The sequence below is a fragment of the Anabrus simplex genome, chromosome 1, assembly GCF_040414725.1.
Source record: "Anabrus simplex isolate iqAnaSimp1 chromosome 1, ASM4041472v1, whole genome shotgun sequence".
Taxonomy (NCBI): domain Eukaryota; kingdom Metazoa; phylum Arthropoda; class Insecta; order Orthoptera; family Tettigoniidae; genus Anabrus; species Anabrus simplex.
Genome location: NC_090265.1, coordinates 1,222,518,458 through 1,222,806,815, shown reverse-complemented (window position 1 = coordinate 1,222,806,815; position 288,358 = coordinate 1,222,518,458). Strand labels below are relative to the sequence as shown.

Genomic DNA, 288,358 nt, shown 5'->3' with positions numbered 1-288,358 from the left:
GTAAAGATGCCGACATTCTTCAAGTTGCTAACAGATGGCAGAGGGTAGCACGGATATAGGATGACAAATTCTGACCAAGTTTCAATTGCAGCGACATCGTTCGGAGGGTTTCAGAACTACGTCTGCCACCGAATGCAATTTTAAGATTGAATGCCTTTCTTCCTGAACTCGTCCATTCGCTGTCTCTTTCTTCCTAGAGTGGTGTAGACGGGGAGACTACACCAGCACCACACGTAGTCAAGCAACGGAACCAGTACAGTTGCGCGGACCTTTTGAACTTCTGAGAGATGAAATCGTTAATATTCGACTTGAAACAACCTAAAATCGTACATCAGACAGTTCTTTGTGTTATCATAACGCATGCAATGAATGCCTTGCATCCAAGGAGAATACGCCCCTGAAATAGAAGGCAGTAGCCAAGAACGCAGGAAGAAATGCTTATTTATATATGGAGTGCCGGAAGAAAAAGGAGAGGTCAAATTAATCTACGGAGTACAAAAAATTTGGATTAAAAGAGACGTGGGAAGAGAAGTGATTAAGAATATAAATACCCTAGAAACATTTGGTGAGGTCCAGACTTCAAGGATGAAGAGCTTAAATTAAGGGTCAACCAATGGCCGATGGATCAGATTTTGGTCAGTGACGAAATTACAGAAATTAGAAGAGAATTTGAAGCAAGAAGAAGTAATGGGGAAAAGAGTGGAAGAAATGCAAGTTAGAGACAGCAAGTTTGGAGGAGACGGACACGGTGATGAGAAAAACCAAGGGAAACAGGAAGTTGAACAAGGAAAAGCAAGGAGAAGAGCATGGTGAAAAAGAAATAGCAGTGGACAACGGGGTGAGAATAGGAAGGTTTAGGAATACAGCTATGGACATAGACAGAGAAGAGGAAAGGCAGAGAAGTGAACACAGTGAAGGAATGGAAGTGCACAGTGAAAAGGAAAGGTCAGCAGAAACCAGGCAGAGAATATAACTGTTTATGAACAAAGGTAGGAGCAAGAGCTTAAGGGACCTGTGGGGAATGAACAAAAATAATGAGGGTATAATAACAAGGAGTAAAAACTCTAATAACGATAGTAAGGGAATAGTGGTTGAAAGCATAGTGGTAATATATGGAAAGATAGTTAAATAGAATTAGATCATATGTTTCGGTACTTTATGGTTTGGTTGGTGAAGACGGAGGAAATTACAGTGGAGGCGAGGATTTGATATGGTTAAGGGAAGGGTATGGTATTTTAAGTGAATATACTTTTAGCAAATTAATGGTAGATAGGTATGTGAAGATTGTGGTTATAGATTTGAAATGATTGTTGAATAGTGAAAGAAAAAAGATGGTTAAGTTAATGGTTGACCTTTGTCATTATGCTAATTGTAATGTATAGTGAGTTTGATATGGTATATGATCAAGAGATTGGTATGGTAAATTAAGTGGGCCTGGAATTTAAGTGATAAGTATGAAAGGTGGTTATGAGTTTGAAGATACAATGAAGGTTGGCTGAAAGGTGGTTGGAGGGTTTTCATAGCGTGATCAGAGTTATGATGGGTGAATGATAAGAGAGGTAGTGGTTTAGTTGGTACTTATGGGAGATTTATTAGCAAGCTAATGATGGTTAAGAAAAGGGTATAGTATTTTAAGTGAATATACTTTTAGCAAGTTAAAGGTGGATCGGTATGTAAAGGCCACGAACCTGCTACGCAGGCGTAGCAGGTGGAGAAGTGATACTCCCACGTGGCGCGTACCTGGTGGCGGATAGGTGGGTCCTAACCGGCTTGCCGGCGTACTTGAAGGCAATAAAATACCTCTCGCGGACCAAACACCCCCCTGTGGGTGGGGGAGGCAGACGAAGAATTCACCCACAGTATCCCCTGCCTGTCGTAGGGGCGACCAAGGGATGATCCAATTTGAACTATGAAACTACTTGTAATTAGTACCATCACGCAGGGAACACCATGGGTTGCATTTACTTGCGCATAGTACCACTATATTAGGTACGCAATAGGTTTGTGATTGGTAGCGACAGTGTATCAACAAGGATGGGGGTCCTACAGTACCTGTGATTCGTACTCCTATATGAGCGACACCATGGTTCTGCCTTACCTATGCTCAGTTCCCACAATGTGAGTATTCCCACGGGATAGTACGGGTCCATGTGGTTAGTCCACTTATGTGAAGAACGCCATAGGTTTGCGTTGCTTTTATAGGTTTGCGTTGCCTGCAAATAGCGCCGCAATGTGCGAAACACAATAGGTCTGTGTTACATGTACGCATTACACTACCTGTGAATAGTACCATACTGTGTGGAATACCGCGAGTCTCCGCTACTTTTGATTAGTACCGCAACATTACACAGAGCATGGTTCTACTTTCCTAGCGATAAATACCATTATGAGGGGCTGACGACCTGGATTTTGAATCCGTTTCGACTATACACATAATCGATTCAGCATCGTCCTATAGAAGCAGTCGCTTGGTCGGTAATACGATTGTTTTGTGCCAGCTTCTGTGCATGTGAGGCACTGTGGGTCGGACCCACTGATCGTTTTAAATTCATATCCGTCCATCCATTCATTCTTCGTCCTCATGTTTTGAATTCTGGTCAGTGGAGGATTTTGGAATTTTAAGTTGTCATTTCATTTCGTCTCATTTTGTACCATTAGGGGCCGATGACCTCGATCTTAGGCTCCTTTAAACATCAAACATCAATCATATCAATCGGTATGTAAAGGTTGTGGTTGTAGATATGAAATGTTGCTTAAAAGTTGGGTATGGTAATTTGAGTGAGTGTGATTGTTACTGGGATTGGAAAAGCATAGTGTACCTAGTGGTTCAGTGTGGTTTTGATAGATGTGATTGAGTGATTGTTGCTAACTGTATTTGAAATGAATAATGTATACAGATGGGAGATTATGTAGTGATTAAGTGTGATTTTGATGGGTGTGATGATAGACAAGTAAACTTGAATTCTATGAGTTTTTATTTTGAGTGATTGTTGATAAGAGTGAGAAGGGTCAAAGATGGATGGATAATTGAATGTAAGCGAGTTGATGGTATATAGTAAGTGAGTTGAAGAATCGAAATCGGTGTGAGATTAGGGCTGGTTGGTCAAGTTGGGCGGCCAAGTATGATACATTTATTTAGTTATTAATAAGTTGGATGATGGTATAAATTGATATGTGATTATGGTTAGTATATGCAGAGTGTGATTGAAAGAGGGATGTAAAGGGAGCTAGTGATGCATAGTTGATAAACTATGGGTTCGGTAATATGGCAAGGATTTAGATTATTATCGCATAGTGAATAATGAGAGGTAACATGAAAGCAGAACAATGCACAAGGTAGAAACATGAAGATAATGTAGGACACAAAATCAGCAGTGACGTAACATGATGACTGTGCAGCAAGTGGTAGTAGATCGTGTGAGGAGAAGTAGGTGTGGAATGTTATGACTTGCTGTGTCAGTCAGGAGAGGTGAAGGAGGGTATTGTCCTCCATATGGGTGGCATTGTGCCGGTGTGCCGTACTGCCTTATTTCATTTTAATTTTGCTTTTCCACGAACCTACTACGCTGGCGTAGCAGGGGGAGAGGTGATACTCCCGCGTGGCGCGTCCCAGGTGGCGGATAGGGAGGTCCTAACCGGCTTGCCGTCGGACTTGAGGGAAATAAAATACCTCTCGCTGACCAAACACACTACCCCCCTGTGGGTGGGGAACGCACATGTAGAATACACCCACGGTATCCCCTGCTTGTCGTAAGGGAGTCTTTCATTTTCAAGCCCTTCGTGCCCCTTGCCTTTCTTCGTCCGTTACTTCATTTTTCGAAGTGACGGATGGCTTCTTGTTCCTCCTTTCTTCTCTCTATCTACCCGCTCTGGGTGGGGGACGTAGAAGGAAAATACACCCACGGTATCCCCTGCCTGTCGTGAGAGGCGACTAAAAGGGCGACCAAGGGATGATTGAACCAGAACCATGAAACTACTTGTGGTTATTATCATCACGCGGGGAACACCATGGGTCGCCTTTACTTGCGAGTAGTACCACTCTGTTAGGTACTCAATATTTTTGTGTTTCGTAGCAGTCCAGGGGGGTTTGCTGTGGGTTTCCAGTACCTGTGATTAGTACCGCTAAATGCGGAACACCACAGGTTTGGGCGTTGCCTGTGAATATTACCATTATGTGAGACACACCACGGGTCTGGGCGTTGACTCTGGTTACTAATACAATATGAGCGACACACTGTGGGTCTTCAATGCCTATGTTTAGTACCCACTATGTGAGGAATACCACGGGAATACATGCGCCCGTGATTAGTTCACCTAGGTCGGGAACACTTACGAGTTTGCGTTGCATATGTGTGGCGACATTTTGTGAGAAATACCAGCGGTCTGCGTTACCTGTACGGTGTACAATACTTGGGAGTAGTACCATAATGTTTGGAACACCGTGAGTTTACGCTACCTTTGATTAGTACCGCAACTTGTAAATACCATGATTCTGCTTTACTAGCGATATGTGCCATTATGAGGAACCGTTGACATGGATATTGAACCCCTTTCGACAAGCATCACCGATCCAGGATTGTGCTTTTGAAGCAGCCCCTTGGTTAGTACTATTGTTTCTGGGATTGTGCGGCATTGCGGGTCAGATCCACTGATTGTTTTAAATTCATATTAATTCTTTATCATTACGTTTTGAATTCTGGTCATTGGATGAATTTCGTACTTTTAAATTGCATTTCCTCTCATTTCACACCATAGGGGCCGATGACTTCGATGTTAGGCCCTTCTAAACAACAATCATCATCATCATCATCATCATCAATTTTGCCTTTTTGTCATTTGTTTATCTAATTGCTGTACTAACATGGCTATCGGTTCTGCGGGAGGGTGTTGTCCGTGGGCCATTTGTCAGCAGGTGCCGAGTATTTTATGAGAATTTAGTTTGTGTGTGTGTTTGTATAAGAGCTTGTCTAGGTTAGGCATTATTATTTTTCTTCATTAACGGATCAATAATGGTAGTAAATCCTGTAGATCTGGAGGAAAATAAAGATGTAATACCCGGTGGCAGATTTAGTGGGTGGTCTGCAGGACTGCAGCCCCCCCCCCCCCGGTTCTTCCCATGTAATTTACACGAAGCAACATAACATATTCAATAGAGAAATATTGCTAATCCGTTCTGCGAGTTCCTTTAACACTTGTTTTTCAACTCTGGAATAGCGCATTAATTGAATGCTTCTTTTCACATGATAATGTCCTATGATTCCACTTCCCTCTCTTGGGACTGCCGGGACATGGCTCTGTTATCTGGCCATAAGGCGTTGAATCTGCTTCCCACCAACCCCACTCTAGTGGTCTGCATGCATTGCAGACCAGTGTGTCTTATTTGTTGTCCACCGATCGCGATAGTAGTTCTAATAACAACATGAGTATCGTTAACTCAGTGCAGTTTTTAAAACCTCTCAAACTTAATAGTTTAAACCTAAATGAAAAGTGTGATATTAAAGCTCGAGGAAGACCTGCCCCAGAATTGAAAATCCCCCAGACTGGTAAGAGCCGTGACAAAGAGCACACAAGAACAATCAATCCAGATGTATATGGTAAACATGAATGGTCGTGTGGGTGCGATGTTTAAAATGCACTTTTTGTTTCCCATGCCTTATTCTTGGAAGTGCCAGTGAAGGAACAAACAGTGCGTGTATTGATGCAGGAGCTCGTGATCTGAAGAGACTTAGTGATAAAATAAAGAAACATGAAAAATCAGCAAAACATGTGAACAGTGTGCTAGACTTTCTATTTCGATAGTTGTGCGCCAGGGTTGAAGTAAGGCCTATGAGGAATCTGTGCAGCTTCATAACAATGAAGTAAGAAAAAATCGGCAAGTGCTATCCACAATAATAAACTGTATTAAGTTTTGTGGGTCAAACGAACTGGCGTTGAGAGGTCAGGACGAGAGGCCAGACTCCGAGAATACCCCCTGTGGGTGCGGGACGCAGATGAAGAATACACCCACGGTATCCCCTGCCTGTCGTATAGGCGACTAAAAGGGGCCCAAGGGGCTCTCAACTTGGAAGCGTGGGTTGGCGACCACGAGGCCCTTAGCTGAGATCTGGCATTGCTTCCACTTACTTGTGCCAGGCTCCTCACTTTCATCTATCCTGTCCGACCTATCTTGGTCAAATCTTGTTCTTTTACAACCCCGACGGTATTAGAGCATTCGAGGCCTCGGGAATCTCATTTTCACGCCCGTGGCCTTTGCCTTTCTTCGTTCGTTACTTAATTTTTCGAAGTGACGGATCCCTTCTTGTTTCTTCCTTTTTCTCTGTCTACCCCCTGTGGGTGGGGGATGCAGACGAAGGATACATCCACGGTATCCCCTGACTGTCGTGAGAGGCGACCAAGGGATGATTGTATTAGAACCATGAAACTACTTTTGATTAGTACCATCACGCGGGGAACACCATGCGTTGCCTATACTTGCGAGTAGTACCACTATATTAGGTACGAAATAGGTTTGTGATTAGTAGCAGCAGAGAATGTGTCACTGTGGGTTTCCAGTACCCGTGAGTCGTACCCTTGTGAGCAACACCACGGGTCTGGGCGTTGCCTGTGATTTGTGCCACTATATGAGCGGCACCGTGGGTCCGCGTTGCCTGTGCTTAGTACCCACTATGTGAGGAACACCACGGGAATACCGGCGCCCGTGATTAGTACACCTAGGTAAGGAACACCATCGGTTTGCGTTGCCTATGTGTGGCGCCAATATGTGAGAAACACCATAGGTCTGCGTTACCTGTACGACGTCCAATACTTGTGAGTAGTACCATCATGTGTGGAACACCGTGAGTCTACGCTACTTTTGATTAGTACCCCAACAAGACGAATACCATGGTTCTCCATTACTAGCAATAAGTACCATTATGCGAGGCCGTTGACCTGTATTTTTGGACCCCTTTAGGCAACAAGTATCCTCGATTCAGGATTGTGCTTTAGAAGTGGTCTCTTGGTCAATAATACTATTTTATGGTAGATTTTTGGGTAAGATCCAATGATTGTTTTAAATTCATATCCATCCACTCATTCTTCATGCCATTTTTTATTTTGGTCAGTGGATGATTTAAAACTTTTAATTTGTCATTTCATTTCATACCATCAGGAGCCGATGACTTAGTTGTTAGGCCCCTTAAAACAACAAGCATCATCATCAGACTCCGAGAATCCTGGTATATTTATGAATTTAATTAAATACAGGAGTGAACTAGGCTCTGTTTTTAAGTCACATCTAGAGAGTGCTTCGTGTTTCAAAGGAACATCGAAATTGATCCAGGAAGAATTGTTGCCGTATATGCTGGAGGTATGCAGAGAGGCTATTTTGGAAGAGGTATCCGAGTCTGAATTTTTAGCAATCGTGGCTGACGAGAGGACAGATGTGTCGGATGAATTTCAGCTTGTTCTTTTGCCAAGGTACTTTGATTCGCAAGGTAATGGTGCAGAACGGTTTTGGGGATTTTTAATCCTTCTGGTCAAAATGCAGAGGATCTTTCAGATTGTATTCTTTCCCAGCTTGGCGTTATTCTGAAAGATAAGAAGAATTAACTCATTGGCCAGACGTACGATGGCGCGTCTGTTATGAAAGGTGCCGTCAGTGGCGTGCAGACGAGATTTAAGGAAGCGTACCCGAACGCCCATTTTATACATTGCTTTGCACACCAACTTAACTTGATAATGGAGAGAGCTGCTAATCAAAACACGAAAGCAAGAGTATTTTTTGCAAATTTGTCTTCAATACCGGCATTCTTTTCCCGATCACCCAAAGGAGTGTCTGCTTTAGATTCTTGTGTGGCTAAAAGGATACCTGCTGCTGGAGCCACAAGATGGAAGTTTAAAACCGAGAACAGTCAATACTGTATTCGAGAAAAAAGATGCTTAAATAGATTGCTATGAACTACTGATGGAATCTTAGTCTTCAAGTGATATCACAATCAGAGAAGCATCGGCTTTGTACAAGTACCTTCAGGATGAAGAGTTCAATTTCTGGCTGAAATTCTTTCATCATATCATGCCTCATGTTGATATTTTATACAATCAACTTCAAAATCGGCAGGCAGATGTAGCAAAAATTCGTTGCCATGTTTCAAACTTTGTTAAAACTGTTAATGATGTGAGAAATACAACACTGGATTACAACGAAAATTCTGAAACCGTAAATGTAAACAAACGACGCCATGTTCAGGAAACTACAAGAGTGTCTAAGGCCAAAGAAGTCTGTGATGTCATCATAACCAAGGCAAATAGCCGGTTTCAATTTACAAATCATCTCCAAGTGTTAGCCCTGGTGATTCCATCATATTTTTCTACCTTCAAATCAGATTTCCCTGAGAAAGCTAAATGAATGTGTACGACTTTTTACTACTTTTGACAAAGAAAAACTACAAACTGAACTATCAGTTTTATACTCCAAAGAAGAATTCAGATCACTGTCTAGTGCTATCCAGCTGCTTCAGACCATCATCTCGAACAATCTTCAGTCATCGCTTTCAGAAGTAGTGAAACTTCTTCGCATTGCAGCAACTCTGCCAACTACCACGAGTGAACCAGAAATGTGTTTCTCAGCCATGAAGAGGATAAAAACGTACCTTCGCAGTACTATGGGTGAAGAAAGACTGACAGCTCTGGCAATGCTGTCAATGGAAACTATCAATGAGAAGGTTATCAACATATTTTCAACCTATAAGTCTCGCCGAGAGCAGCTCATTTATAAATAAGGTAAAATTCAGTCATTATACATGTAGCCCCTCCTAGTGTTAAATCCACGAGCCACCACTGGTAATACTACATTCCTAATTTATCAGACCCCCACATTCAATATCCATTTGACTAATGCTTGTGTTTATCGACATGGTGGTGAAGAAAATAATTACTTACGATCTTATAGAGTTTTCGCGTCATAATTAGGTACTTTCGTATATGACGGTGCAATGTGTAATTTTGTCTTCTAATTGTACGCGACAAACCTTAAGACGATGTCCAAAACGTGGGATTATTTTGAAGAAATGCCACATAAGGCAGTCTGCTGTGTTGTTTATTCAAAAGAATTTAAATACGTCAGCAGAAATACTTCTGGGATGATCCAACACTTAAAAACACACAATACCGAAAGAGTTGGCCGTGCGGTTAGGGTCGCGTGGGGTTCGAACCCACGGTCTACCGAATACTGGATACTGGCCGCACTTAAGCGACTGCAGCTATCGAGCTCGGTGGTTTGCTATTTTCACAGCAAGCAAATGCTGGGGCTGTACATAAAGGCCACGGCCGCTTCCTTCCCATAGTGATGGTCAGTCTGAGACGAGGTCTCGAAATTTCACGAGAATAGCGCAGGCACTATTTCTGTCGAGAAATTTCGAATGATCTCGGGAGCGCTGTCCCCGCATTGTGTGGCGAGCAGTGTGCCGTAGGCTTACAGGTAGATGTAGCTGAATGTTGTTTGTGCCGAGTATGCTAATAGCCAACCACGGGCCTTCTCTATTCCATAAATACATGTCAACAAGCACTAGGGCGTTCATTTCTACCGAGGTCTATTTTTACGCAGTATAAATTATAATAATTGTATGGAGCAGTAAGTACACGAATGAGTAGGCTAAGTACGGAAACTAACGACTACTGTAGGTACACCTCCCTGGATATTAGAGGCGTGCATTATGCGAACTAGAGACTGGGCAAAATGCGCCTTGCTGTATATGCAAACACCATTACACATGAGTTGAGCTTGTAATCTAAAATGCCTCCAATTCTTCCTACAGGTTGTCAGACCCCACATTCAATATCATAAATTATTGTTTGTCGATATTTTGGTGACGAAGGAAATAATTCCTTACTGTGTTATAGAGTATTCGCGTCATGATTAGGTACTTCGGTATATGACGGTGCAATGTGTAATTGTGTCAAATTGTACACGACAAGTTTAAGGCGAAATACGAAACGCAACGTAAGTCGTGGGTGTCGGTTATTTTGAAGAGATGGCACATCCCGCTCTGTTGTTTGTTCAAAAGAAGTAATGTAAGTCGGCAGATATAATTCTGGGATGATCCGGCACGTACAATCACGCAATATCAATGAAGGGGAATCGTCACAGAACACCTCCGGCTCGGTCCGCATCACAAGAAGCTACCCTGTCGACAACAATTGCGAGGTATCCAGGTAGGTGTTCATCCTGTCTGCAGTTATTAGCAGATTATGAGGGTTATTCAGCTAAGATGACCACCTGGAATAACTCGTAAGCCGTTTAGGATACTGACAATGTGTTTTCACTTTCGTTCATGGTATTAAGGGATTGATATTTTAACATGCACTACTTTCCCAGGCTTTTGACAAAATTTATCGATTCACACGTTTCCATATTGAGAACTGCAGATTATATACTATCATGCATACACTCGCAGTCACTAGAATTCTGTTTTCACTTTCGTTAATAGTATTAAAGGTCATAGTTGAACATGTAATACATTTCCATGCTTTTGACAACATTTATCGGCTCACACGTGTCCATATGTAAACTTTATTTCACGCAATAACTGCCTGTGATATACTGTCAAGCTTACACTCGTAGTTACTAACTGTTTCCTGACTATCTGCAATGACCACAACCAGGAATTTCTTCCAAAATTTAGAACTGAGTCCTTCTCTCTCGATTATTTTATATTCACCGTTCAGAATTTTAGCGATATCGCATCCTTGTTTCACGTAGCTTTGTGAACTTCAGCTCAAAAATAATGGTTTTTCCATTAGCTCAAAACGAATGGTTAACTAACTATTCCACCATTCTTTTATGCCTTCGAATTCTCAATCTTTGCTCTTTGTAAATAAGGGCTATTCATTTCTGGATGAATCGCTTTGTTTGCAACGTCAGTAAAGAAAGCAAGGTCATCCTCCCTAGTCAGCATACATTGCATCGCATGCTCTGTCGAAACAATTGGAGCAAACCTGGGGCATTTTAGATTACACGTTCCACCCATGTGCAATGGTGGTTGCATATGTAGCAAGACACATCTCGCCCCGCCTCAAGTTTGAATAATGCACGCCTCTTAGTATCCAGGTAGGTGTACATCCTATCTATAGTTATTCAAAAATTATGTAGGGTTACTCAGCTAAGATGTCCGCCTCAAATAAGTCGCGAACAGTTTAAGATACTGACATTCGTTTTTTCACTTTTGTTAATGGTATTAAGGGGCACATAGTTGAACATGTAGTACCCTTCTCCAGGGATTTTACAAAAAATTTCGGCATACACGTTTTCATTCGAGAGTCTCGAGATCGGTGACATCAGTCTCGAGCGAGAGCATTGCCCATCACTACATCGAGCCCCAGCAGTCCATTTCTGCGTAACGAAACTATGATCCGACGGTAGCAGCGTGATGGTAGTCAGAATTGTCGACGGAATAGTGCGGAGCAGATTGATCCACACCAGAAAATGAAGACCATTTTCAAGCCAATGGTTGCACGGCAGTGGAGAATTAGGCCCTTGCAGGTGAACCTTAGCCTGACGACTGCCACTGGAGAAGAGACACCTGCCCATGACGAGATGGTGATGGAATTCTTTGTTTGACAGAGGACAGTGAAGCACAGGTTTCTTATGGCAGACATAGTGGATGAGATAATAATCAGATTGCCTTCCTGAATGGGCATAGAATCATCCTGTATATGAGCTCCAACATGCTTTGGTATAAGGATGAAGAAATTGGTAAGCAACCAGCTCAGGGAATAATTTTTTTCGCCAGGTAAAGTTGTGAGACGACTAGACCATCCCAGCTAGTACCAGATGGACCCAGACGGCGAATACTAAGATCCCTGCCGAAGGATCACTGTGGTGTTCAAGAGAAGCTGGAGTTGTGCTGCTTGGATAAAAGTTCAAAGGAATGATGTGGACAGCGGACTGCTGGTTGAGTGGAAGAGTACCCTATTCCGAGGCCTGGAATGGCATACGTCAGTAACCTCAGCCCGAAGACGAAGTCGTACTGCTCATAATGGGATTAGTTGGTGACCAGAGATGGGTTGCTGAAGTACGTCCAGGAGAAAAGTGACGGGAAGATGTTCTGGAAGCAGGTCGTCCCTCGAGGTATGGTGGAGATTTGGGAGGACACCTCACAATCAAGAAAACCCTGGAGAATGTTCGAGAACATTTCTACAGGGCAGAGTGCTGAGCAGATGTAGAAGACTTCTCCATGAAATGCAACAAGTATGCAGCCAGCAAAGGACAAAGCCAAAGACGTAAATGTCAAATGAAGATGATCTAGATATTGATTCCCATAGGAAACCTCAAATATTTGTCCTGAAAGAGTAAGTTCATAATTCCAAAATAACTGGTCCGTTATTGGATATTGTCAATTTTCCAACTAACTCATTTTTGGTTGCCAGCGTTTCGACTTAGTGCGTCAATTTGGGCTCGTCAGTTGATAACTAGTACACTTACCAAGATGCATGGCTTGTGCATACCATGGAGGCTCATCTGGTCATGTTATTATTTCATTACCAGCTTCAAAGATGGAGGTGGGCGGGCCGTCAGCTAGACTAATAGCTCTTTGGCCTTAAGAAAATGTAGTATTTGTTTTGTTTTTGTTAAGAAAAGAGATTTTATGTGTTGTACATACTACCTATAGGAACATTTTTGAAATATGGCGCAGAGGTCATTGAAACCCGACATGGAAGTCCTCCAGGGGAAGCCCATACGACACTTTCCATAGTCGGCCCCTGCTGCCACCTCAGAATCAAGAAAAGCCTGGAGAATGTTTGGGAACATTTCTACTGGGCGGAATGCTGAGCATATGTGGAAGACTTGTCAAAAACGTTTTGAATACATTTGATACATAGTTACGTAGAGTGTTATAAGTAGTAAAAATTTTACAATGCGGGAATCATGATATTTATTTATTTATTTATTTATTTATTTATTTATTTATTTATTTATTTATTTATTTATTTATTTATTTATTTATTTATTTTCCTCCAGATCTTATAGTATATAACCTAATCGATCTTGTATAACGGAGAAAAATTACAACATATCCAAACCCAAGCAAGCTTTTGCAATTTACCAGCTACATAAAACTAAACAATAACACAATCAAATTAAAACAAGCACTTAATAAAGAATACCTCACGGCAACAAACTGACAATGACAGAACCGAACAATATAGAACATAAGCATAATAGGAATAGTAGTTCCACTCAGCAGTGATTACTACGAGGTGGAGGCTGGTGTTAACCAGACATTTGGCGATTGCCAGGGCTTCGCGAGGATGCTCACGATAATAATAGAACTTGAGAATAATAAGAATAGTAGCTCCTTCAAGCAGTGATAACTGCGAGATGGAGCCTGGTGATAACCGGATATTTGGCGATTGCCAGAGGATCGTGAGGTTGCTCACGAACCAACATGGCTCCCCTCAAGGGAGGCTAATAACTTGCCTCCTCTGACATGATTGTTTCAGCAAGCCAAGAATTACATACATACATACATACATACATACATACATACATACATACATACATACATACATACATACATACATACATTACATACATACATACATACATACATACATACATACATACATACATACATACATACATACATACATATCCTTAAATAGATCTATGTACAAGGATCTGGGTTCCAGGGAAGTTCTCAACTGATGAGTTAAATGTTACCCAATTGCAACAGACAAATTTTAGGGAGGAATGGGGTCTGAGATTGCTCTTGGTAAACTGTCAGTGTGTAGTAAATAAACAATTAAAATTCGGTACATTGATTTAATCTTATGAGACTGATGTGGTGATAGGAGTGGAATCGTGGTTAAGAGAAGGGGTGGGTAATAGAGAAGTATTTCCAGAACGGTGTACAGTATATCGTAGAGACCGAGGAGATAAATGGGAGGGGGGTGTTTATTCTGGTGAAGGAAACTTATTGTTCACATGAATGGTTTACAGATGAAAGGGATGAAATATTAGGGATAAAATTAGTTTGTGATAATATGGAGGAGGGAATTACAGGAACATATAGGCCTGGAAGAGAGGAAAGGGACATGGAAATATTTGAGAAATAATAGATTATACTTATATAAACAATAATAATGATATGGTAATAATTGGGGGAGATCTAAACTTGCCTGAAGTTGAATGGAATGGAGCTGCAAGTGAAGCCCATGAACAGAAACTGGCAAATAAGTTAATTTGGGAGGGAGGATTTGCACAAGTAGTACAAGAACCGACTCGTCTCAATAACTTGCTAGATGTATTCTTGGTTAAACCTTCGGAAATTGTTGATAAAACTGAGGTAATTGAAGGAATAGGTGACCATAAGGCTCTAATAAAGGATGTAGGACTCGTACCAAAAATGCTTAATAAGAGGGACACACAAGACAAGAAATTATGCAGAAAAACAAAAATTGATGAATTTGGGACTTACCTTAAATCACAATTCAGTTGTTCTTTTGCTATTTGCTTTACGTCGCACCGACACAGACATGTCATATGGCGACGATGGGATAGGAAAGGCATAGGAAGGGGAAGGAAGCGGCCGTGTCCTCAATTAAGGTACAGCCTCAGCATTTGCCTGGTGTGAAAATGGGAAACAACGGAAAACCTTCTTCAGGGTTGCCGACAGTGAGGTTTGAACCCACGATCTCCCGATTAGTGGATACTGGCCGCACTTAAGCGACTGCACAATTCAGTTGTTGGATAAGTGAAGGGAGTAATGTGGATACACTTTGGGCTAAATTTAAAGGAATCATTTGGGAAGGAGAGAAGAGATTTGTACCTGTTAAAAAGGGTAAAATGATCTCAGACCCTGTTTATTACACAAGGGAAATAAGAAAATTAAAAAGAAAATGTAGAATAGTAAACAAGAAAGTCAAAGAGGGTAGGGAGAATAGAGAAACTAGAAAACAGCTAATGAGGGAACTGAACAGAGTGAAAAAGGGAGCAAAAGAGAATTATATGAATGGCATACTTCAAGAGGGTAATGACCACAAAGGGAAATGGAAAAAGCTGTATTCATATATTAGGAATCAAAAAAGGAAAAGGAATCCAAAACCCTATGGTGGGAGAAGTGGGTGAACACTATTCAACAGATACCGAGAAAGTAAATCTATTTAGTAGGGAATTAAGAGATTCAGTAGAAGATTGTCAGGAGTTGGAAACCGTAACAGAAGATAGAGAGAGGGAGATGCATAGGAAAAAAAGAAGCTTCTCATTCACAAATTAAGATATTTAAAGAGAAATCCAACTGCTTCAGCAAGGCAAAGCAGCAGGAAGTGATCAAATTACTGGAAACGTATTAAAGGCAATGGTGTGGTACATAGTGCCTTATTTAAAATTTCTCTTTGAGTATGTCATCAATAATAGTGTTATACAAAAGGAATGGAAGAAATATATATAACAATACCAATTAATAAAGGAAAGGGTGATAAAAAGAAACGAGAGAACTACAGACCAATCAAGCTGACCAGTATAGTTTGTAAAATACTGGAGAGTTTAATAGCAAAGTACATCAGAGGGATATGTGATGATAAAAATTGGTTCATGATGAGCCAGTATGGATTTAGAAAGAAATTTTCTTGTATGGCGCAACTGGTGGGATTTCAGCAGCACATATCAGATCAGTTTGATTCAGGAGGCCAGTTAGATTGCATAGCCATAGATCTTTCCAAAGCCTTTGATAGAGTGGAACATGGAATATTGGAGAAATTGGAGGGAATAGGATTGAACGTAAGGGTTATACATTGGATAAGAACATTTCTAAATTCAAGGGTTCAGAAAATCACAGGAAGAGAAAGTTTGGAAGGGAATTGCACAGGGTAGTATAATCGGTCCGTTACTTTTCTTAATATACGCAAATGATTTAGGGAACAATATAACATTAAAAATAAGATTGTATCCAGATGACATAATTGTTTATAGGGAAATAAATAACATTGAGGATTGTTCATAATTACAAAGGGACCTTGAGAGTATCCAACAATGGGTTGAAGAAAATAATATGAAGGTTAATGGAGGCAAATCAACTGTTAAAACATTTACAAACAGAAGCTTTAAAACTGAATTTAAATATACTTTGGATGAGGTAGTTATCCCAAAAGATGGCAAGTGCAAATACTTAGGTGTGGGATTTGAAAGTAATTTGCACTGGAATGGTCATGTTGATGACATTGTTGGTAAAGCATACAGATCGTTACATGTCATAATGTGGCTACTTAAAGGATACAACAAAGAATTAAAATAAAATTGTTACTTAAGTATGGTTCGCCCATTATTGGAATATGCAAAATGTGTTTGGGATCCTCACCAAGAATACCTAATAAAAGAAATACATAGTTTGCAGAGGAAAGCGGCAAGATTTGAAACAGGGGAATTCAGGAGAAAAAGTAGTGTATCAGAAATGTTAGAGGAACTTGGGTGGGAAACTTTACGTAAGAGAAGGGAGAAAACTAGACTTATAGGGTTATATAGAGCCTATACAGGAGAAGAAGCATGGGGAGAAATCCGTGAGAGGCTTCAATTGAAAAATAATTATATTGGCCGAACTGACCACAAGTATAAAATTAGAAGGGATTTTAGCAGAGGCGACTGGGGTAAATTTTCATTGATTGAGAAGGGCGTGAATGAGTGGAACAGTTCACCAGGGGTAGTGTTTGATTCTTTCCCAAAATCTGTACAGATATTCAAGAAGAGAATAAACAGCAACAGAGAAAATCCTAAATGAAATGTTAGAGGGCATTCGGCCAGTGCAGCTTATTGTAAATAAAAAATTTGTGTGAATAAATTAATTCAATCCCCTCGTCTATTGAGTTTGGACAGCGGAAGTAGGGGACTGTCTGTAGGGGTGAAGTACAGTGGGGACTTCGAGGGCACTGGGACCGCTACGGTAGCTGTGAAGGCCCTTCAGGAACTCTGAAAAGTGGTAGCAAAAGGGGCTCTGGTTAAGACGCAGCAGGTCGTTATGCTACTTAGGTTCCAAAATGGGTAAAAAATAAATAAGTAAATAAATGCAATGTAAATTTTAATCTTATACCAGTTGTATAGTACTATTTGAAGTAATTCCACATACTTTATATGAGTTAACTCTGTTTGTAAGTACAGGAGATATTATAAGTAGAATTTTGTAAACAATATAAATTTATTAAGGATGAGCTGTGCGTTTAATAGAAAAAATTGTTGGCGTAAATTGTATAATATTGTATTGTAGGGAAATTTTCTTCTTCTCTTGTTAATTTAAAATTTAGTGCTTGACAATAATGTATTTTAGTGTACCATTTGCCACCGAGGCAGTCACCTCATTTGCGAATAAAGAGATTTTGATTTGGCATACATACATACATACATACATACATACATACATACATACATACATGCCATATAACATTTTGTCAGCAGCTGAGTACGTGCCCTAATTCCTCTTACATTTCAACTTGCTGTCTTCGCAGTATATAATACTACTTACACTGCTCTACTTTATCATTTAAATTCATGTCCTCTTGTGAGTCCACACAACCGCTTTTTATCTTTTTAATACCTCCTTTATAAATGTATGTATCCACTTCGTTTAATAGATTTACACATAATTTTCTTTGACCGCACATAAATTCCGATTCAAGTTCCCTAACCCGTTCCATTCTTTAATCACCTACCATAAAAAATTGCACCCCCTTGCTTTAATATCTCTTGATTACTGGCACTTAAAAGCTTCCTTCTTACCTTTTCCGTTTCATTACATTGGCCTATCAAGTGTAGGTCATCAATAATTTTCCCCCAAATTATACGTTGTAAATTATCTTTTTTTCTTAATCCACTCCTTATTTTTGTACAATCCCATAAGCCACCACAATAGAACCCCTCTCATCATTCTATCCACGTTCCTAATATTTATCTCTGCAACTTGTATTACCTTATTAAATAGACTAAGGGATGCCCTTTCATGCTTTTTTCTACCTGTATTTGCCTTTGCATATCCTTAATCGTCCTTTTAATCGCTCTCTGGCTTCTGCTGCCCATTCTATTCCAGACCTCTTGCCAAATGTAGCCCATCCCCACCCTTTCCTTATACATTTTAATTTTTGATAGCCAGAACTCAGCATACAAAATCTTCCGTTGTTGTTGGTAAGCCGCTTGCATCACTTCAACCCTTCCCTCTGTTTAAACGCATCCAATAATTAAGTACTCTCTTAACGCATTCCACTTCTATATACTTTCCACACATTAATACCGCCCCAGCGTTCGCTCTGCACTGCGGTAGTCGCATTACCGCCTTACTATTACAAATAATTTGACTTAATACATCTAAGACCCCATAATTCAACCCCATACAAAACTCTACATAATACTAATTTTCTCAGTACTAACCTTAATATTTTATAATTTATCCCTGGGAACTTTGACTCTAGAATGTTCACAACTGAGATGGCCGCCCGACCCTTCCATTTTACTCTCTTTACTTGTTCTTCCCATCCACCTCTTCTGTTTATAATCACTCCTAGATATTCTAACTTACCTGCTTCAATCCTCTCTCCGTGAACCACCCATGTCATCTCGTTCTTTCTTGCTCTATTATTGCACAATACCATCACCTTTGATTTATTTCCGTTAATTTTCAGGGAACACTTCCTAGCATATTCCGAGACCGCATTCAACTCCTCCCCCCCCTCGTTAAGGTCAGTAGAATCACGTCACCCGCAAAAATAAGTCCTGGGATCTCTAACTCGTTAACTACCGGCGCCGCCCTGTTATTTCCTCCGTGCGCTTGAAATATATCGTTTATGAATAATAGAAATAGAATCGGGGAAAACTTGCATCCCTGTTTTAATCCCATCTTACAATCTATCGGACTACTTATTATATTTTCCTCCAGTTTAATGCAACAATAAACATTTTGATATATCGCCTCAATCGCTCCTATAATCTTTCTTGACACCACAACCTTCCTAATTATTCTATTAATGCTCTTCTACTCACTGTATCGAACGCTTTTTCAAAAGCTATGTCAGCTAAGTATATTTTACCTCTTTCCCTGCTCAGGTATATTTCTAGGATCATCTTCACTGTCATTATCTGATGTCCTTCAACCCTTCCTGAAAAAAGCTGAAAAATTGACAATACCGAATTCTCCTTAGTCCAGTCCCTTAGTCTATTTGCAAAAAAATCCTGTGTAAATTTTGCTTAATGAGTCCAGTAAAGTTACCCCCTTATAATTACTAGGGTGGTTTTTGTTACCTTTTTCCTTATAGATTAGGCATATAATCCCTGTTTCTCACAATTATGGAAATTTACCGCCGTCGAAAATCCTGTTCAATATTTTTACTATGCCCTGTATCATTTGCCCATGTTTACCTATTTATTTCCAAAACAGAGTGTACCGAGCTCGTTAGCTGCAGTCGCTTAAGTGCGGCCAGTATTTAGTATTAGGGAGACAGTAAGTTCGAACCCCACTATCGGCAGCCCTGAAGATGGTTTTCCGTGGTTTCCCATTTTCACACCAGGTGAATGCTGGGGCTGTACCTTAATTAAGGCCACGACCGCTTCCTTCTCACTCCTAGCCCTTTCCTGTCCCATCGTCGCCATAAGACCTATCTGTGTCGGTGCGACGTAAAGCAACTAACAAAAAAACAGTTTGTTGATTCCATTACTTCCCCCACCGACCTACACTTAAGTTTACTTATCACCTCAATTACTTCCTCTTTTACAATTTCTTTACCAAGTTTATGAATTGTTATCTCTATATCTCTCCATAAGGCCTTTTCCCCTGTCTATAATTTCATTTGTCCTTCCCTCTTCACCCTTTCTTTAGGAATCCCAGCCAGCTTCTCAGGTTGATTCGATTAGTTTAACGTGGATTCCGAAGAACAGAAGCAAATGCCGATGTATCGTCTACGACGTTACTTAACTATCCTTCACTTACTTTAACATCTCCATTCGACTAATGTATGGCTTAACTTAATATACACCGGGCGAGTTGTCCGTGCGCGTAGAGGCGCGCGGCTGTGAGCTTGCATCCGGGAGATAGTAGGTTCGAATCCCACTATCGGCAGCCCTGAAAATGGTTTTCCGTGCTTTCCCATTTTCACACCAGGCAAATGCTGGGGCTGTACCTTAATTAAGGCCACGGCCGCTTCCTTCCAACTCCTAGGCCTTTCCTATCCCATCGTCGCCATAAGACCTATCTGTGTCGGTGCGACGTAAAGCCCCTAGCAAAAAAAAAAACTTAATATACTCGAAAGCTTGACATCTTAACACTAATGCACCTTATCCTAACGTAGAATTCACAAATAAACACCTCAAATTAAATTAAACGTAGAATTATTTATTATGCACATTAAAAATAATAATCAGGAAGAGACAAATATAATTAGTATTGGTTATCAAACTCATGACGATTTAATAAGTCATCGTCTCTTACACTAGGTTTATTTGTAATAGGCATCTCCAATCCTCTCTGTCTCGCTCATTTACATCGAAATTGCATTGGGATTGGCTAAAATATCAGATACGCTCACCGTTAATTATTTATAAGGGTAGGTCTATACACTCTTATCTTCAGAAAGAATGAATCTACACAACACCTGCTCACCTCATAACAATTCACTGTGTGACGTATGTCTATATGAAACTATCACTTCTTCTTATTATGTTCATTCATTTCTTAACTTCTTTTTTTCGGATCCGTGGCATTATCTCATTCTCATGTGTATGGTTTCAAAGGCGCAGGATATAACTTTCATTTTATCTCAGCACAAAATGCACTGACAACATCTAACTTTAATCCATCATCTACCATAATATCTTAAAATTAGCATTTACGTGCAAATAACACAGTTAAAATATAATTTACCATATATCAACTTAAATACGTCTGAATAGAATAATAAGATCTCGCGTAAGACAACTATGTTATGGGCAGTTCATTTCTGAAGACATAGTGACCTTCACCTGATTTTTAATCACATAGTAAGTCTAGTTCACTGCATAACTTAATTTGTGCCCTGGTCTGCTTATAAAAATTCCGCTGTCTACCTCAAGTTCTATATTATTAGTTCCAAGTCTAATAAGTGGCTTATTCTAAGAAAGATATGCTTTATTTGATGACTGTGATCTATCCTTCTAAATTTTACACGTTGACATACGTTGTAGTAACTATATATCATCTAGTTACCCGATATGAGCTCCTATGGTCCTATTTCGCGTCATTATTTCCATTAAATATTCGACGCACTCCATATCTTGCTTCAATTTGACGTAGAATTCCTTCATATTCATTCTTTGATTCATTTCTTCACATAGCACATTACTCTCGTAAATCATCTATTTCAATAGGTACCTCTTGAAATCTATAACATTTCTTAGCATGAATTACCTCTCTTGGCGCATGAATACTTTCTTATACCGTATAAATATTCACACTTGGATCATTAGCTTGCCAATGTATCGTAACCTTTCTCTTGTTCGAATGTCGTTCTATGATCAGATAACCTTCCTTAACACAACAATGTATTCCCTAAATGTGTTTTGAATCACATTGCCTTCAATCATATAACATTGTTACTTGGAATAGAGTTCATTTCTAATCCATTCTTATAACAAGAATTACAGCATTGGTTATGGCACAATGAAACTTAGACTGGATACAGCTATGGAGCTATGGATTTGCTTATACGTTAAAGAAGACTGCCTGATTCCTTATAGATCGATCTCTAGTGAAATCACTCGCGAGAATATTGTATTGTATTGTATTTCATCCAACTGATCATACAGTGATATGGGACACGTCAATAATCATATTTACAACAACAAAGAATAACACAGTAATATACATGCCATGAGAAATGAAGAGAAATATACAATGTGGTAAAGAGGCACAGATTAAAAAAGACGATACATAAGTTAATTTTCAAGAGCTAAGTATTCTTCAATAGAATAAAAACAGTGGGTAGAACAAATTTGAATAATTCTTTCTTAAATTTTGAATATGGTTTTATATTCTTAATGTAGTCTGGCAATTTATTAAATAAATGTACCCCTGCATAACTCAAACTTGATTCATATAGCTTAGTTTTGTGTGGTTCGTTGTGCAGACTGTGTCTATTTCTAGTATTATACCGTACCTATGTACATCGCAGTTTATGGTGAAACTGTTTACATTCTCCTTCATATATACAAGGCTAGGCAATGGTAAAACAAAATAAAGTTTAAAGTACTTCTTGGAGCTTGTCGTCCTGCCGACACCGGCCATTCCTCTTATTATTTTCTCTTGTACTGTAAAGATGACTTCTCTATATCGTGAATTCCCCCAGTAAATGGTTCCATAGGTCAGTATGGGATGGACATATGCAAAATACATTATTCGGCAAGCCTCTAAATTGAAACTACTTTACAAGGATATTATCATGAAATAAATTCTACTAAGCTTTTTCCCTTTAAACTCTGTATGTTTTTTTTCCAGGTTCATGATTTATCCATCCACAAGCCAAGAAAATTAGTTGATGATGAGTACTCAACTATGGTCTCTCCAAATGATATTGGACTAATTTCGATATTTAGATCAATCTTATGGTGAAATCTAATCACAGAAGTTTTCTGTTTACTTAAAATTAATTTATCTTCAAGCCAGCTCAGGATATTACTCACTATATTGCCTGCCTTTAATTCTAACTCTTCAGAACTTTCATCAGCTACAAAACAGAAATATCATCTGCAAACAAAGTTAATTGCACTCCTTGAATATCATCGACAATTTGAACGATATCATTAATAAATTCTAAACATAATAGTGATCGTAAAACTGACCCCTGTGGAACACCATGATCTATGTTTCTGGCACAGGAATACACATTATTAATTACATCTTTGCTCAAATCAGTACCGGTATATGATATTCCAACAATCTGTCTTCTATCCCCTAAAATTATTTGAACCAGTTATATACTTTTCCCCGAACTCCATACATGTATAACTTTCCTAAAAGCAAGCTGTGGTCAATTATATCAAAAGCTTTTGTTAAGTCTAAGAAAATACCTAAACATGCACCCTTCCCATCTATTGTATCATATATCCGTTCAATAAAGTTAATGAATGCCGTGGTAGATGATCTATTTTTACAAAAGCCATTTTGGCAACCAGCTAATATATTATATATATACACCAGGTGGCTCACGGACGCCGCACTTTCTACTTATAAATGTCCCGCATGCATAAGTGATGTGTGGGGTGTCTACCAACTGATTTTAACAGGGGAACTACTGCCAGCGGGCAGGTTATATCAGAATATGAAGAGATAAGAAACACAGTCACACTCGCAGCATGTTACTCAGCGCTGGCGGTCGAATGCACCCCTTGCATTAATAAACATCGTTTTCGACCGCATAGTTCTAGGCTGGTGTATGCTACAGCCACACTATATTTGCCTTCTGCATATCGGCAGTAGCTAGTGTGATCAGCAGCGGTGAATACACATACATTATTTTAATCTGGACAATCTGTTCGGAATGCAACAGAATCTCCAAACAGACGTATGCCTTCTACATACGTACTTCAACGAACAGTATTAGTTTTTGTTTCATACATGCAACTCTTCCATCGAGTGGAATGTCTACACGTGTATAAATTAATAAGTTATTATATTTCCTTTTCTGCATCTTAGGCGTGTTTACAAACAGTAACGGCGATTTTTGGAGTAAACATTACATTTTTTCCACTTTAACCAGCTGGAACTAGGAATTATTAAAAAAAAGCTATTTGTACAAACCTTGTTGTCTTATCTGCCAATTCTTTCCTTTATTTTTTAATTATTAACATAATTATTGGTAGAAATACGCACAAAATGCCGTTCGTCGCGGCTAACTGATTTGTATAGCGCCACGGCAAGTAGTGGAGACTTTGCATGTGCTGTGAGGAAGGGTAGTAGGGGTACATATTTTTTGACAAGGTCGTGGACACTGAATTATAATTTACCCGCTTGCCGCGCGCATCCGTCAGTCTGGCAGCCTCGTTTAGTGTCTGTTAGTTTCTTAGTGTGTATTCAAATACTAAATTATTTTAATTGCATAATCATGCCGTGCTTCTATTTAATTGCACCGGACGACCAGGCCGTGGGGTTAGGGGCGCGCAGCTGTGAGCTTGCACGCGGGAGATAGAGGTTTCGAATCCTACTGTCGGCAGGCCTGAAGATGGTTTTCAGTGGTTTCCCATTTTCACACCAGGCAAGTGCTAGGGCTGTACCTTAATCAAGGCCACGGCCTCTTCCTTTCCACGCGTAGCCCTTTCCTGTCTCATCGTCGCCGTAAGTCGTATCTGCGTCGGTGCGACGTAAAGGCAATTCTTTTTCTTCTTAATCCGCTTACCCTTCAGGGTTGATTATACCTTGGACTCAGCAATGGATCCCACCTCTACTGCCTCAAGGTCAGTGTCCTGGAGGGAGAGACATTGAGTCGGTATACAACTAAGGAGGATGACCAGTACCTCGCCAGGCGGCCTCACCTGCTGTGATGAACAGGGACCTTAGTGGGGGAATGGGAAGTTTGGAAGGGTTAGACAACTAAGAGAGAAGGAAGAGGCCGTTGCCTTAAGTTAGGGACCATCCCGGCGTTTGCCTGGAGGAGAAGTGGGAAACCACGGAAAACCACTTCGAGGAAGGCTGAGGTGGAAATCGAACCCACCTCTATCCAGTCGACCTTCCGAGGCTGAGTAGACCCGTTCCAGCCCTCGTACCACTTTTCGAAACATCGTGGCAGAGCCGGGAATCGAACCCAGGCCTCCGGGGTGGCAGCTAATCAAGCTAACCACTACACCACAGAGGTGGGCGTAAAGCTAATTGTAAAATAAATTCAATTTTAATTGTAATTTGAACGGGAGATAATACCAACGTTCCTTTCACTGGGCTGGATTATTTGTTTTGAGTTATTTATTAAGCAAATCTATTTAATCTACCCCGTGGTTTGTTGGGAGACCTGGTGAAAATTTTAGTATAAAGCGTTTAATCATAATCTCAAAAACGTATTATTACAAATAAACCACGGGGCAGGTTAATTGCATTTACATAATAAATAACATAACAAACGAAAGAATTTAGTCCGGTGAAAGTAAAGTTGGTATTATCTCCCTTTGAAATTTCAGTTAAATATTTTTTTTTTTTACAATTGTCTTTACGTCGCCGCGACACGGATACGACTTAGGGCAACGATGAAACAGGAAAGGGCTACGCGTGGAAAGGAAGAGGCCGTGGCCTTAATTAAGGTAGACTTGCCTAGTGTGAAAATGCGAAACCACTGAAATCCATCTTCAGGGCTGCCGACAGTGGGATTCGAAACGACTATCTCCCGCAGGCAAGCTCACATTTCCGCGCCCCTAACCACACGGCCAGCTCGCCCGGTACAATTAAATAGAAGTACGGCATGATTATGCAATTAAAATCAATTAGTATTTGAATATATCGAGCTCGATAGCTGCAGTCGCTTAAGTGCGGCCAGTATCCAGTACTCGGGAGATAGTGGGTTCGAACCCCACTGTTGGCAGCCCTGAAGATGGTTTTCCGTGGTTTCCCATTTTCACACCAGGCAAATGCTGGGGCTGTACCTTAATTAAGCCCACGGCCGCTTCCTTCCCTTTCCTAGGCCTTTCCTATCCCATCGTCGCCATAAGACCTATCTGTGTCGATGCGACTTAAAACTAATAGCAAAAAAATTATATGAATACACACTAAGAAGTAATTCGTACAAAAAGAGAGTGCCAGACTGGTGGATGCGCGCGGCATGCGGGTGAATTATGACTAAGTGTCCACAACCTTGTCAGGAAAATATGTACCCCTACTACCCTTCCTCATAGCACATGCAAAGTCTCCACTACGTGTCGTAGCGCTATACAAATCGTTTAGCCGCGACGAACGGCATTTTGTGCATATTTCCGCAAATAATTATGTTAATAATTAGAAAATTAAGGAAAGAATTAGCAGATAAGACAACAAGGCTTGTACAAATAGCTTTTTTTTAATAATTCCTAGTTCCAGCTGGTTAAAGTGAAAAAAATATAATGTTTACTCCAAAAATCGCCGTTACTGTTTGTAAACACGCCTAAGATGCAGAAAAGGAAATATAATAACTTATTAATTTATACACGTGTAGACATTCCACTCGATGGAAGAGTTGCATGTATGAAACAAAAACTAATACTGTTCGTTGAAGTACGTATGTAGAAGGCATACGTCTGTTTGGAGATTTTGTTGCATTCCGAACAGATTGTCCAGATTAAAATAATGTATGTGTATTCACCGCTGCTGATCACACTAGCTACTGCCGATATGCAGATAGCAAATATAGTGCGGCTGTAGCATACACCAGCCTAGAACTATGCCGTCGAAAACGATGTTTATTAATGCAACGGGTGCATTCGACCGCCAGCGCTGAGTAACATGCTGCGAGTGTGACTGTGTTTCTTATCTCTTCATATTCTGATGTAACCTGCCCGCTGGCAGTAGTTCCCCTGTTAAAATCAGTTGGTAGACACCCCACACATCACTTATGCATGCGGGACATTTAAAAGTAAAAAGTACGGCGTCCGTGAGCCACCTGGTATATATAATGCTTCTCGTACAAATTCTCTCCAGTATTTTGGAGAATACAGAGGGGAGGCAGACAGGCTCATAGTTACCAGCATCTTCTTCACTACCCTTTTTATGTATCGGAACAACTTTGGTTACCTTGAATTTTCTGGAAATTTACCAGCGGTTAGTGCCAAATTTAATATTAACAGAGAGGCTCGATTATGTATTGGTAACAGCATTTAATAAGGTAGTGTGAATAACCATCTAAACCAGAAGACTTCCTTTTACCCATCTGTTTTATTATCTTCTCTATCTCTTGTTCAGTCACCACAGGAGTAAGAAACATGAATGATACGTTCCTGTGAACTGTATTCAAGTTTGTTCTGGTCAGTGATGTTTGAAAATTTTCAGTTAACCTCAAAACTGCTTCTAGAAAAGAGTTACTAAAGATTTCTGCAACTTCTTCTGGATCACTGACTTCTTTCCCGACGAGACGAGTGGAGGTCATCGTCCCAGCCCTACACAGCAGGGAGTCGCAGCCATTTTTAAAAGCCATCCTTGTAAGAGATTCCTTTCTTTTTCAGACAAAGAAGTCTTTATGACAGCGATTCTTTCTTTTTTTTCTTGTTAATATAGATGAGTATTATACATTGGACGTCTTGACTCTAAGGAATTAGTAGTAGTAGTAGTAGTCTACCCTGTAAATTCAATGATTGCTTAATGGACCTGAGTTCGCATCCATATGTATACTTCTATGCGGGATAGGGAGAGATATGCCTGTAGAGGTAGATTTATTTATTCATTTGTAACAGATGGAGTTGCTATTTGTGTATGTGTACTTCAACAATATGCGAGGGAACCCATTGTAATAGCTTTATTTCTGCGAGACAGTTCTGATTTTAGCATTATGTCTTATATTTATAGGTCCGATGGTTATTCCTTAAGGAGGAATGTGAGTTTGGTTCACAGATGTATTCTTCAGCACCAAGTCATCACTGAATGTAACCTTGTAAATTATGAATATGCGCCCTTTTGGCAGTTGTTTTGGCACTACGAGTGCGATCGGTTGTAAATAGGATAGTAAGATAACAAAATTCTTGCTTATTTGATTAATCGAATATGCTTTGTCTAGTAAAATATGAATCATAACTGAGTTCCTCATTTCGTAATTTACAGTACGGTAATAGAGTAATTTCCAAACCCCCATACTCTCGTCGCCAGAACCTAGTAATAGACCGACTGCCGATTGCAGCTAGGCTGGTGCAGTTAGTTAGTAACAGGTAAGTTCGATCATGCATTGTTGTTTATGCCGTGTAGGGTATATTACAGTGTCGCCCAATAGCGCGGTGCGAGAGTATCGGTGGGGGAGGATGATAATATCCACCGTAACATAGTAAATTGCCTTTAATTGCGTATGACGAGAGTATAATATGCAGACGCTCTTAATATCCAATGTAGGATATAAAATGTGTCTGAATGAAAGTGGATTATTAGTTATGAGTTTTCTTTGATAAATGAGGAACAGGAACAGAGGAGCCAGTAGTTTGGTGATGGATCTGTTCGAATTTTTGTGTTATTAGTAACGGTGAACATTGGTACATGTAATTGGTGCCAAATGTAGTATAATTCCTTTTTAATCATAGTGAGGATGATTTCTATCAGAACCGTGATCTAGAAATTAACCGTTGATATAGGAACACATTGTTATTTAAATTAGACTATATAATGTGCTATTTTATTTTGCTCAAAATTCTGTCATTTTGTGTTCATATGTGATGAGATAAAGCATAAGTTGTTGGATAAAAATTTAATGAAATTTAGAGTGATGATGACGTGCGGAGAAAGACCTTAAATTCTCTCTGGAAGGGTTGGTGTATTCTCATAATAATAAATGTCGCTGACGTTAGAAAGTTTTCGGGAGCTATTGAGGGAGGAATTAGGACAAATCAAGGCACAGCTTGATGAAGTGAGTGAGGAATTGAAGGCGTGTATAAAGACACAGCTTGCCGAAATGAGGAAGGATCGGATGATGAAATTACGGCAGATAAAGACGCAGGTGCTGACATAAAAGTACAGCTTACGGAAGCAGGTGAAACACAGTCGATAGACACTAAAGAACAATTAGACTCGGTAGTGACCGATGATCGACAGACACACGTTAGAGTCGCAGAAGCAGGTCAGAAAGTTTAAATCTTGCACCCAAGCAGTACGACTAATGTGAGGGAGGTCGAGAACGCAGTTGAGATGGAAAGGCAAGACAAGGCAACCCTACCGACTCAGATAATCAGCGAGGGGGAGAATCGCGCCAGCATGTCTGAGACAACTAATGAAGCAACGATGACAGATGAGGGTAACGGCCTCCAAGGAGCAAAATTGGAAGGGATTTAAGGCGTGAAGGAAGTCCAGCTAAACAGCGCACCCAACAAATGACGGCAGACTTTAAAGCGTATCCGAAGCAGCCCACCCTACACAAAAATGCTAGCCGACGGAAGAAAAAGAAGAAAGGTCTGCAACTTACGATGAAAGGATGCTATTCTGAGCCGTACCGAGGGTCAAGTAAGAAGATGAGACGACAAAGAAGAGAAAGGCAGCTATATGGAAGAAGAATGACATGGTTACCGGTACCGCGCGCGAGACGTAAGACCAAATTACGGAGCAAGAAAGCCCGGTATTATTATGGGAAATCCGGTAGGAAGCGGCAGAAGAAAGAGGAAACTTTGACCTCTAGGCTCAAGAAAGTGGAGCTACAGATAGTAAATTATAGCCCTTGTCAATGATTGCTATTGCTAAAAGATAAATTCAGATAAATTAGACCAAGAGTACAGTAGTCGAGACTAAATTGTATAATATGTAAATGAATTTCACCCTAGATATAACTTCTTGTAAACAGTATAGAATTGAACGCAAGAAACCTAGAAATTATGCCGACTGTGGGAAAGTGTTATTCCGTGCCCCACCGACAAGAGAATGTCGAAAGAGATGTGTGTGAAGAAGACTGCCGAACAGTTTAAAGCACAGGCGGAACGTAGAATGAGGAGAACCAGAAGAAGGCGCTTCCATCGCCCATTAAGAGTTAATGAATTAGTTCTCATTCGGCGCCCTACCTCCAGTCAACCGTCAGCTAGGTTTAATCACATGTTTGCAGAACTGTATGAGGGACCATATCGTATAATTCAGTGTTACGATAATAATGCCTACAGGGTGCAGAGTTTGGACTGTAGGACTGAGAAAGTGTTTAATGCAGCAAATCTTAAGATGTATTTCCCCACAGGACAACGGTCAATCGATTTGAAGAGATAGACGAGGGGGAAGATGATGATGATGATGATGATGATGATGAAGAAGACGTAGCAGGCGCAGAAGAATTCGCAGAGATACAAGACCGTGAAAATCAAAACCTCGAGGATGACCCGAATGAAATGTCCCTCAATATGGTAGAAGCAGAAGTGTTGCCGCAGAGTAGCTCGATAAAGGAAATAGTTGAAGTTGAATGCAATGAGTGTTTGGGACATCAAAGAAAATTTTTAGCCCTGTTAGATACATACTATGAAGTAAGGAAGGAACGTGAGGAATTATTCAAGCAAGCCATGAAAACACCACAGGATGTCTCGAAAAAAGGAAAGGTGCCACACGAGCGTTAAATATCAGACGTAAAGAAAAATACAAAAAAATAGACTTTCATATTTTTCTTTGGTGTGTGGGGAAGCAAATGTACCATTCTGTTCAGTTATTAACAAATGATATTTAACGCAGAAATAATATTGCGCAACATGACGCCAACTGTATGGGCGAGATGCCATATAGAACGCGGGAACTCAGAATGTGATTCCCTAGGCGATGCACGAGTGAGACAGAATATGTGGAAGGGAGAAAGAGAGATAAGAATTTGTTTGGGGAAGCATCATGCCACCCTAACAATAATTTTAAGCGGGAGCAGTCAGGTTCACCACATCATCTCCTCTATCTGAAGGTTTTCCAGGATAATAAAAGGATGGAAATTATCACCAGAATTTTACGAAGCCGACGATACGTTTAATTTACTTACTTACTCCATGGCTCTACGGTCCTTTAAGGACCTTGGCCTCCTTGATCACAGCTCTCCAGTCGTCCCGGTCTTCGGCACGCCTACGCCACCTCCTGACTCCAACGGTCCTCAGATCAGTCTCCACATCCTCCAGCCATCTCATCCGGGGCCGACGTCTCCTTCTCCTGCCCCCAGGGTGTCCTGTCAGTGCTTTCCTTGGAAGTCTTCCCTCCTCCATCCGTTGTACATGCCCCAGCCATCCAATTCGTCTCATTTTGATTGATGTCACCAAGTCCGGCTCTTTATACAATAATCTTATTTCTTCATTTGTTCTGATTCTCCATAAATCTCCCTCCTTCACCGGTCCAAATATCTTCCTCAGTACTTTCCTTTCCCACATATTTAATCTCCTCTCTGTGGCCTCAGTCAATACCCAAGCCTCACTCCCATACATAAGCACTGGTTTAATTATTGTTTTTGTAGAGCGTCAGTTTTAATTTCCTGCTTAAGTTTTTACTTCTCAGAAGGGGATACAATGCCCTGTAGGATCTCTTGGCAGCCTTAATTCGATTTACAATATCTGTCTCCACTTTATTTTCTGATGTTATTACTGAGCCAGGATATGTGAAGCTATCTACTGCTTCAAAGGTGTAACCATCCACTTGGAGTTTTTCGGCGTTCCTTCCATTTCTCTCCGTTACCATATATTTAGATTTAGCCTCACTTATCTCCAAGCCCAAGGACCCAGCCGCATCTTTCAGCTCCCTCAAGGCAGTTGTAAGTGCTCGTTACTTCTAGCAGATATCACCACATCATCTGCATAAGCCAAAATTTGATCAGTCTATTGTAAATATTACCACCCGGATTAGTAGTTACTGATCTTACAGCTTTCTCCAACACTAGATTAAATAACACTGGTGATAAGGGGTCTCCCTGCCTTAGGCCTTCTTCGGTTCTGAAAGATCTGACAGACTTTCCTGCACTTTTACCTGACTTCTGCTGTTCTCCAGGGTCATCTTAGTCAATTTATTAACTTATGTGGGAATTTAAACTCCTTCATTGTTTCCCACAATATCGATCACTAAACTTTGTCATAGGCTTGTTTAAAATATATAAAAAGATGCCCTAGTCGAACGTTGTATTCATATGTCTTTTCCAGAGTCATTCTCTTGGTGAAAATATGGTCCATCGTCGATCTTCCAGGTCTGAAACCAGCTTGGTACTCCCCTACAATTCTTTCTGCTCTACTACTAACTCTCTTTGTTATGGCTGTAGAGAGGATTTTGTATACTATACTCAGTAAGGATATAACTCGATAATTCTTGGATTGCATGCGTGACCCCTTCTTATGTATAGGACATATATTTGCTAGTGTCCAGTCCTCCGGCATTGTACCCGTTTCCCATAACTTTTTAACTATCTCGTGTATTTTCTTCACCAACATTTCTCCTTCATGTTTTACCATCTCTACTGTTATGAGGTCATTCCATGGGGCTTTACTGCTCTTCAATTGTTTTATAATATCTCTTATTTCTTCAATCGATGATGATCCCATATCGTTTTCATCCTCATCTCCATTCTCCTCATCCATCTCTTCCTCCTCACACTCATCTCCATATTCAACCTCCTCATCTCTCTCTGAAGTTTCCATACGGTCTGATCCTTCTTTTTCTTCATTTATTGGTCTGACAGAAAGTAATGTTTCAAAATGTTTTGCCCATTTTTCCAGAATTCGTCCTTTCCCAACAATGAGTCTATCAGTCTCATCCTTAGGCATTTTCACTCTGGGTTGATATCCCTTCTTTACTTGTCCAACTCCATGGAAGAATTTTCTGCCTTGTTTGTTTTCAAAATTCTTCTGCATTTCATCCACCCTCTCCTTTTCTTCTATTCTTTTCTTGTTCCTTATCAATGTCTTTGCTATTCTCCGTTTCTCTTTAAAAACTGCCATATTATTTCGAGTGGGTCTCTGTAGCATTCTTTGTCGGGCAAGATTTCTCTCTTCCAGAACCTTATCCACTTCTTCGTCATACCATTTATTTCTACTCTGTTTCCTTCTCTCTCCAAGTACTTCCTGCGCCGTTGTATTTATTGCTAGCTTGGTTTCCTCCCACATTGTGTTGATGACCACATCTCCGTTTCTGCCCATCTGTAGCTTTCTTCGCAGCCGGTCTCTATACTCTTCCTCCTTCTTCTCATCCTTTAACAGTTCTACATTATAGATCTTGCTTTGCTCAGCTCTGTCCCTGGGTTTAATTGCCAGTCTTTCTCGGAACTTGATCCTCACCAGTATGTGATCTGAATCACTGTCTGCACCACGCATGCTTCTCACATCCATTATATTGGAGGCATGTCGCGCATCTATCAGCACATGGTCTATCTGGTTCTTTGTCAGACCGTCCGTTGATATCCATGTCTCTTTATGGATCTCCTTATGGGGAAAACATGTGCTCTTAATCACCAGCTCCTTGCTAAAGGCAAAGTCAATTAATTTCCACGCGTTTTCATTTTATTCTACGTGTTTACTATATCCTGCCACTGGGTGGTTTTCTTTCTCTTTGCTTACTTTGGCATTATAATCCCTCTAGGACAACTTTAACATCATACTTGGGCAACTTGTCATATACTTGCTCCATTTTTTCATAGAAATGTTCTTTCTCTTCCTCATCGGCATCCCCTGTTGGTGCATGGACACTAATTAGTGATATGTTGGCAAATCTCCCTCTCAATCTTAACCGGCATAGTCTGGGGCTTATTGCTTCATATTCAATCACATTATGACTGACCGATTTCTTGACCATAAACCCTGTTCCTATTATATTTTATTCCTCCCCACTATTGAACAAAATATAGTGCTGTAGATCTGTCACCTCGATTGTCTTCCATCTTATCTCCTGTAATGCTGCCACATCTATCTGATATTTAAGTAATTCCTCCTCCAATTTTCTACTAACCCCGGCCTGAAAGATACTTCTCACATTCCATGTTCCAATATATCCGTATCGTTGCCATTTAGCGCGCTTTAGTCTTCGTAAGTTTGGGACCGTCCGGTTATCTCGATTTGGTTTCTGAACAATATGTAGTTTTGTGGTAATGGAGTTGTTAGCTCCACGTACCAACCCCCAACCTGGAGGACCAGGGTATCACTCTTAATCTGGATCATCACCTTAGACCTGTCCGACTTGGGTGGCCCTACCAGGAGCATATGCTCCCGCCGGTATAGCTCTAAGGATCATTTGAACACGCAAGCCTCCAAAACACCCGGCAAAATGTATTTTGCCTTCGTCAAGGTTGTGATACCATCGGGTGGAACGATACGTTTAATGCTGTTAACAAATAATTCGAGTAATAACTACGTAGTAAACCGACCACCGTGGGAAACTGTTTGGTGGCTGCATACCAAACTCATGTTGTTTCCAGAGGCTTTCCCTGGCGTCGCGTGCCTTCTTGCCTCCTATAAGAGCTGGGAGATGTGGAAGGAGGGGATTCATTCGACGATAAGATCGCTGCTTGTGCGTGTCGCGCGTCTGCTTGTATTTACGCCAGAAACCTTTGTTTAGGACAAAGACTGTGAATAATAAGTGCAGTTGCGATAACTTTGATTCAGTGGATCGGAGATCTATAAACTTTCCGGTAGTAATTCAAGTGTATGATAATATTTAGACGCTTTGCAATGAGGTCGCGAGTGCCTAATTAATTGACGGTAAAGAATGGCGTATTTGTAGAGTTCATTATGAAGCGGTAAGGGTGAAGTTTGCGAAGTGCAGAAGAAGCACTAATAATAAACTAAAGCAATCGGTATTATTCCTGCTAGACTTATGAGACTGGATCAGTTGAGCATGAAATTGTAACAATTGCCTTGAATGACACAGTGTTGGTTTCAAATTTGAGATCACAGATAGCCAGTACTGATCTCCATTTCAAAAGTGAATAAAATATATCAGGAGATGTTATGCTGTGAATAAATTAGGCATTTTATTCTAGTAAAGACCTGTGACGTGTGCAAGAGACGTGGGATACGGGATCTTCCGGCTACAACCACAAGAAGACGACCAACAAGCCACCCTCACCGAAGAAGACATCATGAACGAGCTACACATGGAGACTGGACCTAGAGGATCGACCCAGGACCTTACCACCACCATGATGGCTTAAGCAGGCGTAGTTCAACCCGGAGGGGAGATGAAGAGGTCTCCAAAATGATCGATAAGAGAACCAAACTCCTAGGCGTATGTCGGGATCGGGGGGTGTTGCGCAGAAATATAGTGATTAAATTTGTAAATATTAGTAAGGGACGTGATTACAGCCCATCAGGCTATTTATTTAGATGGTTTCATATATTCAAATGTAAGGCACACACATATATATATATAATTTTTTGTAGCAAACAATTATATAAAGTAGGTTACGTGATAAGATTAAGTGCATAGTATTACGGGAGCTTGTTTGTGTGCATTAGATTAGTATATTCCTTAGTGTCTGGCCTCGGATGTAATTTACTTGTAATTAAGGGTTACTCAGAATTGTCTCATTTCTCTATTGGGAAGGATATATATATCTGCGTAACGTGATGTGCATGCTGCCTGATTTGGGTTTTTTATGCCTGTATTTATTTAATCGACCATGGATGAAATTAAACCACATCGTAGGCTGTGTCATACAAATTTGCGACTCCGTTTTACTGTGACAAGCTGGGGCTTGAACCTTAGACCTGAAGGTTACCAGGAACACGTCATATGGATTGACGGTGGTGAATTTATGGGAATAATAGGGCAAAATACTTTATATGATATGAATGAGGCCCATAATGGTCTGTTAGTTGAATTGCATAGATAGAATGCGAAGTGATTCCTCACTTGTTATGGGGCCATTGGTTTGTCAAGTGCAGACGAGAATAAAAGCCCTTTTGTGAAGCGAGTTTTGAGCGCACGGAAATTAGGCCAGGGGACCGCTGGCTGCCGTATTTACATTTTTTGTAGCGAGGGGTGACTTTACCGGCCAGACGAGTGGAGGTCATCGTCCCAGCCCTACACAGCAGGGAGTCGCGGCCTTTTTAAAAGCCATCCTTGTAAGGGATTCCTTTCTTTTTCAGGCAAAGAAGTCTTTATGACAGCGATTCTTTCTTTTGCTTTTTTACTTACTTGTTAATATAGATGAGTATTATACATAGGACGTCTTGACTCTAAGGAAGTAGTAGTAGTAGTAGTAGTAGTAGTAGTAGTAGTAGTAGTAGTAGTAGTCTACCCTGTAAATTCAATGATTGCTTAATGGACCTGAGTACGCATCCATATGTATACTTCTATGCGGGATAGGGAGAGATATGCCTGTAGTGGTAGATTTATTTATTCATTTGTAACAGATGGAGTTGCTATTTGTGTATGTGTACTTCCTCAATATGTGGGGGACCCATTGTAATCTCATCCTCTATCAACCAATGTTCAGTTAAACATAAAACATCATACCCTTGTAGGTTATCTGCCAACAGAACCTCCATACTTAGAATTTAATTCTTAAAGACTGAACATTCTGGTGGAACAAATTTAGCTCTCCCTTTAGATTATTACTATTGCTACCTTTTACCTTAAAAACCCTGCTTTAGTAATACTGGTAGTTTCCTTGTCCTACTTGACGTGCTTATATCCGGTTGTTTAGCTTGCCCTCCTTCAGTTCGTCCAGATGGTGCTCCAACATCTCCAGTAACTCCTCTCCTCGTTCAACCAGGTAATTGCTACTGACGAGCTCAACGGTTTCCTCACGTGTTTTCGCTGACTACTCTGTGCTTTCTGGTGTTGCTGTCTCTGATGATTGAGGTAGAATCACATTAATCCCTTTCAGCTGACTTTCTTCGGTAGCACTCACCTCAATTACTTCCTCAACTCGTCTTACTTTCATTACCTGGAAATGTTCTGCAACTTCCTCATCTTTACCGATCAGCAATGGTATGGCATTATTCATGATAGTTGCTCCGGGGGTCTGCCGTATTTTTTCCTTATCATATTACATAGCTGCTTTTTCCATCTTCTGCTAAGATGCATGCCATGGTTTGTGAAATATCCTCGATCCATATTGCCCATATCAATTATTTCCGTATTTTGCATGCATTCGACAATCTTCTTTAGCCACCTGTTTGTATCATCAACTAACTTATTTACACAAGACCATTCAATTAAGTCATGTCGAAGTGGAATATTACATAATATAACATTGATGGTCTTTAATTTTCAAAGTGCTTTCTTTACCCCAGAAATCACATTTAATGCTTCATTCCTAGCAATATCATTCGTTCCTGCCATAATAACCACGCAGTCATTCTCATTAAGTGTTCCCATCTCTTCCGTATCTGACTTAAGAACCTCTTCGAACAGAGCACCTGGGTTGACAAAACCTACAACTTCAGTCCCCGGTAGCATATCACAAAGTTCAACAGCAATACCCCGACCATGGCTATCCACGTACACAACTACCTTACATTCTTTCTTCCTCAATCTCAGTGCAGGCTTCCTTGTAATGGCTGGAACGTTATTAATCTTTACACATTCTTCTTCTCGAGAGGTAATTGATTCAAGGACTTGGAACTTATTTCTTAATTCAATACCTAGGCCTACGCCCCGATCATGATTAGTTTTAGGCCTACTGTTGCAACGCCTCGTAATTACTTCCGACCATATCTCAGTTTGCATTTCAGTCACGCCATTTAAACTAAGTCTATTACGTTTAGTACTTTCAATGTCTTCCCGTAACATTCGAATAATTTCATGCCTGAAGTTCAGTTCGGATAATAAATTAACACATTCAACACACTTTCCCGCTTCCGCATGCACGATGCGTGCGTCACATACACAAACACTTCGTGAATTATTTTCCCTTTGGCCTATGTCCTGATCCACACTTCCACTGGTATTTGAAACCTCATTCTTCCCGTCATTCAATCCTATGCACTCACTACTTTCAATTAAACTATTACATTTCTGAAAATTCTCAACAGTTTGAGGAGCAACACGACCGGCAGGCGCCATACTTATGATACTATCTGTACCGGGTGGTACACCTCCACGCCGCTAATTTAAATGCGCGCCAGTTAAAACTCCTCTGCTGGAGGAAGTCTGAACTTTATCTACGCTGTTAATTCTTTACCTTCTCAGAAGATGTCACCACGTGGAAAATTTTGAGTTTTTGAACTGTGTCATTTTTGATGTGTTTTTGTTTCGCTTGAAGTAAGAAGTGTAAACTTTCTCTCCTAGAGGACACTACTGAAGATCAACAATAGTGCAACCTAGTGCGGAGTCAAAGAACTATTTTGTTGGAGAAAATTTAATTTCAAGAGTTTGTTCTTTGTTAAATTTCTTTCTGTCATTGTTTAAGTTGGCAATATTTACCCCTTTCTTCCCCTTGTTATGAATGTATCCAATCCCGAATTTCTTCTATTAATTTCTGACCAATCTGGTGTATCTTCCCCCAACTTGAATCTGTTGCGGGGTCCTACCCAATAAAGAGTTTGTGGGAGGGTGTTTTCTTTCCCCTAACGCCTAGAACCTTCCGCGAGAGGATATAAACTGCTGATTTTCGGGTCTCCGGGCCACTTCTGTTCCATCTTTCAGTGTGTTAAGTACATAGCAGGGGGCGGGAAGCGCCTCTTTCCTCGGCAGCGGTCAACAACAAGGTAATGGCCGATTAATAACTTCTTTCTTTGCTAGCTCAGCAGTTTAACGTTCGGGGCGGGTTCTAAGCGTTCAACCATGTAACCTTTTCCTAAAATGTAACTACTCTTTTCATATATTCTCTTTTAAAACGACATATCGGGGTAGAGAGTGCTTAACCCTCTCGAGCTCCCACTCACATCGTCCTGAGGTGAACTTATTTTTCTCAACCAATTCTTCCGTAATGTAATGTAAATTGCTATTAAGTCACCTCTGTAGTGTGGGATTAGCCCTTGTATTAACGGCCTAGTGCCAAGTAGGTCTTAAGCAAAGTGTATTAGGAGTGCAAGTTCGCCTCCTCTCAAATTGTATTTTAGAGGTCATGTATTAATCTTCTTGTTATTTAACAGACCTCAGTAGGTTGGGTATTTTGCCCCTGTGTATATGTCCTTTGAGGACGGCTTAAAGGTGGAGTTCGGAGTGGCCTATGATAGGCTTGTATTTTAGGGGGAAGTTGCCCTTTTTGAAAATTGTGTTTCTGCTTCAAGGAGGCTTTTGGATGTAATTGGAAGCAGATGTTTCTGGCATGTTTGGGGGTTTTCGGCCCCTTTGTTGTATGGTGTTCATGGTAAGGTTGGGCTCATTGCTCAAGAATTATGTTTCTGACTTTTGAAGCCCCAAATGGGGTACCTATGTAAATGTATTTGTCAATCGTGTTTCGGCTACTAAGTACCTGTTCTATTTGTTGTTACCTAATTTTGAAAAGAAAATATAACCTTGTTAAATTTTAAAATTAATTTCACTTTAGTAGCTTGAGACCCATTCACCACCCAGCACCTTCTTTCATGCATAACTACCACCAAAACACGGTAACAAGTGGTAGCAGAGCGTGGTTGAATGGGTCTCAATTTAGCCCCTTTTGACGGCTAGACATTGTTTAGATCCGAACTCTAACCATTTTCTCAATTGCTGGAATTTTTTTTTGACTTTTCAAAATTGTTCGGTCATCATGCCCGGCCCTCGCGATGTTCTCCTTCTTAACTACTTGCGCAAGGAGGAGTTGATCTATGAATTAACTATCAGAAATGTGCAATCTGGAGGCACGGTTGCAATAGACACTAACAAGCTTAGAGAGTCCCTGGATTTGCCCATTTCCATCCCCAATTTGGGAGAGAAAGAAATTGACGATTCTCTTTCCACGATCACGGAGAATGTTACTGGGCTAGCTTCTGTAGTTAGTTTTTTTTATGAAAATGATCCGTCTCCGAATCAAATTAAGCGTGTGCAAGGCAGGCTATATCATTTTTCGAATAGGGTTAACGATCTGTTGTCTCTAAAACTGAATGACGTTCAGAGGAAGGAAGCTAGTAAGCTCCTGGAAAATATTTCCGAATTATCTAGTAAGGTCACTCAATTGTTAACTGGGGAAGTTCCTCCCAAATCTGATCAGCCCACCATAGTGAATGTAGGTAGCGAGGAAGAACCTGCTAAGGGAGAAGTAAATAGGAAAACCATCGCTGCTCAAACTATCCCTGCCCCATTGGACAACGAATCTGAACGTCGCGCATCATTGAGTAACATCCGTTCTGAATTAACTTCTTTGCCATTGAAGCCTTTACCTACTATGTCACCCGGGTTTAGCAGCTTGCCTCATCCATTGGCAATGTTGCTCAGAGGTATTTCTAAGTTTTCTGTTAATACCACCAGTGATGTAATTTCATTTTTAAGATTTCTAGTGGAATTTCAGGATCATGCCCTGGTGTTTTCTCTGTCTCCATGTCAAATTTTGCAAATTATCTATCCGTATGCTATTGGTATTCTCTCTGACAAAATAGTTAGAGCCATTGCCGAGCAATCTTCTATTGAGGATTTCCATGCCCATTTGCTAGCTAACTTCATCCCGGCTAGGGCCAGGTCCTCCCTTATTCAGAAGTACTATTATCGTGTACAGCGCTTGGATGAAAACTTGGCTGATTTCATACAGGACATTAAGTTTTATACTAGGGTGTTTGCCCTTCATTTTCCTGAAGATCAGATTGTACAGGCTATTGTAGAGGGAATTTCACCCCCCTATAGGTCATATTTGTGTTTCGCGGCGTGCCCGCAAACCTTCTCTGAACTTGAAGCATTGGCCGTCTCAGCGGAAGGAGTTAGATACGCCGATTCTTTGCGTGTCGCGAAAGAACCCCCGCCTTCCTTTAGTAACACTCGGCCTCCACCTCGCCGACCAGTCAATCCCCGTAAATGTTATGCTTGCGGGTCGCCTGACCATCTGCGCAACAAGTGTCCGCTGATCAAGTCAAGTGGGACAAGGAATGGAGCCGGGTCATCACAAGGCTGTTTTAAATGTGGGGCTTTCTCACATATTGCCAAGAATTGTCCCAACTCAAATAGCACCCCCTCCTGCTCAACTTCTGGTGCAAATTCCACCTATGCCAATAATAAAAAGTGACTAGTGGCTCCGGCTGAGTCGACTAATCCATCTTCCCGAGACTCAGCCCTTAGTAAACAGGTTGTAAATGCAGAGAACGATCAGCCTTCAAATTCATCTTTTGAATGCCCTAAAGAATGTCTTAGGATTGCGGCGGATACCCCCGCACCTGTTCCTTTTCTTAAGATTGAGTTAAATAACGAGCCTATAACAGCTCTCTTAGATTCAGGGAGTGTTTGTTCGATTATTTCGGCTGAATGGTATTCTAAATTGAAATCGGTTTGTAAACTTCCTGACTATGTCTCTTCTCCTGTTCAATACATTTCGGCTAATTCATCCCCATTAGAAATTCTAGGTTCCTTACTGGTCAAGATTCGTATTTTTAAGTTTACATGGAAAATTAAATTGTTTGTGGCCAAGCAATTGTCTTGCCCCATTATATTGGGAGCTGACTTTATTTCTCACACTGGTCTTGTGCTCGATCTCCAGTCTAGGTCGTGCACATTCAAATTTGCTTCTAGTTGTAAAATACCACTATTAAAGTGTAATTCTGTGTCATGTTCTTCTATTTCGCCTACCCAGGATGAGATGTTGTTAGACCTTAGACATCTACCTGAGGAGCAGGCTGATAGTATTCGCAAACTGTGTCAGTCGTTTCCCGAGGTGTTCTCTGATACTCTTGGTGTTACTGACCTTATTGAATACAAAATTGAGGTCACGGATTCGATTCCTGTTCGTTTTCCACCGTATAGGCTATCTCCACCTAAAATGAAGGCTCTGAAAGAAATTATCGATCAGATGTTGAAGGATGGTATTATTAGGCCCTCTAAGTCGGCGTATTCATCGCCTATTTTTCTAGTCCCGAAACCCCAAGGAGGCTTCAGGCCTGTCATTGATTACAGGGCTCTCAATCGGAAGGTGGTGTTGCAATCTGTGCCCCTTCCGGACCTTCATTCTTGTTTTTCATGGTTTCGTAAGGCCAAGTTCTTCACCATCTTGGACTTAAATCAGGCCTATAATCAAATTCCCCTTGCCGAAGAGTCTAAACACCTTACAGCGTTTGCCACGGACTGGAATTTATATGAATACAACCGCGTGCCTTTCGGGCTCCCTACGGGAGCAGCTGTGCTCACTAGGCTACTAGATAGGGTTTTCTCCGACATCAAATTCGAGTACTTATATCACTATTTAGATGATGTCGTCGTATTTTCAGAGACTTTTGAAGAACATCTAGATCATCTGCGAGAAGTTCTCGATCGCCTTCGTAAGGCTGGGTTAACCGTTAAGTTGTCCAAGGTCGCCTTTGCTAAGCCCTCTATGTCATTCCTAGGGCATATTGTGTCACCCGATGGTGTAGCAGTCGATCATTCTAGAACACAGGCCATCCGTGATTTTAAACCCCCCAAGGACATTAAAGGTATCGCCAGGTTCATTGGTATGGTGAATTTCTTCAGAAAGTTCATTCCTAACTTTGCTAATAGAGCGGCGCCCTTAAACCTTCTTCGTAGGAAAGGCATCAAATTCGAGTGGGGACCTTCTCAACAAGCCACTTTTGAAGATCTGAAATTAGCTCTCTGTAATGCCCCTGTCCTTGCTATGCCTGATTTCTCAAAGAAATTCATCGTCCAAACGGACGCGTCATCGTCAGCTGTAGCTGCAGTCCTTCTTCAAGAGACTGAACTAGGGAGGCGACCCATCGCCTATGCATCTAGGACTCTATCGGCTCAAGAAGCCAAGTATTCCATCTATGAGCTCGAAGGGTTGGCAGTCTTATTTGCCTTAGAAAAGTTCCGTCTCTATCTGGAACATGTCAAATTCGACCTGGAAACAGATAATCAAGCCCTAAGCTGGGTCTTAGGTAGGCCGCGTCGTACTGGTCGTATAGCCCGCTGGGCTATTCGTATTTCCGCCTTCCAGTTTGATGTTAGACATATCAGAGGTACCGAAAATGTTGTTGCTGATGGACTCAGCCGTATGTTTCATAACGACGTCGAGACCCACGAACCGGTCGATAGTTCATCACCTTCCGAGTCCATACTATCTGGTGTTAATGCCATCTTAACAGATGCTCCCATGCTTTTTAGGGATATTGAGAAATACCAACGTGAAGATCCGACGCTGGCTCCGATAATGGAAACCCTTTCTTCTGGGGAACATGCTGTCCCTTATGTTCTGCGGAATGGTGTTCTATGTTGCCCTTCAAGGCATGATAAGATGATGAAAGTTGTTGTTCCAGCGGTTCTTGTACCTATGATCTTCAAGTATTATCATGAGACCCCATTAGGGGGGCATCTTGGAATCTTTAAAACTCGTGAAAAGATTCGTGAAATGTTCATCTGGAAAGGTATGGACGGCGAAATTCGTGAACTTGTAAAAGCTTGTAAATCTTGTTTGCTCAGTAAACCAACCATGTCCACCAAGGTAGGCCTCTTGTCTTCGCATCAAGCATCGCGCCCCATGGAACGCCTGTATATTGATTATGTAGGACCCTTCCCCCAGTCGAAGGGAAATGCCAACAAATTCATCCTTGTATGTGTAGATGGTTTTACAAGATTTTCGTGGTTATTTCCGACTAAGCTGGCTACCGCTCAGTCTACAATTACTTGCTTAAATTCTATTTTTGCTTCTTTTGGTCCGTGCCAATATATTGTATCTGATAATGCTAAGGCTTTTACATCTAATCTTTTTCGTAAATTCTGTTTTGACTTGTCCATCTCTCATGTAACTACTTCTGCTTATTACCCTCAACCATCCCTGGCTGAACGGGTTAACCGTAATCTCAGGTCCGCACTTATTGCCTATCATCATGAAGATCATTCCAAGTGGGACACGTCCCTGCATTGGATAGCTTTTGCTTTGAATTCGGCGGTTCATGAATCTCACAAGTTTACTCCAGCTTCTTTGATGTTCAAGTTTGTTCTCAACTCGCCGCTCTCTAACCTCTGGTCTCTGAATGACATTCTACCCGAGACAATAGATCCGGATAACATTAAAGATCTTTGGAAGAAGGCTAAAGCCAATCTTAAAGTGTCTCATGAAAAGGTTAGGGAAAAGTATGATCGTGGACGGAGACCCACCACTTTAAAGGTAGGTGACCAAGTAATGGTCAAAAATTTTGTTCCCGCGGGCAAGCTTGCCCCCAGATTTCATGGGCCTTGTATAATTCTCGATTTCCTCACCCCGGTTACGTTGTTATTAAGCAATCCAGCCACCGAGAGGATATTTAGGGTTCACCTGTCACAGGTGAAACCAGTGTAAATTTTGTGTCAACTTGCTTCATATAATTTGAAAGGAATATGAAGGTTATATTTTTTTTTGAGTTCAACTTTTAAGGCATTCTGCTCCTTCTATTTTATTTTATATATGTAAGCATTTCTTGTAAACCTCCCCGATTGTTAAACTGCCATCCTGTCCTTGCCACGGCCATTACCACGCTCCCGTCTCCTGCTTCAACACACACTGTGGCTTGATTTGAGTAAATGCCATGGATATCTGCACGCCGCTGACCCCTCAACCTCCTCACCAAGCCTGTGCCCTTAAAAAAAACAAAGATGATGGTCCAACACAATTCTGCCGCCAAGCTTTAATGTTTCAGTGCCCCCGCAGCCGCGCGGCGCCGTGCAGCTACTGGAGCAGAGGACGGGCCCCCTCGGCCCCAGCGAGGACGACGTGTGCACGGCGAGCCGGAGCTCTCCTCCCGGCCAAGGCTGATGTGCGGCGCACGACCTGCTACTTGCCCGCAGCCTGTATATGTTCACCGCGGGCGCGGCGTGCTTCAACACCTCTGCTCCCCTCATAGTGCGGGCGAGCGGTATCTCAGGGTACTTGAGGGGTCCGAGCGGCCTCCTTTGGACGCAAGCAGCAACGGCCGGTCTGGCCATCCCACTTCATCACCATCTACTACATGAACAGATACTATAAGAGATGACTACACTTGGGAATTCAACAGCAATATTTGGTGGACATTGCAAAATTTTTTCTTCACTTTTAAGTATTAAAAGTTTATCTTCAGAATTCAACTACTGCAAATATAAAGACTTTACTTCATCTGCAACAACAAATTTTGAAACCAAATCAAACCAAATTAAGAAATTTCTCAAATACTTCTGCAATTTATTTTAATATCAACATCAAAACTTGGACCTTACAAAAGTTTATGTTCTTCTGTGTTACCCCTTGGAGGAACTTTTGGGGGGGGAGGTCTGTACCGGGTGGTACACCTCCACGCCGCTAATTTAAATGCGCGCCAGTTAAAACTCCTCTGCTGGAGGAAGTCTGAACTTTATCTACGCTGTTAATTCTTTACCTTCTCAGAAGATGTCACCACGTGGAAAATTTTGAGTTTTTGAACTGTGTCATTTTTGATGTGTTTTTGTTTCGCTTGAAGTAAGAAGTGTAAACTTTCTCTCCTAGAGGACACTACTGAAGATCAACAATAGTGCAACCTAGTGCGGAGTCAAAGAACTATTTTGTTGGAGAAAATTTAATTTCAAGAGTTTGTTCTTTGTTAAATTTCTTTCTGTCATTGTTTAAGTTGGCAATATTTACCCCTTTCTTCCCCTTGTTATGAATGTATCCAATCCCGAATTTCTTCTATTAATTTCTGACCAATCTGGTGTATCTTCCCCCAACTTGAATCTGTTGCGGGGTCCTACCCAATAAAGAGTTTGTGGGAGGGTGTTTTCTTTCCCCTAACGCCTAGAACCTTCCGCGAGAGGATATAAACTGCTGATTTTCGGGTCTCCGGGCCACTTCTGTTCCATCTTTCAGTGTGTTAAGTACATAGCAGGGGGCGGGAAGCGCCTCTTTCCTCGGCAGCGGTCAACAACAAGGTAATGGCCGATTAATAACTTCTTTCTTTGCTAGCTCAGCAGTTTAACTTTCGGGGCGGGTTCTAAGCGTTCAACCATGTAACCTTTTCCTAAAATGTAACTACTCTTTTCATATATTCTCTTTTAAAACGACATATCGGGGTAGAGAGTGCTTAACCCTCTCGAGCTCCCACTCACATCGTCCTGAGGTGAACTTATTTTTCTCAACCAATTCTTCCGTAATGTAATGTAAATTGCTATTAAGTCACCTCTGTAGTGTGGGATTAGCCCTTGTATTAACGGCCTAGTGCCAAGTAGGTCTTAAGCAAAGTGTATTAGGAGTGCAAGTTCGCCTCCTCTCAAATTGTATTTTAGAGGTCATGTATTAATCTTCTTGTTATTTAACAGACCTCAGTAGGTTGGGTATTTTGCCCCTGTGTATATGTCCTTTGAGGACGGCTTAAAGGTGGAGTTCGGAGTGGCCTATGATAGGCTTGTATTTTAGGGGGAAGTTGCCCTTTTTGAAAATTGTGTTTCTGCTTCAAGGAGGCTTTTGGATGTAATTGGAAGCAGATGTTTCTGGCATGTTTGGGGGTTTTCGGCCCCTTTGTTGTATGGTGTTCATGGTAAGGTTGGGCTCATTGCTCAAGAATTATGTTTCTGACTTTTGAAGCCCCAAATGGGGTACCTATGTAAATGTATTTGTCAATCGTGTTTCGGCTACTAAGTACCTGTTCTATTTGTTGTTACCTAATTTTGAAAAGAAAATATAACCTTGTTAAATTTTAAAATTAATTTCACTTTAGTAGCTTGAGACCCATTCACCACCCAGCACCTTCTTTCATGCATAACTACCACCAAAACACGGTAACACTATCTAACACTGGTTATTTTTCCGACGACTTAAGCGGCACAACACCTAACTTCCAATTACATCAAGTCAATGTAATTATCTACTAAATATGTGTATTTTTATTAGAAATATAGCTTATTCCTGCTGCTTGGGTACTGGCCTAGGTCTGCTCCTTCTGCTTCATTTTTTTTTGCTAGTGGCTTTACGTCGCACCGACACAGATAGGTCTTGTGGCGACGATGGGATAGGAAAGGCTTAGGAGTTGGAAGGAAGCGGCCGTGGCCTTAATTGAGGTACAGCCCCAGCATTTGCCTGGTGTGAAAATGGGAAACCACGGAAAACCATTTTCAGGGCTGCCGATAGTGGGATTCGAACCTACTATCTCCCGGATGCAAGCTCACAGCCGCGCGCTCCTTCATTTCTGAGCGACGTCCATGGTTGTTATCTGGCCCTGCTGTCATCCACGGTATGGGAACATCTTGGTTTGGCTCTGGTCATCTCGTGAATTCCGGTCCCTCATCCTTTTACATACTCGCCATGATGCAGTATTTGGTCACAGAATTACAAACATAATGAAAATCAGCTGATATATCGAAAACATCTTCAAATCCTTCTTAAATGGATAATTCAATTTCTCAATGAAATGCTTGGTTTGGCATCTATTTCAATGTTTGATTCTGCATATATATACTGTCTTTACGGATCTTGTGAAGAAAATTATTTCTTTTTAATAGCTTTTGGCTATATTAATTGCAATTTGGGATCTATTTCTTCTCCTAAGCCGCCTTGAATGTGGTGGCATTTCGTGGCTAGTTGGTATCCCGATCTTTTTATTGATTTGCGTTAATGTTACACGTTTCTTAAATATTTTTTAGGATATCTCGTGCGAAATACTAATTCAATTCTGCTAACGTATTTTTTTAAAGATCCTTCCTCTTCTTGGCGTTATTTTAATATTAGCCTGCTGCTTCTTTTCTGTAATTCCGTATCTCAAGATTTTTAGTCGATATTCCAATTTTTTTAGTGTTAGCCCTCTCCAACAATTCGCATCTCTTACTTTTTTGTACACTGCCTTCATGATAACGTCTATTTCCGCACGGTGTTAGCCCAGATTTATGAAGTTACTATGACATTTCAATCTGCTTAATTTCGTCCTGGATAATTTCTTTTACTCTCACTCGACCGAAATATTACTTTTTTGAATACTGCAATGGCACATTTCCTTCCCTGCGACAATGAAATATATTGCTTGCGATATATTTACTCATCTTGTTCCATTTCTTAATCAACGTAACTTTGCAGTATTCCTCATTAACGTATCACCTTTTGCTATGTTTCGTGGCTTGGATGTATAGTAGGCCTACTTGATATTGATTCCACTGGCGTATGCTGGAATCAAGACGTGGGCTACCACTAGGCTTAGGTTACCCCTTTTCACCCCTTTTCGATATTTGGTTTAGTGAATGTCAAGCCCTAAGCGTTCTGAGCTGCAGACAATAGCCAACGGAGAAGCCTGCTGTGTTGTCAAGGCCGTTTAACAAACTACTGCCCTGGTCTCCGCTACTGCCAATAATCAACATCTTATCAGTGGAGATGGTAGCCTAAGGTTTAGCAAATTAAAGTCCGACTTCGGCGCAAAATGGATAGAATGCTTACCTTTGGTCCGATGGGCCCTGTTCAATTCTTAGGCTCAACCCCTTCGAACTCTTAATTCCCCTGACTTGGGGATTAGGTTTTTATCACATCTTCGCCATTAATTTTATCCTCATTAGTGTAACGGTTCAAATCTCGTTAGAAGCATTTACCTGTGTTATTATTGTTACGGGGTTTCCAGTGGAACGCAGAGGTGAAAGAAGGTGCCGGGGTGAATGTGTCTAACTACAATATCAAGAAAGAATTTAAAACTGAAATGGAAGGTTATATTTTTGAAAAGCAACAAGTTAACAAATTCTCACTTAGTGAGATAACAAGGACAAAAAAAGAAAAATCCAAGATTACAGTACTTTAACTCTCTTGGGCTACAGGATCCTAGTTTTACAATTTTTGAGTACCCAGCTCCAATTTACAAAGAGCACACATTTACACAAGGGCAGAAATCCCTCAATACATGGAGAGCTTGCTCTCAACACACAATACAAGCCTCCCCGAGGCACTTTTACAACACTTGAAAAGAGCTAACGTGCTCTCATTTCTCCCAAGCCTACGCAAGGCAACATTACACGAAAATCTACTAATCACAGGCCTCACAAGGCACTATTTACCAATTTGAAATAGGTATATCTTGTACCCAACCTATTGGGCCGTTGCGGAAAGAAACAGGTTAAGTAAATGGCCCGAAACACAAATTGAATGGAGGCGTGAACTTGCACTCCTAAATATGCATTCTTAAAACCAAATAGGCACTAGGCCAGTGAAACAGGGGCTATTCCCAAACTATGGAGGTGACTCGTATAAGAAAGTAATTTACCACACTATAGAATGAAAAACAGCAATAAACGTAGACACCTCAAACCAAGATGAAGGGGAGCTCGAGAGGGTATATCACTCTCTATCCCCGATTTACAGTTAAAGATTTATGAAATTTTTACATGAGCCGAAGGGAGATTTACATTTTAGAGAAGTTGGTCACATAGTTAAAGTTTCGAACCTTTCCCTCGGGTTAAACTGCGGAGCTAGCCAAAAAGTAAGATGGCCATTACGTTGCTGAAGAACTGCTGCCTGACGAAAGAGGCGCCTCCCGCCTCCTGCTTGACACACACACTTAGTTAGATGACGATCAGATGACCAAGAGACGAGAAAATCCGCAGTTTATATACCCTCGGGGAAAGTTCGAGACCTTTCATGAATAAACCAGCCACACCCTCTCACTTTATTGGTGAATTTAAAAGTTACACACAAAATCGAGGAAGAAGCCTGTGATAGGCGGAAAATTAATTACAGAAATTACTGATTGGTTGGATTCAAAACTGGCGGAAAGAAAAGATAAATATTGCCAACCCAAAAGCAAATGAACATCAATCAATAAAAGACTTATGAATATAAAACTTCTTCAAATCATAAGTTCTTCCACTTCGCACCAGGGTGCATGATCATGGATTTTTAGCAGTGACATCTGTTAAAGAAAGTCCAAATTTCTTGATGAAGGGTAAACAAAACAAGTAGAAACACAGTCAGTTCAGGAAACTTCAAAATAACAATATTTCATCAGATTTCTGTAGTGATATCTTCTGAGTAAAGGTTTAAGTAGGTCTAGTTTCAAGTGCACGGTTCCTCCAGTAGAGGTGTTCTTTTAGGCGCAAGATTTAAATGTGCGGCATAGAGGTGTATCTCCCGGTAAATTATTATTGTATCTGTATTATTATTATTAGATTCAATTCTATAATCTGATATCTCTATGTATTAATTAATTAATTAATTAATTAGTTATCGCTTGCTTCATTGTACTTGATCTATTATGTATATATGTGTGTGTGTTAGCATTAAAATAATGTAGAATGAGACTTGCTGCCTAATATCGGATATGGATCAATTATTTGTGAAACTTTAAGACATTACAACATATGGTGCAATGATGTTACAGTAACTATCGAGTCATCGCTCTGTCAGTGTATGCATTTAGATGTATGAGATAATTGAGGGAGTTGCTACTTTGCCTCAGGCTATTTCAACACAATCTGTAATACTTTGGAGCTGGGTGGGAGTGACATCATGGCTGTTTCTAACTATGACGTGGGTGTTATACCATGTGACAACTAGCGCCTATATATAGAGGAGTATCCTATAGCGGCGAGTTAGTTGAATTGAGAGGTTTGCCGTGGAGTGTTGTAGTCTGATGGAAGTGGACTCTCAGTGAGTCGGTCAGTGAGACGGATGGTGAACGGTCAATTGGATGGGACATTGGTCGACGGATAGTAATTTGGAGAGTGAGGCCACAGTTGGTCGGTCGGTCAGTCAGCCGAAGTACAGTGGCATGGATATGTAGTCGTCAGTGACCAAATGGAATACATGTTCAGAGTGCGTTTCGTGTTTCTGTTCGGTTGAGTTCTTGTGTCAGTTCGGTGACAGCCAAATACTGAATCGTCGTAATGCAGACTAACAGTTATCAGTGAATTACTTGTAAAGTTGATTGTGAAGTGTGAATATAATTTCAAACCATGCTATATCTCATTTGTGAAACTAGTTAATTCAAAAAATTAGGTTTGAGATACCTACAGCTGATACCAATTCAAAGGAATACTTCGTAATAACACTCAAAAGCGTTCAACGTACGCTCAAGTGAAACAGTGAGGGATAAATTTCTTGTACAACTTTTAAATGTCCGGTCAAGAGGATTCCAAATTTAAAGCCTATAGTTTCTTTCAGTTGTTATTTCAGAATGTTATCTATATATTAAAAAAATTGATGAAAACTAAAGTCAGTCAGTACGGCCATTCTATCCGGTAGACTTCCTTCATTTTTTAACGGAAAAGTATTCATCCACAGATTTGTCATCGGGCACTATAAATCACTTAACCTTCGCCTTCCTCAAATTATTTGATTTTTTTCAATTTTTGTCTCTTTGAAGCTATCATATATTTGGCTCTAATTGAGGTACGGAGTTCGTTTTGACCTAAGAACACTCAGTGGATCAAGATCTTTCATTTCAGCTCTTAACTATTCAAATTGGTTGATTCTGAGGAAAGTTATGAGTGCACATTCAATTTGACGTCTCATTTCTTCAACATTTTTTTCTCATTGAAGCAATTAAATCTTTCGTTCTAATTGAGGTACGCAGTTCGTTTTGGTCTAAAACCAATCAGTGGATCAAGCGCTTTCTTTTGAGGCAAATGAAATGTCGTATGGCTTTTAGTGCCGGGATATCCCAGGACGGGTTCGGCTCGCCAGGTGCAGGTCTTTCTATTTGACACCTGTAGGTGACCTGCGCGTCGTGATGAGGATGAAATGATGAAGACAACACATACACCCAGCCCCCGTGCCATTGGAATTAACCAATTAAGGTTAAAATCCCCGACCCGGCCGGGAATCGAAACCGGGACCCTCTGAACCGAAGGCCAGTACGCTGACCCTTCAGCCAACGAGTCGGACTCTTTTGAGGTAATAACTACTTAAATTGGTAGAATCTGAGAAAAGTTATGAGTACATTTGTCTCCATGACAAAGATCTTTCAAGGACTTTTCTACAATTCAGCGCGTAGTGTTGTTCCAAGGAACGTTTAATTCAATTTCTTTGTGTGATGTATTTTCAAGTGTTTTGTTGACAGAATGTTACATTCTATTAGCACAGCAGAGCATGATCTTTATTTCATTAACTAGAAACTTTGCAAATACGTCCGTGAGGATAGTAACGAACAACACCATAATTTGTACATTGCGGGCGGAGCCAGCGGGAAACTGCTGGTATTATCATTAAAATTACCGCAGCAAATCTTACCATTTATATTTAAAATTTAAAGAATCTATTTTGTTTAGTATCAAATATAATTGTTTTATTTCAATGGTAGATCAGATAACCTCAAACTTTAATTGGGAAACCAAACGACATATTATTTTCCCAAAACCTATATGTTATGCTGTCAAAGTAAGCTTATTACTCACACCATATAGATATTAAAGATTCTCATTCTATTACCGTTACATTTATTTGTAGCTGGCTCCCACCAACAATTTTTTGTGTAAGTAATGATGTAAGTACTAAGTGTACTACATAGTCCGACAATTGAGTATTTTATTTCATGAATATTTTAATTCTGTTTCATCTAAAATCAATGAGATAACATCATTAGGTCACCACCAAGCCTATACAGATGCCATGAACCATTATTATTACTGTATTATTATTATTATTATTAAAAAATACAATTTTGAATTTTACAGCATTACCAGCAGTCGTACCCACCGTTCACTGGTTTATTAGGTTCCTCCAGAGATCAGTGGTGGTACCCGATCCATAATCACAGGTTCGATTCCAACAAACCAAATGCTGGGGCTGTTCCTTAATTAAGGCCATGACCGCCCCCTTCCCACTCCTAGGCCTTCCCTATCCCATCGTCGCTATAAGACTTATCTGTGTCGGTGGGACGTAAAGCACATAGCAACCAACCAACCAACCAACCAACCAACCAACCAACCAACCAACCAAAGAGAAAACTAAACCGGAAAGATTGCATTTCATTTTAACATATCTACCTATAAAAAGAAAAACATATTACTCCTATAACAGTAGCCCTACAGCGTCTTTTTACAAGGATGTAGAAGCAAAAGGGAGTGAAATACCAGCACTCTGCTATCTGTGTAATTAAGTCAGAAGTATGAGGTGAGGAAATATATACGATGAGGAATGCATGTGTCAATTCAGGAACTTCCGAGTCTTTGAGCTCTCTCTCCATCGTTAGAAGTGGCGATCTGACGGACCGAAGCCTAGTACATCTATTCCCATGGTCCGCACACCTATCGGGCATTCAACAGCAACACGCGCAAGTTGCGGCGAGGGGAGGGGAGGGAGACGCAGTGCCTGGGCTTCAATATCTTTCTCCGATGCCTTGCACTCACAAATACGAGCGACGTTTTAGCTCATTGTGTTCAAGTTTTGTAAATGGAACTATGTGCCAGATGCTTACATTATAATGTGCTTTAGATTTCCATCGTTCTCATTTTATGTTAGGGCTTCACCGATAGCTTTGGTACACCTCAGTATACGCCACTAGTTGATTCCCATGGGGAATTGAAATATTTGTCCACAATGAGTACATTTATAATACCAATATAAATGGTCCGTTATTGGACATTATAAATTTTCCAGCTAACTCACTCTTGGTTGCCAGTGTTTTGCCCCACTCTGCTAAGTTGAGCTCATCAGTTGGTAAATAGCACGCCCACCAAGACGCATGGCTAGTGCATACTGCGGAGGCCACTGCGTAGGCAACTTGGAGCCACCGGCAGTGCCAATGCACTATGAGACTTTGTCTCATTACCAAAAATTGATGCCTGGCTGGCCATCAAATGATACAGATGTTGATTACCATAGGGAACCTGAAATATTTGTCCCGACTGAGTAAATTTATAATACCAATATAAATGGTCCGTTATTGGACATTATACATTTTCCAGCTAACTCATTCCCGATTGCCAGCGTTTCGCCCTAGTGTGCTAAGTTGGGCTCATCAGTCGGTAAATAGCACACCCACCGAAACGCATGGCTAGTGCACACCGTGGAGGCCACTGCGTAGGCTACTTTGAGCCACCTGCAGTGCCAATGCGCTATGAGACGTTGTCTCATTACCAAAAATTGATGCCTACCTGGCCATCAGATGATAAAGATGTTGATTCCCATAGGGAACCTGAAATATTTGTCCCGAATGAGTAAGTTTATAATACCAATATAAATGGTCTGTTATTGGACATTATACATTTTCCAGCTAACTCATTCCTGGTTGCCAGCGTTTCGCCCCGGTGTGCTAAGTTGAGCTCATCAGTTGGTAAATAGCACACCCACCAAGACGCATGGCTACTGCACACCGTGGAGGCCACCTACCACATCCGGTGCCCTATTTGGATACAGCAGCGGGCAACTACGCCTCCCGTATCCTCAAGGACGGTGTCTATCTGCCTTGTCCACATGATGCTCCAAAAATATTCAGGACCACTCGCCCATTGCAGCTCATGGACCAGACCATCCAGGATCTCCTGCAGGATCACATCATCGAGCCTGGTTTGTTCGTCGGCGTTTCCCCTCTTTCTGGTCCCAAAGGAGTCCGGTGTTGTTCGTATCATTTACGATCTCAGCGCTTGGACTTCTTTTAATGTTCACACCACTTTCTCTCCCCGCGGCCTAGAGCAGGCGCTCGCTTCCATCCCCCTTCTCATCTCGCTCTGAAGCTCGACCTTAAGTTGGGTTTTTATCAATCCCCATTAGCCAGCATACCCGTCACCCGTACGGGCGACGGTATCGCTGGACCCGCCTGCCGATGGGGCATATCCTGGCCCCATCTATCATGCAACGCTGGGCCACCGCCGTGCAGGATCTTCTGTAAGATGAGTTTAACGTCCAGATGATCCCTTATCTAGACGGTTGGCTCATCCATGCTCCCGACCTCTCCGTGGAGGCGGTCAGACTCAGAGAACTCTACCTCATCGTAATCCTGGGCATCACCCTTAACTATTCCATGTCGGTCCTGCACCCGACACCAATTCTGACCTACTTTGGTGTCACCATCGACATTCCAGCCCAGGAAATCTCACTTCATCATAGCACTCAGCAATGCACCCTCTCCAATATGCGCAAGCTACCTGATTTGACACCACACAAACTTTAGCAGGTAGCAGCCTATTTCTCATGGCTCACCTGGGTCATGGGATAGCCCCTGTTTCTCGCAAAACACCCAGGCAGGCGATTTTTTCTGCGTTCGCCGACTTATTTCACCAGATTTCATCGCAACTCCTCGGTCCATGACGCCTTGAGGACGCCCGTTTGCTGTATATTCAGATGCCACACCGCAGGCCTGGGCCCAAGCATTCCGACGTGCTGGGACCATCACCGCCGAAGTCGCTGCAGCTATCCTAGCCGCCCATTGGGCAATCACCGATTTATATGCTGTGTACCAAGTTCCTCATCTGTGTGTGTTCACGGACAGCACCGTGGCCTGGTACACCGATCAAACCAGCCGCGGGGCTCACCTACATCGTCATCCCCTGTTAATTCATATGTATGTTGATCTAATAAAGAAAGCAAGTGAGAGGGGTATAACCCTCTCGTGGTCACGCGTCGTCTCCGCTGAAAACCCGGCGGACGTACCATCTCGGGAAGTGCTGACTTCCGTACTACACGCGAACCTCTAAACCATATAAAAGGAGCCCTCGCCCCGAGAGAGTCGAGGACGAACTTGACTGTCGTAGTGAAAGGACGTGTTCCTCTCACTCGCTCTCTCCTTGCCAGGCAATATGTACTTTCCAAGTACTAGTCAGGCAGCTGTACTTGTTGGTACATCTCCGAAAGAGCATCGTCTACTATGTGTACTGTTAAGTTCGCAGTGAGCTTTGTCAGGAAGCACTTTTTAGTACTATTTCTCTTTCAGGTTTTTATTTCAGGAGTACAAGCGAGACCAGCCGACTGCAACTACAAGGCAGCCACACAGGAATTCCAAGCGAAGCCGAGCTCGGTGCTCGCCCAAGACCTTAGTCTCCCGGCGCTGATGGTGTTCAACCGATGGGGGAAGCACTCCTACCAGGAGACGATTTTCATAATCGATCTCCTCATAGCGATTGCGGAGCTCATCGAAGTGGAGCCGATCATCCAGCTATTCGGCGAGGTGATACCTGGGTGGGCTGTCGTCATCCGCCCTAAGGACGCAAACTGCCTCCGCGTCTACGAAAAAGTGGCGCCAAACACTTCCAGGTAGTCCGGCTACCTTCTTTATTCGTGTCAGAAGTATCAACTTATAGATATTTAACAAAAAGCAACATCTACATTTCTACTATACAAATATACAAGTCTATTATACAATCACAGATAGAGCAACAATATTCAAGAGCTAGATGATGCTTGCCCAGTATTGGGCGACGTCAATAGCGTTGGGGGAGGCTGCAATCAGTCCGGCTACCAGGACTCAGGGAGGAGTTGGACGACACAGGCAGCCCGGAGGCAGCCACCCAGTCGTCACAGGGGACGTTTGCAGTCGGGACGCAGACAGCCAGGAGGCAGAGGCACATGTAGGTGGGAACGGACCCATGCTCCGGAGCCGAGGACGACGGCAGCGCTCCCGAGCGCTGGGTGGTGCAACCCAGGTTGATTTGCTGTACTTCACGAAGTACACGCAGACCAACAAGGCCGCCAACCAGGAACATCAACCATCTTCCCGGGCCACCCAGGGAAGGCCCACCATCCGGGCGCAGACCAGGAAGGAGAACCGGACGGCGGAATGCGGCACGGAAACGGACACCCTCAGGCGTTCAGAGACTGTTACCCAGGCCCGGCCTGCTAGCACCTCGTTCACGATGCAGACATCCATATGCGCCGCACAGGACAGGGAATGCACAGAGATGCCAGCAACGAGCGACGCCGCCGCCAACCAGGAGGTAGAATACGTCCCTGCAGCGGGGCCACCCGCCACACCACGGTCACCAGGCCAGGAGGAGGAACGCTCCTAGGACGCGTCCTCTTCCCCCGCCGAGAAGAAATCACCACCGCCAGGAAGCAGACGCCTCCCCGCACCAGGAGGGAGGAGAAGAAGAAGGCAACGACGTCGGTCCACTAGGAGAGGGCCAATCAGCCGCAACCCAGGACTGCTACAGGGAAGGCAGCCGAACAAGGAGCCAATCAGGAGTTGGCCTCAACGTGTAGCGGCAGACAGGTGAGAACAAAATGGCCCCCCAGCAGCTTTTGCAGTGTTTCCGCTGTTTGAGGTTGGGCCACTGTCATGTTAGCTGTGGTGGTGATCATTACACGGCCTGCGCTACACTTAAGGAGGCGCCAACTGCGCGGGGGGCCACCCAGCCTCCCACTGCAGTTGCCATGTATACCGGGTCATGGCGCGGGCAGAGAGGAAAGAGACCCGGCGCCATGTTCCGCATCCATCCAGCAGGTCTCCGCCTCGGTGGGCTTGGCCTCATTCTCCCGGATCGAAGACCGAGTACGGGGGACCCCAAGGAAGTCGGGCGGTGCGACAGGCCCTAGTGGCTATTGCTGCACGGCTCGGCAACCGGCAAGGCCCGCGCTAGCCATAGCAATGCCCAGCAGGACTGATCCCCTGAATAACTGGACTGGCGAGGAATAGGCTTATGACTTGTGCATGATACCTATTCCCAACTAATGCAAATACCCGGACCTCTCCTGAACCACATCCTTGCATGTGCTAACTACAAAATGTCAGGTTTTACATGTAGGCATATTTCTATTTCCGCCTATGTGGTTTTGTCCTGCCCGGTATTACCCGATCCCACTATTGATACCCATCACCATATCTGGTCTGGTAACATGCTGAGCATGGAGACAGGCAGATACTCCTGTAGTATCACACTCCATCTCCTCCCAGCTATCTTTTTCTTCTTAGAACTAATAGCATGTCGGAGGCAATGTAGAATAGAGTCGATTGCCACGCGGGGGGAGGGCATCGGGGACCCCCGAAAAAACCGAGAGGGTCGTCAGTCTGCAGCCAGCGGAGGCCACGGGTGGTCTCAATAATGGATACTACTTGGGCTAATAATATGCCTCGACCACATCACCGGATGTGTAGGTCCCTCCAGCGGAGGGGGGCACTGTACACAGTCGGAACGGATGCTCTTCCTCGCCTCCGACACGACAGTTCGTCGCCCCCGATCTTGCCTCCAAATTTCGAGAGTACTGGACGTCTTTCCAGCCCACTGCTGCCGAGGAGGAGCTCCCTAACATCTCAGACTTCTACCCTGTGGATCAACTTCGCCAGCGTTCGGCGCCATGGGACATTCTGGAAGACGACGAGCTGTCGGCCCTGGGCACCCTCAGGGATGGGTCGGTCTCGCCCGACGCAGCCGAGGACGAAGCTGACGACATCGATTCTCTACGAGATACTGCCATCAACCCACGGCGCCTTCCTCGGCCCGCTACTTTGGACGTCCCACCGGCACGTCCACGTCAGCCGCCTCTTCTGGATATCCGGCGTCGACCAACGCACTACACCTCCGTCACCGTGGAACTACCACATCCGGGACCCTATTTGGATACATCAGCGGGCAAATACGCCTCCCATATCCTCAATGACGGTGTCTACCTGCCTCGTCCACACGATGCTCCGTAGATCTTCAGAACCACTCGCCCATCGCAGCTCATGGACCGGGCCATCCAGGATCTCCTGCAGCATCACATCATCGAGCCTGGTGAGTGTTCGTCGGCGTTTCCCCTTTTTCTGGTCCCAAAGGAGTCCGGTGCTGCTCGTATCATTTACGACCTCAGCGCTTGGACTCCCCACCTTCTAATTATACAAACACTAATAATGCAACAGATACATAATGGCAGATATTGTCAAAGAAACGATACATACAAAGGAAAAGAACATCACATTTTCATAGCATCGGGCAGACTGGTCAGAGACAATTGGTAGGGCTGTAGGTGAGTTTGTCGAAGCTGACGGTGACGGGGCGAGGTCCACGTCACGGCTCGCTGACCAGTGGTCTTTCTTACTGCAATCCTCGCTCCGCGTGTCCCTAGTCCCCGGCCGCGCAGCCGCACTGCAGGAGACCGCTGCCGAGCGTGGAGTGGGCTCGAACTGGAACCCCTCCAGGAGAATTGCCACTCTGTCCCCGGTCTACTTGGACTGCCACGTCCCACTCCTGGGACATGGCAAGGTAGAGCAGTTTCGCTCGGTTGAAGTGTTATTTTTGTTGTGCCTCGTCCAAAAAAGGCCAGGCGCTGAGGGCCCTGAGTACTGTGGTCACGTCGTGATGGTCCACGAACCTACTACGCTGGCGTAGCAGGGGGAGAGGTGATACTCCCACGTGGCGGATAGGGGGGCCCTAACCAGCTTGCCGGCGGACTTGAGGGAAATAAAATACCTCTCGCGGACCAAACACACACACCCCTGTGGGTGGGGGACGCAGACGAAGAATTCACCCACGGTATCCCCTGCTTGTCGTAAGAGGCGACCAAGGGATGATCCAATCAGAACCACGAGACTATTTGTAATTAGTACATCACGCAGGGAACACCATGGATCGCTTTTACTTGCGCGTACTTGAACTATGATAGGTACGCAATAGGTTTGTGATTAGTAGCGACAGCGTGTGAATCAGGAGGTGGGTCCTACAGTACCCGAGATTCGTACCTATATATGAGCGACACCATGGTTTTGCCTTACCTATGCTCAGTTCCCACTATTTGAGGAATTCAACGGGATATTACGAGTCCCTGTGGTTAGTGTACATTATACATTCTGTTCATGTCCACTTACGTGAGGAACACCATACGTTTGCGTTGCCTGTAAATAGCGCCGCAATGTGCGAAACACCATAGGTCTGTGTTACATGTGCGCATTACAATATCTGTGAATAGTACCATAATGTGTGGAATACCGCGAGTCTCCGCTACTTTTGATCACTACCGCAACATTACACATACCATGGTTCTACTTTCCTAGCGATAAATACCATCAGGGGCCGATGACCTGGATTTTGGACCCGATTCGACTATAAGCATAATCGTTTCAGCATCTTGCTATAGAAGCAGTCCCTTGGTCAATAATACTATTGTTTTGTGCCAGCTTCTGTGCATGTGAGGCACTGTGGGTCGGATCCACTGATCGTTTTAAATTCATATCCGTCCATCCATTCATTCATTCTTCGTCCTCACGCTTTGAATTCTGGTCAGTGGAGGATTCTGCACTTTTTGTCTCTATTTCGTCTCATTTCGCACCATTAGGGGCCGATGACCTCGATGTTAGGCCCCTTTAAACAACAAACATCAATCGTCGTAATGGTCCCGGCCCTGAGGTGTCAGGGCAAGAAGGTCCTTGAGCGCCCTGGCGATCTGCAGAACCTTCTAGTTGCTAGGTGTAGGTAGACCCTTGTCGTAGGTCATGGGGACCAGGTGCCGCCACTCGTCTTCGGCAATGGAGTGCTCCTGTCCGGTGTCGTCCCGGACGCCGTCTTGCCCTAAAAAGTATCAAAACGTCGTTACATGTCCTTCTGGCGAACCAGGAGCTCCTAAATGGTGGAGAGGTCGTCCAAGGATTAGTCCCTCGGGAGAATATAGTCACTGGTGTGATAGCTGTGGCGCGATCCTGAGTAAGCGGGGGGAGTTGAGATTGAGAAGCGTTACGACCCGTTGATGTAATGCGTGTCTTACGTGGAGTCATCGATCTCCTAGCTGGGTATGACTCACTGATCTGGGTCTGCCATGGCATACTCCGATGTTCAACCAGAGCTGCAAGGTGGGTACGTTCCCAGGAACACTGCGACTGCCGCGGAGATATTATTGCTAGCCCCTCCCGTGACTAAAGGGGGCCATAGACGTGCAATATTATTGCGCAAAATGGATTGTGCAATATATTGTTAGCTGCCCATAGACGTGCAATATTATTGCGCAATATAACTGATAGTGTGTACTTAATATTGAAGGGTTGTACAATATATTGTGCAAAGCGGTCACAGACGTACAATATGCGTTGCAATATATAGTCAGTCCATGCCGTTATTTTGTTTGGTGAACATGTTGAGTGACACTGATCTTTGCTGCGTTTTGCTCGCCGTGGGCGTTAGTGCCAAAAAGAAGCAGAAACGGAAAAGGAGGACATGGGCCAAACAGTGGTTTCTGGACAGAGAAAGGTACACTCATGAAAATTTACTCACTGAACTGAGAAAATGCGAGCCAAATGATTTTCGAAACTTTCTGCGCATGAATGGTGAATTGTTTGATGAACTTATCGCTTTGGTTACGCCTCAAATCGAGAAAAAGAATACTATTACGCAGAGAATTGATTTTTTTAAATAACTTCTTGTTTATCGGCGTTCGGGTATTTTTCGCGATATTTATCAATAAGCACCTCGTACTGTTCACTTTTTTTTTTTTTTAACGCGATTACTGTAATCTTTGCTCTTAACGTCCCATAGAGCCGGAAGGTCATGGTACACTTCGACAAACTCCAAAAGAAACTTTTTCTCCTCGTGTTTGTCTGCCATCGCGATACGTTCTCCCCCACCTGTTGATAACAACTGGCGGGAGGACGGGATATTGCACAATATTGCCAACACACGGCACAGTATTTTGTGGTTTGTGCAATATATTTCAAACTTATTTGATTTCGTACAATATATTGCACAACCCTTCAATACGAAGTACACACTATCAATTATATTGCACGTCTATGGGCCCCTGAACAGACCCCGGCCTTATACATGGTCGGGGCTACTGCGTGTACATTATAAACAGCACGGGCGTTAGCAGCAGGAGGAGGCAGCGAGGGGTGTCCTGAAAGGTACCGCCGCCTCGTGCTTTATTATTATAAATAAATTACAATCGAAGTGAAACGCACTCAAGAGAGAAGGTGGGATATATATATATATATATATATATTTTTTTTTTGCTATTTGATTTACGTCGCATCGACACAGGTAGGTCTTATGGCGACGATGGGATAGGAAAGGCCTAGGAATGGGAAGGAAGCGGCCGTGGCCTTAATTAAGGTACAGCTCCAGCATTTGCCTGGGGTGAAAATGGAAAACCACCTTCAGGGCTGCCGACAGTGGGATCCGAACTTACTATCTCCCGGTTGCAAGCTCACAGCTGCGCGCTCCTAACCGCAAGGCCAACTCGCCCGGTGGGAGGAATTTCCCCTCCCCACCTTCTTATAATAGAAACACTAATAATGCTACTGATACATAATGGCAGTAATTGTCAAAGAAACAATACATACAAAGGAAATGAACACGCGAGCCTCCAAACCATATAAAAGGAGGCCTCACCCCGAGTGAGTTACTCATTGATGGCTCATTTTTTCGTCTGTGTTAGACGAACAAAATAAAACTTGTATCGTACGTCTATGACGCCGCCGTTACTAAGCTAGCAGCTTAGAAACCTTGGTTTCGCACTTAACACTCTTCTCCTGGATTCTCCTGCCCGGAACTCTCACTTGTCCCTTTGTTATTGCAGGCAATCATTACCAGTTATTGAGGACATTCAAATGTGTCTGCCATCATCGCACAGAGAAGTAGTTGCGGCAGCTCGATATAAGTTGAACAAAGTGATCCGTTCAAATCCCAATTTTGAATTCGTCAAGCTTATAAAAGATGCATTTTGGTGAAAATGCTAAAGACATACAATTTGACCTCACTTTGTCCCAAATGTCTTCATTTAAGTATGCACCTGTCACTTATTGTGACGGAGAAAGATAATTTTTTGTGCTTAAGAATGTGCCGACAGATAAACGGATGAGCTTAAATCAAAACCATTTGGAGAAATTAGTAGTTGTACAATGTTTTAAAAGGAACTGAACCTTGACATGAAATCCTGTATTTCTAATATACTTAGGCCGCTGTATTTGCTTAGTGTTTTGAATGATGGGGTATACCGGTACCTTAGAGATTTGTATGCTAGGATACATGTTTACAATATCGAATGAGCGGAGAGAATGATTGGATTGAATGTTAAACTTTTTAAAATTATCGATCGATTCTGTAGTGTTTTTGATGGATTTGTTTGAGAAAAAAATGATAGTTCCTTCTTTAAAATCTTTGAATTGTGATGCTTTGCATAACGGACTTGGTCTATAATTAATGATCGGGCAAATGGGGATGCCGGTTTTGTGTATCTTGGGGAGGGCTTTGGTGGTGGGTAAACCTGAATTCGTATTAATTAATTTAGTTTTTTCTTGATCTGTCAATAGATATGAAGTATTCTTGAGGGTCTGCTTAAGTTGATGTTGCATTCTCGGGGTAGGGTCCTTCTTTCTGTAGAGAATGAGCTATCTTTAAAAAATTTATTTGTTTTGCTTACATATTCATTTTTGTCCAGTATGACGGTAGTTACCTTTATCTGCTTATAATTAAAAGATTATCTTCACTGGTTTCTTTTTGAGAGCATGCGTTTGCTTTTGTACGAGAATCGAATCCTTGTAGCTATTATCATAAGTAGTAAGGGGTGAATTACCGGAGTTAATATTGTTTTTTGGGTTAAGAATAGTGTTTCATTTTCTTTTTACTTCAATTCTTACTTCGTCTTGTTTATCTGCTGGCAATTTGCTAATGGCTAATTCTGCTTCTACTGTTGTGGTGATGGCTGTATTCAGAGTGTTAAAATTAGACCAATCTTCAATTCTTACTTTGTCTTGTTTATCTGCTGGCAATTTGCTAATGGCTAATTCTGCTTCTACTGTTGTGGTGATGGCTGTATTCAGAGTGTTAAAATTAGACCAATCTTCAATTCTTACTTTGTCTTGTTTATCTGCTGGCAATTTGCTAATGGCTAATTCTGCTTCTACTGTTGTGGTGATGGCTGTATTCAGAGTGTTAAAATTAGGCCAATTGTGTTTAGGGCCCTTGGCTAAAATGCCATTTGATTAACATGCTCTTTCCTTCAATTATTTAATTTTATCTACCATTTATTCTAGGTGTGGGTTACTGTAGTCACGTCCTAGTTCGTGAACCATGGTCAACGCCTGAGTGCCCTAGTAAGTGGCCCTGAGAGTCAGGATACCAGTTGCTATGGAATGGGAGTGGGCATCTTGGACATATTCTGAGTCATGGCCCTCCTTGTGCTCAGGTGGCTAGGACTATACAATTCACCGGTGGTCCATAACCTGTTAGAGGAGAGATCCTCACTTGGACTATGTGCAAGTAGGGTAGCATCCTGCTTCATGAATTTACCAAGCTTAGAACATTTGAAGCAAGCCTCGGACCTATGGGAGTAATAGAGTCCCACTGCGAATGATGTGGTTAGATTTGTCAGTTGGAGGAATCAGGATGAGAATTGTCTCCGTGTATTCACCATGTGAGGGTGCAGATGAGGATGAAGTTGACAAGTTTTATGAAGCATTGAGTGACATCGTGGTCAGGGTCAGCAGCAAGGATAGAATAGTGCTAATAGGCGATTTCAATGCGAGAGTTGGGAATAGAACTGAAGGATACGAAAGGGTGATTGGTAAATGTGGGGAAGATATGGAAGCTAATGGGAATGGGAAGGATTTGCTGGACTTCTGTGCTAGTATGGGTTTAGCAGTTACGAATACATTCTTCAAGCATAAGGCTATTCACCGCTACACATGGGAGGCTAGGGGTACCAGATCCATAATAGAATATATCTTAACCGACTTCAAATTCAGGAAATCTGTTAGGAACATACGAGTTTTCCGGGGATTTTTCCATGATACAGACCACTATCTGATCTGTAGTGAACTAAGTATCTCTAGGCCTATGGTAGAGAAAGAGAAATCTGTCTGCAAACAAATAAGCATAGAAAATCTCCAGGAGGAGGAAATTTGACACAAGTACATGGATATGATTAGTGAGAAGTTTTGAACAGTTGACAGTAAACAGGTTCTGGGTATAGAAAGTGAATGTGTGGCATACAGGGATGCTGTAGTAGAAACAGCAAGGGAATGCCTAGGAACAACTGTGTGTAAAGATGGGAAAAGGCGAACATCTTGGTGGAATGATGAAGTGAGAGCAACTTGTAAACGTAAAAAAGAAGGCTTACCATAAGTGGCTCCAAACAAGGGCCGAGGCAGATAGGGATTTGTACGTAGATGAAAGAAACAGAGCGAAACAAATAGTTGCTGAATCCAAAAAAGAAGTCGTGGGAAGATTTTGGTAATAACCTGGAAAGGCTAGATCAAGCAGCAGGGAAATCTTTCTGGACAGTAATAAAGAATCTTAGGAAGGGATGGAAAAAAGAAATGAACAGTGTTTTGAGTAATTCAGGTGAACTCGTAATAGATCCCAGGGAATCACTGGAGAGGTGGAGGGAATATTTTGAACATCTTCTCAATGTAAAAGGAAATCATTCTGGTGGTGTTGCGAACAGCCAAGCTCATGGGGAGGAGGAAAATGATGTTGGTGAAATTACACTTGAGGAAGTGGAAAGGATGGTAAATAAACTTCATTGTCATAAAGCAGCAGGAATAAATGAAATTAGACCTGAAATGGTGAAGTATAGTAGGAAGGCAGGGATGAAATGGCTTCATAGAGTAGTAAAATTAGCATGGAGTGCTGGTAAGATACCTTGAGATTGTACAAAGCAGTAATTGCACCTATCTATAAGCAAGGGAACAGGAAGGATTGAAACAACTATCGAGGTATCTCATTGATTAGTATACCAGGCAAAGTATTCAATGGCATCTTGGAAGGGAGGGTGCGATCAGTCGTTGAGAGGAAGTTGGATGAAAACCAGTGTGGTTTCAGACCACAGAGAGGCTGTCAGGATCAGATTTTCAGTATGTGCCAGGTAACTGAAAAATGCTACAAGAGGAATAGGCAGTTGTGTTTATGTTTCGTAGATCTAGAGAAAGCATATGACAGGGTACCACGGGAAAAGATGTTTGCCACAGTGGGGGACTATGAAATTAAAGGTAGATTATTAAAATCAATCAAACGCATTTATGTTGACAATTGGGCTTCAGTGAGAATTGATGGTAGAATGAGTTCTTGGTTCAGGGTAGTTACAGGGGTTAGTCAAGGCTGTAATCTTTCACCTTTGCTGTTTGTAGTTTACATGGATCATCTGCTGAAAGGTATAAAATGTCAGGGAGGGATTCAATTAGGTGGAAATGTAGTAAACAGTCTGGCCTATGCTGACGATTTGGTCTTAATGGCAGATTGTGCCGAAAGCCTGCAGTGTAATATCTTGGAACTTGAAAATAGGTGCAATGATATGGTACGAAAAATAGCCTTTCGAAGACTAAATTGATGTCAGTAGGTAAGAAATTCAACAGAATTGAATGTCAGCCTAGTGAAACAAAGCTAGAACAGGTAGATAATTTCAAGTATTTAGGTAGTGTGTTCTCCCAGGATGGTAATATAGTAAGTGATAGTGAATCAAGGTGTCGTAAAGGTAATGCAGTGAGCTCACAGTTGCGATCAACAGTATTCTGTAAGATGGAAGTCAGCGCCCAGATGAAACTATCTTTACATTGGTCTGTTTTCAGACCAACCTTGCTTTACGGGAGCGAAAGCTGGGTGGACTCAGGATGTCTTATTCATAAGTTAGAAATGACAGACATGAAAGTAGCAAGAACGATTGCTGGTACAAACAGGTGGGAACAATGGCAGGAGGGTACTTGGAATGAGGAGATAAAGGCTAATTTAGGAATGAACTCTATGGATGAAGCTGTACGCGTAAACCGGCTTCGGTGGTGGGTCATGTGAGGCGAATGGATTAGGATAGGTTACCTAGGAGAATAATGGACTCTGTTATGGAGGCTAAGAGAAGTAGAGGTAGACCAAGACGACGATGGTTAGACTCAGTTTCTAACGATTTAAAGATAAGAGGTATAGAACTAAATGAGGCCACAACACTAGTTGCAAACAGAGGATTGTGGTGACGTTTAGAAAAATTCACAGAGGCTTGCAGACTGAACGCTGAAAGGCATAACAGTCCATAATGATAATGTATGTATGTATTTATTTATTCAGATTAACTTCAAGGACACCACAATGAATTGCAAATTTATACCACCGAAAAATTAAGGATGTGTCAGTTTTACCCATATCTTCATGTGCCGTCCTGACAATGTCCAACAACATTTCAGCACAATTTTAATAAGCACTACGGGAACATTTCATTTTATTTACGTTGGATGATGATGATTGTTGTTTAAAGGGGCCTAACATCAAGGTCATCGGCCCCTAATGGTATGAAATGATACGAAATGGAATGACAAATTAAAAGTCTAAAGTTCTCTGCTGACCAGAATTCAGAACGTAAGAACGAAGAACGAATGGATGGACATGAATCTAAAACAATCGGTGGATGCGACCTGCAATGCTTTAAATTCACACAAACTGACATAAAAGAATAGGATAACTGACCAAGGGACTGCTGCTATAGCATAACACTGAAACAATGATGCTTGCAGTCTATAGGGAGTCCAAAATCCAAGTTATCGGTCCCTCATAACGGTACTGATTGCTAGGAAAGTTGAACCAATGTTTTGTCCTGTTGCGGTACTAATCAAAAGATTACTGTTGATCGCAACTGCAAGCTCACTGCATTAGCTTTGCTACACCTTGATTCAATCTCACATACTATGTTACAAACGAACTAAATACTTGAAATTATCTACCTGTTCTAGCTTTTTATCACCAATCTAACATTCAATTCTGTTGAATTTCTTACCTACTGACATCAATTTAGTCTTCGAAAGGCTCATTTTGATATCATACTCATTGCACCTATTTTCAGGTTCCAAGATATTAGACTGCAGGCTTTCGAAACAATCTGCCATTAAGACCATGTCGTCAGCATAGGCAAACTGCTTACTACATTTCCAGCTAACTGAATCCCTCCCTGCCACTTGATACATTTCAGCAGATGATTCATTTAAACTACGAACAATGAAGGTGAAAGATTATAGCATTGTTTAAGCCCTGTATACACCCTGAATCAAGCACTCATTGTACCATCAATCCTCACTGCAGCCCAATTGTCAACATAAATGCCTTTGATTGATTTTAATTATCCACTCTTAATCCCATAGTCCCCCAGTATGGCGAACATATTTTCCCTCGGTACCCTGTCATACGCTTTCTCTAGATCTACGAAACATAAAACATAACTGTCTATTCTTGTAGCTTTTTTCAATTACAAAGTACCTGCCGCATACTGAAAATCTGATCCTGACAGCCCCTCTGTGGTCTGAAACCACACTGGTTTTCATGTAACTACTTTTCAACTATTGATTGCACCCTCCCTTCCAATATGCCAATGAACACTTTGCCTGGTATATTAATCAACGAGATACCTTAATAATTGTTCCAATCCTTCCTGTTCCTTGCTTATAGATAGGTGCAATTACTGCTTTTGTCCAAGACAATATACGAGTTACAACTGCATCCATCAGTGCTGAAGAACTTGGTAGAGTAACCGAAAACTTCATTAGGAGATGCCGATTATTTTGGCAGCGCATCGGGAACATTTTCAGCATAAACTGTCAAAATGGTGAGTAAAATGCATGATAATGACTTTTAAGCATAAATTGTAAGCATGGTGAGTAAAATGCATATAATGATTTTGAGCACCGCATTCTGCCGTACATACACAAGCGCGGTAGCCGGCAACTGAACCGTCACTGGCGGCCAAGGTCGAGTGAGAAAGTCCCTTCCAAGCATAAATAAAGACCCTGTATATTTTATTGCTTCTAGTTAAATTTCAGAAATGCTGTTGCCATGTAAATTTATAGTGGGGAGGTTATCATTTCTCTACGTGCGTTCAAAATATGTTTTTATGATACATACATGGTTAAGTTAGGGGATGCTGTTTGAAGAAGAAAACTGGAATGTTTGCCAGAGGCCTCTGGAGTGGTGATATAATTTTTCGGAATGAAATTAAACATACACTTTCACGTAGTGTCGGACATTGAAAAATAACAAATGAGTAAGCCGTAATGTGGATATCATCCATGAAAATACAAGTTTTGAACGAACTGATTGCCGTTTCATACTGATTTTAATGTGTATGGGGCTTTTCCCGACTTTTACGAAACATCGGATATAACGACAATCCGTTATAGAGAGTAAATGTTTCGCTGTTATGAATTCTCGCTACAACAGACTTTGACTATACTTTATTGCCTGTGACATGCAGTTTCTGAAAACAAAACACAAAAAATTAACATGGTCAATCCAACGTCTTCCAAGAAACTGAAATTTGTGTCTTTACTTCATAATGTTCTTTGATTCTTGATGTTTGATTGCTTTAAAAAAATAAAATAGTTACCTAAATCAGATATGCCCCGCGTGCACCATTCTAAATCATCTTCACCAAACATGATGCAAGTGTAGCAATACGTTTTGTTTGCTTCTATAACCACACATAAGCCAGGACAACCTCCTATAATGCAAAGATGAAATTAACGTAACTGAAACCAACTTTCAACCTATTGGGTCGTGTTACGTACATTTAGTACATGTTGAAGAGATGTTAAGTACAGAACAAAAATGGCCAACCAGACACCAGTGGGATCCGAACCCACAACCTCCGATTTTCTGCAGGACACCATTTGGGAACTTTATCAGTCTGTGCCACGTCGAGTGACAACTTGCATCCACGCCAGGGGTGGACCAACTCAACACCTTATTGACGTCCTCCGTTTGTAAGGCTTTGTTCTGCACTTTTGATCGTTTGTTTGTCTATGTCTGTTCCTCACATCCACCGATTTTCTTCGCCATCGGACAATTCCTTCCTGGTGAGTCTTTTTTTTGTTTTTGTTATACAGTGTATGCCCATTTTCAGATATTTTTTAAATCCATTATATACTCCATCCTGGGGTACGGTTGCTGGGAATTGTACACTTTGGTACTACAGTGTTTCTGTTATATGTAAAAAGTAAGTCCCAACTGGTAGGTCTAAAAGACTTTGCTTCGACTATTTGAGGTATATTAAGGTCAGTCAACTCCTCTAGTTAGGGAACTTGGTCTTCGTCCAGCAGTTATTTTGAGGCTTGTTTGTTCTCTACCTTGAGGAAGTTTTGTATATTTTGACAGGTTCTTTACAACAATTCCATTGCTACAGGCTTTCGCAGAAAAGGGGATTGAGGGCACCAACAGAAATATGAAAGGCACTATCATAAAAAAACAGGATTTGAGTTGTAGAGCTGCCACAGAAAAAGATGAATAGGGGTGAAAGCAATAAATATGCGAGAAGCGATGACAAGATTATTATAACAGTGGATGGACAACTAGAGTGCTAATGGGTTCCATGTGTGCTCGGAAGCATCCTGAAATGTCAACAAGTTCGTATCCCACTATCGGCAGCCCTGAAGATGGTTTTCCGTGGTTTCCCATTTTCACACCAGGCAAATGCTGGGGCTGTACCTTAATTAAGGCCACGGCCGCTTCCTTCCAACTCCTAGGCCTTTCCTATCCCATAGTCGCCATAAGACCTATCTGTGTCGGTGCGACGTAAAGCCCCTAGCAAAAAAAAAAAAAAAAAAAAAAAAAAAAAAAAAAGTCAACAAAATGCGGGTCCAAGGCAAAAAAACAAACCCTAGTGGACCAGTGCTGCTCAGCAGCATTCCTTATACAGTAAATAGGTCAGATAACTCGTTTTGATATGCCTGTCACGGTAATATTGTTTTGCCTGTCCTTTTCAAAAGTTATGAACATTTAATATCGGTAATATACAGGTTAGGGATAAAACTGCACCTTTCCCTAGATACAAAATTATAAACCACCTCAACAAGTATCGAAGCATCATTTGATACAAAAGTAAAACATTACTTGTTATAAGAAACTGAATTACTCCAAAACAGAGCAAATAAAACATATAAATCACCATTAATATGCCAATGAAACATTATTTACAGTATGCACTGATTAAGCCTCAGGTTATTTTAGATATGCTGACATAGAACACACTACCTTTCCAAACTAATTTATATGCTAGTATCTTATGTGTCTATTAAATAAAGAGTATGGCAAATATAACATTAAATGTTTAACAAAATTACTTCAATACAGCTTATGTGAAATATTTAAGTGGCCTCCTGTAACCTAAACTACAAATTCAAAACAAAAATGCATAATATGACTTTTTACAAAAATTAAACTCGAAACACACACACAAACAGCTAGTGTTGCCCAACCTGTACATTTTTAAAAACTAGTAATGAAATGGGTATCTCATTGTAGTGCAGAGATAAATAAATAAATTAACAATCCTATACTATCCCTTGCCCTTGTATATACTAATGGAATCTTTAGACACAAAGATTGTTATGACACACAGTGGGCGTAAAGAGTAAATAAAATATTTATTGATAATTAGCATTAAGAAATAACAATTTTATTTTGTTACAGACATAGAATACACTACATTTCCGAACTAATTTACATGCTATTATCTTACACTGCGTCTATTAAATAAAAGAAGTATGGCAAATATAACAAATGCTTAGCAAAATTACTGCAATACAGCCTATGTGAAATATTTCAGTGGCCTCCTGTGACCAAAACTAAATTACAAATTAAAAACAATCCAAAAATGCATAATATAACTTTTTACAAAAATTAAACTCAAAACACACACAACTAGTGTTGCCCAACCTGTACATTTGTAAAAACTAGGAATGAAATGAGTACCTCACTCTAATGCAGAGAGAAATAAATTTAATTAACAATCCTGTACTATCCCTTGCCCTTGTATATAGTAATGGAATCCTTAGACACAAATAAATAACAATATATTAAGTTTTGTTATATCTATTTCTCCTGTCTGTCAGCACAAGACCTGCCTTTGAGAATACCATCTCACACGGAACTGACGATGCCAGAGCACAAAGTCTTTCTTATGCAAGACTTACCATATTGGATACACCATTATATGTTCATTCCACCAATGAAGTGGATCTTTATTCCTGGGAAGAATATCATCTTCCAGAAATCGTTGTACTTCAATAATTGATCTTGATTTGAATGTTCCCTGTGGCTGTGTTGAAGCAACTGTTTTGTAGTCAACCCAGATAGACAGATCATCCTGGACGTCTGGAGTTTCTTCTTGACACTCAGCATATTTTTCAGAAGATCCTTCAGATTTTTTTTGTATAATCAGATTGATGACTCTCTTTTTAAAATCATCTGCAAAAAACTGAAATAGTATCTGCTTAAATCTAGGGTCTAAGAAAGTTGCCAGTGAGAGTGTATTGCTGTTTTCCACATTGTCCAGATGCTTTTCAAAACTGTCTTGAAGGTGTTTCAGAACTTCCACTACGGGACATGAAAACTGAATTTTTGATGCATATTTCTTAGACCATTACATACTGGAATTACAAGTGCAGCTGTGCAGTAATTTTCTCCACTTATTGCTTTTGTTACACTCTCATATGGCTTTAAAATGTGGCACAGTTCCTTTAGAGGGGGCTGCCTGGCCGAGGCGGTAAAGGCGTACTCGGCTCGCCCGGAAGGACGTGGGTTCGAATCCCCGTCAAGAAGTCGCAAAATTTAAGAAATGAGATTTCCACTTCCGGAGGTGATTATGGCCCTGAGGTTCACTCAGCCTATACAAAAAATGAGTACCAGGTTAATTCCTGGGGGCAAAGGCAGCCGTGCGTAGTGCTAACCACTCTACCCCATCAAGCCTTTACCTTCCACCACTCCCAGGGCCTTCATGGCCTGTATCTTTGCTTTGCTTTTACAGTTCCTTTACAACATTCCACTCCTCAGGCGTTAATTTCAGTAAATCCTTTTCCAGTACTGCCAGAGTGCTCTTTGAAGCTTCCTCCAAAGTAATAAATCTTTCAATCATATAAAATGTAAAGTTCCAACGAGTAGGTGTTTCCTGAATTAGTTTTAGAGGAATATTCCGTGAAGTCATTTGATATGTGGACAATTTTTCAGATGCCAAACAACTTCTTCTAAAATGCTCTACTACCTTCTTAACTTTCTCTATGATGGTTTGAATGACTGTGGTCTTAAGGGCATCCTTAACAATTAAATTTATGTTATGTGCAAAGCACCCAAAATGCTTCCATTCTAACAATTGCTGAATGGCTTTCTGCATGTTTGATGCATTATATGACACAGCCAATATTATTTTATTACCTAAGCTCCACTGTTGATTCTCTTCAGTTCATCTGCTATGCCTTCAGCTTTGAAAGATGCATTCATTTTTGAACATTCCAGTAGAATAGAATGGAATTTGAAACTTCCATCTAAAAAGTGGGCAGTAATTGCTATATAGTTCACAGTAATGTTCGACGTCCATGAATCGGTGGTGAAGAAGAAAGATTTTCCAGTCAGAATGCGTTTCCTTGTATCAAATAAACATTCTTCATAGAGAGGTGGCAAAAGTGTTTTGGAAATGATATGTCGGTTGGGTAATTCATAAACTGGGTTCAAAGCGGAAACAAACTTCTTAAAACAATCATCTTCGACAATATAAAATGGTTGAAAATCCTTTATAAACAAGAGTAACAAATTTCTATTTCCATTTTGTTTTGATTTGGTGCAACTCTTGCAAAAGACAGAGTATGATGTCATACTGGTCTGATGCATAGATGCCTGTCCAGAAGTTCTAGTAGAAATTGGTATGGACTCCTGCAATGAGACAGATGGCTGATTTGAAGGTCCAGGGTGGTCATCTTCCTTCTCCTGAATAATGACTGGACATACCTGTTATCAAATATTTTTTGGTGTGCTTTAGTGCTAGTAAGTGTTTATGACATGGTAGAGATTATTATTTCATCTAGACTTGGGATTTTAAGGCAAATGCCTATTTTATTCCTTAGGAAATAATATGAAATGTTTAAAATGTGTTTATGTTTCATGATAAATCCCTTACATTTAGAGCCTGTTTTTCTATTTTAGTACCCAAAAAGCCTATTTTGTACATTTAAAATTTCAACTGCTGTAATTTTTACAATCATATAATGGACATCCCTGAATGAAGAGCAGAACAGCAGACAATAGGTTTTTCACAGAAACTTGATCTTGACCAGATAACTGTCGCCAAATGAATGCCGAGTGGGAGGGGAAGGATTAGATCAGAAAAACAAGGAGCAGGTGTAAGAATGGACATACTGTGTAAAGTCACCAGTGAAAGAATATCTGTATAAGTGAATGTAGTTCGTCATGCCTAAAACAGAATCATCTAAATGTGCACTAATATAACAATGGCTTATATAATTTGCAGGGATGACTTCTGGTGGCAGGATTATTTTCAGCCAGTTCGCAATAAACAGCTATGTGCATATGCCTTAAATTTCACACCGATCTAAAATTAAGGTTTTGATATTGGCTCCTCTAATTAATTATAGAGACCTTGTCCAGGCGGCTTGGGTCGATTTCCAGTACCGGCAGTAATTTAGAAAGATGTAAGGCCTCGGTATGCGGGCAAATAGGAAGGTGCTGTAAGCAGCGGTTACAGAGGCAAGGCAATACAGATGAGGGATGTGGAATGCTGACCACACGGCTACCCAATATCTGCAAGCCAAGAGCTGAGCAGCAGCTTTAATTGAAAGCTAAGGCCTTTCGAGGCCTGGAATGTTCTTGTTCTTAATTAACTTTAGACGGTTTAAATTAAAAAATTAAATATTAATTTTAAGCGGTAGCTATTCCTCATCTTAGTCTGTAATTTTCATCACATTATTGTGTTTTGGATTTCACAAGAAATAAGAAAAATGCCACCTTCAGCAGCACACAGATAGTGCCAGTCTCAAAGCAAAATTAGCCATGAAAAGTAACATGAGACTCTACTCACACAAAGTATACCTCCCACAACCCATAGTGGTTTCTATGCTGATATGTGTATAGCCCTTGCTGCTGCTATATCCCCTGGAATGCTGTACATTGTCCTGTTTTCAGAGATTTGTTTAAAAGAAATACATCAACACCACATATCTTCAACATCTGATGATGATGATTATTGTTGTTTAAAGGGGCCTAACATCTAGGTCATCGGCCCCTAATGGCACAAAATGAGACGAAATATAAGGACAATTAAAAATCCATAATCCTCCACTGACCAGAATTCAAACGTGAGGACGAAGAATGAATGGATGGATATGAAGTTAAAACAATCAGTGGATCCGTCCCGCAATTCCCCTACAATGCCCAGAAACTAGCATTAAACAATAGTATTACTGACCAAGGGACTGCTTCTAAAGCACAATACTGAATCAATGATGATTGTAGTTTAAATGGGTCCAAAATACAGGTCATCGGCCCCTCATAATGGTACTTATCGCTAGGAAAGTAGATCCATGGTATTTGTCATGTTGTGGTACTAATCAAAAGTAGCGTAGACTCACGCTATTCCACACATTATGGTACTACTCACAGGTAATGTAATGCGCACATGTAACACAGACCTATGGTGTTTTGCACACTGCGTTGCTATTTACAGACAACACAACTTATGTTCTTCACAAAAGTGGACTAACCACAGGGACTCGCACTATCCTGTGGTGTTCCTCACATAGTGGGTACTAATCATAGGCAAGGCAAAACCATGGTGTCGCTCATATACTGGTACGAATCACAGGTACTGTAAAATGCATCATGAGCACACACTGTTGCTACTAATCACAAACCTATTGTGTACCTAACATAGAGGTACTACGCACAAGTAAAAGCGACACGTAGTGTTCCCTGCGTGGTGGTACTAATTACAAGTAGTATCATAGTTCTGATTTGATCATCCCTTGGTCGCCCCTTATGACAAGCAGGGGATACCGTGGGTGTATTCTTCATAAGAGTCCCCCACCCATAGGGGGTTGTGGTGTTTGGTCCGCGAGAGGTATTTTATTTCCCTCAAGTCTGCCGGCAAGCCAGTTAGGACCCCCTATCCGCCACCTGGGACGCGCCACGTGGGAGTATCACCTCTCCCTCTGCTACGCCAGCGTAGCAGGTTTGTGGCGTTTAACATCTACATTAAAGAAAAACTACTTAGATATTTGTCACAAAGAGGTAATTTTGTCAGTCAGGGAGGATATTTGAGAGTCTTGCATATGGTTGTATGTGGACAAAGCCACCAACTCTGTGGGCAGGTACAATGCTAATCTTATAGTAGGAAAACTGGAACCCAATCGGCATCTACTATTCACCTTCTTTGCTCTACGCAGCTTGAGAAAGTAGAACAAAGCATTGTGTACATCAACAAGTGGTTGCAATTGTTGTATCTTGGGAGTGTTGATGATTATAAAGTCCTTCTCCTTGTCTCCGATGCTGCTTCCTACATGATTGCTACTCCTCCTCTCCTCAAAACTTTCTACCCTTCTTTGATATTCATGTTACTTGCATGGCCCATGCCTTGTATAGACTCACAGGAACAGTTAGGGCCAAGTTCCCTGCAGTAAATAATCTTGATTTCAACAATGAAGAAAGTGTTCTGCAAAGCTCCTTTTCCTCTATTACCTTTCCTCCACAGCCAATCATCAGCCATTGGGGTTCCTCAATGGAAGCTGCCCGTATTATGTGGAACATCTGTGATAGACGATGTGCCTTTAACCGACAACTCTGCATGTGTGTTGTATGGGCAAAGAGCTGCTAAAGGATTATTCCAGTGTTCAAAGAGACATTGCATATATTCAGGCAAATTTTTCATTTCTTCCAGTCACCATTACAAAAACGGAAAGAAAAAAGTAAACAGTCTCAAACAGCTATTTTCTGTAATTGAGGAAGGTGAGAATAATATACAAAGTGCTAGGAGTAAAGTAGGGGATAAAATAAAAGACAGGTGGGCAAATGTACATCAGGCAATGGATGAGGAAAAAGTAGACTTACCTAGTGAAATTGAACTGAAAAATGTAGCCAAACTTGGCTATGCCCCTTTTAACATCTGTGAGTGTGGAGTGCTCTTTTTCTGCTTTCAACATTATTTTAACAGGCAAAAGACAGCCTGACTGGAAAATTTGGAGAAGCTTATTGTTATGTACTGTAAAGCAAACTATGAATATAAGTGCTGTAGGAATGTTCCTCACAAATAAATACACATACCAGTATTCCTTTGCATTTACACCATTATGGGATGCCTCCAGTGCTGTAATCGTGTTCAGTGATTTTAGTACAGTACTGATAATTTTTTGTATACCTAATCCATAGCTGTTTTTGATAAATGTCTGTTTAATTACATCTTAATTTTGCAGTTATTTCTGTTAAGAATAGGTAGCCTATACCACATTAATTAAAGCAAAAAAAGATCATGTTACAGTGGAAGTGTAGGTCTATATGGTCATATTGGAAGTCTATTTTCTGCCTATTTTTAAAGCATATTTGAAGTGCCTACATTCTCTTTTAAAAACACATTTACTTGTTTAAAAAGCCTATTTTAAGTGCCTATATTCTCTTTTAAAAACCCATTTACTTGTTTAAAAAGCCTATTTTAAGTGCCTAAAACACCAGGTCTACATTATCAGATACATACCAACTGTTGACTACTACTTTCTGGCAAAGCAACTGAGGGGTGCTTGCATTTCAAATGTTTCTTCAGATTTGAAGTAATTGTTATATAAGACAATTTCTGTTCTCATATATTACATAATGTGAAGTTTTCATCCACTTCTCTAAAGAACTGCCACAGATCAACACTCTTCCTCTTCCTAGAAAACACCATTTCAATCAACTTGCCTCCTAATACTGAGCTTAAGTGACAATATGAGAGGTAAAAAAGGGAAATACCCACCAAGGCCTTCCAAAATACAGGGGAAATACATGTTTGTTACTATTCTAGGCAAGTCCCGTGTAGCATGATGCAATCTGAACGTAAGCTTAAAAATAATATCACACTACAAGTCAACTTGACAATTTCTTAAAACGAATATTGCAAGTGATGCCGAGGATTACCAGGGTTTCAGTTATTATATTCGGGAGGAATGTGCTCAATTTTTATAAATACCTCATTTACTGACGATATGTTGACGTTCTTAAAAAAATGAAATCCACAAATGTCCATATGGTTGGTAATCATGGCGATGCTCCTTCCTTGAACGCATTGCTTCAGGTCGATACAGTTGCGGTAGCACATTGTGACATCACGAATGATCACAGTCACAGTTTATGTAGCAACATTCATTAGTTCGGTATACGGGGTTGAAATCATGTATGATCACAGTGATAGTGCAGAAAGTAACAGTCTTTACTCGTGATGTGTTGATATCAGTGAAAAAAATCACAGTTCACGAAATAAGGCCCATCACTATTTGAAACCATATTCTCGAGTTCAACATAACCTTTAAAAATTTATGCAGGCCTAATTTACGTGATTCAAGATTTCCAGAAACTGACTACGAACAGTATACTGGAGACCAAACAACAACAGAAGATTAAGAAAAGAAGGGATTTCGCCTATCATGTTGGGTGCTTTTGTATGTAATGTGCTTTATTTTATTAGATTAGAGAATTAAAAACTACTTGACTTGCAGTCGATTGTTGTTTGGCTTGGCGTTATTAGATATTTTGAAGTTTGGCTGATCAAAGTTGCTTAACTGAAAGAAGTTTTCACGAGAAAATGGAGAAGTTTTTCTGCTAAAACTGAATATAAAATATCGAGATTTGTAACTCGCGTAACGATAATTAATGTTTGAAGCCGGCCCCGCGGTCTAACTTGCCTGCCTTTCACCCGGAGGGTCCGAGTTCGATTCTCGGCCAGGTCAGGCATTTTTACTTGGATATGAGGGCTTGTTCCAGGTCCACTCAACCTACAAAATTACCTGTAGTTGAGAAGCTATCTAATGGTGAGATGGTGACCGTAGTCTAGAGAGCCAGGAATAAGGGCCGAGAGGATTCGTCACACCTGACTATGCGTCACCTTGTAATCTGCAGGTCTTCGGGTTGAACAGATGGCAGGCAAAGGCCCATTGGAGCTGTAGATTGGTTTGGTTTAGGAGGGTTTGTAAGATTATAATTATACATATTCATTTTTGCGATGTTTAGCCAAATTGTTGAGGGTTTTCATTCATTCCCAGATTTTCCGTTTTGCCGTGTTGTGTGTTGTTTTTTCCGTGGTCCCTCCAAAAACAGCGATTCAAGGTTCCATTCCTTTCCTTAAAACATTCTCTGTGCTTTGACCATTCAGCCACGTCTGGATCTTTCAAATGATCTGCCCTAGATAATGCAACATACAATTTGCCGTGGTATTAATGCAATACCTCTAACGGAGTGGCTCATTTATTTCTGGAACTTTTGGAGAGGTTCAAATATTGAGCCATTTCTTCTGCCAACATCTCTTAACAAGTCTTCAGAAACCATTACACTCGAAGAACTGGAGCTAATACTCAGAAAACTTAGAAATGGAAAAGCATCTGGAGAAGATTCAATAAATGCAGAATTATTCAAGTATTCCAGTGACATCTTCAAGCAAAGATTTCTCAAATTCATCAATTTAATTTGGAATGGCAACAGACCACCAGAGAATTGGCAAAAAGCTATAGTTATTCCTCTTCATAAGAAGGGCAGTGTGAAAGATTGTGGAAATTACAGAGGGATAAGTATACTCAACTCAGGTTACAAAATTTACTCAAATATTGTCAGAGAAAAATTATTCAGGTATTATGAAAATGTGATTGGAAATGAACAACATGGATTTCGTGTGCTGATGCTTACTTTACCTTGAAAATCTTAGTCGAAAAACGCAGGGAATTTAACTTGGAAACTCGCATAGCATTTGTTGATTTTAAGAAAGCCTTTGACCTAGTTAACAGGAACAGACTTCTTAATATCTTAGCAGAAGATAATGTCCCACAACAGTTAATAGATAACATATACAACATGTACAGTGACAACCTTATTGCAATAAAGTTAGGTAATCATCAGACTGAATGGAAACCGATCAGCAGAGGTGTGAGACAAGGTTGTGGACTTTCTCCTTTGTTGTTCATAATCTATATGAACAACATAATACAGGAATGGAGGCATGAAAGGCATGGATCAATCCCAGTCAGCAGATATCTCACACATCTAGATGCCATACTCTTTGCTGATGATGTTGCATTGGTAGCATCATCAGAAGATGATCTTCAGTGGTCAGTATTTAATCTCCAGAAAGTCTCTTCAAAATTCGACATGATCATTTCACCACAAAAGAGCAAAATAATGGCCTTTAAGGGGAAGGACCCTATCCTGAGTAAAATCTGTTTAGATAATAAAATTTTGGAAAGAGTCAACGAATTCAATTATCTGGGATACAATTTATCTTACCAAGGGGAAATTGATATCTCTGCAAAAATAACCAAATTTACCAGAACAACAGGAATCATAAATCATATCATGAAGCCATCTCTTGTCCAGAAACACACTCGCTTACGTCTTTATAACACTTTAGCCAGACCAACCCTTTGCTACGGCAGTGAGGCATGGACAATAAGAACTCAAGACATTTCCAGAATTACAGCACGTGAAATGACATTCATGCGCAGAACAGCAGGCTATACGAAATGGGATCGTATAAGAAATGAAGATGTGCTTAAGGGACTGAATGTGAAATTAGTAATCAATTACATCTATGATTACCAAGAAAACTGGAAACGTCATGTTCAAAGGATGGAATCTGGAAGACTACCAAAGGAGATCCTACGCTATCAGCCAAGAGGACAGAGATCTATAGGACGTCCAATGAAGCGATGGAAAAAAAATGCAAGACCGTAACGGGCCACATGGCTCAGTACTTGGAAGGATGACTATGACATAACCTCTCCTGCCCAAAGGCCAACCTCACTTTCCCGAGATGAAAACCTGTTCCCAGCCCTGTTGACAGAGTCACGGCGGTATAACCGTTACATCAATTATGGAGGAAATGCTGTGATTTCAGCTAGTCCATTAGCTGAGAGGTGGCAGCCCCACCAATGGTCTTACTTCCTTCAGGCTAGCAACCCGTCGGAAGGACATTTGACTGCTTTCAAGTCTTGCAAAAAGTAAAATGCAAGTCCGTAACGGGTCACATGGCCCAATACTTGGAAGGAAGATGATGATGATGATGATGATGATGATGAATACTGGTTCAGGTAAGTAGACATGCACTTTTTCAATTGTTTGTCCCTGCGCTTTATTAATGGTTATACAGAAGGCTAGTCGACTTGAAACCTTCCCGTCTGTACGTACTGCACCTGCCCTGTGCTCATCAGGGCATCATTTAAGCAACTTAGTTTCACAAATAAATCTCGAATGGAAATATGCAGGATGAGAACTTCGGAGATCAATCCCAGGCATCGAAGCCCCATCCTCCCTACTCTCACTGTCTCAACGGCTAAGCTCAAGAGCATACGGGCAGTGGACTGTTCGATAAAAAGTGGGTACTAAAGTTTAATATATTGAAAGTAGGGTGTTATATAACATGAGAGGAATACTATACTACTGAATGAAATGATGTTTGCTCCGAATCACACAAAAAAAATTTCATTAACTGTTAGTCACAAAATAAATTTTTCACGAGACAATGCCATATAATTACATGTAATAAATCAACTATCTGAAGGATGACTCCTTGTCCATGTCAGTCTGTTTCATATCTATCATCTGACACCTCCAATCATCTTGTAAACACGCACCTAGGAATTTACACTTTACAATGAATAAGGGCATCCCCTTATTTTATTATCGACACCCGCTGGTATCTGTTATATTACTGCACAAAAAACTTATGATTAAATACATACACTGGGATGGCACCGCTCGGGAAACAAACACAATTATTCGGTATCTTTCATGGTGGTGAAGTATTTAATGAAACACGGTTACGCACATTCCCATAATCATGAAAATCATATCGCTGTATTTTGCCTACTAAATTTACTTTACTACCTTAATGAATTATACAGTATCCATATGCATGTTTCTCCAGGATTATCTTATCATACTATATCACAAAGCGGACCCAAGGAACGTTGGTTTCCTGCAAGACACCATAAACATCATTGAATAATATAACACATGAACATAAAACGAGTAATCACCTGAAAGTACGACAAATAATACACTTCACACACAAGAATGCATATAGAAATTGCGACCCTTCCAGGTTTACTGGTATTGATCCAAGGTTGACAACACCACATGGTATCGTTCTTTTGGTTTCGGGGCGCATATCAGAAAACCTTACCTTCAATCTAATTTAATAAAAAAAATGGGTGGAATCACTTCATCTAATGAGACATCAACTCTACAATGTTGGTGGTAATATTGGCATGCAGCTCTTAACACTATGTGCAGGTGGAGTGGACTTCTTGTATGAGTGTCCCGAGATGTTGGCAGCCGAGCGAACACATCTCCGGGCTCAACATTCTTTCGCACTAAGGGGTTTTAAATCTATCTCTGAGCAGTAGCCTGCATTCATCAGCTGGGAGAACGCTTTCCCTTTCGCTCCCAGCCTATGCACTGAGTTCATTTCACACGTCTATCGCCTTGTCCAGGCACATAATCATTTATTGCTACCACACATCATTTTTATCAATGACCCGGCTCTGGTCAGCCTCACTATATAATATTCATATTATTCTTTCATCTTTCCGGTCTGTCATCTCAAACACTGCCACACGAGCCATCTCTCCTCCCCTCACACATTAGTACCTCAAACCACATTGTTCATTCATTTAGAAGACTGTATTCGAATGGAATACTAAGGACTAGCTGGGATTTCTTATATAGTGAAACCAGCTTGTCGCCTAGAGTGGTGGTAAGCCCCGCCCACTTGCAAAATTCGGTAACAATGACAGAGTCGTGTGAGTAATCAAATTGTAGCCCAAAAATTCCACTTTCCACTGATTGAGTTTGATTGCATCGTTGGATCTCTCATAATCTCCTTAGCGTTCTCTTGAAAATTTGCGATTCAGCTATTACCTTCTGGGGATTCACTCATTTCCTTCGAGCAGCGCGACCCTAACATCTGTTTCTTATTTACGCACATCAGTCTAAGGTGCGTAATTACTAGGGCCCAGATAAAAAAAAAAAAAAAAAAAAAAAAATGCAAACGCATATTTTGAACGTTAGTGCATATTTTGAATGTTAGCACATATACAGATATATTTTTCTGTAAAGTGTGATCGATTATCTAGAATTTCTGAACGAAATGAAAAATATAATGAAATTATATGTTGTTCATCCCTTAGCAACATGAGAAGCCCTCTCTGATCAAGGAAAGTGCTTTCAGTGTCGCAATACAAGCAGGTAAACAGATAATGACCCCTTTTCACAACAGTTATTTCCTTCTTTCTGACATTCCTTTCTCCTTACAGTAGCCTCACTTAACTAAGTGCGTTCATCTGTTAACTTGCTCTTCATCAGTTGTAGTGTCTTACTAGGTTAAACTGTAAAAATGCCTAAAGATAGGAGCTCTAGGTCTTTTTTAATTAAACAGTGGATATCAGGCAATAGTGACTATACAGGTGACGGTGGTGTAGTGTATTGTCAAGTGTGCGACAAGAGTGTAAAATGCGATAAAAAATTCAAATTGAACAGCATTCAAAAACAACTTCACATCTCAGATCAAAAGAACAGAGTAAGAATACGCAACAGCTACTTATAACAGACGTGACAACATGGTGTGAAGTTATTACATTTTGATATTTGTAAAGCTTTTGTATGCAGCTACATTCCGCTGCATAAATTGAATAATCTACATGTATGCTCGTGCCTTGAAAAGTATTGTGCTAATCAAAAGATACCAGACGAATCTACCCTTAGGAAAAAACGATTTATTTTCATTGCATGCTTCCAAGTAATGAAGATCATTTTTTCCGTATTGAAAAATCTTAATTATGAATGTAAGAAATTTATTTTAACTTCAACCTATTCAATACAGTACAAGATGTTAACGTGTTAATGAGCCAGTGCTTCAAAAACCTCTTAGCAATAAGTTAACTGCCCAACAACACTAAGATTTTCACATACGTAAGACAGCTCAACATTAATTACATCGCACAACATTTTGACTGTCACCCATTCAACTAACAAACCGACATCCCATACTCCAGCAACTTCAAAATATTAGTCATATGGGAAGATATTAACAACACTTCAACCACCCTCATTCAAACCATTAGTTCAACTTTTTCAAGACAGGCTCAATTTGAATCAAATATCAACGGTTGTTTACATGCACTAAGCACTCTGTCTCACAGAGTTGAATAGCCCATGGATACTTCGGCGAACTAACTTGTTTGGGTCTAAAATACACTGACTGACAGAGCAAATGCAACACCAAGAAGGAGTGGTCAGAACTTTATGCCAATTGCAGGGTAGACTGACGTCACTGAGGTATGCTCATGATGTGAAATGCGCCGCTGTGCTGCGCACGTAGCGAACGATAAATGGGACACGGCGTTGGCGAATGGCCCACTTCGTACCGTGATTTCTCAGCCGACAGTCATTGTAAAACGTGTTGTCGTGTGCCACAGGACACGTGTATAGCTAAGAATGCCAGGCCGCCGTCAACGGAGGCATTTCCAGCAGACAGACGACTTTACGAGGGGTATGGTGATCGGGCTGAGAAGGGCAGGTTGGTCGCTTCGTCAAATCGCAGCCGATACCCATAGGGATGTGACCACGGTGCAGCGCCTGTGGCGAAGATGGTTGGCGCAGGGACATGTGGCACGTGCAAGGGGTCCAGGCGCAGCCCGAGTGACGTCAGCACGCGAGGATCGGCGCATCCGCCGCCAAGCGGTGGCAGCCCCGCACGCCACGTCAACCGCCATTCTTCAGCATGTGCAAGACACCCTGGCTGTTCCAATATCGACCGGAACAATTTCCCGTCGATTGGTTGAAGGAGGCCTGCACTCCCGGCGTCCGCTCAGAAGACTACCATTGACTCCACAGCATAGACGTGCACGCCTGGCATGGTGCCGGGCTAGAGCGACTTGGATGAGGGAATGGTGGAACGTCGTGTTCTCCGATGAGTCACGCTTCTGTTCTGTCAGTGATAGTCACCGCAGACGAGTGTGGCGTCGGCGTGGAGAAAGGTCAAATCCGGCAGTAACTGTGGAGCGCCCTACCGCTAGACAACGCGGCATCATGGTTTGGGGCGCTATTGCGTATGATTCCACGTCACCTCTAGTGCGTATTCAAGGCACGTTAAATGCCCACCGCTACGTGCAGCATGTGCTGCGGCCGGTGGCACTCCCGTACCTTCAGGGGCTGCCCAATGCTCTGTTTCAGCAGGATAATGCCCGCCCACACACTGCTCGCATCTCCCAACAGGCTCTACGAGGTGTACAGATGCTTCCGTGGCCAGCGTACTCTCTGGATCTCTCACCAATCGAACACGTGTGGGATCTCATTGGACGCCGTTTGCAAACTCTGCCCCAGCCTCGTACGGACGACCAACTGTGGCAAATGGTTGACAGAGAATGGAGAACCATCCCTCAGGACACCATCCGCACTCTTATTGACTCTGTACCTCGACGTGTTTCTGCGTGCATCGCCGCTCGCGGTGGTCCTACATCCTACTGAGTCGATGCCGTGCGCATTGTGTAACCTGCATATCGGTTTGAAATAAACATCAATTATTCGTCCGTGCCGTCTCTGTTTTTCCCCCAACTTTCATCCCTTTCGAACCACTCCTCCTTGGTGTTGCATTGTCACTGTCAGTCAGTGTATATAATTATGCAACTTAGACATCTAGGTTGAATTATGACGTAATGTAACGTTTTCACATGAGCTGGTCATAAATCACATACAAACTTCCACATCTTGATGCTAATTCTATTAGACCACATCATGAACGTACTATTAAGATCAAATTTAAGTGAAATTAGCACAAATTTGGAATGCTTTTCCACATCATTTCACATGTAAAATACGTGTACAGTATTTGAAATTATATGTATTCTACATTCATTCTCAATATTTGTATATAAATTTTAAACTGTCTTCGAACTTTAGCATTGCATAAGATTTTAGACTATCACTATTGTCATTTACTACACGTTTGACAACCTTGTTTCAGTGAAAATTCACAAGCATGTTCACTAGTGTAACATATTTTTAATCAATTTGATATTTTGTTAATGATAAGATACTGTAAAGTTTTTTTAATGTATTCACTCATGCAACATGTTTTACAATTTTCCAACCAGACGTCTGGTAGAACTTTGAGGTATTGATATGACTGATGATGCCCCACAAAAGGGGCGAAACATGTCTCAACTATTTTAATGATTTTTAACTAACATGTTAACATCTTGTACTGTATTGAATAGGTTGAAGTTAAAATAAATTTCTTACATTCATTATTTGCATGCTTCCGTCGTGGATTCGATACGATCTGACATAAGAGGGAACTGTGTCTGGATATCAGTAGATGAAGCAACCGATTCGTGTGGTCGATATTTTGCAAACCTCATAGTGGGTAAAATATGTCCAGAAGAACCCGGCAAATCTCATTTACTTTCGTGCAAAGTTCTACAAAAAACCAATCATGCTACAGTTGCAAGATTTGTCAACAATTCCTTGCGACTTCTGTGGCCTAGTGAATCGGAGAGTGATTTTTACAAAGTGCGCCTTTTAGTCGCAGATGCAGCTTCGTATATGTTGAAAGCTGGTCAGTCTCTTCGAGTACTTTTTTTCCAAATCTCATCCATGTCACATGGCCTATGGATTGCATCGTATTGCAGAAGAGATACCTACCCTCTTTCCATTTGTCAACAAAGTAATTTCAAGTGGGGGAAAAACTGTTCCAAAAAACATCGGCTTGTGTACAGTTGTACAAAACTCCTCTGCCTCAGGTTTCTCTTCTGCCAGAACCTGTTCTCACAAGATGGGGAACTTGGTTATCTGCATTATCGTTCTACCAGAACTTCGATCAAGTGAAAGATGTAGTTAAAAGTATCAATGATAGTCATACTGCGTGTGTTCGTGAAGCAAAGTGCGGATTTGAATCTGAAACTGTATATAAAGATAGATTCATCCATATGCATTATTTGTAATTTTCGAATCCCTACAAGAATAACTTCAGTTAATTCAAAACACCATTAGTTTTTTAACGGTGTACCTAGTGAAACTGGAGAAAAAGTTGAAAGGAAACTCAGTACGGTATTGGGCTCAAACACCGGACTGAAGAAGTTTGGTTTTTTTTTTTTTTTTTTTTACAATTTGCTTTACGTCGCACCGACACAGATAGGTCTTATGGCGACGAGGGGATAGAAAAGGGCTAGGAGTGGGAAGGAAGCAGCCGTGGCCTTAATTAAGGTACAGCTCCAGCATTTGCCTGGTGTGAAAATGGGAAAGCACGAAAAACCATCTTCAGGGCTGCGACAGTGGGTTTCGAACCCACTATCATCCGAATACTGGATATTAGCTGCACTTAAACGACTGCAGCTATCAAGCTTGGTGAAGAAGATTCAATCCATAAACAACTACATAAGTGGAATTAGACAGTCTTACTGAGAAGAACGTTCCGAGCAGTCGGTGCCAGTGTACAAGTATTGCCCAGTTACGTCCGTCGACGCAGAACGATCATTTTCAACGTATAAGTTAATTCTGTCCGACAAGAGAAAGTCACTGACCCCTGAAAACATTGAAAAACTGTTAATAACCTACTGCCATGCATCATTTTGCAAGGAATGAAATATGTTTATCAATTTGACACAGAGTTAAAATTAAATAATTTTGATAAGTGTATTTTGTTTTATTTTTAGTGCATATTTTCAACCTTTTTAGTACATATGTGCATGCATATTTTTGGAGTTTTTCGTGTGTATGAATTTGGGCCTTAGTCATTACCAATACTCTTGTTATGTAGTACATTTTCTGACATCATTACTTTGTATAAAATACACTGATTCAAACGAGTCCTTACTCGTAAGTTTCCATAGTGTGTATCAAAATTATTATTATTATTAACAAGTGAATACTATGAGTTGAAACCAGTGGATATACAGGCAAATCATTGAGAATATCCAGCTCGTGTTAAAACACCGTAATAAACTCCGCCTTCGGACCCAAATGTTCTCTTGCACTTAGCGTGGCTCTTATCTCTGTCTGCAAATAGAAAGCGTAATTCCAAAGTCTTGCTGTACATAGCTCTCTTTTCCTCTGTGCGCGTAATTAGACCCTCATCGTCCTAGCTGGCGCAGTGCTACTCGTATCCTGGGTAGGGCGAAAAATTCTCATTACGACCAAATGTGTTGCAGAAAATGGCAGATATTTTATTATTACTCAAAACTGACGGAATTTAGAGACCTATCAATGTCCCATAATTCACCAGCACGTATTTCCGGAGAGAATAAAATAGAAATGAAGCAAATTGGTCCAGTAGAACGGACAGACTTTCCAAAGATGCTTTTAGTAAACTCTTTTAATATACTGATATGCTGAAATGGATTATCCTTCTGTTGTCTCTAAATACAACTAGAGTATGGGTGGGGTTAATATTTGCAATCAACAGGTGGAGTGTTATCGAACATGGTTTAGAACCAGGAAACAGACTGTGAAAGTAATTCTTCACTTTCTAGATCCCGCAAAGGTAAATAGCTGGATGCTATATCGGGAAAGAAGCTCTGGCTAATAAGAGAAAAAAAGAGATGAAAGATCTCCTGATATTTAGTATTCTGGTTGCTGAAACGAGATTGGCTACCCCTTCTTGAAAAAGAGGAATTGAATAAGTTGAAAATGGCATTCCTGAGCCACTTAAGATTTACACACCTTCTCCAATACCTCGGTTGAAAAGTGATATGACTGATACAACCAACAGTCTGCAGTAGACATCATACATTCATAAAGATTTGTTACCTAGAAAGTGGTTATAAGCGCACAAAATTATGCTGTGGGACATGTGATGTATATTTGTGCTTATCTAAGGTAAAGTGTTGTTTTAAGTCATTCCTAATCATAGATTTCGAACTTTGTGCCTGTCATTTTTTTCTTGCATCATCCTTGAGAGAGAGAGAGAGAGAGAGAGAGAGAGAGAGAGAGAAATAGATATGTGTGTGTACATGTTTAGAAAAATCTGTAAACAAAATATAAAATAACTGAAATTTTTCATTGAAGTGTACATGAATACAAGTGTGTAAAATGTCATCGAAACATTTAACATTTTGGGGATCAATTTTCTTCAAAAGTAAGTAAAAAATAACATTTCCCAAGACCAGGAGACTGGTTTTTTTCTAACTAAGGCACCTACTTTTAAAAATTGTGCGGAAAATCTTTCAGGTCGGAAAGGGTTAATGTAAGCCCCAAATGCCCAACATATACCTTTCCATAAGTACATGAAATTTTATTTAATTAACACTGTCTGCTGATCTCACTAACGAAGAAATATAAGACTTCTGGAAAGTATGGCAACATGAACTACTTCTCTGTACACATTGGTACACAGCAAGCTGGCTATCGATGAATGAGGGTACCTCTTTATCAAGGCCACAACAGTGAAATTTAATTCATTATTAAATGGGTCACAGTTTCCACTGAGAAACTAAATCAGGGTCTTTACAAAATGTTGAGCTTACCAGGAGCTTCAAATGGCATAAGCCTGGGAGACTGCCATTTCTAACATCTGCTACATCTACAATTAAATAAAATTGTTAAAATATATCTCAATGATCACTGGATATAACAGACTCAAGGGTATATAGTGTATTCTGCATCATATATCTTAAGATCTTCCTTAAAATTCATCAAATATCCATTACCTAAAAGTTGTCTATAAGCAATGGGTCCAATCACCATCATAAGCACCACTTAACCCATTAATCATGGCATCTACTAACTTAATAAAACCAAACATTTATCTATTTACAGCTGACCCGATGATAAGAAGTTCACTTTCAGGTCCAGTGCAAGAACACCTGATCAAAGTAAGGCCTTCCACTTCAAAAGGTGGTTCATTAATTATAATAAAGGACATGAAGAGGTTAAAAGGTTGAAAGTTCCTAAGGTCTCAAAGGAATGCCAGAAAAACAGATAGTATATCTTCAGAATAAAATTCAATGAATTTCGTTCAGAAGAAGAAAAACAAACAAAAAATGTATATGACAGAAAATTACTTTAATAAACAATCGCTTCTCGGGTAAAACTTTCTTTCATACACATCCATATATACAAAATATTAACTTATTTTGACATTTACTTCTTAAACTGTGAATCATTCTGTTCTTTTCAGCAAAATACTGACAGCATATCCACACACCTGACAAACAAGTGCTAAAATAGATTATAACTGATACTTACCAATGACTAATCTAAAAAACACTAATTAGAAAATCAAGCACTGATTTGGTCAAATATCATCTGCATTCATTTTAGAGAAGAAAACAATTTAATATTCCCTGATTTAATGATTATATTGGTTATTCAAATTTGTTATGTTTTTGTAGAAGGATGACATAAAACAATGAAGGATACAGCAATAATTATACCCCCACATTCAATGCATACATCCACCAACTGCGCACAAGTTACAAGTAGGCTGAACTATGAGCAACTATAAGCAAAGTAGCAACTATTATTTTTCTGGCAAAGTAGAGATGTATGATTGTAACATAAAATCGTACATACTGTAGACTGAAGGCAAAATGCAGCCTTGGAATAACTTACGTTATTCTGTGAGAGTCACGCACGTGCATTTTCAATGATCAAATTTGTGGACAGGAGACTGTATTTACTTGCATAAAGGCATAAGTCACTTTTTAATTACATGTTGCATTAGATGCAATAACAACAACACATGTATAATAAAAACATACCATATGCTGGGATCTTCCATCAGCCACTTAAAAAAAAAAAAACCACCAGCAAAACAAAATGTGACCAATGCATACCCAAAAATAAAAAAACACAATACCCAAGAGCTAACAACAAACTTTTGTACTAAGAGGCAATAGTATTGGAGACTTGGTAGCAACAGCTGAAACTTGTCCAATGTGAGTTCTGTACCTATAGCTTTTTGCCTGGCTTCATTTCACTTTGTTCACTCATTTCTAAAAATACTTTTTCTCTAAATATGTCTAAAGTTGATATAGTAAACAAACGTAAACACAGTAGTTATAAGAACAATTCTAATTAATCAAAAGAATTATTAACCTACTGATAAAAAATGAGTGATATTTGACCAAATCAGTGATTTATAACCTTCATACTTCCTTTCTCATAAGCTTCAACACTGTAGTATTCCAATTATTACTTTCCATTAACCATACGTCTCTTCTGTGGAAGTTCATCATCCTCTTCAACTTCCTCTTGCATCATACCTAAATATGATAAATAACAAAAGTATAAATTATAATTTCCCCATATCAATGCTGAGCCTAATTATCACACACACTTGTCAGATACATTCCACACATCAATTGTTTCACATAGACAGTAGTACATGCAAGACAGGTCAGTAAACAAAATGCATTTAAATCTTACTTTTCTTCAACTGCATGTGTGACGTGAAAATGGGAATTAACATTTATTTGGCATAATGGAATTACTACTTGAAAGCACCTACGAATATTTATTTATGTCTCTGGCATTTGTACTTGTGAAACGAGAAGTTATCTATCGTTCATTGTTGGAAACTGTCATCCAGTTGTGGAACTTGCCATGCACACTTAATTCAAACTATTTCTCCTATTATTACATATTTGGTGAATTAATCTGATTCGTTCGAGTTTGATCGACTGCCGTGCAGGCAGGCGCAGTGTGCGACTTTGAATGCTGGGTACTGTGAGCTTCCGGTTTCTCTGCGGAGAGCGAGGCAGTCGGCCTGTTGCGTTGAAGCTTTCAACATGGCTGTGTTAAGGAGAACCTTTAAAGAGACATCTTTGCATTACGGGAGCGGCTTTGTAATGGAGCCTGACTCCGGAGGATAATTTACTAAACATTAGGGCTATGCCCTTTACTTTTTAAATATTTCTCAGTGTGCTCCAGCCTTAATTCCTTTTTATTGGTGTAAGAAGGAAACTTTGTGTGAGTGTTTACCGTTAACTAGATGAGAAGTGCAAAATGTGTTGTAAGTTGGATATCTTAACTTTACTCAAGTAAGTACTGAAAAGCATACATTTTTTCTAGTGATCCCGTACAGCCAAGGACTACATACTCCAAAACTTCGTTAATTCAAAACTGTAAACATCTCGAAGCAAAATTCATTGTACCATAATGCACTAAAATGATAAAAGTATGTAGGCCCTAACTAAATTATTATGTGGGAATTGGGTATCGCTAGTTATGTGTTTATGAGGTTGTGTTTTGTGTGACTTGTTTAACCTTACTGTGTTGTGGTTCGTACCTTTGTTTGCCTACCCATTCTTAGTGATGTTTTTATTATTATTATCTCCGTCGTGCCCATTATTATTATTATTCTATGTGTATTATCCTCTCTAATTTTCTTCTTTGTTTGGATTTGCTTTCTAACCACTTGTATGAGATCATTATTTGCATTGTCGGGATGTTAATTAAATGACACCTCATGTATGCATCTTAGCGTTATCCAGAGCCCCCTCCATTCTAAATTATCTAAGCTGTTGGCGTACTGTTAAAAAAAAAGGTAAATGTAATTTTGTACTATAACCCGTGGGAGTAATAATTATAATTATTATTATGATTTTTAGTAAGGTCGAGTCTGTGAAAAATTGAAATTTGCTGGTCGACATTTAATTTAATGTATGCCATTCTCTTAACGTTTGTCACATACTACCCATTGTTTGAGTTTCTTGCCTTTGTGGATTATTACGTAATGGTCATCCCTTTCTTATCTTATCTGATGGACTCTATGATTAATTTTGGTGGCTTTGATGATTATAATGGGATGATGGCTTGGCGTTGGTAAATGTCACTCCTGTTGTGTACTTCCGTGTTCTGTTATTAAGTGGGAACATATATTGTATCTTTTCCATTGATATTTTTTATTTTGTTGGGATTGTTTTCCTCCTTTGTTTATTATAATTTATTTGGGTTTCGTTAATTTATGTAGATTTCATTCGCGGTTGGAGCCACTGATTTATTAGCCTATTGTACGCGTGTTATTGTGTGTGCTTTTTGCGTGTGTCCTCTTATTTGTTTGCAGTGTAGCAAATTTCAATTTTAAACAGTATTCATATCGCGGGCCCGCATACTGATAATACTCTATTTTATATTTTAAATGAATTTCCATGAAATAATTTTCTAGTGTTATCGTTCCTAGCTTTTTGGTTGGAACCAATTTTTAAAACAAAAATTCCAATCTTTCTGTACATTAAGATAATGTAATTGACTAATTCAATGTTTTTACTTATGAGTTTTCCAACTTAATTTTTGTGGAAGCCTATGTTAATGTCAGCTTCATTTCATCTTAATTTAAATTTCAGTTTAAAATACTGTTTCTCCCTTTTTCTTTTCTTTGCGTTTAGGCCATCTGTGGACCACGGTGCTTGTGTTCTAGCTGTGTTTTTGTCGTCGTCTGCCCCTTTTAGCGTACTGGATTGTGTTCTTAGTGGCCTCTTGAGCCTTCCTGTTGGCCCAGTATTCCTTCATTTTATTGCTGAATTCTTTCCTGCGCTCCTCTGACCAATTCCCGGCTCCTTTGTGGCTAGCTGATGTAAGGGATGTTAGGAAAGGTTTAGTTTTGACCATTAAACGGTATGCATTTCTGTCAGGAATGGCGGCTTGATTAATATTAAGCTCTGCAAGATCTTTGTTCACTTGTTTGGTCCAAGTGATTCCAGTAGCTTTACCTTTGTTAGCAACCTTGAAGATCTTATGTGATAATCTATTAGGATCCATTCTGTATAGGTGTCTATAGAAAGTCAGATGTTCTCTCCTGATGGCATCTATGAGGTTTTCTTGATGCTGGTAGAGCTTATTGTTGGGTTTGTACCATTGCCTTCCATCTGGTGGGATCCTTGGCCCTATTATTCTTCTCAGGAATTTCTGTTCTTGCACTTCCAGGGCTCTCAGTGGGGTCTTTTTAGTTAGGGATAGGCATTCTGCTGCGTAGAGGACTGATGGTCTGACTACTGCATTATAGTGTCTCAGTTTTACATTCTTTGATAAATGCTTTGAGGCATACAGTTTTCTGCAGGCATGGTAGGCATTGTCTAATTTGATTCTCCTTTGTTCAAGAGCCATCGTTTCACTTAGGTTCTCCGATATCCACTCTCCGAGGTACTTCACATTTTTAGCTCTCTTGATGTGTTTTCACTGACTCCCATTGTTGTAGGGGCATCTTTGATGTTGGTCATAAACTCGGTCTTTCCAATGTTGATCATGAGGCCCACTTTAGCTGCTATAGAGTGCAGTGTTTGAAACTGCATAGTGGCCTCATGCATGTTGTTTGCTAATAAAGTAAGGTCATCAGCAAAGCCCAGGCATGGAATCCTTAGGTTGTCTGATTGAAACCCCATCCTTAATCCGGTGTTCTCAGGTAATGATCTTTTTTTTTTTTCTTTTGCTACTTGCTTTAAGTCGCACCGACACAGATAGGTCTTATGGCGACGATGGGACAGGAAAGGGCTAGGAGTGGGAAGGAAGCGGCCGTGGCCTTAATTAAGGTACAGCCCCAGCATTTGCCTTGTGTGAAAATGGGAAACCACGGAAAACCATTTTCAGGGCTGCCGACAGTGGGGTTCGAACCTACTATCTCCCGAATACTGGATACTGGCCGCACTTAAGCGACTGCAGCTATCGAGCTCGGTGGTAATGATCTTTACCAGGAATGGAATATATATATATATGTGTTCTTACATTATTCTAATTTTCAAATTTTATTTACTAACTAAATATTGTTTATTTTAAATTTTATCTCTTGTGTTATTTAGTAGTTAGTAATATTGACCTGGCAAGCTGTCAACCGTTAATGATAAGATCCTGCCCTTTTTCCTTCATGTTTTTGCCCTCCACGCTTTGTATTTTGTGCTACTGCCCTTATGGTAAGTATTGTGTTTTGTTTTCGTTTGTTGTTTTGTGTACTTTTTGGTAAGGTTGCAGCATGATTACACAGAATAAAGATCTAACCCACAAATAACCAATTATTGGAAAAATGAAAAAATGAAATATTCAGTTGAATCTCTTAAGAATGTCTACCCCTTAGTCCTGTTTTCTGACACAGAGTCAGGGAAGAGGTGAGATGAATTTATATGCCATGTTTTTATGGTAGGATGTTCTTCCCGTAACCAACCTCAGTTGAGGAGCTAATGAAGATGAAATAAATGAATGTGAATAAAACTGGGTAGGGAGATTGAAGCAATCAGCTGTGACCTATAAATAGGAACTGTCCGATATTTGCTTGGAAGTGAAAATGGGGAAACTCATCCACAGCTGTAGTGTGTAAACAACTGTGGCCACTCAGCTCGGTAGTTTAAATTTCTTAAGTACATCATTAATACAGTATTTTCTTTCTTCTACGCAATATGTAACATACGCAGAGTATATCCGTGATGATGGATCAATTTGAGATAAGGAACCATATTCCGGAAACGATCGAGTCAGAAGTTAAGCAAAATTCTACTCGTTTAAGTCTGTTTACCTGCACAAGTTTCATAAGCTGGTCCATTTACAACAAATATTCAAAATGGTGTTCCCCTGCGACAATGTAGCGTGGCACAAAGTTCTGTCGTACCCACTCTAATATCCCCGGTGTCGTTTGAACAGCGTAGCAGGTAGCGAGAATTCTTGCGAAGAGATTCTCTTCAGTCTCGACAGATGTCTCATACACAAAGTTTTTCACATGGCCCCACAAGAAATCAAGTGGGGTAATATCAGGTAAACAAGCAGGCCACAAAACAGGACCTCCTCTTCCTATCCACTCTGCAGGGAATGTCTGATCCAGGTGTTCACAAACCCTCAGCCCAAAGTGGCTTGGGGCTCCATCATGTTAGAACCACATCCGTTGGCGAAGGGCAAGTCAGATGTGTTCCAGGAGCGTGGGTAGTACATCTCTGAGCACCACTGTGTACACTGCTGCATTTAGGCAGGGGAAGAAAAGGGCTTACTACATAATCATTGACTATGTCTGCCCACACACTTTGCTGATAGCTCTTTGCAAGTATAGCGTGAGGAATCTCATCGACCCAAACATGACTATTTAGCATTCTGTCTGGTGAAACAGGCTTCATCTGTGAAAAGTACATATGCAGGAAAGTGAGGATCGACTGCAAGGCGCAGCAAGACCCATTGGCTGAACACGACTCGAGGTGCGAAGCCAGCAGGACTTGAAGCCTGCGCTTTCTGTGGATGGTAGGGGTGTAGCTGCATTTCACGTAATACTTGCCACACAGTCATATGCAAAACATTCATTTCACGTGCAACTACTTGAGTGCTGATTGCAGGCACCTCATCCACGCAAGCAAGCACTGCATCTTCTAAGTCAGAAGTCCGTGTAATTCGGCGGCGTCCTCGGTCATTGTTCTGTGGTACCAATCGCCCTATTTCACTTAACCTTTCAAGCGGTAATGACGGAATAAATCATCATAGCCGCATGGCTTCCTAAGTGGCCATGATGGAATATTCTGTCATCACATTGCAAATATCTTTCGGCGATGGGGAAGATGACTCATTCTGTCGTAGGATTCAAGATCACCTTCCTTTGCATGTGTATGTTAGTTTCGAGCTTTGCCTACAGCATCACTCTCCTAAAACCATGTGACCGGGCGAAATGTCTTTGTTCTACGCCCGTCTGGCAGCCAGCCAATACCGGCCGCCAGGCTGCTGAGAGTGGCAGGTGCAAGCGGAGCTCGGAAACGTCTGCGGGAAGAAGAATGGTTTGATTTATTACACTGTGACAATTTGGAGAGTGATGTGTCATCTGATAGTGAGACTACTGTTGAAATGTCAGGAGATAGCGAGTGCAATGGTGAATACCAATATAAATGGTCTGGGACAAATATTTCAGGTTCCCTATGGGAATCAACATCTATATCATGCAATGGTGAAAGAGACTCAAGTGAACGTAACGTTAGTACTACCAGCGATATTCAGCTCGGTGTATGGACGAAGGCAGGATCTGAACAGCCGAGATTTACATTTATGGCCCAAACTAGACTAAATGTACGAGGGCTATTTTTTTTTTCAAGGTCCGATTGGTCACGAAATGAAACAGCAGTACAAATTTGACACTTTTCTATTAGTAACACTTACTGATACATCACAGCTATTTTTCAACATAGTCGCCTCGCAGATTGAGACATTTGTCGTAGCGTGGTACCAACTTGTTAATGCCCTCTTGATAGAACGTCGCCGCCTGCGCCTGTAACCATCTTTGTACGCTGGTCTGCAGCGCCTCGTCGGTGTCAAAACGCTGTCCTCCTAGCCAGTGTTTCATGTGAGCAAAGAGGTGAAAATCTGATGGAGCCAGGTCCGGACTGTATGCTGGGTGATCGAAAACGTCCCACTGGAAACGCTGCAGGAGGTTCGTGGTGGCAGCTGCAATGTGCGGCCGAGCATTGTCATGGAGGAGGACAATGCCTGATGACAACATCCCTCTCCGCTTATTCTGAATTGCCCGTCGTAGACGTTGAATAGTCGCACAGTATGCGGCTGCAGTGATGGTGGAACCACGTTCCATGAATTCCACCAACAGAACTCCTTTCCGGTCCCAGAACACAGTAGCCATACACTTTCTGTTGGAGAATGTTCGCTTGAATTTCTTTGGCTTACTCGGAGAGTGTGAATGCATCCACTGTTTGGATTGCTCTTTTGTTTCTTCCGTTTCAAAATGAACCCATGTCTCGTCCCCTGTGACAATTTTGTTCAAAAAATCCGGTCCTTCATCATGGTAGCGCTGGAGAAATGCTAAAGCGGCGCCCATTCGCTGTGTTTTGTGACGGTCAGACAGCATCTTCGGAACCCATCTCGCACAAAGTTTGCGGTATTGAAGTGTCTCACTCACAATTGTGTAGAGAGCTGACCTGGAAATTTCAGGAAACGAAGCACTCAACACAGAAATTGTGAACCGACGATTTTCTTGAATTGCCTGATCCACACGCTGAACAAGATCATCGGTTGACACACGCTTCCTTCCCTGGCCGCCTGCATCATGGACGTCTGTACGCCCTGCTGTAAAGTTCCTGCACCATTGTCGCACTTTGCTGTCGCTCATGCACGTTTCACCATACACACGACTTATTCGGCGATGAATTTCGGCTGCATTGCACCCCTCAGCCTGAAGAAATCGAATTACACCGCGCACTTCACACTTGGCGGGCGAAGCGATCGTTGTAGCCATGTTTACGAGCGCGCTGCACGTTCACTACTGACGGGACTGAGGTGAGGCACATAACGGTCATTTCAGAGACGCTGCGCAATACATCTGCGCAGCGGTTCATCATATATTCGCGGGCGTTTGACTGTCGCGACCGATCAGACCTTGGAAGAAAAAAAAAAAAAAAGCCCTCTTACAAATTGAAGATGTAAATAATCCACAAGAATATTTTCAATTGTTTATCACTCCTGAATTAGCGGAACTAATAAGTAGGGAAACGAACCGGTATGCCCAACAATTTTCAGAAAGCACACCGACCTTGAAACTATTTTCGAGAGTGAATCTGTGGACTGACACAAATAAAGATGAAATTATGACTTTACTTGCATTCTTTCTCTTGCAAGGCATTCATCAGTTACCTGACAACAAGAGCTACTTTTCTCAGACAGATTAGAGACTCCAATACTTTTGGAGCTGTTCTACGAAAGAAGATTTCATCTCCTCCTCAAATTCTTACACTTTGTCAATAACGAAGCATACAATGAAGCCACATGTGATCCGAAGAAACTCTACAAAATGAAACCTATTCTGGATCACTTGAATAGCAGATCCAAACTGAAAGCGATGTATCTGTAGATGAATCTCTTTATGTTGTGGAAGGGACATTTACAGTGTCATACTGTCTAAGCGCTCAAGATTCGGTATCAAATCATTTACACTGGGAGAATCTAAGTCTGGTTATGTGTGGAATTTCTTGGTGTATATAGGAAAAGACACCTAGTTTGATGACCCTCTAAAAAATGATCCATATGAATTGAAAGTTGTTTCCCGTTGCTTTCCTCACTGAGACAGATTTTCTTTCCTTGTCCTTGGCACTGTAATCATTTTAATAACTTGATAGTGAGACAGCTTTTTTAAACCTGATGAAAATACCTGACCAATGTAAAGGTACTTCACCATTAGTTTCCGTTGCTTTCCTCAGCGAGCCAGACGCCTTGCTCTTCGTATTATGATCATTTCTGACAGCTTGATACATATTCTGTACTTTTTGAACCTGATAAAAGTACTATACTACACAAGAGCATACCTGCCAACTTTTGAAAAGGGCTATCAGTAAAATTCATGTGCGACCAAAAAAACTCACAATTTTTGACTTACCCAGGCTTGCAAGTAATCAGCTTCATTTTCCGTATCAAATTCTATTCACAGAGACTTACAGTGATTTAAAATCTTCCACCTTTTTGACACTTTTGATTTGCTTTTTAGCAAATTAATTAATTAGTTATAAACAGTACATGTTTCGTTCTTATTTGAGAACATCTTCAGCTGTAGTATAGCTTAGGTGAATCACAGAGTGTTTGAGTACATTATTTTCAGGTACCTTGTTCCTCTTAAAAACTATTTGAATATAAATTGAATTAACCCATTCACATACCATTTAACTGAACTTATTTATGCCTTGGTGTACCATTTATTTTCATTACTTTGCATGATATTATCACCGACACTGAAAAAGCATGCTTTACAGCAATGTAATGAGAGGAAATATCCAAACTACTGTCAGATGTACTTTGTGAAGTCTTTATGAATATGGTACGTCATAAAACAGTCATATTCGTGCATCGTCACCTTGCACCGGTGGCATTCAAATGAAGATTCCTTCCTCAGACCCCGTGTCACACAGACTTTGGATCTTCGTGATGGGATAACCTTCTTCGTTGTTGGGGGTATTTTGGACGGAAAGTGACCCCAGTGCCTCTCTTGAAGTCTCAGTGGTGTATCTCCAGAGCTTGGGTGCCTTATTTTGGATAGCCAGGCAAGGTCACACTTGCCAACTGCTGTTCGGCCAAATTGATCCGGAAGGTGGTAAAGCCTACTTGATTCTTTTCAGGGTTGAGGAGGGGATGAATGATGTTGGAATTCAGAAGTGTCATGTCAAGCATGTAGAAGTATATTTTTTGTATCCTTTTACATACTTCCTCGCCAAGGGGAATGATGCGAGTCCCTGCTCATGGGAATCAACACCACCCTTTCCGCAGTCGTAGTCAACAACAAGATTGGGTCTGAACGTCTTTTTTCCATCATACATTACTACTTCAAGGTAATCTGGCCTTCATTTCATCCACAGATACAGGAAACCAGTGTTCCTTTCCAGATGACATTATCCTATTTATATCCTCGGCAGCCGATACAAGACATTTACCTGCATAAGCATTTCATTGGTTAGATGTTCCCGAAAAGTCTGCTGTTAGAAATTCGTTCACAACTTGTAGTTCGTTCGGGAATTGTCCTAGGTGCCTTTGGAAAATACTATTTCACCAGTTGCGATGCATAAATTACATTCTGGAGTATTACTTACGTGCTCCCAGTTCCATTCCCTATAGCGTAAAACATGATTAGAAGCCGCTGGTGCGGCATCAGTTTTAGGCCTAAAATTCAGTGACATATTTGATGGCAAAACAGCACTTTGTTCACCCCAACCAGCGCTAAAGTTTATATCACACGAACTACTTTCACTACTTTCCATATCCACTAAATTATTCGTCGCTTATTTCTATATCAATGTCATTCTCTTCTAAAAATTCTCATATAATCGCTTCGTCACTCAACATGGGGGCAGCCATGATTTCGCTTACAATGAGGTTGCTAAGATACTGGTTATTCTTTCCGCGAAATAACTGCACAGACATGTTTATCGAATACATCAATGGAATTAAACAGTGATTCCATCTGTCAAGAGATTACCTTACAAATATCAAATCCTTTCACAAAGGACACCGGCTTGGAGCAGGTCCGGAAATAAACACTACGCGCGGACGGAGAGATCCGTCTTTGTACGTCAAGTGGTTAAAATGATATTAAAACAATGTGGTGGTTAATGGGTTAGTGAAATGAGACAGGATGAATACATAGTTAGCCTACTTAAAAAACTATATTCATTTGAATAGTTGTTGTTAAAAGTTTCAAACACTGTTACACTAAAAAAATATCTGTTTGTCTTCCAGTTAAAAGGTTTTTTTTTAAATGTATGACTCCTTGACACTGTTCTAAATATTGTTGAATGTTCACTTCTTTCACTCCTTCCAGGTTGGACGTTATTTATTTTGAGCTTACTTAATGTGTTTTAAATTGAGTTTAATGCGGAACTTTGAAGCTGATTGCCGTTCACTGATTGAGAAGGGAGCTTCGTCTCGATTTCTGAAATGTAATGCGGAAAATAGGAATTTGCTTTCAGAATGAAAACATGCGTCTTTACAAAGTAACTTAATGTATGAAATGGTTCCATATCTTACAGTTGTTAACTCCAATTCTACCGTGACCCTGAAGGAGCTACGTTTGAAGCTGCTTTGCGTCTTGTATAATAATGATGTGTGTGTTCCGATGTTTGCTCCACCTTCCGGCGAGGCAAAGCTGTGGAGAGGGGAGGAGGCGTTTCGCTTACTGTCACGGCTTCGGCTTTAGAAGGGGTGGGGGGGAGTGGATGTACAAATGGCGGAGGCTCATTCTTATTCAACCTTTTATTGTCTGTGTAGTTTATTTTGCCTAAAGATTCAAGATTTGATAATATTCCTTCAAATATACGGTTCCTATTGTCAATTATATCATTCAGATTATTGTCTTGATTATTTTGTTTGTTCTAAATAAATATATAGATTTTCTATTGTGTTTAGAAGAGCTCTTTTGTTTATTTTACGTAATATAGTTAAATCCTGTTCTATAGTTGTGAAATGATGTCTGGTTGTACTCATGTGTTGGCCCATTGCAGAAATTTTTTTATGCCTTTCAGCATTGACATGTTCTACGTATCTTACAGTAAAACTGCGCCCTGTTTGCCCAACATAAGTTTTTTCACACTGATGACATTTCAATTTGTAAACTCCTGATTCTGAATGTTTGTTTTTTCCTAGGGAATTAACACTATTGCAATTAAAGAATTTTTGCTTTGTATTATTACTGGTTGAATACGCAATCTTATAGTTATATTTTCTGAACAAATTCATTACTGTGTATAAGTTAGGGTTGTTGAACGTGAACTTGGCATATTTATCTCTCTTTTTTATTTCGGGTGTTAGATTAGTTTGAAACTTCTGTTTGAATTTTCTGATTATTTTATTTACCATATTTAGTTCAAATCCATTGTATTGGGCTTGTTTACGGATAAAGAGCAGTGTGTGCAACGGGTATATTAAATGCTCTATATATGTAACTGCAGTAAGCTGACCTTTTTTGTGATTCCAGATGCAATGAGTAGTTTTTTTATTGTAATGGGAGTAAAACTAGGTTTTCTGTGTATCTTGAAAACAAACTCTTCCTTTCTTCATGTTATATTTATGTCTAAAAATTTATGGAACCTTCCTTTTCTTTTTCTACTGTAAACTTTATTCTAGAATCCAATGTATTTAATTTATTGAGGATATCTTCACTGTTGTTCACTCTACGATCTATTACTACAAAAGTATCGCCTACAAAGCGTATCCATAAATTGAGACCCTCTATTTGTTCTATTATTTTGGTATGTTTGAGATAATCAAGATAAATATTGGCTAAAATGCCCGAAGCTGGAGCTCCCATCAGGGAGGCCTTCCTTTCTATCTACTTACTGAAAGTGAAATAATTGTGTTTTGTAACGAATTTGAGTATATTAATGAAATCTTCTATTTCTGGTAGGTTGAGTTGTTTGTGTTCTATTAGATTCTTCCTGATAATTTTTATTGTTTCATCCACTGGAATATTTGTATCCATGTCCTTGATGTCAAAGGAGCATGTTACTTGATGAGGTGTTAATTTAAAGTTCTTGAGTATTTTGCAAAAATCGAAAGAATTTTTTATTGGTGTTTTGTTGTAAAAATGTAATGACTGGTTAGGAATGTATGTACGCATTGCGATGTTCTATAAGTAGGACTGCTGCGGAAGTTTATTGCTGGTCTTATGGGTCTTTATGTAACTTTATGTAACTTGGGTAAGGCCCTTGCAGTTGGAAGACCGGGATTCATATTAATTAGCTTCATTTTCCGTATCAAATTCTATCCGTTATAGCAAGTAAATATTTCGCCGTTAAGAATTCTCGCTATAACGGACTTCTACTGTATTACAAGATATTTGTTCACATGAGTTACTCAATTCTTTATCAGAAACAAATATTATATCTGTGAATAAACCCTCTAATTTGCCAGTTATGCTGAAAATAGCCTTCAATTTGCCTGTTGAACAAGATATTCACAAGTATAAAAGATAAACTTTCAAATACAATTTGTGTTTAGGAATTTTGTGATCTTCTAATTTGATATTATTTAGCATGGCATACAAAAATACATGTTAAAAGTTTCTGTTGTTAATAAAGAATATAAAATAATGTGATGCTTCTCACTTTTACTTGATGATGAGCCTGGAGGTTTCGTTCTGCCTGGTATGTGTCCTGATTGCAGAAGCCTGTTCAAACGCTCTACTTCCTCCAGAGAACTAGCTTTTGATATGGCCTCTCGGATTTTCCACAGTTCTTCTTGTGTAGGTCCTAAAATAAAAATTTAGTTTAAAAGTATAGAAAACATAACACAATGAGACTCAATACAATGGTCACTGAATTTTCCAGCCATAAAGCCAAATAAATGAACAAGTCCCTCATGATCATAAGAATATACTTACACAAATACTTAATACCACAATGAACAAATGGGCACAAAAACTGTGTGTGTTTAGAAAAGAAAAAGACTATTTGTATCCTTCAAGATGCAATCATATGAGTTGATCTCAAGTAATGCTATAATGATTGAGTTTGTACCAACTAATAAAGGAACCAACTATTGTAGTACATATTAAACAACTACCAACAAACTTCCAGACCATAAAAGTTGCTAAAATAACAATGCTCTGTTGTCCAGAATCAGGTCATTTTCATTTTACAATTAAGTCTTTGGGATCCAGCCCATACTGTTCAATTATCTCTCCTACACCATTACAGTTTGAAAAATAAATTTTGTTGCATTTGGGAACATATTCAGAGATTTATAATTCTAAACACAGTGATTAGTAATAAACTGATAATGCGATTAGAAGTGCTCAATGGAATCTGTTAACATTTACTGTCATATACGGTGCCTGAGCGAGCTTGAGTTTTCTTAACTAATAAATCATCACATGCTGGAAATACATCCGTGTCTCTTCTGGTAAAAATGAATGAATGAATGAATGAATGAATGAATGAATGAATGAATGAATGAATGAATGAATGAATGAAAGCATTACAATTCCGCATATTGCTGCTGGATGGGAGCACTGATCCTTGCTGGATTGAACAAGAACGCTTGTTTTGAATAGCAAGGATGTGTTTTGCGTGCTTTGTTTCCTCGCTCGCTCCTACAATGGCACCACGGTGTCTTAATTTTCTCAGCAACAGCACAATTGGGAAAAAGATTACATTTACCAATCACACCTTTTTTCTCTCATATAAGCATAGTAATACTAACGTAACAATGTTAGCTGCAAATATGATGGAAAAAAATTTACAAACATGATTTGAAAAGGAAAAGGCAAAAAGCCCCTTGCCCCTTTCATATTATAGTGTCAAAAATCAAAGAACTGAGCAAGTTCAGTGCTGAGACAGATAATTAAAGCTATGGATTTAACAAGAATAATTCATTACATAAAATAAATTTCATCGTAAAGTCTGTATTGTCGTACGTATACTTTTAGGTTAAGTCAATATTCCACCTTTACAATACCGTAAGTTTATTGTCTATTTATTTAAACAACATTATTAACTATGACGGGACATGTTTCGTCTAACTTGTAGACATCATCAGCCATAAGATATTTAAGAAAAAGCACAAAAAAGACAAGGACAGAATAACACATTAAAATAAATCGGGTTGCCGAACACATCAACCAAAATAGCAAGTATGTTCCAGATTGTTCCAAGTACAAACATTCAAAAGCTGTTGATGAACAAAATTAAAATCATACACATCAGACGATACAGTAAGGCTTGTTGTTGAAGTTCTTCTTGAGGGTGCCGTTGACATGCAGCATTCAGGTGTGTCGGCAAAAGCTGATAATGAAGTGCATAATGTTATTTGTAGCAGAAAAAAAGACGATCAACGAGCATGTGTAGGGAATCGCCTTTTTTTCTGCTACAAATAACATTATGCACTTCATTATCAGCTTTTGCCGACGCACCTGAATGCTGCATGTCAACGGCACCCTCAAGAAGAACTTTAACAACAGGCCTTACTGTATCGTCTCATGTGTATGATTTTAATTTTGTTCATCAACAGCTTTTGAATGTTTGTACTTGGAACAATCTGGAACATACTCGCTATTTTGATTGACGTGTTCGGCAACCCGATTTATTTTAATGCGTTGTTCTGTCCTTGTCTTTTTTGTGCTTTTTCTTAAATATCTTATGGCTGATGATGTCTACAAGTTAGACGAAACATGCCCCGTCATAGTTAATAATGTTGTTTAAATAAATAGACAATAAACTTATGGTATTGTAAAGGTGGAATATTGACTTAACGTAAAAGAATAATTCATTTATTTCAAAAAGAGTTGAAATTATAAAGCCTCAAAATAAGGCTAAAATGCTCAATATATAGCAGTTAACTTGTTACAATTATGCCAGTGTTCAAAGTGTTAAAGAAGACAGAGAATCCATCGCTGATAATGAGTGCTCTAAAACAGCCTTTTCATATCTGGTGAACCTCTCCACACTGATACTGCCAATGGCATACTGCACGTTAAGCTAAAAAAGATTTCAAATTACTTTGATTTTACAAATCATTACTGCGCACTGAACACAACTTAAATCAAACTTCCTTTTGGATGAGATCATAATCACTTACGATTTTTTTTCAATTAGCTTTACGCCGCACCTACACAGATGGGTCTTATGGCGACGATGGAATACGAAAGGCTAGGAGGGGGTAGGAAGCGGCCATGGCCTTATTTAAGATGCCTGGTGTGAAAATGGGAAACCATGGAAAACCATCTTCAGTGCTGCTGACAGTGGGGTTCGAACCCACTATTTCCTGAATCCATTTAAGAAGAGACTAGGTACAACAACCGATAGGGAATCTGCCACCTGGACGACAGTCCTACATGCAGATGAATAATGACTGATTGATTGAACACAGTTTATAAAACTTAGTGTTTCTTCTTCGATACAGAAATCACCTTCAATGCAACTGAAGAAAATCAAGCAGGATACCAGCAAAAGGAAAGCCATATAAGAGATTTTCATTTCTGATTCAGAGGGGATTGTCCACTTGGAATTCATTTCTCAAGACAAAACAGCAAACAAAGAATTTTATCTGAATAATTTACGTAATTTGTAGGAATCCATCCATCACATGCAGGCTGAGAGGTGGGGAAGTGACCTTCTCCATGATAATGCACCTGCCCATTGGTCCCAAATAATCTCGGAGGTTCTTGTAAAACACAGAACTCATTTGCTTCAACATACCGTCTATTCAACCACCTTAGCGCCCTATAACTTTTACCTCTTTCCATTACCTCTTTGCATTAGCAAATGAGATAAATGGAGCACCACAGAAGGAATTATGGTAGGTTGCAAAAAAAAAAAAAACTGGCCAAAGTGGAGGCCTATAGTTCACCAAGAGACTTAGAAGGTGGCTGTGAATCAGATTTGTAAAGTATTCACAGTACAGAACTCTAGATCAAATCTCCAAACTTTCGGATCCTACCCCATTATTTCAAGCAATAAGTGCCATGCAGAGAGACTTCTGTACAAGAAAAATAGATCCAGTTAATGCACCACCTCAACAAGATGAATTCTACAGATACCTAAATGCATTCTTACAAATATTCCAAGAGGCTGAAGAAATTCTGGAAGGCCAAGAAAACACTAGGAAGAGACTGTAACAGATCACGAGGTCTAATACATGGATGATGATGTACCACTATATCCTCAATTTATGCCTTTTCTAATAAATCCGTTTTGGTAAATCAGACAACGTAATTCTAGAAAAGAGGATTCAAGTATAAAATAATTTAAAGGAAATAGGTATAAAATAAATGCAATCAAATTCATATTAGTAAGTCTTCAGTTCAGGGACTATTTGGAACCTCAAAAAAAGCACCATCAAAGGATATGTGGTTATGCAAAAACCGACAGCAGTGCCATAATGAGGTGTACAAGGCGTAATAAGGAGTGGTAATTTGTCATTGCTTTCCTCATTGCACTGGAAGTGCTATTGCAGTATGACTGGCCCTGTGAGTAGCACCTATTGTAACATACAAACACACTAGTTGTATTTCAAATGTTATCACTCAGCAGCTTCTACACTGTCACAACCATAAATGAAACCTGAGACTTCGGTGGAAGCTACATTTTGATCTGACCTCTGACAGGAGACAAATTTCAATACTAAAATACAGAATCCATCAAGAAATACCAATAGGCTAATTAGATAAGTAAGAGTTCCTAATTTGTTTCCAAAGTCAAGACTTGAAAACTGATAATGTGGGCTTTACACCAAGTTGGCTAGAGCAATGCTTATTGCTAGTATTGAGGGCTGTCCACTACTCACTTGATAGCAAAGAAGAAGAAAATAGCAGTTTTTACTTAAAGCAACTTCAGTTAACTTACAACAGAAGTTTAAGTTTTGCAAGAAATCTTTTAACACTGTAAGTGAGAAAATAATGCGACAGGGTTTCAAAAGGAAAAGGTTAACCCCTTGCAAGAGAGAGAACACGAATGAAGAGCACCGAGTGATTGCACAGAACTAATAATAATAATAATAATAATAATAATAATAATAATAATAATGTTATTTGCTGAAGTCTGGCCAGGATAGCCTGCTACGGTAATGGAGTAGATCATACTGCCAGCAACTCAACGCAGTGTGTTGGGCGGCGGAAAATAACCTGACACCCTACGGGAGCCGATGGCTTCGGGCGGATGAGCTCCCTTAGGAGGATGATGGTGAAGAAAATGTCACTAAAACCCATCAAATGAAGCAGTCAACAGCTCCAATGGCAAAGGAGGACAACAAATCCCAACGGCAAAGGAGGTGGAAGAACTGCCTTTAAAACTTAAATCCACACATATCTGTTCTCACAATAAGCGATGTTGTGGTCAGAGTCTGTACACCGTATGAGGTGCAGCTGAGTAATAAACTCAATGGTTCACAACCGTAGTTTTAATTTTGGAACGGTCCACAAACTGTTCCCCAAGAAAGTCAAGTAACCTATGTATGATGCAAACTTACGGACTAACTACTCCAGGTGGTAATGGGAAACGTCAATTCACCGCGGCAGTATGCCATGCAACTGGCTAAGGATTCTGGAGAGCCCAGAACAGCATGCAAGAAGGAGTCGGAGCCTTCTACTGGTTACCCATCAACTAACAGCAAACTGAGACCAAAAAGAAAATACTTCTTTGGCACGCTAAATATTAATACACTTCTGAAAGTTGGAAAACTAAAAGAACTAATCAATATTCTAGACAACATGAAAATCTTAACACTTGCTCTTCACAAAGCTAGATATACAGACAGTAATATGTCAGACTCAGAAAATTACAGAATATACAAAGGAAAACTGGGGAATAGGAAGAACGTCCCCAACCTAGGAACTGCTTTCATAGTACACAAGAGCATAGTGGAATCAGTCCAAAACTTCTATTCACCCTCTGAAAGACTCTCTCTCTTGACCATAAGATGTGGAATAAAAATTATACCGGTACATTAATTAATACTCATGCTCCAATAAATAACATGAAAAGTCCTGGCAAAATGAAAGAGTACTGGGAACTCTTGGAAAACAAAATCCACAAAATTCCTGCATATCATGTCAAAGTGTTACATAGAGACTTCAATGCACAAGTTGGAAAAGAAAAGATTTATAAGAAGATTGTAGGAGAGTTTCCTGCACACCAATGGAATAAGGCTTGTAAGGCTATGCAAGGCTTTTAATCTCAAAGTAATGTCTACCTACTTCAAAAAGCTGAGTAGAAAACAAAAAACCTGGCGGTCTCCAACCCCACACCTCGGGGAATTCCAAAATGACCACATAGCCATCTCTGCTAAGAGCAAAAAGGAGATCCAAAATGTCGAGGTAAAAAAAAGGAGCCAACAGTGAGTGATCTATTACCCCACGATCATTAAAATGAGATCCCTCAAAATAGACAAAACAAGAGAACAAATAGAACTAAATTTGATGTTGAAATGTTAAAAAAGAACTCTGAAGTAAACCAAAAATTCAAAGAGAAGTTAGAAAAGGAAAGTGCAAAAAATTGGGAGGATATGAGAACAAAAATAACTAAAGCTGCACAGGAACTATGCCCTCTGAAGAGGGAAAGGCAGCACAGATGGTGGAATGAAGAATGTGAAGAGGTCATAAATGAGAGACTGACAGCCTGGAGAAGGTGGCACTCCTCTCAAACTGATGGGAATTTTCAGGCTTTCAAGACAGTGCAGAAGCAAACTTCTAGATCTATAAGAAATGTGAAGAGAAAATATGAAAGAAGTTGGCTCATGAAAATTGAAGAAGATTTCACTAAACATAATACCATAAATTTTTACAAAACATTCAAAGAGGAAACAACAAAGTATCAACCACCCAGTTGTGGTTTTAAAGACGAAAATGGAAAAATCGGACTAAACAACAAAGACAATTGTCAAATTTAGGCATGTTATTTTGAAAAACTACTGAACTGTAAAAAACCTGAAGAAAGATTAGAATTCAGTCAACCACACACAAAATATAAACCCTCGGACCCACCTGATGAGAAAGAAATATATGACATAATCCGAAGTTAAAAAAAAAAAAGGCTGCAGGGGAAGATTTGATTGTTGCAGAACTGTGGAAAGAAGCTGGCATTTAAGCAAGACAGGAACTGACAAACATAATACAAGAAATCTGTCGAACGGAGAAAATCACTGATGAATGGAGGAACGCACTGATACACCCATTATATAAGAATGGTGACAAAACAGATGTGAACAATTACAGAGGAATCTCCCTAGTTGCAGTTACATATAAAATACTGTCAAAAGCTCTTCATAATAGAACTGAACCAATAATAGACGAACAAACTGGAGAATACCAAAGTGGGTTCTAAGCCTGAAAACTATAATAATACGAGACAGGGTTACAAAGAACAAAAACTATGTCATAGTTTTTGTGGACTTCAAAAAGCGTACGATTCAGTAGACAGAATTTCACTACTGAACATTTTAGAGGAATTTGGAGTTGACACAAAATCAAAAATCAATATAATTAGCCGAACTCTGACTGAAACAAAGTCCAGAGTGAAATTTACGGGAGAGATCTCAGATGAATTTGAAATTAAAACCGTTGTCAAGCAGGGAGATGGGCTTTATCTGATTCTTTTCAATATCATCCTGGAAAAGGTAATAAAGAGTATGTGAAGAAAGACTCAAAGAAAGGAGACTCCATCATGAGAAAAGATTAGGTTCAAAGCACAAAGGGGTTGGTGTAAACTGTTTGGCCTTTGCTGATGACATAGCAATCCTCTCTGGACTGCCTTACACCAAATCAACCTTCTGAAAGAAATAGCAGGAAAAGTTGGACTTCAGATATCTTTTGAGAAGACTAAATTCATGTCAAATATTAGGGATTCACCCACAGCGCTAAAAACAGAGTATGGTAAAATCACAAGGTTAATATATTTAAATACCTAGGCAAAATAATTCCGGTTAATGGACTCGATAAAGAAGCAAAAAGAATAAGAGCAAGAAAAATGGAACTAGCATACCAACTGGCTAAAGATGCCTGCAATAAGAAGAATCTCTCAAGGAAAACTAAAATCAAACACTACAACACAGTAATAAAACCAGAGTCTGTATGCCACAGAATGCAGGTTCACTATGAAAACTGGTGAAATAGAACAGATAGAGAAAAAAGAAAGGAAAATCATACCTGCCAACTTTTAGAAATCAAAAATAGGAAGATTTTTAAATTATTGGATTTCATCACATATATTGTGCCACGGTGTCTGTGAAAAAGGAGAAGATAAAAGGCATTCATATCTACAGTTACAATGCGAACTGACCACTAAATTTCAAAATCTTAAACCAAGAAAACATAAAAAGGGTTACATGAAAATGTACCTAATCATTCTCATTTATGACACATACGTACGAACGTTAACATATGTTAGCAAATGTTAACTTGGAGAGACATGTGGCAGGAAAACAGATGGTGGGAAGACCAAGAACCCACTGGATGGACATCGTAAAGATGGACATTACAGATCGGGGAAGGACACTGGAGGACGTCATTAACAACAGAACATATCTCAATAAGACAGAATGGAAGAGGCTTGCCAACAGTACCTGGGAAACTGGAACTGTAAAATGATGATGACGTACAAATGTATATCGCACCAACATACAAAACAAAATGCATAATAGTTTCCTTTATTAGATTGTAAAATGAACGGAAATTCAATTTTATAGGTATCTCTGAACACTTGGAGATAATGTTTGTTATGTTTTGTGACCATAACGTGAAGAGAAAATACCAGAAACTGTCACCAACACAACTCTCGGAAATACATTCAAGTCATTAAAATTATGAAGTAAGAATGAACACAAATGCACTGAAATATGCAAAACTACCACATACAAAACAGAACAATGTCTCATACATTATTAACATACGACTTCGACAGGGGAAAAGTACAGAATCGCAACAAAACACATGTGGCCTACAACTCCAACGAAAGTACTATAATGGTTCAAATATTATTATTATGTCTGTATTATTATTATTATTATTATTATTATTATTATTATTATTATTATTACTACTACTATTATCTCTGCAAATAAACTTACTCCTTGTGGGTGGGGTTAACTTCCAATAAGTAACCGGGGGAACCTGACCCCTACAGAGCGCGTCCCCAGGTGGCGGTACATACAGTATGTAGGGCTGGTTGAAACAACCAATACAACCCGCGGACCAACAGGTAGCCCAATTCCTGGGGGTTTTAAAATACTGGGACACCGTCTCTCCAGGGGTCATAAATATGGAGGACCCTTGCCCTGGGTTAAGGGTGAAGACCTCAACGGCATCTACGGCGGAGAAGATGGACTTCGGTACAGTGGAGATGGTGGAAGAGGCAACCCATCCTTCTGGGGTGTACAGATGGAACCTACTGCCTTGTAGGATGAGGAAGGCATCCTCAAAGGCTAAGGGAGTGAACACTGAAAGAAAATCCTCTTATGCATTAGGCCTAGCAAGTCAGCAGGAGAGTATAGAGTACAGTCGCTTTCAATAAGTAAAAGAGCCTCGGAAAGAAGATTACAGACCGGACTGACACGTCCTCTCAGACAACTGTAAAGTATGATGACCATAAGGCTGATGATATTGACGTCAGAAAAGTTGGATGGCGCAGCCACGCGGTAGAATGTTGAAGCTGCAACATAGTGACTGGTGAGGTATATTTACATGGCGAAGCATTGACGTCGTGATGGAAACAGAAAGAAAATTGTCAAATTTGAGGAGGTACTGCTCTGTATAAGGTTGCAAATCGTATAAAACGGATGCGAAATCTGGTCACTACTTTCCTGTACAAAAAGTTCAGAGAGAAAGATGGGTTTCCGCGCTGTCAATTGGAAAACGCGTTGCGCGATACATGACAGTGCGCAGTCTGCATTCTCGTGAAGACGACTTCTTTCCACAGCGTAGGTACCGGTACTGTTTATTATACTCATTGATAGTTATTATCTCTAATTTGTATTCACAAAGATTTAGCTACATCAAAAATACTGATAAACTTGTAGCCTAATACTTCTGTGCCGCACATAGAATGTTATCCGCTCTTTGTAAGCTTCTTCATATGTGTAACAGCAGATAGTAAATTAACTATCTACATGTGAGGAATATCTTTAACTGATAGTAATTAAGCACTGAATTTAAATTGCCTATATAATACTTCTATCAATGAAAGAAAATATGTAGTATTTTGCTGTCATAAATTAGCTTTTTTTGCTATTTGTTTTACGTTACACCGACACAGAGAGGTCTTATGGCGACGATGTGACGGGAAAGGTCTAGGAATGGGAAGGAAGTGGCCGTGGCCTTAATTAAGGTACAGCCCCAGCATTTGCCTGGTGAGAAAATGGGATACCACGGAAAACCATCTTCAGGGCTGCCGACAGTGGGGTTCGAACCCACTATCTCCCGGATGCGAGCTCACAGCTGCACGCTCCTAACCGCACGGCCAACTCGCCCGGCCATCATAAATTAGAAGCCATAACCTAATTATTTGGTAGAATTGGACAAAGCAAGTATTCTTCAACCCCAAACAGCTGTGACTGTAGAGGTTATAGTACTCTTAAATTATAATTTTCCAACTTTGCTCTGCATATTCTGTAGGTACTTATAATTTTTTTATACTTATTATTGTCGGTTCTAAGTTCTAACTTTTGTGCTGATGGTAAAAATGGAAGAACATTTAAGTTTATGTGGGCTGTTCCAACACAAGCCTGTATAAAGCCTAGATTTATTTGCTTTACAACATTTACTTAGTAGAATTATTATTTTCTTTCTTCCCCAAGATTACAGTTTACAAAACAGGTAACTCCCCCGTCACCTGGCTAAGAAATTACTCCATAACCTCTAATAGTGGAAAATTACAGTAGCTTAACTGTTAAGGTGAACTAGCGTGTCAGCGGTAACATTTCTCTGACAAACCCGCTTTACATATACAGTTGCACTTCACATTTTCACCCCCTTGTTCAAGACAACATTAACTTTGTGCTGTTTTGAATCGATGTGGGATGATTGTAAACACAACCAGTTTCATCTTCTGTTTCAAACTTTTTACCTACACATATCAAGTAATTACGCTTGAATATTTCTTCCCCTTCCACTAATGGACGCATGAAACCTCCGACAACTCTCAACAGTTGCGCATACGACACCAAAGACATTTTGAACACTTAATAAATCCTACAGACGCACACCCGATCACTGTCGTGTTTACATCCCGTCACTATCTCGCCGCCATATTGGAAACAGCTGACGATAAGCTCCTCCCCCGTTTCGGACGTCAATACAATGTTCTGAAAGGAAACCCCAAATAAAAATGAGACCCAAATACCGAATTGGAACTATGAACATCATGACATTTACTGGAAATGCGCAAGTTGAGGCAGAGAGACTTGGGTACGAAAACTGGAAGATACAGTTGATGACGAAAATATTATTATTGGAGATCTAAATGCGCAAGTTGGGGTAGACAGACTTGGGTACGAAAACATCATTGGTCCACATGGATTTGGACAAAGGAACCCAGAAGGAGAACAGCTATTAGATCTGTGCAGAAGAAATGATCTTATAATCAAAAATACATTCTTCAAAAAAAGAGAGTCACAGAATAACAAGGTACAGTTGGGATGGCCAGTATAGAACATTGATTGACTACGTAATCACGAATAAAGATGGTGGCAGGTACATCACAGATGTAAAGGTCATCCCTAGTGAAAGCATGGACAGTGACCACAGATTGTTGGTAGTAGACTTCAAACATAAGACTAATGAAACACAGAAAATTATTACGAAAAAACCAAGGGTTAAAACTTGGAAGTTGAAGAAGTCCAAATAAAGGAAGAATACAAACTAAGGATTCAACAGAGTTTGCCGAAGGGTGAAGCAACCAGCGTTAATGAAGAATGGAAGGCCTTCAAAGACACCTTTGTGGGAGAAGCCAAAAACCTATGTGGAGTTACAAGTTCCATCAAAAGAAAAAAGGAGACACCATGGTGGAATGATAGAGTGAAAACAGCGGTGAAAGAAATAAACCAAATAAAGAAGGCACTAGACAACGAAAAACAAAAACAGGGACAAGAACGAAATGAACAAGAAATACAAAGACTTCAAGGAGTATACAGGAACAAGAAACTTGCTGTAAAGAACATTGTAAGGGAAGAAAAAAGAGAAGAAATGGAATGAGTTTACCTCTGTTCAAGAAAGGAAGCCGACAAAAATGTACTAATTACCGTGGTATCACACTACTGTCTCATGTCCTGAAAATATTGGAAAAAATAGAGATCAGAATCAGAGATATTGTTGAACCAATTTTGGAAGAAGAGCAGTATGATTTCTGACCAAGGAGGTCAACTACAGACCTTGTATTTGCAATTAGGATGCTAATGGAAAAATACTGGGAGAAGAACAAGCCTTTATTTCTAATATTTTTGGACACCTACGACAGTGTACCAAGGGAAAGAATTTGGCAATGCATGAAAGAACTTCAAGTGCGAGGCAGCCTCATAGACAAAGTGAAAATGTTGTATAGTGGGAATAGAAGTTGCATTCAAATAGGACGTGGTTTGTCGGACTGGTTTGAAACAAAGAGAGGAGTGCAGCAGGGCAGCTCATTGTCACCACTTCTATTTATTATTGTAATGGATGTAGTAATAAAATCCATTAAAAGGAAAGAACGTGGAGATATCAAAGCCTTCAAATTTGCAGATGATGTTGCGATCTGCAGTGACTCAGAAGAGGAATTGGGAGAGAAAATGCTAAGCTGGAATGAGGAGTTTATGAAATATGGTTTAAACATCAGCAAGACCAAGACGGTGATGAAAGTGTAGGGGGAAGGAGCAGAACCAATAAAAAAGACAAAGACACCTCCGTGCAGGCCTTGAAGGCCCTTGGAGGAGTGGAAGGTAAAGGCTTCCACCATTGTTAACCACGGCACATGATGGGGTAGAGTGGTTAGCTCTACGCCCGGCCGCCTTTGCCTCCAGGAATTAACCTGGTACTCATTTTTGGTGTAGGCTGAGTGAACCTCAGGGCCATATGCACCTCCGGAAGTGGAAATCTCGTTTCTTAAATTTTACGACTTCCTGATGGGGATTCCAACCCACGTCCTTCCGGGCGAACCGAGCACGCCTTAACCGCCTCGGCCAGGCAGCGCCTGGAGCAGAACCAATAGTCATGTTAAATAAAGCCAAAATGGACAGCGTTTCAGTTTTCAAATACTTGGGTAGTGTTATATCAAATGACAATCTAGCAAAACATGAGGTAAACAATCGAATCAATAAGGCAACACAATTTTACCACCAGGTAAGACACCTGCTGTGGGATGAGCAAATACCCATGAAAACAAAAATGACATTGTACAAGTCCTATTATATACCAATTCTTACATACAGTCTCGAAACCACAACACTGACCAATAGAGATAATTCCAAACTTCAGGCAGCTGAAATTAAATTCCTTCGCACTATGATCCAGAAAACCAGGAAAGACAAGATTAGGAATGAGAAAATTAGAGAAGAAGTAGGAATAGATGATTCTCTCCTCAACATTCAGATATCAAGACTGAAGTAGTATGGTCACATGAAAAGGATGCCAGTAAACAGAACTGCAAGGAAGGAATTTGACAGAAAAGTAGAAGGAAGACGACTCGTGGGAAGGCCACGAAGGAAATGGATAGAATTAGTTAAGAATGATGTACTGCTGAGAGGTCATAATTGGGACAAGTTGGTGGAGGAAGAATGGTAAAGAACAGGATGAAATGGAGGAGGCTCATATACCACACCCGGGAAACTGGAGGTGGTTTAGGATGATGATGATGATGATGATTACTACTATTATTGTAATTATTATTATTATAGTTCAATTCAATTATGCAATGATGATCGCTTGCGTGATGGTAGTTAAATTGATACTTATATATATATATGTGTGTAGATTAACACTAAAAACATGTACAGTAAGAGTTGCTGTATATCAGATGTGGAAGTATTGTGTGTAATAACTGGTGACATTACAACATGTTGCAATACTGCCAGCATAACTGCCGAGTCATCACTGTCATTGTGTGCATTTAGCTATGAGCTCATCTTTTTGGAGATACCTACAGCCGCCCTAGGCAATTTCACCATTGTTTGTAACATTTGGAGCCGGGTGGGAGGAATATTATAGTTATTTCTGGATACTGCATAGATGTAACTAATGTCTATATAAGCTGGCTGTATATTGTAGCGTCAGTCATTGGGAGAGTGAGGCCACAGTTGTGTAAAGATAAAAATTTCATAATGTTCCATATTGAAATGTATCACAATTAAATCGAAATAATAAATCAGGTAGTTCAACCTATTCAATACAAATAAATATGAAATGTAGTGTTACATTCCTGTTTAATTATAAGTGGAGCCGGTACCGGTTTCGACCCCAATCTGGGTCATCAGCCGAATAAAACGCAAAAAACAATGCATAGGTAAGAAAGAAAGAAAGAAAGAAAGAAAGAAAGAAAGAAATAAAGAAAAAGATCAAGTCCCCTCCCCCCCAAAAAAAGTTGAAAAGGCAATGTAAAACAACGGGGATAGGCACTGTAAAATTCCAGAAGTAGAATAAGGTAAGTCACTCAAAAGAAGCAAGGTGCAATCTTCTGAGCAGCAGCATAGCACACGTAAAGTTCAGCATCATCTCATAATGTTTACGGGAAGCGGAGAACAGTTAGACGAGTCAGCTTGCATACACTATTTTACGTGTGCTATGCTGCTGCTCAGAAGATTGCGCCTTGCTTCTTTTAAGTGACTTACCTTCTACTTCTTCTGAATTTTACATTGCCTTTTCAACTGTTTTTTTGTGGGGACTTGATCTTTTCTTTCTTACCTATGCAGTGTTTCTTGCGTTTTATTCGGCTGATGACCCGGATTGGGGTCGAAACCGGTACCGATTCCACTTATAATTAAATAGGAATGTAACACTACATTTCGTATTTATTTGTATTGAATAGGTTGAACTGCCTTATTTATTATTTCAATTTAAAGGCCACAGTTGGTCGGTCAGTCAAATGGTCAATGAACAGTGAGCGACTTAATTGGAAGGAGAGACCTCAGCCGGTCAGTTAGTTGAAATCATATGGACGGAGAGACTTGCCAAGAAGTATTGTACTGAGATGATAGTAGTCAGTCATCTGGATGGAGAAGCCGCAGTCACATGGATACTTAGTCGTCAGTGAAACAAAAAGGATACATCACCAAATTAGGCTTGATACACCTACAGCAAAACACCAACCCAAAGGAATACGCCGTAATTACACTCAAAGTGTTGAAAGTACAGTCAAGTGAACCAGTGAGGGATGAATTTCTTGTATAATTTTTAAATGTCCGGTCAAGAGGAATTCAAATTAATGCCTAGTTTCTTTCAGTTGTAATGTTATACTTTTATATTCTCATCTGTTTTATCACAGCTAGTCTTACTATTTTTATCAAAATAATTTCAAGAATATATTTTGTTCTACCAAATTAATTTATCGTTTTATTTCAAGAGTAGAATTATATAACCTCAAATTTAATGGGGAAACAAAACGACAATTTCCTTTTCCCAGAACCTATATGATATGTTGTCAAAAGTAAGCTTATTACCCCACAACCTAGAGATATTCAAGATTCTCATTCTATTATTGCTACACTGAGATGTAGTTGGCGTCCATCAAATAACGTATGTGTAAGTAATCACGTAAGAACTAAGTGTGAGTACAAGGTCTGACGACTGTGTATTTTATTTAATGAATATTAATTTTCATATTTTTCATTTTAATTCAGATTTAGATATTTTTAAAGTTAAGTAAGAGAGTCAGGAAATTCTCAGTACGCACAGCAACAATGTTAACAGGACGAGAAGCACACAATAACAAACTCATTATTTCATCCCGATTAATAGAGTCGCTAGCCTCCCTCACTTGTATGATGATGGCCGTCCAGAATTCTCAGCTGTAAAGCACACACACTGCTGTGCTGAGCGGGAAACACTATACATGAAGGTGACGGACGATACACTTGCCAAATAAAGCATCAAATAAATATGCTTGGAAATGAGGTTGCGTAAATTTCACAAGCACACAAGAATTTATCCTCGAGAAGAGTATTGACCGTACTGGGGGTTATATAAGTCAAAAATAGGAAGAAGTAAAAATAAATAGGAAAATCTGAAGAAGAGTTAAAAAACAAAGTTTCTGGGTAAATCGGAAGGGTTGGTAGGTATGGAAAATATTGAGGAAAATTTGGGGACCATTGAAAACAAAGAAAGGACAGTTTGGACATCTATATGAGGATAAAGAAAGTGAAAGGCTGATAGACACTATCACAAAGAGGAAAATTAAATTTTTTGGTCACATAATGAGGATGGATAACAGTAGATTGACAAAATGAATATTTAACCATAATTACAAGAGCAAGAATGGCAACCAGTGGATCCAAGGAGTACAAAAAGATATGACAGAGATTGGAATAACAGACTGTAATACAAGACAGAACAACTTTCAGAAGATTGATACAAAATTTCAAGGGTTCCCAGGAAAAGGAAAAGAGGAATGGTAATAATAACATTTGGACACAAGAGAGGAGGAAACAGCAAAGTGAAAGGATGAAAAACTATTGGAAGTCAAGAAAAGTAGGATTAAGATGAATGCAAAGGGTTACTTTCTATTGTCATTAGATGGCCAAAATCGAAGAAAAAAGAAGAATGTTACTTGCTTTACGTTCCACTAACTACTTTTTTATGGTTTTTGGAGACGCCGAGGTGCAGGAATTTAGTCACGCAGGAGTTCTTTTACATGCCAGTAAATCTACCGACACGAGGCCGATGTATTTGAGCACCTTCAAATACCACCGGACTGAGTCAAGATCGAACCTGCCAGGTTAGGGTCAGGAGGCCAGTGCCTCAACTGTCTTGAGACACTCGGCCCGGCTGCATAAAACTACGAAGGCTACCCTTTAAGGACTGTTTGCCAACATCTTTTGAAATCTCTAGCAGGCGTACTTTTGAACATGTACACGACTCCTAGCATTTCTTGCCCACAAATTAGACACCATTTGGAGTCGTGTGAGCTTCAGACTGTGTTATGGAAATGTTTAAGACAACTGAGCAGCCTGCCATATGTGAAATAAGATCAACTGTCAACAACAAGAAATGTTGCAGCAGTGAAGATTCATCATCAGAACTGTGAAGTTTGCGGCCACAAGTGAGGTTTGTAAGTGGGTGAGGTTAATCTAAGACAGTTGGGAAAGTGTGCATGATGAATTGTGTTATGGTTGATCATCTGTAATCACTGACAATATTGTGCATGTGGTACACACAAGAATTTGTGAAAAATGATGGACAAATTCCAGACTGGCTTTGCATTTCCCACTAGTTTGGCAGGAAACTTGGACTGCAGGAAGTTGTGCAATTGATGAGTTATGAAGATGCTGACGGAAGAACAATAATGAAGAGAGATGACAATGTTTTGACATTTCTAACATGGTACCATGAGGAAAAGGATGAATTATTGGACTACATGGTCAAGGGGGACCAAATATAGATATCTGACATAATATCCAAAACCAAGCGTGTGGTGACACCCAACATCTCCGACGAAAGCAAAGTTCTCAACCTGCAAGATTATTATACTATAACCTATCAGCTTCATTGTCCGTATTGATAATTTAAGAACACAAGTATGAAGGATGAGTTTTCCACCTAATCAATACTTTATTTACAAAATGTTTAAAATTATCTACATTAAAACAGTACCAGTTTCGACCCGTAAATAGGTCATCATCAGCTGCTTAATAGCGATTGTACATAAAACATTACTGAAAACTAATTTAACAAGAATGCCTTATTCTAATATAATACTACTGTTAAGATATATACATATGGTACAATTATAGGGCTTTGACAGCGAACACGCCAATGCCACTAAATATAATCGTTTTTCATCCATAGGGCAACATGTCGAAGAGCACAAGCATAAGTTCACTAATATCGAGAATGATATGGAAATTTTAAATATTAACCCCACAGGCCCATTGCTCAATATAATGAGAGATTTTTATATCAATATGGACCAATATGCCAATCCCAGCTTCAACTTAAATGAAATCACAGATAAAACAAACATTCTCTTCAACACAGCCATGCCCATTCTAAAAGACACATTTAAAAAGAATCAACAGACACAAACACACACACAACACTAAAGACACACCCCACTCCACCCTACCCCTTCCAGAGGCTGCTTGCCCCTCCCCACCACCTCTCAATCTGAACACTATGACAGCCACACGACGTACACGCAATAGTGTGCAGCACACTCCCGACTATACTTGAAGACATATCCAGCCCACACGTAAGTAACACACACACTATAGCACACAAACTATTTAGCAGGCACTCTCTATCAGTTATTCTAATTCCTATTTCCTTTTTCTTTCTCAGATTTTTGAATTTACCTGAGCATAAATGCAAGACGTATGAAGAGGGGAGCTCTATCAACCTACTTTCTTTAATTTCAAAATTTCATCCATAGCATGATACGCCTCAATAAGGATCCTGAAAGCTAGCATGTATCAGCAACAACATACACTAAGAATGAACATAGTACCTGTTTAACAAGCTACAGAACCTCAGTCTACTACGTTCCCCGCAAAATTGCGGTCCAACAATGCACCTTGATTGTATCTATACAACAGTTGGACATAATGCTGGCATACTGCATAGATATTTGAACTTGACACCAAAACCTCAGTGATCCTTTATTCTATAGAACTATATTTTTAACCTCAGCTATACAATTTTTGGAATATGTGGCATTTAAGGGACTCCAGCATGCCAAAGCCCTTCATTGTATATATGTATCTTGTTTGACGTAATGTTGGCAACAGTATAGATTTTTGAATGGAACTCCATCAAGTCAAAGCCCTATAATTGTACCATATGTATATATTTTAACAGTAGTATTATAGTAGAATAAGGCATTCTTGTTAAATTAGTTTTTAGTAATGTTTTATATACAATCGCTATTAAGCAGGTTCACCAACAGCTGATGATGACCTATTTACGGGTCGAAACCGGTACTGTTTTAATGTAGATAATTTTAAACATTTTGTAAATAAAGTATTGATTAGGTGGAAAACTCATCCTTCATACTTGTGTTCTGCATGATTATGGCAACGGTGTTTTGTTAGTGGGTCATCATGCCTCAAGGAGCAACGATAAACAGCTTCGCACTGTCTTATGTTGAAAAAACTTTGGCACATAACCCCAGAATAAATGCTGCAGCCTGCTGTCTACTGGAGTACTCCTGGTTCATGACAAAGTGTGGCCCCATTCTGCTGTTCAAACACAAGCATTCATCCAGTCTTTTGGCTTGCCGCAGTTCAACCACCCTCCCTTTAGCCCCAACCTTGCATCTACCGAATATCGCTTCTTACTGCGTCTGAAGGAGGTCTTTGGCGCAAGCGTTTTCACACTGACAAAGAAGAAATGGTTTTCTTCACAGGTGGTAGACTTCTATGATGAGAGTCTATAAAAAACTTGTTTGAATAAGCATGGATATTACATCAAAACTGGGTTTAATGCTGAATATATCAGTTCGTTCACGAAAGCATATGAAGTGGTATAAAACTCTTAAAAGTCTGAAATCAATCTGGTTATTATTTTTCTGGTATTATCTTGTGCTAAACATTTTAATGGTCCATCAACAATATGAGGCAGTGAGTGAAAGTGGGCTATGCCAAGAATTTGATAAATCTGAGTTACTGGAACCCTCGCGTAGGGCATACTATCATCTTTCAGTGTGTATAATATCAAACACATCTGTAGACTTCTTCCCTCCTGTTTTGGAGGACTTGCTTTATGTGAATTACCCATCTGACGTTTATGCTGTGAGGCAGTGAACTATTCCAAGCATATAGAAGCATTCAAGGTGTACACTGCCCGGCTACACAAACTGGCAAATAGCTGCACCTCTCCTCAAACATGTGTCAGTTGTGTACAACATGTTGGGTGGTGAAGCAGAAGTAATAATGAGTAATGAAAAAAAGAAAGAGAAATTACGATAAGAAGAAGAGAAAATGTGCTTAAATGCGCAGGAACTCAGGATTAGAGTATATTAGTGGTGAAACAAATACAATTATCTTGCAAAGCAGCAAGATGCAAGATGCAAGTGCGGTGTGCAATCAATGGCAACTAATGTGAGCTGCTATGAATACCACGAACTTGAAAACTGAAAATGACTAAACATTCTGTGTGCTCTATAAAACTGGTGACTATCATGCACAAAATGCTTTTTTAAATTTTTATTTGAACTGATAAGCCGGCAAGAATGGAGTGGCATTTACTCAAATAAAATAACTAATTGAAAATTGAAGAATAAGGCATGTATCTTTCACAAAGGAAAATTCCTGTGCTACAGGAAAAAAAAATAAGTTAAACACAAGATTCTCATGTGTCTTTTACTGTATGTACCACAGAATTACCATGTACTCCAGCCAGATTACTAGAGTACAGCTATGGATGTCGAGGAAGACTCCCGACATCTAAAGGTACTGAAATATTTTGTTTACCTTGGCATTAGTTCAATATCTGACTTAACTGAAGGAACAAAAAATCTATAGTAACTGGGTAATGAAGATGATTTTTTTTGGGTAAGTACTGTATGACAGATGAATGGCAAGATAGGATGATGCTTTCTTTCCGTGTAATATCGTAATTAGTTGGAGGAAATAAATGTTTGTGATAAAAAGCTAACATTACGGAGGAAATGAATCAACTGCAATGAAAGGTTGTTTTATTTTCTTGCAGGTGAAAAGGGCCTAAGTAGGTTGTTAAATGAGGGAAATACATTATGTAAATAATTTTCCTAAAGCGTTTGATATGAAAACTTTGAGATAGTAAACAATAAAATATATGTTAACAGAAACTTCTCTTCATTACGGCAAACACAAAACTCAAAATATCTCAGTTCCATCTAACTCTGGCATAGCCCACTCTCTCACTGCCTCAACTGTTATTTTTTGAGTACCAAGCAGCATTTTCTAGTCTTTGATACAACAATGTACAAAAATGTATAACACAAACCTGAAGGTTTGGAGGTTTCAGCAAGACCAGCACCTGGAACAAAAGTCTTAGCTTTCTTTGCAATTTCTTTCTGAAGTTCCTTGCCTTTTTTGCTTTTGAATAATGCAACAGCTTCTTCTCGTTCCTGGGAAAACAATCATGATAAAAGTATACAACTATTTAGAATAAGACAACCTTGCACATATAATAAATGAATACATGCTTTTATACAATTAAAATGTTTTATTGAAGCTTATTGGTAGTATACTGTATGTATGGAATGAGATCAAGGAGAATGAACATAAGATGTTTTATTGAAGTTTATTAGTAGTATACTGTATGCATGGAATGAGATCGAGGAGAATGAACAGTCAGCAAAGACAGGAGGAAGTTAAGAAATTTGAAGAGGAGCAGATAAAAAAGAACATGCTCTATAACCACTCTGACCTATTAGTGCACAAAAAATAAAACACACACTGAACATGAGCTTATCAATTGAGAACACTCACGACATGAAGTCGAAACAACAAATCACACGCGCAGCACATTAGGACAGCTCAACAATAATTATTAGACTGTTACACTGAAAATTTTTGGTCAGACAAAACAAGTGTTGACGAGAAGGGGCACGGAAGACAAAACAAAAAGGTCAGGTGTTCAGGTCAACACACTAGAATGGCAACAGCAACAGCGTAGTTTTGCAGGTGTGTTCTAGGGAGACAATTCTACTGTATTATTAGAACGTAAAACAGCTGTCACAACTTGATGTCATATGAGTGACTACAGTTAAAATTGAAATAATTGATAAAGAGATTCAACCTATTCAACCTATTCAATTATTTCAGTTTTAACTGTAAATTTCTTCAATACGGAACAATGAAATTTTTAACTTTAAATATGTGAGCGACTAATCAATCTGCGTTCTTACCATAAAAAAACCATACCAGTACCCTACCTGTTCCTGTACTTTGCATTTAATCTAATTTCTGTTGAATATAGTACTGAATATTCAGCCTATTCTTCTGTTTCAAATGTTTCATTTGGGGTAAAAACCTCTGGTGAGTGAATTTTCGACAGCTGTAAAAATATGTACAATTTTCCCAGAAAGTTTAGGGACATACTAACTATGAATTGAGCACATGCAACCCTGTCCCTATACTATGTGGAATAACAAGGTTTCAAACTGTTAACATTGGGAAATTAGTATTTTTTGGCACAAACTAGGTGTTTATACAACTATGATTACTCCTTCTAAAAATGTTACAGGTTTTTAAGCAAACAATTTTTTGGTCCTTTTTGAAAAATAACTGAATACTCTGATGCAATTTTGATTTATTGTTGGATTGTTTCCAACTTACTCTATCCTAAATTAGCAAGGATGAAACGACCATTCGAAAACTATTTCGCAAATGCCCAAATGTTTTTTCTAGACAAGACTGGGGGAAATTAATGAATAAGTCGTCGTCTGATGTAACTTCTCTTTGTTGTCAAAAAAGTCAAAATTCTTCATTTGCTTAAAAATCTGCAACACTTTATAGGAGGAGTATCCATTGTCGTAGAAACGCCTAGTTTGCACAAAAAAAGTACTTGTTTTCCTATGTTCATTAACAGATGGAAACATTTTTATTCCACCTAATAATATAGGGATAGGGTCACATATGTTCAAATCATAGTGTGTCCCTAAATTTTCTGGCAAAACTGTGTATATTTTGTGAATATAGCTAGAATCAGCCAGCCGTTGTTATGTTAAAGCATTGTTGAGGGGTTAGGGCACTGCAAAATATCTGTGTATAGTGCACCCTGTTGGGGGTATTATCTGCATCATTCAATTGTAATTAATTATTGAGGAATATATATTTCATTTTCAGAAGCACGAATATCTTACTTTATATATTGTAAGTATGGGCCAGTTCGAATGATATGGTGAAACCTACCACAGACTGATGCCTCCTCTAAGATTAAGAAATACAATGGCCAGCAGAATTAGTTTTCTCAGAAATTGTGATGAGGGGGAAAAGAGACAGGCAAAGTTATTTCCGAGTCAGTGGAAAGTTCCAACGTCGCGGGGAATGTTATAGTTGGAACAACATACGGGCCGAAAGCAGAATTCCTAGAAATGATGTCAGGGTAACTCCAGTGTACCAGCCGAGGCCTGGGCGCACAGTTGATACTTAAAGAAAAAAATATGGAACTTCTCAGTCCCGCGTAAGCTTCGACCAATAGTAAAATTCGCTGGGGAAACACAGTCACGACAACTTCGTATTGTAAGAAGCACTAAAAAAGGGATCTCCACAGATTAAATTTATAGAAGGAAATGAATTATAAATTCGACATAAGGTTAAATTTAGAAGCCTAACCATATAATAAAAATTATTAAAAGTTATTAATTGAAGGAGATTGACTGGCGTAATTCTGAGAATTCATGGGATGGTATTAGCTGGTATTAGATGGTATTGGCTGCAGGCAAGAGACGCTACAAACGGCGCGAAATCCCCCGCCCGAGATACGGGAGCTAAATTCACAATTATATTAATTACCAGCGAACGATATTAGTTGAGAATTGGCATAGATGCTATAATAATATTATTACATCAGTGGATCCCAAGTTTAAGCCACTGGCAGGGCCGCAAATAGTCGTATGAAGATATTGGAACTGCGAGCCCTAAGGTGACCTCTCGTGAATTTGGAGGAGGGGTGAAATGAATATAAATACAGGGTCGTGGCGACGGAAGTAACTTACTTGTGAAGAAGTGTTCGAGCCGTTACTACGCCAGGGTGTGTACTTACTTGTAAAGAATTGTTCGAGCTGTTACTACGCAAGTACGTGTGTGTAATCACTCGTGTAGTATTGTGTGATGTGTTGTTATGTTATGTAGCACAGTGATCCAGGATGAGAATCAGTTCGTATTACAGATTTGAACAGTCTACTAGCAGGAGTTTGAACATTTACGGAACTCATTACATCAAAACCTACGAATAGGAGTGTGAGATTCTATATCAAGAATAGGAAGTATGTTACGTGAAAATGGTCGCAGGTGTTCAACGTAATTTTACCAAGTGAACAGTCAATTACTGATACCTGGTCAGCCACGCGAACAGACACGGAAGTGCTGGGTCGGAATTCAGAGTGCGCGTCGGGCCGTTGAAGGTGATACCGATGTATCCCATGTTCCTAGTGTCTGGGGAAGGAACAAAGAATGTATATTTACATTAAGCGGGCTAGATAAAAAGCCAATAGTGTAAAATTATTTGTGTTAAATTTAGAGTGGGGAAATATTCCAAGTGTAAAAAGTTATTTGTTTTTCTAAGATTTAAAAATGTGTAATACTGAAAAGTGTCAAGGATTACCTCTTCAAGCTGCCATGAATACCAGTAGGATGCAGTGCTAAAACTGGATGGGGCCAATGCTCCTCATCCAGTTTAGCAAACTACAAGACTGAGATGAGTACCCATTAATATAAATTTGTAGATTGCTAACGCTAGCGGGAGGAAATCATATTCTTCCTTTATGGTAACTTGATTGTGAAACGAGCCGCTTCCGGGCTCGTGTAAATTCAGAGATAGGTAGACAAAGGGATAAGTTAATGTTTATATAATTAGATCAAGCACTCATCATAAGTTTGATTATTTAATAGAGTAGATTAGGGTTGATTTGTTTGTTTAAGTGCTTGAATTGTTCGTGATTATATAGGAGTATGTTTCACGTAAAGATAAGATTAATATTCATTTTAGAAGTGCTCAAATTTTTTTTTTTCAGTTATCGGAAACTTGATAGATATTAAGGCATGTTGTAAGATTATCCAGAGGTAGAGGGTTGCCAAGTGAATTTAATTGTTGTGGGACGGAATGAAGTCCATTGAATTGTCTGTAAATATCAATGATTATTTGTGCTGCGAAGTTTCGCCAGTGGACAGAAATATAATAATCAGTAGAAGTATCGGAGTGATAAATGAACATGGGTAATGTGTAAATGCGTGTTTAATAATAATGATTTGCGAATAACGGCATGGGCCGAGTTTGATAGAATGATTGCAAGTTAAAGTAATTTAAATGTGGAGATAACATGTGGTGTGGAAGACTTTAATTCGGGCAGTAAATTTCATTTTAACATTAATGGTTGATTTAACCTTTTTGGACTCCATAATAATCATAAATATTTGTTTAGAAGCGATAGGGGCATTTGTATATGATGGTCACGCTATGTTGAAAACCCAGAGTGGTTTGAGCCAAATTATGATGTTGGAATTCATGCAGGATAAAAATCCGGCACGAGATGAAAATGAGTCATACTGAGGTTGATGAAGAAATAGATGTATCCTGAGGCCTATATCAATATAAAATGCCGATTCCAGTGTCATGAGTGGCAGGAGAGTCCACGCACTGAGGATTAATTAGTGAATTAAATGTTTTGAAGAGTTCCAGTGGAATAAATGGATTTCAAATGAAAAGGAAGGAATAATTTTTTTTTTTGCTAGTTGTTTTACGTCGCACTGACACAGATAGGTCTTACGGCGACGATGGGACAGGAAAGGGCTAGGAGTGGGAAGGAAGCGGCTGTGGCCTTAATTAAGGTACAGTATGCCTGGTATGAAAATGGGAAACCACGGAAAACCATTTTCAGGGCTGCCGACAGTGGGGTTCGAACCTACTATCTCCCGAATACTGGATACTGGCCGCACTTAAGCGACTGCAGCTATCAAGCTCGGTAGGAATAATTTAGTACTTGCAGCGATTGGATGTATTTGCCCAACTGCGAGGTACCATGGGATTTGCCTTCGGAGGACATGGTGTTCCCATAAATTAACGGCAGTACAAAATAAGTTCGCAGTTTCGAATACTGTTATTATGTCCCGACCGATGTGAATTTAGAGCTTGATGGTTCATATTGGGATTTAACATATGTGACTAAATTCTAAAGATTGGAAATTAAAATATAAAATTTCGAAATAAGAATAATCATAATAATATTCCAAGTAAATCATGCCTTAATTGATTGATTAGTGCCAAACTAGACAGGAATTGTAAAAGATTATGCATTAAACATAATAATAGTTAACTGCCGTGTAACAAGTGAAATTAATTTATAATAAAAATAATTTGAAGTAGGACCAGAAGAATTTATTAGATTATTTCTGAGAATTATAATAATTGTGAAAAATGAAACTGAATTAAATCAATGACGATTACGTGTTATGATAATCATGATCTCCACTGATGATAATAATAATACATACATTACATACATTATCATTATAGACTGTTATGCCTTTCAACGTTCAGTGTGCAAGCCATTGTGAATTTACTAAACGTCGCCACAATCCTCCATTTGCAACTAGTGTTGTGGCCTCATTTAGTTCTATACCTCTTATCTTTAAATCGTTATAAACTGAGTCTAACCACCGTCGTCTTGGCCTACCTCTACTTCTCTTACCCTCCATAACAGAGTCCATTATTCTCCTAGGTAACCTATCCTCCTCCATTCGCCTCACACGACCCCACCACCGAAGCCAGTTTATGCGTACAGCTCCATCCATCGAGTTCATTAATAAATTAACCTTTTTATCTCCTCATTCCGAGTACCCTCCTGCCATTGTTCCCACCTGTTTGTACCAGCAATCATTCTTGCTACTTTCATGTATGTTACTTCTAACTTATGAATGAGATATCCTGAGTCCACCCAGCTCCCGTAAAGCAAAGTTGGTCTGAAAACAGACCGATGTAAAGATAGTTTCGCCTGGGAGCTGACTTAATTCTTACAGAATACTGTTGATCGCAACTGCGAGCTCACTGCATAAGCTTTACTACACCTTGATTCAATCTCACTATATTACCACACACAACCTAAATACTTGAAATTATCGACCTGTTCAAGCTTTGTATCACCAATCTAACATTCAATTCTGTTGAATTTCTTACCTACTGACATCAATTTAGTCTTCAAGAGGCTAAATTTCATACCATACTCATTGCACCTATTTTCAAGTTCCAAGATATTAGACTGCAGGCTTTCGGCACAATCTGCCATTAAGACCAAATCGTCAGCATAGGCCAGACTGCTTACTACATTTCCACCTAACTGAATCCCGCCCTGGCATTTTATATCTTTTAGCAGATGATCCATGTAAACTACGAACAGCAGAAGTGAAATATTGCAGCCTTGTCTAACCCCTGTAAGTACCCTGAACTAAGAACTCATTCTACCATCAATTCTCACTGAAGCCCAATTGTCAACATAAATGCCTTTGATTGATTTTAATAATTTACCTTTAATTCCATAGTCCCCGAGTATAGCGAACATCTTTTCCCTCGGTACCCTGTCATATGCTTTCTCTAGATCTACGAAACATAAACACAACTGCCTATTCCTCTCGTAGCATTTTTCAATTACCTGGTGCATACTGAAAATCTGATCCTGACAGCCTCTCTGTGGTCTGAAACCACACTGGTTTTCATCCAACTTCCTCTCAACGACTGATCGCACCCTCCCTTCCAAGATGCCAGTGAATACTTTGCGTGGTGTACTAATCAATGAGATACCTCGATAGTTGTTCCAATCCTTCCTCTTCCCTTGCTTATAGATGGGTGCAATTGCTGCTTTTGTCCAATATGAAGGTACCTTACCAACACTCCATGCTAATTTTACTACTCTATGAAGCCATTTCATCCCTGCCTTTCCACTATACTTCACCATTTCAGGTCTAATTTCATCTATTCCTGTTGCCTTATGACAATGCAGTGTATTTACCATCCTTTCCACTTCCTCAAGCATAATTTCACCAACATCATTTTCCTCCTCCCCATGAGCTTGGCTGTTGGCAACACCACCAGGATGATTTCCTTTCACATTGAGAAGATGTTCAAAATATTCCCTCCACCACTCCAGTGACTCCCTGGGATCTATTATGAGTTTACCTGAATTACTCAAAACACTGTTCATTTCCTTTTCCCCTCCCTTCCTAAGATTCTTTATTACTGTCCAGAAAGGTTTCCCTGCTGCTTGACTTAGCCTTTTCAGGTTATTACCAAAATCTTCCCAAGACTTCTTTTTGGATTCAGCAACTATTTGTTTCGCTCTGTTTCTTTCAACTACGTACAAATCCCTGTCTGCCTCGGCCCTTGTTTGGAGCCATTTCTGTTAAGCCTTCTTTTTACGTTTACAAGCTGTTCTCACTTCATCATTCCACCAAGATGTTCCTAGGCATTCCCTTGCTGTTTCTACTACACCATCTCTGTATGCCACCCATTCACTTTCTATATCCTGAACCTGCTTACTGCCCACTGTTCGAAACTTCTCACTAATCATATCCATGTACTTCTGTCCAATTTCCTCGCCCTGGAGATTTTCTACCCTTATTCGTTTGCAGACAGATTTTACTTTCTCTTCCCTAGGCCTAGAGATACATAGTTCATTACAGATCAGATAGTGGTCTATATCATCGAAAAATCCCCGGAAAACTCGTACATTCCTAACAGATTTCCTGAATATGAAGTCGGTTAAGATATAGTCTATTATGGATCTGGTACCTCTAGCCTCCCATGTATAGCGGTGAATAGCCTTATGCTTGAAGAATGTATTCGTAACTGCTAAACCCATACTAGCACAGAAGTCCAGCAAACGCTTCCCATTCCCATTAGCTTCCATATCTTCCCCACATTTACCAATCACCCTTTCGTACCCTTCAGTTCTATTCCCAACTCTCGCATTGAAATCGCCCATTAGCACTATTCTATCCTTGCTGCTGACCCTGACCACGATGTCACTCAATGCTTTATAAAACTTGTCAACTTCATCCTCATCTGCACCCTCACATGGTGAATACACGGAGACAATTCTCATCCTGATTCCTCCAACTGACAAATCTAACCACATCATTCGCTCATTTACGTGCCTTAACAGAAACTATGTTGCGTGCAATGGTATTCCTGATAAAGAGCCCTACCCCAGACTCTGCCCTTCCCTTTCTAACACCCGTCAAGTACACTTGATAATCTCCTCTCTCTTACTCGATATCACCCCTTACCCAAATATCACTTACTCCTAGCACATCCAGATGCATCCTCTTTGCTGACTCAGCCAGTTCTACTTTCTTTCTTCCATAAGCCCCTTCTTTCCTCCACAAGCCCCATTAATATTGATAGCCCCCCATCGAATTTCATTTTGTTCGCCAAGTTGTTTCCAAGGAGTCCCTCGCCTGTCAAATGGGAGTGGGACTCCTTTACTCCCATAGGTCCGAGGCTTGCTTCAAATGTTCTGAGCTCGGTAAATTCATGAAGCAGGATGCTACCCTACTTGCACATAGTCCAAGTGAGGATCTCTCCTCTAACGGGTCATGGAACACCGGTGAACTGTATAGCCCTAGCCGCCTGAGCATAAGGAGGGCCACGACTCATAATATGTCCAAGATGCCCTCTCCCATTCCATAGCAACTGGTGTCCTGACTCTCAGGACCACTTACTAGGCCACTCAGCCATTGCCCATGGTTCACGAACTAGGACGTGACTACAGTAAGCCACACCACGAACCATAACAATAATAATAATAATAATAATAATAATAATAATAATAATAATAATAATAATAATAATAATAATAATAATAATAATAATAATATTCATAATAATATTTTTTAAAATTATTTCAGATGATGATGTTGACTGATACTAGGGAAGTGGCAAAATAACGAAATAATGTAAAGTTGTTGTAATTAATAAGTTAAATTTGTTATTTGTAATGTGATGGCAAATCCCTACATCTGGACCATTAGGTTAGAGTCCCTTTGTCGTTTCCTTCAGTTAACGATAGCATATCTTGGTTAGGAACCCGGGGAGAGTTTTTTATTATCCCGGGTTGGTCTCATCTCAATAAAAGTGGAGGCGATGACATGATTCATGTGATCGCGCCCACTTGGCCAACAGGTAATTGGTCCATGACCATCAATGGTCATTGTGTTCACGAGGGTCAAACTGAAACCCTCAGAAATCAACGGTTCCACCACCCAAGTGGATGGGTGGTCAAAAGTGTAAAATATTATGTGAAATTTTCAGGAATAATTTGCCAAATTACTGGCAAAATAAGGGTCAATGAATTTTGTTGTGTGTAAAATTTTTGTCTAAAATAAAATGCTCCTTTAGCATTTGCAAGGAAAACAGTTCCAGGTTCTTGTTCTTGTAGTATAGTAAACCCTTGGTGACCATTTAAATATCTGTCCCCATTCCTAGGACGGAGCCTTCCAATTTTTCCCTTTGATCTGATTTAATATATTTTTGCGCGCTTTTATGACAAGCCTTAAAATAAATGATTAGAGTGTCCCGTTCAACCCTGTAGTACTGACTGGATGGCGCCCATACTTTTATTTGGAGATCAAATATCTTCATAAGGTTTTTTTTTAATTGTTTATTAGTTGCGATAGATTCGGATCGTAACACCCCCGGAGATAAATGCTGGTTGGGACTCAGGCTTTGAACGGGTACAACAGATACTGGGAAATTACCTGTGATGATGATGCTTATTTTTTAAAGGGGCCTAACATCTATGTCATCGGCCCCTAATGGTACGAAATGAGATAAAATTCAATGACAATTTAAAAGTCCAAAATCCTCCACTGACCAGATTACAAAACGTGAGGGCAAAGAATGAATGGATGGAATATGAATTTAAAACAATCAGTGGATCCGACCCGCAATGCCCCCATATTCCCAGAAACTAACATTAAACAATAGCATTACTGATCAAGGGACTGCTTCTAAAGCAAAATACTAAAATGAAGATGCTTGTAATTTAAAGGGGTCCAAAATCCAGGTCATCGGCCCCTCATAATGGTACTTATCGCTAGGACAGTAGAGCCATGGTATTTAACATGTTGCGGTATTAATGAAAATTAGCGTAGACTCGCGGTATTACACACATTATGGTACTACTCAGAGGTTATGTAATGCACACATGTAACAGAGACTTATGGTGTTTCTCACATTGCAGTGCCATTTACAGGCAACGCAAACCTAGGGTATTCCTCACATAAGTATACTAACCACAGGGACTCGTACTATCTCATTGTGTTCCTCATACAGTGGGTACCAATCATAAGGCAAGGCAGACTCATGGTGTCGGCCAACCATGGCGTCGCTCATATAGTGGTACTAATCAGGGGTACTGGGGCGGAAGTACACACTGTCGCTACTAATCACAAAACTATTGTGTACCTAAGATAGTGGTACTACGCGCAAGTAAAAGCGACCCATGGTGTTCCCTGCGTGATAGTACTAATTACAAGTAGTCTCATGATTCTAATTCGATCATCCCATGGTCACCCCTTTTAGTTGCCTCTTACGACTGGAAGGGGTACTGTGGGTGTATTCTTCGTCTGCATCTCCCACCCACAGGGGGTTGTCCGTGAGAGCTATTTTATTAAAATTGTAAAATTCTTTTATTTATACCCACCTATTCAATATATTATAATACAATCATTGAATTATAATATAATCATGAAGTGTCTAATATTGGGACATGTTTTGTTCAACATAGCGAACATCATCAGCCATTAATGCAACAAAAACTAGGTCAGGGCCCTGAGCTTGAAATATACAGAATGTTATCATCATATTAAAAAATGAACCATGTTGTTATAAAAAGTGATAATCAACAATCAATACAATAAAAATTTTAGACTTGAGGTTGTAACAAAAGCAAAATTCGTCGTGGAGTACATTAACGGTGGCAATCAGTGGAATTAAAAACAATTATGAGGCTGCTGCTACTAAGCACAAACCTATTGATGATGCTTGGTGTTTTAAGGGGCTTAACATCGAAGGTCATCAGCCCCTAATGGTACGAAATGAAAGAGCAAAAATTTCAAAGGCATCCACTGACCAAAATAAAAATAAAATATGTCATGAAGAATGAATGGATGGATGGACAGGAATCCAACAAAAACAAAAACCAGTGGATCGGACTCAATAGAGATCGAAAATAACATTTTTACCGACCAAGGAACCACTTATAAAGCACAATGATGCTTGGTGTCTAAAGGGGGTGCAAAATCCAAGTCTAAGGCCCCACAGAATGGTACATGTCGCGAGTAAAATAGAACCAGGGTATGTGTCATGTTGGGGTATTAATCAGAAGTAGCGAAGACTCACGGTGTTCCACAAAAGATGGTACTACTCACAAGTATTGTACTTCGTACAAATAGCGCAGACCTATGGTGTTTTGCACACAATGGCGCCACTTACAGCCAACGCAAACTGATGAGTTTCCTCACCTAGGTGTACTAGTCACGGGTGCCGGTCCCAAGGGCCCTGTGGTGTTCCTCACATAGTGAGTACTAATCACAGGCTACGCCCAGACCCGCAGTGTTGCCCACATGGGTACAACGCACGGGTACTGGAATCCACCCGGCCAGGCTTTTTACTGCAACGAATCACAAACCTATTGTGTACCTAACATAGTGGTACTACTCGCAAGAAAAGGCGACCCATGGTTTTACCCGCGTGATGGTACTAATCAAAAGTAGTTTCATGGTTCTAATTCCGTCATCCATTGGTCGCCCCTTTTAGTCGCCTCTCACGACAGGCAGGGGATACCGCGGGTGTATTCTACATGTGCGTCCCCCACCCGCAGGGGGTAGTGTGTTTGGTCCGCGAGAGGTATTTTATTTCCCTCAAGTCCACCGGCAAGCCGGTTAGGACCCCCCTATCCGCCACCTGGAAGGCGCCACGTGGGAGTATCACCTCTCCCCCTGCTACGCCAGCGTAGCAGGTTCGTGGAAAACAAAGAAAGATGCCTAATGTGACTTTCTAAGAAAGTGAACTGTTATCGAATTTGGTGGCAGAAAGCAGTGATATCATAGACAATAAGAAAATAAATTATAGCCTAAACATTGTATATTTCACTCAAACAAAAGGGCAGTATTCCTTAATTGTTCATTAAAAAGTCATCCAGTCATCTATCACAAGCTATAAGCTATAATCGAGAATTCATGTTAGGCCTACCTATGTATTGGGAATAATATGTTTGATCATGGGTAACACTGACAGCGTCAACGCTTTCAAAATCAGTGTCGTCGTAGTCCTCAAAGCATGTTCTGTTTATCCACCTAGGGCGTTTTATTGCATAATCTTGGTTATATTCCTTGTCGATGTGGTTTTCTCTTTTATTTAAATATTCCAGCCGTTTACGAGCTGCCATCCTGAAAGGGGCAGATTTCCTGTTTTACCAGCCAAACTTTCTCTGGTAAAATTTTAAACCACAATAATGCCGATTATCCGAGATATCGTTCTTGGTGAATACAGATGCAACTGTTATCTCGGTTTCTATTCTTTGCTTTAAACCAAGATATAAGCTTTTACTTGCATTGGTGATTATGGGCCTTAGTCCTATTTTCTATCCTTTTCTTTATACAATTTGTTTTACGTTGCAACGACACAGATAGGTGTTATGGCGACAATGGGATAGGAAACGCCTAGGAGTGGGAAGGAAGTGGCCGTGGGCTTAAGGTACGGCCCCAGCATTTGCCTGGTGTGAAAATGGGAAACTACAGAAAACCATCTTCAGGCCTGCCGACAGTGGGGCTCGAACCCACTATCTCCTGGATGCAAGCTCACAGCTGCGCGCCCCTCTAACTGCACGGCCAAATCGCCCGGTAGTCCTGTTTCTTGATATGGGGTCAGGGATGAGATGAGATGAATTTATGTGGCATATTTTGAGGTTAGATATCTTTCCTGATGCCAATCTTAGTTGAGGAGCAAATGAAGATGAAATGAATGATGGTGAATGTAACTGGGTAAGGAAGTAGAAGGAATGACCGTGGCCTATGAATAGGAACTGTCTGATATTTGCCTGGAAGTAAAAATAGGAAACCACAGATAACCGTTCTCATAATAGCAGATAATGGGGTTCAAACATATGTGTCTCCACAATGCAGAGCTTGGCTCCATAGCTGTTGCGCGTTGACATTGCAGTCACTCTGTTTGCTTGTTTCAGTCCACAGTATGAAACCTAAAATATATCAGTGATTCAACCAGAGTGTTCATTCGTTTTGTTTAAGTGAAACCTTTTTCCCTACAGTTTTAACTTAGTTACTAAATAACCTTTCAGTTTTCAGTCTGCCAAAAATAATGCAGTATTAATACTAGAACATACCTGAAAAAGAAAACATTTAATTAACAACAGATTATACCAGGAAAAAAAAAGAAAAAATAACAAAATGACATGTTTTGTTCTTGAACACCAGATTATATCAAATCACAAAGTTTGTTTTTAAACAATGAATGATGAACAATGTAAAAAAAAATTCTTACCAGAATTCTGTATTCAATGTCTTGACCTTTTTGCTAGTTGCTTTACGTTGCTCCAACAAAGATAGGTCTTATGGCGGCAATGGGATACGAAAGGGCTAGGAGTGGGAAGGAAGCAGCCATGGCCTTAATTAAGGTACAGCCCCAGCATTTGCCTGGCGTGAAAATGGGAAACCACGGAAAACCATCTTCAGGGCTGCCAACAGTGGGGTTCGAACCCACTATCTCCTGGATGTAAGCTCACAGCTGCGCGCCCCTAACTGCACGGCCAACTCGCCCGATAATGTCTTAATCACTCAAGATGGTTAACATTCACGGACACTGCAGTACCTCTAAAACGGTAATTAATTCTGGCAAGTTACAACAATTTTTTATGCTAACTAGCAAGATACCAGTGCTTCGCTATGGTTTTAAACTGGAAGTTATTATTCGAAGTTTTACATTTTGGGGAATCCACTGTCAGCTGAGCCTGTAAAATACGCCCTCAGTTCGTACATCAAAAGGTTTTAGGGGAATGATTATTTTCTGATCTAACACTCATTTGAACCCCATACGGAAGAATTTGAATGTTTTAAACCCTACCTTATATAACTTCTAGGATGTAGAAGTGACCAACCTGTACAATTTTAATTTTGTACATCGAACAGTAATGGAGGAATGAATACTTTTTTAAGGGGTGAAGGTTTTTATTTATTAACATCTAGGATATAGAACTACCATTCATAAAAAAATTAAGTTCATGCCTGAAACGGTTTTGGAAGAATGGATATGGTGGTTTTTGAGAGTTAACCACCATCTAAACCCCTTAGGGGGGAAGTATTTTGAAGTATACGATATTTTACATCTAGGACATAAAAGAAGACCCTTCTCGTAAAATTACAACTTTGTACGTCAAACGATTTTGGAGGGATAAGCTAACCTCATTTAACATTTTAAGGGTAGAACGCTAAAAATATTTCCTACTTCACACCTAGGATTTAAAATATTTACCGCTATTCGGAATTTTGTATTCATATGTTAAACCATTTAGGAGAAAGGAATTAATATATTTGTTGTTGGATCTTTACCCCCATTCTGGGAGCGGTTAAATTTGTTTCAAACCTTCTGTTATTTAACACCTAGGATATTATTTGAAATTTTAACTTCATAATTCAAACTGTTTCATATAAATGCATATTTTTGTCATCATTACTCACCCCCCGAGGCTCTCATGTGTTTTGAAAGCAACTACAAATAAGCTCTTTTACTGGCTTCCTAGGCCTAGCGTATTTGAGGATTTTCTTTTGGGGTTTACTCCCTTAGCCTTTGAGGATCCCTTCTCATCCCACAAGGCAGTGGGTTCCATCTGTATTACCCTCAGAGGAATGGGTTGCCTCCTCCGCCAGCTCCACCGTACCGAATCATATTCTCCGCTTTTGCTGCCGTTGAGGTCTTCACTCGTTACCCTGAGCTGGTACCCTTTACCAGATGTTACATACAGGGTCAGCGTGCTCTGGGACTCACATAGGCCGGAGCGCCACTCCCTTGGCAGGGCTGCCTGTAAGATGCTCTAAGAGGATGTTCTCCATGACAAGTTGTATATGGACAGGAAGAAGCGGAAGAGGCTCATTAACAGTACCCGGGAAACTGGAACTGTACGACGACGACGATGATGATGCTCACCCCCCCCAGTCAAAACACCCTTAGGGGCCTGTTGTTTTAAGTCCACTTCTTATTTGTATCCTCATAAAAAGAATTCAACTCCTTTTATACCCCCCTTAGGTTGATCCCACCACCATCCCACCCTGCTACAAAATATTTGTGTATTGAGATTACAAATACCAATTTTCTCGTCCATAACATCCTTAGTTTTTGAGATATAAGTATCCTCAAACAAAGAATTCAACTCATTTTTCAATTCATTCATCCCCCTCCCCTTAATTGGATTTTCCAAAAGCAAAAGAATACGTGTTTATTTTTAAAGGAGATTCCAAATACAAATTTTCATGTCTGTAACATCTTTAGTTTTTGAGATATAAGTATCCTCGTAAAAAGAACCTAACCCCTTTTTCAGCCCTTTTTAGAACCCCACCCCTTAAGTGTTTTTCCAAAACAAAAAAAAGTGTTACTTTATTTTGAAAAGATATTAAAAATACTAGTTTTCACGTCTGTAATATGTTAAGTTTTTGAGATATACTCATTTTAAAAATTCACCCCCCTTTAATACTTCTCCTTAAGCGGATTTTCAGAAATATTGTGTGTGTTCCTTTACTTTTACAGGAGATTCCAAATACCAATTTTCACATCTGTAACATCTTCAGTATTTGATATATAAGTAGGCTATCCTCATAAAAAGAATTGTCCGACTCGTCGGCTGAATGGTCAGCGTACTGGCCTTCGGTTCAGAGGGTCCCGGGTTCGATTCCCTGTCGGGTTGGGGATTTTAACCTTCATTGGTTAATTCCAATGGCCCGGGGACTGGGCGTTTGTGCTGTCCTCAACATCCCTTCAACTCACACACCACACACAACACTATCCTCCACCACAATAACACGCAGTTACATACACATGGCAGATGCCGCCCACCCTCATCGGAGGGTCTGCCTTACAAGAGCTGCACTTGGCTAGAAATAGCCACACAAAATTATTATTATAAAAAGAATTCAACCCCATTTCCATTCGTTAATACAACCCCCTTAAGTTTCTTCACTTTTACAGAAGATTCTAAATACCAATTTTCACGCCTGTAATATATTACGTTTTTACTCATTTTGAAAATTCACCCCCTTTGTCACTCCTGTTTACCCCCTCTTAAGTAGATTTTCCAAAAACAAAAGAAAATACATGTTTCCTTATTTTTAAAGGAGATTCCATACACCAATTTTCATGGCTTTAAACTGTAAAGTTCTTGAGATACAGATACACCCATTTTAAAACTTCACCCCCCGATAGCGACAGAACACCCAAAAATCCTCCCTTAGTGAGCATCTACATTGTAATATAAATGTATCCTCAAAATTTGATATCTTTATGTCCAGTAGTTTTGGCTCGGCTATAGTCAGTCAGTCAGGACATGTTATTTTACCTATCTATCTATAAAGACATCACAATATATTTTAAACTATTTCAACCTTCTTAAAATTTTGTGCAATTTTCTACAAATAAAAACAAATACTGCAGCCCTCTAGGCATAATGTAGTTCACCCTCAACAGTTCAGAAGAGAGGAAGTACAATAGATGGGGCACATTACAATAAGTTCAAAAACATTTCCACATTTATCAAGACATTGAACACAGAATTTTGACATTAAGCATTTTTTTTTTCTGGTTCATCATAATATTTATCCATTCTTTTAAAAAAACTTTGTGATCTGATAGAATCTGATTATGTTCCTTCAACAACATTCATACATTCAATGTTTTCTTTTTTAGGTATATCCTGTTAACTCACTGAATACTTTCTTTTGCAGCTATTTTCTAACATTGTTAATCACACATTAGTTTCAAAAGACTGGAAAACAGAGATTTTACCTAACTAGAGGTGGTGGTGTGGTCCACAACAGGCAACGAGAAGTCACGTCAATAGTAGGCATCCAATGCAGCTGTGCATAGTGACTAGTTAGTTGTGTACAATACAACATGAATCAATGGAATGATTCACTCGCTATAAGCTAGCACAGGATGCTGGTGGAGCGATGATCTAGTTCACAGCATACATCAGGAGAGAACTTCACTCTTATGCGCACCAGCATTAACAAATTGGAGACACCGCTCGTAGAAACTACTGCTATTGCTGCTGATGGAGCTCGGAGAATTTACGGGATGTTTTCACTATTGCTCAAAAACAGTAGCTGCCGTTTCAGCGAGCTGTCACTTCACTAGGATACTGTTGAATACTTCTATAAAATATACTAGTTATGAGCATAAGTTGAGAGCTCTTCTTTCAAAGCATTGATAACATAGTCATGTTCCTACGTAACCTGGGGCTGTGTCATTGTTGACTCTCAGCTGTGAAATGAGCGGGAAAGTACGTACGGTACATGCGGACAGGAGGAGTGTGTGTTCGAGAGGCAGGCTTGTTTGTGCAATTCTTGTGAATATTTAGCATGTCTAATTCAAGTGAACGAAATTTTGAAAACTAATCCATAATGGATGTTCTTATGGATGACACAATTTTTGAAAATGAGGATGAGGATAACAATTACACACCAACTATACATGATGATGTATATGTAAATGTAAATAATAAGCTCATTTCAAATTGGTGTGAAGTATAACGTAGTTTTATACCACTTCCTGAAGTTGGTTCTGTAATATTGTTTTATATCGCTTCCTAAAAATGTTGGTGTAGAAGAAAGTGTGATATTTCTAAATATTCCAAATATTCATGGCTTACCCTAGCATTGATTAAATTTCAAAAACCATTAAAAATCCTGTGATTTCTGGAGGGTAGCACATTCAAATATGGCCGTCTCCAATGTGTTAAGAGGACATGATGACATGAATGTAATGGCAGTAGAATTTGGTACCAAGGACTAAGTACCTAGGGAGGTACCAACTTGTGAAAATTTAAATTTATAATTCCACCTTTACAAAACTGAAATCTCCTTTATTAACAAGACTCGTCGGTTGTAACTCGATCTGAGTATATATAGCTTCTTCCTACACATATTGACCAATTCAACTCAGTTTATGGATGTCTTTATGATGAGTGATGACTAACAGACCAATCCTAGCATAAAACATATGCCCACACAAATCACAATGAATGGATGGAGGAGGGCGGGGTTGTAATTGATGGAGTTTTCTTGCTTGTCCCTTGGCCTCTTGATGTCTGCGGCATTCTCTTTCAAACAAGTTGACAGCGGTGGCTGTAGTATTCCGCCACAGTGAGCGGTCCACAGCATGTTCTTCCCATGTCTGTATATTTATACCAGTTGTCTTCATGATGTGTTTCAGCTGGTCTTAAAACGCTTAAGAGGGGCTCCATTAACAAGACTACATTAAGCTATATTGGTGTTACATGTTTCGTCCTCTTATGGGACATCTTCAGTCACACATAAAATCATTGAATATATGGTAAGGACACATTAAAATTAATGACTAAAAAGTCTGTGAATCCTGTGAAGATTCAAGATTGACAAGACGCTAGTACACGCTCCCACCAAAAAAAAAATAACACATTAAAGGACAGAGAAGAAACGGAAAAATTCTGGGATCTCCTGGATAAAGTAATAATATCTCTCCTTGGCGATTTCAATGCACAACTGGAACAAGAAAAAAGATACCGAGATCATCATCATCAATTCTCCTTTTCCAGCTGACATCGGGTGGGGTAAATATGGTTGTTCTCCGCTTCGCCCTCTCTCTCCACTTTTCCTCACGCAACACTAGGTTCCAGTCACTGCCTTCGTGATGTCCAGGCCGTATTGTAACTAGCGCGGGAAAGCAATCAGCTGATCGTTAGGGGGGAAGTTTAGCACATGAGTTAGTAGAGTTAAACACAGTTTTTCGCAGTTTTATTGAAACTTTTAACGATGGCTGCATGTTCACTCAGATATATGTGAGAATGAGTCGTCATCGACTCCATTATTAAGTGGAAACTCGTTAATTAGTGAAGAAAACTTAGTGTGAGCGTGTATTTATGTGAAGCTATAGGTTAAGAAGATCGTTCTTCGGTGTTTTAATTTTGTAGTTTATTTGTGTAAAGTTATATTTATAGTGTAAAATTAATTGAGTTTCTGCATTCTGTGTTTTATTATTAACCACGAATTGTATATACTTGAATTAAGATGATCAGTGAGGGAAATCACCATGCCTGTTGCTGTGTGCCTGGCTGCAAAGCCAATTATAAACAAGGAGAGTACACTCCGGTATTTGTGTTTTTTTTGATGAAGAACTAGTTTAGTTATGGAAGAAGGCTATTCCCAGGGAGAATTTCATAGTTAATCAAAACACAGTTGTGTGTATCAAGCACTTTCCTGAAAATCACATCCTGAGAGAAATAAGAGTGTCACGTCCAGATGGTGAGGTAATTTTTTTTATTATGTCATAAACATGGGTCCCATTAGGTAGGTCCTGTATTTTTATGTAATCAGACCTATGGCTTATCTGAATTCGGTGTATTTGAAAATGCAAGTCTTATTTATGAGTATCACCGAGCTCGATAGCTGCAGTCGCTTAAGTGCGGCCAGTATCCAGTATTCGGGAGACAGTGGGTTCGAACCCCACTGTCGGCAGTCCTGAAGATGGTTTTCCGTGGTTCCCCATTTTCACGCCAGGCGAATGCTGGGGCTGTACCTTAATTAAGGCCACGGCCACTTCCTTCTCATTCCTAGACCTTTCCTGTCCTATCGTCGCCGTAAGACCTATCTGTGTCGGCGCGACGAGAAGCAAATAGCAACAACAACAAAAAAAAGAGTATCAAACAGCAGTGTGATTTATGTAAATGTTATCTTCTGACAGATTCAGATCTTATATATGAATTATCTCCAGAAGTAAGATATCTGAATTTCCTAAATCGAGGGGGCTTAAAGTATCCATCAGACATGTCAATAGAACTTAGAATTGAGGTGTACAAAGTATTTTGTGTGTTAGTGTCAGATACATATAAGATGGTATTTCTAAATTCAGACAATCCTAAGTGTGTCACTATATCCTTGGCTTTGGAGTCAATGCAGTTGGCAGATTCCCTAGTCATTTGTGACTGCGGGAAGAAATTGGAAGACCTGGCCGGACAGTGTATATATATTTGGGTGAATATGTTTTTAAATAATTTTTCCAAAATTCACACCGACTTGTGTATTCAACAAAGTGCTTCAAAGAGAGCAGACCTACTCCTTACTGGTGCAACTTCCTGTAAGAGGTCCAGGAAAGCTACAGTGTTCATGAAGTGGAAACAGTGAGGTACAGAAATAATTTATATTTGTAATAAATAGTATGGTAATTGGCTGCATGTTTTCTGTCAGTGTGTGTGATGTGAATGTTCCAGTTGACCAGAAAATGGATAAAATCGCAAGAATATGTCTCAAAATGTTAGGCTGTACTCACGCAAACGAACGTATATACGCGAGAAATAGAACGTTACGGAGAAGAATATGCATTGTATGTCAGAATTAACAAATATTTGACGATAGGTTTTGGTTTTATAAGGTGTTAACAGTTCTTTAAGTAATTTAAACGAGTGTGTTATTCAAGCGGAGCGTATGCGTATCGCCTTCAAGTTCCCCCCAAAGCGTTACGTCATCAGAGGTACAATACGGCCTGGACATTACGAAGGCAGTGTTCCAGTCCACATTCCGTTGTCCTACGCTGTTCTTCACAGAGTTCATCCATCGTAATCTTTGTCTGTTGTCCTCTCTTCTCTGTCATCTGTTTTTCCAAGGCTTGTTTTGGCAGCCTTTCTTCTTACATCTGCTTGACGTCCAAACCACCTCAATCTGTTTTGTTCCAATTTGTCATTTAGTTTTTGCACGATTAGCTCTTTTCGTATGTCTTCATTTCTCAATCTGTCCCTCCTTCTCTTCTGTACCATACTCCTCAGGAATTTCATTTCAGCTGCCTATACTCTACTCTTGTATCTCGAAGTCATTGTTCAGGTTTCTGCTGCATGTGTCATATGTAAATAATATCCCTTGTACATTACTTCTTTAGCCTTCGTTGGTACATTCTTATTCCATATTAATCTCCGTACCTGATAGTAAAAGGCACTCCCCAGTTGTATCCTTCTACTAATTTCCATAGCCATTCTTCCATTTTCTGTCAGTTAATTTCCCAAGTATTTGAAGTGTTGTTCTATTTCCAGTTCCTTTTCACCAATTTTGATAGCTTGTTTTCCATCTTTACTTCCTGTACACACCACCCCTGTTTTGCTCTTCTCCACACTGATCCTCAATCCCCATTGTTGGGTTCAATCCTTCTATTCAATATATTCAGCTGTTGTTGTACCTTCTCTTCATCTCCCCAATTGTTCTTTTCCTTTCCCTCTATAATCTTCCCTTGCTGCCTTTATGATGTCATCCATCACCATTATGAACAGCAAAGGTGGTGACATACTCCCTCGTTTTTACCCACTGTCAATTCCAAAACTTTTTTTTTTGTATTTGTTTTATAAGTCACACAGGCACAGATGGGTCTTATGGCAACGATGGGATAGCAAAGGCCTAGAAGTGGGAAGGAAGTGGTCATGGCCTTAATTAAGGTACAGCCCCAGCATTTACATGGTGTGAAAATGGGAAACCACAGAAAACCATCTTCAGGGCTGCCGACAATGGGGTTCGAATCCACGATCACCCAGATGCAAGCTCACAGCTGTGCGCCCCTAATCACATGGCCAAATCGCCCGGTCTCCAAACAATTCAGTTCTACTCACTGTTGTCTTCACATAGCTGATGCACACTGTCTACAACTTGACAATACTTTTGTCACCACTATATCAAAAAATGAAATAGCCATTAACGCCAAACATCACATTAGATACCGCACCGAGCCCAGATTGTGTCCTGATGAGAGATTAAAGACTCTGAGGTACATGCAATCATCGCGACAATCACCACTAGGATGCTAGAAACCAGTGATGTTCCTAAATGCATTCAGAATGCTCTAACGCCCTTGCTTTACAAGAATGGTGACCCCAACCTTATATTGAATTGGCGACCAATAACATTTGCTCAATCATAAGAGTTTTCGAGAAGGTAATTCGATAGCTGTCTCCCTTATTACACAAACTTCAATGAACACCAACGGGGCTTCTGTTCAACACTAGGGACCATCATAAATACTTCAATCCTTGGTGGACTATTACAATTGGTAAAACAGAAGAAAGAAGATACCACAAAAATATTTTTGGACATAAGCAAAACTTCTGACAATACTAGTCAAAGTCATCTTTTTAAAACCGTTCAATCCGAAGGAATACCTAAAACACTGGCAAACATAATTTTCCATCCGCAAAGAGGAAACACTACTCAGATTGAAAGAGATGGGTTGAACAAAATCTATGCCCATAAAGAGGTGTGATGCATGGTTCTCCATTATCACCAGCCAATTTAGCAGTCGACGATATCTTGGATGAATTAAATGAAGACAGTCTCTCACATCAATATGGCAAACCTCTAACTCCAGAGCCATCAATCAACTGCCATAAGGTTCGCAGATGAAACTGTCATCATCGGATGTAACAATGAAGCAGCAATCACTCACGAGGCTAGCCTGCAGGAGGTTTAGAGAAATCGGTCTTAATATTTATCCTAAAAAAACATGGGGATATGTGGGGGTTAAAGGTGTGTTAACACAGCCATCTCTACATATAGGAGAAGACTGTAAAACACACACTCTTGGGAATGGCGATCAGATTCCATACCTTGGTACTTACTACCTTCTGAGACACACTAGTCTTTGACGAGAGTGAAGTGATGAAGAAACAGCTTCTAGTTTCGTCGCCACTACTTAAGAAAGGCCAGAAGATTAGTCTTGAATTATTCTATCTGCCCAAATCTTATACACTCATTTCTAAGAAAAATTCCAAGGAATGTTTTGTCTAATGCCATTAAAATGATCAAAAGCAACAAACAAAATCTTTCAACTTCCTACTGACATGCCAGACAACACGATCTATTCAGAAAATAAGTGTAAAGGTCTCAGCCTTTCCAAAACATCATGGGAAGCTTACCTTCAGTGCATTGACAAATGCAACATACTCCTTAAGAATGATAATCCAGTGGCTCACGTCTCGAAAGCTCCCTAAACGGCAAGTAAGGAATGTTTGAAACTTCTCAACATTTTGGAAATCGATGCTCAAAGAAACAGTAAATGGCCGGAATGGTTTGGACGGTACCAAAAAATTTGGCAAGAATTAAGAGATCGTAAATTCTCCTATTGGTGTCCACTTACTCAAAGAAGGCTTGGAACAGTAACTATACAAGGAGTATACACCAGCAAATTCTTGGGTCAGAAATCACATCGGCCTGTCTAATAATGAGTGGCGATAAAAATGACTACAGATGTTTTTGCAGTGTGCTTTGTGCCTGGCAGATCCCTGGACAACAACCTCCGTCGGCACTGCTGCGGAGAGAAAGAAACTCTTGCTCGTGTCCTAGGATCCTGCAAACACTGACAGCTTCTGCAAAACATTCAACACCATCCTTTCTAGCCAGGCATCTGATCTATTGAACGAGCTGTCCTTTACGTGAAGTGCAGTTCACCGAGAGGTTTCTCTTAATCTCCCTTTTGATAGAAGTTACTGATGTGTGTGTATGAACAGGAAAGTGAAGATCGTTTTGTTTTCTTCTGGAAATTTAGCAGTGATTGGAGTCTGCTCAAGAATGGTGGAGGTACTTTACTCAGGGCAGGTAAACAATGGAAGTTTCTAGGGCAAATGCATCCTGTTGTGATGTGCACTGCCTGGTTCAGCTGAATGTCTTACCAATCTGGTGCGAGCATTGTTAAGCCGAGTTGAACAACAGTACAGTAAAGTAAAGCAATGACAATCCGGCCCCACGGTGTAGGGGGCAACACGTCTGCCTGCCACTCGGCGGCCCCAGGTTTGATTCCCAGCCGGGTCAAGGGTTTATAATTGTAAATGATTAATATCCCTGACCTAGGGACTGGGTATTTGTGTCATCCATAACGTTCCTTTCCTCACATTCAACACACTACACTTCTGCGATTCCACTTACACGCAGGTTCCTATCATATGGTGAAAGTAGTGGCAAAAGATCTACAGAGGTTGACACCACGAACAAGTATCATTTTAACCCCTTCAGTGGCGGTTTCTGGCAGACCTCCTGTGCCAGAAAAGTGAGGTTATTTCGAAATTATTTATTTTTATGAAGCAAGGTATGAATAACAATTATTAAGGGAAAACAGTCATATTATTCAAGGTTAATAAAAACTTTACACACTATCTACACTTTTTTACAGTAGGTCTGTGATGTGGTTTCATAAAATATTGATGTTTTGAGAATACTGTCCTGTGAGCAATACATTTTAATTTCAGGCTTTTGTATTATTCCCATCAACAACACTAATGCAATGCACTTTCAAATTTCATAAGACTTTGTTTCTTTCCAAAACTGTGCCCTTGCATGCAGAGATTTATTTACAATTTTTTCAATACACTTTCAGCATAGAATTTTTTTTTCGGTCATTGCCAAATTTACAACTTCATCCATTAGAAACAGTTCAAAACAGTCAATCACACTCACCTCTAGTAATAATCCAATGCTAACACCAGGATTTCCTGTAAATGAAATTATATTAGGTTGCACACTATCCCCAGGCTTTCACTTTTTACACACGAATGTATATTCAACATTTCCTACCATCACATTAGCTTCTGACGTAATATCTTCTTCACTTTCACTAGAAATACTAAGAAGGTTATTATCCGAAGAATCAATAAAATCATTATCACTACTATCAGAAATACTAATGTCACTTAGAGATTAATCTTTGATGTAGTTCCTTATTTCGCCTTCAGACAAACATATCTTCCGTTTCGCGCTCACCATTTCTGTTTACCTCGTCAGCCGGCCAGAGAGTGTATATATAAAGTATAGAAGATAAGGCATATTTTAAGCCAGAGATTTCACGGATACAGCTGAAAACACCCCCGTCATCTGTTGAGAATGCTGGAAAACATTTTCCAAAGAGATTCCAGTACCCGACAAATTATTGGGCGATCGTGAAATGAACACTGCAGCTAAACGAGAATATCTCGGGTGTGCCACTGAAGAGGTTAAAAAAAAAAAAAAAAGCAATGACATAAATTTATTGATATGAAAGGGATAGTCTATGGTTTACCATGGGTGATGAAAGTACATACAGGTTTCCTACACCCAACGTAAATGCAACTACAGATCCAGAATTTATCTAGAAAGAATATGAAGATCAAGTTTATTTTGACTACTTAGTGAATAACTACAAAAATAATAATAAAAGTACATTAATATTAAAGAAATCAAATAAGTCTGTGTTCATAACCTATACAAGGAACAAAACTTTCAGCATGGAAATATACCTTTTTTATTTCTGCATTTGAACTCTCTGGGCTTCCATCTCCCAATATGACAGCTGTCAGCTTCACCAAAATAATAGTCACATACTGTAAACTGTGCGGCCTGTGGTCGAATGTATTATTGAACATGTTTCAGTGTGTTATTCTGATGAATTTATATAAACATAAGTGCATGTAGATGTGATAATACGGAGGTAAAACAATAATACTCTGGCAATAAACAACTGTTGATTGGGCGAAGTTCCTGATATTATTGTAGACCTTATTGGATTGGTCAGTGGATCTATAAGCTACCAAACTGGCCTTAAGACATCTAATAGGACAACTTCCAGAGTGCTAAAAGCAACAAAGCTACTCAAAAGTCTGAGAGAAATGATACGGAAAATTTATGACTCCCATTATATTTTAGTTTATAATTTTAAAACACAATAGGAACTTGAAAGTCAAATCATAATATATTTGGAAAATAATTTTACCAACCACGTACCAGCAGGACAAAGAAAACCCTAATTTAATGTGTTGCAAAAAATTTTGGCTTATCTTTTTATATACCCAGATAGCAAATAAGCAGCTGATGGACCATTAGACAAAACTATCTTTATACTGGTTTGTTTTCCCAGTGACTTTGCTGTATGGGGGGTGAAACCTGGGTGGAATCAGGGTATCTTATTCATAAGTTAAAAGCAACAGATATGAAAGTAGCGGGAATGATTATTGGTTCAAACAGTTGGGAAGAATGGCAGGAGGGTACTCAAACTAAGGAGATGGAAGCTCAGATACGGATAAACTGGATAAGGCTGTATGTAACAACTGGCTCAGGCGGTGGGGTCATGTGAGGTGAACAGAAGAGCACAGGTTACCTAAGATGTCTGGTAGTACATACATACATACATACATACATACATTATCATTATAGACTGTTATGCCTTTCAGCGTTCAGTCTGCAAGCCTCTGAGAATTTACTAAACGTCGCCACAATCTTCGATTTGCAACTAGTGTTGTGGCCTCATTTAGTTCTATACCTCTTATCTTTAAATCGTTAGAAACCGAGTCTAACCATCGTCGTCTTGGTCTCCCTCTACTTCTCTTACCCTCCATAACAGAGTCCATTATTCTCCTAGGTAACCTATCCTCCTCCATTCGCCTCACATGACCCCACCACCGAAGCCAGTTTATGCGTACAGCTTCATCCATCAAGTTCATTCCTAAATTAGCCTTTATCTCCTCATTCCGAGTACCCTCCTGCCATTGTTCCCACCTGTTTGTACCAACAATCATTCTTGCTACTTTCATGTCTGTTACTTCTAACTTATGAATAAGATATCCTGAGTCCACCCAGCTTTCGCTCCCGTAAAGCAAAGTTGGTCTGAAAACAGACCGATGTAAAGATAGTTTCGTCTGAGAGCTGACTTCCTTCTTACAGAATACTGCTGATCGCAACTGCGAGTTCACTGCATTAGCTTTACTACACCTGGATTCAATCTCACTTACTATATTACCATCCTGGGAGAACACACAACCTAAATACTTGAACTTATCGACCTGTTCTAGTTTTGTATCAACAATCTGACATTCAATTCTGTTGAATTTCTTACCTACTGACATCAATTTAGTTTTCGAGAGGCTGATTTTCATACCATACTCACTGCACCTATTTTCAAGTTCCAAGATATTAGACTGCAGGCTTTCGGCATAGTCTGCCATTAAGACAAAGTCGTCAGCATAGGCCAAACTGCTTACTACATTTCCACCTAACTGAATCCCTCCCTGCCATTTTATACCTTTCAGCAGATGATCCATGTAAACTACGAACAGCAAAGGTGAAAGATTACAGCCTTGTCTAACCCCTGTAAGTACCCTGAACCAAGAACTCATTCTACCATCAATTCTCACTGAAGCCCAATTGTCAACATAAATGCTTTTGATTGATTTTAATAATCTAACCTTTAATTCCATAGTCCCCCAGTATGGCGAACATCTTTTCCCTTGGTACCCTAGTAGATTGGAAATATATCGTGTTTTTATTTATTACTACACAACATCCACAGTTTTATTATGAAGGTTAGTGATCATTAAAAATGAACATTCACAGTAAAATTTAGTAGCTATGCAACTTCATGCATTTCCTTAGAACTTACAAGGTAAAAAAAAATAAAAATAAAGTTAGCTCACCTTCATCTTTATCTTCCGAAAATCTAATAATGTGAGTTGAGGCAGTTTAAAGATAACATACTGCCGGTAATGATGTCGAGCTTGAACTGGGTTATGCAAAAGTGCGAGAGTCCGAAGAGTTTTGACAGTGATGAGTGGGTCCAAATCAGCCAGCTCCATTATCATGTTGCCTGTCAAGATTAGGGTCTCCAAATTTGGTAAGCATGCCTCCAAGTTTTCAGCAATACGACTGTTGAAAGATGTTACACTTTAATTATCCTAGGAAAATACATACATACATACATACATACCTACCTACCTACCTACCTACCAGGTGTATGCATATGTCTTTTCCGGTTTCACTAAGAGATGGTGCCAGCAAACAGTATGCAGCGCATGAATTTGACACATACGTCAGTTTGTTCATCTGACATTAACCTACCACATACACACAAGCTGAGTCCACCAAACACTAGTGTCTGTGTTGTGTATCATTAAGTGATCCTGTCTATGTTTGTGCCTGAAAAAGAACATTTGCGACACACATTGGTTTTCTTATTTCATCGCTTGCTCGTAGAAACATGGTGAACACGCTCCATCGAGTAGAATATGCGAGACATTTAAAACAACGATTTCAATGTGAAAGACAGTGTGTGCTCTGATAGACAACGAAAGTGCAAAGACATGCTATTGCAGGCGTTACTGGATGATGACCCAACTCAAACAGCAACTGGCACAAGCATTAAATGTGTCACAAGAAACAATCAGCAGGTGTTTACGAGCAATCGAGAACTTCAATAAACTCGGTAAATTGGTCCCACACAATTTCAATGAATGGCAAATGGAAAATCGCAAAGTCACGGTGCTTCAACGCCACAAAAGAAAATAATTTCTGTGCCAAGTTGTGGCGGGTGATGAAAAATGGATTTACACCGACTGACAGAGCAAATGCAACACCAAGAAGGAGTGGTCAGAACTTTATGCCAATTGCAGGGTAGACTGACGTCACTGAGGTATGCTCATGATGTGAAATGCGCCGCTGTGCTGCGCACGATAAATGGGACACGGCATTGGCGAATGGCCCACTTCATACCGTGATTTCTCAGCCGACAGTCATTGTAGAACGTGTTGTCGTGTGCCACAGGACACGTGTATAGCTAAGAATGCCAGGCTGCCGTCAACGGAGGCATTTCCAGCAGACAGACGACTTTACGAGGGGTATGGTGATCGGGCTGAGAAGGGCAGGTTGGTCGCTTCGTCAAATCGCAGCCGATACCCATAGGGATGTGTCCACGGTGCAGCGCCTGTGGCAAAGATGGTTGGCGCAGGGACATGTGGCACGTGCGAGGGGTCCAGGCGCAGCCCGAGTGACGTCAGCACGCGAGGATCGGCGCATCCGCCACCAAGCGGTGGCAGCCCCGCACGCCACGTCAACCGCCATTCTTCAGCATGTGCAAGACACCCTGGCTGTTCCAATATCGACCAGAACAATTTCCCGTCGATTGGTTGAAGGAGGCCTGCACACCTGGCGCCCGCTCAGAAGACTACCATTGACTCCACAGCATAGACGTGCATGTGCTGCGGCCGGTGGCACTCCCGTACCTTCAGGGGCTGCCCAATGCTCTGTTTCAGCAGGATAATGCCCGCCCACACACTGCTCGCATCTCCCAACAGGCTCTACGAGGTGTACAGATGCTTCCGTGGCCAGCGTACTCTCCGGATCTCTCACCAATCGAACACGTGTGGGATCTCATTGGACGCCGTTTGCAAACTCTGCCCCAGCCTCGTACGGACGACCAACTGTGGAAAATGGTTGACAGAGAATGGAGAACCATCCCTCAGGACACCATCCGCACTCTTATTGACTCTGTACCTCGACGTGTTTCTGCGTGCATCGCTGCTCGCGGTGGTCCTACATCCTACTGAGTCGATGCCGTGCGCATTGTGTAACCTGCATATCGGTTTGAAATAAACATCAATTATTCGTCCGTGCCGTCTCTGTTTTTTCCCCAACTTGCATCCCTTTTGAACCACTCCTCCTTGGTGTTGCATTGTCACTGTCAGTCAGTGTATTTTGAAAACCTGAAGCGCAGAAAATCGTGGCTGTCACCTGGTGAAGCCTGTCCTTTAACACCTAGGCCGAATTGCTTCGGCAAGAAGACCATGCTTTGTGGCTGGTGGAACTAGAGCGGTATTGTGTATTATGAACTCTTGAAGCCCGGTGAAACCGTTAATGCAGAATGCTATCACCAACAAATTATTCATTAAAATCACGCATTGATCAAAAGACGACCGGAATGGACCAGAAGACGTGGCAAAGTGATTTTGTTATATGACAATGCGCTGTCTCACACAGCAAAACCCGTGAAAGATACCTCAAAATCGCTTGGATGGGACATCCTTCCGCACACGCCGTACTCCCCGACCTGGTGCCATCTGACTATCACCTCTTCACATCAATGGGGCATGCGTTTGCAGACCAGCACTTCAATAAATTTTGAGGAAGTTGGAAGATGGCTCAACAAATGGTTTGCCGCAAAGGACAAGCAAATTTTCTGGCGTGGCATTCATAACTTACCTGAAAGATGGGCGAAGTGTGTAGAAGCTGATGGCCAATATTTTGAATAAATAAAAAATGAATTTCCCTTGAAAAGTGTGTTTTTCCTTTACCACAAAACCCTGTAAAAACTAAAAAATTATGTATACACCTGGTATATGCAAGTTGTACATAAAAAAACTACATATATAAAATAAAGAGTTCTCTCCAGACACTGCTCAGAATTAAGAAAAACAATGGCATTTCTGTATCAATTGTGTCTACAGTATGAAGGAAATGCAACTTTTAATTTTCCATCATATCTGTCTGCTTGTCTGTCTGTATGTACGTGCACCACAAACAGAATTTAATGAAAATTGATATGTAAAGTTGGGGAATAGGGTACTACAATCTAAGCTATAAATAATTTTATTCATGCTAGGTGAAATAGTAGTTTAGGGGAAGGTCTACAATTTAATTTTCAATGTTATTAGTGGTCTTATCGATAAATACTACATAACAAAAGTTATAGAGAATACAATTTCTGATCATCTACGTCTTATATAGTTTTACTATACCAGCTATGATAACAGCGATATTTATGAATGTACCTTTTTGTTGCTTAGTCCATATCAACGCAGAGTATCGCTAACATAGAATTATTGTTCAATTGTGTTAACTGGCAATGGTGGTGGGTTTTTTTGCGATTGTCTTAAGGTGAAAAACCGTGTGGTAACCAGCCCATACCGACTAGGAATATTGTGAAGTTGATTATCAAAATGAAAGAAATTTGTAAAGGAACGATTGCTTGAAGAATAAGACAAGAGAGAATCATGAAAGTAGGAGGAGGACTCGCTCTGTATTATATGCTCTAATATCAGTGTCAGAAGAAAATTAAAAGTGAAGGCCTACGATACTAAAGGCTCATAAAATTGAACATCAATAATATTACATTAACTATTCTTTGTTGTGAAATGTAACAAAAACTTTTCAGTCTGTCAAACACACTGCAATTACAATATAAAATATCACTATAAAAATACCTGTAAAAATACACACTATTATACAAAGAATGACACGTTGCGTTCTGGAAGAACATCCTCAGATTCTATCAAATCACTTAAAACATGCTTATATAAGTACAGTATTGTTTACGTTGCGTAAACTTGTCAATGATAGAGAGTTTAGTGATAACATGAATAACATGAACCAGTAATGACAAAAAATAAATTCACAAATATTAATATAATGAAAAACTTGCGTACTTATCTAGACTGCCGATGCTAAGTCCGTTGTCACAAAACACTATTTCAGGACTGTGGTCATGGAAAGTTTTGGGTACAGCACACAGCTCGCGGAGATGGGAGGGGAAGCATGGAAGGGGCCTTGTGGAGCATCGTGGATCTCTCCTATTGGATGTTAAAACCAAGTATACTGTACTGTGTAGAGGGGAGGGGGAAGTAGAGCGGAGCAAGTGGAGCGCCTTCTATCAACACTGGAGATGGGAGAGAAGGTTATTAACATATTTTATGTTAAAACGTACTTTTATGTAATATGGATGAATGCAAATCAATGATTTTAGGTGAATAAAGTAAGGAATTGAGATAGAGACCAACTATTAAATATTATTATTATGAAAGCTAATTTAATGAGAAATGTTGTCCAGGTATTATGTGAGTAGAGCAAAGAGGGGGGAATTTTTTAAGTGTGTATTGTCATTTAGGTTTACATTAGCATTTTCTGCAATGTAAATTATGATTGCTTCCTTTATATTCAAAGATTTACTTTTATTTTCAATGTGTACAAGTTTTAGATCTGTGTTGATGTCTGAAATGGTGTGAACAGTCGTATATGTGCTCCCCGAAGGCTGAATGGAGATATATCTCATCGCGTTTTTGTGTTCTTGGTATCTTGTGTGGAAATTACGTTTCGTTTGACATATACATGTGGCATTGCAGTTAGGTTCTTGGTACATGAGTACTTTTGACTTTGAGAAAGGGTCTTGCACTTGGTGATGTGTCTCTGTAGTGTGTTGTTTGTTCTAAAGGTTACTTTTAAACCTTGTTTCTTGAAGATATTAGCTACTTTGTATGTGCTCTTGTTAACATAGTTGAGAACCACATATTTTTCTCTGTCATCTGTAGTGGTTTCCCGGCAATTTTTCTTATGTTTATTTAATTTAATAGTTTATCTATTGTTTTCTTTCGTGATTTGTTTAATGATTTGTATCTCTTCATTGAAATCCGTTTTGCTCATTGGTATGGAAATAGCTCTGTGTATCACTGTATTCAGTCCTGCTATTTTGTGTGTGTATGGGTGGTTAGACTTGTCAATAGTGTGCGACGTCTGAGTGGGTTTTCTGTATACTTTGTAAGATAGGTTGTCATTATTCCTGTTGATTGTGATTTCTAAATAGTTTATTTTCTTGTTAGTTTCTGGCTCCGTTGTGAAACTGATGGACTTGTGTAAAGAATTTAGTGTGTTTAATAACTTGTGTGCATTAGTGATGTCATTATCATATATGCATACAACGTCATCCACGTATCTGTGCCAGTGTAAGATTCCTTTTGAATGCTGGCCCATTAAGATGATGTTTTCAAAGTAACTGAGAAAAATGTTTGCTATTATACCTGATAATGTTGAGTCCATGGCTGATCCTTCTTATTGGCAATAGATTTTGTCATTGAATGCAAAGCAATTTTGGTGTAGTGTTGTTCTAGGCTGTTTTTAATTGATCTGTCTTCTTTAAGTGAAATTTTCTCTTTTAGAATTAGGTTGGGTTGTTTGCTTTAAAATTTACTATTGGTCTAATGGGACATGACTGTTTGTGTATTTTGGGTAGGGTTCTTAGTGTGGGGAGTTTGTGATTTTTGATGGTGAGGCTTTCCTTTTCTTGTTTTGTGAAAATAATTCTTAAATAATTAAAGAACTAAATAAAATTCAAATAACAAAGAGCACAGGTATGATATCCTTTGACATCACTAACATGTACACCAACATACCAATAGATGAATCCATTAAAATTATCGAAAATCTTAAAGAAAACACTTCTCTACAAGAAAACAAAGAAGTTGTTAGCCTTCTTAAAACAACACTACACCAAAATTGCTTTGCATTGAACGACAAAATTTATTGACAAAAAGAAGGGTTAGCCATGGGCTCACCATTCTCAGGTACAATAGCAAACATTTTTCTGAATAACTTCGAAAACATCATCTTAATGGGCCAGCATTCAAAAGGAATTTTACACTGGAGCAGATACGTGGATGACGTCGTATGCATATATGACAATGATGTCACTATGGCACACACATTATTAAACACACTAAATTCTTTATACAAGTCCATCAGCTTCACAATGGAACCAGAAACTAACAAGGAAAAAAAAAAAAAATTTAGACATCACAATCAACAGGAATAATGACAACCTATCTTACAAAGTATATAGAAAGCCCACTCAGACGTCGCACACTATTGACGAGTCTAACCACCCATACACACACAGAATAGCAGGACTGAATACAGTGATCCACAGAGCTATTTCCATACCAATGAGCACAACGGATTTCAATGAAGAGATACAAATCATTAAACAAATCGCAAAAGAAAATAACCTATTATATAAAATAAACATAACAAAAATCGCTGGGAAACCACTACACATGACAAAGAAAAAATACGTGGTTCTCAACTACGTTAACAAGAACACATACAAAGTAGCTAATATTTTCAAGAAACAAGGTTTAAAAGTAGCCTTTAGAATGAACAACACACTACAGAGACACATCAGCAAGTGCGACCTGAACAAGAAGACCCTTCTCAAAGTCAGGAGTATATGAACTCAAGTGCCAAAAACCTAACTGCAATTCTACATACATAGGTCAAACAAAATGAAATTTCAACACAAGATACAAAGAACACAAAAACTCAATCAGATGTAAACAGCATTCAGCCTTTGGGGAGTACATATACAACTGTTCACACCATTTCACAGATCAATATAATAATAATGTTATTTGTTTTACGTCCCACTAACTACTTTTTAAGGTCTTCGGAGACGCCGAGGTGCCGGAATTTAGTCCCGCGGGAGTTCTTTTACGTGCCAGTAAATCTACCGACACGGGGCTGTCGTATTTGAGCACCTTCAAATACCACCGGACTGAGCCAGGATCGAACCTGCCAAGTTGGGGTTAGAAGGCCAGCGCCTTAACCGTCTGAGCCACTCAGCCCGGCATTTCACAGATCAACACAGATCTAAAAAAAAAAAATTACACATCGAAAATAAAAGTAAATCCTTGAATACAAAGGAAGCCATCAACATTTACATTGCAAAAAATGTTAATGTAAATGAGCATACACACTTTAAAAATACCCCCCCCCCCCCACTCTTTGCTCTAAGCACATAACATCTGGACAACATTTACTCATTAAATTAGCTTTCATAACAATAACATTTAATAGTTAGTCTATCTCAATTCCTTACTTTATTCACCTAAAATCATTTATTTGCATTTATCCATATTACATAAAAGTACATTTTAACATGAAGTAGGTTAATAACCTTCTCTCCCATCTCCAGTGTTGATAGAAGGTTCCACAGCACTCCACTCGCTCTGCCCTACTTCCCCCTCCCCTCTACAAAGTACAGTATACGATATCGATGTTTATTCCCATAGGGAACCTGAAATATTTGAATGAGTAAATTTATAATACCAATATAAATGGTCCATTATTGGACATTATAAATTTTCCAGCTAACTCATTCCTGGTTGCCAGCGTTTCACCCCAGTGTGCTAAGTTGGGCTTGGTGGGTGTGCTATTTACTAACTGATGAGCCCAACTTGGCACACCAGGGCTAATATCCTTATCCTTATCTGTAATTCCAGATCTTTACTCATATCACTTATATATATGTCCGACTCGTTGGTTGAATGGTCAGTGTACTGGCCTTCGGTTCAGAGGGTCCCGGGTTCGATTCCCAGCCGGGTCGGGGATTTTAACCTTCATTGGTTAATTCCATTGGCCCGGGGGCTGGTCGTCTGTGTTGTCCCCAACATCCCTGCAACTCACACACCACACATAACACTATCCTCCACCACAATAACACCCAGTTACCTACATATGGCAGATGCTACCCACCCTCATTGGAGGGTCTGCCGTACAAGGGCTGCACTCGGCTAGAAATAGCCACACGAAATTAAAACTTATATATATAAGAAAACAAAGGTCCAAGAAGACTGCCCTGCGGACTTCTTGAATCTAAAATGTCTGCTATATCTTGCTGGTATCCTACAAGTTGAGCTTCACTGGAATAACTTATCCTAAACCCAAACTGCCTTCTTTCAAACCAGTTAGTAATTTCACAAAAGGTTCTAATATAATCAGAAAGAATTATTTCCCAGAGAAACTACACGTCAAGCTGCCTGGCCTGTAATTTTCCACTGTATGTTTGTCACCCTCCCTCTTGTACAGTGGGGCTACTATTGCAACATTCATTTGGTATAGCTTCTTCACGCAAACAATAGTCAAATTAGTATTTTAGATCTGGCACTATATCCCAACCCATAGCCTTTATTATATCCCCAAAAATCTTATCAACCTCAGCTGCCTTTCTAGCTTTTTTTAACTTTTGTATCTTTTTAAACACTCATGTTGATAAAAAACAGAACACCTTGAAAGACTAGAGATAGGAAGTTCATATTCACAGGACATGTTCATTAGAATGTTCTGCAGAAATGATTAGCATTTCAGTCACCTAGGTTAAGCATGTGTCCTGTTGCCTAGTAGGCACTGAATCCTCCATGCACACTGATAACTTGTTCCATGCGTGATGGCATCAACGTGTATAGGGCGTGAATGGCGTCCACCCACGCTGCATTCACCTGGTTCCACAGTTCATCTTTGGTGGTCTGCATTGGGTCAGAGTGCCGCGCCCATCATTTCACCATATTCCACACTTTTTCGATTGGCAAAAAGTCCGGTGATTGGGCGGGCCAGGGCAACAGTACGACATCCTGTGACAACAAGAAGGCAAGTGGTCGTGTATTGTCCTGCTGAAATATGGCGTCTGGGGTGTCGTGCAGAAAGGACGGGTTGCAGGAATTCATTCACCTAGGTGAAACTGGTCACAGTGCCCTGGACACGCACCAACTGTGATTTGTGGTTGTAACCAATAGCACTCCACACCATAAGGCCTTGAGTTGGTACTGTATGTCTTGTACGAATGCAGTTAATGTGATGCCTTTCCCTCTGTCTGCGGTAGGGTTGGGCAGACTGGAACAGTCAGCTGTTCCAGATCATTAGAAGCTTGAGGTGGAATGTTTCGGTACAGCGTACCGGCACACGGCACTGTAACTGCGCAGTAGAGAGAATTTCGTGAGGCAACATGACATGCTCCGCGTCAGCAGGAATGTGATGCTGTACCGGACGTGCTGTGTGTAGTTACGGCCAGTGTAAAGCTGCACGGAGCGTGAAGGAACAGTCGGAAGACTGAAATTCGTGCCCAATAATAATATTTAAAGGCTGCTTTTAGGTGAAGATTTTTCAGTCAATATGAAATACACATAACATGGTTACAATGGCAGTACAGGTGTTTTAAAGTAACTAACCCAACAATATTTTCACCAACTGAATGTATCAGCCTATACTGCGAGTAATTAGGGCCAGGATAAAACTTCACGGCACGTGAAAAAGAATGATACAGATGTTGGTTCTCATAGGGAACCTGAAATATTTCTCCTGAGTGAGTAAATTTATAATACCGATATAAATAGTCCGTTCTTGATCATTATAAATTTTCCAGCTAACTAATTCCCGGTTGCCAGCGTTTCACCCCGTGTGCTAAGTTAGGCTCATCAGTTGGTACCTAGCACAACCACCAAGACGCATGGCTAGTGCATACGGTGGAGGCCACTGCATAGGCTACTTAAAGCCACCAGCAGTGCCAATGCACTCATTACCAAAAATTGATGCCTGCTTGGCCATCAGATGATACAAATGTTGATTCCCATAGGAAAAATTTATAATGTCCAATAACGGACCATTAAATTGGTATTATAAATTTACTCATTCGGGACACATATTTCAGGTTCCCTATGGGAATCAACATCTGTATCATCTGATGGCCACGCAGGCATCAATTTTTGGTAATGAGACAAAGTCCCTCCAAGTGCATTGGCACTGCTGGTGGCTTCAAGTAGCCTACGCAGTGGCCTCCACAGTATGCACTAGCCATGCGTCTTGGCGAGTATGCTAGGTACCAACTGATGAGCCCAACTTACCACACGGGGGCGAAATACTGGCAAGCAGGAATGAGTTAGGTTGGAAAATTTATAATGTCCAATAACGGACCATTTATATTGGTATTACATGAAAAAGCAGTCGGAACTCTGAAATAGGCACCCAGAAAAATCATGTCTAAATGTTGTTTTTAGGATAACAATGTTTTCATTCATTCTGAAACACACCTGTCAAAATTACACTGGCAGTAGATGTGTTTACAAATGTCACAATGTTATTTTAACCAATTAAAAATATACTCGCATAGTTGAAGATTCATTCGTCAGTACTCTACTTACGTACATAATATACAAGCGGAACATGAAAATAAAAAAGTAACCCATACAAGCAAAACATGAAAATAAAAACTTTAACACTATATACAAGCGGAACAGGAGATTAAAAATAAAATTAAGCCTATACAAGCAGAACATGAAAATAAAAATTGTGGGATGTTTCTCATCACTGTGCTGGTTGAAGATCCCTTTGCAGACAAAATAGAAGATCATAAATTGCTTTCACTATGTCCAGTTTTATTCTAGTAAAAAAGTCGTAAACAGGACTCCGGTGCGACAATATTCAAAGTTTACCGTTTTTCGTAAGGTATATATTACTAGGCTTCAACGAAAACTCTCTTACAAAACAAAACGCATAAAGTTATCCGGATGTACCGACGGCCAGTTGTCGGTGCAACGGAACTCACAGAACAAAGAGGATATGATGGAACACGGAACACTCCAGCACATGGCGGCACACTGCCGGTATCGACAGTTGACTAGTGGGCAAAGGGCAGTGCATGGTGGCGCTTCTGATGGAACAGCGAGTCACTGTCTTGGTCTCACTTGAGAACGTTTCGGAACAACTGACACTCCGAGTTCTGGAACAGAGCAACATAACATTACACCGGCACAGTGTGCCGAAACAGGGACATAGTGCGCAACCCTAGTCTGCGGCGAACCAAAATGCAGCCATCATTTTCAAACAAACGGAATCTGGATTCATACAAAAACACTGTCTGCTGCCATTCCTGTCCCCAGTGTTGTCGTTCCATATACCATTGCAGTCTAGCACATTTATGCACACTAGTCAGTTAGGTGGAGAAGTGGACGACGCGCCGTTAACCCAGACTGTGATAAACGGCGACGGACTGTCACTCCTGATAGTGTACGATGTGTTCCACTGTTGCGCCAGAGCCGAAGAGGACGCAGATCTGTTCTGCATTGCCATTTGGATGAGGTGTTGATCTTTTCAGGGGATGGTCTGGGTGGTGAGACCAGACCCATCACGTCATGTCGTGTGACCTTCTGTGAACCATTCTGTACACACGTTGCACTGTCGACACACTTCGTTCCACACGAGCAGCAATTTCCCGGATGGATGCATCACATTCTCTCATGCCAATAATGTGCCCTCTTTCAAACTCACTCATTTGATGGTACGGTTCTCACGTACTTCTGCGAGGTATCCTGCACATCCGCTCAAGTCACACTGATCCATTACCTGTGGATTACAGCGACAAGAGCCGCAGGCACATTTTACCAGTCGATGGTGGTGCGCCAAGATATTTATGTAAATCTTGAAACTAAGGACCGACATGGTTCAAATGCTTCTTCAGAACATAATAATGCACACGTCCTGTGAATATGAATTTCCTATCCCTAGTCTTTCAAGGTGTTCTGGATTTTATGAACATGAGTATACATGTCTTTATTATCATAGATAAATTTCAGTATTTTGCCATTATTAGTCGCCTCCTCTACGAGGAGGTGGTGAGACCAGACTCATCACGTCATGTTGTATGGCCTTCTGTGAACCATTCTGTATACACGTTGCACTGCTGACACACTTCGTTCCACACGAGCAGCAATTTCCCGGATGGATGCATCACATTCACTCATGCCAATAATGTGCCCTCTTTCAAACTCGCTCATTTGACAGTACGGTTCTCGCGTATCCAACTACCTATACATGTAGCTGACTGTACGTCCTCCTATATAGACTGCCCTTGTTCATTAATGATCACAGGAATGTCCTTCCTGGAACCTGTTTCTGCCTTAAAGTATCTGTACATGTACTTCCTTTGCTCCCTACAATTCATGTGGCTCCCAATTATGTTTGCCATCGTGTTATCCTTTGCTGATTTTTTGAGTGAATTAATTTTCCTTGTTAGCTCCTGCAATCTCTCCTTACTCCCGCAACCATTTCTAACTATTTCTTTCTAAGTCTGCACTTTTTTCTGAATCTCTTTATTTCCCTGTTATACGGGTCCATAATATTCCTTACCACTTTTAAAGGTACATATCTGTTTTTACACTCCTCAAAAACTCCTTTAAACACATCCCAGCAGCTGTTTACATTTAATTGGTCATAATTGCTTTTTAAAAATTTTCCCATTCCCTTCTTATCGGCCATATGGTATTGTCTAATAGTCCTACTTTTACAACATTCCTTTCTAACAATTTTTTTAACCCCGAGAAAGACAGCTTCGTGATGACTTATACCATCCAACACTTTAGTTTCCCTAAAGAGCTCATCTGGTTTTATAAGTACCACGTCTGGAATATTTATCCCTCTAGTTGGTTCCATCACGTTCTGATTCAGCTGTCCTTCCCATAATAACTTTTTGTCATTCGCATTCCCTTCCCAGTTAACATTTAGCAAGTTGAGATCACCCGCCAGAATAACGTTCCTCTCTGTATCTGGTAAATATATATCTACCAAATTACTTACTTCTATTCCTTTCTTTACAATATTTCTACAGTTTAGCACTAACTTTTATGACATCCTTACTCGACTTCATGCTTCCTATACTGTCATCACCATTCCCTGGCCCACTCTGTTTCCCTGAATGTACCTCCTTATAACCTTTCCAAACAAACCTCCTAACTTATATGTACCATTGCAGTTCAAGTGAAGGCCATCTGAGCATTGATCCCTATCTCCTACCCACCCATTAGGATCTACAAATCTCACTCCTTATTTCCCACTCTCCATAGTCTCATTTAAATCCGCAATTACCTTCCATTCAGTATTTCTCCTACACAGTATCCCGCTGATAACTTCTGCTTCCTTAAACCTCTTCCGTGCTGCCATAACCAAATCCAAACGTTTCCAACTATGTTAGTACCAATTCCTGCTTGACTTATGTTGACGGTACCAACATGGAAAATTACCATCTTCTCCTTACCCTCCCTGGATAACACTCTAGCCTAGTTCTCTTTTCTCCACATACTTTCTCCATCCCTGACAATTGAGTCACCCGTGACAAGAGCCTCAACCCCACCCTCATTACATCCCCTCCACTCCTGGTCTCCCCTAATTTCCCTGACACCTGCAGAACTCCCTTCCTTCTCCCTCTCAATACCCTGTTCCACCACCCTCTTCCTATCCTGTGCTCTCCGTTTCCCTTTCCTTGGTCCTTTTCTTCTTGCACCGCCAGACCTCTGTAACACTTTCTTGATCTCCACCTTCCCTCTGCTATCTACCTGAAGTGACTCATTCCATGCTATAAATCTCATTCCTATTGACGGTTATCACTTTATACATAAAAAGTCTTATATCTCGTCAGAATGAATGACAACCGCCTGACTAAAAGGATATATAAATATATAATTGGATTGAGGAAGACAACGAAATGGGTGGAGGAGGTTAAGAAGGACGCAGAAAAAATTAAAATAACATCAGAATTGATCCTCAACAGAAAGAAGTTCAGAACTCGAGTAGATTACCACAAATTCCATGAAGAGCAGCGGATGAACAGGCCCAAATTTGCAATATCTGAGGAGCAGAGAAAAATAAGGAGTGAACGAATGAAGAAGTTCTGGGAAGAGAAAAAAAGAAGGCTGGCCAGAAAGCATTAAGTTTCACTCGGTCCACAGTTGGCCAAATTCGGAAGCAAGAAGAAGAAAAAGTCTTATATAATCCTCCTTTTCAATACAAAACAACCATCTATATTAGATGGGACAATATCTATACATGTGTCAGCTTATCTAAAGGCCATCCTCAGTAGAAGCTCAAATATTACATTTATGCAACAAATAAAAACACTGATGAAGTGTGTGGAATTAAAATACAATAATCATGATTGATATATTAAAAACATGTTGAGGTAGAAAAATACTCCTTTCTAAAAACTTGTTTCGTTAACATAAAACTTGCCAATCTTTTTAAAACGTAGAACAATGTGTTGCGCAGCATAGTGAGACCGTCAATTAAGGGAATAATAAGTGTGTATATCATCTGTAATGGAAAAAAAAAAAAAAAATTAATGGATGAAACAAAAACAAAAAAAATTGTGTGAAAAGAAAAGAATCAACTTACCCGTTAAAAGGCTGTCATCTCAAAGGGAATGACCTTGTCGGTCTCATGTCACTACTGACACTAAGCTTGTGTGTAGCTTACAGCATGACAGAGCTGATCCGGTTGGATGGGGAAGCAGAAGGGGGCAGGGGAATATTGAGGGAAGGGTGGGTCTAATTTTGGAATGTTGATGGTGAAACTCGTTTTTATTAACAAATTGTTGACAGATGAGCGGGACAAAGGTCTCCAGTGAAACATTTTTCTTCACGCTGATTTCATTTCATTTGTGTGAAGAATTGTTGTATTGAACAATACCAATATTCTCAAGTATATTGAGTAAGGGACCTTTCTGTTAATAATGTAAAATCTTTAAATCCTGGTCAATTGTTGTGTATTTATGATTTTCTTCATTACAATGTTCCCTCATGGCTGAGTAGCAGTTGTACCTCAAGGCGTAAAGATGTTTGGTGTATCTTATATAGAAACTATGGCCTCTTTGTCCTACATATGTAGAAAAACAAGACTGGCACTTCAATTTGTATACCCCAGAGTTCGTAAATTTGCTGTTGCCATTGATGGTACGGGAATTAAGAGCCATTTTAGCATTTGTGTGAGTGGTCTTGAAAGCTTTTTTTAACTTGTGCTTTTAAAAAATATTAGATATTGGATATATGTTATTGAAGGTAGGTAAATGTGGTAAACTTCTCTTTAGGGGGAAGTTCTTTTTCCAAGGTGGTCTTGGGTTTACTTCTAAACCATTGTCCCGCTCATCTGTCAATGATATGTTAAAAGAAACGAGTTTCACCATCAACATTCCAGAACTAGGCCCGCCCTTCCCTCAATATACCCCTCCCATACCTTACCCACCCAAACACATCAGCTCTGACACGCTGTAAGCTACACACAAGCTTAGTGTCAATAGTGACATGAGACCAACAAGGTCGTACCATTTGAGACTACAGCCTTTTAACGAGTAAGTTGATTGAGCCTTTTCCTTTACCACTATATTTTTGGGCTTTGTTTCATCCATTCATTCTCTTCTTCCCCCTCACCCGTTACAACGATGCACACACTTATTATTCCCTTTACTGATGGCATCGCTATGCTGTGGAACACAGTGTTCCAATTTTTTAAAGAATTAGCAAGTTTTATGTCAATGAAACAAGATTTTAGACGAGAGGATTTTTCTACCTCAACATGTTTTTAATATGTCAATCATGAACATAGTATTTTCATTCCACACACTTCATCAGTGTTTTTATTTGTTTGCATAAATGTAGTAATTGAGCTTCTATTGAGGATGACCTTTAGATAGGCTGAAACATGTATAGATATCGTCCCATCTAATATAGATGGTTGTTTTGTATTAATAAAGAAGATTATATAAGACTTTTTATTTGTAAAGTGATAACTGTCAACATGGAATGAAATTTATAACACACAATGGTAATGCCATCCAGACAAGTAAGAAAGCAAACCTTTATTGTCATATGAAGATAACGGTTGCCAAATTAGGTCAAGATTTATATTTTTTGAGAAAATGTTTAACTAATGATGTCGCACCCAATTTTTTTAATTTACAAAGAAAACTCAGAGAGATGTGGCTAAAACCCGCACAATCCAATGGAAAACTGATAAAATTTGGATAAGGGAAGAAATTAAATTCCTTCAGAGAAAGAAACTCTTCTTAACAAAAGTCTCTACGAAACTCATTTGGAAGTTTCGACCCTTTTATGTCCTCTCGAATGGATTTCCTTTCAAGCTCATGTCATCAATAGACTCAATAAGGTTTTACTGAAGAAACAAAACACTCAACAAGAAGTGGAATAATCTGATAAAAGCTACTTCCCACAATACCTCAAATTTGTCCAACAACACAGAATCAAATGTTTTCCACCCACCGGTAGTGAATCTTAGTTGAGATGACCTTGATCCTAATGATCTCATGGTACCGAAAAAGGGACCAAAACATAACTGGGGTACTTTCTCCAATCACGATGATTTAATCATTACGTTGGCTGAGTCTGAATTAGCTGTTAATAGGTTGCCTAGACATTTAAGATGAAGTTGATATGTTTTTAAATTTAATTTCCTGTGGCTATTTCCAGCCAGGAGCAGCCCTTGTAAGGCAGACCCTCCGATGAGGGTGGAGGAGAGTGTTATGTGTGGTGGGTGAGTTGCAGGGATGTTGGGGACAGCACAAACACCCAGCCCCCGAGCCACTGGAATTAAACAATGAGGGTTAAAATCTCCGACCCGGCCAGGAATCAAACCCAGGACCCTCTGAACCAAAGGCCAGTACGTTGACCATTCAGCCAACGAGTCGGACAGATATGAAGTATAACAGAAGTTACTTTCTTCTTTCAATCAGAAACATACTAGTAAACCCACTAAGGAACAGATCACCAATATATGCAATCTGAAACGGAAAGTTAAAGATAATGATTTAATGTTAACCAAGGCAACGTCGCTGTAGTTATGGAAAAAAGGGACTATGTAAACAAAACACACTCCTTTTTTACTAACAATTTTGATGTAGTCAAAAAAGATCCAACCAACTGAATTCAAAGAGAAGTGAAATATTTAATTTAGAACATTTTAATTTTTGTTCAATGAAGTTCAGAAACCCAAATTGTTTGTCATGAACCCCAAGTTGCCTACGGCGAAAGCATTACTGAAGATTCACAAAGCTGAAGTCCCCATAAGGCCCATTATTAATTTCAGAAATAGTTCGACGTACAAAATATCTCGGTACATTCAAGATTTTCTCAAAACACATTTTTTCCAGGCTAATACGTCAGTTAAGAGTTCCCTACAACTTTGTAATAGAATTAAAGACCTTACTTTACCTAAACATTACACCTTTCACTCCTTTTATATCTATACATATATAAAATAAGAGTTTTGTCTGTACATTGCTCAGAATTTGAAAAGAATGGTATTTCTGTATCGGTCTTGTCCATACTAACAAGGAAATGCACTTTTTAATTTTCCGTAATTTCTATCTGTATGTACACGCATCACGAGAAAACGGCTGAAGAGAATTTAATGAAAATCGGATGTGAAGTCGGGGGATGAGCCACCACAATTTAGGCTATAAATCATTTTACTCACGCTGAGTGAAATGATAGTTTAGGGGAAGGCTTGAAATGTAATTCTCAAATATTTATATTATTAGTGGTCCTATCGATAAATACTTCATAACTTAAGTTATATAGAATTAAATTTCCGATTATTTATGTCATACATTGTTACCGTACCGGCTTTGATAACACAAATTCATGAATTTGTATTTTTGTTGCCAAGTCCATATCAACGCCGAACCACGAGAAAATGGGTCAACAGAATTTAATGAAAGTCAGTATATACAGTCGGGGAACAAGAAACAGCAGTCCAAGTTAAAAAACAATTTTATTCGTCCTGTATGAAATTGTAGTTTAGAGGAAGGTGCTTAAAATTTAATTTTTAAAAGCCTATGATATTGGTCCTATCGAAAAGTACTACATAGCAAAAGGTATAGAGAATACAATTCCCGACCATTTATGTTTTATTCAATTTTACCGTACCGACTAAGATAAGAGTGGTATTTCAGAGTCGGAAGAAATCTAAATGTGAAGGCCTACAATATTGAAAGCGCATAACATTGATCGACAATAACATTACATTGACCATTATTTGTGGTGATGTTCTTTGTCTCTTATGCTACCGCTCACTTCCGATAGATGGGGTTACAGCTGCGTACCAAGTATAACAGCCTGATTGAATATTGGCGGGAAATAGCTGGGGAGTTAGAAGACTTTCTTCTTTAGCATGTCATTCCTCTGGTTCATACATTTTCTGATACCACACTGCTGGTATGTAACTCACTGTTTCATCATAGTATTCCAGCTATTTAATCCCTACTCTGATACGCTGTTTTGAATGAGCAGTGTGCACTCTTAAGGCAGAGGCTCACTTAGTAGTAGTAGTAGTAGTAGTAGTAGTAGTAGTAGTAGCAGCAGCAGTAGTAGTAGCAGTAGTAGTAGTATTGTGACCTGGTCTAGAATTACAATTTAGGCATACTCCAAATTATAGCACCACAATTCATTAAAGAACTCAAAATTCAACCCTGAAAAGAGCATCTTCCTCTTCACTTTTATTCGATTCTACATTAATTTTATTCAAAAGTAGCAGTGAAGACGGGGTTTCTCCTCTGGCTTGGAGGAAAAAAACTGCCAAGTCAGATAGATTTTTCTGCCGTCAGTGTAGTGAATTGAGATTTTCCGACTCATCGGTTACACCCAGGAAACAGATTAGTAAAAGGGTATCGTTTTTGCCCTGGGACAACCCCCACCCTGAAAAAAAGACTAAGAGAGTTCACGGGTCACGACTGTCAGCGGCCTGGTCATTCTGGCTCTCGGACTTTGGACTGTTAGATCGGCAGCGTAGTACTGTTCGTTAAAAGCGAGAAAATGTGTGTTTTTTCATTTTATCAAGTATTTCATGTGAAATCATTGCTTTTACTCGTGCCATTCCTACTGACGTCATTGTAATGACCTATGTTCATTTCAGCTGGGAAAACCACTAAGACAGTCTTTCTGATTATGTAGAAAGGCAGGTGGAGAGTGGCTGTCTGCCATTATAATGCAATTCCCCAACCTGACTGTGACTGATGGTAGGGAAGCGGGCCTACCAATACAATGAAAATTTCCTAATGCAGTCTTCACATGAGAAAAGACGTTTGGTGATTTCCCCGTTGCGTTTCTAGGGTAACGTTAAGAGCTATGCAATTTAATACAATCTTGCTCACGTGTACTCTACCTAACCTACAATTCTGTATAAATATAGAATTCCGTAGCGAAACACGGGTACATCAGCTAGTTCTTAATAAATTTAGATGTAAACCCAAGACCACCTTGCAAAAAGAACCTCCCCCTAAAGAGAAGTTTACCACATTTACCTTCAATAGTAACATATATCCAATTTCTAATATTTTTAAAAAGCACAAGTTAAAAATAGCTTTCAAGACCACTCACACCAATGCTAAAATAGTTTTTAATTCCCATACTGTCAATGGGAACACCAAATTTACAAACTCTGGGGTATACAAATTAAAGTACCAGTCTTGTTTTTCAACGTACGTAGGACAAACAGGCCGTAGTTTCAATATAAGATACACCGAACATCAACACTTTGAGGTATAACCGTTACTCAGCCATGAGCGAACAATGTAAGGAAGAAAATCATGAATACACAACAACTGACTAGGATTTAAACATTTTACATTATGAACAGAAAGGTCCCTTAATATATTTGAGAATATTTTTATTGATATTGATTAATACACCAATTCCTCACACAACCTAAATGAAATCAACAAGAAGAAAAGTGTTTTACTGGAAACAAGTTTTTAGACGAGAGGATTTTTCTACCTCAACATGTTTTTAGTATGTCAATCATGATTATTATATTTTAATTCCACACACTTCATCAGTGTGTTTATTTATTTATTTGCATAAATGTAATATTTGGGCTTCTTTAGATAGGCTGAAGCATTTATAGATATCGTCCCATCTAATATAGATGGTTGTTTTGTATTGAAGAAGAGGATTATATAAGACTTTTTAGTTGTAAACTGAAGTGACTCACACCGATTCCTCACCAAAACATAAAATCGACTTTGAAATAGTACCTTGATTATGTAGTATATATAGTGTGTATATATAGTATAGATTATATAGCAATCTTGAAACAGTATACTGAAATTGACCGACATGAAATTGCCGTCGCATTGAATCCCTAACGATAATGTCAAGATAGAGGAGGTGACTAATAATGACAAAATATGTCAAACCTTTTTTTTCCCCTACCAAAATATTTAACTACAAGACAGCTTGGAGCAAAAGCTAGGACAAGAATGATATGAATCAATAGTGCAAGCTGAGGGACCTGAGTTCTGACTCCATCCACATTATACAATCACACCCTTGTGCACCTTGACTGCAAGCATGCTATTTGACCTACAGCAGTGTGAAATGTGAAATGAAATGCTCCATTGTAACTTTGGTGGTACAAACCGACTAAATAAGGTAGATTAGGGCTCAATGAATAATGTATGAAATGCTTCAAGTCTATAGAGGGCGATATGAAAGGCTGTGCAGAAACTGAATTAGCTTGCACAGGGGTCAAAATACAACATGTTTCAAAAAGGAACACACAGTCTATGACTAAATTCTGCCTTAGGGCAAGCCTGGTAATGTCAGAAATTGAAATTGGTGACGGTTTAAACAACTTTTGTAAACAACATTCAGTATCCACTGGTTAACTTCACTGTGTGCAGAAATGACTGTCACTTCACTGATCATGATCATCAATTCTGCATTGTTTAAGAATGTGTAGAGCATTAAAAAATAATTGTCTATTATGTCATTCTTGACATTGCCAGACTTTCCCTGATGCAGGATTTCATCCTAGACTACACGTTCCCATTCAAAAGTTGTACTTGACTCCTTTACGGGCTACTTCAGTTTCTGAGTAACCTTCTGAATCACACTGTATATGTTATCACAGATATAATGAGAAAAGAAGTTTATGATGACAGAAACAAGTGAAGGCATAGCATTCACACAAGTTCTACCCAACCTGCTGAAAGGATCCACAAATGATTAGAGAGAGAATCCACAAGGGATAGCTGCCCTAGAACAAAGGGTACCAAATGGTAACAGTATCAAATAGATAATAATTTTTGTACTATTTATCTTAGGAAAAATGAGCTTACATATTTTTTAATTTTGAAATTTCCCTGTTGTGCAGCTATGCCCGATCAGGAAATCTTTATTTTTCTTTACATATACCGTATAAATGGTGATTTACCATTGACAAAAATCATGTAAAATATCCAAACAAATATCTTTTAGAAACAAAACAAGAATACCAAAACGAAGGAAGAAATTAACTTTGTGACAGACCCTCGTGCACCAAACAATAACACAATCACCTCCCAGTAACTGATGGTTATGTGATACTTTTCTTTAAAGTACTTAAAACAGGTTTCGTGGTGTCTCTTCTTTTCAGAATCAACTTTGGCCTGTGAACTTGGTTAAGACATAGCAGGTCGTTATGCTACTTAGGTTCCAAAATGGGTAAAAAAAAAAAATAATAAGTAAATAAATGCAATGTAAATTTTAATCTTATACCAGTTGTATAGTATTATTTGAAGTAATTCCACATACTGTATATGAGTTGACTATGTTTATAAGTACAGGAGATATTATAAGTAGAATTTTGTAAACAATATAAATTTATTAAGGATAAGCTGTGTGTTTAATAGAAAAAATTGTTAGCGTAAATTGTATAATATTGTATTCTAGGAAAATTTTCTTCTTTTCTTGTTAAAATTTAGTGCTTGACAATAATGTATTTTAGTGTACCATTTGCCACCGAGGTAGACACCTCATTTGCAAATAAGGAGATTTTGATTTGATTTGAATACCTGAACTTTTAGTTATGCAGGATAATGGATAGCAATTAATTTAATTAGGAACAGCAACACATTCTATAATCCAATTACAACAATATGAATACAACCCAAGAATATTACTTACACTATTCGATTATTATTCAAGAGGAGTGTCCTTATTCTCTTGAGAAGGGGGAAGCCATCCAACTTACGAATGTCATTATCAGAAAAGTCAATTGTGTCAAACTGATCCTGAAACAAATTCAAAACATATCAAAAGAAAATAACACCAACAAGAAAAGTTGCTAATATCGACTCTATTGATTCTTATAAGATGCTATGACCTACGGTCAAACAGAACAGAAAATAATGACGGAGAACCTAAGAATTACAACTTAACAAGACGTAACCAAAAGACCATACACAATACTCCAGGGATAGATCAGGACATACAGGATTCAATGCAACAGTGGCCTGATGTATGTATATAAATGCTAATAGAAGGCATTTTAAACATTTCATGTAAGAAAGAGTTTCATGTGGTAGGGTGGTATGTCCTATTTCTTTGTAATTAATATACTATGTAGAGTTTTACAAAATGAGTTCTCACATAGAAATGAAACATTTCCAGATTCATAAGTGGCAGAAGTAATCAATCGGCAATATATAACGGTAGTTTGATATAACGACAATGTCAAGATAGAGGAGGTGACTAATAATGGCAAAATACTGTATTTTACCTCTGATAATAAAGACATTTATAAAAAGATACAAAAGCTGAAAACAAGAAAGGCAGCTGGGATTGATAAGATTTCTGGGCATATATTAAAAGCTATGGGTTGGGATATAGTGCCATGTCTGAAATACTTATTTTGATTACTGTTTGCATGAAGGAGCAATACTAAATGAATGGAGAGTTGCAATAGTAGCCCCAGTAAATGAGGGAAAGGGTAACAAACAAAGTGGATAATTACAGGCCAGTCTTTGATGTGTACTTTGTAAGTTCTGGGAAAGCAGTCTTTCTGATTATATTAGACACGTTTGCAAAATTTCTAACTGGTTTGATAGAAGGCAGTTCGAGTTTAGGAAAGGTTATTCCAGTGAAGCTCAACTTGTAGGATTCCACCAGGATATAGCAGATATTTTAGATTCAGGAGGTCAGATGGACTGTATCGCTATTGACCTAACCAAGGCTTTTCATAGGGTAAATCACGGGAGATTAAAGACAAAAATGAGAGCTAGTGGACTAAACAAAAGAGTGGTTGAATTGGTGACTATATTTCTAAAAAACAGAACTCAGAGAATTACAGTAGGTGACGCGTTATCCGATCCTGTAATGATTAAGGCGGTGTTCCCTCAGGTCAGTATTATTGGAAGTCTTATGTTTTCTTATATATAAAAATGATATTAGTAAAGAATTGGAATCACATATAAGGCTATTCTTATGTTTTCTTATATATAAACATGATATTAGTAAAGAATTGGAATCACATATAAGGCTATTTGTGGATGATGTTATACTGTATAGAGTAGTCAATAAGTTGTAGGAATGTGAGCAACTGCAGGAGGACTTTAAGTTGTGATATGGACAGCAGACAATCGTATGAATGTAAATGGGATTAAAAATACAGTTTTAAGTTTCATTAAGAGGAAAACTCTTCTCAATTTTAATTATTGTGTTGATGGGTTGATAGTTCCTTATGGGGAACACTGTAAGTACCTAGGTGTTAATACAGGGTTATTCTAAATGATTGTCGGGGTTACAAAAATTCATAACTCACAGTGCAATTGATGTAGGAATATGAATCTTGTTTTATGGTGTACTGTAACGCATAAAGTTATTTTAACATTCATTACAAATGCTTGATATGTGCGCCTTGTATCACTCTACACACATCTACTCGATAGTCCATCTCTTCCACACAAGTCAACATGGCAGCGTTGATACTTTTGAAGGTGGCTTGCACTTCCTGAATATCCACCGGTAGAGGAGGAACAAATACCTGATCTTTACCAAATCCCCACAGGAAGAAATCGCATGGTGTAAGATCTGATGAACGTGATGGAAAGGGTAAGAGCATCACATCACCTTCAGTTCCACGTCCCATCCATCGTTGTGGAAGTTCTTGGTTTAAAAATGTTCTAACCTCCCTGTGGAAATGAGGTGGTGCACCACCCTGTTGCAGCTCGTAATCATCATTCGTTGCACCCCAAATGTGAACGTTTTGTTTGTTTACCTTTCCACTTACATGAAAAGTAGCTTCGTCACTGAAAACTGCTCTGTCAAGAAAACCATCATCTTCTTCAATCCGTTCCTGCAGTGCCATGCAAATGTTGAAACGTAGGGTTTTGTCATTAGCTGTTAGAGCTTAACACAATTGTACGCGATATGGCTTTACCTTTAGGTGCCTTCATAACACACGCCATACTGTGGTTTGAGGAACTTGCAGTTCCCTGCTACATCTCGTAGTTGATTTCTTAGGACTACGGAGATAAACGCCCCTAATCCGATTCACATCCACTTCTGACACAGCGTGACACCCACTGCTTTTCCCTTTGCATAAACAACCTGTATCCACAAATTATGCATACCATCTGCGAATAGAGTTGTCGGAAGGTCGCTCCTCCCCGTATTTTGTCCGAAAATGGCGCTGGACTCTGGTAACGGATCTGTGTTGATGAAATTCAAGAGTACAAAAAGCTTTCTCCTTATCATTAACCGCCATTTTGTTAAACACTGCTATTACTGCCATCTGGTGGTAACTTATGTACTACAGTTGATGCAAAACAAAACTTTGAGAGTTTGTCTAACCGTTACTGCAACAATAAAAATGATACATTTTCCACATTTTCAAAAAGAAATTCACGAAACCCCGACAATCATATAGAATAACCCTGTATAGGGAATGATCTTCATTGGAATAGGCCTAAACATATTAACCCATTCAACGCCAAACCCGTATACATACATTATTGAAGGCAGTGCCTCATTCGCCAAACCCGTATATATATACATTTTGGTGCAGTGTGTACTTCACCAGTCTCATGAATAAATGGGATATAGTGTCATGCTTTGAAATTCCATGGAAATGCTCAAAGAATTTCTATACGGCAGATATACCACTCCATTTTGTGTGTTTTGAAAGCGATCTGATGTTATTTCAGCTTCGTTGGAGTGAAACATCTTTCCTGCTAACATGTAGTATACATTAATCTCTTGTTGATGAAGAAATTGAATGTTTCCTCATAAATAGTGATTCTGGAGAACTTTATTTCGATAATGAAGATGGAGAATATATCGAGGGCAATATTGAACTACAAGAAAGTGCAAGAAAGTAGTAATGATGAATCTTGTGCAGAATAGTCACCCCTCCTCAGATAAATTCCTTTCCCCCGAAATGTTAACGATTTTGATAATACCAGTTCTTGGATCAAAAATGTTCAGTAATAATATCACTGAGTGGAGTGCTACGGCTATGGAGGGAGCCAAGTTCTGCATTCGGCAGGTGAGTGGGTTGGAACTCCACCGTCAAATGCCCTGAGATATTTTTTTTGTCGTTTCTCTTTTGCACTCTTAAGCAAATGCCAAGACAGTTCCTATTCATAAGCCACAGCCGATTCCTTCCACCTCTTTACCCAGTTTCATTCACCATAATTCATTTCATATTCATTATCTCCTGAACTGAGGTTTGCATCAGGAAGAACATCCGGCCGTAAAAATATGCTGTGAAATATAATCTCACTTCATCCTCGATCCCATATTGGGCTGCCGGACTAAGGGGACGATATGCATTCCATTAATAGTATCAGTAAAAATTTATCTGTAAAAGTGCTTCTTCCTTTAAAAAAAGCTGGCCCAGTCATCAAAACTCGGCAGTGAAAAGGTTAAAGAGGTTAAGAAAGTTTACAGATATCTACATGTTACAGTAATGAGAATATTTAGGATGTTGAAGTACGTCTGTAAACGAGTCTCTGGTAAGACCACAGTTACAGTATGGTTCCATTATATGGGACCTCCACCAGGACTACTTGATACGAGAACTGGAAAAAATTCAAAGGAAACCAGTACGACTTGTTCTGGACAATTTCTGAAACAGAAGCAGTGTTGCAAAAATGGTGCAAACTTAGGACTGGGAAGACTTGGGAAGTAAGGCGATGAGATGCTCAACTATGTGGTATGTTGATAAACTTAACTAAAAATAAGTGCCGTTATTTTTTAATGACTTTATTTTAACTTTTAAAAATTGTTTTTACAAGTTGCTCTACGTCTACAATTTTCATTTGTTTAGCCTAAATGTAAACAACAATTATAACACAATTTATAATATCAATAAATAAACTATTATTAATGGTACATTAGGAAATTACTACCACCAAATATTCAATATTAAGATGGTAAATGAGAATCACTTAAATAAAATTCAAATTTTCAAACCTTATCTCTTTCTTCCCTAAATTGTAAATGCTAGTTTATATAATCGATTATTATCTGCAATTTTTTCATTTAAACTTGAATTAAAATTATATTTCTGTATAAGATAAATTTCTAAATTTTCCAAAACTTTCATGGATTTCATTTTTTGCCTAATGTATTAATCCTATGCCACTATTAATATCTGTGAATTTATGATTAATTTCTCCCATTGCTGAATATCTCTTATGTTTAACAGCATTAACATGTTCCTTATATCTTAAAGCCAAACTTCTTTCTGATTGTCTAATGTATTGGTGTTCACATGTTTGGCATGTCAATTTGCATACTTTTATTCTCTGTTTTATTTGAATTATAAATTATCTTACTAGTATTATTATTTTTGTATGTGATATTAATGTGGGTTTTTTTTATTTAGCCAATTGACAAATGAAAATTTCTTTTCTTCCATTCGATCTTTAAATAAAGGTTTTTTGGTTCATTTTTCGCTTTAGTAATAAATTTTCTAGAGAATCTGTTGTTACGAGCAATTTGGATGATTATATCTATTTCTTTATCATAATTACTTTTAGCTACTGGGACGAGGGTCGAGTCATAAGTCATGGCAACTATTTTTTTCTCGCAAACAGGAGACAACATGGAAAAGATATGCATTTGGAAATGTATACTTAACTTATGCATAGTGCCTGAAGACAAATGACATCAGGAGATTCTCGTAGGAAAGTGACAGAACACAGGCCATTGGTAAACATTGTTTATTATGGTATAGACAGCAAATACACAAGACTATGTACAAAGGACAGGTCTCCACTGGTTACAGACCTTTCAAATAATTACCCACGGTATCCACTGTGCGTTGCCAGCGGTGGGGCAGGCACTGAAAACCATTCGCTGCATGTGTATCGCTAACGTGTGACACCTCTCTCTGAAATGCTGTTACGATGCCCTCTTTGTTAGAAAACCGTTGTCCACATAATGGCTTCTTGACTTTGGGGATTAGATCATAGTTATATGGGCTCATGTCAGGCGAATAAGGTGGGTGTGGAAGAACCTCCCATCCCCACCGTTGTACACGACGCTGAACGATGGTGGCTGTGTGAGGTGTCGCGTTATCGTGTAGGATTATAGTGTTGTCCAAAAGATCTGAACGTCTGGTTCGCACTGCTCAGTGCAATTGGTACAACAAAAGGGAATTGTAATAAACTGCATTGACAGTGTGCCCCTCATGCACTGGATGACACACAAGAACACCCTGAACATCGTATGCCAGGATTACCATAACCTTATTGGGCGACTGATTTTGTCGAACCTTGTGTCTCCGTGGTGACCCCTGACGACGCCATTCACTTGACTGTCTCTCTTCAGTTCAGGTTCATATGCACGTGCCCATGTTTCATCGACTACAATAATACAATTTAACATGGCTTGTCCTTCTTGCTGAAACCTCTCCAGATTGATGCGACATGTTTCGTAACGAGTCCACTTCTGTACTTTGCACAAAGTTTATGCATCTGTAGGTCCTTGTGTAAAATGCGCCATACTGTTACCGCTGGTTATTGCTGTATGTTCTTACAATTTCGCTAGAGTCCAGCGCCTGTCCTCATGTAAACACCGATCGATCACCATTATCCATGGACACTGGACGGCCTGGGCGAGGCAAATCGGCAGTTGATACTCCACCAACCTCGCCACTGTTCTATAGGGAATGACATGCACACCTAATGCTTCCCACAGCTCTACATGGCATTGGCGTGCATTTCTGCTGTGGAGAACTGTTATTTTAATATATAATAGTTGCTTCTGCTTGTTGACTTCCATTATGTGACGCTCTCACTCACACACATAACTTGGGGGCACACTTAGACCCACACTGTTGTTTACATACACCATCTAGTACCATCATAAGTACATACCGTACGTTTCCAAATGCATATCTTAGATTTTTCATGTTGTCTCCTATTCACGAGAAAAAAAATCGTTGCCATGACTTATGACTCAACGTACGTATATTCAAAGCTCTATTAACTAAGCTCTAAAATGTTGCCTTTTTATGTTGATGTAGATGATTACAGTCAATTTCTGTTTGAGAAGGCTGTCTGAAAATTTGAAAATCAAATCAAAATGACCCTTATTTCTGGTAACTTATACAATGAAGTAACTGTAAGTTCCATTATTCTCAGACTCCATTCTGAAATGCACCTGTATATCCAAAGTATTTAAATAGTTTATATATTTTTTTACTAGTTGCTTTACGTTGCACCGTCAAAGATAGGTCTTATGGCGACTATGGGATAGGAAAGGACTAAGAGTGGGAAAGGAAGTGGCCGTGGCCTTATTTAAGGTATAGCCCCAGCATTTGCCTGGTGTGAAAATGGGAAGCCACGGAAAACCATCTTCAGGGCTCCCGGCAGTGGGGTACGAAACCACTATCTCCCGGATGCAAGCTCACAGCTGCGTGCCCCTAACCGCACGGCCAACTCGCCCGGTTTTAAATAATCTAATAATACATAATGTTTTATTCTTTGATGATCGTGGATGAAGAAATTGTCCATTGTTCTCGAAACATGATCGATGGATAAGTGGTTTTATTAAGAGAAAGTGTACTGACAAGGCAGATTTAACCATAATGCCATTTTAAATAGTTTTTAGTAAGTTAACGTGGTATGTTTTGAGCTGTCAGTGGAGAGTTGGCATAGGATGACGTAAGTAGACAAATAAGCTTCAGCAGAGCTTTTAAAAGTAGGAAAGATCATAATATGAAGATAAAGTTGGAATTCAAGAGGACAATTAGGGCAAATATTCATTTATTGAAAGAGGAGTAAGGGAATGGAATAATCATCAAGGGAAATGTTTGATCAATTTCAAAGTTCTTTGAAAATGTTTAAGAAAAAAGCTACGTAAACAATTAATAGGGAATCTTCTACTTGGGTATCAGCCCTAAATGCAGATCACTGATGATATAAGGAACATATCAACGCCGCTAAACATAGAAGGTACTCCGCCATGAGTACTCACATGACAGAATCCAATCATTCCTTCACTTCCATAGAACAGGACTTAAAAATTCTTTATTTTCATAATAAAAGCACTTTACTCAATGTTTTAGAAAACATCTATATTAATATAGATCATAAATGCAATCCCTTTCACAATTTGAATGAAATTTCCGAAACTGCGAACGTAATTTTTGAGGCATTGCTCAATAGTTCTTACTTTGACAAACCCACTAACAAGCTTCCATGTGACGGCTTCCCGCCTACTGTTCCTAACCTTCCCCTAATTTCCCCTCATGGCGGCTCCCTTCACACACGACCTCCATAGTTCGCTCTCAGTCAACCACAGGCTTCCACACTGAACTAGTCGATGTCAGACAGGCGAGAACGTAAGTAATCAGATGTGCCGCACTTCTCATTTTTCATTTTTTCATTACTTTACATCTCAAGACACAAAAACTTGCCTATTTTAACACTAACAACAGCTATCTTTCTTATTCTAGGGCCCTCTACTGCACATTCCACATTACGTCATCACGTTCAAATTTTCCACCTAACTTCTCAACAGGAAATGCCAACACTACACCAATAAGACGGCTTTAACATATGCTCGCTGGATTTCTTATACATCGTTATTATCCTATTGGAATGAACATTGTGCAATTCATTATCAAGCCTTCACGACATAACAGAATATTATATATTAACACATCACACAAAAAGGAAGAATTTTAACGCAAAGTTTTTACTGAATCATCCCATGTGGACAATTTTAATTTTAATGTCAACGGTATTCTTAAGTGCTGTGCTCAAAACAGTTCTGAATTCTTCACCATTTTAAATGACATATTCGGTTATCCGAATTATTTTAATGTGTTACTTTGTCCTTGTCCTTGTAGCTTTTTCTCAAAAGTTTTTATGGCTGATGATGTCTACAAGGTAGACGAAACATGTCCCGATATAATTAAAAATCATGTAAATATTTAGTTAATAAAGAATCTTAGTATTGTAAAGGTGGAACATTTGACCTAACCTTCAACGTATACTCACGACAATACGGGCTTTATAATGAAGTTTATTTTATGTAATGAGCTGATTTTCAGTAAAGGTTTTCTTGAAGCATCCTGCCCCATGTGATGACATTTTCCTCTTCTCAACCATTAGCTATTCCAATTTATATGACTGATGTGCTTACTGTAATCTTTCCTACGAAGACTGAAAACTGCTTCTGTTGGAGAGTTACTGTCAGGTACACTTAATACTGCAAATACATTACTTAAGGTTTTACAGTGGAAAAGGCAGAGTACAGCGCCTTCATTCCCAATTAATTTCACTACACTCATGAGTAGCAAAAAGGAAGTGATGATTGAATAAGTATAGGTGCCAACTCACAAGCACTGAAACGAGGAGGGTTGAGTAGTAATGCCCTAAAGGATTAAACTTTTTTTTCTGTAGAAACTTATTTTTTCGTGATAATGTATTTTTCTCTAATAATTTCTCCTTTGACCGTAATGCCATAATCGTGAGGTGAAATCCGTAATAATTACGGACAATCGATAATAGTTGGCACCTCTGTAATAATAATAATAATAATAATAATAATAATAATAATAATAATAATAATAATAATAATAATAATAATAATAATAATAATAATAATAATAATAATAATAATAATCTTTATTTATGACAAAATTCAGGCTCCTGACCTTCTCTTACACAACCATAAAAACAAAACAAGGTACTGCCTCAACATTTTCCTGGGGTGAGAGTGGGAGGGAACTACATTTAGGTAACCTTGGATGTCAATAATTAGTTAAACTAAGCCATATTTACAAATATAATAAAACTGTAAGAAGTCAATTGGTAAATGCCCATTCCACTGTAACTTGGAAACAACTGGAGATATTTCAATTACATTTTGCATTCATGTGCATATTACTTATTCAAGTACTGTCATGTTCATAAAAAGAAATGGAACACCTCGAAAGACTGCTGATAGGACGTTCATATTCACAGGACATGTTCATTAGTATGTTCTGCAGAAAAGATTAGCATTTCAGTCACCTAGGTTAAGCATGTGTCCTGTTGTCTAGTAGGCACTGGGTCCTCCATGGGCACTGAAAACTTGTTCCATGCGTGATGGCATCGATGTGTATAAGGCACGAATGGCGTCCTGGGGTATAGCCATCCACGCTGGATTCACCTATTTCCACTGTTCATCTTTGGTGGTTGGCACTGGGTCACAGCACCGCACCCATCGTTTCACCACATCCCACACATTTTTGATTGGCGACAAGTCCAGAATCGGGTGGGCCAGGGCAACAGTTTGACATCCTGTGACAACAAGAAGGCATGTGTTCGTGCAGCAACATGTGGTCGGGAATTGCCCTGCTGAAATATGGCGTCTGGGGTGTTGTGCAGAAAGGGTATAGCTACGGGTCGCAGGAAGTCATTCACGTACGTCAAACTGGTCACAGTGCCCTGGACACACACCAACTGTGATTTGTGGTTGTACCCAATAGCACCCCACACCATAAGGCCTTGAGCTGGTACTGTATGTCTTTTGTTCGAATGCAGTCAATGTGATGCCTCTCCCTCTGTCTGTGGCGAACCAAAATGCAGCCATCATTTTCAAACACACAGAACCTGGATTCATCCTAAAACACTATCTGCTGCCATTCCCGTCCCCAGCGATGTCGTTCCATACACCATTGCAGTCTAGCATGTTTATGCACATTAGTTGAAGTTCGTCGGAGAAGTGGACGATGCGCCGTTAACCCAGACAGTAATAAATGGCGACGGACTGTCACTCCTGATAGTGTACAATGTGTTCCACTATTGGGCCAGAGCCGAGGAGAATGCAGATTTGTCCTGCAAAGCCATTCGGATGAGGTGTCGACCTTCTTGGAGGGGGGGTCTGGGTGGTGCGACCAGACCCATCTCCTCGTGTTGTACGGCCTTCTGTAAACCATTCTGTACACACTCGTTGCACTGCCGACACACTTCTTCCCACACAAGCAGCAATTTCCCGGATGGATGCATCACGTTTTCTTATACCAATAATGTGCCCTCGTTCAAACTCACCCATTTGAAGGTATGGTTCTCGCATATGCCTGCAAGGCATCCTGTACGTCTGCTCAAGTCATACGGATCCATTATCTTTGGTTTATAGCGACAACAAGAGCCGCAGGCACATTTTACCAGTTGGTGGTGGTGAGCTGAGATATCGATGTGGACCTCGAACCTGAGGGCTGACATGGTTCAAATGCTGATCTTTTCTTCAGAACATAATAATGCACATGCGCTGTGAATATGAACTTCCTATCTCTTTTTTTTTTTTTTTTTTTTGCTAGTTGCTTTACGTCGCACCGACACAGATAGGTCTTATGGCGACGATGGGACAGAGAAGGGCTAGGAGTGGGAAGGAAGCGGCCGTGGCCTTAATTAAGGTACAGCCCCAGTATTTGCCTGGTGTGAAAATGGGAAACCATGGAAAACCATTTTCAGGGCTGCCGACAGTGGGGTTCGAACCTACTATCTCCCGAATACTGGATACTGGCTGCACTTAAGCGACTGCAGCTATCGAGCTCGGTTTTCCTATCTCTAGTCTTTCAAGGTGTTCTGGTTTTTATTAACAAGAGTGTATTTTAACATGTAAAAGGGCTGCCCAAATGAAGCCGAGGCTTTAGTACGAGCGTCATCATTAGAAGAAAGAGAACATTCTGCATGCATCATTAAACGGCTACATACGTGCATATGCATGAATGTCCAACCCTTGTTCCGTTTGAAGCAAGATGAATCTTCGTACGGAGTTTTTACGACCTGATGCTCATCCCAATATCAAGCTCATCAGAGGAGTTAAACAGATTAAATGAATGGCGTGATATACTACAATAAGAAGAGAGAGGGTGAAACCTGGTGCTGGCACATAGCTTACTCCTGTTGAATAGCACCATGGAATCTGCTCAAGGCTTAACATTTCCATCCGATGGATGGACACCATCAATAGTGTCGTATGCCCTCACTCCATATGAACATTGTGGATTTGAATCCAGGCTTTTCACACACTTTCTAGTGATTAGAAATTGTACACCACCATCTCTCTTATCCTGCTGGCCAACATTCTGATGGTGAATTTTTTTTTCCCCAACAGGACTCGAACTGGCTAACCACGATGTCAGATGATATAGATTTGACATTTTAATGATCATGGCCACCAGGCGGGCTCCAGTGAATGGTTATGTACATCAGAAAGTAATCTGATATCTCTGGAAAGTGCTAGTGTGCTGTTCGTACACATGAAAGCGAAGTGACTAGATATGATTTTGCCAAGAATTCATCCAGAATTGCCAACATGCAGTGTCGGTTATTTAATTTATGGTGGCAGACAGTGTTAATGGAGCAGACATTTACCATTGTATGAAGGATGTTTACAGGGATGAGTGTTTATCAAACTGCACAGATGGTAGAAAGATTTTCTTCGTGGACGAGCAAGGATGTGCCAAATCCAGGGCAGGCACAGTGGGCAGCCTAGTGAGAAATGAAAAAAGAAAACAATCAAGGGATGCCAGTTTGTCGGGAATGGAGAGTCTGAGATGCCTCTGAAGAATGGCTCCACCGTAAAATATAGACATTTGCTCAGGGCAGCCATGATCAAGTGGACTACTGGGACACTGCTTGAACTAACAAGGTGATTATATTTAGGCAGATCTATCACCCTTACATCACTCTGTACTTTCTATATGTTCATGTATTCCCAACACTAAACCATTACAGAAACTAACAAAAGTCTGTTTCATTTGGGCAATGCTTATAACACATTGTACCAAAAAACAAAGCATGAATAGAGAGAAAGTCTAAGAAGATGTGTGCTTGAAACCTTGAAAATGAATACACTGCCTAATAATGATTTTTTCTTTCAAAAGATAATTCACAATTCTTATGGCAGCGATAGAATGGGAAAGGGCTGGGTAAGGGACGGAAGTGAACGTAGCCTGGTATAGAAATGGAAAACTACGGAAAAACATCTTCAGGGCCGTCGAGAGTTGGGGTTTGAATCCACTATCTCTAAATGCAAGCTGACAGGTACATGACCCAAACCACGCAACCACTCACTCAGGTTTACCACTTACAGAATGGTAAAATGTTTGGATGAATACTAAAAATTCCTAAGACTTTACTGTAATAAAATGCACAGTAAATAAGAAAATTATCAATCAATACTGTATTCTATAGTATGGATGGAAGGCGTGCAGGCAGCAGTGATGTATTGCAGAAATGATCTTCAGAGCCAAGTGATAAGTACATCATCTCAGGATGTACAAACACAGCAGAAGTTCATGCTTGTTGAAGTAAATATTAATAGACAAAAGGTGGATATTTCTGTCATATATAATCCGACTAGTGTAACAGATATGATACAATTCACAATGTATTTACTAAGACTTCCGGGCCACTTACAAACAATTATTATGGGTGACTAACTGTAATCTGCTTAGTATGACCCATGACAGTAATCAATTAGCAGATTTCTTCAATACCTGTAATGTGACTATTCTCACACTACAACCCACAAATCACATGCATGCAACTAAACATTCATCACAAACACCCATCAATTTCATTATAAATAACAACCCACGTAAAGTCATAACGCATGGGTAAATCCCAGCACTGCCCATTTTGACCCATTGATATATTTACCCTATTCTCTCAAAGTATCCAAGTACAGACCTAAGTATACTGTCAAAAATTCAAAAATACAAAGGAAATAAACTTGAATTACTTGAATTATGATGCTTATAGCCCTGTGTTACATTAATTTAGAAATAATACATTAACATCAAAATAAGAGTGTGTACAGAGCCTAAATATTCACTTTCCAACAAACAAAACCAAAAGGACTTTATAACAGATTTTATATGGGCAAGTGTTAAATACCTATTCATTAACCAGGAACATTTTCACAATATATTATTAATACATTTGGTTTTAGGTTTTTAAGAACTCTACTAGACCAACAAATAATATCAAAAGACTTGACATTTTCCATAGATGTGAATGTAACAACATTAATTGGAGAAAATATTTTCACAACATGAAAAATAAATGGCATGTTATGGATATATCAGTGATTAACATTTCTGTCAAGTATTCAGTGTTTACAACAAAACAAAATTTTAGTGAAGTGTGAATTTTTAAAGAATTTTAATATCATGCTTTTTGTATGTACGTGTGCTACTTATAAGTTTTGTTAAGTTTATGTATGTTAGCTGACAATGGTCCTAAAAAGGGACCAAAACTAGTCCTGAAATAATACAACAGGCTATTGAATAAAAGTGATATAGTGTTTATTAGGAGAAAGATCTTTTAAGAGACTTTCATTGAAATTAGGAAATCATCAACACAGAACATGAAAATCATAAATTACGATTATAAATAAAGGTTTCTCGCCCTTCTTGCCTATAGTCAGATAATGAAACCAAGGCAAAGATGGCCCATTATGACTCTAAATCGCACAAAGCAGTTGATGAGAAATTTTATTTTTTATATTTCCGTAGTTTAGCTAACAACATAAGTTCCCCAGGGACCGTCTTAGAGCCCTAGGAATAGGGAAACCATCATTTAGTGATCGTGAAGCTGTTTTTGTTGTAGTTTAAAATGTGATAGAAAGGAAGGTTTTAAAAGTAGGACTATTAGGCAGTGCCATATTGCTGATAAAGCAGGCATGAGACAGTTTAATTTTTTTTTCTATGGGCTTAACGTCGCACCGACACAGATAGGTCTTATGGCGACGATGGGATAGGAAAGGCCTAGGAGTTGGAAGGAAGCGGCCGTGGCCTTAATTAAGGTACAGCCCCAGCATTTGCCTGGTGTGAAAATGGCAAACCACGGAAAACCATTTTCAGGGCTGCCGATAGTGGGATTCGAACCTACTATCTCCCGGATGCACGCTCACAGCCGCGCGCCTCTACGCGCACGGCTAACTAGCCCGGTGAGACAGTTTAAAAGAAAGTAAACATGATAGGTGGAAAACGGTAAATGGGTTTAAAGCAATTATTGAGGAATATGAAAACAGGTTTGTAGCTTTAAAGGTGGTAAAGAATGGTATAGACCCACCTTATTATAATAGAGAAATAAAGTGATCATAACTTTACTTTAATATTTATACTGGTTTGTTATGTAGCCTTAGCACAGTGGTTCCCAACCTTTTCCAGCTGACGCCCCCCTTTTCGGATACGGGTGGTCATCGCGCCCCCCTCCCCCCGTCGCTTCTATAACCTCTCCGATAAACTGACGTGGAGGGTATAGATCTAACCTAATGACACTACATAATGAATTATTCAATTATTCAATTATTTATGAAAAACTATTATGAAGTACGCGCTTTATATCTATGACATACTGGGCCCTTTTCACTTGCATAATGGGTGCAGTACTAACTTAATTTTAGCACAATACCAAGAACACACTTTTACAATAAATCTTTAAATTAGTGAACAAATGTCAGTGACACTGTTTTCTCTTGGTAATTTTCGGTATGTTTGGTTTGATATTTGACAGAGCACAGCAGTGATCACTTGCAACATCAAGCCGACATCGCTGCTTTGTTTTTATGACACTCAGCGTTGAAAATCCTGACTCGCATAAATATGTCGTTGAAAATGGGATAATGACACGCAATGCTACTTTGGCTATTTCAGGATACACTGCAAGACAGTTTACCCAAAAGCCGCCCAGTCCTAATATTTTGTAATCATCGTTTAGCTTTGAATTATACTTCAAACCTATGGCTTCTACTTGTTGTGCTGGCAGTGCTTCAATGTAAATGGCAAACGAATTTCTTGTTAACATCCAGGACCATTCACCTGACGAGATATCAGGAAAGTAGAAATTGAATTCTTATTCCAGGGAATCCAAATGTGAATGAATTTGCACGTTAAGTTTATTATGATCACGTTCATTTTCCGGTAAAATTTCATTAAGGCGGTGAAAGGATGAGAAGTTGTTCAAGTGAAGCCCGCGTTTCCATAACTGTACTTTTTCCAGGAAAGCTCTGATGGCATCATAAGTAAGCTTAATATTGGAGTTTTTGCCTTGGAACCTAAAGTTCAGACTATTAAAATCTTCAAAAATATCGCAAAGATATGCCAATGAGACGATAAGATTGGCATCAGTAAACACTAAATACAGAAGAAAAAATTCAACTTCTGACTTTAATTCAAACAGCCGAGCCAGCATATTCCCTTTCGAGAGCCAGCGAATCTCTGTGTGGAAAAGAGAGCTTTTTGTGATCGGCTTGAAGGTCAACACAAAGGGCTTCAAACAATCTTGCCTGTAAAGAACATTGGGAGAACAACATTTCTTCTCTTACAATTATGTCGACAAATCGACAATATACAATTAGTTGACAACAATGGGACACATCGGTTGTTTCATCACACTGAATTGAAAACACTGGAGATGCTTTCACCTTCTCCAAAGTTTGCATTTTAATGTCTTCAGACAGTTCTCGAAGTCTGCACTTCACTGTGTTATCAGAAAGAGGAATTTTAGACAATTTCTACCTACTCCCTTCACCCAAAACTATATTTGCGGCTAATAACATACATGGCATTACTAATGTTTCCCCAATTGAGTGGGATTTTTTTTGCCTTTGGTAATAGAAGAGCTAGTTCATATGATGCTTCCACTGCGTTCTCATTTTCTTGGTTAAAGGTACCCGATGAATCTCATTTCATACGTTTTAGTGAGTTTAGTTGTAAAGCTTTATGTGGGTTTGCCTGAATGATTTGTGTTTAAATATATCTCCAAATGCACAGGCCTCATCGTATCGTTACTCAGAACACAGTGGCAGATTACGAATTGAGGCTGTTGTATTCCGTTCAACGACTGAAGCCATATTTAATGTAGTCATCATAGTACAGTCTCTTCTTGGATATCGTTATCAATTTTTAAAAAGTCACAATATTAAATAACATAATTCACACAGTCGCACTGTTACAGTGAAGCATACACAACACTCACAATAAACAACTTGACAGACACGTCCACTGTGAAAGTATACGAGGCACAGAATCAACAGTCGAAGGGCCTGGCCACTGATGGTCTATCGGCGATGTGTTGTCATGGCCATTACTGCGCATCTCTGATGGGACAGTTGTACTATGTAGCTCTCGCCAATTTGACTGCAAGAGAAGAATAAGAATGTGTAGGGGTGGGAACAGAGCATTCAAGGACGAGCTACCCACAAAACGAGTCTATATGCCGCAGAGTTAGAGGGAAGGAGGAACTTCCACTTCATTTGTTGCTTCTGAAACTCCGATATTCTTTTTTCTTCAGAGTGAATGTCGACTCCTGACTGTAGTAACTTATTGCCAGTTAAGATCTTTGGTGAGAAAATGCCACTGTTTCATTAATTGCTGTGGTTAAACATTAATTAGTTGTAGTCCAAAATGCCAATAGGCCTACATAGAATTTCACGCTAGTCGTGAAAGCCTAACATGTTATATTATTATAATTTAGCCTACTATTATTGCCTTATCTCTTGTTCTCGCTACTAGATCAGTTTGATATAATACCGACATTTTTATGAGTAAGTCCTTCATGTAATATATTTTGTTTATGAGAAAAACCTTGTACAGTATGTAACAGTAATACTGGAAAATGAAAGCAACTACAACATCGTTGAAGAGTTGAAACATGTCGCGTATGGTCATAGTTTACTTTCACGCAAGTAGGTCCGCAAAGTGTGCAATTAAACGTGCGTTGAGTGGTCTTGGTACCGCACCTGCTCTCAGGCTTCATTTTGTTCCTCAGAACACAGCAAATTCCTAATTTCACCTCCAAACTTGCTGCTCCGCTGAGGTTTATGCCGACAGTTGGCAATTACCAGTGCTTTGGAACGATTGACTTGGCGCGACAATCACTTGGAGAGATTCGAAAAATGTTTATTAACAAATTTGTAATATTCGAGTTAAAAACATTAATTCGGAAATCACTTCACGCCCCCCCTGATAAAGCCCCACGCCCCCAGGTTGGGAACCCCTGCCTTAGCAGATTACATAACATTCCCAAGTCATCTGGTTAGCACCAACCCTTACCCAGAAGTAGGATCGGTTTTCATTTTACTATCATCCCTAATAGTGCATATTTAGGCCTGTGAGAAGCTGTTAATTCTTCCATTAGTTCAAAATCACTACTGCCTCACATCTCTAGGTAATCATAGTTCATAGGTATTTAGGGCTAAGTAGTGAGAGACAGTGTGCCATTCTGTCTACAATTCAACTCTAATTATTACTATCAACGTAATTAATATTCAGTTCTTGCTTGGTTGTATGAATTTGAACATAATGGACAAAGGCCTGTCTGTAAGTTCAAATATTAAATAAATAAAATAAATAAAAATAAAATAAACAGACTAAGGAGGTGCAGATTGGAAAGAAAGAGTTAGAAATGGCTGTGGAAATAAGGAGAAACTGAAGGAACTTACTAGGAAATTGAATCTAGCAATCTAGTCAGCTAAGGATAACATGATGGCAAGCATAATGGGCAGTCATACAAATTTTAGTGAAAAATGGAAAGGTACTTTAAGGCAGAAACAGGTTCCAAGAAGGACATTTCAGGAATCATTAATGCACAAGGGGAGTGTGCATGCAAAGATCTTCAAAAGGCAGAAGTAATCAGTCAGCAATAGCCATGCGTCTTGGAAGGTGTGCTAGGTACCAACTGACGAGCCCAACCTAGCGCATGAGGGCGAAACACTGGCAACCAGGAATGAGTTAGCTGGAAAATATATAATGTCCAATAACGGACCATTTATAATGGTATTATAAATTTACTCATGCGGGACAAATATTTCAGATTCCCTATGGGAATCAACTTCTATATCATCTGATGGCCAAGCAGGCATCAATTTTTGGTAGTGAGACAAGGTCTCTCATAGTGCATTGGCACTGCCGGTGGCTTCAAGTAGTCTATGCAGTGGCCTCCATGGTATGCACTAGCCATGCGTCTTGGTAGGTGTGCTAGGTACCAACAGACGAGCCCAACCTCGCACACGAGGGCGAAACGCTGGCAACCAGAAATGAGTTAACTGGAAAATTTATAATGACTTTTGATGGAGCGCGGTGCTTGCAGGTCTGCTGAATGGTATGCAAGCTAAATTAAAAGTAGTTCCTGAGGCTGTATTCACCCACTGCTACGCTCACACATTATTATGACATGTATAATCACCGAATGAGCACTTAAAATTCATTTATAGCTACCCCAAGTGAAGCAATTTGAGTAAATATTAGTTAATGATGTTTCAATCATATTATTATTTTTAAGGATGTAATGACTTAATGATTTACCTTTTTTCGCATATGAAATGCGACACCAAGAATTATGAAAGAATGTTGGGAAAGTGTCAACACAAGTGAACCATGTTAAATAATTTAAATGATATTATTATTTTTGTTTAATATTTTCTCACAACCAAGTTGTTGTCAATAACTGAGCATGAACAGCTACATCCAAGTGAGTCTATCATACTGTGAGGTAATTAATGAATGTTTGAGGAAAAGTTAGTCAGATGTTAGGAACATTTTCAAGCGATGACTGATAAGATGAAACATGAGATTCTAATTTTATTTGTGATTTAATCAGTCTTTGGCATCTGCGTCTGACACATTTAATAACTTAGTCAATACTGTAAATATTATAATATGATGTAATTATTTTTTTCAGTTAGAGATCTCTAATTTTGAATGCATTTCGATGATTAATTGATGAAGCATGAAGTCAACTATTACTTATTTATTTTTCAAGAAATAATTCATACTAAGCATTTTCTTCAATTTCTACTTTATTTTTCAATAAATATTATATTGTAAAACTTAATTCCTCTTTTAATGACTTCTTAGGATAAGGATCTAGTTATAAGTGATGCATGTTTGAATATTATGGTACTTGTCAGCGTTGATTATTTGCGTACCCTTATGTGTCGAATGCGAAGACTAACCGAATTACGGGTAGGAGACGTCCACTACGTAGGTTAGGGTTTTCTGCTAGTATAATCCGGTGATGCTTTCTCGAATGCGGGACCCATAGCCCATAAAAATAAAGTATTGAGAAGCTAATAGAATATTCGAGCTAGCCTGGATCTATATGCGACTCGACCTGGACGCGGGAATGGTGCACATGGGAGGCGGGATGTAAGGTCTCACATTTGCAATCATAGGTTGTTACCTTGAGTTTCTCTGGTAACAATAACTTGAAGGAGGCAGTGAAAGCACCAGTGGTGATGTTTTAACCATTGATTTTGCATGTGTCAGACATACCATGCCACAGTTCTTCATGTCTTCATCAGCTAATTGTCAGTGTCCAAAGATCACATTGCAGTGGCAGATAACTCCACGACGCAGATGAAGGAATTTTGCCAAACTATCACACTTGAGCAACCGGTCAGCCTAAGATGTGGTGCGAAACTTCAATGTGTCGACTTAATAGGATCAATTTAAACAACTTGAAGCCATGCCTATCGATCGGTTCTCGTAGCAACCAGGAACCTAGGGAAGCTGGATCCCATCATTTCATGCTGCACACGTCCCCACAGGGTTGTACACTGTACAGGATCATATGTTAAATACTTGGTTGGGGGACCACACTGGACAGGCTTTTGACATTTGGAAGCCACAACCGAAAACATCCTCCCCAAATGCCACCCCAATCAGGGGACTCTGTAGCTGACTACGCAGCCAAGGCAGTACCCACCTGGTACCTAGGACGAGCTGACATTCAGCTCTCACTCCTCAAGTGCTACTCCACTACTGCTCGCCATGGAGACTATTGGCTGCTGCTGCCCCTTGCTAGCGTGGTTCATTTCTGCTTAGTCAAGCTGGTCACCTCAGGCTCCCCTAAGGTGCTAATACTGATGGCAATCTTCATGGAACACCAAGTCAACATGAGATAATGAGCATAAAATTTCCTGCCCTCAAATAATCCAAAAAGACGTTTACCCCATAGTGTACACAGAGTGTAATAACAATAATAAAAATAAATATAAATAAATTGATAAACTAATATGCCTCGGCATTTGGCTGTGCAGGAACCTGTGTCATCAGGTGGATACTACTGCAGCGTACATGGCGCTCTCACACGACAGGTTGTGCATACCATCTGGGCTGAGCATAATTGCACATGTCACAGTCCCTTTCCCAAGCAGCACACATATAAATGTTGATCAGTCCACAACTAACCCTCAAAAGGGGACCAATGGTCACATGACCCTTTTATTCACCTTCTACAACATTCATTACCTGTGGATGTATTAAAACCCTCCCACCCACACAGGGTAAATTTATGATTTCAATATCATAATCTGTTTACGCACCTAGGTTGCACCGTTTTAGTCGCCTCTTACGATAGGCAGGGATATACTGTTGATGTGGTCTTTGTCTGCGGTCCCCTCCAAAGGGAGGGAACCAAGATCAATATGCAGCCAGTATCATAAATTGCTTTTCAGGGAAAGTGGGAGAGCACCAGGTTCCATCCTGAGTCCACAAGTATTTGCAATTGTCATGGACGTTGTTAAGTAATAGCGTAAGAATGGACAGGCCCTAGTGTAATAATGTTCAGAGATAACATTTTATTATGTAGCAACAAAGGAGGCAGCAGAGAATTCATTGGAGGAGTGGAAAAATTTTAAAAAGTGGAGGAATGATTATCATCAGGAATAAAACAGATTTAATGAGATTGGGACGCCCACTAATGCACACACAATGTTTCTTTTGCAATATACAAGCAGTTTTAAAACAGCCCTATAAGCTATATAAAGTCAGAAATAAAACTTACCAAAGTTGCTCCTAAATTTTCAATTATTGGTATTTTATAACCTGAAAAGTAAAACAAAACAATATTAGTTCCATTGATGCTCAAACACAACCAGTGAAGTTATTATTTTTTTGAATTATAAATGAATGAATTTCAGAAACTTTCAGAGAAATCTTTTCTTTCCACAACCCACTTATCTCTTTGAATGGGACTCTACATTAAAACCTCCCACAGACATAACAACTGAAATCTACTGCAGCAACATAAGTATTTTGACAAACACCTTTTCACCCCTAGAGCACACGTTGAGCATGCAACTCGACCTTATAGCCCATGCACACTCCTCGGTCAGATGCAGACATACTCGAATCGGAGGTAGGCACAACTGTGGTGAGTACAGAAAGAAAAGTCTTAATTTGGTCGAAATGTGTTTTGAAACTGTTTATAGCCATGTACAGTTGGTTACAATGGGTTTTGTGTTGTTTATTCAGGCAGCTACCAACATGACAAAGACAAAGGAATATTCAGCAGACCTAAAAAAATGCCATGATAAATGCACTACAGAAGGGCAAATAACAGCCACAGGTGGCAAAAGATTTGAGTCTGTCCACACAAATAGTAAACATTTGGTGGAGAAAGGGACAGTCAAAAAAGGATCACAGACAATAGAGAACAGGTAGACCCAGTAAAATTATGCCCTGAATCAAAATCTCATGATATAGATGTTGATTCCCATAGGGAAACTGAAATATTTGTCCCCAATGAGCAACGCTGGCAACCAGGAATGAGTTAGCTGGAAAATTTATAATGTCCAATAACAGACCAACTATATTGGTATTATAAATTTACTCATTCGGTACAAATATTTCAGGTTCCCTATGGGAATCAATCTATACCACCTGATGGCCAGGCAGGCATCAATTTTTGAAGATGAGACAAAGTCTTTCATAGTGCATTGGCACTGAAAGTGGCTCTAAGTAGCCTACTCAGTGGCCTCAACGTTATGCACTAGCCACACGTCTTGGTAGGTGTGCTATTTACCACACTAGAGCAAAATGCTGGCAGTCAGGAATGAGTTAGCCGGAAAATTTATAATGTCCAATAACGGACCAACTATACTGGTATCAAAAATTCATTTGCATATTGTCAAAAACTGATCCAAGAAGGACTGCTGTGAACATAAATAAAGAGCTTCGTACTCACCATGTCAACATATCCAACAGTACTAAGTTACCACTGATACCTTCACAGTCCGTATATTATAGCCATGATATAGGCTTTTTATAGGATATGGAGGCTCACGTTTACTGAAGTCAGCACATCCCGGGAGGGCGCGTCCGCCGGATTATCGGCAGAGGTAATGGACCGCCACGAGAGGGTTACCCCTCACTCTGTGCACAATCTTTTATTACTCTTGTGTACAGAGCACACAAATAATCAGTGGAGTGCAGAACAGCTCTGCAGCCCGATGCCAGGGTGTATCGGGCCACGGAGCTGTCTGTGTATAAATACCATATATCATGTGAGTGAATTTATCCATGTTTTGTAACTTTTAGTATATTAATTTTAAGTTAATTCTAGACAGCTGAAGATGGCCTAATGTGGACGGAACATGTCCTGTAATTTTAATAAGATGCTTTTACAACTTTGAATTGTATTTTAACTTATAAGTGGAACAAATATACGTACTATTTTTTCTATTTATATAACATAATTGTCGATACAGATCCAAAATGAAATTTATTTCATGCAAGGAATAACTAAGCACCGCCGCTACAATTTTTCTACTTCAATACATCTCCGAGTGTTCACTCTGCCGGCCTCTGTCATCGTTCTCATCTTGCAACAGAACTCTTTCCCAAAATGAACCAGCGCTTGTTGACAAGCAAATGACTTCACTAGCTTTGTTCAAGCGACTTGTTTGCTGAGGAGATGAGGAAGTGAAATTTGTTCACCCTACTTTACAGATAATATTATTATTAAATTGTTAATTTGTAGCAAAAAAAATATAGGTAGGCTGTATTTACATAAGAATGTTAAATACACCTATTTTGTAATCAACCTGGAAAAACTATGAAGTTATTGTGTTACAATAAGTGATAGTGTGAGAAGTAAAGTCATTTAGTATAGGTTCGGTAATTAGATTTAGTGACTGTGAAATTAGTTATATTTAAGACAATGCCACCTGTGAGCTCAATAGTAAAAAGACAAGAAGCTGCATGAACAGGCCTTGTAGATAATTCATAAAGAGTGAAGTTCATGGTAAAGGAAGCTTAAGAGGGACTCACTATACCACTGCAGTTAGCTCTAGCAAGAATTTCAGAAGCAACATGATTGTCTATGCCTTTTGTCAGTAAAATTAAGCATGAAAGCACTGATGTTGCAAATAAAGGGGCTGATTTTATAGCATTAAAACTGATAGACTTAAAAAAAACTTGTTACATTCAGAATTTCAAATAAGCAGCATACAATTTTTCTCTTGTGTTTGGTTATTCACATTTTGTGCTAGGTTTTTGTCTATAGTGTCATGAACAATAAACTGTGACTGAGTTGGACCAATTCTTGACCAGTTTGAATGTAATGATAGTAAAGGTAATTTTGAAAGTTCCTAGTCCCTGGGACCCATGAGTGTTTTCTTTTGTAAGTAATTTTTCACATTTTTCCCGCACCACGATTACCCTCCCTGTATTCTCCTTTCCGTTTGTCCTCTACATGACCTTGGCAGGTGCGGACGCGCTGAGGTTTCCTTTTGTCTGTAATTACAGCGTTTGGGTCTCTGGGACCCATGTGTGTAAGGAAAGTAAGTAATTTGTGTGTGCCCAAAAACGTTATTTTTGGAACAACATGTCACTAAGTAGTGATGATGTGAGAGCTTTGTTAGAAGAAGATTTAAATGATATATCGGACGCAGAAAGTGACTTTGAAATTAGCGAACATACTTCAAGTACTAGTGATAGTGAGGAGGAGGAAGGCTTGTTGTGCATGTGCTAAGTGTCAATTTCCACTGTGCAGGTCTTGTGGAACTTTCATTTTCATTTGCTTGAAGTATTCTGAATTATCAAGGCTTAGAGCTTCCTTTTGGCCATTAAAATAGTAATTTCCTTCTTCTCTGAAGGTTTGATCCCATAACTGTTTGCTTGAATTTTTTTAGAACAAACTGATGACATTTTTTCCCCATTGCAAATCTGTGCAAATGTGACAATTTTGAGAAAAACCTTACATAAGTATGTAAATCCTATTCTTTATGACAGAACCACATAACTATTAATAATGAAAAATGAAAACCTACAACCTGTTTTCCAGTCACTGACCGGGTCAGGGATGTAATGAATGAATCTGATATAGGCTGTTAGTACGATGGGTTCGCCACTCCCAAAGTGATTTATTAACGACTGATAAATGCTATGAAATGGTAATGGAGAGTGTTGCTGGAATGAAAGACGACAGGGAAAACCGGAGTACCCTGGGAAAAACCTGTCCCGCCTCCGCTTTGTCCAGCACAAATCTCACATGGAGTGACCGGGATTTTGAACCACGGTATCCAGCGGTGAGAGGCCGACGCGCTGCCGTCTGAGCCACGGAGGCTTCAACTATTAATAATGTTACGGAGTTTTCCGTGGTAGTTAGAGGTGAAAGAAGGTGCTGGGATGAACAGGGCTCAATCTACGAAATTAAAGTTAATTTAAAATTTAACAAGGTTATATTTCTTTTCAAAATCAAGAAATAACAAGAATGGCAGGTACAGAGTAGCAAGGCAACAAATGTACAATTACGGTATTTACAGGATTTGGGCTTCGAGCCCCGGACTCACAATTCTTGAGCAATTAGCCCAACTTTACCCAAAACAAGATTCGACAAAGGGGCAGAAGACCCTAATCATGTTCAGGAGCACTTGCTCCCAATTACATAGTAAAGCCTCCTAGAGGCACTCAGAAACCAATTTCAAAAGAGCAATCCGCTCTCAAAGTTTAAGCCTATCAAAGGCCACACCAAAATCAACCTTCAAGCTGTCCTCTAAGGACATAGACACAGGGGTAAAAACACCCAACCTACTGAGGCCTATTCCACAAAGAAACAGAAACATTAAATGGCCTCGACAATACCAACTTCAGAGGAGGCAAAACTGCACTCCTAATATACTTCTTTATATAAAACCTACTTGGCACTAGGCCGTTAATGCAAGGGCTAATCCCATACTAAAGAGGTGCCTTATATGGGAAGACAATTTACATTACGCCAGAATGGAAGAAACGGTTGAGAAAATAAGTTCACCTCAAAGCAATATGAGTGGGAGCTCGAGAGGGTTAAGCACTCTCTATCCCAATTTATAGTTTAAACAGATAGAATTGATACCGAGGGTCTTTACATTTTAAAGGAAAGTTACATGGAAAAGGCTTCGGACCTGCCCCGAGAGTTAAACTGCTGAGCTAGCAAAAAAAGAAGTTATTAAACGGCCATTACCTTGTGGTTGAACTGCTGCCCGAAGAAAGAGGCGCTTCCCGCCCCCTTTACGTACTTTACACACTGAAAGATGTTACTGAAGTGGCGCGGAGATCCGAAAATCAGCAGTTTATATACTCTCGTGGAAAGTTCGAGGCGTTTCAAGAATGAGAACACCCTCCCACAAAAATTTTATTGGCTAGGGTTAAGCAACATGTCCAAGTTGAAGAAGATACACCTGATTGGTCATAAATTAATTAAAGAAATTCGGGATTGGTTAAATTCAAACCTGGCGGAAAGAAGGGGTTAATTTTGCCAACATAAACAATAACTGAAAAAAAATTTAACAAAGAACAAACTTATGAATTCAAAATTTCTCCAAAAACATAGTTCCTTCACTTCGCACTAGGGTGCATAATTGTAATTCTTCGGTAGTGCCATCTGGAAGAGAATGTCCACACTTCTTACTACAAAACAAAAATATATCGAAAACAACACAGTTCAGAAACTTCAAAATTTACAAGTAGTGACATCTTCTGAGAAATTTGAGAATTAGCGCTGTAGTTAAAGTTCAGGCTTCCTCCAGTAGGAGAGTTTCAACTGGCGCAAATTTTAAATTAGCGGCGCGGAGGTGTACCACCCGGTACAAATAATATAAAAGTAAAATTTGAGTATTGTGCCATTCCCGCGTCCAGGCCGACTAGCAAAGAAATCCTGAAAAGCTCATTTCATCATAAAATATCAACTTCTTATGTTCTTGAGGTCGCAGGTCCTGAGAGTAAAAGACGATGGATGCGCTCGACGGCTGCTCGGTTCGCCCAGAAGGACGTGGGTTCGAATCCCCACCAGGAAGTCTTAAAATTTAAGAAACAAGATTTCCACTTCCGGAGGTGCACATGGCCCTGAGGTTCACTCAGCCTACACAAAAAATGAGTACCACGTTAATTCCTGGGGGTAAAGGCAGTCGGGCGTAAAGCAAACCACTCTACTCCATCAAGTGCCGAGGTTACGGATAGTGGAAGCCTTTACCTTCCACCCCTCCAAGGGCCTTCATGGCCTGTACAGAGATGACTTTGCTTTGCAATTACTAATAATTCATGTGAAATTGTTTCTATTAAAGAAAAAAAATTAAATTCCAAAAATTTAAGTTAAGTGCCAATTATTTATATTACGTACAACGTATTACCGTGTAATCAGTGACTATTATATAATGACATTCATACATCGGGAAAGGTTCTTTTCAGAACCAAAAATGACCATCATATCTATAAACATAGAAGGTATGTCAACTTGTAAACAACAGCTCTTACAAGAACTTTGCCAAACGACAAACTGTGATGTAATATGTGTACAAGAAACTCACAGGGATATACACCAACCACGTCCTAGAATACCAGGTATGAAATTAGTAGCAGAGAGACCGCATGGACGATATGGTAGTGCAGTCTTCGTCAAGCCAGATCTCCAGATACTCTCCACATCAATTAAAGAAAATGATATAGAATTGATCGCAGTGGAATTGAGCAATTTGGTTATAGTTTCCATCTATAAACCTCCTAATGTAACATTCTCATTCAAGCCACCTAACAATCTTGGTGATTGGAAGGTATCTATCTTCATTGGCAACTTCAACAGCCATAGTAGTATTTGGGGCTACGAACAAGACAACGAGAGTGGTGAGAATGTTTTAGAATGGGCTGAGGAACACCATCTGTCTCTTATCCATGATAGCAAGCTCCCTTCTTCTTTTAACAGTGGTAGATGGAAGCGGGGTTATAATCCAGACTTAATATTTGTGAGCGAAAAGATAGCACATCAGTGTGTTAAATTTGTATGTGCTCCTATTCCAAATACACAGCATCGCTCAATAATGTGTCAACTGGTAGCTGCCATTAGACCTCAAGAAGTCTACTTTAAAAGGAGATATCATTAAGAAAGCTAACTGGGAAAGATTCACCAACTTACTGGACGAGAGGATCAAACCACTCAATCCAATTCCAGAAGCATGTGAACAGTTTAATAATATCATCAGGGAGTGTTCAAGAGCTACAATCCCTAGAGGATGTAGAACAAACTACATACAAGGTCTAACTCAAGAAACCTCTGCCCTCCTAACAGAGTATCATAAACTCTTCGAAGAAAACCCTTTCAGCAATGACACCATCACAATGGGACAACAAGTAATTTCTTCTATTTCTGAAGTAAAACGGGCACAGTGGTTAAGGTTGATGGAAGAGACTGACATGGGTAGAAGTAGTCAAAAAGCTTGGCGATTACTTAGATGACTCAGTAGTGACCCTAATAAAACTTCAACACATTCCAGTGTCACAGCAAACCAAATAGCACATCAGCTTCTACGAAATGGACAACCATCAAATCCATGTCGGCTTCAGAATAAAGGAATTGAGAGGGATTATGAGCAGGAGACAGATACACTCACTAAACCTTTTACTTTATCTGAGCTGAACAGAGCAATAAATCAGTGTAAGGATGGTAAGGCTGCCGGCCTAGATGAAATATGTGTTGAGCAAATTAAGCAATGTGGACCTGTTGCTAAACAGTGGTTACTAGAACTGTACAACAACTGTATAAACACCTGCAAGTTACCACGTGTGTGGAGGAAACCCAGAGTAATCGCAATTCTCAAACCAGGAAAAGACCCAAATGATCCGAAAAATTACAGACCTATCTCACTGTTGTGTCATCTGTACAAGATCCTAGAACAGATGATCCTGGAAAGACTTACTGTGATCATTGAACCACTTCTTATCACAGAGCAAGCAGGATTCCGTAAAGGAAAAAGTTGTACTTCACAGGTCCTCCATCTGACACAGTATATCGAAGATGGATATGAAAATCATAAAATCACAGGGGTGGCTTTTATCGACTTATCTGTTGCATATGATATAGTTAATCATCGTATACTGTTGCGCAAATTATACAACATGACAAAAGATTACAAGATGACTCAAGTAATTTGCAATCTTCTCCAAAATCGTAGGTTCTTCGTTGAATTTCAGGATCAGAAAAGTCGATGGAGGAAACAAAAGAATGGTTTGCCACAAGGCAGTGTTCTCGCCCCTATGCTCTTTAATATCTATACGAATGACCAACCTCTTCCAGTTGGCACCAGAAGCTTCATATATGCGGATGATCAAGCTATTGCTACGCAAGCAAACTGCTTTGAGGTTGTAGAAGAAAAGTTATCAGAGGCTCTTTCTGAACTATCCTACTACTACAGAGGAAACCAATTGAAGCCTAACCCATCTAAAACTCAGGTATGTGCCTTCCATTTAAAGAACAGACAGGCGTCAAGGAAATTGCAGGTAGTATGGGAAGATACCCAACTAGATCACTGCCCAACACCTAAATATCTAGGTGTAACATTGGATCGTGCTCTTACCTACAAACAACACTGCATGAACATCAAGCAGAAAGTGTCGGCTAGAAACAACATCCTTCGCAAGTTGTCTGGAACCAAATGGGGTACACATCCAAAGACGTTGAGAACTACAGCCCTGGCTCTGTGTTACTCCGCTGCAGAGTACGCTTGCCCTGTTTGGTACAGATCAAGTCATGCAAAACAACTTGACATTTCTCTAAATGAAACATGTCGACTCATTACTGGCTGCTTGAGACCAACTCCACGAGATAGAATCTACTGTTTGGCTGGAATCGCCCCACCAGATATAAGAAGAGAAGTTGCATCCATGAATGAGAGAACTAAAGCACTTGCCTCATGTGCACACCCATTGAATGGATATGAACCTGCCCACCGAAGATTGAGGTCTAGGAGGAGTTTCCTGAATACAACCGAAGATTTAAACGAATCTGTTCAATCCACAAGGTTGAGGTTATGGAGAACTAGAAACCCTAACTTGCTGGTTGGATGCTACCAATAGAACATCTCCCTCCAGGACACAAGGAACATTGGTCTACGTGGAAATCGTTTAACAGGTTTCGCACTGGGGTTGGTAGATCAAGAATCAATATGATAAAGTGGGGCTTTCCTGGCACATCCAGACAATGTGAATGTGGTGAAGACCAAACCACAGCCCATTTCATGAACTGTAGTACATGTCCTTTAAATTGTACAATAGAGGACTTGATGGCTGCAACACCTAATGACCGTGATTTGGCAAAATTCTGGGCAGACACTATTTGATATGTATGTCATTAAGTACCATTATGCTATGTAAAATGTATGCTTCTGATACAAATAAATAAGTGACTTACAACACCTTACTCAACATTATTTCTGAAAAATATGTGGTCTGTCATCTAAGAATACTTTTACGACCAGTATCTTCATCATCTAGTTATGGGTAACCTCTTCAATAACATTACTAAGATGAATAATTAAGCATTCTAACTCTATTTATTACAAGAAACATGACTGTCTTCAAGAATTTGGGTTAGTGTTGGCTAATTCTGCTCAATCTTCCCTATATGGATTCATTTTGATGATCTACCAGTGCCTATCCGACATACGTAAGCTGTATGGATCATATTTAACGTTGGATGTGGAATACCGAAGGATTGATATATGTCATGGAATTAAATATATGCATTCTTAACCTTAAATTGCGTCAGCTAACTCAATATCACCATTAAACTAAATCTACTTCTCTCTCGAAATAATAAGCATCACCATTATTACTCTTCTTATTAGCCTATATAACTATTCTTCATATACACATCATCTGTTTCATATCTTCCTATCATATCTCTTCCTCCATTTCAATAACTCATATATGTCTTAACTCAACGCTGATGTATCCATAATTATCACCTATTCATTTAAATATTCCCTTTTCTTCTCAATTCTCTTCGGATTCACTTCACATTATTCATATGACTTCATATAATCCAAGTATAACCTGTACATTGCACTGTATCACCTTCATTTCGTAACATAACACCCTAACTTAACCATTACATTAACCACAATGTCAGTATACTACTCACAATTCAAGTACATTAACCTCTTATTTATGACAGATAACATTATGAATGCATAATTAGGTTACCCCTGTTATAATACATCCTAGCCAAAGAATTGCTATTTTCAGTCAGATGACTACCTATTATCCTCCTACGTCGTCATGTGTACGCAATTTTACATATAAATCCACACTCCTTGAGCTAAATCAACGTTAGCATTGCACAATTATTTGGTTATCACAATCAGAAATGGCACTTTTTAAAACAAAAATATCTAATTTGCTTACTGCGAAAATCTTTTCTTCCCTTCACTCCATCAATGTTGTGTTTATATGTATTGGGACATCTAGTTAGGTATGGCTGCTACATTCTGCCGGTCTCTGGGAAACTCATGGGCAAGTCATCCATCCTTCTCCGTCACTTCGGGTCATCTCCGTCAACTCGGGTCGTCATCACCGGACAGTCAGCCTTGGTCTTCTTAGTGCATGTTGCTGGACATCTCTTGCGCAGACGGGACAAAAATATAAGCAGACACGGTCAGTTTCGTCAACTTAGTACGTTTGAAGCCTTCTAACATGCATATATATGTTGAAAAGAATGCTTCCCTAAGTTGAATCCAGCTGATATCTTCCAGATTACCAATATGTCGACCAAACTTCAATTGTATAATCTTAGGTTTCTATATATATCGCTTTTATTCCCGTGGCTTTTTTATATATTTCTTGCCAGCGATCTTAAAGAATATCGGCTGCTCTTGCTCGGTGTTTTATGACGAAGTCTGTTACGTAATATGTTCCAATAAGTCGCCTGAATTTCTTGGTTTTTATTATATGACTCAGCGTAATACTTAAATGGCTATCCGCTTTTCTCTCAATATTACTCCAAATTTCTTTCTATTCATACTTGCGGCTCGCAATATCCTCTTCTTCGCGTAGCAATACCGTTGTTCCGTGTAGCCTGGAAGTGATTTTTCTTTTGGAATTTGTAATAATCTCATAACATTGACGGTTAAATTTGTGTGCCGCGTTTAATCTTCTCGCAGCATAGCGTCCATTTTAGTTCCAAACTGTTCATTCATGACAGTGAAATGGCACAGTATGGTTATAGGATGTTAAAAATAAGTGTTTTTGGAATTGTGATTTTTTTAAATAGATAGATTGAAGAATAATGTACAAGAGGAACTGACAATAAAATGTATATTTTCATTGAAAATGATCAGTTAAAGCTCGTGCAATTTCAGAAAATTTTCAAAGCCCGACACAATATGTGGTAGTAAAAATGTATACTTGGATCCATTGGACCCATGGGTGTAAGCAACGTATATTTTTTCACCAAGCAAGCTATGGGTTAATCTCACCTAGTGATGATGATTATCTACCCCTTAGTCCCGTTTCTCGATACAGGGTCAGGGAAGCCTCACCCAGTGATGATAGCCACTTCATGTATCTATGCTAAAAGCAAGAACAAAATTAAGTACATTAATATCTTTTCCTTGCAAACATTCATATTATTCCACACCCACTATTAATAATCTTGACCATAGTGGCCGGTATTGGATCCGTATTGATTTAATAACAGCAAATATGTTGGTAAATGGTCCGCCTAGTCAATACTATTTATTATTTACCTTTTACCTTAACATCTAGTACATGTTTCGAGAATATTTATGCATTCTCTTCCTCAGCTAGCGGATTAAAATTCACTATACAATAAGACCTGATAAAATAGGGGGGTCCCCATTAAAAATTCAAAACTATGACCATTACAATGTAACATTTAAAAAACTTTGGATGGTAAAAAACATAGAATTAAAATCCCATCTTGTCATGTACAAATAAAAGCACAATATAGTAATGTCTGATTAAATATTGAGTACAGCGTCTTATGGTGATATGAGTTCTCAGTATCCTTGATCTTGCAATGCTGTCTTGCGAAGTTCAAATACAGTTGAGTTAAGAATAAATGACATTGCATTAAAACTTGAAGTCCTGCCGATATCCGCCGTTAATAGGTGTTAAAATAACTCCAGTTATAACTCCAAGGACACTGTAAACTCACATCAATGTACGACGCTGTGTTCAATATTTTAATTCATATAGACATTATTTTAACACCTATTAACGGCGAATATCGGCAGGACTTCAAGTTTTAATGCAATTTCATTTATTCTTAACTCAACTGTATTTGAACTTCGCAAGACAGCATTGCACGATCAAGAATACTGAGAACTCATATCACCATAAGACGCTGTACTCAATATTTAATCAGACATTACTATATTGTGCTTTTATTTGTACATGATAAGATGGGATTTTAATTCCAAGTTTTTTACCGTCCAAAGTTTTTTAAATGTTACATTGTAGCCTAATGGTCATAGTTTTGAATTTTTAATGGGGGCCCCCCTATTTTATCAGGTCTTATTGTATAGTGAATTTTAATCTACTATCTGAGGAAGAGAATGCATAAATATTCTCGAAACATGTACTATATGTTAAGGTGAAAGGTAAATAATAAATAGTATTGACTAGGCGGACCATTTACCAACATATTTGCTGTTATTCCAGACCCATACGAAAAAGATAACGCTGATTTCCATAACACAGGCTTTCTGTAAAGTAATTGCAATTTTACTGATTACTTGATCAAGAAGTAATCTGGGGAGGGGCATGATTAGCTCAGTGGCTTAGCTGCTGGCTTCCACTTAGGAGGCTGAAGTTCGAATCCCGGTCGATTATGGGTCGAGATTTTCATCTCAAGAATCTCGTGGCATCAGGAAGGGCATATTATCTTAAACCTCCGGCCAAAACCAAAATGAGCCTGGATGGCTTCAGTGACTGCAAATAACTGGGATAAGGTGAAGAAACCTGCTGAAGAAGTAATCTGTAGTTGAGTAAAACATTTCTCAGGCAAGTGTAATTTAGCCCAATTACTTTTTCTTGTACTATTTCCCAGGCATTCAGAACCTAGCACCATGCATGCTCTGCTGGGCCTCACCTCTGCTACCTGGCGGAAAACGCAGGCAGCCTTGCCGAGGCAGCACGTAAGGTGAGTCGGTAGCTACTTGACTGAAAGTTTATTTTTACCTGTTGATATTCTGTGCGGTTAATTTTGATAATTCTAAGGCTTTTACAGGCAAAAGCTATAGACATGCCACATCCTTGGGAGAGCAGTAGAACTGATTTTTACCGAGTTGGCTCAATCCACGCTTTGATATCTTGAAGTCCTTCCTCAGCGAGACCTCATTTAGGACACCACTCATTCCAATCAGAAACAGATACCGTTTCTCTCCACTTCTAACCACCTCATCACAGTTCTTTTTGGTGGCCAAGGAATCTCCAGATAACAATGGTAAAATTTACGTAAACGTTTTTCATACAACTTCTTCTTTAAAAGATGCATCTCAAAGAGAAATATTGACTGCTCTCTAGTGTATTGCAACACTGCTATCATATGTCCGACATCTAGTTTTATCTGTACATTACTCAAAATTTATAAAGAATGGTATTTATGTAACAGTTGTGTCCACAGTAACAAGGAAATGCACTTTTTAATTTTCAGAAATTTCTGTCTGGCTGTATGTATGTACGTATGCGCATCACAAAAAACCGGCTGAAGAGAACTGAATGAAAATCGGTATGTAAAGTCGGGGAATAAGTCGCTACAATCTACAATCTAGGTCATAAATAATTTTATTCATGCTGAGTAAAATGGTAGTTTAGGGGAAGGCCTAACATTTTATTCTCAAATATTTATGTTATTAGTGGTCTTATCGATAAATACTACATAACTAAAGTTATATAGTATTAAATTTCTGATCATTTATGTGGTTCACAGTGTGGGTTACTGTAGTCACATCCTAGTTCGTGAACCATGGGCAACGGCTGAGTGAGGGTGGAAAATCTCCAGAATGAGGAAATTAGACAGAAGTAGGCCTACATGGATATGCCCATGATTAGTGAGAAGTTTTGAACAGTAGACAGTAAGCAGGTTCAAGATATAGAAAGAGAATGGATGGCATACAGGGATGCTGTAATGGAAACAGCATGGGAATGCCTAGGAACAACTGTGTGTAACGACGGAAAAAGCAAATATCTTGGTGGAATTATGAAGTGAGAGCAGCTTGTAAACGTAAGAAGAAGGCTTATCAGAAAAGGCTCCAAACAAGGGCCGATGCAGACAGGGAATTGTACGTGGATGAAAAAAAAACAGAGCGAAACAAATAGTTGTTGAATCCAAAAAGAAGTCTTGAGAAGATTTTGGTAATAGATCGTAGGGAATCACTGGAGAGGAGCAGGGAATATTTCGAACATCTTTTCAATGTAAAAGGAAATCTTACTGGTGGTGTTGCGAACAATGCAGCTCGTGGGGAGGAGGAAAGTGATGTTGGTGAAATTACACTTGAAGTGGAAAGGATGCTAAATAAACTCCACTGTCATAAAGCAACAGAAATAGATGAAATTAGACCTGAAATGGTGAAGTATAGTGGGAAGGCAGGGATGAAATTGCTTCATAGATTAGTAAGATTAGCATGTTGGTAAGGTACCTTCAGATTGGACAAAAGCAGTAATTGCACCTATCTACGAGGGTAATCCCAAAAATAAGGTCTCCAATTTTTTTATAAATACAGAACTCTGTTCATGTGGCTGTTGGTCACAATATTGAAAACAGTATTTCCCGCGCTCGCATATAAACATGCGCACACCGCACTGAGACACTCGGTCTTGGCTAGGCAATATAAATGGTCCGTTATTCGACATTATAAATTTTCCAGCTAACTCATTCCTGTTTACCAGCGTTTCACCCCCGTGTGCTAGGCTGGGCTCATCAGTTGGTACCTAGCACACCTACCAAGACGCTGGCTAGTGCATACCGTGGAGGCCACTGCGTAGGCTAATTGTAGCCACCGGCAGTGCCAATGCACTATGAGAGACTTTGTCTCCTTATCAAAAATTGATGCCTGCTTGGCCATCAGATGATATAGATGTTGTTTCCCATAGGGAATCTGAAATATTTGTTCCGAATGAGTAAATTTATAATACCAATATAAATGGTCCATTATTGGCCTCCATGGTATGCACTAGGCAGCGTCTTGGTAGGTATTGAACCCGAGTGACTTAGGCCCATAATCAATCATGATTTGATCGGTAAAATAATATGAGACATTTATTGAAATACAGAGGAGTGTATTTGAAAATATTTCGTTTATGTAATGTTGAAATCAGAGCGAAGGAAGGACGACAGACTGGAGCCTGACGGATTAGCTCAACACGACAACTTTTAGCTACTTCACAGCAGGGAATATCATTAGTTGGCGTACAAGGAAATACAGAGTCCACAAATAAGTCTTGGTCAGAAAGAGGAAGGGGGAGAATCATACAAAGAAAACTCACCACATGAGTAAGACCTTGGGATATTTTTGGTAGGACGGAAATTCCATGACCTCATGGAAAAGTACAGCGGCTGAGTGTACGTTCGCTAGCCTAAGTTCGAGCAGGTGGAGATTTAAATCACGTGACCGCTTGCCGGCCAATAGTAAAAATTTGATGGGAGACTCAGTGATACCATCTTAAGGAATGATGGATGAGATATTTTCGTAATTACAAAAGTATTCAGTAATAAATTAATATGAGTACGCGGATGAATGTACTGAATTTATTAGATGTCACGCATGGAAAAATAATCAATACTTAATGGCAAATTAAATAAATTGAAGGCTGGATTTCTTGGAAACCGGACAGCTTGAATCTCATTGGCTGAAAGAAGACCACGTTGTCAGGGACGCTTACAAAGGCGCGAAATGTGAGGAGCGAAATCCACCCATATCTCCTAAATCTGTGATCACCAGGAGTTCATATTTTATCCAGCAGATATGCTAGCGGAGTGGATTAATTTGATGTAAATTTTAACTTCCAATTCGGAGTGCAAGTACCGATATTAAAAATCCACCCCCTCCCTAAGGGGCATGACGTCAACAAATCCGCGGGAAAAAGGCTTCATCCATATATACGGAGCTGAATTGACGGTCGCCAGCCACTTGTCTTGAATCGTTGGAGCTGAATTGACGGTCGCCAGCACACGTGAATTGAATATCGGGAGTTGAACTGTTGGTCGCCGGTAACTTAGAATTCTACGGACGTACAGTCATTTAATGGCGCGAGCATCCGCCAGTGTTTGTAAAGTGTGATCGCGCTCAAGCAACATGTTAAATCTGGAAATAGTTAACGTAGGATAGTGTTTGTTATTTATGAATAATCAGTGACGTAAAGTAATTACCCTGCAAGAGAGTAGTATAAAATATATCACCATAAGTACGTACATAATAGACTGTGTGACGAACAGTACTTTAAGGAAGTAGTAGCCTGTACTTAGCTATACCGAACCGATGTAATGAACACGTCAAGAATGCCGTATAAATCGGGCGTATCGCGACGGGCGAAATAGTTGACACCTCGTCGTACGTGTCCAGGTCCATTGTGCGGTAGGTGGACGAAGATTAAATAGTGTAAATATATTAAATTCTTGGGTCTAGGATAGAAATTTGTTGTATCCAAATTAAAGATACAGTGTTAACGTAGTAAATGGTGAAGGTTTGTGGCAGTCAAGATATGAGTGTAAAATGATAATGTGCCAGGAAATCTTTTGTGAAACTACGCCATCAAGGATGGAGGGGTAAAACGCAGAGAGGGGCCGAATGAAGCCTCTCGTCTGCAAAGCTGCAATGGAATACCGATAACTAAGATGAGTACTAAACTGTAAAATATATTTGGGAAATGTTATCGTGATGGGAAAAATGGGAATAATTTGATTATACTTGGTTACCTTCTGTAACAAGATGGGTCGCTTAACGACCCCATCCTAAATTTGTAGCACGGACAGTAGTAAATCATAATAATGTAAATAATCGGGTCTTTTATGTATTCAGTTTGTTGGAGATGTAAATTTGTATATATAGTGTAGTACGTTAAGTCATGCATGCATTCATATTTTCTTTGTAGTCGATAATTTTCTTTACATTTGATTTTGATTATGCTAGTTAAATAAGACCCGATATGTGCTTTTATGTTTTGTCATTTTAACGAGCCATTTAATGACATGGAAGGAAAATCCAGCTTCGCCATACCAAGAGTGTTTTGTTGAAATTAATATGGTCATATTTTCAAAGTGAAATTGTTAAATTTGTGAGATGCGATTAATATAATATTTCCAAGTAAATCATATCTGGAGTGATTAGTGCCAGAATAAATTGAATTTGTAAAAGGGGTTATGCGTTAAACATAATAAGAGTGGACTACCGTAGTACAGGCGAAATTATTATTTTTTTTTTAAATATTAATAATAATAATAAATAAATAATATAACTTTTTTTTTAAGAAGATATTTCTTTTTTTTAATATGATTTGGAGATAATAATAATTTATGTGATCAAGTGTTGAGTTTATTGGGAATCATTTAATGACGGGAGGTCGTTTTAATTTGGAATTAAAGTGCGTGATAACTTAATTTGATCGATTAATAATATTGAAATGTAGATCGGTGTTAATAATCCGTACATGTTAATGAACGTGTGGTTTAAATTACGGTTCAAATTTTTTTAACGTATAAATGTCGCGTTTTGAAGTTGCGATTCATTAGCCGGAACATGTAGTGCTAATATTACGAGACCATGATTGTCAAATTTTGGTAAATATAATTTCAAGATGTTACGATTATTTGTGGAGAATGAACTAAGGCATAGATCCAAATGAGATAGAAAATGTGAAAGAATTTGCAGTCAGATAATAAAAGGTCGTACGATGTCCGAAATGAATAAATAAGTCAGTTGATAATTCTGTGAGGAATAAATAAATGAATCGAGGAATATTGAGATAGAGAGAAAAATAAATTCCGTACGAGAGACACTTAGGATATTGATATGAGGGTAAAATGTACGGGCAGTGTCACAGAGAAATACTGAGTTACGCAGCGGGTAGAATTCGAACCCGTGACAGCATGTACGAAATAAATAGACTGCACAGTTATTCGTTGAGATACAACGGATCTAAGGATAATGAGAGTTCAGATTCCACAGAAATGGTCGTATATTGTATTCATTGTAATAACGAGTGAGGACAATCATGATGTCGTGATAATAATAATAATAAATATTGCAGATAAAGGATTGGACCGCCTTAATTAATTGAGCGTTGATAACGATGTTAAACGGGAATCTAATTGAGAATATGCAACCGATAATAATAACAATGTAAGGACGATGTTAAATCATCGCGGTCAGATTAATAATAATTGTCATAATAATAACTGTAATGATGTCGTTGGTTGATCAGTGAAATGTTTGTAATTGCGACCGATATCCTAATCTATATAATTTGGCGGAGGTGACCGGTCCATTAATAATAATAACCTCTTAAGTGACGTGAATAACAATAATAATATCTTGAGTCACCTATTAATTAATAATAATAATAACCACGAGAGGGATATAATAATAATAACAGTAATAACCATTTGTGTTTGCATCCCGCATAATAATGATGATATTAATCAAACGTGACAGTGCCAGGAACCGTTGAATAACAATAATAATAATAATAATAATAATAATAATTTCGAGGATGATAAATTCATGAATATTCCGTCGATCGTGGATTAATTACTTGGTGACGATATCCCTCTATTCGTATGTTTGAATAATGAGAATGATAATATTAGAGTCTTTTGGTATCTTTTTATTGTACGGTCTCCGTATGGGACGATGTTACATACTTGCGTGTTTGTTTACTTCGCTCGCGATGCGAGGGGGGGCATGGCCACGGTATTTCCCACCGCTTCTCGTTATCTCATCTGTGTCAGTAGTCTACTGAGGCTAACTGGTGACAATTCAGATCATATGTAAATAAAATGTAAATGCTAATTCATTGGTATGGCATCAGCTGGATATCGTAAGATAGGAACTGTCCGTGGAATCCAGTTTTCGCACTTCACGAGAAACATTACCCAGTCCGAGTACCGGTCTCGGAAAAATGTATATAGCCGGAGTACGTCGTCTTAGTTAAATCGGGAAGCCGACCGTAACATGGGTTATGCTCGGGCTCCCGATAGAAGGAAGCTATATCTTTGAGTGACGGTTCGATTCAAATGGAATCGATCCGTAAATTATACCTCCAAAATGTCATTTTATTTCAGAAGCAACGCAGCAAGATATCGATACCACTTGCGGTATGGCAAGTGATTTATATATGTAACATGTGTGTAAATTCAAATATTGTTGCCACGTGTATCAAAGTTTTATACGTCAAATGGCGTAATAAACCGCTCCTTCTGGCAAATTATTTCAAAGGAAACCACTCTCATAATCTTTTTATTGTAGTTAGATGATGCCCTTTTTAAAGTAACAGTCACTTCCTAGTCCTATCATGGAGTCCTTAAATTCAAGTTACAATCGAGCCTTCCCCCTTTTAATTTTAAGTTGCTCCGTTCATCCCCGTGTTCTATTATGCCGTTATATTTATATTTGATGATTTAAATAATGAACCGACACCCCTGAGATAAATGCTAGTCTGGGACTCGGGAGGTGGACGGGTGCAAAATGGCTGGCCCAAAGTGGGGCTTTAAGAACGGCAAAGTGTTGCTTTAAGAACGGCAGAGAGGCCAATTTTATTGCTAATCAATTGTAAAATTTTTATATTTTTTTTCAAAATTTTATATTTTTAAATTTTTGATTTTTATTAATTGATGACCGCATCACGGTCAAGTGTGTGTTCACTTGTAACGTAGTATCATGCTAGAGTAAGGTTAGTTTCGAACGGAGCTAGATTTGACTAGTGTATTAATATAATCCATTGCTAATCTCTTCAAGTTTGGCAATGATTCAAAATTCAATAAGCTCGAAGATTTGATGTTTCTCTTTTTCCCATATGGAATTTAATATTTTTTTTTGTTGTTATTCAGGACTCCATTTAAATGTCATTGGACATTAGATGAATATTATAAACAGTTGTTTAGGAAGGCTTGAAATGATAAAAATATTACTGAGCACCAGTTCAAGTTATTATTTTAAAAGAGGTTGAGATGGTATAAATTAAAATTAACGTATTTCAGGGCAGGAGATTTCCAACTTCATCGTTGTTTTTAATGTTGTTGTTGTTGTTATATTGGAGCGGTTTATTGTGAAATCTTAGGCGCAAGCCAGCATTCAAGTTGAATGACCGGCAAATGTAAACAAGTTTTAAAGTCAAATTTCTTTTTGTTAAATGAAAGTTAGTGTAGGGGTATAATGTCATAGGATAGGGCCTAGACCCAATAGCGTATTCCTTCGTGTGCAGCCAGGTGAGAGGCCGATCGGCCCTTTTGCTTTCTCAAGAAAAGTTATAATGTCTGACGACGGTGGGGAGCGATCCCAGGACATAGTGGTAGAAGGACAGGGAGAGATGAAAACTCTCACGTTAGAGGACTTGATGCAAGCATTGGCTGCAAGTATTGGTCCAATGGAACGAAGGTTAGATCAATTACAGACTAATAGTGTTTCGGTAGAGAATAAAATAGATCAAGTACAGGCTAATAGTGTTTCATTAGAAAATAAAGTTGATCAAATGCAGGCTGATAATGTTTCAGTTAAACATGAACTTGCAGAACAAATGAAGGTTAATAATGTTTCATTAGAGGACAAATTAGACAAAGTACAGGCCGCGAGTGTTTCACTAGAGAATAAAATAGACCAGGTACAGGCTGCGTGCGAAGTTAATAAAACAGAACTCAAGGCACAAATAGATGCAGTTCAGGCCGCGAGCGTAGCGATGGGACAGGAACTTAGGGACAAATTAACTCAAGTCCAGGAAGCATGTCACTTCGCGAAGGATGAATTAAAGGTGCACATGGATGCGTACATTACCATCGTTAACGAAAAGGTTGACCGCGTTAGAGATGAGGCTCAAATGGAACGCGCAGAAATTAAGGAAAAATTGAACGCTAGTGTCAAGGAACTCGCCGCTCTACGATTAACTGACAGAAAGGACATAGAATCACACATAGAGGAAATTCGGGATGAATGTCGGAAGGAGAATGACATCGTCCGGGGACAAGTAGAAGAAAAATGCGCGCAGATAGCTGGCACCTTGGACAAGCATGACAAGGGCATGAACGAGTTACGTGGGGAAGCCGCACGTACACTTGTCATCGTAGCAGGACTGAAAAACAAAGTCGAAGAACTAACTATAAATTTAGAAGACCGTAGCCAGAGAATAACTAAGTGCGAAGACGCAAACTTAGCGTTATTCCAGCGGACGGAAGATCTAATCGAACAGGGCCAATCATTTGCCGACACGGAAGTTCGCCTATTAGAACAATGCAAGGCGCATAATGGGCAAAATTCCGGCACAAAAGAAATAGCCAGTTGTAATCCCGACGGAATGGATGACATCCGAAAAGACTTGGAGATGTTGAAGGCTAGGTTGGAACCATCAGCGTCTAGCCAAGATTTTAACCTCCAATATCGCGAATACGAACCCCATGATAACCAGGGGATTCATAAGAAAGGAGGCCTATCCCATGCTGATACACACGGTTTCAAGTTTGAAAACAGAGATGGGTCGTCTACGTCATCAAGTGCTATCCCGACATCGGTGGTACACGTCATTAAGATGTCTGATGACAAGCCACCAAAGTTCGATGCCCGTGGGCATATTACCCCGAAAGGTTTCATCCGGGAAATCGCCGGTTATATAAGTGAGAATAAAATACCAGTAGAGCGACAACTGCGAACAGTCGAGAAATTCCTAGACGGAGCACCAGCTGTATGGTTCAGGGCTTTCTTGTATACTTTTGAAGATTTTGAAGGATTTCGGCGGGCTTTTCTCCAAAAGTTCTGGAGTATTCAGGAACAGCAGGAGTTAAGGCTGGAAGTATACTCCAGACGATATGCAACATCTTCACCAACGAAATTCTCTGATTACTTTGTGGCACAATTTCACAAGCTACGGGAGCTTGATAATCCAATGAGCGAAACAGAATTGATTAGCGCCATTGGAAAGCAATTGCCATTCGAGGTCCAACGAATGATGATAGCGTCAAATGTCCAGACAGCTGTCGATGCGGAGGCTTTATTACGTCAATTAGACCTCACAACGCATCATTCGAACCCAAGACAAATTAGGAGCAGGGACCAACAGGTGAATAATATCGAACGGACAATCGAACCGAAGACCACTAGTACGAAGAACCAGGGAACTAGTACTGATCCGGAACCTCGTCGAGCATATAATACGGAGTGGAAGCCGCGACAATGGACGAGACCAAGGAATTTTGCGGAAGGCAACCGACAAACCAACCAAGGGAATTTTCGAGCCGACAGGGGATACCGTGGAGTCCAGAGAAGTAATTATAGGCCGTATCCAGCTAGGAATCAAGGGAACCCGAGATATTACCAGGGAGGACCTCGTCAAGAGAAGGATGACAGATACCAAGAGTCTAGGCGGTACATAGAAGAGCTGAACAAGAGAAAATGGAAGGAGGCGATCCATGATCGAGGCCGTGATGAGGAAGCGACAGGAGCGGAGAGCTTGCAGTTCCAAAGAGCAAGGATAGGTGGCAGCGACTTGAACCCGAATGCACCGACGTTCGATTCGGGACAAGAAAACAAAGAGATGTGACTAGAAGCAGAGGATGAACGAGAGGAAGCAGATGACGAGCCGGAAGAAGATGATGTCGAAGAAGAGGATGAAGAAGATGACGGAAGGGAAGAAGAAGTCCAAGTAATCCATACACCAATTGAAGCAAGGCCATGTCCAGAGTGTGGAGAGATAGACAGCGACGTGCAGGAATTTGTCAATACGATCCATGAAATCGAAAGACAGAACGAGGAATTAAGGTTCAGGAACCAGATGTTGAGAGACGAAATCAATAGCCGTCGCAGAACAGAGGATCCAATGTCAAATCATGATAGTGATGATATGGACACGTCATAAAAAAAAAAATCTCATGATGCTCACTAGATTTTTTTTTACCTGGGCAAGAGGAAGATGAACCCGAGTGACTTAGGCCCATAATCAATCATGATTTGATCGGTAAAATAATATGAGACATTTATTGAAATACAGAGGAGTGTATTTGAAAATATTTCGTTTATGTAATGTTGAAATCAGAGCGAAGGAAGGACGACAGACTGGAGCCTGACGGATTAGCTCAACACGACAACTTTTAGCTACTTCACAGCAGGGAATATCATTAGTTGGCGTACAAGGAAATACAGAGTCCACAAATAAGTCTTGGTCAGAAAGAGGAAGGGGGAGAATCATACAAAGAAAACTCACCACATGAGTAAGACCTTGGGATATTTTTGGTAGGACGGAAATTCCATGACCTCATGGAAAAGTACAGCGGCTGAGTGTACGTTCGCTAGCCTAAGTTCGAGCAGGTGGAGATTTAAATCACGTGACCGCTTGCCGGCCAATAGTAAAAATTTGATGGGAGACTCAGTGATACCATCTTAAGGAATGATGGATGAGATATTTTCGTAATTACAAAAGTATTCAGTAATAAATTAATATGAGTACGCGGATGAATGTACTGAATTTATTAGATGTCACGCATGGAAAAATAATCAATACTTAATGGCAAATTAAATAAATTGAAGGCTGGATTTCTTGGAAACCGGACAGCTTGAATCTCATTGGCTGAAAGAAGACCACGTTGTCAGGGACGCTTACAAAGGCGCGAAATGTGAGGAGCGAAATCCACCCATATCTCCTAAATCTGTGATCACCAGGAGTTCATATTTTATCCAGCAGATATGCTAGCGGAGTGGATTAATTTGATGTAAATTTTAACTTCCAATTCGGAGTGCAAGTACCGATATTAAAAATCCACCCCCTCCCTAAGGGGCATGACGTCAACAAATCCGCGGGAAAAAGGCTTCATCCATATATACGGAGCTGAATTGACGGTCGCCAGCCACTTGTCTTGAATCGTTGGAGCTGAATTGACGGTCGCCAGCACACGTGAATTGAATATCGGGAGTTGAACTGTTGGTCGCCGGTAACTTAGAATTCTACGGACGTACAGTCATTTAATGGCGCGAGCATCCGCCAGTGTTTGTAAAGTGTGATCGCGCTCAAGCAACATGTTAAATCTGGAAATAGTTAACGTAGGATAGTGTTTGTTATTTATGAATAATCAGTGACGTAAAGTAATTACCCTGCAAGAGAGTAGTATAAAATATATCACCATAAGTACGTACATAATAGACTGTGTGACGAACAGTACTTTAAGGAAGTAGTAGCCTGTACTTAGCTATACCGAACCGATGTAATGAACACGTCAAGAATGCCGTATAAATCGGGCGTATCGCGACGGGCGAAATAGTTGACACCTCGTCGTACGTGTCCAGGTCCATTGTGCGGTAGGTGGACGAAGATTAAATAGTGTAAATATATTAAATTCTTGGGTCTAGGATAGAAATTTGTTGTATCCAAATTAAAGATACAGTGTTAACGTAGTAAATGGTGAAGGTTTGTGGCAGTCAAGATACGAGTGTAAAATGATAATGTGCCAGGAAATCTTTTGTGAAACTACGCCATCAAGGATGGAGGGGTAAAACGCAGAGAGGGGCCGAATGAAGCCTCTCGTCTGCAAAGCTGCAATGGAATACCGATAACTAAGATGAGTACTAAACTGTAAAATATATTTGGGAAATGTTATCGTGATGGGAAAAATGGGAATAATTTGATTATACTTGGTTACCTTCTGTAACAAGATGGGTCGCTTAACGACCCCATCCTAAATTTGTAGCACGGACAGTAGTAAATCATAATAATGTAAATAATCGGGTCTTTTATGTATTCAGTTTGTTGGAGATGTAAATTTGTATATATAGTGTAGTACGTTAAGTCATGCATGCATTCATATTTTCTTTGTAGTCGATAATTTTCTTTACATTTGATTTTGATTATGCTAGTTAAATAAGACCCGATATGTGCTTTTATGTTTTGTCATTTTAACGAGCCATTTAATGACATGGAAGGAAAATCCAGCTTCGCCATACCAAGAGTGTTTTGTTGAAATTAATATGGTCATATTTTCAAAGTGAAATTGTTAAATTTGTGAGATGCGATTAATATAATATTTCCAAGTAAATCATATCTGGAGTGATTAGTGCCAGAATAAATTGAATTTGTAAAAGGGGTTATGCGTTAAACATAATAAGAGTGGACTACCGTAGTACAGGCGAAATTATTATTTTTTTTAAATATTAATAATAATAATAAATAAATAATATAACTATTTTTTTTAAGAAGATATTTCTTTTTTTTAATATGATTTGGAGATAATAATAATTTATGTGATCAAGTGTTGAGTTTATTGGGAATCATTTAATGACGGGAGGTCGTTTTAATTTGGAATTAAAGTGCGTGATAACTTAATTTGATCGATTAATAATATTGAAATGTAGATCGGTGTTAATAATCCGTACATGTTAATGAACGTGTGGTTTAAATTACGGTTCAAATTTTTTTTACGTATAAATGTCGCGTTTTGAAGTTGCGATTCATTAGCCGGAACATGTAGTGCTAATATTACGAGACCATGATTGTCAAATTTTGGTAAATATAATTTCAAGATGTTACGATTATTTGTGGAGAATGAACTAAGGCATAGATCCAAATGAGATAGAAAATGTGAAAGAATTTGCAGTCAGATAATAAAAGGTCGTACGATGTCCGAAATGAATAAATAAGTCAGTTGATAATTCTGTGAGGAATAAATAAATGAATCGAGGAATATTGAGATAGAGAGAAAAATAAATTCCGTACGAGAGACACTTAGGATATTGATATGAGGGTAAAATGTACGGGCAGTGTCACAGAGAAATACTGAGTTACGCAGCGGGTAGAATTCGAACCCGTGACAGCATGTACGAAATAAATAGACTGCACAGTTATTCGTTGAGATACAACGGATCTAAGGATAATGAGAGTTCAGATTCCACAGAAATGGTCGTATATTGTATTCATTGTAATAACGAGTGAGGACAATCATGATGTCGTGATAATAATAATAATAAATATTGCAGATAAAGGATTGGACCGCCTTAATTAATTGAGCGTTGATAACGATGTTAAACGGGAATCTAATTGAGAATATGCAACCGATAATAATAACAATGTAAGGACGATGTTAAATCATCGCGGTCAGATTAATAATAATTGTCATAATAATAACTGTAATGATGTCGTTGGTTGATCAGTGAAATGTTTGTAATTGCGACCGATATCCTAATCTATATAATTTGGCGGAGGTGACCGGTCCATTAATAATAATAACCTCTTAAGTGACGTGAATAACAATAATAATATCTTGAGTCACCTATTAATTAATAATAATAATAACCACGAGAGGGATATAATAATAATAACAGTAATAACCATTTGTGTTTGCATCCCGCATAATAATGATGATATTAATCAAACGTGACAGTGCCAGGAACCGTTGAATAACAATAATAATAATAATAATAATAATAATAATAATTTCGAGGATGATAAATTCATGAATATTCCGTCGATCGTGGATTAATTACTTGGTGACGATATCCCTCTATTCGTATGTTTGAATAATGAGAATGATAATATTAGAGTCTTTTGGTATCTTTTTATTGTACGGTCTCCGTATGGGACGATGTTACATACTTGCGTGTTTGTTTACTTCGCTCGCGATGCGAGGGGGGGCATGGCCACGGTATTTCCCACCGCTTCTCGTTATCTCATCTGTGTCAGTAGTCTACTGAGGCTAACTGGTGACAATTCAGATCATATGTAAATAAAATGTAAATGCTAATTCATTGGTATGGCATCAGCTGGATATCGTAAGATAGGAACTGTCCGTGGAATCCAGTTTTCGCACTTCACGAGAAACATTACCCAGTCCGAGTACCGGTCTCGGAAAAATGTATATAGCCGGAGTACGTCATCTTAGTTAAATCGGGAAGCCGACCGTAACATGGGTTATGCTCGGGCTCCCGATAGAAGGAAGCTATATCTTTGAGTGACGGTTCGATTCAAATGGAATCGATCCGTAAATTATACCTCCAAAATGTCATTTTATTTCAGAAGCAACGCAGCAAGATATCGATACCACTTGCGGTATGGCAAGTGATTTATATATGTAACATGTGTGTAAATTCAAATATTGTTGCCACGTGTATCAAAGTTTTATACGTCAAATGGCGTAATAAACCGCTCCTTCTGGCAAATTATTTCAAAGGAAACCACTCTCATAATCTTTTTATTGTAGTTAGATGATGCCCTTTTTAAAGTAACAGTCACTTCCTAGTCCTATCATGGAGTCCTTAAATTCAAGTTACAATCGAGCCTTCCCCCTTTTAATTTTAAGTTGCTCCGTTCATCCCCGTGTTCTATTATGCCGTTATATTTATATTTGATGATTTAAATAATGAACCGACACCCCTGAGATAAATGCTAGTCTGGGACTCGGGAGGTGGACGGGTGCAGTATGCTAGGTACCAACTGATGAGCCCAACCTAGCACACGGGGGCAAAACGCTGGCAAACAGGAATGAGTAGCTGGAAAATTTATAATGTCCAATAACGGACCATTTATATTGGTATTATAAATTTACTCATTCAGAACAAATATTTCAGATTCCCTATGGGAAACAACATCTATATCATCTTGGCTAGGCAGCCAATGAGAATGGAGTTCCCGTTGGATGTTACCGCCAAGTGTGAAGCGCATGCAGTTATTCGGTTTTTGAATGCAAAAGGTACTGAAGTGATTAAAATCCATCGCCAATTGACGGAAATGTTTGGAGAGTTGTGCATGGTTGTCAAAAATGTTTGTAAGTGGTGTAGAGAGTTTGCAGCCGTCGGACTGAAATTCACGACGAACAAAGGAGCGGGAGTCCGTCAATTTCCGTTGAGACAGTCGTGAAGGTTGAGCAAATCATGCGTGAAGATCGGCGGATCACCCTGGATGATCTCTGGCACTTTGGTTCCTGAGATTTCCCAAAGCGCCGCTCACAGAATTTTAACGGAAAAGTTGAAATACTGGAAGGTGTGCGCAAGATGGGTGCCACACATGCTGACTGAAGACCACATGCGGCAACGAGTTTATTCTTCCCGCGCATTTCTTCAACGCTTTGCAGCCGAACAGGACAACTTTTTGGACTCAATTGTTACGGGCGACGAAACCTGGGCGTTCCATTTTACACCCGAGACCAAGCAACAATCACGCTAGTGGCAGCATCCCTCTTCACCAAAGACGCGGAAATTCAAGCAAACACAGTCTGCCGGTAAAATCATGGACAACTGTGTTTTGGGATCGAAAAGGGCTATTGTTGGTCGACTTCATCCCACCTGGAACTACAATTAACGCTGACAGGTACTGTGAGACCCTGAAAAAACTCATACGGGCAATTCATAACTGGAGAAGAGGAATGTTGAGCAAGGGAATAAACATTCTCCATGACAACGCTCGCCCACACGTCGCCCGTCAAACCGCTGCTCTCCTGCAACAGTTTCAGTGGAACATCACCACCCACGCAGTCTACAGTCCCGACCTGGCGCCCAGTGACTATCACTTGTTCCCTAAGTTGAAAGAACCTTTAGCTGGAAAGCGATTCAGCACCGACAAGATGAAAGATGAGGATCACAACTTCCTGAACTGCATGACAGTCAGCTGGTATGACATGGGCATACAAAAACTGTTAGTGTCTACAAAAACGCATCAACTGACATGGTGATTATGTAGAAAAATAGCTAAATGTTCAAGCTATAAAATGATATAAACCACTGTAGAAATAACCAGGTCTATGTATTTACAAAAATATAGGAAACCCAAAAACTGTTAGTGTCTACAAAAATGCATCGACTGACATGGTGATTATGTAGAAAAATAGCTAAATGTTCAAGCTGTAAAATGATGTAAACCACTGTAGAAATAACCAGGTCTATGTATTTATAAAAATATAGGAAACCTTATTTTTGGGATTACCTTCACATAAGCAAGAGAACAGGAAGTATTGCAACAACTATCAAGGTATCTCATTGATTAGTATACCAGGCAAAGTATTCACTGGCATCTTGGAAAGGAGGGTACAATCAGTAGTTGAGAGGAAGTTGGATGAAAACCAGTGTGGTTTCAGACCACAGAGGGGCTGCCAGGATCAGCTTTTCAGTATGCGCCAGATAACTGAAAAATGTTACGAGAGGAATAGACAGCTGCGTCTATGTTTTGTACATCTAGAGAAAGCATATGGCAGGGTACCGAGGGAAAAGTTGTTCACCATACTGGGGGACTATGGAATTAAAGGTAGATTATTAAAATCAATCAAAGGAATTTATATTGATAATTGAGCTTCAGTGAGAATTGATGGCAAAATGAGTTCTTGGTTCAGGGTACTTACAGGGGTTAGACAAGGCTGTAATCTTTCACCTTTGCTGTTCATAGTTTACATGGATCATCTACTGAAAGGTATAAAGTGGCAGGGAGGGATTCAGTTAGGCAGAAATGTAGTGCACCAATCTGTTCATGACTTAATAAGCAATATTTAATGCAACGGTAATATTGCGCAGCAGGACACCAAGTACAAGGGAGCGATGCAGTATAGAATGCGGAAGCTTGGAGGCAGTTCCTTAGGTAGGGTGTGACCATGCATGAGTGAAACACAAGATGTGTTGGAGAAGGAAAGAGAAATAAGAATTTTGTTTTGGGAAGTACCATGCCACTTTAATATTTAAAGCGGGAAGAGTCAAGTTCACTACGTCACGGGAATAGAGTGATATCTCCTCTACCTGAGGGTTTTCCAGGTTAATAAAATGATGAAAATTATCAACAGAATTTTATGAACATAATGATATGTCTAACGCCATTAATAATGACGAAACTGATAACTCCGCATTAATACAACCACTGTGGGAAACCGTTTAGTGGGTGCATACCAAACTCAAGTGTGTTTGACGGGAGTTCACACCGCGTGGCTTCACTTTTTCCTCCCTATAAGAGATGTGGAGGGAGGCAGTTCATTCAATGGTAAGATTGCTGCCGGTGCGTCGCAGGTCTGTTTGTGTTACTGCACAATAAACTATTGCCTAAAACAAAGACTAAGATTACTTTTGGAGTGTTCGCGCTAGCTTCATTCAAACTGTAGATGTGTGAATAATAGTTTTTCTAGTGAGATTAGATTTGATTCGTCATAGTGTGGTCATTAACATATCATTAATTGATTGGAAACTTTGCCAGTGGCATAGACTTCTTCACAGAAGTGGTATGGGTCAGCTTGTAGTATGATTTAGATTGTCCAGTAGACTGTAATCTGCGAACTAAAATTATTTCTGTGTTTCAGAAGAATGCACGTGTGTAGCTGGGTTAGAATAATCAGTTTAACTCAACAAACAGGCTAAGAACTCATGTATAAGTAAACCTTGACACACCCCAGTGAGTTTTATTTTTAACACTACATTAAACGATGTCTTAAATTCAGTACGTTTCAGACTTGCCTAGTGTACGCAGGAAATGGCGTCTGTATAACGACTGTGCTGTGCGGATGAGTATATATTTCATTCTAGTAATTCAGGAACCGAGTTTCAAGACCGGGTGGACATCTCGTCGAGCGGAGCATCAAGCAGATGCCAGGAATGGACCGAACTGGAGAAATCAGTACGAGAAGACCTACAGCTATGAACGTCGTCATCATGCTTGGCTAAATGGCATAGCCAAGCCCTGAATGAGAGAGAAGGTCACCGAATATGAGCTAAGTGAATCAAACTTTTAAGCATGTGGTAGGGTTAGTAATAGTTACACAGAAAGTTAGCAATTAATTATGTAAATAGTAGCCAGTTAAGCCCTTTGGCAATTAGAGTAAGACTTAATCATGGTGTAGGAGTCTATCAGGCCATTTTGTTAAGATGATTTTGAAGTAACTTATGTTTTTAATGTACATAACTTATCATTGGGGAATTTGCACCGTGTGTTATATTATTTTATGGGTGATCCAGCAGCTAAGAGTAATTTAAGGATGTTTATTTTAGTGTTAGGTCAGCATTTTCTCTATGTTTCATGGCTAAGGAAAGCTTGTTACACTCTGATATCAGATAAGATAGTAAGATTAACGTAACGTTGCATGTTCAAAATTTATCTGCATGTTTCACTACGAGTAAAGTCTGTTGAGTGTATAAAAACCACGTTGTAGGAGTCATAAAAATTTATGACCAAGTTTTGCACTGCCTAAGATATAACTCGAACCAAGATCTAGAAGGCATGAAGTCGCACCATGTGCGGAAAGCGCTGTGTTGTTATCAAAAAAATAGTACGGGATAATACTGTGAGTTAAATGAATTAGATCCGGAAGCAGTCTGGTAATCGAGCCTGATATTTAGAAAGGGAATTGTTTCCTTACGGGTTGTAAGAAGTTGTGTAGAGGCTCATATGTTTGTCGAGGGAAGATTAAAATTAAAGACTCTGTGTAATTTTGAGACCAGAAATGCAGCTGGGATTAGGTCAATGTTAGTGTTGTTTACGATTTTTTGTGTGGCTGGGAGACCCTCACACTCCAGACAGCATTCCTTCTTTTTCCGGCTGAGATTTATTGGTGACCAAGATTTTTTTTTTTTTTTTTTCCTTCCACTTGCTTGTCTATATTGGTGTGTATTGAATGTGTGATATCTTTGTGTACTAGTAGATTTGATGTTGATTGTTAGATTGTCTGGTAACTATGAAGTTTACCCAGGGATTTCACACACCTATAATTTTAAGTGGAATCGGGCCACAAGTAGCTTCAGTTTGTTCATATGTCAATATCACCCAGATGTAAGGGAACCTTAATGGTAAATTTATTTCTGCGAAACATCCCTAATCCTAATACCATATTTTTATTTTTTGTAGGTCCAATGGCGATGTTCACCGAAGGACTTTCTAACCGGTTCATTTATTCATCCTTCAGCACGTCAACATCATTTCATTTTTATCCTTTTAAATTATAAATGTAAGCCGTATTTGGCATTTTGTTTTTGCAACATGAGTGCATACTATTGTAAATTATTATTGTCATTATTGAATTGACTCTGCTTTTGTCAATTAAATAGTTAAAATTCATAGAGTTCCTCATTTCAAGTTGGTAATGAAAATATAGTTGTATATCTGTCCAATCACACTCACGTCACAAGGACCCGTTTAGTCCACTTTCCGGCTGCTGCTTGTTAGGTGCATTTTTATTTTTTATGGACAGGTAAGCAGGTAAATTATGTAACCCACTACTGTTTTATGCGATTGATTAATTGATTTATGCCCTAAAGGGTATAGTAGTAAGTAGTCTGGCCTATGCTGACGACTTGGTCTTAATGGCAGATTGTGCCGAACGCCTGCAGTCTAATATCTTGGAACTTGAAAATACGTGCAATGAGTATGGTTCAAAAATTAGCTTTCCGAATACTAAAATGATGTCAGTAGGTAAGAAATTCAACAGAATTGAATGTCAGATTGGTGATATAAAGCTGGAGCAGGTAGATAAATTCAAGTATTTAGGTTGTGTGTTCTCCCAGGATGGTAATATAGGAAGTGAGATTGAATCAAGGTGTAGTAAAGCTAATGCAGTGAGCTCGCAGTTGCAATCAACAGTGCTCTGTAAGAAGAAGTCAGCTCCTGGATGAAACTATCTTTACATCGGTCTGTTTTTCACAACAACTTTGCTTTACGGGAGCGAAAGCTGAGTGGTCTCAGGATACCTTATTCATAATTTAGAAGTAACAGGCATGAAAGTAGCGAGAATGATTGCTGGTACAAACAGTTGGAAACAATGGCAGGAGGGTACTTGGAATGAGGAGATAAAAGCTAATTTAGGAATGAACTTGATGGATGAAGCTGTACGCATAAACCGGCTTTGGTGGTGAGGTCACGTGAGGCGAATGGAGGAGGGTAGGTTACCTAGAAGAATAATGGACTCTGTTATGGAGGGTAAGAGAAGTGGAGGTAGACCAAGACGACGATAGTTAGACTCAGTTTCTAACGATTTAAAGATAAGAGGTATAGAACTAAATGAGGCCACAGCACTAGCTGCAAATAGAGGATTGTGGCAACGTTTAGTAAATTCACATAGGCTTGCAGACTGAACGCTGAAAGGCATAACGGTCTATAATGATGATGTATGTATGTATGTATGTATGTATGTATGTCGTTTATGTCTTACACATTTTTACCGTACTGGCTTTGATAACAGAGATACTCATGAATTTGAATTTTTGTTACCAAGTCCATATCAACACCAAGTCATGAGAAAATGGGTAAACAGAATTTAATGCAAATTGGTAAAGTCGTGGAATAAGAAACTACAATCTATACTATAAATAATTTTATAAGACGCCCTCACATCATAGAATCAAAAGAAAACTGTGGTAAATGTGAAGGTCTACAATATAGAAAGCTCATAAAATTAATCAATAATAACATGATATTGACCATTGTTTGTTGTGATGTGCTCTGTGTCTTGCCACTTATCTCCGACAGGTGGGATTACTGCTACGTACCAAGTATAACAGCCTGCCTGAATATTAGTGGGAACTGTCTGGAGAGTTCAGATAACTTTCTTCTTTAGCATGCCATTCTTTCGGTTCTTAACTTTTCTGATACTACTGGTACGTAACACACTGGTTCATCATAGCATTCGAGTTATTCAATCCCTACTCTGAGGCACTGACTGGAATGACCAATGTGCACATTTAACGGAATAATGGAAGAAGAGTGTTCACAGCTGTCTGCGGCCTGGTCATTCTAACACTGGAACTTTTGACTGTTATATCAACACCGTAGTACTGTTTGTTAAACGTGAGAAAATGTGCAGTTTTTCATTTGATTATTTTTATATGATAACACTGCTTTTAATCGCTACATTCTTACTGACATCACTGTAATGACTAGAGCCCAGAAGTTCAGGCATTTATGTTTGCTAAAATAGGCAGGCAAATAACCACTTAACATGTAGGGAATAGGCATTTATAATGACAAAAAGGGGCACTCAAATATTAAGATGGTTTAATGGAAGCTACGTAATACACATCTACGTAACATTTTAGTACTGAATCTTACGTCCCCCTGTGGGTGGAGATGATAGAATAACGTCAACGGTTTCCCTGTCTTTCATAACAGGAGGCAACTAAAAGGGGAGCCAGAGCCTCTCAACTTGGGAATGTGGGTTGGCGACCACGGTTCCCCTAGCTGAGTCTGGTGTTGCTTCCATTTACTTGTGTCAGGTTCCTTACTCTAACGTTTCCTGTCTGACCTCCCTTGGTCAACAGTTGTTCATTTCTGACCTCGACGGTATTAGATTTGCGAAGCCTAGGAAGTCTTTCATTTTCATGCTCTTCGTGGTCCTTCCCTTTCTTTTGCCGATACCTTCAGTTTCCAAAGTACGGGACCTCTTCCATTTTCCTTCTGATTAAGTGTTAGTAGAGGATGGTTATCGATGACGATGCTTGTTGTTTAAAGGGGCCTAACATCAAGTAACATCGAGGTCATCGGCCCCTAATGGTACGAAATGAAATGACAACAAAAAATTCAAAATCATCCACTGACCAAAATAGAAAAAAATTGTCATGAAGAAGGAATGGATGGACATGAACAAAAAATCAAGAAACAACAACAAAAAACGAGCAAACAAAAAAAAAAGTGGATCCAACTCAAAAAAAGATCACAAATAATTTATTACTTACCAAGGGACCACTCATAAAGCACAATCCTGAAACAAGGATGCTTGATGTCTAAAGGGGTCCAAAATCCAGGTCTGCCCCTCAGTATGGTACATGTCGCGAGTCAAGCAGAACCATGGTATTTGTCATGTTGGGGTACTAATCAAAAGTAGCGAAGACTCACGGTGTTCCACATATGATGGTACTACTCACAAGTATTGCACTTCGTACAGGGAACGCAGACTGATGGTGTTTCTCACACAATGGCGTCACTCACAGCCAACGCAAACGGATAAGGTTCCTCACCTAGGTGTACTAACCACAGGGACTCGTACTATCCTGTGGTGTTCCTCACATAGTGGGAACTAATCACAGGCAACGCAGACCCACGGTGTCGCTCATATAGTGGTACAACTCACAGGCAACGCCCAGACCCGCGGTGTTGCTCACATGGGTACGACGCACGGGTACTGGAAACCCCCAGGCCAGCCTCTTTACTGCTAGTAATCACAAATCTATTTCGTACCTAATATAGTGTAACTACTCGCAAGTACAGGCAACCCATGGTTTTCCCCGCGTGATGGTACGAATCAAAAGTAGTTTCATGGTTCTAATTCAATCATCCCTTGGTTGCCTCTCATGACAGGCAGGGGATACTGTGGGTGTATTATTCGTCTGCGTCCCCCACACACAGGGGTTAAAGAGAGAGAGAAAAGAAGAAAGAAGGGATCCGTCACTTCAAAAATGAAAGACTCCCTAGGCCTCGAATGCTCTAATACCGCCGAGGTTGGAAAATATCAAGAGTTGACCAAGGGAGGTCGGACAGGATAGACGAAAGTGAGGAGCCTGGCACAAGTAAGTGGAAGCAATGCCAAGACTCAGCTAAGGGCCCTGTGGTTGCCAATCCACACTCCCAAGTTGAGAGCCCCTTGGGCCCCCCTTAGTCGCCTCTTATGACAGGCAGGGGATACCACGCGGGTATTCTACATGTGCGTACCCCACCCGTAGGGGGTAGGATGGTTATCAAGTTGTTCTTCCTCTTAAAACAATAATCACCACCATCACTTCATTTTACGTAGCAAGGACAGGACCTATCAACCCTCTCGACCACTTGTCTTGTAGTGTTCGGTAGCGATTTGTGCGATACCAAAATATAATTTGTGTAAATGTTATTTGTTATCTATTAAATTAAAATCATATTTCTTTATTATTAATATATGGTAGTACATTGGAATTAGATATTTTTTCTTTCCATTGATTATTTTTTAAATGCAAAATAACAGCAGAAAATATCCACAACTTAAAAAAGACAAAGAAAGGCATTAAACTATCCACGGAAGCTAAAATAGGCCAAAAGGGCAAAATAACGGGTCGTACCAATTCCAAATGTACGGAAACAGGTTTGTTTCTATGTGACACTTTGATATATCCACCCAGATAAAAAAAAGGCAATTTGTGTAACTTCAGGGCTCTAGTAATGATCTATGTTGACTTCAGTTGGAAAAGCCACAAAGACAGTCTTTCTCAGAATTCTGTAGCGAACCGCGTATACATCAGCTAGTGAAATGCGCTCAACTGCAAGTAATAGGTGGTGTGGTACAACTTGGCCTTGAGACTTGACCCTTGTCGCTCAACCACTAGATGCCAGGCCCAGGCCAGCCTGGTGCTGTCCGCCAGGCAGTGAAGGCCAGGTGCAGTGGAACATGCATGGCACTAGTTTCCGAACGCTCTGTACTACATCTTGTAATAGTTGTCAACGACTGATTAAGGTGAAGTAGCTGCCTTAAAACTTGAAACTTTTTTTTTAAAGTTGCTTTACGTCGCACCGACACAGATAGATCTTATGGCGACAATGGGACAGGAAAGGGCTAGAAGTGGGAAGGAAGCGGCCGTGGCCTTATTTGTCTGGTGTGAAAATGGGAAACCACGGAAAACCATCTCACGGCTGCCGACAGTGGGGCTCGAGTCCACTATCTTCCGAATACTGGATACTGGATGCACTTAAGCGACTGCAGCTATATGACATGAAACTCATGTCAGTACTTGAAAGTAAAACTTCAAGAAGAGTGGGATATGGATTTTCAGGAGGATTGATCGAGAAAGCAAGGCGTTTTCTTTTTGCAGTTCTGGGTAAATACAGGAACGAAACTAACCTTTTATTATTAAAGCTTTTGTGCTTCCTGTTACAAAACTTTACTTATGGGTGGAAGGTGTTAGCAAGTTTCAAGGGGATGATATGTTCACAAAATTGTGAATCATTTCATTCACTGAGTTTGTGCAATCTGATTATGTAAAAAAAATCCACCCAAAACTCTGATCAGTAATGGAAATCACCAAAATCAAATACAGAGGGGCATGGGAGAGTAGATAATTACATATATTTTCCTTTTCATCCATAGGTAACACAGGTAATGCAACTCTCAATTCAAACTCCCCACAGGCAAATCATATCTATTTTACTGTGTGATATTGTACAGGTGGTGAGTAATGTTTTAAGAGGATGTACAACTGGGAAACCATCCTCTCTTAATACCAATCCACAGGAAAACGTAAGATATCTAATGCTTCAAAGAATGAAGATATTGATAAAAGAGAAAGGACTATAAAGTGTGTGAAAATGAGAAAAGGGTGCCCACTAGAAACCTAAATATGTTTTCCCTGGGATGTTCCCATTTTCCTTGCATTAAATTTAGTGGGACATGGTACATGAGGGCGATGCTTGAGTATGTTTATCATACTCTGGAATAATCATCTTGAAACATATTTTGCATGAACACTTAATAGAATACAGAACGTGAAATAAGTGTATCATTAAGTGCCAATCTGTGAAGTGGGTTATCAGTAATCTCATCATGAACAGGACTTCATATTTTTTCCTGCTACCACGGCAATTGATATGTTGGCCATATTAGCTGCAGTTTCTGAACCGAAATAATAAACCGTTAAATACATTGAAATTATAATAAGTCAAGAGATTAATTATGTACCTATTATACCAATATCAGTGAAGTGATCCCTGTCTCTCCTTTTGAGTACCCAACACAGGATTTTAGGGTTTCTCAGCAAGACAAAATGCAAAATGTTCATGTCCCTGAGAAGCCTGTAACCGAATAGAGATCTTGAAGACAGCAAAACACACAATTTTATTGTAGCTTCACGTTATTTACATTTCCTTTTTTTCCAAAAGTTTCAGTTTTCTGTTGTTGTTAAAAATTAGCTTCCCTGCATAGATTGACATGTTGAGATTCAAACCCTTGTCAATTTCATTGTTCCTTCAATTTGCAAAAATTTTCTTCCGTGCAGCATATTTTATTTTTAATTTTGAAATATGAACTTCTTGCTTTGCGTTCATTCTACCCATTCTTCTTAGATTCGTTCTCAAAGTCTTGAGACGTATAATTTTCATTCTAGGAGAACTCTGCGGGTTTCCATCCTTACATAGGTCTATTGCCATCATTTGGGTAATTTTCAAGGAACTGTGGTGTCCTGAAGCTTGTGTTGACATATTTCATCCTCTTATTGACTTTCATTATGGTGCCATTTTGGAGGATTTCTTTCTACAGAAGTTGCCTTTTTGTGTTTCAGATAATCCTAAAAAATGGAAGGCACAATTTTAGTGAGAAGTTTCTTTCTAGAGGTACTAATATTGAAACCGGTTTCTCTGAAATGCCTACTAAATTTACAGCAGAGCTATCATTTCGTGTCCACCGGGCGAGCTGGCCGTACGGTTAGTGGCGTGAAGCTGTGAGCTTGCATTTGGGATATAGTGGGTTTGAAACCCCCCCGTGTTGAAGATGGTTTTCCACGGTTTTCTGTTTTCACACCCAATTCACCAGCTGCACCTTAATTAAGGCCACGGCCGCTTCCTTCCCACTCCTAACCCTTTCCTGTCCCATCGTTGCCACAAGACCTATCTGTGTCAGTGCGACGTAAAGCAACTAATGAAATCATTTGGTGTCCAAAGGAAACCCTCCTTGCTGTCTTGTTGTGAAATAGCTAGAAATCATTGGTATCTTATTGCAGCTTCACAAGGGAATGTATGGAAAGACACCCCTTTGGTTACACTTTTCTTAGTTTACAAAAAGGAGCGATGCAATAAACCATTTTATAGGAACTGGTATCTTTACTACACTATACTTTAGTACAGTAACACTATTAAACACGACCACGAAGATATATCCTAGCCACAGAAAAAATGATGACAGCACTAGCAGGTACGCAGTTAGAGCCCTTACTATGGCACCCGATTAATGCACTATAGGGAGCCTACGAGCAATCCTAGATGTGAATTGAGGAACTGCGTAGAACCAAGCTTTACAGATGAAACCCTCTTTCATTTCCCAGCCTTAATAGTGTTATGTACGCAATGAACTAAATAAAGGATATTATTAAGCTGACTGAATTTGAACACATTCCTTCCCCGTGTGGTTAGATGTCATCTAGGTAACATAACCATTTCACAGGTCTAAGTTCAGATGTCTCTAGTGTAGACTGTTTGAAGTTCTCCATGTACATAGAAATTGACTATGGCAGAGCTCAGAGGGCTGCCCAATGAGACCACATTCATATATTTATGCAAAGTGCAATAGTACTTCAGAGGAACTCTAAAACTGACAGTGTTGCAACGGGAATGCAGGGTGATTATTCTAACAGTTTAATGAGATCACCAGACAATGCTATCAACTATTGACGTTAACAAAGGTTGCGACGTAAAGATCATTTTACACCATTAGTTTCTTTACAGCACAAAGGAGCTTGACTTTCTTTAGGTGTGTGTGTGTACATTCATTTATCACCAACTGGATTATCTTTGGCATACATGCCGAGTGAAGAGAAGTATAAGGGGTTACATACTATCTGCGCACTTTTTAGCGATAGATTTACACCCTAGTACTGAATCGGTCGACTTCGGTTATCAAGATTCGTATTGGCAACCTTTGAAACACAAACTAAGAATCGCTTATCATTGCTGTGCTACATCTGGCGTACACTTTAAGTACTCGTACTGTTGTTATTTACACAGCAAATCCAAACTATAGAATTCATGCTAGGAACACGTTTTGCATCGGGAAATGTTATATAGTAGGCTATTATATATTGTGTGTGTGACACAGTTGTTGGCGTAAGAAAATTTAGAAAATTCATATCGATCGATCATATTATCGATTCAATTCAGATTTCATTTCCATTCAGTTGGCAGTACTACCGGAACCAGCAGTGCTCCCTTCTTACTCCTCAATCGAGTACAAAAATCTATCACTAAAAAGTGCGCATATAGAACACTTTGTTTATTATTTACCACCACTGGTTTCCATTGTTGTTGTTTTTGTTGAGCCATAGTTAGCAATGACATCTTATCTCTATGGGAGTGAAATTAAGATACATTGAATGTATTTGGTCACCTATTTAGAAAAATTTTGATCGGTTTGTGATATTTTACAATGAATGTAAAAATACTTCTCAGGGTGGGTTGGTGGGTCCCATGCAGTCACAATGAATACTTCTACCAATCCTAGGATAAAATTGATAACATTCAACTTCCTAACTTGTGTATTTTTAGCTAAAGAGCTCTCGTTAAGTTTTACCTTTTAGCCTAATGCAGTTCAATTATGTTAGAACATTTAAACAATCTACAATTTTCTACCATAAAATTGATCCTACAGGGCTTAACAGTATATGATCTGAGTACAGAAAGAAAGATTTCACTAATTTGAAGGCCTACAAAGAAATGTTATCACCAAAATCTGCATTTTTGTTCATTTTATGCAGATAAGATTTTTGGCTCAATCAATAGAAAATATCCATACATTTATCTCAGGAGAAAACCCCTACATCACCCAGTGCAGTCTGATAACAGCCCAATGCTGGAGATTGGCAAAACTCTTATACCATAGCCTCATGCTCAAGAGTTGGCCGAAAGCAAATAAACTTAAAACTCTCATCAAGACTGAGATATAAGGACGCACTTGTTCTTTATCTCCAAAACAGAAACGGGTGCACTATAATTCCCTTTGGCCAGAAATTGGGATCTTCTCAAGTGTCAAGAAAGTAGCCAATCTGATAGGAAAAGACAACCCACTGACTAAAGCAATCAACAACATCCTGGCATATAACAAGAGTGACAGTACATGACAGCAAGACATATTCAGCAAACATAACACCGAGTAATGGAGTTCTCAAAGGTGCTCCTCTAAGCCCAATCTTATTCAACATTGCCTTGGCAGACATCGTACTGATCACTCACGAAACCTCCGTTACAATGACATGATTCTAGGGTCAAACAACAGGGAAGAATTGCAGAATGTAATGGATAAACTCGAAGACTATGCCATTAAAAACAGCTTGGAAGCTAACAAAAATAAGACAGTCCGGATGGTATTTAGAAAAGGGGAAAGAATAGCGGCCAATGACATAATACAGTGTGGAAAGGGTATCATACTTCAACCTTCAGCTAATTTTTTCAAATGTCATGTAAGTGAGAGAACGTCAGCAGCCATCAGAAGCATTTACAATATTTCAGATCCCATGAGATTACCCTCAAGCACGGCCATGAGTTTATTTTATGCTAAAGTACTTCCAGTTCTAACATACGGGCTGGAACTTATCTGGGAACACATAACAGTATCTGACCCCCGAGCCACTGAAAATGTCAAGCTAAATTTCTGAAAAAAAACACTGGGAAACTCCAAGACGTCACCCTCAAGATTGGCATACGGTAGGCTACATACTAGCCTTTGAGACATTTTTACTGGAAGATCTATGAATCAGAATATAGCTTCCATCTACAAAACAAGAACAAGAGCTTCTCCAAATTAGACGGAAGAAACGAGAGGACATCGACCTGGAATTTAATCGGCAGATGCCATGCTCAACCGTAGCTGGTCTGGACCAAACAATGATATGCTGAGTGCTTTGAATAGGTTGGCAAAACAGGGTTTTCATCATAACCTATGTACTCGGCAGGGCTACCATGACCCGCCTGAGCAGGGAGTTTGTAAGTTGTGTGAAGGACATTGCGAGCACTACAATTTCAACAAATGCACTAAACAAGGAAAATCCCTTATGGACTACTGTAAAACGTAAATTAATTTTAGTGGTGTGATGCTTACTTATAATAGTTTAATGTACTTCATATATATCCATTTGGCTACAATAAAGTTATCAAGATTGAGATATTGACGATATTTGAACACACGAACGTGTTTAAATAACCAAGATAGACTTTTATAAGCAAAATTCATTTCTGGAGCCTTCGATCACATGAAAGAACATAAAAACAAAACATGTTAGCCCGAGCTGATTCCTCCAGCGGCAAATGATGATATAATAGCTACCTAACCTCCAAATAGTCGATGTCAACCTTCGACATACGATATGGGAGGGAGGGCACTGCGGTTGCGGATATCGTCATGGAAACCGCTTGCTGTTACACCGGAACCAAACGCTTGTCTCTCACGGTTCCGTATATATGACGGAAAATAATCGTTTATACAGTGTTTCAATGTGCTATTGAACCAACTGTTAACGGAAAAGAATATTATTCTTATCAGGCAACTTTCTTAACCACCAACAACAGAGTTCCCAACCCAAATACTCGAAACTACATGCGTAGTTGGGTAACCGCCTATGATGGATGACGGAGAAGAACGGGACGAGGCCTTGGTAAGTAATACAAAAAAGCTTTCCACTTAGAAAATTGCAATTTGTAACAAGTTAAACAGCACCTAACGCCACTATAACATTTTTATTAACTATACTGACTATATGTCTCTTAAAAGAGCTGCGGAAGTGCCTTCACTGACTCCCTCACGTTGATTAATATTGACAAATTGTTTTGTCCGACTTACCTCGTAAATCCAGTTCTCTATCTCGAACGGGATTTATGTACTGCATTGATTGTTGTATAAGGTCCGGCGTTAACTTCACCATTTTATCCACTTAGTTTCTTTGTATACTCCTTAATCAGTTCTCTATATGGAAATATTTTTAATGTAAGGACGCATGGCCTTCTCACGGCATCGTAGAATTGCTTGAACACTGTCGCCAACTGATGGTGTTAACACCTCTTGTTTTTTTTTAATACTCGCCTTGTAATCTTCTTGTGGATGGTGTACGATTGTGAAGTAAAGAATTTCGTCTAAATATTGGCATTTCTTTATTTTGTATAAATGTGTATTATATGATTCTTTCTGAGGAAATGTTCTTTGGTATTCAATTGAATTTGTTTTTTGTAGGTTGGTGGAAGTGTGTCATAATAATGGAGACGGATGACGTTGTTTCTCGTGAGAGTGTTATGACTCTGATTCATGAGAAAGATAAGATTGAGGATGAAATCTTCCAAATGCAGAGTATACTACAAAGTAATAATATTGGTATGAGTGAACCATTGGTTGACGAGAACGGCTATCCTAGAGAAGACATCGATGTTTACCAGGTTCGTCATGCAAGGCATAGAATCATCTGCCTTCAGAATGACCATAAAGCTATGATGAAGAAGATAGAACAGGGTTTGCATGCCCTTCATGCTAATTTAAAAGATGAATGTTGTGAAGCAGCGAGTTCTTGTAGTGAATCTGCCTCTGCTCGATCTACAGAACCTATTGCTAGAGTTAACTTTGTCTCTCCCAATTCACCAGCAGCAGAAGCAGGCATACTTGCTGAAGATTTTGTGGTGGAATTTGGTTCTGTCAATACTAGTAATTTAAAGTCTCTGCAAGACATTGGAACGATTGTACAACATTCTGTAGGAAGACCCGTGGTGGTTCGTATCAAGAGGCAGGAGAGAGTGATTCGTTTAACCCTTACTCCTCGGCCGTGGTCTGGAAGGGGATTGTTGGGCTGTAATATTGTTCCGTTTGAATCAGTTGAGAGGTAGACAGTGTTCTCAGTCTCTATGCATCATGACCTAGAAACTTGATAAAATTTCTGAAAATAGACATTGTAGCTTGGTGGTATACAATGACTCTTCCATTGCATGCCTTTAAGATGGCACCAGTGATGTATACGATCTATGGATTTGCTATATACTTCTTCTTTTTCTGGTGTGGAAAGTGGGGAGTGCATTTAATTGCCATTTTCTATGGGAAGTGGAGACTACACAAGAAGATCTCTCAGGTACCGTGTGAAACTCCATTTCCAGGTGTTTCAATATTAAAACCATTAATGGGTGTAGATCCAAATTTGTTTGGTAATTTGGAAACTTTTTTTACGATGAACTACCCATTGTATGAACTATTGTTCTGTGTTGAAGATGAAAGTGATCCAGCTATTATGCTAGTCAGACGTTTGATGGAGAAATATCCAAAAGTGAGTGCAAAGTTATTTACTGGTGGTGTTACTGTAGGAGTAAACCCTAAAATTAACAACATGCAGCCTGGTTTCTTGGCAGCAAAATATGAATTAATTCTAATATCAGATAGTGGAATAAGAATGAAAGAAGATACTCTTCTTGATATGGTGTCTCATTTGAAAGATGATGTAGGTTTGGTTCATCAGATGCCATTCACTTGTGACAGGGATGGCTTTGCAGCTACACTGGAAAAGATTTATTTTGGAACAGCTCAAGCTCGAATTTATTTAGCTGCAGCCTTTTTAGGAGTTAACTGTCATACAGGTATGTCAACATTAATGCGTAAAACTTTAATAGATGAGGTAGGTGGCATACAAACATTTAGCTGCTATTTGGCAGAAGACTTCTTTCTGGCTAAATCATTAAGAGAAAGAGGGTGGAAGATGTGTATTAGTAGCCAGCCAGCATGGCAGAATTCAGGACTCTGTGAAATTCACAGTTTTCAAGCCAGACTCACCAGGTGGGCTAAGCTTCGTGCTGCTATGGTACCTCAGACAATCGTTCTTGAACCACAATCTGAGTGTATGGTTTTGGGAGCAATTGCGTCATGGTCTGTCTCATTTCTCTTTAAATGGGACCCCCTTGTGTTTTATCTAGTTCATATCCTTGTCTGGTTTCTTCTGGACTGGATTTTGCTATGCATTGTTCAAAATGGTTCTCTGCCATTCAGTAAATTTGACTTTGTTGTGGGGTGGCTCTTTCGAGAGTGCAGCAGTCCGTATCTGTTCCTTCATGCTCTGTGGGATCCTGCGATTAGATGGAGAGGTAGGACTTATAAGTTGAAATGGGGTGGAATTGCTGAGGAACTTAAACCGAAAGTGAAAGTTTAAAACCTAACCTTGGGGTCCTCTATTAACTTGGAACAAGAAGAAATTTGAAATCTCATCGCTAGTCTTTAAGATATTTTTTTAAAGCTGTTAATGTTGTATTTATTAGAGAAATAAGATCTTTTTATTTTTTAAAATCTTTTCAATGTTATATATCAAAATTGATCCCCAAAACAGCTTATGTTTTATAGTGAAGTTTTTTATGTCATCTTTGTAACTACTATTGTGTTAACTTTTTGTTATTTTGGTGATATTGTCCAGCATCTGTATGTTCAAAGTAGTTATGATGGTAATATTGGTTCAGTTTCAAAATAGAACTCTCCTGATATTTGGAGAGAATTTTCTTCTAGATTATTCTGGCAATGTGATATACTATTGTTCACATTTAGGCCTGTACATTGCCTTCTATATGCTGTGTTGATCTCAGCTAGAAGTAATGAAAGCATTTCTTGAAGGATACGGTGGATACGGTTATATTGAAGAGGGAAAAAGAAATTATTTGGTGCTTTAAGGAAAGGGCATTGAATTTAATTCTTTGATCAGATGGCTTGGAAATTTTGTGTTCTTTACGAGCTAATGTGATAACACTCTTAGGTTATTGGAGTGTATTGTATGTAGGGATCATTTATCTGTGTGTCTTGTGTATGATAGCATATTTATGGGAATCAGAATGTGATTTTTTCTCTGTATAATGTGTCATAGTTTTTGTCCCTTTTTTATTTGCTTTTTGAAGGAGAATTAATCGGTACCAGAGCTGTTTCCTGTGATAGGAAAGTTAATGTTGTGCATTGAGTTAGTTGCGCCCAAATATTGAACTGTATGTGTTGCAGTAGTGTATTCATATATCTGCTGTACTTTGAGCAAACAAATGAATTTCCCATTGCAGATAAAAAATGCAATAAATATTATGCTTTTCAAATGATCAGTCTGCAGTTCTCCATATTTAAGCCATTATTTAATCCCCTCATATTTACATAATATTATCTTGGTGCATTTGTGTACGGGGGTGAGGAGTAAGGAGGGAGCTGTCCCAGTTCCGGTAGTGCTGCCAACTGAATGAAAATTAAATCTGAATTGAATCGAGAATATGATTGATCAATATGAAGTTTCTAAACCGTTATTATCTTTAGCCAATAACTGTGTCACATACACATTATATAACATTATATAACATTTCTCGATGTGAATCTTGTTCCTAGCATGAATTCTATAGTTTGGCTTTGCTGTGTAAACAACAACAGTACTAGTACGTAAAGTGTACGCCAGATATCGCACGACGATGCTTAAGCGATTCATAGTTTGTGTTTCGAAGGTTGCCAGTACGAATCTCGAAGATTGCCGAGATCAACTGATTCAGCACTAGGGTGTAAATGCACCAAGATAAAGTGTGCCGATAATAATCATTCCTCCCCCCCCCCCCACCTCCTTTTCTAAGTTTGTCATATAAAAAAATGTTTTTCTTTCTGGTTTGACATGATGGTTAGTTTTCATATACAGATAGGTAGTGTGAATTATCCAATAATACATTTTGTGATACATTATATTCAAATGTAGCAGACTACGTTGAAGTATTTATTAGTAATAATAAACATTACTTTTCATTAGAAATAACAGAACGTTTTGACTTTTCACTGCTGCTTATATATTTAGTCTGAGTTATGGAATTTAATTTTGTAAAACTCTCCCATCTCATGAAATTTATTGGACCAAGTGTTTATTGAAGGAATTGTTAAGCTGGTAGTAGAGGTATGGCCTCTTTCGTGGTAGGACCAAAAATGGACAAGTATAGAAATATCTGTTTATTGAAGGAATCGGTAGACTGACCAAACGGTTAGCTTTCAGGAAGATTTTCGTGTTTTGTGCTATTAATGGTAAAATTCTGACAGTGGATGCATTAACTTTTAATCATTGGTATGCTTACAGCATATATAGCCAAGCAAAGTGAGGCATAAGGGGTTATACTTCATGGAGGTGTGTGTGCACATTTAATACCACTGTTGATAGAGATGGGTGGTTAAGGGTTGGAATGCCATGACATCCACCATTGGAGAGTTTTACCTAATAAAACTTAAAAATGACTAAAGTGGCTAGGCTGACAAGACCGTTGGTCTGCATAGGTTAAAAAGTAGGTTAGATCTGTGGTTAATGGCAAGATCATTGGCCTGGGTCAAGGAAAGGGAACAAAAGTTCAGTTAATGAACATTGATATTTCTATGACAATGGACATAATGTGCTTTGTTCCTGGCAAACAAATATGTATTTACTTCCCCACACTTCAATTTCCGGATCTCTGTCACAGACTCCACGATTCAATCACTACCGAGCGAGTTGGCCATGCGATTAGGACCGCTTAGCTGTGAGCTTTGGGAAATGTTGGGTTTGAATCCCACTGTCGGCAGCACTGAAGATGGTTTTCCTTGGTTTCTTATTTTTACACCAGGCAAATGCTAGGGCTGTACCTTAAATAAGGCAATGGCTGCTACCTTCCCAATTCTAGCCTTTACTTATCCTTGTATTGCCGGAAACTTTTGATGTGTTGGTGTAACTTCAAACCACTAGTCAAAAATATTTCTTAGCCCATGACTAACTTAAACAGTAATGAATTTCACTCTTGTACTTGATATTTAACGTTGCAGATACTGCATTTGCATCTGGCACACGTCATGTCACGTCACTTTCAAACCACCATTTCATTATTTTAATGGAATGTGGCAGCCTTGCACCACACAGGAAAGCTCTGTTGTAGACAATAGCAAACTACTCTCCAGCCAATAGGAACACAAAAAATGGGTATATTACATAGATTGACGTAGTCTCTTTTAATTATAGTATAAAACTTTCTTCAGCTTATCCCAGGTATTTCTAGGGTTGCTGGAGCCTCCCAGGTTCATTTTGGTTTTGGCCAGGAGTTTTAAGACTGGATGCCCTTCCTGACGCCACGTGTTTCTTGAGACAATCTCTTTTAATTTTACTGTATAATTAAGAATACTTCTGAGGCGAGTTGGTGGGTTCCTCGCTAGTTCTCTTCTCTGCTGCTTAAATGTATTATTTCTCTACATTCTTGCAAAATGTTCTCCTTCCCAAACATGCACTCTCACTAGTGCTGTCGTTTTACCGCATCAATTAGATCGGGGAGAATTTTTAAATTTTAATACGGAGCGAGTTGGCTCTGCGGTTACTGTCACGTAGCTATGCGCTTGCATGAAGGAGATGGTGGGTTCAAATCCCACCATCAGTGGCACTGAAGATGGTTTTCTGTGGTTTTGTTACAGCAGGCAAATGCTGGGGCTGTATCTTAAGACCACAGCCACTACCTTCCCAATCCTAGCCCTTACTCATACTTGTATTGCCGAAAACCTTCAGTGTGATTATATTTCATTGTCTTATGGCTGTCCTGACAGTATCATTCCACCAGGGGATCTCTTTACTTTAATTCTACCACTAATTTTTCCTACCACACTGATCACTGCACTAACCATAGTTATCTTTAATGTATTCCATTCTTTTTCTTGCTGTTCCCACTTAACTCATGGGTAAATGGTTGCTAACCATTCTCTGGTATTCACATCGGGCACAAATCTTCTGTCTGCGTTTAGTATTTGTGGTGTTAACTTTGACGTTTCCTAAGGTGGCTGATAGCAGTCTGTGGTCACTGTCCAAACAAATCTTGGATGTATGCCCCAGCATCTCTGTTACATGTGATAAACTTTATGAGCTGATCTGTTTAGACTTGCACTACATTCAGACACAATTTCCTATAAATAAATTACCAGAGCTCAATTAACCTATTCAATACAGTACATATAAACATTTAATAATAGTACATGTTTGGGCCTTCGTCAGCTAAATAATCTAGACAGAATTAATAGCTAAAAGCAACGTATTTAAAGTAGGCACCAAGAGAGTGGCTGCACTGTTTGGGTTACGGCTATCAGCTTGCATTCGGGAGGTAGTGGGTTGGAAACTGTTGTTTCCTTCCCACTCCTAGCCCTTTTTTATCCCATCGTTACCATAAGACCTATCTATGTCGGTGCAATGTAAAGCTAATTGTTAATAATAGTACATGTTTTGGGCCTTCGTAAGCTAAATAATCTAGATAGAATTAATAGCTAAAAACAGCGTATTAAAAGTAGCCACCAAGCGAGTGGCTGCATGGTTTGGGTTACGTAGCTATCAGCTTGCATTCGGGAGATAGTGGGTTCGAAACTGTTGTATCCTTCCAACTCCTAGCCCTTTCTTATCTCATAGTCACCATAAAACCTGTCTATGTCGGTGCAACGTAAAGCTAATTGTTTTTTAAAAAATTTAAACTAGACAGATACCACAATATTAAAATATTGGTCAACAAGTCCCAATATAAACATTTTTAATACATATTATAAAATGATATAATGAATGTTTATATATCCAGTACAAAATACCTCCGTAACAAATCTTTAAACTGCATCAGCCTTATAAATTCTTACTATTACTGGGCACACCAAGACAGAAGGTAATTAAAAAACCTAGTCCACAAGTATATCATCTGGAAGATCTAATATCACTGGAATGTCTATCCTGAGTTATGTAAGTTATAAATCTTGTATATTACCTTCTTTAAGAGGGACATAACCTCCATATGAATGTCATGGAAAAAAGGTTAATGCTGCATACCATACAGTAATAACAAATGGGTTAATATGAAAAGTTCATCTTCATAGTATATATAGTTTATAAAAATATGTAGTGACATTGTCCCTGGTTCTCACTGAGGCAGTCGCTGTTGGAAAACCATGTGAAATTTTTGGATTGAAAAGAGACATCCATTTGCTTTAGATTGTATGTAAACTGGAGGCTGCTTAGCTGTGATCCTAATATGAAGAGGCTTGCTTGCTGTGATTAAGTGATATACTCATTGTTTACTCGTCAAATTGTACTTCTGAACTAGTCTGTGAAAGTTCAGGAACTACAACAATTTTTCAGCGCACACATCTAGGCACGATTGCACTGTCATTTGTTTGTCTTTCGCTGACATCTTGCAATGGTCGTGATCGTGTGGTGGACAGGGCTGCCAACTGTTGATCTTAAGAACTAGTACATTGTTAGGTGCAGTGGGGCTACTTTTGAAGTTACGAATCTCCTACGGTGACAAAGCCATTGGCCTGGATTGGTTAGGTCCGGGGTAAAACTTCTGTCGTACTCACGCAAGTTTTATAAGGCGGTGATGTAGAACAAAGCATGCAAAACTTAACATGGAATTCCTTTTAGAGAAGAGATGTGTCCATTGCCATGGCCAGGGACCCACCAACCCACCCCAAAATGTACTTTTACTTTTATAACCTAACGAAGAGTGGCACACGTCATTTTCCATTGCTGGAATGGCTACACGCATTGCAATTGGCTGTCGTAAAATGCGTTGTTATGTCATTGCCGTTAGTGATTAGAAGCACATAGCGTTGCCAACCCGCGAAGGAGAAAAGCATGGTCTTCTCCAGGCCCTACCCTAACCAGTGCAGACCAATGGTGTTTCCTCAGGTAACTAGAGGCCTAAGGCCGCTTCGCTGCTCTAACCTGGGGGCTTACACCCCCAGACCCTGTTTGCTTGTCCTTATAACACTGGTTTTGTCCAGACCCTACTCTAACCTATCCAGACCAGTGGTCTTGTCCAGCTCTTACCCTAACCAATTCAATAGTCTTGTCCAGGCCCTACCCTAACCAGTGCAGACCAATGGTGTTTCCTCAGGTAACTAGAGGCCTATGCTCACTGATTTCCTAAGTAGAATGGTTGGTAGCGTTGTGCTTCGCTCGTTCACGTTGTCTGCCAGAAATAAACATAGGACAGTCATACCGTGCGTAGATATTGGCGATTCAAGTGGTAACCATGGCACTAATGTTGTGTGAGCACTACTGAGGTGACAAAGCCATTGGTCTGGATAGGTTAGTGACAAAGCCATTGGAATACGATCAAGCAAAGGGGGTCTTAGGTCTCTAGCATTTTGTACGGTGATAGCAGCTAGTGACAAAGCCATTGGTCTGGATTGGTTAGGTCCGGTTAGTGACGAAGCCATTGGAGTACGATCAAGCGAAAGGGGTCTGGGGGCATTAGCGAAGCAGCTGTTAGGCCTCTAGCGTTTAGTATGGCGTTAGCAGTCAGTTGTGTATTGTTCGCGGGTTGGTAACAGAATTCATTTTACTTGATTGCTGAGAGTGATGTCATATCTGATTGTGTCCCAGCCAATGGAAATGCTGCTGCATAGTTAAGCAATGAACAGTGGCGTGGGATAAATTGTGTTAGGTTATAAAAGTACTTCTGGGGGGCAGTAGGTGGGTCCCTGGAAGTCGCAGCGAACACATCTCTCCTCTACAAGGTACTCCGCGTAAGATTTGTAACATATCAGATCCTTATGATGCTATAAAAGTAATGTTGTGCATACTGAATTTCTACCTGATGAAGTGATATACTTATTGTTTACTCATCAAATTGTACTTCTGAACTACTACACCTACATCATTACAGCTTCCACACATTAATTCAGTTTTGAAATAAACAGAAGCTCACTGACTGACTGCAGTCTTGGCACTGGGTGCAGTGTGCGTCAGCTTGTTATGATCCATTATCATTACTCTTAGTTTTTGTGACTGCTTGGAAATACATTTTCAGTTGTTGACTAAGAGGTTGTTTAATTCTTGCGTATAGATCAGTTACTAGTTGACTGAGCAAGTTGGCTACGAGTTCAGGTCTTGTAGCTCTGAGCTTGCATTTAGGAAATGGTGGATTCGAATCCCACTGTGAAAGTACTGTAAAGGCTCTTTAGTTCTAATATTCTAATATTCTAATATATCTCTCTTTATCATGAACCGATTATTTCTGATCAAAATGCCCTAACAGTTGTTTTCTATGGTTTCCTACCTTCACAGCAAGCAAATTCTGGTGCTGTACCTTAATGCCATGGCTGCTGTTTTTCCAGTCCCAGCCCTTTCCCATCCCAGTATCACTGCAAACCTTCTATGTTGTTAACCCTACAAGTGCCAATGCTATATTCTGTAGTGCCAGGCATTAATGCTGAAACTGTAGTGGTTTAACATTTTTTTATAAAATTGGAAAATGTTATCAGAAATCAACAATATAGGTACCATTTTGATCAGAAAGAGTTGTTTCATGATAAAGAGATTAAAAAATGAAAATATTATAACTAAATAGCCTTTATGAAAAGCAAACTTTTTGTTGGTCTAAATTTTTATCTTGGAAATTCAAAATGAAATTGCACAAAAAATGTCATTGTAACAAAAGGAACAAAAATATACAAAAAATTTCCTCATACAATGCTGAAATAACGTGAAATTTTCGAGAAAATCTGTAGGCCTACATCATTAGCATTTCTAGAACACTTTGTCACAGTAGAGTAAAAAAGTAACCATTCACTTTTTTCTTACAGTTTCTTCTTCTTCCGATTGTACTTCCTCTTAGCACCATGAGGGACTTGAGCTTGTAGGCCTACTGCTGTAGCAACAAAATTTACAGAATTCCTTGTTATTTCAGGATGTCATCTTTTGAAACCTATCACGTAATTGTACAGACCTATATACAGTACATGGTCTGCAATGGTGTATCATCTGACAAATTATCCAAACTTCCTCCAGCCTCACCTGGATTTTCAGTGTCCTCAGAATCATTTTCACTGTCAATTTTACCATCTTCAAAGTCACTACCTTCATGAAAAGCTTGTAAAATATCTAATTCCATTAGCAATATTTTTTATTTTGACGTTACCATGTTTGTTTACTACAGTCACATGACAACTACTAGATACGAGATTTGTATAGACATGAAACTCCAACAAATACTATCGAAAAGCAACAATAGTGGTGATAAGCGTGAACTAGACATTCAAGTTGATGTAATATGAATGTTTTACCAACAGATGGCATAACAGTCAAGAAAAACACACTTTTACTGAGGATCTCAATAAGCGATACAGGAAGGCGCAGTGAGCTGCTTTTAGCGATCCTTGGCATTTCTTGGGTTAATGCTACTTCCAAAAAAATTTGTTTTGAAGAGCAAGGCATTAAAATATTTCTGTGATTAGCTATTCAAAGTATAAACCGAGAGTTGATTTGAACTAATTGGCTTTAAGGTTAAACACACCACGAGAATCCAAAAGAAATTTTCAAGGACTGGAAGTAACATTCGCCTGAATTTGCATTATCATGCCACTCACCAAAGAGATGGATGCTGGGGATCAATGCACCATTTGTGCTAAGAGGGTTAATAATAATGAAAAAACAATTGAATGTGAGGGTTGCCACAAATGGCAACACTCAATTTATGGAACTGGCAAAAGGGGAATATGATATAGCAAAATGAAAGAACTGCAAGCTAATGTGGTTATGTACTATATGCAAACCAAAGATACCGGTAACTAATTTGGTAGTCACGGAATAGAATGTTCTGGAAAAGATTTCTGATACAATCCAGTCTATGACAGAAAACATGAAGACAAGCCTTATAAGTAAAATAGAAGAATTGGTAAAGAATTAGAGACAATCTCTAGGTGTACAATAATGAAATATACATGAATTCCCTTAAGTAATGATATGGCTACCAGTTCACAAACAGCACATGGCAATAAGGAGAAGGTTCATTGGGGGTAACAGAGGTTGTAGAAGTCTGCAACAAAAGACAAGAATGTTGCCATTGATGCTTTCACGGCCCGTACTTATAGACATGAATCATCTTGGGAATATAATTTCCCAAAGGGACAATCACATTAAAGATACTATGGGTATGGATAGTACAAAAGAAGTAAAAGATCCAACCTCAAAAATGCCAATGAATTTCAGCAAGGAAGGAGCATGCTAGTCAGGAGTCAGTACCTTACTCCAATATAGATCCCTGTTCAGAAGGTCCACCTGCTGTGGACTGAAGTTCTCAAGAGAAAACATTGAGAAAGAGATCAGTAGCAATGAACTTCGAGCAGTACGTGGTTCTACATCGGATTGGACAAAACTTCTTCAGAAAAGTTAGTGACATCTAGGGTCACTCAAAGTAACTGAACAATTACAGTCAAGCAGAACGCTGAAAGTCTTTAAAGTTGGTATTCTCCTCAAAGACCTTCCCCTGGTTACGGCCCCAAAACTTTGACTGGAAGGTACCTTAATTACACGGAGAGGTTTTTTTTGACACCAAAGACAGAGGATTAATCTTCTACTCTGGAATGCATAAGGGTTAAAAGGCACACTGAACCTTCTTCTACTTTTTTTTTTGCACACCTTTGAGGGTCGTGGGTGCGAAATGTGTCAAGTGTGGATTTGGCCCTGTCTTACAGCCAGATGCCCTTCCAGATGCCAACCCTGTGTGGAGGTATGTAATCACTGTTGCATCTTTCTTTAGTGATTGGTGGTGTGGTGTGTGAATATAAAGAGAAGAGTGTTGGATAAACATAAACGCCCAGTCCCTGAGCCAGAATAATTAATTAGAGATGATTAAAATCACCAACCTGGGATCCTCTGAAACGAAGACCTTGACGTTGACCATTCAGCCAAGGAGTCAGACAAAAGGCGCAGTAGACCCACCTCCACAAAAATCTCGTAGAAAATTAGGAAGTTTTCATATTGACTGAAACTTTTGCCACTACTGCAATTGACATCACGGGATTCTATTTAGAATTTGCTGCGCAAGGACCAAGAGGAAAACTAATATGAGGTATAGCTTGCGTCTTCAAACCTTCCATGCTTACAAAAATGATATCATATTTAATTCAGGCAAGTTAACACTCACAGGACGGTACATGGAGCCTTTGGTATCCATATAAGATATCGTCACCTAAGAAGCAGTACCTCGTGTCTGACAATGCTCTTTCTATGTACTATGTTCCTTAAGACAGGTCACGCCTCCCAGCCACTTGTGGATATGCAGTCTATCAGAACAATGTTTGTTGTGTTCATTTTCCTATGGTTATGTGTAAAGGAAAGTGAACCTTAATATATGGTACTGTAGGGTGTATTTACGCACTCCTGCAGCATTATAAGATTAATTTTCCTTTATACCCTGAACTGCATATCCATGGGGTGGGGAGGTGTGACCAGTTTTAAGAAAAATGCTGGACAAGAAGAGCATTGTGAGATACCAGGTATTACTTCTTAGGCAACGATACAGTTGTAATAATTGTCAGCCTTAATGAAGACAGATCCTGGAAGCAATACAGTCATGGCAGGAAACCTGAACTGCCATTTAGATAATGATTACAGAGGCAAAGAACTACTTCAGGTGATGGCTGAAGAAAGATTTACATTTATTAACAGAAAAGATGACAAAACATACAGTACTTCACTCATAATGGAAGCAGCATGTTCAACCTCATATTCTTTAGGGGACCTGGACTTCAGTTAGTGGATCATGAAGTGTGGTACTCATCGCCTGAAATGCCTATAAGGAAGCACTGTCCCATCTTGGCAAGTTTTAAGATAATTGGTCTTCTGTACTTGAAAATGGTGCAAAATCATTTGAACCCCTGCTATCAGAAATTTGATTGTAGCAAACTCCAGCAACACACACACACACAAAAAATTACTGTCCTACAAAAAAAGATACAGGACAATGAACTGGACTCCACGGCCTACACATTGGAAGACATCATTAAATTGGCAACCGTTGCAGTCCTAAAACTGAGATCTCAAAAGTGGTTTAATTAAGCCTACAGGAAACAAGTCTTACAAGTTCTTCAAATAGCAAACGCATGCAATAATAACTTATAGAAGATCTGATTATTTACATCTCATGAGAAGGAAATACAAAAAAAAAAAACTAAAACAGATTAGGTTGAACTGGAAGCAAGCAGATTGTTGATAGAGGGGGAAAAAAAAAAAATCTTTATCTAGCTAGCTTTAAGACCTCATAAAGCACAAAGTGCTGGGAACATAAGATCCAGAATAACATATTCCATAAAAGCTGTTGAAGCAGACTATAACAGTATCAGTCTGTTCTCACCTGTGGAAGTTCACAACATTTTGTTAAGTCTGAAAAACAAGAAAGCATCGGGACCTGACGGCATTTTTAGCAAGCATTTCAAGGCATAGCTGGTACACTATGTCCAGTCTTCACAAACCTCATGAGATACGAGGTTTGAACCTGCTATTAAGAGATTCCATCTTCATGGAAAACATCCACAATAAGAATCTATAAAGGGAAAGGTGACTCACATGACCTTAACTCCTATAGAGGGATTGCCTTGGAAAACATTTTGAAACTACTTGCCAAGTTATTAATGAGGAGACACACTGCAGAAATTGACAGTAAATTACCAGAAGATACGTTTGGCTTCAGAAGAGGTAGGAACACGACACAAGCCATTAGAAATCTTCTGTATGGTATAGAAAATATCATTTGATTCCCCCAGGGAAAATTCCATGCAGTGTTCATTGACTTTTCCAAAGTTTTTTGTGACAGACATAACAGGAACATCATCTCCGTGAAACTTGAGTTGTTAGTAGAGGAAAGCAAAGAGCTCATTGTATTGATTCACAGTATGTTGAGTAATGACACTGTTTTTATCTCAGACAGTGTAACAATTTCTAAAGGAATTGTGCAGACCAATGGTGTCTTACAGATCAGCCCCTGAGCCCTCTGCTATTTAATATCACCACTAATTACTATATGTTGTTTGGACAATACTAAGACTCAAAAGAAGTGAGGATATATTTATATGCTGATGATATAGAGTCACACCACATCAAAGAACTGCAAGCGGCAATAAACGTGCTGGAGAAATGGGCAGACACAAATGAGTGAAGAGGTGAATGCAGGGAAGACAAAATCTCTAGGAAAGATGTACAGATATTCCCTCATGATAAAGTGATCTGTAAATAGCTTTAAATAACTTGGCATGACTACCTCTTTCAGACTTCACACAAGATTAAGAGCAGCAGCTGCAACTAAAGCCATTTACATCAGCTTCATAACCAGATTATCTCTCGAGACTACCATGACACTCTTTGATGCCAAAAAAATCCTATTCTTCCTTATGGCCTAGAGGTTACCTGGGACTTGTTAACTAAGAATGACCTAGTCATCTTGGAAAGGGTCAAGGCATGGTTCTTAAAGGCAACCATCAGCATATCTAAATATACTGTACACGCTCCTGTCTCGTCTATTGAGCTTGCTGGGGAGGCCTTCCTTATACGGTTGGTTGGAAAAAGTTCATGGAATAAAGGAAAAGGGAAGAATTCTGGGCACAGTTCTGTATGACTGAGACCATGATGAACAGGGCATGGACCCATGCAAACCATGACGACCTAACTAACCTATCCCCATGGCACTACAGCCCTGAAGGGCCTTGGCCTACCAAGCGACCGTTGCTCAGCCCAGAGGCCTGCAGATTACAAGGTGGTGTGTGGTCAGCACAAAGAATCCTCTCTCACAGTCAGTTAGCTCAATTGTAATCACGTAGGCTGAGTGGACCTCGAACCAGCCCTCAGATCCAGGTAAAAATCCCTGACCTGGTCGGAAATCGAACCCGGGGCCTCCTGGTAAGAGGCAGGCACGCTACCCCTACACCACGGAAACCATGACCTCCACCACTTCATAAATTCTAAGGCGTTGCATGGCTACCACCATAAGGTCTGCAAGTCTAAGTTCTCCCATGATCCTTATCCCAGCTGTGTTTGTGAACTGTGTGGACTACATTGTAACTGTTATGTTGTGGAGTGCACAAAATGAGCAAGGTCTATAATTGACTATTGTATAAGCTAAGTGACCCCCTCATTGTATGCACAATTTTTTAATTACAAAAGAAAAATTACTAGTGAGTGTTCATGTCCTAAAACGGAGAGGCACAGGTTAGCTGTCAGCATTATCAAGTTTGGCAAGTTACACATAAGTTTCTCTTCTGGCTGTTGAACTCAATTATGTGAGGAATGTCATTTAGTTTTGAAATTACAGACTTGTTCAGTATTTCTATCTGATGGTTGTATTTTTTTATTCTCTAATTCTGTTATAAGACATGCCTGATTACTAAGTTGGTTCGTACTACTCCTGAGGCATTACTCTTTTTTGAAATGGCAAAAGATTATTGTGGTTTTTCATCCCTATGTGCAGTACCTCGTATGTTTAGTTAATGAACTGTATATGGTCCTATCATTATCATAATTATGTAATCTGCTCACTTTTGAAGCACTAAAACCTGTATATTCCTGATCAATTTGGCAAGTCTTGGACCATTCTCATGATAACGTATTAACTATCCTATTTTATTAGTAGGCCTAGTATAGAATATTAATTCTCCCTATAATTATGGTGACAACTGTCCGTTCCATTTTGTGGCTCTTACTGTACAGAACTTTGCAGAGGTTGGTGCTGATTAGATCTCCATGAGAATGTGCTTACTTGGAGAATTTTGTATGCTTCCTACTGTCATTTGTCAAACAGGTTAGTATTATAGGAAAACTCTGCATTTTGTTCTACCTCCATAGTTAACTCAATATTTTATTACAACTACAGTAGAGAAAATACGCAACACTCTGTGAGATATTGAGGTACAGCGATTAGAGCTCTGTGTAGCGGAGTGACCTGGAGTTACTGATTCTGTCATAAGAGCACGTGTATTTGTTTGTGAAGTTTTTGGCGTTATTTATGCGTTTGCATTAAGTTGACATAAGTAAACAGTAGCGTGTGTCATTCCTTTATATCTCCTGTCAATATGAGTGGAAAGATATATGCTGCGTTTGGCCGCAAGAACTATGAAGTGCAGAAGGATTCACGGTCTTTCTTCCACTTCCTCGTGACATGAAAATGTAAGTAAATACTGTGTTTGCATACATATTCTTCCAGTTACAAAGATATTTTTATAATACTTCCTAAACTTTTGACCTGCGCGACCCATATTTTAACTGGCTTAAAATATAATAAGCTTTTTTTGTTGTATTAGTACAGCAGTTAACATTCAATACTGATGTGGTGTTGTAGGTGTGATCTGTGGGTTTTGATTTAATTCAGGGATATGCATATGTGTTTGGCTGGTTGTGTTCCAAGTTACCCCATTTGGAATGCCGTAATGTGTTGTCGAGCACTGAAGAAAATGTGTGTGATTTAAGAAATGTACATATTTTGTTAATAATAATCATCGTATGGCCTCAGCTACCGTGTGCAGACATTTCAATTTGACGCATATTTTGTTGAAACCATGCAAATTTGCTTTACCCTAATGGAATGGCAAGTATTGCTTATAGGGAAATTTTGAATGCTTTTGTGGCTAAATTTATAGATTTTTCTTTCTGTTAGTAGGCTTCAAGTTAAAAGGAAAATTGCCCAGCTCTAAAATGTATATTCATTGAATCGTGTGTGTAAGGAATGTGCCGATATTTTTATTGGCAAGTGTCCTAATGTGATGATACAATGCTTTTAAATGAGAAAAAAGACGAATCTAGCCATGAAAGTTCAGGCAGGTATGCTGAAGCTAAAAAAAGTAGTGCAGTCCATTTCACATCTTGATTATATGTCTAATTTCAGTCTTTAAATAATAACCTGTTAAATAATTCTTCATTCATTTATCCAGAATTGCTTTAGCAACTTTGAAGTTAATATCTTAGTAACTCTTTCTAGAGGTAATTTATTTATCCATTTCTGTAAATGCATTTCCATTGATATTTGAATTTAGCACTAATTTCCAGGTCATGCCACTAGGAGCGCCACTTGCAAATTGTCTCCTATTTTAACAAGGTTAAATCCGGAAGTATCACGTATTGTCTCTATTTGATATTACATAGTATGTTACTATCCTTCAGGAAGGTACTAGGTTCCCTTACGTCCATCGGTACAAATAGAATTTTCTCAACATAACATAACTACCAAATTTTTATTTATAATGAAACCAATTTATGGCTTGTTGGAGTTTTTCTGTTTCATAGTTCGTTAATATTCGACCCATCTTTTAACATGGGCTGTCTGAATATGTAAGTAAAATATAGTCCATTTTTATGAACAACGTCATGAAGCTGGTTGTGCCACTTTCTAGATGGGTAAAATGCAAAGTGATGAGATATACAAATTATATTTGTACATAAGTTACCATGAATGTTAATATGTTAAGGGTTTGTGTCTCATAATGCAAATATTCTTCTCCTTTCTTGGCTGTATATGTTCCCAGGAAACGGCACTCCCAAGCTCACTCAGGGTCAGCTTGTCTTACTAGGAGAGAGTAATCCGATGTTCTTGCACTAGATCTAGCGACACTTCACTCTTCCTAAAAGCAGCCTGAGTAGTTCGCTTCCATGCTGCCTGAAGACGCCCTCTGCCTCTCTTTGGCTTCTTGATGGTGTTCATCACATCTTCTGACGTGGCCATACCAGCAGAGTTGTTTTTCCGTCACCTTGTCGCTGACAGGCACAACTTTAAAAGTTTCTCACACATGCTCATTGCACAGTTTGTCCTGCAAAGTGACACCCACCAATCATTGCAGCATGAGCATCTCTGTGACATGCATTCACTAGCATACATGAGAGGAGGCCAGACAATGGTGTAGTACACTTTGCCCTTAGTTTGGCTGGCGTCCGTTTATCACACAGAAAAACTAAATTTTCTAGCTCTTAAAATACTATGATATAAGAAACTGAGAAACATATTTTCTCTATACCCTTAGTGATAATCTGTACTCGGTGGGTGTAAGCTTAAGCTAGCTTGACATATATTCAGGGAATCAAAGGATAAATTGGTTCGGATAACACTTAATCAGTTATTCTTTGAATTACTTTTCATGGTTTCTTAGTTAAACCCGTAGTAAACTCGTGCCCTCATCCCAAGGTGGTGCAGCTCTTTTCAGGCACATCCCCAATGGAGGTGAGCTGCATGTACCATTTTAATCACATACCAGCCCTGGTGCTGCCCTTAAATTCCTGGCATTACCGAGAATCGAACCCAAGCCTCTGAGGACGGCAGCTAATGGTGCTGACCGTTATGCTACAGAGGCGGACCGTTAAATCCCTAATAAATATTGGAAGGATGGCCATCCTCTAAGCCGAAGTTGTACATGTAACTTTTAATGTTTCACCACCAACACTCCAGTATTTCTTCTGTACCACTTTATATCATTTGTTAACCACACTCCCTCGCTCTCTTATGCCAGTGTGAACGCCGTCATAGTCCTGAACTGATCGTAATTTATCTGTGATTTTGATAATGGCAATAATAATTGTATGCTCTTAACTACCAGTTGCAAGCTGGTGACATTTAAGTGGGCAGTGTACTAATTTTCAAATTTAGTTTGCTGCTATCTCAGCTTAGTGCAACATCAGTGATGCTTGGAACATGCTAATAATTATATGACATGAGATCTTTTAACTTCAGTGGTGACTTCTTTAATTATACAATAGGTCCTGGTTTTCGTTGTACTCTTTAAATGCATTAGTATCAGTTTACAGCAAAAGAGTTCTTCATTAGCATCTGCTTAATTGGCAGTTATAAAGAGGAGTGATTTTCTGGTCATCCTACTTGTTTGACATATATCATTACCCTGACTTTGCTTGTACTTTTTGCAGTCTCTGCGATAAATGGTGTGAAGGTGTCCCTCATAGGATTAGTTGATATGTGCATTTCAGTGGACTTGGTAGAATGAATGGCAGTAACACTTTGGAGATAACTTTTACAGTGATAAATTGCGATTTTCTAATTTATAAAAAAAGACCTAAGTACCATACTCATATTGTGTAACAAATTCTGATGATCAGAGATATCTCCACAATTATCCAACACATTTCAGCTTGAGGGAGCCTCCATCGGCCTTTATTGGGAATAAAGTATAAAAATGGGCGTGCACTTCAAAATACTGGGGTTGTTTAGGCTTTTGACTGTTCTTTGAAACTATTCACTGATCATGACCATGCACTATCAAGCATAAAAGCTGTCATGTATTACCTAAAGGTTTGTAATTTTGGAGGTAACGCCGGTTAGGAATATACAGTGTATTTTGAAAAATTTAGGAAGTTATCAGAGTGTGGATAGCACACCCCAAAACAATACAAAATATCCCTATGAACATACATCCTGTGGTCGATCGTTTGAGTTATATATTTTTATGTTATTAGCTGGAATGGAGGGGATATTTCATATTAATTTTCTGTCTCAAGGTCTCGTATCATTTAATTTACCATCTATCATTAAAAATTCAATGTCTGTTCTTCCTCCATGGCCATAATAACGCAAGATTCTGTCCTTGATAACATCATGGACAATTCCCAACAACACCCAAAAATACAAAAATTAGGGAAACATGTTTTTGAACATATGCCATGCTCCACAAAACAATACCTTACACCCAGGTATATTACCAACTAAACCTTTATTCTTTACCGTTGGAGTATACAAAAGAACATCGATGAATTCGCATTCATTTTCAGAACACAAACGGAAATGTCCAAATAGGGGCAAAAACAAAGTGGTAACAGTCCTCCAGGGTAGATATTTATCACAGCTTGGCACCTACATGGCATGCTCCGTATTAGTCGATGGAGGTCACTTTGCGGTAACAGGTTCCATTCTTCAATGAGAGCCTGTTCGAGGTCTTGGAGAGTCTGTGGTGGAACAGGACACCCACGAACACTTCTGTCAATCCTATCCCACACATGCTCGATGGGATTAAGGTCGGGACTCACTGCTGGCCATTCCATCCCTTGAATGTCCAGTTCTCGCAAGACAGCTCCGGTGATGCGTGCTACATGAGCCCTGACATTGTCGTGCGTGAGTACGAATTCAGGGCCGCCACCGTATGCAGCAACCAACACATGCTGTAGCAGTATCTGTCTGCTCGATGTACCCCGCAGTAGTAAGATTACCACGGACGACTACAAGATCCGTACGGCCATCAGTACTGATGCTACCCCACACCATCACACAAACTTGTCTGAATCAGTCGCCTTTCTGGACAACATTTGGTATGTACTGCTCACCACGGCGTCTCCATACATATTGGCGTTCATCATGCTGTGTCAGGGGAAATCTGGACTCGTCTGTAAACAACACAGATATCCATTGGTGGAGTTGCCAGTTGACATGGAAATGGGCAAACAGAAGGCGAGCTGCACGAGTTTGCTGCGTTGTACAGGGCACTCGAACAGGACGTCTGGGTCGTAAGGACACTTCTCTTAACCTGTTCCTTACCGTCTGGTCAGACACTGTGACTCCAGTGACCTTCGTGAGGTCTTGTTGCATTTCTCTGGCAGTTGCTGAATGACGCCGCAATGCACAGATGGTCAGATATTGGCCATCCTGTGGGGTTTAAAGTTAAAAATTTCATTGTTCCGTATTGAAGAATATTACAGTTAAAATTGAAATAATCAATTTTAACTATCCTGTGGGGTTGTCATGCGTCCACAACCTTGTCCAACCCTCCTTGTAACCTGGCCTGTCTCATTGTAACGATTCCACAAGCGTTGAATAACTGACAGAGAGACATTGATATCCACAGCAACACGACGAAAAGTCTATCCTTCCTGGATCAAAGTGACGGCCCTAGCGACTGGAACCTCGTTAAGATGTCTCATGGGATGTGCTGGTTTACATACGTGCTCAAATGATCGCAGTAGTTTGTGTACCTCACGACGGCACACGGACGCACCGCTATTCATTTTGTTTTGAGGAGTATAACTTCGATTTGACATGCCCTGAGTAGCTAAGTTCTCAAGGTGTGCTGTACGACCAATGGAACCCCATCTACCAAATTAATGTTCACATACCAGACGTTAAAAACATGTTCCCCTAATTTTTTGAACTGTGTTTAATGTTCATTAGCACAAGTTTTGAACACTTTTTGTAGATTGACCTATCACTGCTGGTACACGAACATGGCTACGACTAACTCAAATTAGATGAGACCCTATTGCCAGTAATTCCATTAAATGTCATTGTTCCGTATTGAAGAATATTACAGTTAAAATTGATTATTTCAATTTTAACTATCCTGTGGGGTTGTCATGCGTCCACATCCTTGTCCAACCCTCCTTGTAACCTGGCCTGTCTCATTGTAACGATTCCACAAGCGTTGAACAACTGACAGAGAGACATTGATATCCACAGCAACACGACGAAAAGTCTATCCTTCCTGGATCAAAGTGACGGCCCTAGCAACTGGAACCTCGTTAAGATGTCTCATGGGATGTGCTGGTTTACATACGTGCTCAAATGATCGCAGTAGTTTGTGTACCTCACAACGGCACACAGACGCACCGCTATTAATTTTGTTTTGAGGAGTATAACTTCGATTTGACATGCCCTGAGTAGCTAAGGTCTCAAGGTATGCTGTACGACCATTGGAACCCCATCTACCAAATTAATGTTCACATACCAGACGTTAAAAACATGTTCCCCTAATTTTTTTGAACTGTGTTTAATGTTCATTAGCACAAGTTTTGAACACTTTTTGTAGATTGACCTATCACTGCTGGTACACGAACATGGCTACGACTAACTCAAATTAGATGAGACCCTATTGCCAGTAATTCCATTACAATTTTGGAATAATAATAATAATAATAATAATAATAATAATAATCGTATGGCCTCAGCTACCGTGTACAGACATTTCGATTTGACGTCATCTGGCTGTCTGCTCGTCAATTTCGACGTTCCATTTTACTCTGGGCCCACTAGATGGCAGAGAGAGTAAACCAGATCTCTTTTGGGCGTCTATGGCTGAGATTTTAATGAATTTTGTCGGGTAAATACCAAATGTATCACCAGAGATCTTTCACATGCCGACATCGTATGACATGGAGTATCGAATGGACTTTTTTCCGCCCTTCAAAAATCCGACTACCTCTGCCAGGTTTGAACCCGCTATCTTGGGATCCGGAGGCCGACACTCTAGCACAGATCTACAATTTTGGAATATGTGTAACTACTAAACGGTCTTCTACAGGATGTATGCTCCCTGGGATATTTTGTGTTGTTTTGGGGTACTTCCCCCTTTTTGGGAACATCCTGTATATAAATTGAGCAAAATTGGCTAAAAAGGAATATGATACTGACATTGCCAAAGCATTGTAGTATTACCAGTACTGGAGAATAACTTTACCATAATTAAGTCTGACAATTTTGATACTCCCTTAAGATACAATTTTTAAACAGTATTTTTTGTAATAGAGAAGACCTGAGTTGTAGGAATCCTTTTGAAAAATATTTATTAAATGCATGAGAACCTGTGCCATCTTCTTCCCATATAATATTTCTGTTTTTAGATCTAGAGGGGGCATGTGACAGAGCTCCAAGAAAGACGACTATGTTCACATTGAGAGATTGATATCAATGGTACTTCTTCACAGGCAATCCAAGGAATTTTTATAGTCAGGTAACAGACTAATTGGAAGAGTTCTAGGTTGAAAAATGTTTGAGATCAGACAAGGTTGTCTTTACTCGTGCTGTTCATTGATTACAATGGATCATTTTCTGAAAAGCATAAACTGGTTGGGTAGGGTTCAGCTAGGCAGAAATCCTGTAAACACCTTTGCTTTTGCTAATAACTTGACGGTAACTGAAGACTTAATTAATTGTAGTTAAATGCACTGGATCTTGAAGAGAAGTACTGTAAATAAGGTATGAAAACCATCATTTCCAGAACTAAGACTGAATACGAGATAGGAAGCATGAAGGTAGACGTTACCAAGTACAGTCGAACCCAGCAGTGGTGGCTGGTGCAGAAAATCAGTTGTGTGCTGTAACCCATCCCCACTCCAAAAAATAAAAATATTTAGAAACATACCGGTGTTTGGTTTTCTTTTTTTCTTTTGCCATTTGCTTTACGTCGCACCGACACATATAGGTCTTATGGCTACGATGGGACAGAAAGGGTCTAGGAATGGGAAGGAAGCAGCCGTGGCCTTAATTAAGGTACAGCCCCAACATTTGCCTGGTGTGAAAATGGGAAACCATGTAAAACCACCTTCAGGGCTGCCGACAGTGGGATACGAACCCACTATCTCCCGGATGCGAGCTCACAGCTGCGCGCCTCTAACCGCACGGCTAACTTGCCCGGTGGTATGTGGTTTTCAAGGGGCTCTCCACTGAGTTTTCCACACTGAACAAACATGCAAACAACCCCAACACATATACACATTCCTCATAAAAAACTATAAACCTATATAATTAAACACACAATAACACCTGCAATGGCAAAATATTCACCAACTCAAACACTTGGTGTGAGCGCGCCAAAACAGAACTTCCGAATGTTACCAACATCATTGAAATAAAACCAGCAACGTCGTAATGCAAAATTACATGTTATGTTTTTATATTGGCATTTATAAACTAGAGATTTTTAATTAAAGAAAATCACAATATCATGTCCTTATTTTGACAGCATAAAAAGTACCATTTTTATAGTTCATCGATTTACAAATGTGGCTATGGAATAGGCAAGTTGGTGGTATTCTATCCTCTTCAGGGAGTACAGAATACAGGGAGATGCCTTGGAGCTCTGAGAGTGAAGCCCAATGACGGTGGTCTACATAGGGGGCGTGGTCGTAAATAGGCATGAGAACGCATGCTGGTTTTTGATAGTCAAATCTATCTCAGCTCATTGACGTGAATACGGTGAACGCAAACTGTAATTGCGGGAATTTTCAGATGCAAACACTGTACGACACGCTAAAACGTAAAAGAGATATCTTAGGCCTACTAATATTTAGTTGATGTTGTAGCTCTTACAATGCCGTGTTGTGCATACGGTCACACGAATCGGAAATCCAAAAATATTCGTGGAATAACATTTCACAGGTAAGATTCTATAAGTATGGCTTGTAATATGATCATTAGTCCAGCCCGTTATATCTACTGATATCTGGTGAAGAATGCATGTCCTGTTTTTAAGATACTCGGTTTATAGTACCGATAGTCAACTAGCGAGAGAGTAGATTTAAGGCTGCGGGTCATAAGAAACGCTTTCTTAGAGCTCAGTAAAAAAAAAAGCATTAATAGGTCTGTTTGCCAGAAAATTTTGTTACAGTTAATCGCCGTGTTATTTTGGAAACCATTGTACTTAATTGAGCGATTCGAAGTTTCCCTACTCCCGAGAAAATGTCTTAGTTTGTATTATATCCACAACGTAAGAATTGCCATGTTTTGATAACCATGGGGGGCGTGGCCATTGGCTTCAAGCGATAGCCACAGAGAGTAGTGTAGCAGGCAGCTCCCTGTATTCTTTACTCCCTGATCCTCTTTGGTATTAAAAGACCTGGTGGGAACAGCTCTACAGTATTTTGTTTTCCCGTTTGCTTTGAGCGATCCCCTCTTTAATACTACCGTTGAGTCAAGAGGGTGCCAGCTGCCACGTTCTCATATCGGTCGTAATGCAAGTGTGACTAGTGCTAGTGCTGCCTCTCTGTGGTCGAACGAAGAATCGCTGTGAAGTGATGTCTTGGCTGTTGTTTCCACAGCCTGTCGGAACACATTCTCTTTGTATCGGAAAAGTTGGGCACGCATGCGCAAAAGGCAGAGTTCCTGGTTTCTGGCTAGACGCTTAGCTCTCGCTGAGCTGTGACCACACAGCACCCGGCGTGGAGCGCACCAGTAGTTACGTGGTTGTGAGGGGAGTTGAATAATTTCTTAATCTTTGGCTGACGTCTTTTCCAATGCACTGTATTTGATTGTAGATAATATTTTCAAACTAATTTATTTTTCCAACAGGCAATGTTTATGTCAACCTTACCAAACTTACATTTTATCTTGCCCTTTATGAACCTTCCATTTCTTAAGTTGGTACCATCGTTCTTTGAAGGGTTCTACATGTCTTTCTCCTCTGATTAATGTTAGGAAGGCTTGATAATTGTATCCACAGAGAAAAAATAAATTATAGGCCAGCTTGTGAGCCTGAAGTGGTGACCAAGGGACTCTAACTAGGTCATATCATTGCTTCCACTTGCTTGTGCTAGAAACTTTTCTTTCACCTATCCTATAGTGTCTCCATTGTTTAACTCTTGCCTTTCCCGACCCTTCCTCTCAAGTCGATACCTAAATTCTTTGAAGGATCCAGCATCTTCCTCTTTCTCCTGTGATTAGCGTTAAGAAGGATTGATAATTGTATCCATACGGAAACAATGTTGCAAAGTTTTCAGCAACGGGATTCAAACCCATTATATCATGAATGCAATCTCATAGCTACACAAACCTTATCATATTACCAATTCACTTGGTTCACCAAATTAGGCTGAACCATGCTTTTTTGTTTTGTCTCTACAATTTTGTACCCGGCCAGTGTTACTCCACTATACAACTCCAAATGCTCTTTTTGAGGCCTTAACTCCCAAATTAGTTTCCTGGTCATCGATTTTCATTTTCTGAATGTACCAGGTGTATGCATAAGTCTTTTCCAGTTTCACTTTGAGATGTCTCCAGCAAACAGTACGCAGCATATGAATTTGATACAGACATCAGTTTGTTCGTCTGACATTAACCTACTAACACACAAGTCGAGTCCACCAAACACTAGCGTCTGTGTTGTATCATTCAGTGATCATGTTGACGTTTGTGCCTGTAAAAGAACATTTGCGGCACCCATTGCTTTTCTTATTCAATCACAAGAAAAAGGATGTGGAAAGTCATCATTTGCTGGTAGAAACATATGGTGAACACACTCCATCGATTAGAACATGTGAGACATGGTTTTGACATTTTAATCGTGGTGATTTCAGTGTGAAAGACATTATACGCTCTGGTAGACCAGAAAAGTGCAAAGACGAGTATTTGCAGACGTTATTGGATGAAATCGTTAATGCACAATGCTATCGCCAACAAAGGATTAATTTCAATCACACATTAACCGAAAGATGACCAGAATAAGCCAGAGGACATGGCAAAGTGAACTTGTTACACAACAGTGCAACGTCTCACACAGCAAAACCAGTGGAAGACATCTTTAAGTCGCTTGGATGGAACGTCCTTCCGCACCCGCCATAATCACTCGACCTGGCTCCATCTGACTATCACCTCTTTGCATCAATGTGGCGTGCGCTTGAAGAGCAGCACTTCAGCAATTTCGAGGAAGTTGGAAAATGGCTCAACGAATGGTTTGCTGCAAAAGACAAGCAGTTTTTCTGGCATGGTATTAATAACTTACCTGAAAGATGAGCGAAGTGTGTAGAAGCCGATGGCCAATATTTTGAATAAACAAAAAATGAATTTCCCTTGAAAATTATGTTTCTTTACCACAAAAGCTGGCAAAAACTTATGCATACACCTCGTATTATTCTAAAGTTTTGGCAGGTTCGATCATGGCTCAGTCCAGTGGTATTTGAAGGTGCTCAAATACATCAGCCTCGTGTTGGTAGGTTAATGTAAAAGCTCCTGCGGGATAAAATTCTGGCACATCAGCATCTCCAAAAAACATGAAAGTAGTTAGTGGGACATAAAGCAAATAACATTATTATTCTAAAGCTTTGCACTTGAATCTAGTCCATTGTAGGTTTGTTAACGAATCTCATCACTTTTTGACCATCGGAGAACGACTGAGGCTTCTTGTATAACGTTTTGAATGAATTTTGAACAAATTCTTTTGAATTCTAGTGTTGTAAATAAACCATGTGTAGAGCATATGCTGTGTATCGTATTGCTAAAAATGTGTCAATTCCAAAACCTTCCCTAATGCACTGTAAATTGACCTGGTTCCTAGTTTGAATTTACTATACATGGGTTGTTTTATCAGAAATAATATAGTGAGAGAGAGAGTCTGAAGGTTTAAGAAAGCTAACACAGTGAATTTGTGGTTTCTTTTGATGGTATTTTGTAAGAAGGGAATGAGTTTGCTGGCATTCCTTCACTGCTCTCTTGACAGAACTTTTTGTCTGTACAAGAGCAAAAAGCACAATGGACGTCTTGATTTGTCTTTCATTGCTCTATTGCTAGGTCCACTTGGCTGTACAGAAGCAAAAAGCGCAATGGACCTCTGATTTATTTGTGAATGGAGGTAATCAACATAAAAGTCAAATGAAAGGTCATACAAACAATGGGAAGTCTGTATTCGTACTGTAGAAAGAGTTGTGTGGTTTTTTTTTGTTTTATTTTTTTATTTTTTGAAGGTGGTATACATCCAGTGGAAGTTCAAGACAGGCTTGTTTTTTCCAAAGAAAGTTGCAAGATTGAGGGGTAAACCAGAGAAACAACTTGCTAAGCTATGGAACATTTCAGTGGAAGAACATCAGAGGGGAAGCTTAAGAAACCTTTGGTGAGCATGCAAAGAAAGGAGAGTAAGCCTGAGAACAAAACATGTTGTGTAGTTTCTGTATTTGTACCCCATAGTTATCTCTATCAGTGCAAATAATAATTTTTTAATGTTTCTGTTTAACATCGTAGGCTCAGTTGCATTTTTATCTCCTTTGTGAATAAATGTGATTTTATGAAACATGACTGTATCTTTAGCTATTACCATAAACTATTTAATTTGTGCAGGGTAGGAGAGTTAGTGCAGAGGAAGTTTTGTCTATGAATTTTCAGATATCTCAATATTAGTTCTATTAAACATTATAGGTTAAAAAATGTGCAAGTGATTAAGATATGGATATAGAGCACATAGTCGAGAAGCTGCTTTTCTTTTTAAAGGTTGAATCATTATGTTCTTAAATGGCTGATAAATACTATTTTAATGGTGTACCACAGGGGCGTATTCTCCTTGAATGCAAGGCATTCATTGCATGCGTTATGATAACACAAAGAACTGTTTGATGTACGATTTTAGGTTGTTTCAAGTCAAATATTAACGATTTCATCTCTCAGAAGTTCAAAAGGTCCGCGCATCTGTACTGGTTCCGTTGCTTAACTACGTGAGGTGCTGGTGTAGTCTCGCCGTCTACACCACTCTAGGAAGAAAGAGACAGCGAATGGAGGAGTTCAGGATGTAAGGCATTCAATCTTAAAATTGCATTCGGTGGCAGATGTAGTTCTGAAACCCTCCGAACAATGTCGCTGCAATTGAAACTTGGTCAGAATTTGTCACCCCATACCCGTGCTACCCTCTGCCATCTGTTAGCAACTTGGAGAAAGTCGGCATCTTTACAGCAAACGGGACCCACAGATTACCCCCCCCCAGCGAGAACCCAACGTGACGAAACTGACCAATGCCACTGGGGTGACTTAACTCCAGTGCTTGAGTTGTGGCTAACTAGTGAGTTAATTCATTGTGTTTTTGGTGTTTTATTATATTTTGCGCACATGTGGTATCAACGATGGATGAGTCTAAAACGGATATAATTGTAAATCAGTTTGAAAAGCCATTTACTGGCCCTTCGTTTGATGAAAGAATTCAAATAGTTAAAGCCGGGAGACCTCTACCTTCCCTCGTAAATTTCTTTTTCTTCTTATTCTTAATCTGCTTACCCTCCAGGGTTGGCTTTTCCCTCGGACTCAGCGAGGGATCCTTCCTCTACCGCCTCAAGAGCAGTGTACTGGAGCTTCAGGCTCTGGGTCGGGGGATACAACTGGGGAGGATGACCAGTACCTCGCCCAGGCTGCCTCACCTGCTATGCTGAACAGGGGCCTTGTGGGGGATGGGAAGATTGGAAGGGATAGACAAGGAAGAGGGAAGGAAGCGGCCGTGGCCTGAAGTTAGGTACCATCCGGGCATTTGCCTGGAGGAGAAGTGGGAAACCACGGAAAACCACTTCGAGGATGGCTGAGGTGGGAATCGAACCCACCTCTACTCAGTTGACCTCCCGAGGCTGAGTGGACCCCGTTCCAGCCACTTTTCAAATTTCATGGCAGAGCCGGGAATCGAACCCGGGCCTCCGGGGGTGGCAGCTAATCACACTAACCACTACACCACAGAGGCGGACCCTCATAAATTTAAAAACAGAAAACAAGAATTGTGTACGCACGTTCAATCCAGAAACTTACAGTAAAACTGTTTGGCTCGAGTTCACCTACATGTAATTAGGGTGAGTAGAATTGAAATTTACTTAATACATTGTGTTAACTGCATGGTTACTAGTTGCATGCCTCAGTGGAGATTCCAGGATACGCCACTGGTGTACCATTGGGCTTTTAATTGATTTGAGTACTGTAATTATACTGACGTGGATTATTTATTCAGACTAATGTAGACATCCTTGTCAGAGAATAATTGATGTTGGTTTGAATTCCTGAGCAAAGATTTCTTCTGATCTCCATCTAAAGGAATATATGGTATAAATCAACATAATCTATCATTGATGAGTATAATAGCTAATGAAGAAGTAAATAACATTTTGAATGAAACTGCAAATCAGCCAGTTGTAATGGTGAGAGACAGAGAATATCTTATATTCTCATGAAATTCAAGTTAGCATATTAGCATATTAGTTAGTATATTTTGGACAAAATTAAAGCTCTCAGTTTCTTGTATCAGTTCTTGGAAATAAACTCTAACATAAAAACTCCTTAAAATAAAATATTGTTAAATTCTGGACATGGCATCTGTTTATTCTGTTATTACACAGTTATACAACTAAATATGAGAGAATTGCAGAAATAATTGAGATGAAAATTATTTTAAATTCATTATCTTATGACTTCTATTTGATTATAGACTGTTTCAATAGATGTAACTGAATAAAAATGTTTCTTCCTCGGTAGATTTTCCATGAATGATGTTTTATATTGGTATAGACAGTTGAAAACACATTTTACTTACTTACACTGATCAAATATCTATTGCTAGTTGTAATATGATGAATGATTCCCTATATTTCTACTCAAAGTACTTGTGACTATCATTCAGCTTTTTTTTTTCTTGAGCTACTATGGTGTAAGGAATACTCATTTATGAGTGGAATGTAATGTGGGGACATATAAACTGCAAGAATAAACAGCTGAATATTCCATTTAAAGTATCTATATGCTATTCCTATTATGTTGCTGCTTCATTCAAATTAATTATAAAACAAAACTGTGTAATTCATTTAGCTTGTACTGTATATCATATGACTTCAGTAAGTGATTTAGCCAATTACATTCCAAACTTAAATTGACATTTATTTCAGAATATTTTTATAGACAATTGAGAGCATTGTGTTTCCCATAGTACATGTTATTTTATTCAATAAAATATTAACTGAAAATATTTTCATACTTTATTTTTAGCATGTTAATGGTTGAGAGTTGTGTATTGCTTGTCTATATTAACCTTTCATTTTAGCAGTTTTATGCTGAACATGTGTCAAAACTATAAATATTCATGAATTATGCCAGGAGGAGTTCACTAGAGAAACATACTTCTAGAAACAATGAATTGACATGCAGTTTATTTTGTGACACGAAGTGTTTTCGGAAAAGAATGTATCATCTCTTGACTGCATATAAAACAGAACTATTGCACGATAGAGTTGAGAATGTTGTAGTAAGTCTAGCTTACAAAAATTTAGGTCATAAAGCAGGTTTTGGTACATAGATTACTTACTTTTGAACACATCTGAGGGATCCACTCGAGGATTAATTATTTTGCAAACAAGCTGTTATCAACACAAGTAATAGGAGTAGATAACTGTCTGATAGCACAAAGCCTTAACTGCACACAAAGTGAGTTTAATATGCTGCAGGTTGAGTGAGAATGGAGGAATGTTTGTTATGGAAATTTTCATGTGGGCTCCTCATAACTGTATCTTCTTCCTTCCTTCCTTCCTTCCTTCCTTCCTTCCTTCCTTCCTTCCTTCCTTCCTTCCTTCCTTCCTTCCTTCCTTCCTTCCTTCCTTCCTTCCTTCCTTCCTTCCAATCCTTTTTGCTCCAAGCTCTGTGCTTCGCACAGATTTGTGCCATCAGGTAGTAATCTACCTAAGTGTGCATAGGAAACAGAATATCAGTGACTTACCAGGTAAGTAGGGCAGATAGAGCACACACAAAAGAAATTCCAATTTTTTGCCTGCAGCATGCATCGGACAGGTAGAGTAAAAATAGTGCTGACCATTGCTGAAATGTATACTGCTACAAGGTAAACAACAGGATAGGAAAGACATGAAAACGGATCTCTTCTTCACTGCCAAGCATAAATGTGGGAGAACAAACATCCCGAGGTGATCATCAGCTGATACGAATCTCCTTGACTGGTGCAAATTCCTTCAAAGAGAAAAATTCATAATGAATTTTGCATGTTATTCAATACTATGAGTAGTCTGCGTGGCTCAGACGGCAGTGTGCCGGCCTCTTGCTGCTGAGTTCTGTGGTTCAAATCCCAGTCACTCCATGTGAGATTTGTGCTGGACAAAGCGGAGGTGGGACACGTTTTTCTCCGGGTACTCCGGTTTTCCCTGTCATCTTTCATTCCAGCAACACTATCATTTCATTTCATCTGTCAGTCATTAATTATTGCCCTAGAGGACTGTGATAGGCTTCAGCAGCCAGCACAGTTCCTATCCTCACTGCTAGATGGGGGCTCCATTCATTCCATTCCTGACCCGGTCGAATGACAGGAAACAGGCTGTGGATTTTCATTCAATACTATGTGAGGAATTAAAAGTCCGCCTCCGTAGCGTAACAGTGCTATTAGCTGCCGTCGCCGGAGGTCTGTGTTCGATTTCCTGTACAGCCAAAAATTTAAGATTGGCAGGAGAACTCGTATTTGATTAACCCCCTGTGTGTGGGGGACGCAGATGTAGAATACACCCCTGGTATCCCCAGCCTGCCTGTCGTAAAAGGGGCGACCTAGGCGCGGACATGGATTGCAGTTTGGTATAATCTGTTGGACCCTCTGTGGATGGGAGGGGATCAATACATTCACAGGTAATCCCTGCCTGTCATAGAAGGCAACTAAAAGGGGCATGTGGCCATTGGTCCCCTCTTTATTTTTTATTGTCTTTTTGAGGGTTAGTTTTATACCGATTCAAAATTCTTGATGTGCGGGCTGCTCGGAGATGGGCCTCTTGCGTGTGCGATTACAGGGATCTTGCGGGTGGGAGCGTCATATGCCCGTGCAGTAATATCCGCCTGACAACACAGGTCCCTGCACAGCCGAATGCCAGGACATATTATTAATTTTTTTTCTCTATATATTTAGTACTCTGTACACGCTATGGGGTACATGCTATTGCGGGTGATTGGAGGAAGGAAGACATAGTGCTCATTGCCTCAGTCACTCCATATTAGTCATCGTCCAACATTGGACCTCGGTCAATACCGGCTACGACCATGTGGGCATTGCCTTGACTGCTTGGTTCGACTACAGAGACCCCTGATCGGAGTGGGTGGCATTCGGGGAGGATGATTTCGGGCATGGCCTCGAAACGTTTTCAGCCTCCCCAAGGTGATCCCCCACTGAAGTCTTTAACTTATGATTCCTTTAGGGGTTCAACCCCTGGGAACAAGTGCAGCGTGAAGAAATGGGATCCAGCTTCCCTAGGTTTGTGGTTGCTACCAGAACTGATGGGAGTGACTTCAAGCTGGTAAATTATATTTTGTTTAGTAGGCACATAGAAGGTCTACGGCGAACTGGAAGATCTGAAGAAAATGCGCAACGGTAGTTTGTTGTTGAAGACGCTCACTGCCGTGCAAGCTGATCGGTTGCTCAAGTGCGACCACTTTGGCTATATTCCCGTCAAAGCACAAGACCTTGAATCTGGTTCGTGGAGTTATCTTCCATCGCGATCTCATCTTGAGCACTGACGATAATTTGATGGAAGACATGAAGCACCGTGGCGTGACACACGTCCGGCGCATTACGCGCGAAGACAACGGCAAAGACGTTACCATGGGTGCGTTCATTATCTCCTTCGAATTGTCAATGTTAGCAGAAAACAGCGATGTGAGGCCGTACATCCCGCCTCCCATGCGCTGCTATCAATGCCAGATGTTCGGGCACATGGCATCTCGTTGTTCGAATCAGTCTGTATGTGGTACATGTGGCAGCGGAGCTCACGGTGCGGAAGAATGCACAACTCCTTACAGGTGCACTAACTGCCATGGTCTTCATTCACCCCGAGATCGGAATTGTCCGGTATATCTCGGCGAGAAGATGATCCAGGAGATTAAGACCCTGGATGGTCTTCCCTACCAGGAAGTGCGCCGTCAGTTCAGTTCTATCAGTTCCCTCTCAGCAGTGATAGCGTGTGGTCGAGTGGATAATCGCTGTGACGAGGTGCCGTGGACGTCTTTGACGTGTAATGGTACGAGTGTAAAACGTAGGCTTTTCCTTAAGCATCCTTTATTAGCTGAAAAACTCAGGGCGTATATGCCCAGCTCCAATGTATTGCGCGTGGGTATTATAAGGGGAGTAGAAAAAAGTGAAGCTAGGTACCATATTACAACATTTAAAGTCTGCGGCAACTATAAAATCAGTTCAACGTCTGAATCGTAGGATCGTTAGCCAAGAGGGTAACCAGTATGTCCCAACGCGATCTATTAAAGTTGTCTTTAGGGCACAGAAACTTCCTCAGTATGTTTCGCTGTATCAGGTACATTTAGAAGTTGAACCATATGTTTTTGCCCGTATCATTTGCAAAACATGCCAAAGATATGGACATGTGGATAAACATTGTAGGGCGACAGATCCAAGGTGTGGGCGTTGCGCTCTACACCACATCACGACGAACTGTACAGAAACATTTCTTCAATGCGTTCATTGCCAGGGAACCCATTTAATCGGGGCACCTGAATGCCCGGCACACCAGCAGCAAGTACGTATTAAAAAGATCATGAGCACTGATAACATACCGTTCAAGGACGCTATGAAGAAAGTCCAGCCTGTTGAATACAATACTGCTGTCAATTCCCAAAATTTCCCCAATTAACTAGGGAAATGCCACCTCCTACACCGGAGAATCCACGAAAGAGAAAATTTACGCAAGTAATTTTGCAATCACCGCGACCTGTGCCTGCCCCAGTATATGATCGGGATGGTTATTACAATTCGATTCGAGCTACACCTAGCATGGAGATGGATAATTCACGAGTATCAACTTTTTCTAATATTCCTAGCCAGAGGATCGAGGCTTCAATAGACGTGCCTGCCTCCAGTAGTAGCGCCTCGATGACGCAACCGATATCTTCTCTTCAAAGGCAAAGAGACCACCTTCAAATTGGAATCTATCAATCCATCAAACAATTGGTGCAATTATTGGGTGATAACCCAACAATAGCTCATAATATTTATCAGTTAAGGGACAAGGTTTACAGTTTTATGCAGTTCTATGATCAGAATCACACAATGGAACTCTAGGAGTACGGTATCATGAATAAACGTCATGAGCTCTTTAATCTGATTCAGGAAACTGTACCGCATTTTTTAGCAATACAAGAAACCTGGTGTGACCCTTCCAAGCGCATAGCGTACCCTAATTATAATGTTGTTCGTCACGACGGACCAGGATATGGAGGAGTTGCCTTTTTGGTTCACGCTTCCCTGACATATAGACTTAATTCGAATATTCAGACAATACCCTCTACGTATGTTACAGGAATATATTATAAGCACATCCTGCTTGTGAATATTTATTGTCCACCAGACGTTTACATCACTGAAAGGCAATGGGATCATTTTTTTTCAGCAATTTGCCACAGAACCATATCTTTTTATTTTTGGGGACTATAATATTCACCATACGGTGTGGGGACACACCTCAAGGTAAATATTTCCTCAATGCAGTTAACAAGAATTCTCTTGCAATATTGAACGACGGTTCCCCTACACGTCTTACTGCGCCCTCCGCTCCTCCCAGCGCAGTGGATCTAACGCTATGTAAGCGAAATATGTTGTCTATTACCACATGGCACACCTTAGCTGACACTCAAGTGATCATTTCCCCAGTGTTATTTCATATGGCTTAGGCCGACCTATTTCTTCACCTTCGCATTTACTTGCCGAAAACGCTGTCCGTTCGTTACGGAGATTTAAACCGCAGTTATATACCGCATACCTTGAGGATAGTTTACGACGAATACCTGACAACCTTTTTTCTTATCAATCGTTACATCAGATTTTACAAGAGTATATTAATTTGCATCATCCCATAATAGCAACCCCTTCCCCCCTCCAAGTTATAGGCATCCTCCGAAAATTAAATGGTGAGACGAGGAATGCCATTTATTGATACAAACTCGTACGCTTTTGTTCCGCCAATATAGGCAACACTCCACACCACACAATTATTTCAGGCTCAAACATCATATAACACACACTCGAAAAGTTTTGCACAAAAAACGTCGTTTAGCTTGGCGAGAGTTCATATCTTCCCTTACTCGTCAAGTTTCTATCACAACTTTGTGGAATGCTATCCGGGCGATAACAAGAGTTACGCAACATTCCCTCCCATGACAATTCCACAACAGGTGTTATCAGATTTTCTTGACCGTGAGACTCCAGATTATGTAGTACCTCATTATGTCCACTTACAAGACATGCACGATACACGCTTTTCCGTGTTATTACAGCCGTGCGACCACCAGGAATTAGAAGCGGTTTTTCAATCTTGTTCGAATTCATCTCCCGGTCCTGATAATGTATCGTATCAGATGCTTAAATTATTACCGCTTAGAGCTAAGAAAATATTATTAGAGATGTATAATGACATCCTTCGAAATTTTATTACGCCACCTACGTGGAATGAATTTTTTCTTATTCCTATTCTTAAAAATAGGCAATTACCCTCTGAACCGAACAATTACCACGGTATAGTGTTAGGTTCTTGTATCCGCAAGGTCTTTTTAAAGATTTTACTTCGGAGGATTATATGGGCATTGGAGTATTGTAGTCTAACGCCGCAATATCAATATGCCTTTTTCAAAGGACGAAGTTCATATAATGCGTTTAATATGTTCGTTATCGACTTGTTACTAGCTCGTCACAGGAAACACAGCACGATTGCGGTTTTTCTAGATATCCAACGGGCCTACGACTCTGTACCACTGAATATCCCATGGGATAAACTGGCATCTCTTAAAATACCAGTGAGGATTATTACCATTCTTAGACATTTACTTACGTATCGAACATTGTACTTTAAAACATCGCAATATACAATACAGCAACGTCAGGTGAGTACAGGTTTGCCTCAGGGAGATATACTGAGCGACATTCTTTTTGCTATATTTATGAAGGACTTTGAAACAGTCATTCTCCGCTATGCTCGTCGTATACAGGCGTTCGCAGATGATTTTTTGGTTTATTATACGCACGAGAATTTACAGTTTTGTAGACAGCATATCATATACAGGCTTAGAGAGGCCATGACATGGTTGAATGCTCATGGACTGCATTTTTCTATCGCTAAATGTCAAGCGATGATCTTCACACACCATCGTACCTATGATCGCTCACCGATTTCTTTTGATGCTTATGAAATCCCCATAGTTAGTCAACATAAATATCTAGGATTATTTGTAGATCATAAGCTTACATACATGGAAGCAGCATTTTCGCTATTTACGCTCGAAAAGTCATCAGTACATACAGATAATAAAAGCTATCACCCGTAGACAGTGGGGAGCTGACCCGTGTGTAGCAATATCCTTGTACAAGTCCACTATAAGATCGATCCTGGACTATGGTGCACATATCATTGACTTGGCAGCGAGCACGAATTTGAATACTCTTAATATATGTCAATATCAAGCACTGCGCACGTGTATAGGAGCTCTGAAATCAACACCTACAAATACACTTTTGGTAGAATCCTGCGAACCTCCCTTACATGCTCGTAGAAAAATGCTTGCTATGCAGTATTTACTAAAAAAACTTATCTTACGAGGCACCCTTTAATCCCGAAATTGCAGTTCCTCCATGAGTATTATTCCATACGGCGTCAAGGTTTGCGAAGACTGCCTGCTTTATATCATGCTTTCGATGCGTTAAAATCATTCCAAGGTACAATACTGCAAAGTGAAAATTTAATTCCCTATACTTTACTGTATTCTGTTCCCCCATTATCGGCCACAGATAATCTGGCCTACCTGCAGTAGCTATACTGCTGTCAATCGTGCACAGGAGCCAGATCATTTGCCCGCTAAAAGATTGAAACTTCCCTGTATCTCTCCAAGCATAGACATATACACAGATGGGGCCAAGAATACCACTGGAGTTGGAGCCGCTTTATGTTTACCTTCAATAAATGTCAAGAAACAATATGGTTTACGTAGTGATTGTTCAATCTTTACTGCGGAATTATTCGCTATCCAACAAGCTTTACTCTTTGTTCAGCGGCATGACTATAAGCGAGTTACGATATATACTGATGCGCTGAGCTCGTTGCAGTCCCTGATCTCCTATGCGCCATCTTATAACTGGTATGTATATAACGTTAAAAGTATTCTCTATATGCTTGATAATTCCGGTATTTATATAAGATTAGTCTGGTTACATGGACATGTGGGTATTTTGGGTAATGAACAAGCGGATTTCCTTGCAAAACATGCTTCTCGCCTCCCTGTTCCGAATTCTAATAATATTGTTCCTTCGTCCGATTATGCAGCTGTAATTAGACAATCTGCGCGTAATGAATGGCAAGATGAATGGAGACAGACTGCACAAGTCAAAGGTACCTTTTATTATCATCTACAAACATCTATATCGGTAAAACCATGGTTTATGAGAGGATTATATTTCAGAAGACAATCACTAACATCATTAGGTTGCGTTTTAATCATGCCCTTACGCCCCTATTTAAATTTCGGTTCCATTTAACGCAGGATCCAAACTGTTCGTGTGGTGCAAGTGATGGAGATTCGAATCATCTACTTTTTCAGTGTCCTCTATATGTCAATTCGCGTAGGAAGTTTATTAGTAGTCTCATGCGACTTAAGCAGGTTTTTCCAACCAGTGTTTCTTGTTTGTTATGTAACTTAATCCTTCTGCGGAGATCATCAAAGTTCTAAATACGTTTTTGGATGATGCAAATATTGCGTTATAAGTTTCTATGTGGTGTATGGTGAATCGTATTCACATACTACTGATTCCATTGGGGTGGTTCATCACATTTTTGGAGTATTTAGTGATAGTGATTCGGTGGAATATAGTGGTGTGCGTCCCTTCAAAATGACGACTTGTTATCGACTAAAGTTTTCGCTTGTATTAGTGTTATTCAGCAAGTAATGGATTTTAGAATGGGTGAAATTACCTCGGTAAAAGCCCACAACTCATCACCAACAAGAACAACAGTTCCATCAGTGCACCCGCCAAGACGTTAGACTACACGAAGATAGCACAGAGTCTTCCAGGTCCGTCGTTTATATAACCAAAACCCCAAGCAAAAAAAACCGAGCAAAGCCGCAAAGAGTAAACGCTCGAAGGGGGGCTATGTTGACCAGGGCTGGGAAAACATCTCCCAGCCCGTCTAAACAAGAAACGAAGGCGGAGAAGCGGAGCGCCGTTACCAGGTGCTCCCGCACTTCTCCTGCGAAGAGGAATTCATGCCCTCCATCTGAAATAACTTACATGACACAAGTTATTCCTGGTGCAGCTGATGAGTCCACTCCATCCTTTTCAGAGACTCCTCGCCGAAAACCCGTTCCTTGGTGGAATGAAGAAATTGCAGCAGCTATTAAAGAACGCCGTCGCGCTCATAAACGATACCATAGGAAGCCTACTGTGGTCAGCTTGGTAACTTTTAAAAACTCTGCTTAATCGACAAAGTAAGAAAACTTCGTTGGAGAGACATGTCGTTTATGACATCACATAACCCGTCATCTTAAGTGTGAACTAACCTTCGACGTATTTCGGGTATCCAAGGACCATCTTCTGTACCGGGAATTTCCATTGCAGACAGTGTCGTCACTGAACCATTCTCGATTGCTAACCATCTAGCCAGTTATTTCGCGGATGTGTCCGGCTCCGGGAATTACCATCGTGATTTGCTCTCTCTGAAGCGGGAGGCAGAACGTCATCACCTTAGTTTTGCCACTCAATCTTCAGAGGACTATAGCACTCCGTAGCGCCTTGGCCCCTTGCAAGGACACGTCTCCTGGACCAGACAATGTCCATAACCAGATGTTGAAGCACCTTAGGGAGGATAGTCTATTATATCACCTTCGTGTGTTCAACCGAATCTGGATAGAGGGTGAGTTTCCGTCTCACCCCCTGTGTGTGGGGCACGCAGATAAAGAATACACCCACGGTATCCTTTGCCTGTCGTAAGGGGCGACCAAGGGATGATCAACTTAGACCCATGAAACTATTTGAGATTAGTACCACTACGCGGGGAACACCATGGGTCGCATTTACTTGCGCGTAGTACCACTATGTTGGGTACCAAATAGGTTTGTGATTAGTAGTAAACGTGGGCACGACGGCTTTTACAGTTCCTGTGATTAGTAGCACTATATGAGCGACACCATGGGATGAAGGAACTCATGGTTCTGGCTTGCCTATGATTAGTACCTACTCTATGAGGAACACCACGGGATAGTACGAGTCCCTGTGGTTAGTACACCTAGGTGATGAACACCATAGGTTTGCGTTGCCTGTCAAGGGCGCCGCAATGTGCGAAACACATTAGGTCTGTAATACATGTGCGAATTTCATTACCTGTGAGTCGTACCATAATGTATGGAATGCCGCGAGTCTACGCTACTTTTGATTAGTGCCGCCACATGGGAAATACCATGGTTCTACTTTTCTAGCGATAAATACCATTATGAGGGCCGATGACCTGAATTTTGGACCCGTTTCGAGAACGAGCATATTCTAATCGATTCAGCATCGTGCTATAGAAGCAGTCCCTTGGTCCGTACTACTATTGTTTTGTGCCAGCTTCTGTGCATGTGAAGCACTGTGGGTCGGATCCGCTGATCGTTTTAACTTCATATCAATCCATCCAATCATTCCTCGTCTTCGCGCATTGAATTCTGGTCAGTGGAGGATTTTGGAATTTTAATTTGTAATCTCATTTCGTACGATTAGGGGCCGATGACCTCAATGTTAGGCCCCTTTAAACAACAAACATCAATCATCGAGTTTCCGTCTCAGTGGCGAGAGGGCATAGTAATTCCTGTCTTCAAACCTGATAAAAATCCTAAGTATGCAGGAAGTTCGTTGCCATTTCTTGATGGATGCAGTATTTTTGTATCCGTCTCTTGGCACAAGCCAGAGCAAAGTGTAGCTTCCGCCGAAGTCCCAGTCTCATCCCTGGCTGTGACAATATGGAAGCTGCTGGGGTATGGGTGGTGCTGAGTAATGACATTTGGAGCACAACTAATGTCTGAGTGTTATGAAAGGTGTTGCTCATAGGATCAGTCGTGCTGCAGTGGCACCTTCTAGTCCAATGAGGAAAGCAATGGCAAACTACATCACTCCTCATCTTGCCTAGTACGCCTCATTTGGGCTCTGCCGTTGGTTTTTGCAGTTTCCCTATAACTGCATAGTCTTTGGTGGTGCTATTTGAGGATCCAACCAGCCTCTGGTTGATGACCTAACGGACAGACAGGCAGGAAGTTACAAGCCTATTTGTCTTACTCTTTTTGTAAGCTATTTGAGAGGATGGTAAATCGCTGACTTATGTGGTGTCTGGGGAAACAAGGATTTTTGTCCGAGTACCAATGTGGTTTTCGAGCCGCTCGCACGACCACTTACCACTTGGTACGCCTGGAGATCTCTATCCAGGAAGCATTTCGTCGGCAAGCAGCATTTGGTGGCTGGTTTCTTTGACTTAGAAAAGGCCTATGACACCATACGGCGATATGGTATCCTTTCAGTCCTACATCAAAGGAGATTCCGAGGTAACTTGCCGGTATTTATTGAGAATTTTTTGTCCTTCCGTCTATTCCGTGTCCGAGTAGGGAAGGCATGTTCACAATACCACGTTCAAGAAAATGGAGTCCCACAGGGATCGGTTCTTAGTGTCACTCTGTTCGCGATGGCCATAAACGGTATTGTCGCTGGTGCTGGTTCATCGGTATTACCGTCGCTATACGTGGACGATTTTGCTCTGCATTATAGCTCGCGTAGTATGGCAGTCAGCGACAATTACAGCGAGCTCTTAGGAGAGTGGAACAGTGGACTTCAAAACATGGTTATCGGTTTTCAACCGCAAATACCTATGTTATGCACTATTGCCGAAAGCGCACTCTTCACTCGCATCTTGAGTTTTATTTAGGAAATGTCGCTCTTCCCGTAGTTGACACCGATTCCTTGGGCTCCTTTTCGATAGCAGATTATCGTGGGAACCACACGTGCGGCAGTTAAGAGTGCAATGCACTAAGAAGTTGAATATTTTGAAGTTTCTTAGCAGTACTAAATTGGGAGCGTGACCGCACGGTGCTCCTACGGTTTTATGGGACACATATCTTATCCAGGTTAGACTACGGTAGTGCAGCATATAGATCAGCAAGGCAAAGTGTTCTTGCGAAACTGAATAACATCCACCACAACGGGGTTAGGTTGGCAACGGGAGCTCTTCGTACCAGCCCCATTGCTAGCCTGTTCGCTGAATCTCGTGTGCCGTCTTTACATCTGAGGCGCCAGCGAATGCTTCTGTCCTATGTTGCAAATTTACGACAGATGCCACTTCACCCAAATATCCTTGCGTATTCCACAATGGAAACCGTCGGCTGTACGCTGCTTATCCTCGAACAACGCGGCCGGTTGGAATGCGCTTGGATAGCAGTCACAGATGCTTTGATGTACCTTCTGTTCCCTGCCTTGTCAGACAACCAAGAGGGGTACCTCCGTGGATAATACGCGACCTGAAATAATCCTGGATCTGCACACTGGCCCGAAGGAAAACACGGACCCTTCGATTTATCGGAGGCTCTTCCTGTCCATTGTTTGCCGGTATCCAGATTCAGTCGTCGTTTACACGGATGTTTCGAGCACAGAAACGAAAGTTGACTGTGCGTTCGTTGTCGATAACGACAGGTTTCTTTTTGCTCTCCCGCAAATCTGTAGTGTGTATACAGCAGAGCTCTATGCTATCTGTGAAGCTCTACGGTACGCACTGTCCGATGAGCGCCGACACTTTCTGCTGTGTACTGACTCCTTGAGCTCGCTACAGTCTATTGATACCTTTTTTCTTCGGCACCCGCTGGTGCAGCGGATCCAGGACCTGCTGGCCGGGTGTTCGGATGCCGGCACCAGAATCACGTTTGTGTGGCTCCCAAGCTACACTGGTGTAGAGGCAAACGACTTGGCAGATAAGGCTGCCAAGGAGGCAGTTACATTGCCCCCGTTGTCTTACAGGGTTCCAGCAAGTGATATTCGCTCTCACTTGAGACATTTGGTTATGTCCCATTAGCAGATGGAGTGGCAGGCTGCTCCAATTCCAGATAAGCTGAGAGCGATAAAAGGTACAACGAAGGCATGGAAGATTTTCCTTCGGGCTTCTCGGAGGGAAGCAGTGATATTATATCGTTTTCGTATCGGCCACGGTATAGTAACGCACTCCTATTTACTGAAAGGAGAACCCCCTCCGATGTGTACTTGCGGCGAACATTTTACCGTGGGACACATCCTTGCGGAGTGCGTGGACCTGGTCGATCTACACCGAAGTCTAAAACTCCCGAGTACCATGTCCCTCATCCTGCGAGATGACGAGCAGTCAGCAGACCTCGTCATCCGTTTTATGAAGGAGAGTGGTTTTTTTATCGTATATAATAATGTCCTTTGTTTGTGTAATTCTGTTAACTGCGCGTTTATTCTATTGACTCTATTTTAGTTCGTGTTTGCGTATTTTAATATGGTATTTTAACTTTTAACTCGATTATATATATATATCTGTACTTCCAGGCAATGCCTTATTCCATTGTCACCGGTATTTTCTATAATTTTTTGGAAAATAACGCATTGCGTATTAGATCCACTGATTGTTTTAATGTTATAATCATTTTTCATCAACATTCATTTTAAACTCTAGTCAGGATATATTTTATAATTTTTATTATCATATCATGTCGTCTATTTCGTACTATTAGGGGCCGATAACCTTATATGTTAAGCCCCTTTAAACAACAAGCAATATCATTGTATCTGGCATCGTATTTGGTTAAATTGGTTTGTGCAGTTCACCCCCATAGAGGTATGCCTAAAAAGAGCTGCACCCCTCCGAGTGAGGACACGGAATTTACTTCCTCTTCTAGAGGAATTACAAGCAAGCCGTGGTGCCGGGCTGAGTAGCTACCGAGCTCAAGCCAGCCTGTTGGTGGTTAAATTTATAGGCACGTTAAAGAACTCCTGCAGGACAAAATTCTGCCATCTTGGAATTTCCAAAAGCCGTAAAAAAAGTAGTTAGTGGAACGTTAAACCAATAACATCTTCAGAAGCTTTAGTGGGCTGATAGCGTTACGGGAGAATGGTTGCACAGTTGTACTTCATCTTAAAACAATGTTCAAATATAACTTCCTAGGAATTTTCCCAGTCAAAACCTCCAGGTTGAGTTTTTCGTCATTCCTCAGGTATGTAATATTTTACCTTATTCACCACAGTACCACTTTTGATTAATATACAGCCTTCCACCATGATCTAGGCACTAAGCTCTAGTAGCATTCTTCCTTGTGGACTAGAATTTAAGACTAGTTTGAGGTGATCAGAGTGCTCTCTACCTTGGGTAATATTTAGATAATTAAAACTGATTGGTAGTGATGGGCAACGCTCTCGGCGGAGACTCTCGAGACTGACATCGCAGATCGCAAGAATCTCGAGACCGATTCTCCTGTGCTGCGATCTGTGTGACGTTTCAGTAACTACGAGTGTAAGCTTGATAGTACCGATATATAAGCAGTTTTTGCGTGAAATAACGTTCTCATATGGCAACGTGTGTGCCGATGAATTTTGTAAAAAGCCTAGAAAAGTACTACATGTTCAATTGTGAACCCCATAATACCACTAACGAAAGTGAAAACAGAATGTCAGTAACTTAAGCTGTTCACGTCTTATTTGAGGTAGACATCTTAGCTGAATAACCCTGCATAATTTGTGAATAACTGTAGACAGGATGTATACCTACCTCGATAGTAGAGACGTACATTATCCGAACGTGGGACGGGTCAAGATGCTCTTCGCTGCATACGCAACCGCCTTTACGCATGAGTGGAACGTGTAATCTAAAATGCCCGAGTTTGCTCCAATTCTTTCAACAGGTACATCGTTATCAGACCCCACATTCAATATCATATGACCACTGCTTGTGTTCACCGATATTTTGGTGACAAAGGAAATAATTCATTACAATCTTATAGAGTATTCGCGTCATAATTAGGTACTTCGCGGTATATGACGGTGTAATATGTAATTGTGTTCAATTGTACACGACAACTTCAAGACGATGTCCGAAACGCAACTTAAGTCGCGGGTGTAGGTTATTTTGAAGAGATGCCACATAGCACAGCCCGCTGTGTTTAAAACCCTATATTGCCGCGATCAACAAATACGCTGCGCTTCATAAGAATGTTCCCTATATGCGAAGTAAGCTTATTACCCTACATCCTAGAGATATTCAAAATTCTCATTCTATTATCGTTACATTTATTTGTAGCTGGCGCCCATCAACAATTGTGTGTGTAAATAATCAGGTAAGTACGAAGTGAGACTACATAGTCCGACGATTATTTTATTTCATGAATATAGTCCGACGATTATTTTATTTCATGAATATGTTAATTCTGTTCCAGTCTAAATTAGTGAGCAAGCACAAACTCAACATCGACTTCAAAACTACAACCCAGGAAACTACATAACAAAGTGGAACAAAACACGGTCTTTTCTCCGCTGGAAATCGATTGCTCTAACAAGATATAACTCGTGTTCTCCATATTCTCCCAATGTAACACAGCCACAAAGTGAAATGAACATTCTGAAAATTATAGTCGTGCACTGACCTCATAGATGTGAGCTACTATAAGTCTAGATGTCTCGGTGATTTAACAGTTGTACCATAGCGAGTGTTGAATTAACTTTCTTTTTCTCTCTCCAGTTCCGGAGTCACTACACGGAACATCTTTGTTGATTACTGTCTCACCTCTTCGGTGTTGTGAAGTGTTGGTAACATCTTTCTTCTCAAGACAGTTTATCTCTAGAGATTAAAGTCACTGTACTGGACGAAAGAAGACACCAGTTGCTGTCTTTATTCTAACCATACGAGTCACGTTGTCCCTTGTAGGTAACAGCTCCTAAGGGCCAGTTGGTTCGGTTCTTCTTGTCGCTCTCCACCACCACGATGTCTCCAACATGGAGGGATCCCCGTTGATTTTGGCTCTGTGATCGAGAAAATCCGAAGTTCTTGTTTTAAGCGATTTCTAAGGCTCTTACGAACAGCCAGGGGCGTAACGTAAGGGCCTGCAAGACCTGCAATGCAGGAGGGTCCGGGCCATAAAGAGGTCCCGCAGACTCCTCGCAAATACAACAAAGATATACAGTATATATATAGCCTACTGTCGTGTCACTCTGTACGGAAAATATCAGGGCGGTTTTGTAGAATCAGTCGAAAAAATGGTTTGCTTTTTACAATTTGTACGTAGAGGAATAGCCACTTGGTTACACTTAGCAGCAGTTTATTGTACTGAATGTAACACAGCACAGCTGTAAACAATGCTTGCCCTTGCCGTCTTTTTTTGTAATATCGCGACATGTTCCACACAAAAGATCTGCACCAAATTATTGAAAAATAATTACAACAACTTAAATAGATACCAAAATATAATATTTTAGTTAGAAAATGATACTTTGTTGATGGGTAGTGAACCTGAGATCGTATTATACACAAACTTTGCTGAAAATTTAACTCTTGACACACATTTATTTGACAATAATGTATAATGCCATTAAGAAGTTGGTGTAACAGCAATCAGTCAACTGAGTTTCGAACGAGCTGTCTCTGCGTGAAGTTGATAGACTAGGCTTATGAGTTGTGCGGCTTGATATTTTTCAAAATCTATTTAAACAGTTTTTGATTTTTTTCTTGGTAATCGAATAAATATTATTATAACAGAGACGAAACCAATTAAAATTACATACGAACATATAAGTGGTGCATGGTTGGCTGCTGAGCAGCTTAGCCGTTAAACTACGCAGGTTGTCAAATAAAACCTATTAAACATTGTTTGTTAATAATCTTACGATAACGAATAATCCTTTTGTTTATATAAGTTGACAATCTATTGCATTATTTGTATCTGCTGAAAATATTTATTATATTATCGGTACATTTTATCAATTATTCATAGTATTTTACATTTTAGTTAAGGGGACCCGAATTTTTATGGGCAGGCAGACCCGTAACACATTCGTTACGCCCATGCTAACAGCTTGTAAATAACGCCATCTGTCGTTCAAACTGCAGGGTTGAACTTGGTCTAAGTCAGTTACATCATTTCCCTCTAGGTTCTGTAGGAACCTAGAGGAGCGTAGTGGCTTGAGTTCATCTTCTTCAGAAATATAAGTTATCTTAAACACCAATATTAGGCCTATTGATTTTATAAATTCGAACTGAAAGGAGATTTTTTTAGCACAAATTAAAATTGAAAATGTGTTCTAACTTTTCTATTACAGGAACATTATGATTCACATAACTTACATTATTCACATAACTCCAAGGAGCGCAAAAATCAGATCGAGGCGAGGTATTGTTAGTTCTGTGATAAGCGCTGCTCTAGATTTAACCATCAGGAGGGTCAGTTTGATTTGATTTTCGTCTTCTGTTCTCATTATTTCTTTATTTTTTATTTCTTCATCTCCGAACAATTGCTGCCACCGTTCTTCTTCGTCTAAGAATCCAAACCCTTTTTGCGCAACAAAACAAGTAGTGTGTGTGCCCCAGCATGATTATGAAAGTAATAATAGTGTTTAATAATTCTTTCAGCCATCACGTGTCCTGATGGAATTGCAATTAGGTATATTCTGCAGTGTCGTCAGAATCAACGACTCTTGATCCTTCCTTATCTGTGAATACCTGCGAATTCTTCAACTGCTCCTTTCTTTCTTTCTTTCTTTCTTTCTTTCTTTACTTATTTATCTCTTCTTTATAACAAGTTTCACTCTGGATAAGGAAGAATAGCTTCTTCTCAGCATTGGGAAATTCTTCTCTACCAATTTCTGTTGATACGCGATCCGTATGATTACTATGTCTGAATTTCAAAGTGCAAGCGATGGTCCTAATGATTTTAATATACTCAGGAATCGTGAGCTTAGTTGCAGTAAGATCGTTTTCACAACAGTACTTTTGGCGGCTACAACTGTTTTCCTTCTCTCCTTGTTAACTTCCTAAAACACTTGTTCAAGACGGTTCGAGGCCCATTCCTTTTTTTTTATATATAATTTTTAAGTCACGAGGGACCCTTCCACCATCGGGATCACCAAAGCTGTCTTGTTGAACACCCTCTAAACAGCAGGTCTCCAAGGTTGAGTCTGCACGGAATATGCCTCCATGAACTAGCCTAACTGTACTCAAGGATCTCCTTTACCTGATTCTCTACGAACACTGCCCAATGCCCTTTGTTTGCTACCCAAGTTAAGAATACTGCTGAATCAGATCCAAACACAGTGTGTATGTTATCCCGGTGTAGGCATCGAAGGCTCAACCGAGGGATCTTAACTTCAAGCAGCGCACAAATCAGATCGAGGCGAGGTAGTGTTCTTTGAGAGGCGCCGCTCTAGATTTAACTATCAGGAGGGTCAGTTGATTTGATCTTCGTCTTCTGTCCTCAGAAATATGCAACAACCAAACGTCCTTTTGCTAGCGTCAACAAATACATGCGATGAACTGTTGTCCTTAAGGAAATCCTTCTAGGTATATGACAGTCATGTAGGTATTCTAGCTGCGCGTTCCATCGATGGAATTCTTCACAGATATCTTCTGGTAAAACCTCATCCAATCCTATATTCCTTTGCCACGTCTTCTGTAGAACAAGTTTGGGAATAAAGGTTACTGGGGCCAAAAATCCAATCGGATCAAATATTTTCTGCACGCTGGATAGTAGTACCCTTTGGGTTATCAAACATATGGTTGTGTCGAAGTTGCATCCAAGTTCATCTAAGTCAAAATACATTCGTAGTCCTAAGACATTTTCAGTTGAGCGAACATTACAATCTAAGGAATTCACCCATCCACTTAAATTGAAAACCTGCAGATGACATCAACTCTTGTGTCTTTAAAATAAAGGGCCCTGTCTTTTCTTTTGAAGCAACTCCAGTAAGACAGTTGTCCACGTAAAATGCATATTTCATTTTAGCAGCTACTTCCTTCAAATGAGTTTGGGCGCCACCCAGAAGATGGTTCAGTACTGAAACCAATAAGGGGACTGGAACAGATACCAAAAACCACCCTGCAATGTCTAAAGTGGTGACTTTCCATTATCTCACCAAAGAAAATGAAGCGTATCTTCGAGATCAATTATAATCTGCAGGAAGGCCTTTTCTATCAGCAATTAGACCTTAGGATCGGAAACTGGTGAGTACAGAGGGAACAAAGTCAATGAGGTTTGGTCCAGGTTCAAGGCAATTATTCAAGGAATTACCATTTCTGGCCCTGCTGGAATCACCAAACACTGGCCTGATCTTTCTAGTGGCACTGCCTGTAGGTCCATCCGAAATCTCGTTTTCAACACCGATCGCCTTGTTAACCCATTCCTGAAACCCTTCATCATAATTCTGACATTACTGCATTCCTCGTAGCTTTTTTGAAGTACCCATTAATCGTTTCTGAGTTACTTCGCGATTTGTTTCGAGAGAAGTACAACCATCAGTCCAGGGTAATTAACAATGTAGCGGCCAGATGCTTCTCTCGTCACAGTCTTGTCGAAGAACATTTTGACCTGATGTTCCTTTTCTTCCTTTTTGATCTGTTCACCAGGATCTTTTGTACCCATAGCTTCACTTTCCCACAAATCCGGTACTCTTGTTGATTTTGTCAGTGTAAGTAGAGTATAAGAAGAGGCAGTTGGTGAGGTGATCCCAGAAGAGCTCATAAGTGTCTATCCCAAATAAGTTCTCACAGCCACCAGATTCCTTTATGCATGTACAAAGTCTGGCGTGATTATCTGAACCCAGACATCAGCTCCTAACAATACCTAAATGTCTCTAGCACGGTTACCGTCATATTGTTTAATATCGGTAAGTTCAACTCTTTGTCCTTCAGTAAATTAGACAAGTCAGCATAACTAGAGGAGAACGGCCACAAACACAATCAGAGCCTAATACTGTAACCACGCATCTGTTTTCTTCGTTCATACCCAACAGAGTTATTTGATAGGACTCGAAACAAACAGGTGCTGTTTTTCTACCTCCAAATACTTCTTGACTTAGAGTTTTTGTTCCAGCTCTAATTTCATAGAAAAAGACCTCTTTATGTAGCTTTTCTGCGATCTACTGTCATAAAGAACTCTCACTCTGTCTATGTATCCCCAACAGCCGATTTAGCAACTAAAGTATGCAGATAAGTCACATGTCCTTCATTACTACCTGCTATCACGCTAACTGTGTATGAAACAGAAACACTTTTAGGTTTATCTGAGGCTGTCTTCATACACATCAAAGCGTAATGGTTTCCTCTGCAAAATGACCTTTTCACACACATCTTACACTTAGCACTGACATGTCCCTGTAGTGGACACCTAAAACAAACTCCCTTTTCTTTATGGTTCCTTGGCGTTCTTCTAAAGAACAATCAATAGCTACAGCACAGTCTTGAGAAGGATGTGTTGTTCTGCTACACCTCATCTTAATCTTGGTGTTATCGTTTTGCTTAACTCGATCCCCACTCATTGGTTTCAAAAGAACCTTGCGTTAGCTTAACTCTTTCTTCAACCTCGACCTCAATCTTTAAGAAGGCTAACAATTCTGTCAAGCAACAGTCAGGTTCCTTGGTAGATGTTTCTTTGCTTGTTGTTTTAAGGGGCCTAACATCGAATGTCATCGGCCCAGATGTTTCTTTTGGTACACGATACCTGTCCCAAGTTTACATAACCTCTGGTAAGGCACCCTCCACAAGGGGGAATAATATTGCAGTGTATTTCTCGTTTTTTACTCCCAATGAGTCAAGCGCTCTCAACTGTCCTTCCAGACTGTCATACAGTTGTGCTATGGATCTTAAACTATATTTCTTTTACACGAAAGGTACAAGTTCTCCAACATAGTACTGGCATTCAATAACTCATCCTTCCTATATCTAGACTTCAACAATTCTATAGCCTTTTTGTGGTTTTCCTTGGAAGAACGGAAGTTACATGTTACAAATTTCATGTTTGGTCCGTATTGAAATGTACATCAGTTTAAGATATTACCAAAATATATTAGGATCAACCTATTCAATACAATTGAATTTCCAAAGTTATGACTTACATCCTATTAAACTAAAATTTGAAGGGACATGTTTCGGTCTTTATAAGGGAATCATCAGTCATTTTACACTCATACTTCAAAGATAAATATCAGGATCCTGAATTGTGATGGTGAAAAATATAAAAATGAGAATATAAGATTGGAAATGAGTATTAAACAATGTGAGAAATTGTTATGAGTTCTTAAATAATTATTTACAATTGAAATTTCATTTAAAATGTTTGCGAAGAAAAGGTTGAAGTTGGTATGATATTACGCTAGTAATTTAAAAATATTTTATAAAATAGACAAACTAGGCCTTAACCACATAACAAGAAGGTCTATGGCTAAAGTTGCCGTATCAAAGTTCGAGTGAAATTCGGCTGAAAGCAACTTGATTTACATGTTGAAGAGAAGGTTAATGGACCTTAGTAGCCACTTAAGATGACACTGATACTTTCTTGTTGAAAACTTGTAATATTAAACTGTACTATGGCGCTATGTAGATGATAACGTTGGATCCATTAATCCATTAATCTCGTTATTTACGAAGTGGTTTCGCGGTCTCCATAATTTTGTTGAAGGAGTGATAAAGAGTTCATAATTGAATGTTGCCGTATAGATCTTTGCTAACTGGGGTAGTTATTAGACTGATAGTTAAATGGGAACATTCTTACTTGTTGTTGGCTGTAGTTTTGAATATAGATTAACTATTGAAGGATATATGGTGAAGAATCTGTAATGAAAAGAGAAAAAAATATGAAGTTTAGAGGAAAAAAACGGTTGAATTAGGCGAAATGATATATATTCAATTACTTACGTTCTCGATTTTTGTGGTATGAACTGGTTGTCTGTATGGTCTCGGAACAAGTAAGATTTGAATGTCGTGTGTTGTATCTGTGTGGAACTGAGGGAGGGGGGTGTGATGGAGGAAAGGAAATGGGCGGAGCGTTGAGCTTGCGCGCTATTGGCTGTTGAAGATGTGGAATTGAGGGAGAGGGGTGTAATGGAGAAGAGGAGGTGGGCGGAGGGTTGAGCTTACGCGCTGTTGGCTGTGGAAGATTAGCAGCGGCGGGGACGGAGGGAGCTACCTTTAAGGAGAAGTTGGGATCTTTATTGGAAGTTAGTTTAAGATTTTTAAGGATTTTATTTAAATTTGGATTTAAAGATTGCAATAAATTGGGTAAAGTCTCATATAAGGGATTTTTTTATTTCGACGAGATCATTGAGATTTAGGTCTTTGTTGTAATGTTGATCCAGATATATGTAAATGTTTTCTAATTCGTTCATTAATTTTCCTGTGCCTACTATTTTGACGATTGTAAGGTCCTGTTCGATAGTTGTGAAATGATGATCTGTATCTTTCATATGAGAACTCATGGCTGAAAACTTGTTATGTCTATTGGCATTATAATGCTCCTGATATCTAGTAAGGAAGCTCCGGCCTGTTTGCCCAATGTATGATTTTTCACATTGCGTGCATTTGAGCCTGTATATGCCTGAGTTTGGGTAAATACTATTGTTTATGTTGAGTGTATTGTGATTAAAAACAGGCTGCGGCAATGTCAATGTTTTGTTTTTTCAGAGGGTTTGTTGCTTGGTAGATGCCTGGATTATTGTAAGTAAAAGTGGCGAATTTAGATTTTTTGGGTTTATCAGGGACGAGGTTTGTTGCTAGTTTATATTTGATTTTATTTATTATTCGGTTGATTATTTCTATTTTGAAACCGTTGAATTTTGCTAAGTTTTTAAAATAATGAATTTCTGTTTTTAGACTCTTAGGTGATAGTGGGATTTTTAAAGCTCTGTAAATTAAACTGTAAAAAGTAGCTTGTTTATGGGAGTTGGGGTGTATTGATGAATTTTTGATTGTTATTGGGGTGTGGGTGGGTTTTCTGTAAATTTGAAAATCAAATGTGTTCTTGTCGCGTATTATAGTTAAGTCTAAGAAGTTAATGGATCTGTTGACCTCGTCCTCCTTGGTGAACTTGATATTTTGATCGAGGGTGTTTAAAAAATCTAAAATTTCATTGCTATTGTTGAGATTACTGTCGATTATTGCAAATGTGTCGTCTACGTATCTGAGCCACAGACTGAGTCCTTTTATTTTTGAAGTTATTTTGTGGTGTTCTAACGAGTCCATATATATGTCTGCCAAGATGCCTGATAAGGGATCTCCCATTGCCAGGCCGTCTTGGCGGTAAATTTTGCCGTTCAAAGTGAAATAGTTGTTCTTTAGTACGAAGTTTAGAATGTTGATGAATTCATCTATTTCAGGGGTGCTAAGATTGCTATGTTTGGATGGGTTGTCCTTGATAATGTTTACTGTTTGTTTTGTTGGCACGTTAGAATACATGTTCGTAATATCATAGGAGCACATGATGTGGTTAGG

At 39.7% G+C, this 288,358-nt stretch overlaps 3 protein-coding genes across 3 annotated transcripts; 2 read left to right on the top strand and 1 right to left on the bottom strand.

Annotated features, from left to right (window-relative positions):
• Positions 1 to 89,379: 89,379 nt before the first annotated feature.
• Positions 89,380 to 235,681, bottom strand: U2A (small nuclear ribonucleoprotein polypeptide A'-like U2A). Its single transcript, XM_067137587.2, has 7 exons — positions 235,495 to 235,681; positions 193,600 to 193,640; positions 172,481 to 172,587; positions 150,806 to 151,034; positions 123,367 to 123,490; positions 102,884 to 103,027; positions 89,380 to 90,604 (listed from the first exon to the last, which is right to left on the bottom strand). The coding sequence occupies exons 1-7, from the start codon at positions 235,574 to 235,576 to the stop codon at positions 90,534 to 90,536; spliced, it is 798 nt and encodes a 265-aa protein (XP_066993688.1). The 5' UTR covers positions 235,577 to 235,681; the 3' UTR covers positions 89,380 to 90,533.
• LOC136858208 (26S proteasome non-ATPase regulatory subunit 9) lies at positions 235,048 to 236,522 on the top strand. The gene is made up of 2 exons (XM_067137588.1): positions 235,048 to 235,309; positions 235,882 to 236,522. Exon 2 carries the CDS (start codon positions 235,905 to 235,907, stop codon positions 236,520 to 236,522), a length of 618 nt encoding a protein of 205 aa, XP_066993689.1. The 5' UTR covers positions 235,048 to 235,309; positions 235,882 to 235,904.
• Positions 236,523 to 236,605: 83 nt separating this feature from the next.
• Positions 236,606 to 238,745, top strand: GlcT (ceramide glucosyltransferase). Its single transcript, XM_067137586.2, has one exon. It carries the CDS (start codon positions 236,606 to 236,608, stop codon positions 237,824 to 237,826), a length of 1,221 nt encoding a protein of 406 aa, XP_066993687.2. The 3' UTR covers positions 237,827 to 238,745.
• Positions 238,746 to 288,358: the final 49,613 nt, after the last annotated feature.

Coding starts and splice junctions, on each gene's coding strand:
- U2A (XM_067137587.2), bottom strand. CDS start 235,576: ATGGTGAAGTTAACGCCGGACCTTATACAACAATCAATGCAGTACATA. Junction 172,588..193,599: donor AAAATTTAGGAGCAACTTTG/GTAAGTTTTATT, acceptor AATTTGTTTCAG/GATCAGTTTGACACAATTGA. Junction 151,035..172,480: donor TTGAATAATAATCGAATAGT/GTAAGTAATATT, acceptor ATCTTTCAACAG/TCGTATTGCTGAAAACTTGG.
- LOC136858208 (XM_067137588.1), top strand. CDS start 235,905: ATGGAGACGGATGACGTTGTTTCTCGTGAGAGTGTTATGACTCTGATT.
- GlcT (XM_067137586.2), top strand. CDS start 236,606: ATGACTCTTCCATTGCATGCCTTTAAGATGGCACCAGTGATGTATACG.